This window comes from Artibeus jamaicensis, unplaced genomic scaffold, assembly GCF_021234435.1.
Source record: "Artibeus jamaicensis isolate MK-2021 breed Jamaican fruit bat unplaced genomic scaffold, CSHL_Jam_final contig_867, whole genome shotgun sequence".
NCBI lineage: Eukaryota > Metazoa > Chordata > Mammalia > Chiroptera > Phyllostomidae > Artibeus > Artibeus jamaicensis.
Window position 1 is genome coordinate 6,807,653 of NW_026521995.1, and position 247,226 is coordinate 7,054,878.

A 247,226-nucleotide genomic window follows, 5' to 3' on the forward strand; every position below is an offset into this window, starting at 1 on the left:
TACCACATACCAAGCGCTATCCTAGGTGTTTATATGAATTATCTCCTTTACATATCAAACACTATTTAAAGCACAGAGAGATCTGCAATTTGCAAACAGCCACGCTGAGATTCAAACCCAGAACTATTTGGTTAATAACCATTGTTCCAGGCCTCCTCTCAATGTCATGGGTAATGGATCACTGTTCTCTTGTGCTTATGTGTCTCTTACAGTCTCTGGTGTTTTAACACATTTACATCTTGCTATAATGTTAGTTCATGTCATAAAAAGAAAATTGAGCAACCAGTTTTGGGAAATATTCTGCCATTGTTAGGAATGCCTAAAACCTTGACCACGCTGCCAGACTCCAGTTCCTTTGCTATTTACGTATGAGGATTTGCCTTGACGAAGCTGCCATCACCAATCCCTGTCATATACCAAAGGTCATTATGACCTTTGACATCTAGCTAATTGCCTGGACATCTAGCTCAGCCTGGCCATGCAGCCCTCCCAGGAATGTGGAGTGGGTCTCCTCTCCCACTACAGCCAGTTCCTCTGCTAGGAAAAATCTTATTGGTGCTACCAAAGCACTGACTTCCTTTGTATCTGCACAGTGACCTCTAATGAGAGGACATGGTAGTTGAATTGATGTAATCTTTGCCTCATCTAAAATGGGAGGGGAGATTATGTGGGCAAGGATTTAGGACATATTAAATCTAAATGAAGTAATAATTGACATGGCTCCTGAAAGTCTAATATATTTGCACAATTTATTTTTTGAGGAATCTTTGCAAATTGCACTTGCACACACTCTCACACAGCAATTTCCTTTTGAAGTGCCCAGGCAGTAAGCATTATAAACATGTAAGGAAGGATTAAAAGCAAGGGATGTGAGCTTAGAAGAATAATAGCAGAGTCTGGGTGTAGACGATTCAGTTGAATTATTTTAGGATTTTTCCCCTGTTCACTTTATTGTTATCAGCCATTAGTTTATTATTTGCTCTTATGATGAGGACCTGTTTGTGGAATTTCTTGGGAGTAGATTTTAAAACCATGTCCTCTGGCTCAGTCTTTGGCTCTGGTGTTTAACTTTGAGCCCATGCAGGGGTTAATACTCATGGGTATTAGTACATGGCAGAGCAAATAGCTCCCAAAGAAACCCAGGCCATAACATGCCTTGGGCAGCTGCCCCTGAGTTGGTCCCCAGAGCACTCCTGCACCAGGGCACATGCTTCTCTCAGTGGGGTGAAGGCACAGTGAAGATGTCAAGGGCCATTGCTCCTACATCAATAAAGAATTAACTCTTCTCTACCCATCCTCTTGCTTTCCACTTTTCCTAAGTCCTGATGGAAACTGGAACTTTATATCCTTTTCACATGGAAAAAAATAACCAACCCACAAACAAAAAAAATCCTACTGTACCTAAGCTTTACCCTCTTGTCTTAATAGGAGCAGCACTTCAGATTTACATACAAATAAAAAGAGAAAATACCACTTATTTTATGGAAAATTTTATTTAACAAAGTCATTTCTTGTCAGCAGATGATCCAAGTAACATACCCGAAGGATTACGTGTTGGCAAACTGTTAACCCTGCACAGGGTTATTCTCTCCAATCCAACATGTAATGTCAATTTACATATCATATTTTTATTCAATTGATTTCCATATCAAATCAAACATGGAGATTTTAAGCTAAAACATTCAGAAGTGTTCACTTTTAGTTTGAGTTCTAGATAGGAGGGACTATTGTCACTGAAAAAGCTCTCAAACCCCTTGCATTATTGAGGTGTGCTGAGAAGATTCAGGAGCAAACCCAGACAATACTGATTTTGTAAAGGAAGACTTGCCCGACAGGAAATCTACAGGCACTTAGGTGACAGAACTAGGAAGTATCATGGTCATTTTCTCTAAACAATAAGAGATAAAGACTCATCTATAATAATAATAACAATGCAAAATTCGGTGTCCTGTCTCAGATCGGGCAACAGATTCAAGAGCAACACAGAATATCCAGACAACATGCAGCCAGCCTTTCAGCCTCTCCCTAAAAAACAACTGAGGTTTTTATTTTGTTGTTTTGTTTTTTACGATGTAGTCATTCTGTACAGACATATGGGAGGGGGCTGAGGGTAGAGGTTTGGACACAAAAAGTTGTGGCTGCCTTGAAGCCAGCATTCGCTCTCACAGGCCTGCTTTGAGAACTGGCAGGACAGGTTATCAGAAATCTCTGCATGAGGGACAGAGGAGGGAACTAGGAGAGAGATTCCCCTGAAGGGAGAAAGGAGTCGTGACAAGCTTGACCCAGAAACATAGCCTTAGTCATCAGAGGAGAGCACAGACCAGAAGCTGTCACTCAACTACATCCCTAGACCTTGACAGAGTCAAGGGCAAAGATGGAAGCTGTACGTGAAGCAACTAAAAGCCATTACACAGGAAGCTGAGAGTTTCCGTGTGGGCAGCACAGATCTGATGCTCTCTAAGTATGAGTCCTGCAAGGAGGCTGAGGTGTCCTTCCTGCCATAGACCACCACACGGTTCTAGGGGCTCCTGACATCTGTGATGGTCCAGGTGTGAGACAACAGAAGCCAGGAAGCTGTCATCTGAAATGATTTGATCATCAGAATGCCTAGAGAAGACTGGATAGAGGCTCCAAAGTGTCATATAAGAGCTCTCTAGGACAATAGAAATTGTCATTTATAATGATGGCCTCTTCCAAAATATATTTTTCTTTTTTATTCTTAAATTAAATGGCTTTGATACATCGCAGTCAATACTTTACATCTAGGAAGCACTAGGATGCCCACAGATTATTTCCTACCTTTCCAGGTGGGAAATCGGTATAAAGTCAATGTGATTAATCCCCAGCTGGTAACTCAGACCTTCTGAGCTCTGAGCTAAGAGCAGCTCTTCCAGGAAAGGTTAGATTAGTGGGAAGCTGACTAAAATAACTTCCTGGGTCCTGAATTTGGGATGCAGAGTAAGGAATCAGCTAAACAACAGCATCAAAACAAAAGAAGATGTATACAGAAGTGCACATTGGGGCTGAAGGAAATACTCTACAACCACATGGTTAGTATGAGGTACCCATATCAAGCAGAAATAAAGATATGGGGGAGGAGAATGGGGCAGAAAAACAAAATCAGGGCAGGGCGAGACATGAAGAATCTATACAGTCTAGAGGCGTCCTGGAGCCTCCTGTAGGTGCCTGCTCAGGCCTTGTTAGGAGTGCCCACTGCATTTACAGGGCATGGAACAAAAGCCACAGGCATTAAAATTGCATGTTGTATTAATTTACTAGGACTACCTTAACAAAGCACTCACTCAATTTACTCAACAAAAATTTATTTCCTCACTGTTCTGGCGGTTAGAAGTTTGAGATCCAGACGCTGGCGTGGTTGGTTTTTTTGGCTTTCAGATGGCCCTCTTCTCCCGGGGCCTCACACCACCTTCTACATGCCTGTGTCCTCAGCTCTTTTTACATAGGCACCAGTCACATTGCGTTAGGGTCCACCTGAGTGACCTCGGTTAACCTAATTGTCTCCTTAAAGACCCTATCTCCAAATGCGGTCAACATTCTGAGATGCTGGGGGGGCGGTGGTTAGAGCTTTAACATATGAATTTTGGGGTGGGACACAATTCATTCCATAACAAATGTTATTTTTTTTAATCTCACTCGGGACATGCTCAACCTGGAGACATACTCATTAATTTTAGAGAGAAGGGAAGGGAGGGAGAGAGAGAGAGAGTGAAACATTGATGTGAGGGACAAACATGGGACAGTTACCTCTCATACACACCCAGACTGAAGACCGAACCTGCAGCCTGGGCATATGCCCTAAATGGGAATCCAACCTGCCACCTTGTGATCTATGGGCTCCCACTGCAACCAACTGAGCCACACCGGCCAAGGCACCATAACACATATTTTAGAATAATTATATCAGAGTACAGACTCAGGGTTAGTTTCTTACTAATTAATTAGTAAGGAAGTGGTCTCTGTTACATTTCTCTTTGCACTGAGAAGACACATGAAGTAGGGAAAGGAGACAGGTGGTGATATAGGCCGTGGTCAGCAACAGATTGTGTTATTGTTTCCTATCCTGCCATCGAATACTGCCTATTGCTGGGAGAGAGCTGGGCAGCAGGTTTCACCTGTTCACCTTTGCTAGATAGCAGTTCTTTCCTGCCAAGGAAAAGGGGAATGGTGGGGAAAAGTGGCAACAGATCATCTTGGTCGGTGTCTTGAGATGGAGATTTCCGCAGGCCAGTGGGACAAGCAGTGCCCAAGTGGTTCCCAGGAGCTCCCTCAAATTACTTCCCCCATGCCCCCAGTCTTCGTCTGTGTTGTAAATCTGCCCCAAATTCCTTCTCAGATCACCCCTTAAAATGGAACTAAGCAGACTACACACAGCTTTGTCTTTGGTTACTTCTTATTTCCTTTCACGCTTCTTTTTAATTTTAATCTAATTCATATTGAGAATGAGCCCCATAACCAAAGCAGCTGCCCTGGGTGCTTACAACTGAGCCTTGGGCCTACCTGCCTACTCCAGTTGGTTAATCCCCACACGTGTTCTTAAAGACCCTAAACTTCTGGTGTCAGCCTGGATGGAGCAGGCCAGCTTACTGGGAACTTCAGGTAAAACCTGAATAAGCTGTAACAGGGGTGAGTTCCCCGTTTGTGTTTCCCTCCTTTATATCCTAGCTTCAACCTGCGGTTGGGCCTGATGGCAGAGCTGTGCTGCAAAATCTCATGGAGAAACCCCTTGTTTTAGCCAGATGAATGGGAGAAAGGGCCCCTGAACACCAGCGAGTGTGGCAGGAGTCCAGGATTTTTTCTTATTTTCTCTCTTTTCCCTCTCAGCCCTGCCCTAAAGCCAATAGGAAACTTCTTTGCTGTGGCAGCAACTCTGACATTTAAAACCCAGAGAGATGAGAAAAAAACTCACTTTGTCCAGAGGAAGAGGAGAAAGGGGCTTTTAGGATCCAGAGAGTGGGTAGATACTGTTGGAAATAACAGCTCAAGAGAAAATGATCTGTTTATTACACAAACTGTTCTTGAGCTGAGCATGTGCTGAACACATCCAAAGCAGCACAGCAGATGCTTCAAGAACTCAACTGTGATATAAACCACTGCCCAAATCCTAGACTACCTCTCAAGTGACACATGCACCAGGCAGACCTAACCAGCAAAGGAAAGGTGAAAACTGAACTGTTATTAGAACCACTGTCCAGAAAATGAGAGACAGAACTTACGATCTGACCCAACTACAGTAATACCCATGAACAGATACACTTAAATTATTGTCATAGTTGCCTTAGCCAGTTGGCTCAGTTGTTTGGAGCATTGTCCTGTATACCAAAATGTTGCAAGTTCAATTCCCAGTCAGGGGTCAGGGCACATACATAGGTTGTGGGTTCATTCCCAGTTGGGGCATGTATGGGAGGCAAGCTACTGAAGTTTTTCACTCACACTGATGTTTCTCTTACTCTCTCTCTCTCTCTCCCTCCCCCCACACCCTCCCTTCCTTTCTCTGTAAAATCAATAAACATATCCTTGAGTGAGGATTTAAAAAATTACCTCAATATTACAGGTATTCGAACTACCCAAAAAGATCTATTGCCCTCAGGGGTGTGTTCTGACCACAGTTAAGACTGGTTGATAGGTAAATGGGTACTTCTCAAATGGGTACAAATAGCTGAGGTTCTTGAAAAGAAATAATTTGCCAAGATTTTAAACATTAAAATCATTTTTTTGTTTTTAATATGTTTTATTGATTATGCTATTATAGTTGTCCCATTTTCTCCCTTTTTTCCCTCCACTCTGACCCCTCTCTTCTATCTATATTCCCCTGCTTAGTTCATGTTCATGGGTTGTACATATAAGTTCTTTGGCTTCTACATTTCCCATACTATGCTTAACCTCCCCTTGTCTATTTTCTACCTACCATTTATGCTTCTTATTCCCTGTGCCTTTTCCCTCATTCTCCTCCCTCCCCTTCCCCACTGATAACCCTCCATGTGATCTTCATTTCTGTGATTCTGTTCCTGCTCTAGTTGTTTGCTTTGTTTATTTTTGTTTTTGATTTTTAGGTTCAGATGTTGATAGTTGTGAGTTTGTTGTCATTTTACTGTTCATAGTTTTGATCTTCTTCTTGTTCTTATAAAAGTCCCATTAACATTTCATATAATAAGGGCTTAGTGATGATGAACTCCTTTAACTTGACCCTATCTGGGAAGCACTTTATCTGCCCTTCTATTCTAAATGAAAGCTTTGCTGGATAGAGCAATCTTGGATGTAGGTCCTTGCCTTTCATGACTTGGAATACTTCTTTCCAGCACCTTCTTGCTTATGGGAACTTCTTTGTAGGTAACCATTTCCTTTTCTCTTGCTGCTTTTAAGAGTCTCTCCTTATCTTTAACCTTGGGTAATGTAATTATTATGTGCCTTGGTGTGTGTTTCCTTGGGTCCAACTTCTTTAGGACTCTCTGAGCTTCCTGGAAGTCTGTTTCCTTTGCCAGACTGGGGAAGTTCTCTTTCATTATGTTTTCAAATAAGTTTTCCATTTCTTGCTTTTCCTCTTCCCCTTCTGGCACCCCGATGATTTGGATGTTGGAACACTTAAAGTCGTCCTGGAAGTTCCTAAACCTCTCCTCATTTTTTTGAATTCTTGTTTCTTCTTTGAATGTTTCCTGTCATGGTTGAATGTTTATTTCTTCTTTCTGCTCTAAACCATTGATTTGAGTCCCAGTTTCTTTCCCATCAGTGTTGGTTCCCTGTTCATTTTCCTTTATTCCAATTTTCATAGTCTTCACTTTTTCCTCTATTTTTGAACCATACTCAACCAATTCTGTGAGCATCCTGATTATCAGTGTTTTGAACTGTGTGTCTGATAGGTTGGCTATCTCTTCATCACTTAGTTCTATTTTTTCTAGAGCTTTGATCTGTTCTTTCATTTGGGCCACATTTTTTTTTTGTCTCAGCTTGCCTGTTACAAGTGGTGGAGCCTTAGAGCAGAGCAACACACTTCACTGTGCTGTGGAGCAGTATGTTGGGGAGGAATCTGAGAGGAAACAATGCCACTTGCTCAGCTTTCAGTTGCCTTTCAGTCACTTCCTTCACTTCCCACAAGCAAATTGGGCCCTACTGGTGCTGATTCCTGGGTGGGCAGGCTTGTGCACATTCTAGGACCCTGTGGATCTCTCCAACAAACCCTCCTGTGAAGCTAGGAGTTTTTCCCACTGCTGCAACCCCCACAGATTTTTTTCAGTCATAGGTTTTGAGGCTTTTCCCCCATGCTGAAATCCTGGGCTGTGCAATCTGTCTTGCTCCCCAGTTGTTCCTCTAAGTTTATCTGCAGGCAAATGTAGGACTGCTAGTTTTGCCAGCTGCCACCTACCCCGGTCCACCAATCACTGCCTTGTCACTGCCCATGCATGGCATGGGCCCAGCTCCCACTCGGAGATTCACAGGACCCATGCCCATGGACAGGTTCTCCCATGGGTAATTAGGCCTGCAATGTGCCTAGGCTGCTTTGAGTCTCGCTTTTTGCTAAAAAACTCCCTCACCTGGATTTGTGGCAAACATTTACTGCAAAGTAACTTCCTAAAAACCATGCTAAACCTTCCAAGGACCAGTGTAACCAGTTTAACCACTCTTGCCTTTTCATTTGCAAATATCCCTCTTCTGTGATATGATTAGTGGCATTGGCTCCTTTGTTTTCTGTAAAAGGTAACCACCTAAAGCGAACTTGTGCATAGTAAATGAGGGCCATCTTTATGTGCTGAGAAACCCAATAAAGGCCAGTCCTAGAAAGTGCCAAGGCTTTTGCTCTCCTTGAGAAAAAAGCCATGCTGTCCCTTTTCCTTCATCAGACTCAGTAGTCCGTGTGAATGTCTCATTTCATCCATAATGACACAGATACTGCGGGCCGGTGTCTGCATTACTACAGGTCTAAATGAATGTTCATTCTTTAACTTCTTGGTTGGTGGACTTTCATACAGTTTGAGTTTCTGCCCAGTCTTGTTGTTTTTGTTTTTAAATTTGTTGTTGTCCTTCTTTTGGTTGTCCAAGGAAGCACAGGGTATTTACCTATGCCTCATTATACAACTACTTTACAGTTAACAAAAAAAGGGGCTGCTATGTAAAATTAATTTGAAACTATCAATTTCAAAAAATCCTCAGTAGAAGAGTATAATTTATAAATAAGTATCTGTTATACCTCAAAACTAAAAGGTGGCAAAAGAACTAGAGGAGGGGGAAAAGACAGTTTTAATTTTTTAATTATATTTTATTGATTATGCTATTACAGTTGTCTTGATTTTTCCACTGCACCCAGCAACCTCACTCCCCTCACCACCATCATTGTTCATGTCCATGTGTCATGAATATAAGTTCTTTGGTTACTCCATTTCATATACTGAACTTTACATCCCCATGGTTATTCTGTAACCACCTACTTGTACTTCTTAACCCCCCACCTCTTCATCCATTTTCCTTAATTACCTAAGTGTCCATCAGTAAGTAAATGGAACAAAAAACTATGGTACATTTATACAATGGAATACTACACAGCAGAAAGAAGGAAGGAGCTCCTATCCTTTGCGACAGCATGGATGGAACTGGGAAGCATTATGCTAAGTGAAAGAATACAGGTGGTGACAGACAAACACCATATATATGATCTCACCTATAAGTGGAACCTAATCAACCAAAGAAGCAAGCGAGCAAAATAGAACCAGAGACATGGAAACAAAGAACAAACTGTACATAACCAGAGGTGCAGGGGAAGGAGGATAATAGGGAAAGGAAGGGTTATCAAGGAACATGTGTAAAGGACCCATGGACAAAGACAGTGGAGGAGAGAACTGAATGTGGGAGGTGGGGGTGGGTAGGGCAGGGAAGAGTAATGGGGGAAAATGGGGACAACCGTAATTGAACAACAACAAAAAAACAGAAAATTTGGCTTTGTACAGATCCAGTAAACTAATAAGGCCTTTATAAATCCTCAATTTAGGATAGTGGTATCCAAGTTTGAGATGGGGAGTGGCTAGGGAACTGAAATAGGGGCACCACCAAGACTCAAGTTATTTATAATGTACTTTTAAGCTTTGCAAAATGCAAGTGTTCATTAATATATGCATATATGTTAAATATAGTATTTATTTCATTCAAAGGGAAGAAAGAGTATGAGGTCTCAGAAAGAAAATCTTGTTCCCTCCTATTACAGGATCGAAGATGGAGAAAACAGAGCAGAGGTCTCCTGGTGAAAACATTTGTCAAGTTTCCATTTAACTTCTTAGTTCTAAAGAAATATTCACTTTCCCCTACTTATAAAACAGAAACCATGGTGTGTAATAATGTTTCACAGTTTTATGTAACTTTGAGAATGGTTTCATAAATGCCATTTTGTTGGCTGGGCTTACGGTTCTCATTTTACAGATAAAGAAACTGGATCTGTGCATCCATGATCAGCAGCCAGTAAGTGATAAACCCAGAGCAGAACTGGGTCTTGAGATTGCATCACCCTAAATACATACACACACATGTACACATATAAATATACACACACATACCTATATACACATATATAGGTATGTGTGGTTTTGTGTATATGTATATATGTAAATGTAAAGGTACACACACCTATGTATTCACTTATGTAATATAAATATATATTAATATATTTATATATAAATATTATATACACACATATGCACACACAGGCAGGCTTATGGTGTACTAAGGAGATTAAAGTGATTTAGAATACGAATAACTGCATACAAAACCTGGTCCCATGAAGAGATCCCCATAGATCTCTTGTTAGAAAGAGAAAAATAAGACCGTGAGAAAGCACTTAACTATAAATCACCATAAAGGGCACCTATTAAGTTTTTATGCCATGCTGTTCAATGTGACAGATAAACACTTGACAGCAGGAACCATTTCATCTATTTCTTTTCTGTTAATAAGGGAACCTAATCCAGTACTAAACACATGTGGGTAACATTAATAGGGAATAAATTCTTGCTCATTGAGAACCATCACAGTATTAATAAGATGCCAAAACAATTCAAAGAAAAGCATGAATAAAAATTAAAGTAGAGGAACAAAAAGATGAGACACAGGTCTGTGCAGGGTAGATTGCTAATGGAAAATGTCTGGCCTCTGTTCAGATGTGTTTGCCTTTCTCAGATGCTCATTCTTGCCTATTGAAATCAAGCGAGCCTCTTGGAGTCAGGCAGCTGCTGGCACAAAAGTGATTTTGGAAAAAGTGGGCTGAGCATCCTAGATCAAAGTGGCAGGGGTAGTTGTTTCTTAGAGTTACTTTCAGTTGTTTCTTAGAGTTACTCAGAGATCAGATACTAAATGTGTATAATGCCTAAGAATCAGAAGGATAGTTCACAATCACAGAGGAAGAAATAATGTCACCCAGATATGCATACATTGTGTATTAATGTTAATATATGTGAATCGTCTTGTCGGGTTGTCATGGTCTGCAATGCCCTCTCTGTGGATGAATCCATGAGCTAAATGAGCAATTGACATTCCCTGGTGGGAGCACTGATAAATTTTGCTAAGGAGTCTTACTCCACTTTAATGTTTGTTTATTTTTCTGTGTAACTCATCCCACAGTGGAGGCCAGCAATTCCCTCACTGTAGACTTCTCCAAACTCACACAAAGGGAAAGCTGGGGATCCCAGATCAATCACGAGAGCAAGGTAACAAAAACTCGATGATGTGGGTAACTTTTCTGTACACACATTCTGTAAACGGCCTAGAGGACACACAAATGAATAAATGATGGTCTCTGCCTCTGAGGAGACATTAGCAGTTGTTCTGAGAAAACATATGGAAAGCCAGTAGCACAAGGCATGACACAGATGCTTAACATATACTACATATTTTTTCCCAAGATAGACTGACACATGACCTTCAGTTACTCCTCTTCTATTGGCTCCTTTCCGTTGCCCCAAGCTCCACTAATCTAAAGAAAGCCTTTTCTACATGCTGCCTCTCTTTCTGTCCTTTATAATCAGACTTTTTAATACAGTCTCCTCTGACTAAATTTTCTTATTTACTACCATTCATTCTAAAAATATTTGTGACATTGTGTAAAAGAGGAATCTTGCAGAATATGTGGATATGTATACATGCACATACACTATGAAATTCATTTTCTAAACAAAGTATTTTGGATTATTTACATTCATGTTGGTGTGTGTGTGTGATGTTGGAGATATTAGGTGAATACAGGGGGAAAGAATTCCTGTTCTGGTATTTTGGGGCTTTTCCTGACCTACTCTTTGCTCTTTTTAGGACCTTCCTGATCCAAGATAACTGTGAGAGGCGTCAAGCTCTCCAGAGTCTCTATTAACCAGAGCCAATCCCTTGGGGATGATTGAAGTTTATATCTTAATTTCCAGGACTGGTATAGAATCGGATCACCCTCCACGAGCCAGAGAGTCAAGTAACATTTGCTGAGGCACTTGTCCAAGTGAGTGTACTGAGCCATGGAAATGATCTTTCATATCACACTCACCAAAAAGATAGACTATGTCATTTTTTTATTTAAAGACTTTTAAATTAGGCATCATTCTTGGTATTTTACATCACCTAATTCACAATCTTTTTTGGAACAAACATGTATAATCTCACTGCTGATTTGCTGTTTCTGATGGTAGAACACGACACTGCTAGTTTGTTTAGTTTTAAGCTTTTATTTAGTAGTCATGGTGAGTGTGTGAATTATAATCACCACTTGCACACTTCTACGTAAATCTGTGATATTCAACCTGTGGCCCACGGGCTGCTTGTGGCTCAGGATGGCTAGGATTGCTGCCCAACACAAAATCATAAATTTACTGAAAACATTATGAGTTTTTCTGTGATTATGTATCACAGTGTATTTACTGGCTGACCCGAGACAACTCTTCTTCTTCCAGTGTGGCCCAGAGATGCCAAAAGGTTGGACACCCCTGATATAAATTCAGAAATATTTTGAAATCAGGAAAGTATATTAGGAAACCATTTTTTAAGGGTACTAGATTGTCATAGATCATTCTAAAATTTATCTCCATATCCCTTATATATTTTCTGTTTATTAATATTTCTAACTTTGTCTCATTCCTGAATTCAATACATATTGTTCTATTCTTCTAAGTTATTTAATTAATAAAATCAGTGGATTACTAAATAGTTTTCCATGTTTAAAAGTTCTTAGTGTCATTTGATCAGATAATGAACAAAATGTCTGATCTTTTCTTACTGTCTAGCTTATCTCAAAACACAGGTATTGAATTGATATTTTAAGTTGCATTATTGGAATGTTAAACATTATTAAAGGCTTATTTTAAAATAAATGGTGTCCATAGTAATTCTAGAGCTATAATGTACCAATTTCTGAATGAGAGTGTAACATTTTCACATAGCATTTCATTTCAAATATTCAAGTTCTATATTGAACACAGAATGTTTGATTGGCTTTGTCATTTTCAGTTAAATCAAGTAAATAGAATATCATAATTCTCTGAGAAGCTTAGGAAACATTACAGATTCAAATACTTTGTCTTTCCTGTGAAGATAGTGATCTCCATATTTCAGGTATACTTGCGAGGGAGAGAAAGGATCTTGCCAATCCCAAGCAGGCAAAATCCACCCTCAGCAAAATGTTACTGCATGGTTTCCCTTAAATGACACTTCGACGTTCCTCTCTTTTGAAAGCTTACCCACTTTCAAGTCCTAGGACCCTTCTCTTGAATTTAGTTTTACTGCACACATCCAAGTTTTCAACCCTTTTAACTCCCAAACCATCATCAACACAAAGCAGTGGTGTTTATATGCAATGAATATAATTCAGCATTAAAAAGGAAAGAAATTCTGATACACACTACAACATAGATGTACCTGGAAGACATTATGCTAAGTGAAATAAGCTAACCACGGAACAAATACTATATGAAACCACTTATATTAGGTACCTGGAGTAATCAACTCATGCGGACGGAAAGTGGAATGGTGGTTGCCAGGGGCTGGGGGAATGGGAACAGCAGTGGCCGTGTAATGGATACAGAGTTTCAGTTTTACGAGATGAAAAGAGTTCTGCGGATGATTGTTTGTGATGGCAGCACCCAGTGTAAATGTACTTAATGCCACTGAACTGTACACTTACAGTAGTTAAGATGGTTGATAGTTAAATTTTATGTTATGTGTATTTTATCACATATTCTTATAAAAGCAATCAACCAATCTGGCACATCAAAGTCCCTCATTTCTTATCTAAACAAAGTAACTAAAAATAAAAAAATGTTATTAGAATTTATTATCTTAAGCAACTTTTCAAACAAGAAAAGTCTGCTCCACATCCCTTGCTCTGTGAAGCTCAAATGCATTTCAAGTTGCTTCTCTCTACTTGGCTTCGCCCCTTAAAAACAGTACTTTTTAGGCTAGTTATTTGACCTCTCTTAGTCTTAGTTTACTGACCTGTAAAATGGAAAAGCTCATTTATTTCTATTCGGGTTCTTGCTAGGATTAAATTAAACGGTGTAATCACAGGGCCTAGCAGGCATATGGCCCAGTCATTGCTCAATCTTTGTTTCCTTTTACAGATGAACTCATTAAAAGGAGAATTAATTATACCATAAGGGTCACAATAAAAAAAGATGAGAACAGATATGCATGGGAGTAGGGCGAGCCCATTCTTTTTCTTGAAGATAATGGGCACTTGGAGGCTTCGCAGCCTGTAGTGTCCATTCAGCTTTTTTTTGGCACCACAAGAAGCAATAGTTCTCAACACTCATTCCTCCTGTGTCCCCGCCCAGTCTGTATCTGCTTCCACCAACACTGGGGAGATCCCCACTAGCAAGGGACTACAGTCATTTGCTCTGTAAGAAAAATGTCCCTGCATGTGTTTTTAAACTTTGAAGACTGAACACTCAAAGTTGCAAAAACCGCATACATGGTGGAGTTGGAGGTGGGAGGAGAATATGTTGGTGGATCTGAAAACATTTTGGAACTTATTGCCAAAGGTAGATTTTGTTCTTTGTTTCTGTTTTACATTTACTTTGCTAGTTTTCCTGCTTTTTAAAGCTATCTTATACAGAATCTACTGTCCCCATTACACTAATTGGCAATGTAAATATTTTAACGAACTCCACAGGATTACTTTACTTCATCTTTAGGCAAATGTATAATTGAACACTACCAACCCAACTTGTATCACCCCATCATTTGATGCCTCTCTGCCTTGAATTAATTACATGACAAGGAATTTTGCAGTTTTGAAATCAGAAATTTGTTTGTATGCAGAAGCCAAGGCTGTGCCTTCACTCAGCTCCATGAGTTCTCAAAAAAGAGGCATATTGGGATTTTTGTTGGTGTTTCTTGAATCAAAGGAGACAAATTCTTCTACAGACGTACATGTGCTGAACTCTTGGCCTGTCAATTAACTGTTGTAATCATAGGGAAGTTTAATTATATCGCTAATCAGGAGTTCATTTTGAACCACATTTGTCTACAAACTCTATTTCATGGTCTTTAAATAATATGTATACAATCCCTCCACCTCCTCCCATTGTGTTGAAAGAGGCTTGCTTTGGAGTGGAATATACAAAATCTTCCTCTATGTACTGATCCTTTACAGGCGGGACACCAATTTTATTTCCTGTAGACATTGAGCTGGGAGTCAATGAGCATAAGCTTAACAGTAAAGATTGTGGCAATATGCATCTTTTTAAAATAAAGTGATACTATATATCTTGTTCCTTCTATACAAATTTTATGTAATTTTTCTATTCTTCCTTCTTTTCTTCTCCCCCCCTTGTCTCTGATACTCAAAATCCCTAAAAGTGCAGTATTTATAAAATATTATACATAGTATATATACACTATTATATTTTACTTTATATTATATTATGTATTGTATGTTTTATTAACTATATACGTATAGATATTAGCAGAGTTACTGTTGCATCAAAGCAGAGTCCAGCGGCTGGTTGACATTCTCTCTCCCTTCCCAGTCAATGCCAGGAAAGAAAGGACTTCGTCTGCAGTGCTAATTTCCAAAAGATTTCTTAAATTTTTTGGCTGAAATGAGAAGTCATTTTAGTCAACCACCAGAGAAAGCTACACTGTATTTTACATTTTCCTCTACTACCTTCATGTCTGAGTGTGTATCAATGAAAATTTGTTAAAAGGAACATTAAGAGAAACTAATTTGTGGAACTCAAGAAACAAACACTATGAATTGTAGTTTCGGATAGGTAGAAGTAGTCTTCGGAGCAAATACCAAACGGCCTGAAAGAATCACAAAGGGCAGAGGTGGGAGGCAGACATCAATGAGACCAGGCTGGATACTGACGTTAATTGTTTTAGACAACATCTGAATTGCTGTTAGTGAGTGGCCAGCTCTCAGTTCTTTCTTCCAGTGCCTTTTCCATTTATTACCAGTGCTCACAACACTTTAAATTACTAGATGCTTAGGACAGTTTTAGACAGAAGGTAAACTCACACTAGCCACACCACTACTGACAAGAGTGAAGAGGAAGTAAGTGTGGAACCCCTGGAAATTAGGGGGCTTCAGAGGAGACAGCCCTTCCCATTGGAGGGGCCACCTTCAATGGTGTCAAAAGAACTTCAGTTCCATGTGTTCCAGCCACCACCTTCAGTCTCAAAGTCTCACTCACAGGGCCCATGTTCTACCTACTCAGATGGCCCTGCCTCCCACGTACTTAAAATTACATCCTCTACCCACCCACACACACTTATAAAAAAATTTTATATTCTCACCCAAGGACATGTTTTCATTGCTTTCAGAGAAAGAAGAAGGGAGAGAGAGAGAAACGTCCATTCAAGAGAAACTGTGATTGGCTGCCTCCCACACACACCTGGACCAGGGATCATGCGTGCCTGGACTGAGGGTGGAATCTGCAAGCTCAGTGTGTGCTCTGGCTGGAAATCAAAACTGCAACCATTTGGTTATGGGATGACACTCCGACCAACTGAGCCACATGGGGCAGGGCCTCACACATACTTTTTATCCACCTTCCATGCTTTGTCTTTTTTCATGTTTGTCACTATCTCAAGTGAAATATATTTTACTTATTGATTTACTTAATCTCCACAACTAGAACACACTCTCTAAAAAAGCAGTGATTTTTTTAAGTTGTTATATATTCTATACTTTACAACACTCCTGCCATACAGGAAGCTCTTGATCCATATTGCTGAATGAAAGAAGTAACAGCTTATTTTCTTTAATCTTCCTCTATGTACTGATCCTTTACAAGTTGATTTCGTAATGTTGGCATGAGGACATCCAATTCCATTTCCTGTAGACATTGAGCTGGGAGTCAATGAGTATAAGCTTAACAGTAAAGATTGTGACAATATGCATCTTTTTAAAATAAAGTGATACTATATATCTTGTTCCTTCTATACACTATAATGCAAAGCAATGAAGGAAGCTGAAAATACATAGAGAAAAATAAAGTAGGTAACACCAATGACCACATAAAATGTGAAATATTTTAGGAACAACTATGTAAGTTCTGATGTACTTGAGCTTGTCAAGTGTGTCTAGGGACATGTATATGGGTCCTTAGAGCTGGAAAACAGACAGTGAAGAGGGCAGCCAGCCAAAGTACCCAAAACAATGGCCAAGAACACACCTGAGCTACCTTTTCTACTAAGTCAAGAATCTAAACAATAAATTAGATGATTTAGAAAAAGTTAGTAGTAAAAGAATGTGTTTGTCTCAACTATCAGAGTATCATTTACATTAGTAATCTTCCATTCATTTATGAAGTGAGTGTCAGCTCAAGTAAAAGACAATTCTGCAAATATTTTGTGCATATATATATACGGTAAAGATGTGTTTCAATGTCAATGCCTAGAACAGTTCTAGCATGTACAAGCACTCACTAAACATTTATTCAGTGATGAATAAAAGTACCTACTGTATCCATCACAGTGATAAATGTTGTTTCATAGGAAAGGAACAATCAAGTGTATCACTACTGAGATTATAATGGCTCAGAAAGTACAGAGGAGAGTGGGTATTCAGTTTAGATAGAGGAGCAAGAGGGACGTCCCAGGAAAGTCTCACCACGCAGAACTCTAACTAAACCCATCCCTGGCCCATCATTGGGAAGTCAGTAAATGGTGTTTAGATCATTTGAAGCAGCATGATTTCAACATTTGATACCTCTATGAGGATCACACTCTAATTTGAACATTTACAGGGTTGGTAGCTGTTTGAATTTATTATCTTAAAAAGGCAATTACTTTAATACAATTATGGCTTTTGAGAAGTCATTAATGAGTCCATGCTTCAATTTTCTTATTAGTAAATAGAGGCTCTGACCTTACAGGTATTTTCATTAGAGAGGAATGTTGTACAAATAAAAGGAGATAATGCACTTGAAGAAGTGTATTTAGTTAATCACTGCATTTTCCATTTATTATATTCTCTTGCCTGAGATAGGCACCACATATGGGTGCATCAATGTGCAGTTTTGTACTATTGATGCAAGGAGACTTCCTACAGTAAGGCTTGGAGTAACACATCCAATGCTTTAATTTATTATAAAGCTGAGGGGGCAAGGCAGGGTCAAACATCAGGGAAATGTTGGAACACTCTAGGATGGTGAAAGCCTAAAGGCCATACCAGTGGAATAAAGATAAGGATACATTTCAGATGTAATTCAATGGGGCGGCAGTTCACATACAGATATTGCCTGGTGGGGTTGCTGAGGCTCAGAAAGCAGGACTGAGCGCTGTTCGTTCCCTTGCTCGCTCTTCTGGGGCTCCGCGCCCGCTGTGCTGGGCCCTCTTCCAAGGAGCTGTCAGCTTGCGTGGCAGGTCCATTCCTCTGCTGTCTTTGAGCTCTGTCGCCCAGCACTGAATGGGTGGGTTAAGCTAGAATGAGAGGTAGAGAGGCTTGGGCTTATCTTTTAATTTCATTTGAACAGTCATAAAGATCGCATTCAGCTTCTTGGGTCCCATTTCCAACTTGTTAGAAGTGAATTAAAGATATGTTTGTGTTAATCGACTCCTCTAAGCCTCTGACAGAGACATGAGTATTTTCTGATAAGATGGGGGGAAATACAGGAAAAAATACTGTCAGAAGGCAGAGAACTAAACCAATATGAAGAGCTTATGAGCAGAACAAAGTGATATAAAAGACAAAGGAAAAGGAAACTGCTTTTTGAAGCTATAAACAAATATGAACCTATTCTCAAAAAGAGACCTTGAACATTCTAAGAAAGCTCTGTCTGATGTCTAATAATAATTTATACTTCAATCTGAATATATAAGATTAAAATTCATTGTTTCCATCCAAAACTCACATCTCCTACTGCATTTCTGCTCAGTTTCTGGCACTGCCGTTCATTAACTAGTTCATGTAAGCACAGCAGGATTGGGTCTGTTCGAGTCAGTGGAGGCCAGACTCAGCACTTCACCTAGCCTCCGTGCCAGACCAACCCACCTGTAGACGTTACTGGAAATTTCATGGAGGGGAGATGGCTCCAACCCCTCACCTTCTAGCAAAATGTCATCAAATGGCTAAGTCTAACAGTTCTTTCCCCAGAGCCTTTCCCCAAACTGTTCAATTCTACACAGCAAAACAAAGCCCTCAATTAAACCCATCAAGCTTTTTCTAGAAAACAAGTCTGCACTTACATATCACTCTCCTTGGGGGGATGATGGATGGGGGTGGTTATAGTATATGCGTGTGTATTCAAGTATGCTTATCAAGGTATTCCTTCATCAAACATACATCTCTGGAGTAGGCAGGAGGAACAAGGAGTCTACTGCTAGCTAAAGTAAGGTTACCTTTTCTGTCATTACATCCAAGTCAAAATCTCAGTCACTCTTAACTACATTATCTCTCTTCTACATTTAGTCACCAGATCTGACCACTAAAACCCTAAATATCTTTCAAAGTCACCTCTTCATCTTTGTTTCCAGTATCAGATTATGTTACTCATTACCAAACATTCTTCAGTAACCTCCCATGATCTACACTGTTTGTTCTGGCATGTTGGGGTCTAGGCAAGCTCACCTGTTTTGCAGCTTTATCACCCATGCCTCTCCAGCCATATTCAAGTATCTTGTTTCCTCCAGGTCTCTATTTCTGCACATACTGCTCTGTCTGTCTCATATGACCTTTTCCTCCAACTACCTAGTGACTTCCTGTGCATTCTTACACCTCAAACCAAGTGTCTCTTCTGGGAAGCCTTCCCTGACTGCCATCCTTTCTTTGCCTTGATCCAACCCCCCCAACCCAGGCCCACAGAGAATTATCTACTTCCCCTTTCTATTCCCATAGCCAACTGCCTGTTCATCTTTTGTAGCACCTACAATTTCTGCATAGCATCCTTTAAAGTCCTGGTGTTTTTCTTATCCATTTTAATACACTTTTTTATTGATTAAATATACAAACCCTATTTATCCATTGCACTTGTGTCCTCCAGAGTTTGTGTCCCTTTGCATGCTTGTTTTAGGGGGTTGTTGTGGTTTAGGAGATGTTTTTTAGAGACATATTAAATTTTTTAATAAAATATACCAGTTATTTCCCTGTGTAATTGTTTTTAAACATAAAATATTTTCTGAAAAATAAATTAAATATGAAATATTTTAAGCACAAAATATTTCAGATATTTGACAGATATTAATTTAATTTTATCTAAACTTTTGGCCTAAACTGAATTTTTTTATCCTTATAGTATTTATCTTGTACATGATGTGACACAAGGATCTAATTGCATATAGGATTTCCTGAAAGCTAACCAATAGTCCTCAAATTATTTCCTAAACAAACTTGTTCTCCTACATTGCTTTTCATGGCCTTGTATCAGATGTTAAGTTTTTATTATATCTTTTAGCAAGTGCTTTGGGGCTAGTTAATTAGTTTATTTTGAGAAAGAGAAAGTAGGTCAGTTGAGAAAAGTAAAATCCCCCTCACTATTCTGGTAGAGCCAGCAGAAAACCACACCTGTCCCGAGGGCTCGCTGCAGCTCTAAGGCCATCACAGTGGTCATTTTCTTTAAGTGACTACTGCTTTTTCTTTAATTTTATCTATTTTTGGGGAGAGGGGGAGGGAGGGAGAAAGAGAGGGAGAGAAACATCAATGTGTGGTTGCCTTTCACGTGGCCCTGACTAGGGACCTGGCCTATAACACAGGCATGTGGCCTGACTGGGAATCGAACTAGCAATCTTTTGATTCACAGCCTGTGCTCAATCCACTGAGCTACACTAGCCAGGACAACTACTGCTTTTTTACTTAGTGGAAAATCTTGTTTTCTAATATCATAGACTATCAGAATTTTTTATATTTGAAATTATATCAGTAAGAAAGAAACATCCTGTTCTTGTATGGAGATTCTAACTCACTTTGACACAAAGAAGTGGTCTTGACTCACAACTCCAGTGCAGAGTTTCAGGTAAGGCATTTCTGCACACAATGGTCTACACTTACACAGGGAAACAGGGCCTCTGGGCTCATCGTGTGGTCCAAGCCTCATGCTGATCTACTCACAGTGTCGATGTGCCTTGAGCCGACGGAACCTCAACTCATGGCTCCTCTGGTGGGCAATGTCCTCTGTTGCAATGAGTCGGCAAACCTGACTGTGGGACTAGCAGTTTTGTCTTTGACAGTTTTAGGTTGATTGGATTGGATGCATTGTTTTATTCATGCGTCAGTGCCATACTACAGTTTAATATTAGAGTTTAATAATATGTGGGATTTTTTCACTGTTATCAAAGGGTTCACAAATGTTTTGGTCTTCAGGCTTTCTTTTTTTTTAAGATTTTATTTATTTATCTTTGGAGGGAAAGGGAAGGAGAGAGGGAGAGAAACATCAATGTATGGTTGCCTTTCTTGCGTCCCCTGCTGGGAACTGGCCTGCAGGGAACTGGCCTGCAACCCCTGACTGGGAATCGAACTGCGATTGTCTGGTTCGCAGGCCCGCGCTCAGTCCACTGAGCTACACCAGCCAGGGTCAGAGACCTTCTTTTACAATCTTTTTGTTCTAAGATTTTATTTATTTTTAGAGAGAGGGGAAGGGAAGGAGAAAGAGAGGGAGAGAAATGTCAATGTGTACTTGCCTCTTGCTCATCCCCTACTGGGGGACCTGGCCCACAACCCAGGCATGTGCCCTGACTGGGAATCCAACTGGTGACCCTTTGGTTCACAGGCCCATGCTCGGACCACTGCTCTGTGCCAGCCAGGGTCTATTTTATACTCTTAAAAACCATTGAGAACACCAAAGAACTTTTTTTGTTTATGTGTTATAGCTATTGATATTTCCAATATCAGAAATTAAAACTGAGAAATTAAAAATATATTTATTTTAAAATTTATTTTAAAACACTAGTCAATTTATGACATGTTAACATAAATAACATTTTTATGAAAAATAACTCTAGTTTCTCAAAGAAAAGAAATTTAGTGGTGGGACATTCTTGCAAATTCCCTGAATGTCTGGTGTAACAGAAGATGTACCTGCTTCTGCATTCAATTCATTGTGATACCACATACTCTGTAGCTACTGAAAAACTTCCCTGTGTACTTGTGATAGAATGGGAATGAAAAGGGAGTTTAAAAATGTCAACCCTGGTTGGTGAAAGCAGCAGCCCATAAACCAAAAGGTTATAGGTTCAATTCCCTGTCAGGCCATATGTCTGGGTTAAGGGTTCTGCCCTACTTGGGACACGTGAGAGAGGCAACCAATCAACATTTCTCTCACATCAGTGCTTCTTTCCCTCTCTCTCCCTCCCTTCCCCTCTCTCTAAGCATCTCCTCGGGTAAGAATTAATTTTTAAAAGTCAGTATTAATATGAAAGCAATTTTGATTCTGTGAACTCCTTGAAAGGATTTCTTGGAACCCCAACTGCCTCCAAACCATACACAGTCTGAGAACCCCCGATCTAAGCTAGCTGGATTGTGTACTTTCTCAGACAAATTGGAGAATATTTTTGTCTCTTAATTCGAGTAATAATTATGTATGCAAAGTTTTATCTTGTCACTTAAGGATAACCTATGTCTCTGCAGTGAAGAAAATATAAAAATATTTTTCAGTAGCCCTACATTCTTTTTTAAAGCTCCTCACATTTCTCACTTTTATCAGTCCCAGGTTTGTTTGTTTTTTTGCTATTGTGAGTGGCCTTCGTTTTTTTCCATTGCATTTTAATTGGTTATTGTTGGCCTTTTTTATTATGGGTGTGGCCACTTGTTATCTTTATAAATTCTTCTGTTAAATAGTTGATATAATATTTTCAAAAGAAATACCTTGAAATTTGAACATTTATATAGTTAGTATTGATAAGATATTCTCAATATTCCAAGATGTCATCTATAAAAGATGTGATACATAATATTCTAAGAAAAATACACTGTTCAATTTCAACATTTCGGAGATATTTTATGGGGAAAGACCTTGAATGTGCTGAATAAATGATCATGTATTTTCTTTTTTTTTTTTAAGACTTTATTTATTTATTTTTAGAGATGGGGAGGAGGGAGAAAGGGAGTGAAACATCAATGTGCGGTTGCCTCTTCTGCCCCCCCCCCCCCCCCCCCCATCTGGGGACCTGCCCTGCAATCCAGGCATTTGCCCTGACTGGAAATGGAACCTGAGACCCTTTGGTTTGCAGACCGGTGCTCAATCCAGCTGCACCAGCCAGGTGTTCATGTATTTTCTTAAGACACATGGTTGATTAGGGCTAAATGACCTCCCTTGGATCTCATTAAGACAACATCCAAGATGACAGACCATTTTGGATGTTAACAGAATCAAAATGTCGCTTGAGACTGCTCAGGGGAATCTGGCCAGCCTGGACTAGTGAGCCCTGTTTGTCAGGAGACAGGACGGGACACGCATCCATCGCAAGGGACCAGTTAGAGGGATGATCATTAATAATCATCCTCCTGAAGGCAGAACTTACTGACTTGCCTTCAGCTTGAGTCCCAACTTCCTTAAACCTGCGAGTGAATTGGTATCTGGGGGTGGTCCCATGATCTAAACCAATGCTTATTTCCAGTGCCGGAGCCTCCCAAGCAGGAGCTCCATTTAGTTTGGGCAGGCACCGTGCATTAAAAGTTTAATTTGCTGTAGAACACTGGCCTGTCCGAGAAGGCTCCAGGGATCCAGGGTCACCCCAGGGCGGGGGCTGCCCTCCCTTTTCCCCAGGCGCTGGCCAGGGAGGCGCGTTCCGAGCCTCTTGAAGCCTTGGCCGCCAGCGCACCGCCCACCACCCCAATGCCCCGCCGCCCCACCGCCAAGGCTCGAATGGCGCTGCCTCCTCTCGGCCATCACCGGGTAGACGGCTCCAGGGGACAAGGTGAAAGAATATTCCCCAGAGCCTGGACTGGTCGCCCCAGTCAACTCTTCCTGCAGACCTGCGGCTCGCCCCTGGCAGGAGGCCCTGTCCCACCCACGGGAGGCCGCCCCGCCTGCCCGCCCTGCAGGGGAGGGGCGCCACCGGCGCCACCGGAGCCCCGGAGGGGAGTTGGGAGGAGCCCCGCTGCCGGCCCAGGTAGGGGTCAGGCGGTGCTCAGATCCGAGGGGCACTAAGGGAAGGGCTGGACCCTCGGGCCCAGCAGGCGGCTCTGCTTCCCTGGCCACAGGAGGCGTGTGGAGCGCGCGCACAGCTCCGGAGCGTGGGCCCACCTGGCCCGCCCCCAACCCGCACAACAAGCAGGTGGACCTCTAAGGGAAGCGCAAAGAGAGTGAGGAGGAACTCCAGGGAGAACAGGAGGGGGCGGGGGGCGTGAGAACTGCAGAAAGAACTACGGGGGAAGACCCACCCAGTGTGAGCCGCGTGGGGGAGAACCTGTGGCCCCTGAGGGCGGGGGGAGTCCATCTAAGGGAACAGAGGTTCCGGGTTGATTCTCTAGGGCAGGTTAGTGGAGCCTCCGGTGCCTACTACTCCCAATGCATCTGCAAAGTCTTCTTTTAAAGGGGAAAGATCAGACAAGATCATGGTGGTCGTTACTGAGAAATAAAGCCTACCAGAAAAGTCATTTCAACTTGCTCAACAACAGCTTTGTTCTGTTCCCCAGTAATTTATTTCTATTTGCACCTTGCTAGAATCTTCCCAAGAGAAATGTAATATAATTCTTAGGATGGTAATTGGATGTAAGCCTTAAACTAGCCATTTTAATGGCACTAAAATTATTGTGTTTTAAGTTTTTTGAAAACTTTCGGAAAAATCCCAAAATCCTCATTAATTTTGATGTTGTCTCCAGTTTTCTTGGTGATTGCTTGGGGCTCTCAAAGCCTCTTAAATATTTTTAGAGTTCACACTGGTCCAGTATAACTACAAGTTTAGAATGGTTTTATGCAGGCACAGAAAATGAAGTGCTTTGTGTAAAAATGCTAAAACCGAGGAATAAATTATAGTCATGCCATAATGCCCAAATGTTTCCAAGTTCAACTTCTAATTATGTTCCCCAGATCACGAATGCTTGTCGTTGTAACTCTATGGCTTTTTTGTTGTGTTACAGGCCCAGGATCACAGCTGCCGCCTGGACATTTACCCTGTCTGGATGGCTGAGCATTATTATGCATTACTTTCAAGCTTTGCTAAAAGGTGGGTGATAACGTTGACAAATCTTCTGGATTTGCTAGAGCCAAAGTACCAAGTTTTGACAGATAAATGAGGGTGCATGTTATTTGTGCCATATTGATTTTTATTACATTATCAAAGATAATTGTTTTAAAATGGGAAAATTGAGAGATGTATTAGCTTTCAAAGATAACTTGCTCTTTATGAATATATTGATGTGATGTCTGACATGTGAAAAATTACTCTCATTTGTCTCAGTCCTTTTTTTATTATCATTGTTGGGAACCAAAAAGAAGTGCAAAGTAAATTGTTCAGTGTGGTGATCTCTAATACCAGCTCAGTATATCTTTTAGCAGAGTGGTCGCATCATAACAGGATAGCATTATCCCACAATTCCCTTTTCAACTGTCTTTCTACAAGTCTAACTTTTTGTGCAAATATTCTTTGAAAAATAACTTGCATCTGCCAAATTCAAAATATTTGAAAGTTATTAGTTGTTACTAACAGTTTGATAAACAATATTTGAAAGTAAAATGTGTTTTAGATTATATAAGTATAAATTAATAGGTTTTGATGTAAAAATGTATTATCATTTTAATAATTTCTGCAATGTCAGTGCTCTCACTTAGTCATTTCCAACTTTTTTTAAAAAACAAAGATTCCTTCCTTAGTTTTTTTCCCTGGATTGCTATTTTGAGAGATTGTATCTAACGAACTCCCCTTCCTTGGTAATTGGGAACAAACTGTTTTTCCATTAAAGGATTAATAAATTTCCATTAGGCTTTCAAACTAATTCTCAGAAGACCCCTTACCACTTTGGGGACACACATAGCGAGTCAGGAACCTCAGGCTGGGAAGATTTAGTCCTTGGAACTGAAATTGTGATCGCTGAACACCAAATTTCTCCCATGGACTTTGACCTGGTTTGTTTCTTGACTTTCCCATTTACCAGCATTTTAACCTTAAGAACTCTCTCTAATCCTCAATTTTCTTTTCTGAAAAAGTAGATTATAGTAGTGCCTTTATGAAAGGTCTCTTATGAGTATTAAGTGACACAATGCATGTAAAAGTGTAAGCACAGAAGGTTCCTGGTTTACAGCAAACGGGAAAATGCTGGCCACTGCTATGATCCATTTTTCTGCTGTCTGAGGGTGATTACACCCGTGGAGAGGTTTATGTTTATTGGCCTTGGCTGTCCAAGAACACAAAACCCCAGGTAGAAGTCATAGGCTGATAGCATAAAGGCTGATTTTGGCCTTCAGGTATGTTTATTTGGGCCAGCTCAGTACTTTGATTGAATACTTTAAAATTATTTTCCAATGCTTTAGAATTAGTAAATTTTAAATAAATTCCCAATGCCCTAGCTTCTCCTGAAAAACAAGAGGACCAGTCCAGGCAAGGCTTGCAACTGCCAGCCCCGAAGCCAGGATGTGGTTTTCCACTGTTGGGTGGAATACGGACTCCACGTTGCCACAGTGCTTCATTCCCTGTTTGTATTTCATCTAGACCTGCTTCACTTGTGAATTTTACCTCTCTTGCCCCTACAAACATTTTCAGTTTGTGAGATCTGGCTCAGATATATCATTTACTAATCTGTGTGGCCAAAACGGTAAGAGATAGAGATAATTGTATCCAAAACTGTAGCCCAACTTTCATGCTTAAAAACAGAAGAGCAGTCTTGTATTATAATTTACAAAGCATTTTCTCCTAAAACTCATTTGATACTTGTATCTGACAGTTAGTTCAGACATGCATCATTTTTACATTTTATAGCTATGGACACAGTTCTCAGTAATCCCACTTTTTAAATATGGAGAAATTCTCTAGGAAATGATAGCCCTTCTTTTGGTTCCAGCATTTATTTTCAGCAAGTACTTTGATCCCTATAATTGCAAAATGATAAAATGGTAGTAGAAAGAAGAACATATGTATCAAGTACATGAGTAGACTTTTTTCTCTTCTCCACAAAACATTTTTAAGTAAATTGAAGGGAACAAAACATTGGTTATGGCTTATTCAGAGCAAACTATAAATAAAAGTGCACAAAGTTTGTTTTAAACCATACTTATGTATTTAAAAGATGAGAGGTTTTTGTGTCCAATTCATCTAGTCTGTAGTTAGTCTAGACCAGAGATTTTTGCATCTGTGTTTTAAAGTTTTCTGAGAGAGGAGGTACCTGGAGCTCGTTTGGTGATTCAGCCTATCATCTCTGGAAGGTTGTTTTACGTGCCAAACTAACATTCAGTAGGCTTTATTTTCTTCCATAATTATACCAAGAGAATAATCTATAGAATAAATTAATCAGAGGTAGTTCATTTGTAGATACAGTAACTGTATGTAAGTATGTATGAGAGAATTTAAAGGCAACCGAGCAGAGGACTGGGGGAAACATCTAGGCAAAGACAACAGGAGGTCCTGCAAGCAGAAGAGTTTACAGTGTTTTCAGAACAGTTACAAGAAGGCAGTAAGTCACTATGACTGATAAAGAAGAACATAGTATGAACTTAGGGAGGTCAGAAAGGGCCGGATCCTTCTGAGTCCAGAGGACATGGTAAGAATGTGGATTTTGAAGGATTTTTAGCAGGAAAACAATGTGATCTGAGTTCTGTATTGAGATCATTCTGGCTGCTCTGTGGAAAGAGACAAGTCCCATAGCTGACCTGCTGACATTCCAGTATGTGTCTTCCATCATAGGCAGCTCATTTCCAATATAAGATAAATCTTACCTAATAGAGTTTAAGCAGGTTGGCAAAAGGGAAGGATCCTTGGATAATATTCTACACAAAATGTATATAGAAGGTTGGTTTTGAGTAAAGCCTTCTGTTAGTTTCTTAGTGTGTTCTACATCATGGAGAAATTGGAAAGTGATTTTTCTGGCATTAATTTATCTACTCTCCTCAGAGATTATATGAGTTAAGAATTAAGTGTTAGGCATGTGAAAGCCAATTAATGCAAACATACCAAGAAAAATCACTTTTCTTTTTTCTTTTTCTATTTTTCCTTGTGTAGTATTATTTCTACAAAATTGTCCATTTAATCTCAGTGTTTGTTAATATAAAATTATATCCTTTAATGAACATTGTAGTTTCTGCTGTAATTTCTTAGTCTCTCCATCCTTAGTGTTGCTCCCTTGTCCATTTTCTCTTGCTTTTTTCTTGATCAGTCTTGGCAGGAGTTATCAATTTTTTTAAAATTCACTTTGAAGAATTATTGTATTTATTAATCCTCTCATATCTTATAATGTCTTTCTTTAACTTATACTCTTATCTTTCTTTTTCTACACTCTTTGGTACATAACTTTTAGCCATCTTTCCTTTCTAATATAAAATTTGAAGCTGTACATTTTCCTTTATGTACTGCTTTAGCTGCATCCCATAATTTTTTTTAAGGAAATGTTAGGGGCTGTGGCTACCCTCAGTGTTATTGGGGTCTTATTTATTTTTAGAGACAGGGGAAGGGAAGGAGAAAGAGAGGGAGAGAAACATCAATGTGTGGTTGCCTCTTGTGCACCCCCTACTTGAGGACCTGGCCTGCAACCCAGGCATGTGCCCTGACTCGAACCAGTGACCCTTTAGTTGACAGGCTGGCACTCAATCCACTGAACCGTACCAGCCAGGGCTGCATCCCACAAATTTTGGTGAGTAGTATTTTCATCATTATTAATTTTAATTGAGTTACAAATGATATGCATTATATTAGTTTCAGGTATACATTGTAATGAATCCATATGTATATATATATATATTGTGAAATGATCACAACAACAAGTGTAGTTAACATCCATCAGCATACATAGTTACGGAATTTCTTTTACTTGTGTTAGGAACTTTTGAGATCTACTCTCCTAGCAAATTGCAATGCTGTATTATTAACTACAGTTGCTGTGCTGTACATTACATCCTCATGACATTTATTTGCTACCTGGAGGTGTGTAGCTTTTGACTCCCTTCACTTATTTTGCTCCCACCACCTCTAATCTGTTCTTTTCATCTATGAGCTTGTTTTATTTCTGTCATTGTTTTTGATTCCACATAGAAGTGAAATAGTATTGTTGTCTTTCTCTGTCTGATTTATTTCACTTAGCATAATGCCCTCAAGGTCCACCCATGTTGCCACAAATGAAAAGATTTCATTCTTTTTTATGGCTGCATAATATACACATACATACACATATCTCACATTTTCTTTATTCATTCATCCTTTGATGGACACTTAGGATGTTTCTATATCTTGGCTATTACAAATAATGCAGCATGAATACGAAGTACATATATCTACTTGAGTTAGTGTTTTTGTTTCCTTTGGATAAATACTAAGAATTGGAGTTGTTGGATCATATGATAGTTTGACTTTTAACGTTTTGAGCAACTTCGTATTGTTATCTGTAGTGACTGTACCAATTTACATTCCTACCAATAGTGTATAAGTGTTCCCTTTTCTCCACATTCTCTCCAACACTTGATATTTCTTCTTTTGTTTTGGGTTTTTGGGTTTTTTTTATAGTTATTCGACCAGGTATGAGGTAATATCCCATTGTGATTTTGACTTGCATTGCCCTAATGATTAGTGATGTTGAGCATCTTTTCATATACTTGTTGGCCACCTGTATGTCTTCTTTGGCGAAATGTCTATTCAGATCCCCAGCCCATTTTTAATCAGATTGTTTGTTTTTGTTTTGTTTTGTTTTGCTGTTGAGTTGTGTGAGTTATTTTTATATTTTGGATACTAACTCCTTAGCAGATACATGATTTGCAAATATTTTCTCTCATTCAATAGGTTGCCTTTTCATTTTATTGATAGTTTCCTGGCCATGCATAAGGATTTTTGTTTGATGATGACTTATTTATTTTTGCTTTTGTTGCCTGTGCTTTTGGTGTCATATTTAAAAATCATTGTCAAGACCAGTGTAGAGGAGCTCACTGCCTATGTGTTCTTCTAAGAGTTTTATGGTCTCAGATCTTATATTCAAGTCTTTAATACATTTTAAGTTAATTTTTGTGTATGGTTGTAGAGAGTGGTTCAGTTTCACTTTTCATGTGGCTGTTTAATTTCCCAACACCATTTATTGAAGAGCCTGTCCTCTTTCCCATTATATATTCTTGGCTCCTCTGTCATGAGTTAATTGACCGTATAGGAATAGGTTTATTTCTGTGCTTTCTATTCAGTTCCACTGACATGCATGTCTGTTTTTATGCCAGAACTGCATTCTTTTGATTACTATGGAGTTGTAATCAATACAGTTTGAAAAAAAGGAGCATGGTGCTTCCAACTTTGTCCTTCTTTCTCAAGATTGTTTTGACTTATTCAGTGTATTTTATGGGATTGTTTTTGGGATTTTTTTGTTCTATACAAATTTTAGGATTGTTTGTTCTATTACTGTGAAAAATGTCATTGGAATTTTGATAGGGATTGCACTGAATCTGTACATTGCTTTGAGTGTGTGGGCATTTTAACACTATTAATTCTTCCAATCCATGAACATAGAATATCTTTCAATTTATTTATGTCTATTACAATTTTTTCATCGGTGTCTTGTAGTTGTCAGGGTTTAGGTCTTTTACCTTTTTTGTTGAATTTATTCCTGGGGGGGGGGATTTTTTAATGCAGTTGTAAATGGGGTTGTTTTCTGAATTTCTTTTTTTTTATAGTTTCTTATTAGTGAATAGAAATGCAATCTACTTTTAAATATTGATTTTGTATCCTGCAACTTTACTGAATTAATCTATCAGCTCTAATAGTTTCTTGATAGGCTCTTTAGAGTTTTCTGTATATACTATTATGTCATCTACAGATAGCTACCTTTATATTTCTTCCTTTTCAAATTGGATGCTGTTTATTTCTCTCTTCCCTAAGTGCTATGTCTAGGCCTAGGACTTTCAGTACCATATTGAATAAAAGTGGTGAGAGTGGGCATCCCTGTCTTTTCCTGATTTCTGAGGAAAAACTTTCCACATTCACTGTTAAATATGGTGTTAACTATGGGCTTGTCATGTATGGCCATTATTGTGTTGTGGTACATTTCCTCTATACCTATTTTGTTGGAATTTTCTTTGTCATAAATGGAGGTTGAATATTGTCAAATGCTTTTTCTGTATCTATTGAGATAACCATATGATTTATATCTCTCGTGTATTAGTGTGGTATATCACTTTGATTTGTGGATGTTGAAATTATTGTTTTATTTTAAAATTTTCATTATGATTTCTCTTTGACTCTCTAATTGTTTAGTAGTGCTTTTTAAAATATCTCATTTTAAAAACTTATCTTTTCATTGTTGATTTCTTACTTAACTATGTTGCAGCTACATGTTCCGAGGGAGAATATCTATTTATTTTTGGATACAGGATTTCATGTGTATTTCAGTATATCCATTAAATTTTCCTGTTAATTATGTTGTCTAAATTTTATTTATCTTTAAGAACCCTTTCCCACTCGATCCAGAAATCACTGAGGTGTGTTAAAATCACCCACTGAAATTGTGCATTTCTCTGTTTTTCCCTGAATGTTATTTTAGTTCTTGTTTTACATCTTTTGGCTTTCATATTTTTTCTTGGTGAATTCAGCCTTTGATTATTACTTAATGACCCTTTTACCTCTAATAATTATTGTTGCCTTTGAGTATAATTTGTTTGACATTAATCTAGCCACAGTGCTCTCTTTTGTTGAGTGCTTATATGGTACTACTATCGCACTTTCAGTCTATCTCTGTCTATAGCTTATGTGACTGCCTTTCAAATTGATAGCCTGTAGCTACCAATTTCTGTAATTTAACTTTTGAGTTTTGCCCATTCAAAAGAATTGTGATTACTGGTATATTTCTAATTGTCTTCACAAGGTTTTTTAATGCTTTTTGTTTCTTCTGCTTTTTCTATGCTCCCTTTATTCTCCTTTCTGGAGTTCTTTGATTGAATGAATATATTAATGTCAGTTTTTCCTCTCTAGTATATTAGAAGCTACACATGGGGTTTTAAGATTCTCATGTTTAATATAATTTTTTACATGTATATTTATCTTAAAGTCTGAGGTTATTATTACTGAGTACCTGTTTATATGAGGAACTCACCAGTAAAAACATTTTAAATCCTGCTACTCATTTTTTATTATTTTTTCTTACAGTCAGTGTTTAGATTTATACCCATGATTAACAATTTTTTGTTGTTTTGACAATGTATACCTTTCTTGAGGGATCATTATGATTTTCAAAAAATAACCTTTAGAAGTGCTCTTTCTCAGGGGTTGTTGCTGTTAAACTCAGCTTATGGAGGTAAATAGTATCTTTATCTTGTCTTCGATCTTTAAAAATACTTTTGTGGGTAACTTTTTTAATCCTCACCCAAGAATATGTTTATACACATTAGGGCGGGGAATGGCGTGAAGGAAAGAGAGAGACAGACAGACAGACATTAATCGGTTGCCTCTTTTATGTGCCCAGACTGGGGATTCAAGCTGCAACCTAAGTGCCGTGTGCCCTGACCAGGAATTGAACAACCTTTTGGTGTACCAGATGACACTCCAGCCAACTGAGCCACCTGGCCAGGGCTGTGGATACTTTTGTTAATTCTAGGTTAATAGTTATTTTTTTCAGCATTTTCAATATATTATATTACAGTGTTCATGTGAAATATCAGTGGTCATTGTAGTTGTTTTCCTCTAATATATCTTTTCTGTCTGGTTGGTTTTAAGAGCTTCTCGTTGTTCTTCATGTTCTGTCGTTTCATTGTGGTTTATCTAAGTGCGGATTATTTTTTATTTACCCTACTTGTGCTTTTTAAGTGTGAGTGTTCATACCTTTTCCCTATCTGGGAGAACTCTCAGTCATGATCCATTGTCTTTTCTCTATTCTCTCCTTCCTAAACTCTGATTAGGTGTTTGTTAAATTGAATTGATTAGGAAAACAGAGTTAATGCCAAGCAATGCAAAAGAGAAAATTTAATATGGTGCTATGGTCTGAAGGTTTATGCCCCCCCGAATTAATATTTTGAAATCCTAGCCCTCATGGTGGCAGTGTTGGAAGCCGGGACCCTTCACATGTGATTATGTCATGAGGATTAGTGCCCTCAAAGACCTCGGAAAGCTGCATCATCCTTCATGTCATGTGCAGTCACAGCAAAAAGATGGCTGTCTAGAAAGTGGGCCTTCACCAGATACCAAATCTGCCTGCACTGTGATCTTGGATTTCTTAGCCTCCAGAACTATGAGGAGTGAATGTTTATAATCCACCCAGTTTATTGTGTTTTGTGATAGCAGCCCAAATAGACTAAGACATGTGGGGAATTAATTACAAATGTTTTGGAATACCTGAAGGCTAATACATAGATTTAATTCATTCCCCATCAAAATCATAATGAAATTTTTTGCAGAACTAAAAATATCCATCCTAAATATATATGGAATTGCAAAGGACTGCCAATAACCCAAACAATCCTAAAAAAAGAATAAAATTGGAGGTAGTGAGGGGATAGTGAGGTGATCTAAAAGTTACCAATAGCAAAAAACTGTTGTCCCTTTTTGAGCTGTAGGAATATAGGAAGGAGATGGTCTTATGAGAACCCAGAAGCTGAAGCCATCTCATAGGTTCTGTTCTATAGGAACAGAGACAGTGGAAGAGATACTGCTGGAGCCACCACAAACCCCAGAGAAAGCAAAGCAATAAAATCCTGGTCTCCTCCTTTCTCCTGCTATCCAGTCTCCTGCCTGGGACACTCAGAGACAGAATCTAGCAGGTCAGAATGCCAGTGAACAAGGAGTATGGGAAATACAGTTGAGAAATGTCAGCTGCTAAGATTCAGGACATAAAGGTCATGTATGGATTTGAGAGCAAGCAAACCATTCCATTTGCCTTTCCCTATCTTTCTACTTGGCTTTCATATTTTTTTATTACTTTTTTTTCATGTACTGCATCTAAGTCATATTTTTATTGTGATAAAGTATACATTACATATAATTTACCCTTTTAACTATTTTAGATGTGCAATTTAGTGGCTTAAGTTCATTCACATTGTTGTACAATGGATACTTTCAGCCATCTTCAGAACTTTTCTATCTTCCCAAAATGAAACTCTACCCATTAGGTACTATATATAAAGTGGAATCATATAATGCTTGCCCTTTGTGACTAGCCTATCTCACTCATTGGTGTCGTATATGTGTCAGAATTTCCTTCCCTTTTAAGGCTGAATAATATTCCACTGCATGTATGTATAACATTTGTTTATATGTTAATCCACTTAGGGACATGTGGATTGCTTCCAACTTTTAGCTATTGTGCATAATACTGATAATAACATGGATGTACAAATACTCCACTGAGATTCTGCTTTTATTTCTTTTGGATATATACCCAGAAGTGGAATGGCTGCACCCATCATATGGTAATTCTTTGATTTTTTGAAGAGCCATCCTGTTTTTCATAGCAGCTGCGCTATTGTACATCCCCCCCAGCAATACACAAGAGTTTTAATTATCCACACTCTCAATAACTCTTGTTTTCTGTTTTTTGATAATAGCCACCCTCATGGGAGTGAAGAAGTATCTCATTATCATTTTGATTTGCAGTTCCCTGATGATCAATGATGTTGAATATTATTTCATGTGCTTATTGACTATTTGTATATGTTCTTTGGGCACACATCTACTTAAGCCATTGCCCATTTTAAAAATTGGTTTATTTTATTGCTGTTCTATAGTAGAAGTTCTTTATATATCCTGGATATTAACCTATTATCAGATATATGACTTATAAATATTTTCTCCTATTCTGTGGTTTATCTTTCTACTCTGTTGACAGTGTTCTTTGATGTACAAGAGTTTTTAATTTTTATGAAATCTAAATGATCTATTTATTACTGTCACCTGTGCTTTGGTGTCATATCCAAGAAATCATTGCTGAATTCAATGTCAAGAAGTTTTTCCCATTTTCTTCTAAGTTTTAAAGTTTTAGCTCATACATGTAGGACTTTAGCCCATTCTGGGGTAAAGTTTTGTATGTGGTGTAACATAGAGATTCAACTTCATTCTTTTGCATGTAGTCAGTGTTCTCAGCACCATTTTTTGAAAATGGTCTTCTTTTCTCCATTGATTTGTCTTGACAGTCTTGCCAAAAATCATTTGACCACATATGAGAAGTTGGATTTCTTGGGCTTCTTGTTTTATTGTATTGTTCTATATGTCTGTCTTTATGGTAGTATCACACTGTTTTGATTATGGTGGCTTTATAGTAAGTTCTGAATTCAAGAAATGTGAGACCTCCAATTTTCTTTTTTTTTTTAGGACTGTTTGGGTTATTCGTGGTCCTTTGCAATTCCATATATATTTAGGATGAATATTTTTTAATTCTGCAAAAAAATCTCATTAGGATTTTGATGGAGAATGAATGACATCTATGTATCATTTTGGGTATTTTGACATCTTAACAATATCACGTCTTCCAGTACATAAACACAGGATGCCTTCTCATTCACTTGTGCATTTTTTAATTTTTGTCAACAATGTTTTGTAGTTTTTACTATACAAGTCTTTCACCTCCTTGGTTAAAATTTATTTCTAAATATTTTATTCTTTTTGGTGCTATTGTAAATAGAATTGTTTTCCTAATTTCCTTCTCAAACTCATTATGAGTGTATAGAAATGCAACTAATTTTTGCATGTTAGTTTTATATGCCATAACTTTCCCAAATTCACTATTTATTCTTATATTATTTTTTGTGGGTTCTTAGGATTATTCTACATATAAGATCAAGTTACCTGTGAATAGAAATAATCTTAGTCTTCTTTTCCAATATGGATACCCTTTCTTTCTTTCTTTCTTTCTTTCTTTCTTTCTTTCTTTCTTTCTTTCTTTCTTTCTTTCCTTTCTTCCTTCCTTCCTTCCTTCCTTCCTTCCTTCCTTCCTTCCTTCCTTCCTTCCTTCCTTCTTTCTTTCTTTCTTTCTTTCTTTCTTTCTTTCTTCTTTTTCTTTCTTTCTTTTTTTTTGAGTGCATAATCTAGCTTGGACTTCCACTACTATGTTGGATAGAAATGGAAAAGGGAGGCATGCTTGACTGGTTCTGATCTTAGAGGAAAGGCTTTCAGTTTTTCATTACTGTGTGTGATGTTAGCTATGGTTTTTCAATATACAGTTTTCTTATATTCAGGTAGTTTCCTTCCATTCTTAGATCTTTTTTTTAATCTTGAATGGACATTGAATTTTATCAAATGCCTTCTTCTGCATCAATTTAAATGAGCATTTGTTTTCCTCCTTCATTTTGTCAATGTTACATTCACTGATTTTCATATGTAGAACCATTCTTGCATTGCAGGAATAAGTCCTACTTGGTTATCTTATATTATCTTTTTAATTTGCTATTGAATTATGCGAGGCATTTTGGGGGTTGGGGTTTTTTAAAGGATTTTTGTATCAGTGTCTATGGGGATATTGGTCTGCAGTTTTCCTGTAGTGTCTTTGTCTGGCTTTCACATCAGGGTAATGGTGGCCTCATATAATAAGTTAAGAAATGTTCCCTTCTCTTAAACAATTTGGAATAGTTTGAGAAGGATTGGTGTTAATTCTTTAAATATTTGGTAGCTTCACCAGTGAAGTAATCCAGTCCTGGTTTTGTTGTTGAGAGGTTTTGGGGTTTTGATTACTGATTCAATTTTCTTACTAGTTATAGGTCTATTTAGATTTTAATTTCTTCATGATTCAGTCTTGATAAGTTATGTGTTTATAGAAATTTGTTCATTTTATCCAATTTACTATTTATAGTAAATATAAATAGTATATATAGGTATATACTATTTATATACTATTTATATAAATAGTATAGAATATAAATAGTTGCTTATAGTATTCTTATCATCTCTTTTTATTTCTATGAAATCATTTCTGGTTTTAGTTATTTGTGTCTTCTCCCTGTTTTTAAGTTAATCTACCTAAAGGTTTGTCAATTTTGCTTATCTCTTTGAAGAACCAATTGTTGGTTTTGTTGATATTCTCTATTTTTCTGTCTTCTATTTTATTTAACTCTGCTATAATCTTTATTATATTCTTTCTTTTACTACCTTTGGGTTTAATCTGTTCCTCTTATTCAAATTTTAGTTAAGGTGTAAAGTTAGGTCATGGATTTGAGATATTCCTTCCTTTTTTGACATAGACTTTTACAGCTATCGATTTGCCTCTGAGCACTGTTTTTGCTACATTCCATAAGTTTTTCTAGGTTGTATTTTCATTATCACTTGTTTTAATATATTTTCTAATTTTCCATATAATTCATTGTATGATTCATTGGCTAACAGTGTGTTCTTTAATTTCCACATATTTGTAGATTTTCCAATTTTTCTTCTGCTTTTGACTTCTAGTTTAATTCCATTTTTATTGTAAATGATACTTTGAAAGTTTTCAGTCTTTTTAAATTTATGAAGACTTCTTTAGTGGCCTAACATATGGTCTATCCTAGAGAATGTTTCATGTACACTTGAGAAAAATGTGTATTCTGCTCCTGTTGAATGGAGTGTTCTTTATACATCGATTAAATCAACTGTGCTACAGTGTTGTTCAAGGCCTATATTTCTGTATTGATCTCCATTTCACTGTTCTGTGCATTATTTAAGATGGGGTATCGAAGTCTTCTACTATTATTGTAGAACTGTCTATTTCTCCCTTCAATTCTGTCAGTGTTTGCTTATTTTATTTTGTAGCTCTTATGTTTTGTACATTACAATTACTATGCTGTCTTGGTGAATTGATCCTTTTATCATTAAATGTCTAGCTTCCTTTCATTTCAACCTGAAGGACTGACTGTCTTTAGAATTTCTTGTAGAATAGATCTAGTTGTAATGAACTCCCTCATCCTTGGTTTATTTGGGAATGTGTTAATATCCTCCTCATTTTTGAAGGACATTTTAAACTGATACAAAATTTTTAGGTGACAAGATTTTGTTTGTTTTTTCTCCAGAACATTAATATATTGTCATACTGCCTTCTGGCTTACAAGTTTTCTGTTGAGAAATCTTACTGAGGATCTCTTAAAAACGGCAGGTTTCTTTTCTTTTGGGACTTTCAAAATTCCTTCTTTGTCTTTGTCTTTTGACAGCTCTCTTCTTCTTCTGGGACTCTTTTAATGCTTATATTGATAATCTTGATGGTATTGCAAAAGTTTCTTAGGCTCCATTTACTTTTCTTTATTCTTTCTTTCTTTTCTCCTCGGTCCAGATAGTTTCAAATGACTTGCCAAGTTTTCTTCTGTCTATATAAGCCTGAAATTGAACAACTCCAGGGGAATTTCTGAATTCAGTTATTGATTTTTAAATGGTACAAAATTTCTTTTTGGTTATTTTCTTTTATTTCTGTATCTTTGGAAGGGAAAACTATCAATTGTATTCCTTATCCCTGTTTCCTGCAAACAAGTGACTAATCGAATTGCATTTCTTCCTGCTTTTTAAGTATTTGATAGAATTTGTTGGTAAAGCCATCTGAAAAATTTCTGTTTACTGTTCTGTTCATTTGCACCCAATATTCAGCAAATTCTTGTAGAGTGCCTCCTCTGTGCCTACCTTTGGGATATATCAGTGAACAACCTGGATAGAAATTTCAGTCCTCATAGAGCTTGCATTCTAGGAGTGTACAAAAACAGTAAATAAAACATATGTAATAAAGAAGAAGTGAAGTAGTGTGTCAGGAAGTAGTTAGTGCCATGAAAATACAGCAAGTTGAGGGGAACCAGTTGTTGGAAAGCAGGATGAGGCGGAAGAGGGCAGGAAGAGATTTTTAACTAGGGCAGTCAGGGTAGTGCTCTTTGAGAAGGAGATCTCTGATGTAAGACTTGAAGGTCACATGGCTATGTGGAGAACCACCTTCCAGGAAGATGGTAGAGACTGCTCAAGGGGAGGTCATTCCCACTGTGTTTTTGAATGAGCATGAAATCAGTTCATTTATTTTATTAAAGAAGAATTCAGTGCTTGCAGGTTTACAAAATCAGTCAGAGTAATAGTTGTGATGAATGTCAAGATCCTGAAGTAAGATACTTTTTTCATTATATTTTTATATTTTTCCTATTGTGAAAAAGAACCAACAGCTGCATATATAATAAACCAATTTAAAAAGATTATTCTTCATTTTTAATGTAGCTTCATAAGTAACTTTTCAGATTTAGGGCAAATACATATACCAAAATATAGTAAATATGTGATAAAATAATCCTTTAGGTCTCTTGATTATATAATTAAGAACTTACTGATAATTATATGTTTTAGGTTTTTGAGCTAGAGAATTATTTGTTATTCTGTGAGTGCTAAAGGACTAGAAAAAATACAAATATTTATTGCTATGTAGAATTAAATTTGCTGCAATCATTAAATAATTAGTTGTTTACTAACTGTGACAATTTTTTCTTAAAGAATAAACAACTGTACACAGTGGGAAAAGTATAGTTTAGGAGTCAGAAAACTTGCTTCTATTTTAATTCTTGAAATTTTTTAGTGTTTGATTTTGAAGAAGTCATTTTAGGCTTTATTTTACCTACTTGTTGGGAGGTTTTATTTGTTTTTAAATGGAATTTGATTAAGTATATTCTGAATTTAGAATACCTGTGCTTTTGTCATTCTGTGATCATTATTTTATAATAATTTGTCTAATTGGGCACTTTTAAAGAAAAAAATTGATTATAGACAAACTCTTGTTCATAGTTAATGTCTAGCTCTAATACTGCTAATTTTCTGTATTTTTATGATGACTTCAGAATTAATTGCTTCTTGACATGGGCTACTATAATACTTCATGCATATTTCTATTATTAACCACTTTTCATACTACATTATCATTTCAATTTATTTATCTATCCATAGATAAATTGCCTATCTTTGTATCTTTAAACCTCTAAATACTTTGCATTCATGTGGTGTTCAATGACTTTTTAATTGAATTTTATGCCTATATATTTAAAGACTAATACTTGATTCCTAATAGTTAATATAGCAAAAATTTAAATTGTGTTCAATAATATTACTGCTCAAAAGGAAGTATTCCATATAAAGAATATTCCTCATAGTTGAAAACTCCTGTTTCAGGCATTTAACAAGATTTAAGTTGGTTGTTCGGTCTAACTTTTATATTGGATGGCATAAATGCCATTTGCATGACTCTGATAGATATAAGAAGTAGTTATCTTGTCATTGCTTGTGAAATCACTAAAGTGGATGATTATTACTAATTACCTTCTACTTGTTCCTTTGCATTTCAAATCAAAGGCACAGATTTTGTAAAAATGAAGTGTTCTAAGAGCTTTCCATAAGTGTGTTTTCACATGGTAATGTAATTTTTAGCTGGCAGTCATCGCCATCTCCTAGGTGATGTGCCCTTACATGTAATGAGTCAGAAGACCCATTTCTGTTTAGATTTTAAAATTCTTTTCATCTCTCTCTAATCTTTATTTCTCTTCTCTTTTATCAGAAACATTTGTTTTATTCAACAGCTACATTTACCATCTATATGCCAGGCAAAGACTTTGGCTTTATTAGATTTGGAAGTGAACAAGATAGATAAGATCTCTGCTGTACGAATTAAAAAAATAAGCAAACACTTGCTCATTTAGCCAGTATTTACTGATTGCCTACTATGTATTAGGTATTGTCTTGGGAATTGTGGATACAATAGTAAAAATAACAGTCTATACACTCTTGTCATGGAGAAAGCTACCTTTTACATGGGTTGGTCAGGAAAGACCTATTCTAAAAAACTATCGTTTGAGTAAGGAGGAACCAAAGAAAGAGTCTGACACCAAACAGCAGTTGCTGATGATCTGAATGAACTCATTGTGTTGGATGTATATTGGTTTGTAGTTTTTGAGACGAGAAGATTAAGAAGTGTATTATTGCTTCCAGTTTTTCAATTAATTATTAAATAAGGGCATCAATTGGGAAGTGTGCGGGAGTGGGTGCATGGTAAATAGAGAACTATTAGAAGAGAAAATTTAAGGAGAGAGATCAGCATAAAATAGTCATTCCAAAGAGAAAGGAACAGTCAAACCAAGGAAGTGCAGTTTGTCGAGGGTGCACTTGTAGGTTTTTTTACCCTGAATTTAGAGTGAAGCTAGTCAACATGGTTGTGTGGTTCTCCCCCAATACAGGGAAAGGTAACAAGAACATACAGTGCTTAACCAGAGTTGGGTTTGTTTACCCCAGGAGATCGTGGTGAAGAAAGAGAGGAACAAGTGGTGAGGATGTTTGCAAGAAAGTCAGTAATTCAATCTGTGGAATTTATATTGGGGAAGAAAATGAAGAGGGAATGAAGACTGAAGGGGTTTGATAGTGAAAAATCAATGCATTGGTAGTGTATAGGAGATTGAAAGTTATGGTCAGACAAGTAAAGTGCTGAGAGCTCTGTCCACTTCTCTTTTCTTTTTTAATTTCATAAAGATGGTTGAATACAATATAGGGAGAATGTGGAAGGTTAAAAGTACTACTTAGAAGTCAGAAATCTAGAATCTCAGGTTATATATAAAATCTCCTTTTTAAAGTCTTGACCTCATTAGCCATATTCTCCTAATTATTCCAGCCCTGTGCCAGGTACTGGACATACAGTATTATCAAATATAAGGTAGGCATAGAATGCTGATGGAGTGCAGATGTGAGTCATGGAACCCAAGTGGAGTGGAAAGTGACATTTTGAGGAAGTGACATTTAAGCTAAGATCTGAAGAACAGGTAGGAGTTTGAACTTAGCAAAGGAGCCATGGGCAGAGACGTGGGGGAAATAGTGTGTGTTAAGATCCTCAAGCAAGAAAGAAATGATCTTAAGGGTCCCAAGTGGCTGGATTAGAATGTATGAGAGAGGTGTGTAAACATTAGCCTGTAAAATCAAGGAAGAGCTATATTTAAAAGGACCTGGTAGGTTATGATATAGAAATTTCATCCTAAAAACAGTGGGGAGGCGCCCATTTTTGGAATTCTCATAGAGAAGTGTTATAAGACAAGATCACCCCAAAGTGTAGATTTGGTTTGTTGAAGTTGAATTTTATCATCTCTAAACTTAATTCTAAAATCCTTTCATATCTGTGTATAGAGCAGTAAAGCAAAATGATTTAAATATGTACCTTTTATTTTAATCTGAAAAGAATTAATGGTAATTAATATGGGACTATATTAAACACGGAAATAAAGCTCTGTCTTACAAAGCAATATTAAACTCATATTAATCTGTTTGCAAAAAGAATGCAAATTATAATTTTCTATGACTTTGAGTACATTTGGTTACTGATATATATTTTCCACCATAATTTCCCATGTGTTTATGTATGCCATTTAATATCCCAATCCAATAGAGATGAAACTCTGTACTTTTTCTCTCCAGTGATTTAAACTTTTGAGATGCTTCCATTAATTGGAAAAACAATTATCTTTGATAACTTTCCTGATCCTTCTGATACATGGGAAATCACTGAAACAATTGGCAAAGGAACTTATGGGAAAGTTTTTAAAGTGTTAAATAAGAAAAATGGACAAAAAGCAGCAGTCAAAATTCTGGATCCAATTCATGTAAGTCACATTGTTTTTATCATGTAATTAACTTCGTTTTTATTTGTATTAAACAGTAAAAAACCCTGTAATTTCTTTATCTTTTTTGTTTTTGTTTGAATTCATTTATTTTTATTGTTTTTGAAGTACAGGTGTCTCCATTTCCCCCACTACTGCCCCTGGCCCATCCATCCCTGCCTCCCACCCTTGATCCTACCCCTTTGGTTTTGTCTGTGGGTCCTTTATACATGTTTCTTGATGACTCTTCCCCAGTTTTCTCCATAATCCCTCTCCCCTCTCTCCTCTGGTTACAATCAGTCTGTTCTTTATTATAATGTCTCTGTTTATATGTTGCTTGCTTATTGGTTTTGTTGATTAGGTTCCACTTAAAGGTGCGATGATATGGTATTTGTTTTTCACCACCTGGCTCATTTCACTTAGCGTAATGCTCTCCAGTTCCATCCATACTGTCACAAAGTTTAGGAGCTCCTTCTTTCTTTCTGCTGCATAGTATCCCATTGCGTTAAATATAACATAGTTATTGATCTGTTCATTTACAGATGGGCACTTAGGTTGCTTCCAACACTTGGCTATTGTAAATTGTGCTGCTATAAACACTGGGGTGCATGGGTTCTTGATTTATCTGTCACAATGTCAGTTATAAGTCTGATTGTTAGATTTTCCTTGTTTATATGCTTAACAGGTAAAGTAAGGCCCAATAAATATTTGATAAATGAAGAAATACATAATACAAACAAATACAGCTCACAACAGCTCAAGAGTTGATTTAATATTATTTTAGATTTCAAAAAATTATCAGAATGAGCTCACGGGTCTAGAAGTAGTCCTAAAATATCATCAGGGCCACATCTCCCCTTTCCTTCTTGCATTTATTTTGGCTGCAGAAAGATTTTTTCCTAAGCCAAGAAAGAAATATTATTTTAAAATTAAATTTCATTCAGAGAAGGGAAATTAATTTTCAGGCTTGCTTAAATGTTTTCAGTGCAGAAATGGTGTTAATTTATAATCAGTTTGAGATTCCTTGGAAAGAACTGAATTCCCATGGTCTGTCTGTTTAAGCAATGCCCCAATGAGATTCCCCTTTTTTTTTTTTTTGGAATAGCAGTCGTGATTATGGAATCCATTAAGCCTTTTCTTTTCCTTGAAGGCCATGAGAAGATTGACAAAATTATTTTCTGGGAATGAGAGCTAGCCATTTGGGAGCATGAGTGGGTTTAGCGATCACATAGTCCCCAAACTTCTGTTGAGAGGCACTTCTCCAATGACTCCACTCTTGCTCACATGATGGGAGCATGGCTTGCTGAAAATGATGTGATTTGTGGTGGGGGGACATCAGAGTCCTAGACCTCATCACAGCTCTCCAACTAACAAATTGGAGAACACTGCAAAAGCTCTCTGGGCTTCTGTCCATTTTAGGATTTCTTTCTCTCTCTCTCTCTCTCTCTGTCATAGTTTATTTCTACTAAACCCATGCTAAATACAGAATTTCAGTATTATTCTGAAATAATAATACAGTATTATTCTGAGTAAAGAAGAGAGTGGGTTTTTTAAAAGCAATTAGGTAATAATGAGTAAAAACAATGAGTGACACTACACTCAGTTTTAACCCTATTGGAAAACTCTTACACTTAAACTGAAGGAAAAGAGGCCCAAGTTAAGCTGTACCAGAATAACTACCCCTCTCCTCCAGTCTTTGCAATTAGAGGCTGGGGTTTGAGGAGGCCAGAGAAAGTGTTCCAGACAGTTCCCAATGTCTGATTCCATAATCAGTGTCTCTCATCCCATATCCTCCTTCTTAATGGAGAATAACAAATGGCTTTCATAATATACTCATGTTTGGTATACTATTGAGCTAATAGTGTTGTGTTGTATTGCTCTAATAGAACATATCAATTGCATAGCTTTAGTATGAAGTCGGTTCTTTTGCTGCTTTTATTCTTGTCATAGTACATATTTGGCTTTCTAAGAATTATTTACTCTTCATCTATCATGTCACAAGTCAAATACAAAGATTTATAACCAAGAGATTATAATCTAAATAAAATTAATTTAAATGCATCCAAGCATTTCACAGAGTGGCTTTTTTGTTAAAAGGGGCCTCTTGTTATGGATTCTGAACTAGGAATTTTCTTCCCAAGAAAAGGCTGAACCCAGCAGTATTAGAAGGTAGTGTGGTAGGTAGTAGACTTGGAGTCTGGTGCTGGATGTGGCACTAACCAGCTCTATGACTCTGACTCCTCTGAGCTTTAGTTTCTTCCTCTCAAGTTAGAGCTCTGGTCTAAAATTCTTCCCAGCTCTGTGATTCCGTGGTCTGTCTTAAAACAGTGTAGACATTAAGTATTGCTGTAAAAACAATATTAGAAAGCTTTTTCTTATTTATCCTCTGTGAGTTGCAATGGTCGTTTAGCCCATTACAAGCTAATTAAAGGCTATCTGCCATCTTGTATAATTTAACTGTATTTTACTTTTTGGAAAGGTAGGAATTTATTGTTGGAATGACTAGTTTTGATAGCATGTAAATATCTTGTATTTCAAAGAAACAAAATAACCCAACTAAAAGTTTTTTATTTTGAATCAATGGTTTTGCCATTGAAATGCAGTTAGCACTACAATGAAAAGAAAATCATCTGCAGTAATTTTCCATATAAAATAGCCTTTTATTTATCCCTTTTTTAACGCAATGTAATTAACATAATTGGAAATGTATTTGATTAGCAAGAGAATCCCAGTCTCTTCCTTTAAACAACGTAATGAGCAATTTCAATACATTGTACTGAGTGTAATAAAAACTATTATGACCTTGCTTTGACAAAATTAAATTCCCTACTCGTTAGTCTATAGTATGTTTCTTTGACATTATTTGTATTTTTCTCATAGTTCTCTTCCTATGACTTTTTGAAACTAGGATATTGATGAAGAGATTGAAGCAGAGTATAATATCTTGAAAGCCCTTTCTGACCACCCTAATGTGGTCAAATTCTATGGGATGTACTTCAAGAAGGATAAAATTAATGGAGATAAGCTTTGGTTGGTTCTTGAGGTAAGTGCTTCAGCATTATTTTATGAATAGACATTTGTAATGTGGTCTTGGAATGACTTATGTTTATGTCACATCAATACCACAAGGCAGTTGTCCTGTGTTCCCAACTGGTCACATCCTCAGTAGAATGTTGTACCCAGTTCTGGCCTTGTCATCTTAAGACACATTGGAAATTAAAGAAAAGCCACAAAAGAGTATTAAAAATTAGAGGGAAATATTTCCATAATAAAAGACTAAAGGATCTAGGGTTATTTTCCTTTCAGAAGAAGAAGCTTAAAATGGACTTCATTATAATATTTATTTATTCATCCATATTTGTTCAACTAACACATGATAGAAGCTCTGTGCAGGTGCAAGAATGCAAGAGAACATTAAGTGAGGCTTCATTAGGCAAAAATGGTGAGCTGCAGTAATTTTTTTCTATTATCATTGAATACTAATGACATAAATTACAGAGCCAGGTATTTACATTTATGGGGAGGGGGAAACCTTACTAGAAATGGTGTTAAATACTGAATAAGCTGCCAGAGGGAAACTGTAGATTCTGCCTTTTTAAGTCCCAAGAGTAAGTGTGGACAGTTCTCTCTAATGCAGGAGCACCAGAAGGTGCCTGGCTAAGACAGCTGCCAGTGCTTTACTAATTTTCAGTGAACAGCATTTTTCAAGTGATTTAAGAGTTCTTAAAAGTTGTTATTATGACTAGTAAAACCTTTATTTAACCACTGTAACATCATAGATCTATTGTGTTTATTATGATTTTATTAGCATTTGTCTATTTCATTCAGAATGTTCTCTTGGTTTTCTTTCAGTAGCACAATAATCATTTATAAATTACATTATTACCTTACTCAACATTACATTTTATTATGATTTTTAAGTGACTCTAGAAATAATGGATAATAATTATAGAAAAATACTCGAAGCTATAAGAACCATTCTTATTATTTCCTTCTCCTTTTTTGTATATTTAAAAGATTGACAATATCACTTATGAAATTACCCAACTTTTCACTTAATATAATTTCATATAGACTTAATCACTTTTCTCTTTTTCAAAATAAATATAGTCACATGATTAATAAAAAGCAAATAAAGCCAAAAGGCCTAAAATATAGAGCAATAATCATGTATTTCCAATTTAGTGGTGCTACCTTCTCATGAGTAGGTCTGTGCTTTTGATGTGTTGGTTGATATACCTGGAAATGTATCACTGAACATCTCTGCTCTTTCATTTAGTAATCCATATTCTGAATTTTAGCAATTGTTATTTGCATTTCTGGACTCTTTCTCCTGTTCCATTCTGGAAGTCTGCCATGCATCTGACAACTGATACCTCTCTGCTACTCATGTGGGTAGAATTCACCATTTCCTAGATCCCTGGACCTCCTCTTTCCAACTTTAGTTCTCTTTTTTGCACATCCTGTAATGGTTTGTGCCTTACTCTCATTAGACACTCTCCTGATGTCATCATATCTTGAGTCCCGTTAGTTCATTTTCTCCAGGGAATGAAACCTTCAGACTCTTGCCTGGGTATGTGTGTAAGAAGTGCTCAAGCGGGCTTCTGGTTATGGATAGTTTGTATATGAGTTGAGAAGGTGTCAAGTCTTTTGGTTAGAAACTTCCAAAGGAATTCTGTTTTGTGCCCTTCTGGCCCCACTCCACCTCCACTTCCACTATGCTTTATCCTGAATGGATTAGTTTGTTCACCTAGCACTTTAGTTTGTCTTCCTTGGCATTGCTACATCAGTTACCATAGGTTACCTGATTTCCATATTGAAAAAGTTTACTGAATCTCTTGTTCACCACTCTCCCTTTTCTATTCTCTTCTTTCTTGTGACTTATACTTTTTTATTCCTTTACTGGCATTTTAATGGAGAGTAATGAGTGAGAGGAAATAAATTTGTATATTTAATCTGCCACCTTTAATTGTTTCAGAATTCTAAAATAGTGCTTTCAAGAACCTTTCTAAAATATGAAACTGTGTATTATATGATTTTATAGAAGTTTAAATTTTTTAAATAACTAGTGTGTTCTTTAGAAATAGGCAACTTATTATGATTTCAGATTTAATTTTTATTTCTCAATGAAGTTCTAAATAGCTTTATATTTTTTACTTAACTCACACATTAAAACAAAGCAAAACTTTTACTCATATAAACTTAATTACCTACATAATAAAATATAAATTATAAATTTAAACCATTTTTGCTTAAATTAATGGAGAATTTTTAGGGGTTTACTTCATGTTTGTGTTTGTGTATTTGAGATGTAATGCTATGAAAATCCTTACTGTAGTCTTGGATAAAATTTCATGTCTTTATATCCTTCGACTATTTTCAATAATTGCATCTTTACTTTTTTCCACGCAGAATCATTGGCAAATTAGCATTAGAAAGGAAATTCAGGCATTCTGCCTAATGTAAGCCTACATGGGCAAGGACACAAGGTATAAATCTTTACCTTTAACACTATCAATGAGATCAATCATTGTCTTTTATGGCAATCTAATCCCTATTCTAGTTATACTGTCATTCATTATTATCATGTGGAATTAGGTAAGAGTTAGAGACTCCTGATCATAGTCAAACACTTTTTTTGGAGGGCAGAAAAAGATTGATTAAAATTATCAGGTGGAGCTATTGGACATATCCCTAAATGGCTTGAGGAAAAAAAGAATAAATGGTAGTTTATTACAGTGGGATTTCAGAAATCTAATCTATCTGAATTTCTGAGGTAGGGGAAAAATGAGTAGAGAAAGCAAGAAGTTGGCCAGCTGTATACAAGATAATTGATTTGCATAGGTAAATCAGACTACAGATACACACACATAAGTGGCAAGATGTACAATTACCTGATTTATAAACATGAATGGTGCAGCTGCTGCTTAAAGGCACTTCCAGAAAATTGGCTTGTGACATCAATACTGTATTCTACAAAATAACTGTTAATTATATTTATTATCTTAGTAAAGCCCAAATGAATTATTTTGCATGAGTGTACTAAAAGAGTGACCAGAGAGAGGCTGTAATGTTACCCACAGAGTCATGCTAACAGTGCTTGGTTCCCCATGTGAGTCTGCACAAAGATGTGACCTGGAGGGACTGAGCCATCCGCGACACCCCTCACTATTCAGTCTGACATGTGGGCAAGCACTATACCAGCTTCAACCAAATCCTGCCCAGTGACTTCTTGATGTGGGCACTGACCAGCAGTGCCCACGTAGTTATGGATGAGACATGAGACAAATTCACAGGGACTACCGAGTCCTATGGAGGAAAAGGGCCAGCAAGGCTACTCCCTCAAGGGGGGAGAGCCCCAGAACGGCCTCGCCACCCTCTGAAGGGGAGAGCAGCTTGGAGCAGCCAGGCAACTCTCTCACCAGGAGAGAGAGAGTGCACTGACACTTGCCTAGTCAGGCTTTTATTGGGATTTTTTTTGCACAGGAGTTCAGGTACAGCTTATTAATCATTGTCAAGCAGTAAATAGTAGATAGTATACAAAGAATCTTAGGGCTTCTTTTAAATCAGGGCCTGTCAGCTAAAAGGCTACAGAAGTTTGGGAGCATAAACTCTTTTTCTGCTTAGGCCCTTATCATCTAATTAAAAGCATTCTTAAACAACGCAGGTCTCATAGAGTTTCACATATTCCTTCTCAGGCCTAATTACCCAGGGAGCATGCCATTCCCAGCACAAGGCTTGCACCACCTTCCCCATCATAGGTTTTTAGGCGTAAGTGGATTAGAGCCAGGAAGCGCTTCTCCCAGAGGACATGGGGACTCGGGCTTCGTCACAGCCCCGGGAGCGAGGGTCCATCACTCCCTCTTTGTCACAGTCCCCCCAGTCCTTCCATGACAACCTCCCAAGTGATTGTGTCTGGCTTAGGTTGCCCATCCTCTGAGGGGTCTCACCTGTCTCTGACCATCTGACCATACTTTTGGGGCAGGGGATGAAGCAGAAGCAGCATCTGCTACCAGAGACAAGCCTTGTCTCCTCAGTGGCTTGTATTCTAGAGGTTGCTCACAGCCTTAGACATGGGAGACAGTTTACAATTCATGAAGCCAGGCAGGGCGGTCCCCAACAATGTTTTACCATGAAAAATCTTTTCATTTATATTTCAATCTAGAATTAAAATCCTAAGAAGAATTATGTGTATGCAGATCTTTCTGGGCAATCTGTTTTCTCTATTATTCAATTATGATTTTTTAATGATTATTTTCACTTTGATACAATTTTTTCTTGTATTTTTTTTCTCCATCTCATTATAAGTTTTAAAGACAAATAATATACAAGCTTCTTTTTGGAAATTCTTTCCTCCTAAATTTTCTGTATATTTATTTTCAGACTGTAAATGTTGCCCTGACTTAGTAGAAGAGCAGTCGTTGCTAGCCTTCTGAAATTCCAGTTACACAGTTGTAATGAAACGACCTACTAAGAGAAGAAATAGAACATTTTCTGTTGTGGGATCTGATTTGGTATTTTTACAGAAAGTCTATGGAGATTTTTACTGTCAGTTAACATTTTAGGTTTTTCTAATAATGAAGGCATAAAGGGAGAACTACTTTTAAATCTATGTCTCATATTAAAGTACCATACTTATATTAATTTTGCCTATTGCTGCCACGTCTTTCGGTTGACGTGCTTAGTGAAATGTTGGTACAGTAGTCCCCCTTATCCATGGGGAATATGTTCTAAGACCTCTAGTGGATGCCTGAAATCATGCATAGAACTAAACGTGAAATTACTATGGTTTCTCCTACACATACTTACCTATGATAAAGTTTAATTTATCAGGCATATTTAATTTAATTAGGCATAGTAAGAGATTAACAAAAGTGATTCATAATGAAACGGAACAAGGATAACAATATACTGTCATAAGCATTATGTGAATTCAGTCTCTCCTCTCTCCCTGTCTCAGAATATCTTGTTGCACTGTGGATGTGCAGCGTTGATATGCTGGACAGACGAATGGTTCACGTCTTGGCCAGCTGGGGCAGGACAGCAGTAGAATCCATCACACTACTCGAAATGGCATGCAATTTAAAACTTGGGAATTGTTGATTTCTGGAATGTTCCCTTTAATACTTTCAGACCATGGTTGACCATGGCTAACTGAAACTCTGGAATATGAAACTGCCAATAAGGAGGTGGGGCTACTGTACCTATTTTGGGTTTGTACCTAATGTATACACTTGAGGGCCAGTGGCAAGGACTAAGGGGGGACATAGGAAGATGGGAATTGGTTAGGTTTCTGCATGTGCTTATCACTGAACCAGGAGACTAAGACAGTCAAACAGAGTTAAATGTCATGGTGAGCACAGAGGGAAAAACTGAGATGTAACTGTAATTTTCCCCTTCTTGATTGGATGAGCATCTACACTTTAAATCTGTAAGCAATCCAGTCTTCTTTCTCAGGGGCCATTTTCTTAGTGTACCCCCAGACACAATGGAGCCAAAGTACAGAGTTAGGACATCTTTCTTGTAAAAGACTCTTTCCCTCATAAACCAATCTGAGGTATAATTGCTGCTTTCACAGTAGTGCTACAGACTACATTCTGTAATTTGTCTGACTTGGTCCTGATTTGTTCATTCTTAATAGTGACGTTGGTTTCCAATTATGGCAGTTTTTCACTTTGAAATTTTATGCTTTCAAAGGATCAACAACTAGAAACTACAAGTGGTATTTGGAAGCCTCTCCAGTACCTTTCTCATGTAATCAAAGTGGTTTCCACAGACAAATACTACTTTCATATGTCATGCATTGTCAGTTATTCTGTCATTATACTTACACCTAGTAATCTGTCATGAGGAAAGGAAACCATAGGATTTCCCATTTTCTGTAGGATGATAGAAAGGAAATGAATGAATGCTTTCTATTTGTTCATCTATTAACCCTTTGAAATCACTGCCCTGGGGATAACATGTACACCGAGGAGCCGTGCCGTCACTCAGGCTTGCATGTGTGGGAGGGCTCAGGGGTGCAGGGCTGGAGTGGGAAGCTGGCTTCCGAGGGGCTCTGATAGCACAGCATTGCTCCTTCCTCCCTTTGGCCGCACACAGTCGCAGTGGAGAAGCACAAATGGCAGGATGATTTCCTGTCATGTTCTTGGGCTGGAGCAACAATCTCCAGTTCTCATATAGAATGCTGTTGTTTGGTGTACTTACAACAGAACAGATAGCCAATTACCGAGAGTCATTTCATTTTATGTTTTGTTTAAAGGGCAGTGTGGAAGAATAGTCCAAATGTAACCCTGGAAATATAAATTAAGTATATAAGGATCCTTGTCTTTCTTCTCTCAGAGTACTCCAGTGCTTGCAAAAGCCTCTGCTGTCTGGACAGGAGTGGAAGTTCATAATATCACTTCAGGGAAAAATATGAAGTTGCCTGAGATCTTTTGCCATTTGGTGAATCATGCACACTAAATGTTTCTAAGTTCTTTTCTTTTTTAATCACAGATTAGATTTATTCATCCTAGATTTTATCATAGAATTCTTATTCCTAACATTACCAATGTTTATTGTTGTTTTCCCAAGAATTCAGAAACAGTTCGGTTTAATGGAACTGTTTTGCATCTTGATTTACTGGTTACATGGTTGTACACAATTACCAAAATACATCAAACTGCACACTTAAATGAGCCAATTATATTGTATGTCAATAATGCTTTAAAAATACTGCTTCTGGTTTACACATTAGAAAAATAGTATGAAAATTTCACCTATTATGAAACTCCACATTGGGAAACATCTATTAGATGATGATGACAGTTGTATCTTATCTGTATCTAATTGAAAAGTAGAATTTGGTACATTAATATATTTCATTACAATTAAGTCAAACATACCACACTTTGAAGAGATCCCTTATGTATCTTGTGAAAAGACATCCTTGCCATTTTGTGTCTGTGTGTGTGCATGCATGTGTAAGTGTCCAGAACTTAAGTTTATCCACCCAGTCATTTGTTTATTTATTCCATAAATATCATCTGTTACTTTGGCTCAAGCATTTTGGTAGATCCGGGGGCATTTAATAGAGAACAAGGCAAATGACTCTGTCATCATGGAGCTTACAGGCTAATGGTAAGGAAAGACACTTTAAAACTAAATAAAAGCCCTGGATGGTGTAGCTCAGTAGATTGAGCTCGGGCCTGGGAACCAGAAGATCACTATTCGATTCCCAGTCAGGGCACATGCCTGGGCTGCACGCCAGTTCCCAGCAGGGGACCCACAAGAGGCAACCATACCTTGATATTTCTCTCCCTCTCTTCTTCCCTTCCCCTCTAAAGATAAATCAATAAATAAAATCTAAAAAAACCCTAAATAACATGCATTGTGTGAGGATGTGGAGAAGAGGGAGCTGTTGTGCTCTGTTGATGGGACTGCAAATTGGTGCAGCCACTATGGAAAACAATATGGAGATTTCTCAAAAAAAATCCTAAGAATAGATCTACTATAACCCAGGAATTCCACTTCTAGGTATTTATTCAAAGGGAAAAAACCCACTAACTTCAAAAAAGGGTATGCACCCTTATGTTCATTACAGTATTATTTACTATAGTTAAGAAATGGAAGCAACCTAGGTGTCTGTTGATAGATGAAGGGATAAAGAAGATGTTGTATATGTGTGCAGTGGAATACTACACGGCAACTAAAAGGAATGCAATCTTGCCAACTGTGACAACATGTGTGGACCTAGAGGGTATTATGTTAAGTGAAATAAGTCAGACAGAGACAGACAAATACCATGTGGTTTTTTACTTATATATGGAATCTAAAAAGAACAAAACAAATGAACAAAGAAAACAAGCCAAAAAAAAACCAGACTTAGAAACAGAGACCAAAGGGATGGTTGCCAGAGTGGGAGGGGTAGAGGGATGGGTGAAAAAGCTGAAGGACAATATAGTCAATAATATTGTAATAAGTTTGTATGGTGACAGGTGATTACTGGAATTAGAGGGGTGATCACATTGTAAGATATAAAAATGTCAAATCACAGCACTAACTCTTTTGCCTTAAGATGCCAATAAAATCAAAGCAAATTGAATCAAATGTAAGTTGAAAAAAGAAATATGAAAGTAAAAATTAACTAAATAGAAAATAAAAACAATAGATAGAAAGAAAACCAAAGTTGGATCTGTGAAAAATTTAATAATAAACTTGATAAATCTCTAGACAGGTCTAGAAAATACAAATTAATAATATTATTGATCAAATACAGAAAATCACAGTTGAGTCTACATATATTCATATGTTAGTAATAAAATATTCCGAGCAACCTTATATTAATATATTTGGCAATTTATTATCTTGTGTCCTTAAAAGACACAAACAATAAAACTGACAAGAAAAGAAATAGAAAATACAAATGCCTTTATATTATTTAAAAAACCTTAATTTTTAATTAAAAGTCTTTCCACAAAGAAAATACCAGGCTCAGTGGCTTAACTGGCAAATTCTATCAAGTATTTATAACTTAATGCTATAGACATATAGAAATATTATTCCTGTATAATTTTATGTCACCTTTCTCCTTTTTGTGCTATTGTTATATATATTATATGAATAAAAGGAACAATATGTATTTATAATTACTGTATATAATGTTTTGTATTTTGAAGAAGCTGAGAGGAGAGCAAATATAAATGATCAACTTTGTTATGTTTACTTTCTTATTTAAAGTTTCTAGTTTTCAAATCTGTGTCTATAAATTTGCGTTACCATCTGGTGTCATCACAGCTTTGCTCTAGTTCACTTTTTTCATGCTTTTATTGTTTAACATTTTGCATTTCTATATACTGTTGGCCCAACAATGCAATTATGTGCATTTTGTTTTATACAGTGGCTGTTTAAGTCAGTTAATAAGAATATTCATTTACATTGCTTTTTTCAATCAAATAATTACTGTTACTGGTGCTCTCTGTTTTTTCATTTGCATTGAAAGCACTGTCTAGATTCACTTGCTTTCAGCCTGAATAACTTCCTTTAGTATTTCTTATAAGGTGGATCTGATAGCAATGAATTCTCTGAGTTCTGTTTACCTACAAATGTATTTCTTCTTCATTTTCAAAATATAGTTTGGCTGGAACATGAGATTCTTATGGACAGTTTTTTTCTTTAGCAATTTGAATATGTCATCCTTCCTTCTGACCTCTACTGCCTCTGAAGTCAGTACTTAATCTTATTAAGGTTCCCTAGCACATGACAATTCATTTTTCCCCTGCTACTTTCAATATTTTCTTTTTATCTTAGGCGTTCAACAGTTTTGTTTTATGTGACTGGTTGTGAATCTCTTTGTTTTGCTACTTGAGTTATTTGAGTTAATTGATTGTATAGATTAATATTTTTCATTAAATTTGGGAACTTTCAGCTATTTCTTCCAAGATTTTTTCCTGCTCTGTATTCTATTCCAGTACTCCCATTTCATGTATGTTGGTATATAAACATTTCTCTGAGACTGTTTGTATAATGAAGATATTCTTTCTTCTCTCTTTTCACATTTCATAATCTTTATTGCTCTCTCTTAAAATTTGTGGATTTCTTTTCTGCCAGTTCAAACCTACTGTTGAGGTCCTCTAGTGAATTTTTCATTTACATTATTCTACTTTTTAAACTCCAGATTTTTTTTCTAAAATTATTGTTGATTGATTTTAGAGAAAGGGGGAGTGAAAGAAAGGAGCAGAAACATCAGTTTGTTGTTCCATTCATGCATTCATTGCTCCCGCCTTGTATGTGCCCTGACCAGGACTGGAAAGCAGAACACATTGGGGTGACAGTCTAATCAACTGAGCTACCCACCCAGGGCCTTAGTTTTGGTTTTTTATGAGTTCTATCTTTGGTATTCTCCATTTGATGAGACATTCCCATCAGATTTTTCTTCACTTCTTAAAGCATGTTTTTCTTCAGTTCTTTGAACATATTTTTATTGCCTGCTTTGAAATCTTGGCTAAGTTCAATATCCGGGCCCTCCCACAGGCAGTTTCTGTTGCCTGCTTTTTTTTCTCATTTGAGTGCATGACATTTTCATGTTTCTCTGCATATCTCATCATTTTGTTCATGGAAAACTGGACATTTTATGCCATATATTTAATATACTGTAGGAATTCTGGATATTAAATCCCTGGGGATGGAGGTGCTTTATGTTATTGTTCCTTCTTTATTTGTTTAGTGACTTGGCTGGACTGTTTTTAGTGAAATCTGTGCCCCACAATATGAAGTCTCTGATGTTGCTCCTCAGAGGTCACAGCCTTGGGCATGTTCACAGTCACCCTGGGATGACAAGGGCAAACTTTCGCTTTGCAGATGACACCTAAACAACTGAGCCGCACTGGTCAAGCCTGGGTTATAAATTGATTCACAGTCTGAACCAGTTAAATTCATGCTTCTCTGAATGGGTTTTGTTGTTACAATTGTTGTTTTCTTTTAAGGCTGGTTTTTGAGGTCTTTGAAGCTGATACTAACCCCAGGCAACATATTCTTAGCTGTTTTTTTTCTGAATTTCTCTTCCAAGCTAACTTTGTCTATGGTTAGCTTCTTGCTTTCATGCAGCTACCAACCTCCTTGTAATTACCTGGGTCTCCACTATTTCTAAGAGTAGCCTATGCTTGAACTATCTCATATGCTCTCCCAAATAAAGTCGAGTCCCTTAGGGAGAGTTTTGGAGCTGTCTGTTTTTATGGCCTGCCTCTCTCTCTGGGCAAAACATCTGAGCCACTATTCTGGAGTTGTCAGCAGGAACAGTGGCCCCCATCTGTTGAAGTGACACCCTGTTTTATAATCAGGGTTGTAGACCAGAGAGGTAGATTCTAGTCTTCTTAATTTGTGTCTTCGGCATGGTGTAAGGTTAGTGGTGACTGTTATTATTCTTGGCTTGCCACTCTTGAGTTAGAACTAAATTTTATGGATGGGGGCTCAGTAGAAGCCTCTCACACACCTGAGTTTTAGTTCTGTGACACAGAGTTGGGGAGAAGGGTGAGAAATGCTGGTGGTCTGCCTCAGGAAAGTTCTGTAGGCCTTGGATGGGAACTGGGGGAAGAGGGAACCCCATCTTATTCGAATCACTTCTCCAGAGTAGAGCTTTTGTCACTGTAGTGGTCAAAGGTGAAGAGAGTGGCTCTAATGTCCCAGACTTTTGCTATTCTTTCTAAGATTTAGTTATATTCTTGAATGTTTCTTCACTTGCTATATAACCTTATAAAATTTCAAGAGATTTTAAATGGCTGTTTATTTTTATAATTTTTACCAGTTATGGTTGTTTCACTGGAGAATGGGTCTACAGAATTCTTTACATCACCTTTCTGAGAAAAATGTCCTATTAAATCTTTAAAAAAGAAATGAGCCTTGTTGACTCATTCATGAGACCAGCATCATACTGACAAAATAATATAAAGATATCACATGAAAACAATACTATATTCTAACATTCTGCATGACCATGGGTGCAAAAATCCTTAACAAATCACGCCCAGTAGTATATAGAAAATGTTAATACATCATAACTGAATGGGATTAATCCCAGTAATGCTGGCTTATTAAAACATTAAAATAAGTCTGTTACATATTGAAATTCACTGCATCATATAATTCACTGTATGAAGAGAAAGAGAAGAAAATCATGAAAAATACACCAAAATTCAGCTACTCTCAGAAAACTAGAAATAGATAAAATTTTCTCTTAATAAAGTACATTTACCCAATTTTTTTGCTTAATTTCTTTTTTTAATTTATTTTATGTTGCTCAAGTACAGTTTTCTGCCTTCCCCCCATTTACCCAAATTTTTAAAAAAGTCAGCAAAAAACGTGGACTCTCACAAAAAAATTATGTTCAATGTCTTTAGTCTTCAGAGAAGTTCAAATTAAACCACAATGAGATGACTAGTACACATCAACTAAAATAGCTGAAATTAAAGACTATTAATACCAATATTTGTGAATTTGCAAAGCAAATTGAACTTTTACACATTGCTTAGGCAGTGTGAAATGGTGCTCTTAGAAACAGCACAGCAGTCTTGTAACATCATACACACATTTACCATATGATACAAAATTTTCACTAGTGGGTATTTGCTAAAGATTAGTTTCTGCAAAAATACTTAAACATGAATGTTGAGAACACTTTTGTAAAATAAGCAAAGTAAAAACTAGAATGAATATTAGTAAATAAGAGTTTTTGCTTTTGTGACCTTTCATAGAATACTGTAGACTAAGTAAATGGCTTTTGAGCATTCTCAGAATAAATAAAAAACAATTGAAAAACAGCAAAAGGCAGAGATGCCAATTGAAGAAATTAGTATTTTTTCAGAAATTTCAATAAAAAATCCCATATCTTCTTTTAACATGGTAAAGACAGAATACATTTAGAAAAATTAAAAAGGCTGACTTTGGAGGTTAGTTCCAAAGATCCATTTGTAGAACATCATCCCTTTTGATTTAGGGTTTCTTTTTTAGTGTTTGACTACAGCTTGAGTGGAGTTCATTTTCAGTGCTGCTCTGTTATTTAATTAATGTAGCTCTGGTTAAAGAAAATTACATTTCAATTTTATTCTTTTAAAGAACATTCCAGAATTTCAAATAGTTGGAATCAGAGAGTATGTATCCTTTTCACATTGCCTTCTTTCACTCTTATATGAGTAAAATAATACATATTTTAGATTCTCCTCTTCTTGGTGTTGGTAACTAGATTTTAAACTCAATTCACAGTTGTATTATCTGTTTCTTGGAAACTTTTGACTAGTAGCAAAGTGCACTGTAATAACCGGACATCCACATTCAATCCAAGCCTCACACATGTACAAACATTTACTCAAAATGGATCATAGATCTACCCATTTGTAAAACCTAAAACTATAAAACTTCTCAAGAAAATATAGAAAAAACAATTTCATACACTGCTTGTGGGAATGCAGAATGGTACAGCTCCTTTGGGAAACAGTTTTGCAGTTGCTTAGAAGGTCAAACATGTGACCCATTGGACCCAGCCATTCCTTCTCTTAGATATTTAGCTAAGAGAAATGAAAATTATATTCCCATAAAAACCTATATGTGAGTGTTTAGTAGCTATAATTGCCCAAAGCTAGAAACAATTCAAATATCTTTTAATTAGTGAATGAATAAGCAAACAGTGACTTATCTATTTAATGGAATACACAACAGCACAACAGGCACAAACAACATTATTAAAGCAGCATTTAAAAGGGTGTGTGGGAGTGGTGGTGGGAAATGGAGACAACTGTACTTGAACAATACAAAATGTGAAAAAAAGGAATGTGCAACAACGTAAATAAATCTCAGATTCATTATGCTAAGTCAAAGAAGGCAGATTTAATGGGCTGCACACTTATGATTCAATTTCTATGGCAGATCGCAGTACTGTGTGTCCAGTTGAAGGACGTTCCCCCTTCTTGATATAGAAGAAAACACAGGTTCTGGAATGTTAGGGCAGTACCTACTCCTGTATGAGCTGAAAGAAAATTTCTTTGAATGTAGAAAGACGCTGGTTATAAGTGGGGTTCCGTCCAGTTGCTCATTTGTAAATTCACGTTTAGATTTTAAAACTTTCTCTTGTAGAAACAGCACCTTACACGATGGTCGGGTCAGCCAGCCCGTGGCCTTCTGCAAGTTCCTTTCCCACTTAGTGCCTCAGTTTTCCCATCTTTAATATGGGAGATGATAATAATACCTATTTCAGAGACTTGCAGGTCATAGAGATAATAATATAAATGGATTAGAAATATGCCTGGCACAAAAGATGTGTTCATTTACCAGTGAAACCAAAAGGATGATGAAAATAATCACTTGAAAGAAAAAAAATAGAACAATTTTTAAACATGTTTTGGGGAAACCTTTTATAGCAAGTACTTAAAATGTCATATTCATTTTAATACCAATTTTGGCATATTCTTTTATAGCTGTGCAATGGAGGATCAGTGACTGATCTTGTGAAAGGATTTCTGAAAAAGGGTAAAAGAATGAACGAGCCCATAATTGCCTATATTTTACGTGAAGCACTAATGGTAAGGCCATTTAAATTGTTTGTGCATTAATTATGGGGCAATTCTAGTTAAATGAAAAATGTGGATCCTATTTTTAGAAAAATATTACTACACTAGTATGTATTGATACAAGAGTATATGCAAAATCTGAAATGTTTAGCATGCTAAATCTTCTTTCCATTAGAAATCTACCCTCATTTTTTCGGCAGAATCTTGAGTTCTGATCTCTTAAGTGTATTTCTGAGATTGTGATTATGATGAAGGTAGATCATGTGTATTTTTTGCTTAGAGTGAGGCTTTTAGTTGCTAGTATTTAATATAAGTATATAGAATTTTTTTCTTTGAGAGAAACACATTTTAATAAAATATTAGATAAAAGCTGAGGGCATGCCCTGCTTTTAGGAATTTTTATATAATCCAAGATGGCAATGATGTAATTTGATATGACTCATCATTATTAAACATTCAAGAATGCTTGAAAGTTAATTTTCACTGTTTCTGATTGGTTTTGCATAAATGCATCCATCTGAAAAATGTTTTTTTGTTTGATGCTTGCTTTAAAAAGAAATATTTTCATCCTGGCTGGTGTGGCTCAGTTGGTTGTAGCAGTATACCATAAGCCAAAAGGTCATGGGTTCAATGTACCCTGCTCAGGGCACATGCCTAGGTTGCAGGTTTGGTCCTTTGGGGCATGCAAGAGACAACTCATCATTGTTACTCACATCAATGTTTCTCTCTCTCTCCTCCTCGCTCCCTTTGCCTTTCTGTAAAATCAATAAGCATGTCCTCGAGTAAGGATAAAAAAATAGAAAAATAAAAAAATATCTTCTGTGTTCTAGGGACTTCAACATTTGCATAACAACAAAACTATCCATCGTGATGTAAAAGGAAATAACATCCTGCTGACTACTGAAGGTGGAGTTAAACTGGTAGATTTTGGTAAGATTTTTATGAAATGCATGAGTTTGGGCTGCAAAATGAGTAGTATGATATGGTTTGATCACTTTTCCATCTGCCTTGCTTTCCAGAGATTGAAAGTAGAGGAAAAATCTGTATCTCCTTGAGGTTAGAAAGTGCACAGATTTTTAAAAATTTGGCTTTCAATATGTAATTAGTAATCAACTGTTTTTGTATACTTGTTTTCAGTTTTCATTTTGACAAACAAGCACTGTAATTACAGCTATTAGAATAAAATGTCTTAACTATTCAAAAAAATTGGCAAATGTGGGATTCCCAAAAGAAAGTCTTCTTTTAAGTCAGCTAGTTTGTGCCCGTAACACTGCTGTAGCAGTGTGTGTGTGGCTGATTCTCTAAAATAGAGGGCATGCCAAATGATTACCCTAAGCCTACAATGTTTACAACCTTTACTAGTAGTTGTTTTACAAATGGGCATGTGCCCAAATTGAGGATTTTGAGATGGGAGGGGAAATCTTCAAAAGTCTCTGGGAAAAATTTTTCCCTCCTAAGAAGGAGGCACAAGGGAAAGATGTTTTTTTTTCCTTCCTCGGAACTCTCTGTGTCTTATTGTGATGCCTAAACTGCTACATTACCTTGTTCTGCCCTGAGGTGTTCCATTTCAAGTGGAAAGCCAACCCTGAGAAAGGCAGAGCTGAGGACAGGCAGAACAAGGTCTTTGATGGCATAATCGAGCCACTAAATCAACTAACTTTGGAGCCTGCCCTAGTTCTGCACCTTTTGTCACGTGAGGTAATGAAATTTCCAATTTTCTAACAAGCCAGTTTGGAGTTTCTATCTCATAGCCAAGGGCACCCTAGCTGATACCTGTATTCTCCATCTGGGTAGTGATTTACCAGTTTTGCCAGTGCTGTCTCACACCTCCTCTCATCTGATCCCTACTAATAATACCCTAGTCCTGTGGGGTATTGTTCTAATACCCTAGTCCTGTGAGGGTGGACGTAATTGTTCCAAGACATCTCCATTCCTTCTGTTGTTCTTTCCCTTTCCTTGCCCTGCACTCTGGCTGGGAAAGGTCCCCTTCCTTGTGCTTCTGTACATTACATATTTCTCCATTTTTATGTGTGTCACATAGAATTATAATGATCTCATTGGTCATAAAAAAGATACTTAGAAAGATAGATAAACTGGTGTTTGAGCAATAGGCCTATGTCTTATTCTATCAACCCAACATTTTAGATGTTAGTGGTTCAGTGAGTGATCATTGAATGAGTGAATCTTCCTTCATTTTGCATTTTAGAAACTGAAGCTAAGAGAAGTTCATTGATTTATTTTAGAAATGAATGTTTTAATACCCACATATGCAGCTCTCTAAAGATCTAGCTTAACTTAGGAATGAATTTCAGACTGTCTAGAGAGAGGAATGGATAACTAGCAGACTAGCATTATCTTTCAAACAAACATGCATGTGCCTTTTCTTTTTCCTCAGATGAGCTTTTGAAAACTACCAAGCAGCTGTGAGTTTGACAGTTGATTCCTGATTAACAACAGGGACACAGGTAGTCTGTGTTGCTACAATTTGAACAATTTGTAGGTTAGGATACTAATAAGCTGTGTGTTTGAACAATTTGGCTAGGTTAGGATACTAATAAGAAATTGCGCCTGAAATTAAGCACGCACACACCAAAATGCTCTTCACTATTCCTTGGGCTCTGACTCACCTCAGAAAATAATTTTGGCTCCACTCTAACAGACCCAAATGGATAACTTTATATTTAACTGGTTATCTCATGAATTAACTGATTCTCTTGCTCTAAAAAGTGGTCACAGCATATATAGCCTAGACAAAACATGTTAAAGAAGTGTAAGTGAACAGCTTCTCAGTCATGAAAGAAAAACTCAGTAAACCAACAGGTTTGAGAAGTACAACTTCCTGGGATATCCTCCAAAGTAATGTAGATTAAAAACATATGCCTAGATAATAAATAAGGTGATTTTTTATGTGATATCTTATGAGGAAGTCATAAGTTTGAAAGCTGACAAAAATGAGAGCTTTGGTTTTAGATTAATTGATTTAAAGACTTAACTTTCAGCAGCATTTAGAAGAGGGATCCTGCCTATTAAATGTGTTCCTAGGTCTGATACTCAAGTGCTAGTTTTTGTATGGAAGATAATGTGTATATTTCTGTTTTCCATGGTAAGAAGACATGGATTCACTTCATCTAAAATGATTTGTAGGTTTTCATATGAATTAAAAACTGAGAGGTGCATGCATAATCAAACTTCTCAAGGGCAAAAGGAAGAAGTGTGGTAAACCACAGACTGCAGAATCTAACTGAAAATCAGTGTCCTCATGTTGTGTTCAAGTCAAATTTTCAGAGAAAATTATAGATGAATGTAAAGGTTTTAGAATGCATGTTATTTGAATTTCTTACTCATAAAACAGATGGTAAGCTCATTATTAGATACTGAATACCTGTACTGGGATGGCTGCCAGTGCTGAAAATGTCCAAAACTGAACTTCACCACCTCATCTATCCCCAGAAATCTGCTCCCTATCAAGAGTTTCTTGTTTTAGAAAATCACCATGTCTGTTTTATCGTTCAAGCCAGAAATCTTAGGCTCATCCTTTAGACTTCCCTTGTGTTTACCTCCCGCATCTACACTGAGTCAGAAAGCTCTAGCTCTGTAGTGTACATGTATAGCCTCAGTTTCCATCCTAGTTTCTCCTCCTGAGTCCCAGCCATCATCTCTGACCTGGGCTTCTGTAGTTACATTTTCCCAACCTCCCTGCATCTAGTCTCATTCTCTTCTTCCCAGTCTGTTCTCGACAGCGCAGCCTGAGGGACCCCTTCAGAAAGCGTAAGTGTTCCTGCCACTCTCTTGCTCACTGTTCCCTTCCGTGGCTTCTTTTAGCCCTTGGGAAGGACTTTCCTTCTGGTCCTCTGTGCTGGCACAGAGTAAGCACTGAGCGATTGATGCCCTTTTTTATACCCCTGGTGCTTGTAAGGTACCTTCTCTCCCCTGCTGTCTAAAAGCCTAGTCAGCTTCTCTCAGTTTCTTAAATGTGCCACACTCTCTCTCAGTTAGGGCTCTGCCATATGTAATTGAGCACTTCAGAGTACTTGAAAATTTGATTACTCCCACATGCTTTCAGGAGTACTCCAAAATGTATTAGCATAGGTTCCTCTTTTGCCTATCTAAAAAATGATCTTCACCTCAGTCTGATTGAGGCATCTCTCTGTCTAGGATGAGATTAAGGTTTATTCTAGAAGGAATACAAGAAAATGACTGAGGTAATATTCAGTTTTTAACATTCAAAAATAAGAATCTATAGCAAGACCCAGGCTATCAGTTGAGAAAGTTTTGTCTCAATTGCTCTAACTTTTTTAGCCTCTGGAGAGAGAATTTCCAAGGACACAACTAACTTCTTTTTGCCAACTGAGTGCCTCCCTAACACCCTATGCTTTGTGTAGCCAGCCAGTTGTCACACTTGATTGTAACCATATGTTTAATTTGACCACCTTCCCTGCCAAGCTATACGCTTCATGACGACAGGGCTGTCCATCTGGTCTATCATTTTGTCCCTAGAACCTGGCACTGGCACACTGAAAGGGCTCAATAAATACTCTTGAATAACTGAATGAGAAGTAGTATTTTCCATACAATTTTGTGACCTTGAGAAAGTCACTTAAAAACTCCAAGGACATCAATCTCTTCATCCACAAGTATTTTAAAAAGTCTCTACCTCATACAGTTTATTGCTATGAAGATTAACTGGGGCAATACAGGTAAACTACTTAATAAAATTACTGACATATTATAATTTTTTAAAAATCTGAGCTATTACCCTTATTATGAAATTATAATCTCTTGTAGCCTGCAGCTCGGTGTTATACACAAAGTAGGTATTCAATAAATAGTAAATAAATACTTTATTAAATAGTTCTAAATAATGAAAATTTTTATAATGAAATTATATATAATGAAATTATAATTTTCATTATAATTAATGAAAATTATTTGAGTTCCTAAAATAGATACTTCTGTTTCCAAAAAATAGCCCTTTGCTATAGTAAATTCAGTACTATTTTAAATAACAAACTTTTATTTAATTACACTAAAACTAAGATTCATATTGGTAATACTAGTGAAGAAAATATTTTGTTGTGGGTTTTTTTTTGCTAAATGAGATATGCTTTCACAAAAAACCACCAGAGAGCAAAAAGACAAGTGAGCCTGTAAATGTTATTAATGAAATACATTAGCAGTCACTGGTGTGTAATCAATCAATCAATAATATGACCTCCTAGGAGGCAACCCCCTCAGGCAAGCAACTAATGTCTGAAAAAGCCGCCCTTGTCCAGAATAGAAAAGTGAAAAAGAAACTAAATTTGAAGGGCAGTTCCTGGTTCTCATTTCTATGGATTTCTCTCTGGGGAATTTCATTTCTGATAGGTTGGTTAACATTTCAATACAAAAGTACAGAATGTACTTCAAGTGATTTATTTATACATTGTTCTTATGACAGAGTATTTTATGGCTTTAAATCTCTTATTACCCACATGCCCAAATTTAGACCAAATCTCCAATGAGCAATATAAGTCAAAGAGAAGTTGTGATTTATTTATTAAAACCCACTTTTTAGTACAAAGTAAAGCAATTACATCTGAACTTAAAATTTTGAAGTTCCCTTTATTCCTTCCTTTCTTTTCAAATAATCCAGAACAAAAGCCTTTAGGTGAGGTAGAGCAAGCAGGGGAGTGGAAGGTGTAGCATGTGGTTGGATGTGAAACAGGTGAGGAAGGCATCCAGATTGGGAGGGTAGTGGTAGTGGTGCCTTGGATGGGTATTGAGTCTCTGAGTAGGACAAGGAGAGAGTTTGTTTAGGAGGAGTATGGTGATCCTAGTCAAGTTGTCAGAGTCTGAGCTAGGTAATAAAGGCATCTGCATAGTAGTCAAGATGGAGACAGGAGATTTGTTACATAAAGGGGCTTAATACAACCAGGAAAAATAATAAGGACAATGGGAGCCAGGTTTCCTACTGTTGGAGAAAAGAATGACAAATGGCAAGGGAAAAAAGCTGAACCCAATGGTGTTGGATTGGAATCAGGGAGGTCAATGTGAACTCGTGGTTTTCAATATCTGTAGATGGATACATTGTCAAAATAAAAATGGCATGTGTAAGGGTGTGTGTTTGTGTGTGTACATGCTACCTAGATGTTTCCACCAAGAAGGCTTGCAGGCATTGTGGCCTCAAAGGGAAGCACATCAAGCACCTAACTCAGTTTTTAAATATAATTCCTAACTAAGAAGAAGCATGGATTCTTGGAGAAAGACTGGTTTTCAGGGCTACACAAGATGAACCTGGACCTTAATGTTCCAAAAAGTAAGGAAATGCTCAAAGAATGATAGAGACACAGAATCCAAATAGAAGCTATTCTCATTGATCAAATGTGGAAGCTTCAAAATAATAGTAATGATGGTAACAATGGTAACACACTAAATGAAATAGAAGTTCATTGATCTATATTTTCATATCTATATACATGAATAAATAAATGAAAGGAAGCAAAACCTGAGATCTTAAAAATGTCAAGTTCATAAAATTCACGGGAAGATTAAGGAACTGCTCCATATTGAAGGAGATCAAAGAGACATCACAACTAAATTTAACACATGATCCTGCTTTGGACCCTTTTGTTGTAAGAACATATTTATGACACTTGAAGAAATTTGAATGATGTCTATAGGTAGATGGTAGAAATATATCTGTTAAAATTTCATGACTTAATGATATGTGTTATGGGTGTTTAAGGAAATACCCATGTTTGTAGCAATTACACACTAGAGTATTTGGAGGTAAGGGACATTATGTAACCTATTTACTCTCAAATGATTTAGATAAAAATTATTCCTGCTTTTCATGCCATCTTTTGTCTATGGTTGAACTTAATGTCAAATTTTTTTAAACCATGCAGTAGAGTCAGAGAATTAACATAGAAGTCTATACATGTTTGTGTGTGTTTGTGTGTGTGTGTGTGTGTGTGTGTGTGTATATATATATATATATATATATATATAGTGTTTGAATAAATCTTGAAAATTTGAAAGCTAGTACTTTATATAGGTAATATGTTGAGATCAAACCTCACCCACAACTACAGTATCTTCCAGGCAATCACAGGTAAATTGGCCAGGACAGAATGCCAGATTCCTGGTGGAGGCCCTGATCCAGTCAAGGGCTGGCATCTCAACCAAACAAGGAAGTTGGAAGATAGCAACTAAGTAGGTAGAAGCTGATTCCTCTATCACCCAACTTGGATTCTTGGCTGATCTTCTGACAAAAAAACTGAACAATTAATGAAATCTAGTTGATATGAAGTTCTGAGCCAATGAGTATGCAAGACACTTCATAAGGTTACACACAAAGCATAGCAGGGGTTGTGACTCCTAGTCAACCAGTTGGAGAGCAGGACCCACCAATGAATGAGCGATCAGTAATGAAAGCCCAAGTACAATAAGAGAGCCCATATAAACTGAATAAAGGGCATCCCAAAAGCATCCAGATCAGGAGATCAAAGAGACTGCACCACTGAGTCCCACAGAACTCCTACCACAGAAGGCCACCCCACAAAGAAAGGAAGTCAAAACAGAGCATTATAACATGCAGAAACAAACAAAAAAAGATTCACCTAAAATGGGGAGACAAAGAAATAACCCCTAATCAAAAGGAAAGGAGAAATCCCCAGAAAAAGAGCTAAATGAAATTGAGGCAAGTGACTTATCAGACATAGAATTCAAAATAATAGTTACAAGGATGCTCAAGGGACTCAGTGAGAACTACAAGGAACTTTATGGAGCTACAGGGAACTTAGTGGGAGCTACAGCAGCATGAAAAAAGACATAGAAGCTATGAATAAGAACCAGGAAGAAATGAAGGATACAGTATCTGAAATGAAGTATACACTAGAAGGAATCAAAAGTAGGCTAGATGAAGCAGAGGACAAAAATCAGCATAGGAATATCACAAGAAGAAAAGGAGCAAGGGATAGAAAGGCTGTTTGAAAAATAATGACAGAAAACCTCCCAAACTTGATAAGGGGAAAATGTCACACAATTTCAGGAAGCACAGAGGGTCCCCATAAAGATGAACCCAAAGAGACCCATCCAAAACACATCATAATTCAAATGGCAAAATTTAAAGACAAAGAATCTTAAAGACAGCAAGGGAGAAACAGCTAGTAATGTACAAGGGAGCTCTGATAAGACTACCAGCCAGTTTATCAACAGAAACCCTACAAGCCAGAAGGGAATGGCAGGAAATATTCCAAGTAATGAAAAGCAAGGACTTACAATCAATACTACTCTATCCAGCAAGGTTCTCAATTAAAATGGAAGTTGAAATAAAGAGCATCCCAGACAAAAGAAGGCTAAAAATGTACATCTCCACCAAGCCAGCACTGAAAGAGAACCTAAAGGAACTGGTAGAAGAAGAAGAGAGAAAAAGAGAGGGAAACACAGGTATGGAATAAATGGCAATGAATAAGTACCTATCAATAATAATCTTAAATGTAAATGAATTAAATGCTCCAATCAAAATATGTAAGGTAGTTGAATGGATAAAAAAAATCATGACCCATATATATGCTGTCTAAAAGAGACCCACCTCAGAACAAAAGATCTACACAGACTGAAAGTGAAGGGATAAAAAAAAAACATTCTAAGAAAACAGACAAGAAAAAAAAGCAAGGGAAGCAATGCTTATGTCAGACAAAATAGACTTCAAAACATGAGCCATAAAAAGAGACAAAGAAGATCCCTGCATAATAGTTGCCCATCAATAGGACATAATCCTAGTAAACATATATGCACCCCACATAGTAGCACTTAAATATATAACAAAAATCTTGGAGGACTTCAAAAAAGACTGACAGCAACACAGTCATCATAGGGGATTTTAACACCCACTGTTAACAATGGATAGATCTTCCAAACAAAGAGTCAACAATGATATTGTGGCATTGAGTGACACTCTGAATCAAATGGACTTAATTAATATATACAGAACCTTTCATGCAAAATCTACATTCTTTTCAAATACACATAGAACATTTTCAAAGATAGACCACATGGTAGGACACAAAACAACCTCAACAAATTCAGGGAAATTGAAATCATATCAAGCATGTGCTCAGATCACAATGACTTGAAACTAAAAACCAACCGTAAGGAAAAATCTCAAAAACATTCAAATACAGGGAGACTGAATAGCATGTTATTAAATAATGAATAGTTTAACAGTGAAATCAGGGAAGAAATAAAGAAGTATCAGGAAACATACATATGAACACACATCCCAAAACATATGGGACACAATGAAGGCAGTTCTGAGAAGAAAGTTGACAGCAATATAGACCTATCTGAAGATGATAGAAAAATCTCAAATAAACAACCTAACTCAACATGTACAAAGACAAGAGGAATAACAAAAGAGCAGATAATGGGGGGAGGGGCAAAGAGGGACGGGTTCTCAGGAACATCTATAAAGGACACATGAACAAAACCAAAGGGGGAGGGATCAAGGGTGGGAAGTGGGGGTGGCTGGGGTGGGGGAGAGTGGTAGGGGGAAGATGGAGACAATTGTGCTTGAACAATAATAAAAGAAAAGTTAAAAAATAAAATAAATAACTTTAAAATGGAAATAAACAAAGCCAAAAGCAACTAGAAGGTAGGAAATAATAAAAATTACAGTGGAATTAAATGACAGAAACTAAAAAAAAAATTCAAAGGATCAATAAATTCAGGAGGTCATTCTATGGAAAGATAAATGAAATTGTCAAACCTTTAACCAGACTCATCCAGAAAACAAGAGAGAGGACCCAAATAAATAAAATCAGAAATGAAAGAGAAGAAGTTACAACTGATACCACAGAAATACAATGGATTGTAAGAAATTAGTGTGAACAACTGTATGCCAAGGAATTGGAAAACTTGGGCAAAATGGACAAATTTCTAGACACCTACCATCTTTCAAAACTGAATCAAAAAGCAGTAGGAAGCCTGAATAAACCATTAATAAATAGTGAAATTGAAGCAGCAATAAAAAAAAAAACTCCTGGCACACCAAGGCCCTATACCAGATGGCTTCCCATGTAAACTTTACCAAACATTTAAAAAAGAACTGATTCCTATCAACATAAACTATTCCAGAAAATTCAAGAAGAGGTAAAACTCCTAAGCTCTTTTTATGGGGCCAGTATCATCCTAATTCCAAAACCAGATAAAGACAATGAAGAAAGAAAACTACAGGTCAGTCAGTATCTCTGATAAACAAGGATGCTAAAGTCCTAAACAAGATATTGACTATCTAGATTCAGCAATACATTAAAAAGATCATACACCATGATCAAGTGGGATTCACCCAGATATCTAAGGATGGTACAATATTTGCACATCAATAAATGTAATATACTGCATAAACAAAATTAAGAACAAAAATTACATGATCATATCAATAGATGCTGAAAAAACATTTGATAAAATCCATCACCCATTTATGATAAAAACTCAGCAAAGTGAGAATAAAAGGAGCATACCTCAACATGATAAAAGAACATGATACGAGAAGCTTACAGCTAACATTATACTCAATGGGCAAAAACTAAAAGCTTTCTCCTTAAGATTAGGAACAAGACAATGGCATCTGCTCTCACCATTCTTATTCAACATAGTACTGGAAATTCTAGCCACAGTAATCAGACAAGAAAAAGAAATAAAAGGCATCCAAATTGGAAAGGAGGAAATAAAACTCATTATTCACAGATGACATGATAGTGCACATTGATAGTGTACATAGAAAATACAGTAGTCTACACCAAAACCTACTTGACCTAATAAGTGAATGTGGCAAAACACCAAGATACAAATTCAATATTCAGAAATTTATGACATTTTTCTACACCAACAGTGAAATATCAGAAAAGAATTCTATTTGCTGTAGCAACAAGAAAAATAAAGTACCTGGGAATAAATTTAACCAAGGAGGTAAAAGACCTATACTCAGAAATCTATAAATGCTGAAGAAAAAAATTAAGGAAGATACAAAAAAATGGAAGCATGTACTGTGTATATGGATTAGAAGAATTAACATCATTAAAATGTCCATACTACCTAAAGCAATCTATAGACTCAATGCAATTCCTATTAAAATACCTATGGCATATTTCACAGATCTAGAACAAAGACTTCAAAAATTTATTTAGAACCACAGAAGACCCTGAATAGCCTCAGCAATGTTGAGAAAGAACAAAGTAGGAGGGATCACAATACCTGATATCAAACTACACTAGAAGTCCATGGTAATCAAAACAGTCTGGTACTGGCATAAGAACAGACACATAGATATAAGTCCATGTTCTATGGTCAATTAATATTTGACAAAGGAGACATGAGCATAACATGGAGTAAAAATAGCCTCTTCAATAAATGATATTGGGAGACCTGGACTGGTACATGCAAAAAAAAAAAAAATGAAACTAGACCACCAATTTACACAATACACTGCAATAAACTCAAAATGGATAAAAGACTTAAATATTTAAGTCATGACACCATAAAAGTCCTAGAGGAGATCATAAGCAGTAATATTTCAGATACCCACATAGCAATATTTTTGCTGCTATATCTTGTAGAGCAAGGGAAATAAAAAAAACTAATGGGAGTACATCAAATTAAAAAGCTTCTGCATAGCTAAAGAAAAAATCATAGAGAACAAGTGGGCAGCGACCAGAGGGGAGAGGGAAGGGAATTTAAGGGGAAAAATGGGGAGGGATTTTGAAGAACAAGTATGAAAGACACAGGGATGAGGACTGTGGGGGGGGGGGGAATGGGAGGGAGGGGGGGAAATGGGGCGGAGGGGGGGCTGGGATGGGAGAAATTGACAAAAAAAACTGTACTTGAAAAATAACTAAATAAATTTTTAAAAATAAAAAAAAATCAGCAAAATGAAAAGGAAACCAACTGTATGGGAGAACATATTTGTCAATGATACATCAGAAAAGGGTTTGATCTCCAAAATATATAAAGAACTCATATGACTCAACACCAGGAAGACAAACTAATTTTAAAAAATGGGCAAAGGATCTGAATAGACACGTCTCCAAGGAAGACATATAGTTGGTCCATAGACATATGAAAAGATGCTCAACATCACTAGCTATCAGAGAGATGCAAATTAAAAGTACAATGAAATATCACATCGGTCACAATGGCCATCATTAATAAATCTACAAACAAGTGCTGGCAAGGATGTGGAGAAAAGGGAACCCTAGTGCATTGTTGGTGGGAATGCAGACTGGTGCAGCCACTGGGGAAAACAGTATGGAAGTTCCTCAAAAAACTAAAAATGGAACTGCCTTTTGACCCAGTGATTTCACTGCTGGGAATATAGAGTCCCAAATTAGCAATTCAAAAGAACTCATGCACCCCTATGTTCATGCAGCACTATTTACAATAGCCAAGTGCTAGAAGCAACCTAGGTGCCCATCAGTAGATGAGTGGATCAAAACACTGTGGTATATTTACACAATGGAATGCTACACAGCAGAAAGAAAGAAGGAGTTCCTACCTCTCATGACAACATGGACAGAACTGGAGAGCATTATGCTAAGTGAAATAAGATGGGTGGTAGAAGACAAATACCATATGATCTCATCTATAAGTGTAACCCAATCAACAATACAAACAAATGAGCAAAGTAAAACCAGAGATATGGAAATAAAGAAAAAAGTGACCAGAGGGGAGCAGGGAGGAGTATAAGGGGGGAAGGAAGGGGAAAGATCAAGTAAAGGACCATGTGTAGAGGACCCAAGGACAAAGACAACATGGAGGAAGATTGAATGTGGGAGATGGGTGGTGGGCAGGCCAGAGGAGAGTAATGGGGGGAAATGGGGACAACTGTAATTGAACAATAATAAAAAATCAGTGATGATAGTATACCCTAAATGGGGAGTATTATATATACTGAACTCTCTATAACTGAGGTTCAGTACTATACACACAAATACAAAATCAGGTGCAGACGGCTCTAGTTGCATAGTTCATGTGTTCAAAGCCAAGGAGAGTGCAGCAAGTAGTGATCTTGATGTCTTTAGAGAAAGCATTACACTATTTTGTTTCTATGAGCTGAGTAAAGAATTGACTAAAGAAAGGAAAAAATCTAGCACCAGGTGGACTGGAGAGAAGACAGATTTTTAAAGGAAATCACGTTAGTATTGATAGAAGTGGTGGTTGCATAGAATCAACTACCTTGTGTCATCTCATGGACTCATCAAATGTTAAAACTGGAGATAACCTTGACTTTCACTTGCTGTATTAAGTACAGGAATGTCAGAAGATTTTTGATGTTCCTCATATGCAAAACATGGAAATATGAATTTCCTATTGAGAAAGTATAAAACTTTTATGAAAGTCACTAAGTAGTTCGTAATCCAATAGTAATGAAGAATCATTGATCTATTCCAATCTCCTAAATCAGCAATGAGAAAACAAAAGCATGGGCCTACTGTGAGATAGACCTGAACTACAAGAGCTCACCTCCCCTCTGTTAAGTGCCTACTCTGGTGGAACACAGTTACCTGTAGGGTCTCCTGGAATGAGTGTCAATTCAGAGTTAGTGTCCAGTAATCCCAGAAAAGTCTGGTTGTTTCCTTGTCCCCAGTGCACCCTAGAAAAAAGCCATTGGTTCCTTTTGAAAGGTCGGAGAAAGATCAACAGTATAAATTTGGGGCAGTGTGCTGGGGTTCTCACCTTCAATCAAGTGTTTCTGGGTCCATAAAATATATGAAGTCTTTAAATTGATTGAGGGGCCATCACTGTCTGTTTTTATGATTCAAGTTAGGTTTTTTTCACTTAACCTAGAATTATTTTGCTTATACAGATCAAGTAAGAATTTAGTAGTCTTCCCATCTACAACTTTTAGGAACACCGAGATCAGGAAGGCAACACTATCAGTCTCTGCAAGTCAAACTTGTACTGCTTTGACTCTGCTGCCCATTATGGTAACCATGTCCACCTTGCTTTTGGTAAATGAGGGTCACCACTTGGCCCCAGCCACCCTATGATCCAATTATTCCCATTGCATTTAGCTCTCCTAGCTTAGTGGCAGCAGTTCCCATTGTGAGTGCTAGCCTACAGAGAAGAATGATAACAGAGCTCTTCAGGGATGCTGGGGCTCCTCTCAAAAACTTTTTTCACAGTTCTGTTGAAACATGTAGCCTGTGGGCCCTCCCATGTTGGGTGAATAGGTCTTAAATGATAAATCCACTCTAACATCCCAACATTCTTAAGCTTTTGAATCCCTTCCTCTAGAGTAAACTAATGTAGTTCTGGTATTACAAGTTTATGTACTGGGAAGCACTATTTGGTCTATGTCTGAGCCAACCAACCAAACTTTTCACCTCATCTTTAGGGTCATGTTGGGACTTAAGTCTAATTATAGGTTTTGAGACAGAGAGAGGTGGTTAGGGTGGGGTCTGAAGAGAGTAAGTAGTATCTAGTAAGGCAACTACTTGTGTACCAGAGGAGGCCATTACCATTTCTGCAGGCAATGCAAGATTAATATTCTTCCATGGGGTTAGAGGGCTCAGTTGTACCAGCAAAGAAGACTCATCATAATTTAGGAGTTCAAAGTCCCCAGTTTCAACAGATCCACATTCCAATTTTCAGGATCCCTTTCCTTTTCAATAATACCCTCACTTTAACAGTAGACACCATGGAAAGTTGGCAGATTAATTTTGAATATTGCAAGATGAGATTCTGGGTTTGGTTTTCAGCAATGTCAGCTCTTCAGCTACATGAGAGAAGGGTCTCTTTAAGTGCATACATAGAAGCTCTTGGGTGATTTATGCAGCACTTGAGCTGGGAATGTGAAGCCACGAGCTCATCATTTTCTGTCCTCGCTCTGTCCAGTGACAATAGAAGCAACCAGCCAATCTCAATATACTCAATAGTTTGACAAAATTGTTTAGAGAGATCATATAGATGGTCACCCCGAGCTGGACCTCTTGTAAGTGTTTGATTACAAGTATCCAGTGATGATATTTTGCATATCTCTATTCCCACATCATACCTATAGAATAGCAGTGCTCTTTACTACTAGAAATAGAGATAATATTGTTGTGAAGTCTAATGAGATTGGAATACAAATTCCAGAAGTACCAGAACCAATTCAGAAAACTCATTTTTAAGATTCTGTTCCTCTAGAACCACTCTCAGTGCCAAATACCTGTATTAGGTTTCTCCAGAGAGACAGAGTTCAGAGAGAGAGAGAGAGAGAGAGATTGACAGAGTGATTCCTGTAACTCTGGAGGCCAGACAACCTCTAAAATATGATTGTAGGCTGGCAGATGAAGACCCAGAAAAGAGGTGCCATGAGTCCAAAGGCTGTTTGCTGGAAGAACTTGCCTAGTGGAGGGTCAGTCTTTGTTCTATTAAGGCCTTTTACTCATTGAATGATATTTACCAGTATTATGCAGAATACTCTGTTTCACTCAAAGTCTGCTGATTTAAATGTTAACCTTATTCAAAAACACCTTCACAGAAACATCCAGAAGAATGTTTCACCAAATATCTGGACCCCATGGCTTAGCCAACTGACTCATAACATTAATCATTGCATTGTCTTAACCTTATTACCAAAATGAGGATATTGGATAGTGTAACACATTTTATGGCCCTTCTTCTTGAAACAATTCTATATCTTTATAATTTCAGTTCTTATTGCTACAGTATTTTGTTTATAACAAAACAAACAAACAAATCCCATGGTCTTCCCTTTGGTCCCTGGAGATGTCAAGGGCTTTCCTGTATGGTTGCAGAAAATCAAGTCCCTGAAATTTTCTGGTCTGTTTGAACCATGTTGGAAACCACACATGTGATGTTTGTTCTGACTTGCTAAGACCCTAAGAGACTTTTTGACTGCAGGTGTGAAACCTGCACATTTTTTCCCTAGAAGTGGGACTAATGTGATAGGGAACAGATTTGCCGTACAGCCATCCAATAGCCCAGGAAGCCTTACTGAAGGGGCCTAACATAGCATGAAAATTCCCCCGCACTGTAAGCAACCAAGGGGCTAAAGAATCATTAATATGAACCTGCTTAATGTTCCTATGCCTTTGACTTTCAATGGATTATTGTCCTCTCTTCTACTGTTTTCTCTTCAGTCCTGATCTCTTTTTGGCCTCCTGTTCTTTCAATAACCTTTCAGTATCCAAACTTTCTGCCTGGAATTTTCCACCCTTTGGCATTTTCTCCCTTGCGATGCTTATATAACTGTTTACTTTGGTGACTTATTCCATTAGTTCCTTTCTGGATGAGATGATTTTGCTAATCTTGACATCCTAGGGCTCCTGAACTCATCATTTAGATTCCTGTTGCCTTTTAAAGTTATTTGTGTCAGTCACTTTTTAATAGAATTTTATATTTTTCTACCTCCATCACTCCTTTCCTTGTGAGAATTTATATTGGGTAAAAATTCCATTTGTCCTCAGGAAACTCATTTTTCTCTCCAGCTGAAGTTTACTAATCTGAAATGAACTTTAGAGCCATTGAGTTGCCTCCCAGCTCTGAAGCTGTTCAGCTATGTTGGTGAATGGTCTGGAGGTTTAACAATCACTGCAGAAGCGGTCAACAAACACAAGATTTGTAAAATGATTCATCTGTCACTTTCATAGTTGGGTGTGTATCCTGTTTCTAATGTGACAGTCATCCAATGTTCTCTGACTCGCTGGTTTCTTGTTCTACATAGTTGCATTTTTTATTCTGAACTTATTTTGAGACTGTGTTTTTCCTTCTTTATAACTGGGGTTGAATTTTTCTTTTTTCCATGTAGTTTATAGGAACTAGGTATAAAACATTCTTTCTGCAGTATCTCAGCAGGCACTAAAAGGAACGTGAGACTCCAGGAGCATTATAATTCATTACCCCAGCACTCCTTCACCAATGTCTTCTGAGGGAGTGTCAGTCAGTACCAGGGTGTTTGCAAAAAATATCATTGGCATGCAGAAAGAAATACTCATACCTCTGTTACAGCTATTTTAATCTCATCCTCTAAAAGTATCATCATTTTATATTTCATAATGTATATATTAATATACCAGTAGATATTTAGGGAATAGACTGCCTTTGTATCTGTGTACAATGTACTTACTTAAAAGTTTTTTATTGTTTGGGAAGTGTGATTAAATAGTTTGGAGGCCAAACATTTTCTCCTTCAGGTATAAAATCATTAGGATCTTGTATTAGTCAGGGTTCCCTTGTTGTAAGCAACAGAAACTCATTGACCACAGGGGAAAGAACTGAAAACACTGCTGGCTTACAAAGTCCAGGGAGCATTGGGACATCCAGCCTCTTAAGAAGAGAGCTAGGGTAGCTTTGGGCCTCTGGGGCAGCACCATCTCTACTAATCCTTAGGGCCTTGCTACTGGTTGACTCAGCTCTAGTTATCTCCCTCCCTCAGGGTCTCCACTCAGGTTCACATTTCTAAGGAAGAGAGTCTGAATGGTCTACCTTGAATCACATGCTCCACCCCTAAAAACCTTTTCTCATCATCCTTTCATAAATATTTCCTGTGAAATAATTTCTGCTATAAGTGTCTATAAATTTGGATACCAAGACATGAATACTTACTGAAAAATGCCAATTATGACATAATTTTCATACCCAGAAAGAGAAAATATAGCACATACTTAGTCTAAAGTATCACTTTTCTGCCAGAAGCAATACTACTGATTTTTTACTTTGTTGTGGTTTTCTCCTTTCCTTTTCTATTTCACTTACTTGACATTTGAATTCTTAAACTTTTTTATTGCAGTTCAATTACAGTTGTCCTCATTTGCCCTCATTACTCTCTCTTACTCCCACATTCAATCCTCCCCCACCCCCAGTGTCCTTGTCCATGTGTCCTTTATACATGTGCCTTGATGCACTGTCTCTTATTTTCTCCCATTATCCCTCTCCCCACTCCACTCTGGTTACTGTCAGTTTGTTTTTTATTCCAATGTCTCTGGTTATATTTTGCTTGCTTGTTTGTGTTGTTCATTAGGCTAACTTATAGGTGAGATCATATGGTATTTGTCTTTTAACCCATGGCTCATTTCACTTAGCATAATGCTCTTCAGTTCATCCATGTTGTCATGAAGGGCAGGAGTTCCTTCTCTCTTTCTGCTGTATAGTATTCCATTGTGTAAATGTACCATAGTGTTTTGATCCACTCATCTACTGATGGGCACCTAGGTTGCTTCCGGCACTTGGCTATTGTACATAGTGCTGCTATGAACATAGGGGTGCATGAGTTCTTTTGAATTGCTGATTTGGAATTCTATATTCCCAGCAGTGAAATCACTGGGTCAAAAGGCAGTTCCATTTTTAGTTTTTTGAGGAACTTCCATACTGTTTTCCAGTGGCTGCACCAGTCTGCATTCCCACCAACAATGCACTAGGGTTCCCTTTTCTCCACATCCTTGCCAGCACTTGTTTGTAGATTTATTAATGATGGCCATTGTGACCGATGTGATATTTCATTGTACTTTTAATTTGCATCTCTCTGATAGCTAGTGATGTTGAGCATCTTTTCATATGTCTATGGACCAACTATATGTCTTCCTTGGAGACGTGTCTATTCAGATCCTTTGCCCATTTTTTAAAATTAGTTTGTTTGTCTTCCTGGTGTTGAGTCATATGAGTTCTTTATATACTTTGAAAATCTAATCCTTGTCTGAGGTATCATTGGCAAATATATTTTCCCATACAGTTGGTTCCCTTTTCATTTTGCTGATGTTTTCTTTATCCACTCAGAAGCTTTTTAATTTGATGAAGTCCCATTTGTTTATTCTTTTCTTTATGTCCCTTGCTCTAGGGGACATATCAGTGAAAATATTGCTGCATGGAATATATGAAATATTACTGTCTATGTTCTCCTCTAAGACTCACTTTTATGGTTTTGCAACTTATTTTAAGTCTTTTTTCTAGCTTGAGTTAATTTGCTGTGTTCACGGATTGGAAGAATTAACATCATCAAAGTGCCATAATACCCAAAACAATTCACAGATTCAACACAATCCCTATTAAAATACCAGTAACATATTTCCCTATTTTAAATCCCTATTTAAAATACCAGATATAGAACAAACATTTCAAAAATGTATATGGAACCATAAATGACCCTGCATAGCCTCAGTAATTTTGAGAAAGAAGAACTAAGTAGGAGGGATCACAATACCTGATAGCAAACTATATTGCAAGACCACTGTAATCAAAACAGCCTGGTACTGGCATCAGAACAGACATATAGATCAATGGAACAAAATAGAGAGCCCAGAAATAAACCCATGTATCTATGGTCAATTCTACAAAGGGGGAAGTTGTACAAAGTGGAATAAAAAGCTTCATCAACAAATGGTGTGGGGAGATCTCGACAGCTACATGTAAAAAAATGAAACTTGACCACCAGTTTAACACCATACACATGAATTCTTAAACTTTCTTTATGAAATTGAAACAAAAATGTCCACCAAGAGTTAAAATTTAAAATTTTTTCACAGATGTTTGGAAACCCTTAAATTTTAGGAAATTTAGAATCAATTTTAAATTAAATTGCTTTTAAATTTGTGTATTTTTCCACTTACATAAATAAATTATTATATATACCAATACTCCTATGAAATTCAAGCTTAATTGCTTCTGCCTTTAGTTAATATAAAAAAACAAGATAAAAATGTGTGGATTTAAATTTAATTTTTCTGTAAGGTAGAAGGCCTGGAGTAGAGGTAGAGGGTGTCTTTTTGAGAAATGTGATATTGAATGTTGATTTTCTTTCATCATAAAGCCTGTTAGAAAATATTTAAGGGAGAATCTTCAACCGCAGATTAGAAAATATCTTTTGAATTTAAAAAAGGAAAGATTTAGTGAAGATAGTTTTTTTTCTGTAAATAAGCTTTTTTAAAGGCAAAACTTGAAGGCCACAGATAAGATTATGTTTAGGACAGGATTTATATGTAGATGGAGTCAGACATTAAGAGTTGCAATTAATGTAGAATCAAAACATACTAAGTACTAGGCACATTTCAGTTCTACATTAGGGGCTAGTACATACTCTCCCCTTTGCTCAAACATATTTCCATTAGAGAAATGCCCATTTGGTTGAATTTCATGATAAATGTCAAATGCCATCTTACAGGAATCAAATATATCCAATTTTACATTTCTATTAGTGCCTTGTTCTACTTGGCTTGTCAGATAAACATCCAGAGCCTAAAACAAATGTGACACCTGGAGGTACTTTTCAAAACAGGGCAATCAGGGAGTGAAAGCCCACGATTTGGTTATAACCCATCAAGTCTAGAGAAGGTCAAGGGAAGCAGCACTGAACCACCACAGGTAAGTAACCAGGCCTCCATGTGAAGAGCAAGAGTGTAAAATGCAAAGAGAGAGACTTTCCTCCTAATTTTCTTAAGGGTCAGTTAGCATTATGTCTAACCTGGTGGAACTAATGGGATGGCATGATTGAAATACTTGGTTGTACCTCTTCATCGTAGTCCTTTGGTCTATATTCTCTCTAAAGGAAAAGAATGGATTCTATTAACAGTGTTGCTTTAAATAGATACTGTTGATTTGGAAACTTCCTGTCACTTACTATGTGCATACCATCATAAAATATTCTCAGATTCACCAGAATTTGATACTGAGCAGAGGGAGGGGGCAGGGTAAGAAGCATACCATTCAAATAACAATTACATGCTGAAATATGTAATGCAGGCAGTTAAAAATGTAAAAGGTCAAGAGAAATAGAGGTTAGTATGATCAAATGCAGGTTAAAAATCAGCACAGGGAACCTAAAACTTGTTGAAATGGGGCTTTAAGGATGCAAAGGTTTGCATATGAGAAACAGAAAACAGGAGGACCAGTCTGCATTTTGGCTCTGCAGAAATCCCAACTTAGGATACCTTAAGGTGGAGTTCCAGTCCAGTGGCAGCTTAAGGGAACAGAATTTTAATATTAGTTTATAAGCAAGCTTATTGTGATTGGAATATCTTCACATGAGAAATTAACACAAGAAGTAAGTCTTGTCTATTCCTTCCAGGTGTGTCTGCGCAGCTGACCAGCACCTGGCACCGTCGGAATACTTCCGTGGGAACACCATTTTGGATGGCTCCTGAGGTCAGATAGAGTTTTAGGGAGACAAATGTAATATTTGATCATTTCTGACTTTCCTCTTAATGACTCATCTGTCTCCATATGTATTTTGGAATATTACTATAATAGAAGAAACCATCAGCTACAGTGTGGTTTTTATGTGAGATTTTTGCATGTCTGAGGAGGAACTGGGAGGGGCTCCTGGACCTGCCATGGATGAATAGATGAGCAAATGAAGCATCGAATGAATGAATGAATGAATGAATGAATGAATCTGAGGAGCTAAGGAGAAACCGCCTGCAGCCTTATTTTTCACTAAATTTGTTTTGAATTGCTTAGCATGTATCAGTATAAATGTTATTTAGATTCTGGTTTTAAATTATTTTAGAAATATTATGAAAACCCCTAGCCTTTGTTTAAGATCAGATTAGGTCTATTAACCTATATGACAGATTTCCATAGTGAGTCACTCTGCTTGAGTGACTATGTTCCACTTTAGTAGACTCTTTTCATTATTACGGTTGGGATGGAGAAAAACTGCCAAAATAGTTGAGGAAAAGTGTTCTAGGGTCACATCTCTCCACAGTCACTGTTAATGCCTTCAGTCTTTTTAAATTATGTTTATCAGAAAAGAACACTTATGTTTAAAAACTGTCTTTGCAACCTTTGCTCTGCTATTTATCTGCAATTTTCTGAGGAGAGAAAGGAGAAGTAAATCAAATAGTACATTAATATTGCAAAGTCTTATAATTAAATTTGTTTGAGGATTAGATCCTGCTGTAATTTTAATACTAATTTAATTATTACTTGCAAAAAAGTTAAATGGTAAATATAATAATAAAATATGGAGAAAGGATAAATTATCTCAAGAAATTCTTAAAAACGCCAGTGGATTTAAAAACTTTCAATAGGGACTACCTCTTAGAATAAAAATATCATCCCCAAATCATTTTTTTATTTGTCTTATGGGTTGGAAGTCACAAAGTGTAAAAAAAAAATTTAAATGTAAAACAGTTCTTAAAAAATATAAATTTGAATTTTCTTCTTCTGATCATTGATGTTATAATCATTATTTGCAGTCCATCTGTATTTATATTTGCATATTTAGAAATAAATTCTGAACTAATTGTTTAGTAATTCTTCCATGTAATACTATTTTATAATATTTTAGAAAAATCTTTTTTTTTTCAATTATATCCTTTGATTAGTGAAATGTTAAAAACCTGGTTGCAATTTCACAGTTTTGTATGCTCCCAGGTAAGTGTTGATAAATTTTAACACTATTTATTTTTATTCAGTATATTTTTCTTTAATTAATGGCATAAACCTGATTGCATTCCTTCAAACTTGTCCCATTCTTCCCTTAGGTACCCCTGCCTTCTAGTTGCCAGGAAAGATCAAGACCATATAATTAGGCTGCTCTCAAGTTTATTTTTCTTTACCTCCTTCGTTTTTAATTCACCAAAGATATGTTCTTTATCTTGCCAAGATGTACAACTTCATTTACTTATCAACTGTTTATGGAGTGATTGATTGTACAATCTTTAGCTGCACATTTGATCCCATCTCTTTGCATTTGGGACATAGTTTCTTTGCCCTTTCTGTTTGACATTTTCACATATATTTCTTTTCATAAGCTTCTTCCCTTATGTTTGCAAACCTGTGTTTGCTAAGGTAGTCTATGTTCTCAGAATGAAACTACTACTGCTAACAATTTGAGCCTTTATTCTCCCAAGTTACTCCTTTTACTTACAGCAATCAAACTTCATCAGTTTGAACATTTACACACTGTTCTAAACATCTTGCTACATGTTTTTTTTTAATTCTCACCTGAGGACATGCTTATTGATTTTAGAGAGAGTGGAAGGGAGGGAGAGGGAATGAAACGTCCATGTGAGAGAGAAACATTCATTGGCTGCCTCTTGTGACTGAACCTGCAGCCCAGGTGTGTGCCCTGACTGGGAATCCTGCGTTCCAACTAACTAAGCCACATGGGCCAGGGCACTACATGTTTTTTAAAGTCACAAACCTGATGCGGACACCGGCCCACAGTGTCCATGTCATTATGGATGAAATGAGACATTCACACAGACTACCGAGTCCTGTGGAGGAAAAGGGACAGCATGGCTTTTCTCTCAAGGGGAACAAAAGCCACAGCCCTTGCCGGTACCAACCTTTATCGGGTTCAGCATATTACATGAAGGTCCTCATTTACTATGCACAGGTTCACTTTATGTGGTTACCTTTTACAGACAGCAAAGGAGCCAATGGCACTAATCACATCACAGAAGAGGGATATTTGCAAATGAAAAGGCAAGAGTGGTTAAACTGGTTATACTGGTCCTTGGAAGGTCTAGCATGGATTTTAGGAAGTTACTTTACAGTAAATGTTTACCACAAATCTGGGTGAGGGAGTTTTTAGCAAAAAGCAAGACTCAAAGCCGCCTAGGTACATAGCAGACCTGATCCCTCACGGGAGAACCTATCCATGGGCGTGGGTTCTGTGCATCTCCGAGTGGGAGCTGGGCCCACGCCACACAGAACTGTCTCCTACGCAAACCACTTTTCTTCTTCATTTTCTTCTAGGTAATTGCATGTGAACAGCAATTGGATACCACGTATGATTCCAGATGTGACACGTGGTCCCTGGGAATCACAGCTATTGAACTAGGAGATGGAGACCCTCCACTGGCCGAACTGCACCCCATGCGCGCACTCTTCAAAATACCAAGGTCCGTGGATTCTAGTGCTTGGTCCAGTGTCTGCAGCCCAGCTTTCCTCCTCCTACCACTGAGCTCATCGTGCTCATCATGGAGATAAATACTCAGATACATGTCAGCCAGTTGGGGGCAGAGCGGCCTGGAATATCATTGTGCTTCTTTCGAGATACTGTATTTGCTCGATAGTTTCATTCCCTTGGTCTACGTAGAAGAGTTTTCTGCTGATACATAGTATGTCTCTTTTCTTCTGCAAGGATTTGATCTCAGAAAACAGCAGCTCCTCCTAGTCTTTACTCGCTCCCAGCTTAGTGAGGCACCCTGGTCCATGGGAGTGCCATAGTCACTGCTTTGCATCACTCTGTTGATCTAGTAATTTTCACTGCTTATAAGACTTCTCTTTGTTTAGAAGTTTAAAATAAAATTATAAAAATTATCAATAAAATTTACTCATAAGATAATAATTACTTAAATACATTAATGTTTTGAGTATATTAACATAAGATGTAAACTTAGAAGACTAATCTATTTGGAGCCATGAAAGCACATTCCTGTATCTATGTAGACCCCTCCCCTTCAGTGTGTATGTTGACAAACTTTCTCCTGCTTTTTCTATTACTCTTTTATGTTTTGGTTAGTTCCTAGATAGTTCAGAAAACTGACATGAAAAGACTGCCTATTTTTATTACAGATGCGTTGTCTTCTGAAGACTTTCTTAAAGATTTTGCCTGGTACCTTAGTTTTGATGGAATGCACATGGAGGGCCTATGGTCACAGGGTCCGAGGCACAGTGCCAGATGGTATGTTATGGCTTGTGACCACATTTTCTATTAAATTCTATGGTTCCAGTGCCTATAGAACATAGAATCATATGTAGAAAGCCCTAGAGGTAGTTTTCTAGTCCTAAGAATGAATGCCAATATTTTATCTTCATTTCCAAATGAGTCCATTTGGAATATTTGGCATGGAATTAAATTAGTATAAGACCAGAGCATTCACTTTGTTTGTAATTTTACTTTTAAATTTCCTGTCCTATCTATAGGTTCTGAACTGTGACACAACAGTGTCCATGTATCTTTTAGGTCTTATGTTTGTAAAACACACTGCCTATTTGGTAAGTGGGGAAACAAGATTACAAATAAAAACAGAAACCCTGCTATACCATGTCTGAAATTGGAGGGAAACAGAAAAACACTCAGCATTTCCAGGCTCCTATTATCAGTCAGTGTGTATAATGAAGCACTGAATTTCCCAAACCATTTTAACTATGGTTTAAATGCCCACAGTTCACCCAGTGCTATTGCTTTTGGAGACGATGCTGCATGGAGGGGTAATGACACCACGCTGCTGACACACACTGTTCCTTCCCGGGAGCGAGGCACTCTGTAAACTACGTCATCTTAGTTCCTCCTTCCTTCTCTGACCACCAGTGCATCTGTAAAATGCAATTCTAAGAATTCCTACTGACTATAGAAGCAAGTATAGAAAAGGAATCTGAAAAGCTACTCAGTTCTGAGTGCTGTAAAATCACCAGAACTTTGTTATCCTCAGAGCAAGCCAGTATATCTCCTAGAAAGGAAATTCTGGGGAAAACAAGAAACAAAGCAAGGTTGTTAAGGAAGGAAAGAATTACTTCTTTTAATGTGCAAATCAGCGCTCTTCCAATCATCCTAAGAATTGTAAAATGAGCTTTCTGGGTGATCTAGGGTAGATGAGTAGCTGCACTTTTCTTTAATGAGCCTGTACACACTGTACATTAATTTCATTATAAGCTATTTAAGGAGTGATGCAGGACTGAAGACAAAATGTTTCCATTCCACTAATGAAAACAAAGAGCTGTTAGAATTAACATAAAACAGTACTTCAGCAAATTCAACTACCATGGTCGGTCAATGTTGCTTGATTACAGAGTTAGCACAGCCTCATTTTCAAGTGATGTTCTTTTGTATTCATAAACATGTTGAAGAAAAAATTTGTTCAGCTTAAAAATGAAAAGAATCAATAACAAAATCTTCTTTTGTTATTTCAGAGCTTTATATTGTTCATTCAGTTCTTTGCTTTCTGTAACCTTATTTATGGCCATGTATTCAATAACAATGGAACAACCCACAGAGTCATTGTCCTCACTGTCCTATGCCCTTCTATGCTCCAGTTTCCTCCATCTCCTGAACGCCTCCTGTCAGGTCACCTCTGTGTACCCTGGGTGTCCCTCAGAGACTTCTGCAGGGCCCAAAGCAAAAAACCCTTTTCCTTGTATTCCTTGTCTCTATTCTGCTAAGTATTGATGTTTTCCCCTAGGGCTCTCAGGTAAAAGCAAAAAGATTCTTTAAAATAAAAAAATTTTTCAGTTAGAAAAATTGGGTCATCTATTAAATGCTTTCAGAGAAACAAGAAACCTGTCATTTTATATAAAGAATGATTAATAACTCATTATCTGCCTTTGAATTGGAAAATGATGGTAATGCTTGATTTTACCTGGCAGGACCTGTGAGAGCAGTGCTGGCTTGGTCTGTCTGGTTCTGCCCCTAATTTTGCACCAACTCAGCCATGTATACAATTCAACCTTGATTCTTGTTTTTCTAGGAATCCACCTCCCAGACTAAGGCAGCCTGAGATATGGTCAGCAGAATTCAATGATTTCATTAGCAAGTGAGTAACAAGAGAGTGTTTTTTTAAAAATTGAAGCGATACCATGCTGCTCACCTTGAAATGTGCCTTTTAGAACAATTCCTTTATGCTGCTGAATCTCTTCCTTACTTTTTATCTATTAAATAGGCCCAGAGGTTTCCATTGTTTTCTTCAAAACAAGCATTTGTTGATTCTCATGAATGTTCAGTGTTCCTTGAATTCATTGTTCCTCAAACAATGTCTTAAGGTCCTGTTTATCCACTTACTGACAGTGATGCTTATGCAGACGTTTTTTCGTCGTTCAGTAACACATTCTTCTGTCCACCTGCCTTTAGCTGCCATACCCACAGCTTCTCCCACCTGCTCACCCACCTTCTATTTAGTCTGTTATTTAACCCCCCCGTTTATCTTCATCATTAATTCTCATCACAGGGAATATTCATGGCAGTTGGTGGATCACATAATCATAAAGATAAATTGCTTATACATTTGAAATTCAGTGAACATTTTTAACTTGGTGATTCAGTGCAGTGCCTTGGCAATTCCAGATGCTGTTATTCTAGTAACTTCCAAATACCTGTCCCACAGACTTTTTTTTTAATTAACCAATTACATTGTTAGGCCCTATGAATGTTTCCAGTTTTCTTTTCTTTACTGTCATTCTATTATAGTTGTCCCAATTTTCCCCCTTTGCTCTCCTCCTCCCAGCCCACCCCACCACTCCCACAGTCCTTGTTTTTTTCACACTCTATTATCACTTCACCTTAAAAAATAAGAATATGGGATGACCCCAGCTTGTAAGTGGAAGAAAGAGGTCACTAAGATTTGGTGTCATCTCCACTCAGAAAATGTAGAAAGTCATACCCATATGTAACTGCCGTCACTGGTTTTCCTACCAAGGATATCTACTTATTCTTATGAAGAGAAGGGGCATAGGTAGATTTAACAGTTGTGTAAACCCAGAAAAGACTGATGACATTTATTTCTTAGTTTTCACTTAACGAGTCATTACTGAGTATGTATTATGCACCAGAGGATATTTAATAAACTGCAATCGAATTTCACAAATCTCTTGAAAAAATCATTGGTAACTTGGAAAGTCTCCTCTCAGTTCGTAATTATACCCCATGTTTGCAGACCCTCAGTGGAACCTGGTGACTTTGACATATTTCACACAACATCACCTCTGAGGAACATTTCCTGATTTCCTCCAGGCAGTTAGTATTCTGTTCTGTGTGCTCTCGTGGCATTTTGCTTGTCTTCCTCTAGTAACGTCGCCACTTCTATCTGGCTCCCTTCTTTGAGGCCTTTCTTCCTAACTAGACAAGCAACTGCAGGGCACTGAATGGGCCTTAATTGTCACTGTACTCCAGTGTCTTAGCCAAATACCTGTGTACATCAGATATTTGATGAAGTTTTACTTACATAAATAATTTTTTGAATAATTTTATATGTGACTAAACTCAATATATACACACAAGTTCTTAAGATGTCAGAAACTGACACATTCTATTAAACTAGATGAAAGCTAAGAGCTTTCGTTTTCATTTTCATCCTTATTCCACCCTTATTTTCTTAGTGTGTTTTAGCATACCTCGGAAATATCTTTTTGGTTAAGGCTGATAAAATTAATGGCCTTCTTACCATTTCAAGAGAATTAACAATACAGGTTAGAAATGGCACTGGTCAGGTCAAGATTCCTTCTTTTTTTTCTTTTTCTGTGACCTCAAATGACAGCCCGACTCTGACCAGTTTTCTCATAATCACAGATCCCCCGAATCTGGGGGTTGGAAGGATATTGTAAATTTATATAGCCCAAACTTATATTTGGAGTGTAAATCCTTCTCAAACATATCCACTGTATGTCTCAAACATATCCAATCAGTAAACACCCCGAATAAAAACAGTCTGTACTTCCCAACGTGGCCCAGTCTACCCTTGGGAAACCTCATTGTTGAAGTTCTTCTTTATGCTGACCTGAAATCTGTTTCTGTCTTTTTTTTAATTTACTTTATTTAAGAAACAAAAAAAGATTGATTTATTGCTCCACTTATTTATGCATTCATTGGCTGATTTTTTTATGTGCCCTGACTGGGGATTGAACCCACATCCTTGGCATATTGGGATGATGCTCTAACCAACTGTGCTAACCAGTCAGAGCCTGTTTCTCACTTAATTCCACCAGTCCATCTTAAGGTTTCTGTTTGTGTGTTTGTTTATTATTTTTGTTATTATTCTTTGTCTCTTGTGATCACTGAGCACTGTCTAATCCCTCTTCCAAATATCTGAAGACAGTGCCATAGCTGAAGGAAAATCCAAAGTTTGTTCAAATGTTCCTCCTGTGACGTTGCTTCAGGGGCTCTCCCTCCTGGCCTCCTTTCTTATGACTCTGCTCTAGTTGAACCTTTCAAGGAGTGAACCGCACATACACTTACTGATATGGAATTGTAATCATCCTAAGTGCATTAGCCTTCTCAAATGAGTTAGCAGTTTTATCACTTAGAAAGAACTAGATCAATTGAGAAGCCTCTAAAAGCATTAGCAAAGGGAATCTGAAAGGTTTGTTTTAGTTTTAGATAAATGTCAAAACTGTAATGACTTTATTGTTGTTTATTTTTAACTACTGACATGTAAAGGAGACTTCACGGTGCAGACCAAGTTTAATTATCACTATGCGATAATGCTTTCTGGGAGACTAAGGAGTAGTATTTAGATAAAAGTTGGTAGCACTACAGCACAATCACAGATGTGTGCACTTTCACAAACACTCACTTCATCATATTGCAGTTTAACATCTTGTGAGTTGTTTCCTGGGCTGAGCATTTATGAAGAGCATTGTTGTGTTATGTTAGCATAGCTTTTAGAAATATGAATCCTAGTTGATCTAACTTATCTAATAATTTCATGTTCTTTTTTGCCAGTGCAGGTGCTTGACTAAAGATTATGAAAAACGTCCAACAGTGTCAGATCTTCTACAACATAAATTCATTACTCAAATTGAGGGCAAAGATGTGATGTTGCAAAAACAACTCATGGAATTCATTGACATTTATCAATGCATGGGAGGCACAGAAAAAGCCAGGTAATCAAATGATTCTTGATTCCAAAATCCCAAAGATCATTACAAAATGTGAACAATTTTATAATGAAGGAGTTATTAAGATGAGGAAAGAACTCATTTAAATTCCCTCCTTGCGATTTAGAGATATGGAACACTTACTGTACATGAAAAGTGATTGCTGCATGTTGAGTTGCATTCCAGAATTGGTAAAATTACTGGCAACCTTTTTTAAAAACTTCATCAGAACAAAGAATGTGAACTTCAATAGGTGATTAGTATTGCTGCATATTTTCATGTATTTTCTAGTCCTCTGTAAAGTGAGGTAGATTGAGGTTTAAAAAGGAACATAAAATTTGAAAGATTTTTGATGCTAATATTTGTTGGTATCATTTTCCCTGGTTCAATTATATTCAAAAATAATTTTAATGTCTTTATACTTTCTATTTGGATTTTTCATAATCTACTATGTATTTATAATATTGACTATGTTTAATACTAATTTTAGATACTATATGTGTTTATTCTAGGAAATTTAAATGAGAGTATAGAACATAAAAATCATTCAAATATAACATTTTAATTTATAACCTAGAATCTTATGAATAGAAATACATTCTAAAACAAAATTAGAGTAATACTTCTGTTTTAAGAACTACCTTCTTTCAGTAAATAGTGAATATCCATATCATTGAATATTCTTCTACCACAAATTTTTTAATTCTTGTACAACATTCTCTTCCATGACCATTCAATGACTAACTTAACTAATCCCTTAATATTTTAGACATTTAGGTTATTACTAATTATTTTTATTCCAATAAATGACACTGAAAAAAATCTACACATGAATCTCTTATTATTTCCCTAAGGTAAATTGTTATAGATGTGTTGTTAATCTAAGAGTAGTGTCCTGTAATTTAAATGCATTCTTGAGAACCTTAATAGTTTCATCTCAGGAGCATATCACTATTTAGGGAGCTGGGGTAAGTAGGCAGAAAATAGGACATGACTTAAAAGGTATTTGAATTTCTGTTGTAGTTTTACATATTTAATTACTATTTCCTTAGTGCTTACTACATGCCAGACATTGTATGAGGACTTTATTTATGTTACCTCATGCACTTTTACAACAACCCTGAGGAAAATATTTTATGATACCCCATTTTCACAGCTGAGAGGAACTGAGGTTTGGTTTGGTTTCTGTTTTCTTAGAAAGAAGAAAAGGGAGGGAGAAATAGAGGGAGAGAAACATCTATGATCTAGTTAGTGCCCCTCATATGTGCCCCAACTGGGGACCAAAAGGCAACCCAGGCATGTGCCCCGACAGAGAATGAAATTGGCAACTTTTTGCTTTGTAGGATGATGCCCAACCAACTGAGCCACACTGGTCAGGGGTTTTTGGTTTTTTGTTTTGTTCTGTTTTGTTTTGTTTTTTAGAACTAAGGTTTTAAGAGACTCATTAATTTGTATGAGGCTGTATAAGTAATGAATGACTTAGCAAGAATTCAAATCCTGATCCAAAATCCCAAGCTTCATTCATTTGAGTGTAAATTTATATCTTGAACAGTTACCTAAAAATATTATTTAAGCTGTGATTTGTATTATAAATAAAGGAAAAACCTAGCCCACTTAAATGATGACAAATTCCAAATTAAAATTTGTTTTTGTGATAGTTATATTAACATATTATCTTTTAAATTTCTCTTGCTGTATGTATAAAGCAAAATAACTTTAATATTTTATTTGACATGCTCTATATGCCAGTGGTAATTAACTTTCATATATTTAAATTAATTTTGCATATAATTATATCGAACCAAAAGGAAGCTATGTAAGCATTTAGTAACTCAAACATACTATCTCTCAGGCCAAAAATCCTGGCTGTATTTGTGGTACTGCTTCAATCACCCATTTGTCCCAGCATATGCACTTTTCAAACCAGGATATAAAGCAACTTTGACACATTTCTCAAAGGATTAACAAATTAAAGACAAACTAAAAAACTATCTAACCATTCAATGCTAAAAGTGCCTGGTTCAAGCTGTCAACTCTTTAGTTCGGTATAGGGCTTTATGTAATGGAAATGCACTTGAATGGGATTTTGATTTTATAGAAATAAATGAAAGGAGAAAGCAGAAAAATCAATAGTAAGTAATAATAAGGTTTTTTCAGTGTAGTACAATGCATGGCTCCATTTTACTTTCTATTTTCTGAGCAAGATAATTTTTCTCTAATGGCTGTGATCATGTCATGGTGAGAATTATTCACCCTTTGGAACATTTACTCCTTTCCCGTAATACATGGGACTTCTAAACTGTTATCTTGGCTGCTCTTATAACAAACATTCTTTTGATTCCGTCTCCACTTCAATCTCAGATATTCCAAAAATGCTGCAAATTCAACATGTCTTAAATTGAACTTATGCTGTCCCACCCAAAATTAGTTCTTTGTTCCCTATCTTATTAATGGTGACACCACTCGACCCATTATGGCAACTAGAAATCTAGGTATCTTGACATATTCTTCTTACCTACTGTCTGTTTTTAGTCCACAGGAGGACTAAATTTTTTACACTCCCACTCAACATTCATTTGATGAAGCCATTGTGTAAAGCTCTGGGTGGGTTGCTACCCAGGGATCTGAAAACTGAAGCAGCTATGGAATCTACTCTTGGGGGGGTTTACTTTTTAGTGAAAGGCATAAGACAAGCATGTAAATAAACATTACACAAAGCGAGAAGTTTAAATCCCATAAAAGGAATACAAACAATGTTCTGTGAAATTTTGGAAGTAGAGAATATTTCTGCCAGCAGGTATAGGACAGGTAGGCTTATCTGGAAGGCAGCCTTTAAATCAGCACTGCAAGGGATAAACACGACTTAATTATATGAAATATGGTGACCACTAGATGAACATTATTGTGAAAGAACAGCCTGAGCAAAATCATGAAAGTGAGGAGACGTGCTCACAGAAAGGCAAACATATAACCAATGTTGCACAGGAGAAACTCAGAAATAGCATTGGAGAGACCAGACCAAAAGGATCCCTGAAAGTCAGGATGAGAGGGTTGACCTGTGTTCTTGACAGTCCACACTAAAGGGTACCTCTAAGATACCTGTATCCCATTGTGTATCCTTTAATGGTTTCTAGTAGGAAAGCTATGGATACGCCAAGACATACTACAACAATAGTTTTGTATGCATTTTGCTTGTTGCCAATATTTCTTCATATATTTAAGTTATTGTATTTTTTAAATATAATATTTTCGAGTCAGTGGTAAAAGTAGATCCCTATGTTTAATTATCAAGGCAGTTTGTAGCCAGTTTGTAGATATTTTGAGATGATGAATCTATTGATACATGTTTATTTCTATGTTTCTGTGGGATGTTTTTATTGTTGGGTGTATGTATACTTATATTCTTAGTAAATTTTATTTTTGAAAATTCCAATCTTATTTTGACCAGAGCAGAAGGGCAAAGGAATTGTGTCTATGAAATCTAGGAGAAAATGTCCCATCAAGGCACAAGTTAGTGGCAGTGTCTATGCAAGATAGAGACGAGAAAGAGACAGATGAAGCTAGGAGAATATAGTAAGGGCCCATCTGGGACCAGAATATTAGGAAATGATAACTGATTTTTGCCCATCTGAAATATTACCTCGTGCCTTTCTCTTCGACTTCCCCTTCTAGAAAATCCCCCAAATAAGAGTTGAGTAGCTTTTGGAGCAATTTAATAAGGCATAGGCGATTGATTAAGCACTCCCTGGGGAAGACCATTAATGAGAATCTGTGCTCCTAAGTAGCAGGATATAAAGGGATTCAAATAAATGAGAAGAGGCAGTTGCTAAAATGTGCTAAGAAGTCATAAATAATTCCTAGGAATAAGTTACACTGATACTTAAAACAAAACAATAAAAACAGAGGAGAGAGCCATTAAGTTCACACAATTTTCCATCTGTGTTGATTCACATAACACAGGAAACCAAGACGGTGGGGGGGGGGGGGGGGGAGAAAAAGAGCCGTGCAGAATGGTGTCACATGCAGAAATCCAGGGGCCAGAGCCCATTCGTCCCTAATACCTAGTTCATTTCCTGTCTGTATCACACTGTCTTTTTTAGCCTGCAAAGAATAATCATAAAATTATAGACTGTTATTGCTGGAAGGAAACTTTTCTCCTGGTTCCTTATTTTAGAGATCAGAAAACTAAAGCTAGAGGAATTTTAAAGCCAGTTAATGGTCAGCCCTGGGCCATAACTCACCTGCCCTAATTTTCAAACCAGTACTTCCACTAGCATCTGTGTTCCTCACTGATGAGGAACAAAACTGATGATACAAAGAGTTTTTGTGGGACTTTTGGGGGCTGCTTTTTATGATTTACTCATAGTGAGCATTTAAACTTAAATTTTAACCAATTTATTTACAATTGGGATTTGCATTACTGAGTAGTATATTCAAGGGTCAAGAAATCTTTGCCACATTTTCCCAAAGACATTTGTTTTCATTAAAAGAGTTGAATGGAAACAACTAGTTTAAAACGGCAATCTAATTCACAGCATCCTTGAAATGTTTGGGAAATAATCATTTAGGAACTAAATTTTAATGACCACTTGACATGAGTTGATGACTTTCAACACTGTGATCTTTTCATTTCTTTTGTAACAATTCTTCATCTCTGCTTTGTGTTTAAGGATCTGCATTTGTTATTAGTAATGAAGTTATCAACAGGGACCAATAAAACCACATTAATCAAAAAAGTCTTAGTTTCATTTTCTCTGCTAATTACTACTGAAAGGTGTACTGCATTCTAAGACTTTATTTAGCATGTTATATTCTGTGCTCTATGGTATTTATTTTTCTATCCTTAGTTTCATTTAGGTCTAAAATGGTAAGTCCTCAGTGACTGCCATATGTCTTTGATGACAATAAATGAGCCTGTGATACCCACAAGTGATACCCACATTTGTGGGTACAAATGAGCCCATGTACCCACACTCAAGCCACCAAGTCAATAGCTGGTTGCAGAAATGAAAATCAGGCATTTTCATTTCTTTTTATTTTGGCTCATGCAATAGTCTATCCTTGAAATCCTCCATTTGTCATCTTCTTGAATATAAACTTGAGAACCACATCTCCAAATGTCTCGCCCTTGAGAAGCCTTTTCCCCAAACCCCAGGTGTGCATTTCCATGTTCTTCCTCTGTGGTCATACAGCATTGTGTTCAGACTTCAGAGTGAGACAGACCTGGAATTAACTCCTCATCCTCTGTGCACTAGTGCTGCCATGCAGGACTAGTTTAGTTCTTCTGTGGAATTTTGTAAGTCAGGGCAAGTGACTAAACCTCTCTTAGAGCCCATTAAACTTGTTTATGAAATGGGAACAATACTGAAACTTACCCTATCCAGTTCTGAAGATAAATGAAACACCCTAAAAAGCATGAAACTCAGTACCATCACTTTATAGACAGTGATAGTCATCTATATTTTGTGAATCTTAATCATCGTTGTATGTCCCATGCTGAATCTAGTACCTTGCCTGCAGTAAATGCTCGGTAAATACATATTATCTTGAACTAAAGAGTTTGGATTGAAATGTGGAATAAACAAATCTCATCTGGCTCTATATACTCAATAGACACAGTTAATAGCACATTTGGCTATTACTTTACTGAGACTAACTGGAGAAGCAATTAACATGAAAGATGTTTTTGAGAGGAGTTTAATTTTTTTTTCTAAAGAAAACTTTTATTTTAACAGTTCTCCTTTTTTATTGTTCTCCTGCTAAGTTAGTGGCAGAAGCAAAAAGAGGACTTAGGAAAAAAGACGATGAAATATACATTAATTGTGGAGGACTCCAGCCAGCAGAGTCCGCCTGTTGTGGCTGACGACAAGAATGAATGCACAGGTGACAATAATCCTGTGGAGAAAAGGGGAACAGCATGGCCTACTCTCTCAAGGGAAGAGTGGGTCACCCCTTGCCTAAACGGGCTTTTATTGTTTTCCTCAGGTCTTACATCAGAGAAAGATTTATCATCTATTACATAGAATATTATTGTCTACATTTTAGGTACAATCAAGAAAATGAAAATAACATGCAGAGGGGAATGGCAATAAGCTGATTAGCTCTGTCCTTGGGAAAATTCATACAGGCTTTGGAAATCATCTTGAAGATAGACAATACACATTTGTTGTTTTAGACCAGGGTGATGGAGTTTTAGCAAGAACAAGCCATAACAGTCTGTATGCAGTTTCTAGGCCTGATTCCCATGGGAAAGTGGCTCCTGCCCACCACTTTGCTTCTGTAGCTTTTCCATACAGGGCTGAGTCACATTTGCCAGACCAAAACAAACCGGTCCCCTACAATTAATATCTCATAAGTTTCTAACACTATCTATGTGAAGTTGCAGGATGTGGGTCACGGTCCTTCTATCAGGATAACACTATTGAGGTGCAGGGAGCTATTGCAGAACTGGGACTAGTGAGTCTCTGAAGTTCATCTCTGTGATGTTTCTTGAAATTTAGTTATTGTTCAGCAAGATAATCCAACTGATACACTGGGGATAAATTATAGGTCCTAGGAGGCATTTTACTAGCGGAAGTTATGGATTAAATGGATTTGGTCATGCCACTATTTCAGAGGCCTTATAACTAACACACATAGCTCTGCAGCTGAGATGGCAATGCTGGCTCTCACAGGAGAGTGTTGTATTTTCTGTCTGAAGCCCCTCTCATGGGCCTCAAACTCTCATCATCACTCTAATTTTACCATCAAGCCAACACAGTTATTCACATGCTCTTTCTTCAACTTTATCTTCACCTTCCTCAGTCCATCACTTTTCTCAGATAATGGTGAATAGAACTTTGAGACATGTATTGATACTCTCTGCTTCTTAATTCCTTTGAAGGAATAATGAATATTAGCTTATTTGTAAAGTAACCCTTACTTATTATTTAAAAATCCAATTTGTACATAACATATAAAGAAGCTTTAGAAACCACTGTGCCATAAATATCTGATGAACACAATTCCAGATATTCATTCTCTCCCCCTCTCTCTCTGTCTCTCTGCCTCTGTATGTGTGTGGGGGGGTAGCAAGAGACAAAGAACGTTTTTAATTTAATTGAAATTTTTATTGAAATAATTAAAATTTTACATGTAAGAAATAATACAGAAAACCCCTATACTCTCTACTAAATTTTCTTCAGGGGTAAACATGGGCAAGACTATGTACAGTAGTTCCCTCCTATCTGCAGAGGGTGCATTCCAGGACCCCAAGTGGATGCCTGAAACCTTGGATAGTATTGAACCCTATATATACTATGTTATTTCCTATGTATATATCCCTGTGATAAACTTTAATTCATAAATTAGGCTTAGTAAAAGATGGACAACTACTACTAATAAAATAGAACAACATACTGTAATAATTCCCCTGACAATCATTAATTGCCTATAAAAGAGTGGGTTTATTTCTGTGTTCTCTTTTCTATTCCACTGATCCACAGCTTGTCTGTTTTTATGCTGTTATCATAGTGTCTGATTACTGTAGCCTTAAAGTATAGTCTCACATTAAGTAGAGTGAGTCCTCCAACTTTGTTTTTCTTCCCCCAAATCACTGTTGCTATTCAGGGCCTTTGGTAGTTCCATATAAATTTTTGAAATATTTGTTCTAGTTCTGTGAAATATGTCATTGGAATCTTGATAGGAAAAGTGTTCAATCTATAGATTGCTTTGGATAGTATGGATATTTTAATGATGTTAATGCTTCCTATCTGTGAATGTAGTATGTGCTTCCACTTATTTGTATCCTCTTCAGTTTCTTTAGTGTCATAATTTTTCTGAGCGCAGGTCTTTTACATCCTTGATTAAATTTATTCCTAAGTATTTTATCCTTTCTCGAGCAATTATAAATGAGATTGTTTTATTAACTTTCCTTTCTGATAGTTCATTATTGATGTATAAAATGCAACTGATTTCTGGATATTTGTTTTATATTCTGCTACTTTGCTGAACTTACTTATCAATTCTACTAGTTTCTTGGTGGAATCTTTAGGATTCTCCATATGCAGTATCATATTACCTGCAAATAAGGACAGTTTTACATCTTCCTTTCTAATTTGGATACCTTTTATTTCTTCTTATTGTCTGATGGCTGTGACTAGGACTTCTAGTACTGTGTTGAATAAGAGAGGTGAAAGAGGACATCCCTGTCCTATTCCTGATCTTAAGGGGAACAGTTGAAGTTTTTCCCATTGAGTATGATGCTAGCAGTGGGTTTGTCACATGTGGCCTTTATTACGTCTAGGTGTGTTACCTCTAATTCCCACTTTGCTGAGAGTTTTTAATCATAAATTGGTGCTGGATTTTATCAAATGCTTTTTCTTTTTTAAAAATTTTATTTTAATTGTTGTTCAAGTACAGTGTTCTGTCTTTTACTCCCATCCCAACCCACCTCCCCAATGCTTCCCACCTCCCTCCTATTTCCACCCCCCTTCGTTATTGTCCATGTATCCTTTATACTTGTTCCTATAAACCCTTCTCCTTCTCTCCTGAAATTCCCTCCCCTCTCCCCTCTGGTCACTGTCAGCCTGTTCTCTATTTCAGTATCTTTGGTTATATTTTGCTTGTTTGTTTGTTTTGTTGTTTAGTTTCCTGTTAAAGGTGAGATCATATGGTATTTGTCTTTCAACACCTGGCTTATTTCACTCAGCATAATGCTTTCCAGTTCCATCCATGCTGTTGCAAAGGGTAGGAGCACCTTCTTTCTTTCTGCTGTATAGAATTCCATTGTGTAAATGTACCATAGTTTTTTGATCATTCATTTACTGATGGACATCTAGGTTGCTTCCAACACTTGGCTATTGTAAATTGTGCTGCTATGAACATTGGGGTGCATAGGTTCTTTTGGATTGGTGTTTCAGGGTTCTTAGGGTATAATCCTAGCAGTGGAATTGCTGGGTCAAAGGAAGATTCATTTTTAGTTTTCTGAGAAAATTCTATACTGTTTTCCATAGTGGTTGTACCAGTCTGCAATCCCACCAACAATGGATTAGGGTACCCTCTTCTCCACAACCTCTCCAACATTTGTTTATTGCTTTGTTTATGATAGCCATTCTAACCTGTGTAAAGTGGTATCTCATTGTGGTTTTAATTTGCATTTCTCTGATAGCTAGTGATATTGAGCACCTTTTCATGTGTCTCTGGATCCTCTGTATGTCCTCCTTGGAGAAGTGTCTGTTCTAGTCCTTTGCCTACTTTTTAATTGGGTTGCTTGTCTTCTTAGAGTGGAGTAATGTAAGTTCTTTGTATATTTTGGAGATTAAACCTTTGTCTGAGGCATCATTGGCAAATATGTTTTCCCATACAGTGGGTTCTCTTTTTATTTTAATACTGTTTTCGTTAGCTGTGCAGAAACTCTTTATTTTGATGAGATCCCATTTGTTTATTTTTTCCTTTATGTCGCTTGTTCTAGGGGACATATCAGTAAAAATGTTGCTGCATGAAATATCTAAAATTGTCATGCCTATATTCTCCTCTAGGACTTTAATGGTGTCATGGCTTGTATTTAAATCTTTTATCCACCTTGAATTTATTTTGGTGTATGGTGTAAGTTTGTGCTCGAGTTTCATTTTTTGCACATAGCTGTCCAGTTCTCCCAACACCATTTGTTGAAGAGGCTATTTTTACTTCATTTTATGTTGCTGCCCCCTTTGTTGAATATTAATTGACCATAAAGACTTGGATTTATTTCTGGGCTCTCCGTTCTGTCCCATTGGTCTATGTGCCTGTTTTTATGCCAGTACCAGGCTGTTTTGATTATAGTAGCCTTGTAAGACAGTTTTGTATTAGGTATTGTGATCCCTCCTACTTTGTTCTTCTTTCTCAAAATTGCAGCTGCTATTTGGGGTCATTTATGGTTCCATATAAATTTTTGAAGTGTTTGTTCCATGTCTGTGAAATATGCCATTGGTACTTTAATATGTATTGCATTGAATCTGTGAATTGCTTTGGGTAATATGGACATTTTGATGATGTTAGTTCTTCCAATCCATGAACACGGTATATGTTTCCATTTGTTTGTGTCTTCCTTGATTTCTTTCTTCAGTGTTGTGTAGTTTTCTGCATACAGGTCTTTTACCTCCTTGTTTAGGTTTATTCCTAGGTATTTTATTTTTTCTTTTGTTATATCTAATAGGATTTTTTTCTTGATTTCTGCTTCTGCTGTTTCATTGTTGGTATATAAAAATGCCTTTTATTTGTGGATATTGACTTTGTATCCCACTGTTTTGCCAAATTCATTTATTAAGTCAAGCAAGTTTTTGGTGGGGTCTATAGGATTTTCTATATACACTATCATGTCATCTGCAAACAATGACAGTTTTGTTTCCTCCTTTCTGATTTGGATGCCTTTTATTTCCTTTTCTTGCCTGATCGCTGTGGCTAAAACTTCCAATACTATATTGAATAGAAGTGGTGAAAGTGGATGACCTTATCTTGTTCCTGATCTTAGTGGGAAAGATTTTAGTTTTTGCCCACTGAGTATGATGTTGACTATAGGTCTCTCATATATGGCCTTTATTATATTGAGGATTGCTCCCATTATTCCCACTTTGCTGAGTGTTTTTATTATAAATGGGTGTTGTACCTTATCGAATGCTTTTTCTGCATCTATTGATATGCTCATGTGATTTTTGTCTTTGCTTTTGTTTATGTGATGTATTACATTTACTGATTTGCAAATTTTGAACCATCCTTGCATCCCTGGGATGAATCCCACTTGATCATGGTCTTTTTAATGTATTGTTGGATGCAGTTTGCCAATATTTTGTTGGGATTTTAGCATCTATGTAATTAGCAATATTGGCCTGAAGTTTTCTTTCTTTGTTGTATCTTTATCTGGTTTTGTGATTAGGATGATGCTGGCTTTGTAAAAAGAGTTTGGGAGTCTTCCATGATTTTGGATTTTTTGGAATAGTCTGTGAAGGATAGGGATTAGCTCTTCTTTAAATGCTTTGTAGAATTCTCCTGTGAAACCATCTGGTCCAGGGCTTTTGTGTGATGGGAGTTTTTTTATTACTGCTTCAATTTCATCTGTTGTTATTGGTTTCTTCAGGATTTCTGCTTCTTCTTCATTAAGTTTTGGAAGATCTTATTTTTTTATAAATTTGTCCATTTCACCTAGGTTTTCAAATTTCTTGGCATACAGTTCTTCATAGTAGTTTCTTACAATTCTTTGTATTTCTGTGGTGTCAGTTGTAATATCTCATCTTTCATTTCTGATTGTGCTTATTTGGGTCCTCTCTCTTTTTTTTCTTGATGAGCCTACTTAAAGGCTTGTAGATTTTGTTTATCTTTTCATAGAACCAGCTCCTGGATTGATTGATTCTTAGAATTGTGCTTTTAGTCTCTACGTCATTTAGTTCCGCTCTGATCTTGGTTATTTCCTTCTTTCTACTTGCTCTGTGCTGTCTTTGTTGTTGTTCCTTGAGTTATTGTAGATGCAAGGTTAGGTTGTTTGTTCAAAATGTTTGTATCTTTATTAGGTAGGCCTGTATTGCTATAAACTTCCCTCTTGGGACTGCCTTTGCTGTGTCCCATAAGTTTTGGGTTGTTGTGAGATCATTTTCATTTGTTTCTAGAAACTTTTTGATTTCTTCCCTAATTTCATTCTTGACCCATTCATTGTTTAATAGCATGCTATTCAATCTCAATAATTTTGAGTGTTTTGGGTTTTGGGGAAAAAATTCCCTTGGGGTTGGTTTCTAGTTTCAGTCCCTTGTGGTCAGAGAAAATGCTTGGTATGATTTCAATTTTCTTGAATTTGTTGAAGCTTGTTTTGAGTCCTATCATGTGGTCTATCTTTAAAACTGTTCCATGTGCATTTGAAAAGAATGTGTATTTAGCTTCTTTGGGATGAAGGGCTCTACATATATCAATTAAGTCCATTTCCCCTAGGGTGTTGTTCAATGCCACAATATCTTTGTTGATATTTTGTTTGGGAGATCTGCCCATTTTTGACAATGGGGTATAAAAATCCCCTACTATAATTGTGTTGCTATCAATATCTTTCTTGAAATCCTCTGAGATTTTCTTTATATATGTGTGTGCTCCTATGTTGGGTGCATATATATTTACAATGTTTATGTCTTCTTGGTAGATTCTTCCTTTGGGTATTATGAAGTGACCTTCTGGGTCTCTCTTTATGGCCCCCTTTTTTAAAGTCTATTTTGTCTGAAATGAGTATTGCTACCCCTGCTTTTTTTCCCTGTTCGTTTGCTTGCAAAATTTGTTTCCAGCCCTTCACCTTCAGTCTGTGTAGGTCTTTTGTCCTGAGGTGGGTTTCTTGTAGGCAGCATATGTGTGGGCCATGCTTTCTTTTCCATTCAGCTATTCTATGTCTTTTGATTGGAGCATTTAATTCATTTACATTTAAGGTTATTATTGATAGGTACTTATTCATTGCCATTTTTGTACCTGTGTTCCTCTTTGTCTCTCTCTTTTCCTTTCCTTAGAGCAGTCCCTTTAGCATCTCTTGCAGAGCTGGTTTGGTGAAGGTGTATTCTTTTAGACTCCTTTTGTCTGGGAAGCTCCTCGTTTGGCCTTCTGTCTTGATTGAGATAAAGTAGACTGGGTAAAGTAGACTTGGTTGAAGGCCTCTGGTTCTCATTACTTGAAATATTTCTTGCCATTCTCTTCTTGCTTGGAGTGTTTCTATTGAGAAGTCAGCAGTTAACTTTATTGGGGCTCCCTTGTATGTTACTTCCTTTTTCTCCCTTGCTTCCTTTAAGATTCTCTCTTTGTCCTAGAATTTTGCCATTTTAATGATGATGTGTCTTAAAATGGGCCTCTTTGGGTTCCTCTTGATTGGGACTCTCTGTGTTTCCTGGATTTGCATGACTTTTTCTCTCATCAAATTAGGGAAGTTTTCCATCATTACTTTTTCAAATAGGTTTTCCATCCCTTGCTCTTTTTCTTCTCCTTCTGGTATTTTTATTATTCAGATATTATTATGTTTTATATTGTCTCACATTTCTCTTAATCCCTCTTCATTCTTTCTGAGCCTCTTTTCCTTTTCTTGCTCTTTCTGGGTTTTGTTTTGTTTTTACACTACTTTGTCCTCCAACTCGCTGATCTGATCTTCTGGTTCATCAATCCTGCTTTTGATTCCTTCCACTGTGTTCTTCAGTTCAGAAATTGTATTCTTCATTTCCTCTTGGCCCTTGCTGATAGTTTCTATTTCCTTTTTCATGTTGATATAGTTTGCAGTGAGTTCATTGTAGCTCCCCTGTAGTTTCTGGTAGCTGACTGTGAGCTCTTTGAACTTCCTGATAACCAGTGCTTTGAATTCAATATCTGATAGCTGACTTGCCTCTATTTCATTTAGCATTCTTTCTGAGGCTTCCTCCTTTCTTTTCATTTGGGTATTATTTCTTTGTCTTCCCATTGTTTGTGAGAATCTTTTTGTTAGCTTCAGCTTCTTAAATTGATTTCTTCTGGCTCCCTGGGTTTATGGTGTGAACTTCTGTGGTAGAATACCTGTAAGATTTAATGATGTGGTCTCCTTGATCTCCCAAGCTCACTGGTCTTGGGCTGTTCTTTAAGTTGGCTCTGTGTTTGTCTTTCAGTTTTGATCATTTTGGGGTCTTTCTTTTGTGGGTCCTTCCCACCAGTTGGTTAACTGATGGTCACTCTGTCCACCACCTGTTATAATTTGTTGTGCTAGTGAGGGAAGGTTGTATTGAAGCTAATTCTTCTGTGTGTATGAGGTTTTGAGGATTCTATTTTGCTCTTGTTCAGTTGTTTGTACTGGGTTGTTTCTCCACTAGTTAGTTGCATTTCAAGATAGGTTCTACATTGAGGTTTGTGTGGTTTCCACTCCCTCTTTCACCTTCTTCTGTTGTTATCTGTTGGTGGTTCCTTTGTTGTTGGGTTCCCTCTTCCAGTGGGTATCTTGGTGTTCATCACTTCCACCTACTCTTTTTTGTGATCAGTTGGAGGGGGAAGGCAAAATGGTTTATGACAGCAAGAGAGTATTCTATGATATTTACAGTAGTAGCTGGTAGAGAAGAGATAGAGGATCCTTTGGATGTTTATAGTGTTAACCGTGATCCTCCACGCAACTAGCCACTTTTAAGAAGAGATGGAAAGAAGATAGGACCCTTGTTGGGGAGGGAAGGATTGTGAGTTGGATCTAGAAAGCAGTGAGATTGTGGGAGGTCAGATTCTGAGGTAAGGTGAGAGTAGAGGATAATAAATAGGTTAGTGTGTGAGAGAATAGAGTTAACCACTACAGTAATAGAGTTCAGTGGGCTGTGAAGTGGGCTGAGATCTGGGAGGGGTGTTGTGAAGTATTTACAATAGTATGGAACAGCTATTATTTACAATAAAATTAGAGCAACAATCATATGACAGAATCTATGTGATCTGGATAACAAGAATAGGGGGCACAAGACTTTGAGTAGTGTGCTAAAGGAACACAAATGATGTGAAGGACAGTAGATTAGCAATACACTGTGGAAGAGAGAACAGGGGAAACCTGTCAAATGTTACATTATAACCAGCCAAGCAAAGAAGACTATACAGAAAGAAGAAGAATACAAAAATACTATTAAAACAAAATATTTAAGAATAATTTAAAAAGTAATAATACAAATATACAGTAACTTGCAGTTTCTCTGCAATAACAAAGTGAAATTTGTCTCTCTGTCTCAACTGTTGGGATGCCCCCTCTTTGGGTCCAACTCTGGTCCTTTCACAGTTCCAGATTTTTTTGTCTCACTTGTGGGTATTTAAAAAAAAGCAGTAGAAGGGAGGAAGAAGAGATAAAATTGGGAAGAAAGGAAGAAAGAATAAAACAAGAAAGAAGGAAAGAGAGGAAAAAGGTATTGAAAGATAAAACAATATTAAAAATTAAAAAAATAAAAGATTACTTTAAAAAAACCAAACACCTCTGGTTGGTTTCAAACTGGCCAAACCAGTCTATCTGGTCTTGCTGGCTGCAGCAGGCTGAGGAGCAATTGGTATGTCTCTTCTCCCTTCTCAATGTGTACTCAGCCAGTCTTTCATGCACTCTCTCTAGAGCTAGTCCGGCACCTCTCTGGTGTGGGATCCAGGTCTTCCTCAGAGGCTCTTTCCTCACAGTTACCACTGTGGGCCAGGTGCTGCCAGGGTCATGGTGCCAGCAGGCTCAAGTACTAGTGCTCAGTCAGGCTGCCTGAGTCCCTTCCCAGTGCTATGGGGGACCGCAAGGCCTTCAGCCCAACATTGGGATCACTGCCTGGCTGGGAGAGAAGTAGGCTCAGCAGCTGTTGCAGAAGTCCCCAAACAGTTTTACTTTTTCAGAAATTCCTCCTATTCAAGTGTGCCACTTTCACAGCCCAATTCTCCAGCCAGACCAGTGACTATTGGGGTAAGTTCGTGTCACTGTGCGACTCTCAACTCTCCTAAGTCAGCGACCACAGATTCCATGGGTGATCACAGCCCCTGTGTGTTTGCCTCTTTGTCCTTATTCCCCTCTCTGCCACTTCAAGCAATCAGGTCTCTTGCCAGTGCTACTTAAACTTTGTTTGGCTGGGGAGGGAAGGAGCAGTTGACCTGGCTCTCTCCCAACTCTGTGGTAGACCCAGTGCTGGCACTGGGCTCTGGCCCTGGAGCTGTAGCCGCCTTGGTCCCCAAACTGGTCCCTGGGACCTTATTGTCCTGAAGCACTCTCCTCACCATCTGTTTTTTCAGTGTCCACTACAATTTCTGGTCTCTTTTTCATATATGCTGGGGTACTGTTGGCTGTTTGCTCTGTTCCTCTGTAGATTTGGCTAGGTTTTTCTCCCGTGTGTAGGGGGAAGTGGAATCTGCTCCCTCCTAATCTGTCACCATCTTCCTTCTCCCCCAAATGCTTTTTCTGTGTCTAGTGATATGATCATGTGGGTTTTATCTTTCATTTTGTTTATGTGATGAATCACATTTATTGATTTGCAAATGTTTTACCAACCTTGAATCCCAAGAATAAATTCCACTTTTTGTGGAGCATGATCTTGTGTATTGCTGTATTCAGTTTGTTAATATTTTGTTGAGGATTTTAGCACCTCTCTTTATCAGGGATATTGACCTACAATTTTCTTTTTTTGTCGTGTCTTTATCTGGTTTTGGATTTAAGGTCATGCTGGCCTTGTTAAATGAGCATGGGAGCCTTTCCTTCTCTTGAATTTTTTGGAATAGTTTGAGAAGGAGAAGTGTTAGATCTTTTCTGAATGTTTTTTGATACTTTTTGGTCAAGAGTTGGAGTATTTCTTGCCTGCCCTTGAGCCCTGGCATTTTCTGTGACCTCCTTAGTTGATAGAAGATAGCAAAAGTAATGCTATGGTGTTTTTGAGCTGTCCATGGCCTCATCATGTCTCTTGGAACACTTTTCCTGCAAACCCTGAGCTGCTATGAAGGAAGTGAGACTGAGGGAGCACTGTGCTGGAGATACCATATATACTCTGAAAACTTTTGTGCGCCAAAGTACTTTCATATAAAATGCTTACAGATAATCTGTGCAAGAATGAAGTCCTATAATGTTTCCTTAAAGTTTGTGTGGACTCATTTATTTAGTACTTCTTTGGTATCTTCAGCATCATTCAATGTAAGATTGTTTTTCATTAGAATTTAATATTAAAATATGCTAATTTTTTGTAGGGAAGTTTAAATTTTAGCAGCTATTAGGACCACTTTATAAATTCTGAAAGTTATATTAGATTCCCAAATTCCTATAATATTAATGTCTCTAATAATGTTCTAGAAATCATTATTTAAAAGATGATATTATTCATTTTTAGCTATATTATATTAAACTGACTCAGATTCTTACTTTAAAATATTTTTATTTTTTCTTGTAACTTTGTAATTATTTTATTTATAGAGATCTCTGAAAATAATCATGTTTGATTTCATGGGCTAACGTGAATCCAACAGTTATATGTACTGAAATAGAGCAAAATATAATCGATTTTCTAAGAAGCACAAAAATTTCTGAAAAATTCTTTGTGTACCTTATTTGGCCTTTCTCTTAAAGATATTCATCTTTATAAAATTTGTATTCTGGAGAGAAAAAATAATGTAAGGAATCTTAATTAGCTTAAGAACATTGACCTACATTATAAAGGTTGCAAGGAATACTGCAATATTGCCCATTTGTTTATTTTTTTTTCAAGTTAGCAATGGCCTAAGATTTGCCTGCATCCGTATTTGCTATAATTGCCATGAGGCAGATATATTTGCATAGAATTACATTTACTGTTGAATTCTGCAGTGCCTCGTGGATGCAGGACACTGAGTGTGGATGGTGCTAACTTTTTGCAGTACAGCAAGATTCGTGAGGTGCAAAGGCTGAGTGGAGAGCAGAGCCACCCTTTTCCCTGAGTGCCCTGAGAGAACATTTTCAGTTCTCTGCATGTTGCCATCAGGTCCCAGGGACTGAGTAAGGAGTCTATTGAGAAGACACAGGAAATTTTTGTGCTTTAAATTAGTAACATTTTAACCATCTTTTTGCCAGAGATGAAAGAAAAGTATTTTTTAAGGACACTAGTTAAGGGTTAGAGCAGAATGTCTCAATCTTTGAGTAGAATTCAAAATGCTGTGCCCTCATTCCTTTCTGCACGTAAAGCTTTATCTCCGCCTGCTCAGCTACCCTGATCTTGTTTGCTTCCTTATTTAGTTTTGTAATCTCTGCAAAAAAAAAAGTGCTGTATTTAATGGAATTTTTTGGTTTTGGAGGATTATGATTCATTTTTGAAGTTAGATTTCTATACATGTATATAAATACAGCTGGACTTTTTTAAATGAAAAAATATGAACTCAAGATGCCATGTTTTTTCAAAAAAGAAAGAAAGAGAAAAACACCTAACTGTAGCTATGCTAGTCTTGTGAATTGAAATTAAAATACAGGGTCTGGCACAAATAACACCCCTTTCTTATTACAAAATCTTCTATTACAGAATTGTAAGCTTGTAATTCTGTAACATAACAGTATCACACTCAAGCATACCATATGACATTTTAGGTGAAATGTTCAAACTAAAACTATAAATTATTACACACATATGATTACCCTACCAACCACACTGAAGCAGGCATTACTTCTGCTGGACCCTGTAGAATACTATTGTTCTATGTTTGACTCATATAGATTTGACTGTACCACCGCAAGTTCCTTTCTGAAAGTTACATGTGTGTATGTTTGGGGGCGGAGGGGTGTGTATGTGTGTGTATAGAGACATTACCTTGGCAGCCCAGCCTAAAGTGTGGGTGTTGTTTCCCATCCTCAGATGGTGATAGTGTAATTCTCCTGTATTTATTCAAGCAAGGCGGAAGGTCTTGGATTTTTTTTTTGGGGGGGGTCAAATTTGATATAATTAAACATGAAAGCAGAGTTATCAAATAGGCAGTTGGATGTGGGAATCTTGAGTTCAGAAAAAAATTCATATTAGAGATCGTCTTTATAAGTCTTTTGCTCATAGAGGTTCTTAATGCCCTGGCACTGGGCAAGGCCACTGAATGTGAGTATTTAGAAGGAGATGTGAAGGGGGCCCAGGGCAGAGCTCTGGGAGACTTGGCGGAAGGTGAGGAGCCAGAACTGGAGGTTAAGGGAGTGTGGTCCTCTATGGAGGAGGAGCTGGGGAATGTATTCTGTTGCAAGCCACATGAAGCAAGTGTTGGAAAAAGGAGAAAATAGTCAGCTATGCAAAATAGTGCTGAAAATTTAGGAAAAATAGAGTAGTGCTGAATTTGGACACAAGAATTTCGCCAGTGACCTTGACAAAAGCCTCTCCAGGGATGTGGTGGAAGGAAGCCTCAGCCGGGAGAGCTTAAAGGAGAGCAGTGCAGTGAAGGAGAGGGAACGAGAACTACTGCTTTGAGAAGCTCAGCCATGGAAGGAGGAGAAATGAGGCAGTAGTGAAGGAATAGAGGATCAAAGAGAAGCTTGTCAAACAGAGGAGATACTAGAGCCCATTCGAATGCTGATGGAGAAGTCCATAGTGCAGGTGAGAGAGCAGCACCCTTGCAGCAGCATCCTGAGAGAGCAAGGTACAAGTAGAAGAGCTGGCCTTGGCTCACAGCCAGGACAGTTTATCTGTGTAACCAGAGAGGAAGCTGAGAGAACAAGGTGACACAAAAATGAAATTCTGCCAACTTGTTTAAAAAATATGTGCAAAGAAAAAAAATACAAGGAAACATCAAAATGGCAATAATAGTTATCTCTTGGTGATGGAGTTGTAGGTGATTTTTTCTTATATTTTTGGCATTTTTTTATTTTTAGCAAAGAACAGAGGTTATGTTTATACTTGGAATAAACTGAATGTGACAAAAATAATCACACACTATTCAGTGACCCTTTGTGCCATCATTCCTTGAAAAGGCAAACTCCAGGAAACTCCCCTGCCATATTTGTTCTTAACCAGGTAGATTTTCTGTAATGATGTGTGTCCTGCAGATGCTTATATGGGCAGTGGTGACGCAGCTGTGCCTCGTGCAGGAACTGTGCAGCTCCCTCTTAGCGACAGAACTCTGCTCACAGAAACGGTGTCTTCTCTGCTCTCTTACTTGTGTCTCAGGTAAGAGTGAGGAGAAGAAAGATGTTAGGAACTCTCGACAGATGGAGAACAGCCATCAAATATTCTTGCAAACACATGTCGACTTTACTTCAACGTCTAAATCCAAGTCATTCTATCTAAAATAATAGAACAGAGAAGTCCTACTCAGAGCAGAAGTAGACAAGATTTCTCAGTGGGAGCAGTTTTCTTTGGTCTCCAGATAACTGATTCTTTCTTTAGAGCCCAGAGGCACACTTTCACCCTGCCCAGAACCACCTCCAGTGATTACCTCATGCTATACGTTGCTTATAGTGTGCTCATAGCCTTACTACAATCACTTTTTCTAATAAGTGAGATTGTGCCTATTGCCTAAATCATAAACAAAGGATTATATACTTCTTTTTAAAAGATTTTATTTATTTATCTTTAGAGGGTAAGGGAAGGAGAGGGAGAGAAACATCAATGTACGGTTGCCTCTCATGAGTCCCCTGCTGGGAACTGGCCTGCAACCAGGCATGTGCCCTGTCTGGGAGTCAGACCACGATCCTTTGGTTTGCAGGCCTGTGCTCAATCCACTGAGCTACACCAGCCAGGGCGGATTATATACTTCTTGATGTAGGCTGCTTCTTAGTTATAAATCAAAATCTATGCTGGAAAATAGCATTTCTCTTATTATGCTTCTTGGATAAGTAATCCACACATATGGAAAGAGTGCAAGCATAGTGAGTGAAAAATAGTATTTTAGTAATGCTCTAGCAAACAACTAGAGCATTAGTGGAAAGTTTAAGAAGCCTCTTTTAATATTTAATTTAATTATTTAATATTCTTTATTATTTTAGCAAAAAACATCAAGGATGGTCAGAGAGGCCTATGATGTTGAAAATCACTGGCAATTAGAGGTTGGAGAGAATTTCATATTTTTCTGAGATAAAAGTGTTGAAGATTGGAGAAAAGACTCAATTTTTTTAAAGATTTTATTCATTTATCTTTAGAGGGGAAGGGAAGGAGAGAGAGAGAGAAGTATCAATGTATGATTGCCTCTCATGTGTCCCCCACTACGAACTGGCCTACAATCCAGGCATGTGCCCTGACTGGGAATCGAACCACGATCCCTTAGTTCACAGGCCGGCACTGAATCCACTGAGCTACACCAGCCAGGGCTCAATTTTTTAAAAGTTGATTCCCATACCTCTCACTGACACATCAATTGTATTAAGTGGTATCTCTAATTTGTTCTTCAATTAGCTTGTAAGCTTTTAATAAAATATGAAACATTTCATGGTTTAATATCTTTAAAAAGTTTTGCTCAGCCATAAAGTGTACATTAATTTTTAATGCACTGATTTTTTAAAAAGGAGACTCTACCTGGTGAACGGCAATCATTGACAGAGTCTGCTGTCCTCTCTATGAGACCCTTCTGCTGTCCCAGGTCTTGTGCCTGTCCAGGGCTCAGCAAGGTATGGCTTGTACGCCAAATCTGGCCTGCTGCCTGTTTTTGTAAATGAAGTTTTAAAAGAACACACTCATGGTTGCCTTCAAAGGGCCGAATTTAATTTCAACTCCTTAGCAGTTAAGGAGTAGTTAGATTTATACAGTCCTAAAATTATTTTTGCCCTTTAAAGGTAACTGTGAGGCTGATGTGACCCCCCCGTGAAAATGAGTTTGACACTCCTGCCCTAGAGTATGGAATTTTGGTCATGGTAATGAATGGGCAAAAACCAGTAGCAAAAAAAAAAAATCAAAAAGTGATTTTCAATGCAACAATAAAAAGATTATAATGGTACGGAGTATCCTGTAGGAACATGCTAATTTTTTACAGAAACCTTCAATGTTCATTTACTCCATGTGCTTTAGTACCCACATGGAGAAAAGAGGAGGGAGATTAGGAATAAATTAAGGAAGATGCTAACAGAGGTGCAGGCTTTCATCTGCTTCTATACACAGCTGACCCTCAAACAACATGGGTTTGAGCTGCATGGGTCCCCTTACATGGATTTTTTTCAATAAATAGGTACAGTACTATAAATGTATTTTCTCTTCCTCATGATTATATTAACATTTTTCTCTAGCTTATTTTTATTAGACATAATTGTATATAAGACAAAGAACATAAATATATTTGTTAACTGACTTTATATTACTGGCAAGGCTTGTTGTCAGCAGTAAAGTTTGGGAGGAGTCAAAGATTTTATGTGGATTTCTGACTGCAGGGGAGAGCAAGGCGGGGGCAGGTAATATTCCTAACCCCCACATTGTTCTAGGGTCAACTGTATTTCTTTTCCAACCTCACCCGCATTGCTTTGAATTTTATGTATGTACATTTATCTGTACAGTATAGATTAAAGCACATCTTTAAGGAATTACATGCAGAAGAGGAAAGGCTCTGTGAATGAAAAGGACAATTAAAACTGTAGTCGGGGCTGGGTGGCTATGACATCTGTCACTCCAGTCATTGCTAGAATTGTTCTACTACTCTGGCTTTCTTTCCCATCATCATTTCAGAGCTACACACTTGGCCAAAAGGGCCAAACTGCACATAAATAAAAACTAGTTTTCCAAGGCACACCGGTGAAAGCCGTACTCCCACTGCTACTTCCAGTTGTGACTTTGTGTCTAGAATTCAAAGATGGACATGGAAACTAAAATAAAACCATTGATTAGATTTATGTTTAACAAAGGATTGCTAGACCACCCCAGTGGTTCCTGGATTGCCTTAGAAGATAGAGCTTGATATTTACAAGAGTACATCTCACCGAAGTAAAAGCAAATAAAGCTGTTGCATTGCAATAGTACAACTGAATAGTAAAGAAAATATTTAACACAGAAAAGCAATAGTTGTTCAGTGTGTAGAACTGAAATACAAGTGAAACTATAATAACTATCCCTGAGGGCATCCATGACCTTTGGTAGCACAGAGAGAAAATATTTATAGTCTGAAACTATGTCTCTCCAGTATTACAGAGTAAATGCAACATATAATCTGGCTAACAAGCTGTACTTTTCACCAGAGGACAAAAATCTTACAGAAGGATTCTGACTTTGCTTTCTCCCAAGTATTACAGAAATTAAATATTAAATACAGTAATGAGAATGAAAACTAATTCTCTAAAATAAAGGCAAAAGGAAAATGTTAGAATTATAAAATTATCTTTAAGAATTTTCCAACCCCCCCCTCCCATTTTTTCCCCCCCCCCCCTTCCCCCCACCCCCCCCCCCCGCCCACCCCCCCCTCTCCTTTTTTTTTTTTTTTCTTAAAACAACTTATATACATAACTTTTAATTGATCACTTCAATTGTTTACCAGAGTGAAAAAATAATAAAATTTTTCTTTGGTTCCACAGTAGACAAACATTTAGTAAAAAAATATTCATGCTTTTACCCAAGAAATATATTTTAAGCATTTACCATTTGTACGTATCTGGTCTAGCAGAATAGGGTATATCAGTCAACAGATTTACTGTTTTAAAAAATTCCCGTTCTCATGGTGCTTACATACCAGTGGGAAACACCAAACAATAAATATGATAAATTAGTAAATAATGTAGCATATTAGATGGTGATGCATGCTAAAGAAAAAATAGAGCAAGGTAAATTGGATTGGCAGTCTTGAGTAGGGGCTACAATGAAATTACAACATTAAAAAAGAGTGATCAGCTCAGAACTCACAATGGAAGGAAACTCTGAAACATTTAAAGTTTTATTAAATACTCTCTGTTTAGGATTTAGGAGGAGATCAGAATATTGTTCGATTGTAAGAAATCTCCCTTTTTACCCAAGTATCAAGTCAGCAGTCCAAGGCAAATTTTCCAAATGTTACAGCTTTCACTCACCTGACTTTTTTTCTCCTATCTGTTTCACTGTTCCTAACCTCTGTCAACTCCAGCTCATTCAGGGGACCATCATCTATCTCCTTGGTGGAGATGGGGAGAAATGGAGACTTGAGAAGTTTTAATTAGATGGCAGCACTACGATTTGGTGATAGAGTGCATACAGAAGGTGAGGGAGGTGGAGATTTCTAATATGTGCAACTAATCAGATGGCGGTGTCCACCAGGTGAGATAAGAAACACTGGGTGAGTTTCGGGCTTTGCTACAGAAGGCCAAAGGTCATGCTTTGCTTGTAGGGTGTGTAGAATTTGAGTACATGTAAGACATCTCTGTTTCCTCAGCCTCCAGCTTCCTGCACTGCGATTTCCCAGGCTGTTCAGACCCGACCAACCCATGAGTCACCAGTCCCTTGTACAGGCCATGGAATCCTACTTTTACTTAAAAAACCAAGATTAAATGCTGAACAAATAAAAAACATTTTCAGTTTACCAGAATAGAATTATTTCCTCCTTACTATTTCCATAACTTTAATATTTACTTCAGTTGTGGCACTGTGTCATGTGTCATTTTAAATGTTATGTGTTTATATCTCCCATTAGATTAAAACTTACTGAATGCAGAATTTTAGATCTTATTTCATACACAGTAACCCCTCAACACTTAGGACAAAACGTTGTACATAGAAAGGCCTCAAATGAATAGCGATTGGATTAAACTGCACTTAGATTTTTATTAAAATGGCAGTGATATGAAAATAGTCTAAGGAAAAGCCCTTCCAAAATCTGTAGCAATCACTTCCTATGCATGAGTATCTTTTTAAAGTATCAAAAATGATTTTCATTATAATTCTGTATGGTACTTGGTATGTAGTTAAATCTAATAAATAAAAATCACTTGATACTGGAAAAATGAAAGTTGACCAGAACAACAATCAGTCGTGATTGATAAGATATTCACTACTGTGTATAATTATAGAAACATTTAGATGTCCTTGTGGAAATGTACTAACTCATTTAAAGAAATACCCAATAGCATAATGAGAAAAATCATTCAAAGCTATTTATTTACCCAAATGAACTGCAAAGAATTCATTTTGTTTCAGACAAACTTGGATGTCATGTTAACGCCATGACAAAGATTGGATTAGACATCTTCCTTTGATGAATGACCATTTGGTCCTTCCACAGACGGCTACTGGGTATCTCTGTCCCAGCTTCTCTTTCAGGTGCTTAGGATACATTAGTGGCCAAAAGAGACATGGAAGAAGATATAAAGTAGTTTCACAACTGGTGGTTCCTTTTTTATTTTCATTTATAAAATCTATATTTGTTTTTCTTCATCATGCATTACAACTTTAATAGCTTTTAACGTGTTTAACTCACAGAGAAAACTTTCAAAACTAATTCGTGCATCTAAATTAACTATGCTTCATTTATATATTTTTAAAACCCATGTGAATAAATATATGGCAATTAATAGAGTAATATTTGAAGCATTAGCTAGTTGTACCTCCTTGATTTTAACATATTCTTCTACAAAAGTGAATCTGCCCAAACATATAAGTCCTAGCTGATATTATCTTAAATTTTTTGTTGATATCTTTTAATCCTCACCAAAGGAAATGTTTATTGATTTTTTAGAGAGAGAGAAAGGGAGGGGCAGAGAGAGTGATACACCCACTGATGTGTGGGAGAGAAACATTGATTGGTTACCCCCTCCATACACACCCTGACAGGAGATTGAACCCAGAGCCTAGATATATGCCCTGGCTGGGAATTGTAACCTTTTGTTATACGGGACATTGCTCCAAGCAACTGAGCCACCTGGCCAGGGCTGTTGATCTTTTGTTTGTTTGTTTGTTTGTTAACTCTTTCATCAGCTTGTGTGCTCCACGTGAGCAGGGTCCTGTTCTGGAGTCTTTATAACTTTATCCCAGTATGTTAGGTGCTCCAGAAATGTAGATAATTGTTGGATGAATGAGTTGTTGAATGAATACAGGATTGAATGTTAAAACATGTATAAATCAAGGCTCTGCTTGTATGTATGTGTGCATGTTTGAAGTGGGGGAGAAAGCTAACAAATGAGAACAAGCATGGAATGTTACATTAACCATGTGGTTCACTGAGTTTTGCCACAAGGTTGAACCCAGCACAAACTTGCTGATCTGACTTTTCACATTTCTTGAAATGAAAGGAGATTGGACTGCATTATATTTCACTGTTCTTCTCACTCCACTTCCCTGTGCTCTTCCATATTGTTAATTGTGTGGCTTTATCGATGTTATACTAATTTTAAATTTGAACAATATTATTGATGCAACTGTCATGCCACTCAAAAGAGTAGAGATGTGAGTCATTCATTAGTCCTACTTTGCTGGGACAGGTGTAACTGTCTCTTTTTCTTGCCTCATTTTCTCCATAATGTTTAAGGCCCAAGCCAGTGACAGCAACACTGACCATACTGTGCAGAGCAGCCCTTTGCCAGTGGCTCTGTTGTACAGTAATCGGTGATGCAGAAATATAGTTACAGGAGAAATATAACTACATAAGATGTAATCTAACTACATATAACTATATACAGGAGAAATATAGTCATAGTTGCACAAATAGGGAATTTTAGCAGTCAGGATGCTTCTCTAGTTAAACTGACCTCAACCCTGATCAGAGAGAGATTGAGAGGGAATTTTGCTGGAGACAAAACGTTCTGGACAACCACATGCCCTTTCACTGTGTTCCTCCAGCACCTAACTGGGCTTCAGTTCTCTTGCCAAAAGGGTTAGTTTGCACACCAGCTGGTAGGAGTAGGGCTCAATATTTCCACTGACTCCACCAGTTGTATTTTACATCTTTCTATCCTCAATGCCATGCATAGAAAAATGAATAACATTTGGTTAATCTCATAATTTATCCCCATCTGGCAGGGATGATGAACGTGAATGTACCTAATTGAATGTTCAAGCATCTCTGCTAGTGGTGCATGCTCTCTGCAATGGCTTTACAGAGAGGGTGCTAGTAACTTACCAATTACTACATGGTAAGTAGTAATTGGCCAGAGAAGGAAGGAAAGTAATTTCAGGCAGAGAAAACAGAATGAGCAAAGTACAGAATCTTGGAGATATTTGACATACTGGGGAATTTTCTGTACAAAAGGGTGGGCGATGGTGCTGGAAAGGCTGTTTAAGGCAAGATTGTGAAGATTAATTGATTTTTATGCCAAGTAATTTTTAGTCATACTCTGGAATAAGGGGGGCATCTGAGGTTTTTAGTCATCACAGTATCAAATCTTTGCTACATTTTTGGAAACTAATACCAAAAGCATCATGGAAGACAAATTCATAGGAGCAAAAGAATGAGGGTACCAGCCAGCCAAGTATCGATCCCCCGGTTCTTTCCTATCTAATCCTTTTCATTCTCCAGGAACAGGCTTTGGCTGCCAGATGGGCCCATAACAACAGATGAAAATTTCAGGGCTCTTCATTTCAATCAAGTGGGTAGTTGGACTTCTTCTGGTTTTTAAAAAATTATATTTGAGTCTCTTTGGAAATAGGGGGAGAAATAAGATGAAACTTGTTGTGTTTAGAAAATGTGGAGACAAACTATGTGCCCATCCTGTGCCAGAAATCATGAGGGATATTCCATCATTCATTCACTCATTCATTCATTCAGCAAACATTTACTGAGGACCAACTGTGTTCTAAATGGGAACTAAAGACACACACAGCTTTGTACTTGTACAAGGAGCTTACATTGTGGTAAAGGATTCAAATATGAACTAAATTATCCACACAAATAAGTGCCTAACTACAAATTTCTATAAATGCTATAAAAATTATAGAGGACTCTAAGAATTGCAAATGGGAATGAAACTATTCCTATTTCTACATACAAGTCTTATATCATTACACAATTTGCAAATGTTTTCTCCCTGTCTGTGGCTTCACTTTTTTATTCTCTTAACAATGTCTTTTATAGAGCAGAGTTTTTAATTTAAGGGAACCCATTTTACCATTTTTTCTTCCATGGATGAAAGAAAACTTCTGAAGTTCAGATACAACTTTTAAAGTTGTATCTGAAAATTCATCTCTGAACCTAAGGTCATCTATATTTTTCTTTTATGTTATGTTCTAGGAGTTTTATAATTTTGTATTTTACATTTAGGTCTGTGATCCATTTTGAATTAATTTTTATGAAAGGTATAAGGTTAATGTCTAGAGTCTTTTTTACTTCTTTGCATGTGAATGTTTAGCTGTTCCAGCACCATATTTTGAAGAGAGATGCCTATCATGAGGAAGTTTAGTCTAGTAAGGTAATAAAATCCCCACACAAAGGACTGACAGAAATGACTTAACTATGATATTTGTCCTGAAGGATGTAAGAATTATGCTCAGTGGTTCAAAAGAGTGGCATTTGAGTCAGACTGTGAAAAGTGAATAAAGTTTCATCACACAGGTGGGGCCAAGGAGGAAATAAAAATAAAGGACACACCTTACATATTTTTTAAAAGATCACTCTTACTATAGTGTTGAGAAGAGTAACAAGGCAGAGGTGGTAACAGCGAACCACTTGGAGGGCTGTTAAATGAAATGTGATAAAGGAGGTAGCTGGTGGTGAGAAATGCCTGGTGGTAGAAAGAGCTGAACTGGTTTGTAGATAGACTGCACGGGAGGTGTGAGAGACAGATAAGAGCCAAGGGTCACTCTTGGGTCTTTCTCTGAAGAGTAAGAATGGAGTCACCATTTACTGAGATGGGGTCATGGGGCAGGAGCAGGTATGGGGCTCTGGGGGTATTCAGGAACGTGGTTAGGGATGAGTTAAGTCTGCCAGTTAGACTTCCAAATGAAGTGAGCAACTGTCAAGTGAGCAGTTGGATGCTTAAGTCTGGAGGTCAGCAGACTTGTTAGTGCATGAGTAGCATTTAAAGCTATGAAACAGGACACGAACACAGAGAAGAAAATAGCTGCAAGAACTGAAGTTTGGGAAACTCTAAAATGTTACAGAAGCATGAGGAGAAAACAGAAAAAGACACTCAGATGAAGATGCCAGTGAATTAAGGAAGAGAATCAAGGGAAGAGTGCAGGAAGCTGAAATGGATGTAGTCAAAAAGGGGGTCTGTTACATGCTGCTGATACGTTAAGTAAAATGAGGATTAGAACTGAGCCCTGGATTAGTGATGTGAGGGCCATGAGTGTCCCTAAGAGAAACTGTGCTTGATTGAAATGGGTTTTCTTAATGAGAGAGAAAAATGAAAAATAATTAAATTTATAAAAATTTTTATAATTTTTGTAATAAAACAAGGAAATGGAATAATAGATGGAAAAACAGAAGTCAGGGAATGGTGTTTTTTGTTTGCTATAACAGCTAACAGGGAAGAATGAGTGATGCAGGCATGAGAAAGGAGCCAACAAGAGTAATTTCCTTAAACCTGTGAGAGGAGGCAGATGCAGTGCACAAAACCAGGGCTGGCCATGCACGGAGGCCGAGACAGTTTATCAGTAGTGACTGAATTTTCTAGGCAATGAGAAAGCATTCAAGTTTACTGAGGGAATGGCATGATTCTTACTATTTCTCATAATCTATTTATTCTTTTTCCTTTTACCAATAGACAGATTCAGCTACTTAAAAGTAGATCCAAAAATAAATGTTGGAAATACAGTTTTGCTCAGAATAAAGTGGATAGTAATTTTATGGCCAGAAACAGTGAAACAAAGCCTTGTGTTTATCTCAGCAACTTCTCCAGCCTCCGTGTCAAATCAGGATCCTTATCCTATTAGTGAAAGATGCTGAAATGTTTTCCTTTGAGAATAAACTTCCTAATGTTTCAAATCAATTTTCTACATGCATTTAACCTTTTGAAAATCCACAATGTGGTTTATTTTTTGTACTCTTCTTAAATTTTGCTGAATAATAATTTTTAAATCACCATTCCTTGACCACCAGTGGCCTAATACTACCTCAGACAAAATTGGAAATCTAATGAATTCAAATCTCTGTGACTCACCAATTTGGAGCAGATTAAATCACATATGGGAATTTAGAGAAAACATTAAAGCAAATTATATGTAGGATAGTTATTGATAGAAACTATGAACTCTTGATCATCCATGAAATAAGTTTAACAAGTTACATTTTTTCCAATGGGGAAGAAAAATAAACAGATCAAATACATTAGACTATTTTCTGATAAATTGTCATCATCAAATTTAGTAAATCAGTTTCATAGAAGTTGTTCAGTCTCATATGAATCTAAAACATATTTCCAGTTATGATCAGTAATAAGTTCTCAAATCAGAAATGGTTTTTCCTTTTGTATTGCTCCACAGACACGAACGTATTCACACCAAAAAAAGTAACTTCAGCAGACCTTTAATTTCCACTCAGAAGGATGTAGATGATTTAGCAACCCTAGAAGTTTTGGATGAGGTAAGGAGCCCAGTTTAATTGAACATAAACATTCTTGATTTTTTAATGTATATAATTGATGTGAGCAGCAGGTTATTTGTACAGCATCTGTACATCTCATGCTTTCTTCATCTCTTAGCTTCCTGAGTCTCTCTCCTATATTCCACTTTAATGATGTGGCACAAATGTCCAGGTAGCCCCAGTCCACTGTCAGTTTTTGTCTGCTTCTGATATTCATATTGCAAAGGAGTGAGTTTCCACTCTCATGAGTGCTTATAGGTCACAGACTCTTCTTCCCCTGTATTCCTTCTGGGAGTTTCAAAAAGATGATGTCCTGAGGTCAAAAAAATTATCTCCTGCAAACTCTATGTGGCATCCTTCCTCTTTCTCTTCTCCTGTTTGACTCTCAGTGACAGTACCTAGAGGCATCCAAGGTACATCAAGAGCCTGTTACTACAGTCAGTGGTCCCCCTCATGGTATCAGAGAACCCATGCTCTCACAGAGCTAACCTCTTAGGGCATTGAATTCTTCTGGGAACTCCTTACTCATCCCAGTGACCTCAGAAGTAGTTCAGACATCTCTGTGTAGGTCCAAATCCCAGCCAGTAAATTTCAGTTCCAGCCTTCTTTCCCTTCATTCCCCTTTGTCCCAGGTAATCAGATCATTGGAGAAATGAATAGTTCCTTTTCAGTAAAAGGCTAGGATCTCTATCCTGCCTGATGAACAGATTTTTATTTTTTAAATACTTCTGATACATGCCTGATCATTTTTGTTCAGAAATGCAACAAATCAGGAGACATTTTCTGAGCAGAAGTAGTCATTTGGTAAATTTAGGGTTGCATTGAACAACTCAAGGACTTCCTCAAAATAATCTCTTGTGAACATCAAACATCTTGTAATCGGTTTGCAAGTCAGGGATTGCCAAAACCTTCATGAATTCTTATGTATCAAATTTTCCAATGACATGAATTCCTAGGTTTGCGGATCATGAGGAAGGCCTTGATATCCTATTGCTGACCTGTATGTTCAACACGGGGTTTGTTTGTTGTTATTGTCTGTGCTTTCTTCTTGTCTCTTTTTTGACTGAAAGTTCTCTTGTGTCATATACTATTAAAGTAGTACATGGTGCTATTAAAATTGATTTCATGTACTCACGATTTATCCACTCTGAAAGTCACTTTTCTGAACTTTACATTCTGCCTCATGAAGCCAAATGTCTAAGCAAAGATCTAGAATATAACACAAAGCCACTGACCAACCTCAGTTTGGAATAGTAACGTGTTCACTACCACCCCTTGCCTTTTCTAGTATTGTTTCTCTTTATTTTATCTTCTGCATTTACTTATTTCCTTGAAGCATTATACATATAATCTCATATAACATCAGATTTGTCCTTTGGAAAACACAGGTCACAGTGACAACCCTCTACGGCTCTCACAACCAGAGAAAATGCCTGTCAAGTGAAAGGGCAGCTGTTGACCAAATGCTACACGTCCTACTATCAGTACATCTTTTCTTTCTAGAGCCTTGGTCCAGACTCCAGATGCTTTATTTATTACTATTTCCTTTTTAAATTGCAGTTAATCATAAGTGATTTTTAATGAAAAGAAATCATGTTTATTTTCTTATAGAATACAGTCTCTGAGCAGCTTGAGAAGTGTTATTCCAGAGGCCAGATTTATATCTACGTGGGAGACATACTCATTGCTCTGAACCCTTTCCAGAGTCTGGGTCTTTATTCCACAGAGGTATGTGGTGTGCCTTGTATTCTCTCACTTTATACTATTCAGGTATGTAATTTAATTTAAATTATGCCAAACAAAGTTTTATTTAGTACCTTAAATAAACAGTTAAATCATTATTGTTAAAATGTAGAGATGGGGGAAAAGCTGGATTAATCTGGATGCCATGTGGGGTCTTCCTTTTTCCAAAAATATATGGCAGAATGTTACTTCCAGTTATTGATAACTAGTCTGTGCTATATGTCATATAAAAACACAGTTCCCTAAAAAACTGTCTACTCAATGTCTACCTCTGAATCAAGTATTGGAGAATTAAAGATATACTTACATTGTTTATATAGGTAATATATACTTAACAGCTATAAAACCTGTCTTAGGAGTTTAGAAATCCTTTAGACATATTGACTCATTTCTAATATCAGGCCATATGTGTGTTATATGAATATAAATATAAATATATAATTATCCATTATTCAACCCCTAGTGGTTTAAATATAGAATAGTATTCTGGAATTAAACTAAGCTCTTTTTAATTGGACCCATTTTCTTCTATTCGTGTGCTCCAGAAAATTATTTAAGACAGGGCCTGAGTTATTTTCTATATGTGAAAAATACATAAAACTTTCTTCCTTTACCAACTTAAAATTTACATAGTGAATTTAGGAACCTTGATTTAAGCTTCAGATGATTTTGCACTTGAGTGCAAATTCTGATATCAATCACCTATATGATCTTAGACAAATCAAGTAAGAGAATGTGTATAAACAATGTAAAAGGAAAAAGTAGTAATCATATGTCAGAAATTACTGTGCCCAAGGAATAGTCAACAAAATGCTACTGATTGACTTATTTTTAAAGGGTCTTTTACTTAAAGAAATAATAGTATTTTCAAATCATAAGTTCTATTTTGGAACTGGTATGCACTCCCAAAAGAGTCTTCTTTTAAATACTGCTGCAAGAGTGATACTATATCTTATAATCCTATCATATTTCAAGGGTGTTTTGTGTCAGGGTCTTTTATTTTACATAGTTTTACATAAATTGTGCATATATGTAAGTGTGTGGTATGTGTAACATGTATGTAATATTTGGTGATATAAAACTTTATGTTTTGCTTTAAAAAATTGGAGCTCTACCTGTAAATAATCTAGGGTTTAAACAAAAACAAAAGTTCTAAGAGGTGCGGTATTTTTTAAATCCTTAGCATTCCAAACTATATATTGGAGCAAAGAGAACTGCCAATCCTCCTCACATTTTTGCAGTGGCTGACTTTGGCTACCAGTCAATGGTAACATATAATTCGGACCAGGTAAGGAAGGAGTCACACATTCTTAGAAACTCCTCCTAGTTTCTTTTGCGGGCTGAACTGCGTGCAAGACAGCCTTCTCACAGTTTCCTTTTCTCACTGTGCAGTGCATTGTTATCTCTGGAGAAAGCGGTGCTGGCAAGACTGAAAGTGCTCATCTTTTAGTTCAGCAGCTGACGGTGCTTGGAAAGGTACAGTTTATTTTTTTCTCTGTCCTAATAGAAATATTCGTTACATATCAGAGCCTAATGTAACTGATTATATTAATAGTCAGTAATTCCCATATTTAATAATGCACAGGAATTATAAAACACACTTGTTATTCTTTGTGAGTTTAAAATATAACAAACAATATAAAAGGCATATGTTCTCCTTTGAGGATATTTTAACTTTTTTCACTCTTAGGTGGCAAAACTTTATGAATGTGATTTTTCTCTCCTTTTAGCCCCAATAAATTCAATGAATGCTTGCTTTGTCTCCTTTTGTTACTAGCAGGTTAAAGAAGAGTCAATATTATAAAAATCACTTGTATTTATATATTATACATATATACCTGCAATGATCAATTGGAAATTGAAATTTGAGTATAATTTACAATAGCACCAAAAACATTAACTTTTTAAATCTAACTCTTACAAAACATGTTCAAAAATTGTATGCTTAAAAGTATAAACAGTTGATAAAAGAAATCAAAAACACCTAAATAAATGGAGAGATATACTATGTTCATGGATTAAAAGACTCAATATTAACATGTCAGTTTTCCATAAATTGTTCTGTGGATTGAATTCAATTACAATAAAAATCCCAGTAGTATTTTTTGTTGAAAGAAACTGATAACCTGAATCAAAATTTATATGGAAATGCAAAAGATCTATAATAACCAAATAATTTTGAAAAAGAACAAAATTGGAAAATTAATATTACCTGGTTTGGAGGCTTACTATGAAGTGTAATAGTTGTTAGATACAATATAAAATGCATAATGCATAAAGAGAAAAATCAGACTTCACTGAAATTAAGAATTTCTGTTCTCTGAATGACATTGTTATGAAAGTGATACCACAAGCTAGTGACTCGAAGAAATTATTTCAATGTCTTATATCTAATAAAATGTATCCTTATGTATCTTTATGTATCCTTATGTACCCAATGTATCCTTAATATATATATAAACTCTTAAAACTTAAGAAATCAAATAATTTTTAAATGAACAAAAGAATATAAGCAATGAATGAATCTCATTAGATGAGGTTTGGATATGTTTCAAATGCATTATGCTAGGTCAAAGAAGCCAGGTTCAGAAGAGTACATACTGTGTGATTCCATTTACATATCATTCTTGCATATTTAAAACTATAAGAACAGAAACACGTCAGAGGTCATCACCTGTGGAGGACGAAGCAAGGTGTTGACTACAAAGATTAATGATACAATTTGGGGAGGGCAATGGATTGTTTTATGTGTGGATTGTAGTTGAGGTTATATGATTGTATATGTAAGAACTTTCAGAACTTTATACTACAAAGGATGGATCATACTTTATTAAATTATGTCTTAATTTTTATTTTTTAATATATATTTTGTTTGTTTGTTTATTTATTTATTTATTTATATTTTAAAGATATTTATTTATTTTTAGAGAGAAAGGAAGGAAAGGAGAGAGAGAAACACTAATGTGTGGTTGCCTCTCATGTGCCCCACACTGGGGACCTGGCCTGCAACCCAGGCATGTGTCCTGACTGGGAATTGAACCAGCGACCCTTTGATTCACAGGCCCATGCTCAATTCACTGAGCTACACCAGCCAGGGTTAAATTACATCTTAATTTTTTAAAAAGGGACATTGATCATGGAGACTTGGCTTGATTTTCTAGATAGAGTCCTTGAAGTGAGATAAGTCAAGAATTATGTGTTCATATTAGGCTAATACCTTTTAAAAAATCACTATGCATGACTTATCTTTCTGAAAATTTTCATTATGTTCTCCATAGTTACAATATGAGTCACATTAAATTTTTTCCCATCACTGTGATTGTAAGAATCTTGTGTTACAAAATAGTGTGGATAAAAGGACAAACCTGTCTGTTAAAGGGTGAGACTTAATAGTATCAAAACAACTGCTTAATTGAGTCTAATTTATTTTCAACATAATGAGTTAAAAAAATTCCATGTTCCAATTATAAATCAATTAACTTGTTTTAATGTTTTCAATCATGTGTGTTGGTATGGAATAAAAATATAGTTTGCTCAATGGATTTTTATGACCTCTACTAGCCAGACTTGTGACCCTGAAGGACTGGAAGCGCCAGAGGAGAGTGGGCAGGTAGTGCTGCCTCCGGGCTGTCACCTCAGTTCCTTCCCCATCCCCCTGCCTGTCACTTCCCCTCTTTACAACTAGGATACATATCATTCTAAAGGCTTTAAGTATAATAAAATAGGATGTCATTTTGGAGGGAGAAAGATGGTGGAGCACAGCATACTATCCTGTGCTCCAAAGCACAGGATAGAAGAGTTGAAAGTCTGAATTAATTTAGCCAGGTCTTTGTAATAAAATGGCCTTCACCATTCATTCTTGATTTGTGGGCCAATAGAGGCTTTTATCAGTAAAGGAATGTTGTCTTGTAGATGCCAGCAAACTTGTTTATCTAATCTCTGTATCTTGTTCTAGATCTAAAATATGCTTTAATACTGATTAGGGATGGCCACCCATGCACACACACCACAGAATCCTCCCTTACGAGATCATATCATGTCTTTTACTTATCTCCTTGGTAAAGACTTACCAGATACAAATATGGGATGCTAGGTGGATTGAATTTACATGTGTGAAATGCAGTTCTCAAAACCTTAAGGGTAGAAGCATAAAAATGGAGTAAAAATATTTTCCTCAACAAATGGTGCTGGGAGATTCAGAAAAGTATATGCAAAAAAATGAAATTACACCACCAACTTACACCATACACCAGAATAAACTCAAAATGGATAAAAGGCTTAAACATAAGCCTTGACACTGTAAAAGTCCTAGAGGAAAACATAGGCAGTAAAATTTCGGATATACCATGCAGCAATATTTTCACCGGTACATCCTCTAGGGCAAGGGAGTTTAAGAAAAAAATAAACGAGTGGGACTACATCAAATCAAAAGGCTTCTGCATGGCTAACAAAAACATCATCAAAATGAAAAGGGAACCAACTGTATGGGAAAACATATTTGCCAGTGAAATACATCAGACAAGGATGTGATATCCAAAATATGTAAAGAACTCATATGACTCAAAGCAAGAAGGACAAACAATGGGCAAAAGATGTGAGCAGACACTTCTTCAAGGACATACAGAGGGCACGTAGGCCTATGAAAAGAAAGGATGCTCAACATCACTGGCCATCAGAGAGATGCAAATTAAAACCACAGGGAGCTACCACCTCACACCTGTCAGAATGGCCATCATAAACAAATCAACAAACGAGTGGTGGTGAGGATGTGGAGAAAAGGGACCCCTAGCATGCTGTTGGTGGGAATGCTGACTGGTGCAGCCACTATGGAAAACAGTGTGGAATTTCCTCAAAAAACTAAAAATAGAACTGTCTTTTGACCTAGCAATTCCACTTCTGGGATTATACTCTAAGAATCCTGAAACACCAATTCAAAAGAACCTATACACCCTGATGTTCATAGCAGCACAATTACAATATCCAAGTGCTGGCAACAGCCTAAAGGCCCATTGGTAAATGAGTGGATCAAAACACTGTAGTACATTTACACAGTGGAGTACTACATAGCAGAAAGAAAGGAGCTCCTTCCTTTTGAGACAGCATTGGTAGAACGGAGAGTATTATGCTAAGTGAAATAAGCCAGGTGATAAAAAACAAATACCATATGATCTCACTTGTAAGTGAACCCTAATAAAACAAACAAGCAAAATAGAACCAGAGGTATGAAAACAAGGAACAGACTGAGATGGACCAGAGGAGAGGGGAGGGGATAAGGGAAGAAAGAAGGGGAACAGCCTAGATAAGGAACAACTATAAATGACCCATGAGCATGGGCAGCAGGATGGGCATTGTCTGTGGGAGCTCAGGCAGACAGGTGGTGGAGCAGGGGAGAGCAAAGGGGGAATATTGAGGCAACTGCAATAAAACAGCAATAAAAAAATATTCCACAGATGCCTCAACTCAAAAAAAAAACACCTTACTTAGCAGGCCACTAATGTAAATGGATGAAGATGTTTTCTCACCTTTTTCATGGGTGCAAGGCCAACCCACCATTTAAAAAGAGCCAAGTTTGTTTCAATTCATGTTACTCTCTTCTTTCAACCCTTATTGTCTCTTTTAGAAATATCCAAAGTCCTATACACCCGTAAAGCCTCACTGGGAATGCCCCCTTCAGCCAACTCATATTCTGCTGTAGCCCATGTTCCAGAAATACCTCTTGCTCTTGGCCCTGGCTTAAAGAAATTCCCAACTTTAACACAGCTAAACTCAGCAAGGTATTACACTGCACATAATCTACCCAATCCAAAATTTCTACCAAAATGTGAATGGCTGATACCTCCTTAAACTTCTCAGAGTAGAGGACACTTTTCTAAAAGAGGTTGCATTTTAATCCCAATAAATCTCCACTTGATAGAATTTCAGAGTGATAAAGACAAAAACGTTGCATTTGTTTGAGGAGAGGAGAATATGAAATGGGGTAAAAAAAAAAAAACACAGGGACAGGCAAGTAGACCTTGAGTGGGCTTCCACTCCCCCACCTACACTTCTAAGCTGCTCTCAGTTTTCACAATTACTCCCTTTCCCCTGCTTTTGAATTTACACATTATCTAAACTCCCTTAGTTGCAGGAGTAGCAGCTTCAATGAAAGCAGGGAAAATGGTTCTGGCTTTGGGGAACATTTGGATGGGGGCCAAAACTGGTAGAGGAAGATTAAAAAAAATAAGTGTACCTCAGTATGCATAAATTGTGTTGGTAAATGAGGCACTGAATGGAACTGTATTTGAATAGAAACAGCACAGAATGTCTCTCAGTCCCTCCAAGGGAGCAAGGGGGAGAATGCACATATGGGAGTGGAGAAATAGGCTTGGTCGTCCTGTCTGGCACACACCAAGTATATGCTCATACATGTTTATACATGTATAAGGTGTTTATCAAAGAAGAAACATTATATACTAAATTAATTTTTAAATATATCTTGACATTTTTCTCTAGGCTAATAATATAACCCTTCAAGAGAAGATTTTACAAGTGAACAATTTGGTGGAAGCCTTTGGCAATGCCTGCACTATTATCAATGACAATTCCAGCCGATTTGGAAAATATTTAGAAATGAAATTCACCCCTTCTGGAGCAGTGGTGGGAGCACAGATTTATGAATATCTTCTGGAGAAATCCCGAGTTATCCACCAAGCACTGTAAGTTCACATACAATTTCTCCTATTTTAGGGAAACAAGCAAAGATATGTGTCATAAACATATCTTTGTGAGAAGCATACTTGTCGGAAGTGACATGTGTACCCCATGCAGCATGTGTGTTGGAGGTGATGAGTTTCATATGCGACATATGCATCATTGGTGACATTTTACCATCTGTGACATGCATGTCATTGGCGACCTGCGTGTCCTGAAACTGTGTGCCCTAAACAGCATGTGTGTCATGAGTGGCATGTGCATTCCTTTTGGCAGTTTGTAGCTGAATGACAAAACTTCTTCTCTGACCTAATGATTCTAAGACATCTTTGTTATTTTTATGAGGAAACTATAGTCACAGCATCAGAGTTCTATCCCCGTGGTTATATATTTTTTTAAGTGAGCAAGTTGGAGTCTTCCATTTTTTATGCTGGTTTTATGCTAGATACACCTACATTATTGTAGTAATATGTCATGGTTAACTCATGGGAACCCAAGTTCTTGTTATGTAGTAGCACATTATTATTTAATATACATGCCTTCAAATTTGCTGTCATTCAACTATGAGTAAATTGTGAATATAAATTGCCTGGAATCCAGCTCCTGAGCTCAGTCCTCAGTGTGCAAAATTATTCGTTGGTCTTCAATCCAAGATATGTAAAGAAAGACTATTAGGCAAATATGGTTTTTAATTGTGGCTTTGTGACACGTAGATCCCCTTTGGATAAAATATTTAAATTTTAAAGGCCCTTCTAGGATCTTGGCTCTGAAACTTACTATGTGTATGATTTGAAATATTTAATTTCTTCGCATATCAGGTTTTCATCTTTAAAATGGAAATAGCAATAGTTCTACCTATCAATTAAGATAATGCCTGTTAAGTATTTGCACAATGAATAGCACATGTAGGAACCCATCATTTTAAGCTATTATTGTCAGTAGTCGTGCTGATGATTTCATGAAGATTTAAATAACATCTAGCACAGACACAGAAGTTTGAAGATGTTCAGCAAACAGCAGCTATTATTGTCAATGTGCACCCTGTGCCCAGAACTTAGTGGACATGCATAGGTGGCCATTGCCACCCATACCTAGGGGAGCCTTGGGGTCTTATGCAGATGTGAAGCCTTAACTGGTTCTCAGAACAATGTGTCCTGCTCTCATAACTGTGTAAGACTCTGCTTCAGGCATGTGGGGAAGGTCAACCTAAGAGTCTAAATTATTAAGATTTAGACGGTGCCACCCTGTTGCACAGTTTCAGAAGGCACCATTCACACTGGGTTCTGTGGAGCATCATTCATATGGAACAAACTGGACAGCGATGCCCTGGGTTAACCATACAAATAATCTCATGAATGCTTATTGAAATGTCATAGGATGTATTGTAGGTAATTGCTCAATTAGGATTATATTTTAGGCATGCTATAAACTAAGTAAACTTTTTTCAAGCTCTCCTAAAGAACTAGTCTAGTTTACTACATTGTGTATTGAGGAAAAGCACTCCAAGTTCCAAATTTACATTCAGGTTAAAATACAACTCAGTTATAATTTGAGCACAGCTGCCTTATCATTTTTCCATTTTCTGTTTTTCACATCTTTTTTTTTTTACTTAATTTCAATTGTATTTTTAAATTCTAGAGAAGCTTTTTGTGATCTTTAAAAATGACATATAATGGAAGACTTCTTAGTAGGTCCATTTTTTAATTATAACAGTAAATGTACTCTATCAGTCAGGGCACTGAAAACAAAGGTCTAGTTCAAAGAGTTTAACTGAGAGAATTATTAGCAGAGGTAGAGAGGGCATCAAAGAACCAAGAATAAATGTGAGACACGCACAGAAAAGCAGCAGTGAGGAACCAGTACTACCCTGGGTCTAAAGGGCCGAAGGAGAGAACAGCACTGCACCACCTGCTGAGAGCCAAGGCTCTGGGGGACTGGCTGTCCTTCAGGACCTGTTAATTTAGGGAGTACAGCCGCTGTGAGGGGGTGCAGGGCAATACCGACTTCCCTCTTTTCCCTCCCTGCCATCTCCTGCCTGTGCTACCTAGTGCTCAAGCCCCACTGGAAAGCAGAGAGGGCTGGAGCCTGGGTGAGCACTGCGGTCGGGAAGAGAAGAACAGAAAATGGGTCTCAGGTGACACAGGAGAATCAGAGCAGGCAGTTATTTTTTTATTGAATTTACCATTTTTTTTAGGAAATAAGTTCTTTTCTTCACTTTTTAATTCATGTCCTCCCACCCCAATCTCTGACCATGTTTATTTTTGTATTTTTAATAATGGCACTATCATATAAGTTGTGGCTTAAGTCCCTTATTCTAAAAAAAGTTTTTAAAAGAGGTTGCTTTAATTTCACTTGTAAGTATAAATTATAGCTGTTTCACTGCACTTTTCTCCTATGCTGCAGTTTACTTCAGCAAGCCTCAACTGCATCTCTCTTACATACACGGCACCTTCCCAGACCTTACAGGAGATACCAACAAAGCGCAACTGTGGTGTTCTCTGCTGGGGAGGAAGGGGCAGTGTTCCTCATGGAGCAATCACTGTGTCAGGCATTGTGCTAAGCACTTTATAACCATTATTCTTTTAAATCTCACAGTGATATGACAGGATATTACTGTCTCCTTTATACATGAGGGAAGGAAGACTAAGAGAATTGTAATAAGTTACCTAATATTAAAAAGCTAATAAATGACTGAGTTGGAATTTGAACCCATATCTGTCTAGCTAAAAAGGCCATCATTCGTTCATCCATCCATCCATCCACCCATTTGGCAAATATTTATTTAGTACCTACTAGGTTCCAGGAACTATTCTAGGCACAGACTATACAGAGCTAAGGATTCCTGCAGTAAAGCAGTTCACAGTCTCCTGGAGATCCGTGTGTGCTTGGACACAAAGCATCCTGATCCCCTGTTGGTTTCTAATCTCTCACAAAAGTAGGCAGTCGGTCCATCTGCTGTGTGTGAGCAGGGGGATGGCAGGTTGAGCGATTCAGGAGACTGCACATCTTAGAGGAGTGACTCTTAGTGGAGGGAGCTATAATCAAAAATGAAAAATCAAAAACCCTGTTTCATGAATATTCTATAATGCTTATGAATACAAAGTTGTATTGTTGGCTTTCTAAGCCATACTGTTGACCACTTTGTCAAAGATTCAACCATTTTACAGTTGGAGTAACCCACACCCTTACGAGGACCTTGCCACAGTTTTGAGGGTGTTCAAGGCCTTGGCTGCATAGTGATTCTTAGGATCTAGGGCAGATGAACACACATGAGACAGCCCAGAGAACCTTCCTGCAAATGGCTGAGTGGGACTCTGAAGAAGTATCATAAGACACACAGGGCTGTGGCCAGAGACAGAGAAATGCTCTTTGGTAACTCGCTGAGACCCTGTTTGTCCCCAGCCTTGTGACCTGGGAAGCACTGATCATAGGAGCAGGTATGGAAGGGGTGGTCCTCTGCCTACTTAGGTACACCTTTGACACAGTTAGAGCAAGTCATAAGATGGCTACATTTGGCAGTACCTCCCTCTTGTTTCTTTAACTCTCTGAATATTTGTCTACTGACGGTCAGTATATTTCCTCTAGTATCTCCAGGTCCTGTCAAATTACAGTTCTCAGTAAACACAAACTGATGATTAAAGAGAAAACTACCAATTCTGAGTGTCACCATTTATGACTCACTTCCCTAATTGTGCACTGTGTCATGCAAGCGTTAAAGGCGTGACATACAGAGCAGTAGTGTGATTTCGTTAAAACAAAACAAACTGAATTGTGTGCTGTGTCAGCCTTAGAGAAGTTTCATTATTTTGCCATGAGAAAAGACAAGAACTAAAATTTTCATTTTTTCTAACTTGCTCAGTGCTGATCTTCATTGGAGTGTTATTGGTGACTGCAACAAGTCACGCTGGGTGTGTGGAGAGTGTGAACACACTGGTTCTAAATGCTCTCCAGTCCTCACTGCAGCCTCTGAGCCAGTGGACCACCCCTTCTCTCGAAAGCTCCCCTGCAGTTGCTTCTGTGACTGGATTCCCTGACTCTTCTCACACCTCTCTGAATTTCTCTCCTCTGACTTAGACTCATCCATCCATTTCCAAAATGTCTGTTGTCCTTGATGTTTCTTTTCTCCTTCGTTGATCAGTTCATATTGCACACTCTCTCTCTCTCTCTCTCTCTCTCTCTCTCCCCACACACACACAAGCACACCCTGTTACTACTGTTCCTCTGGAGATTCCTTACTAATACAGCCACAGAGAAGAGTGCTTGTGTAGCAACAATTTAGCATCTCCTGACCAACTCTGTCTTGTAACATTCAAAATTTTGTGATGGGGTGGGAGACTGATAGTAACTGAAAGAGGAGTCATATGAAAAGAAATAAAAACAGCAGGCATTAGAGTTTGAGGGTTATACTTAATTTGGCCCCTGTAGGGGACCCTTCTCCAGGCCCAGGTTGAGAGTGATAATGGAGTGGATTGTCAAGTGAAGATTTAGAACCACCCACACAAGAGGAAGGTGCAGTGAGAGAATGAAAACAGCAATGCCACAAGACAGAGGCAAACCCAGAGTCTCCAAATGGCCAATCATGGTCTTCAGAATCGAAGTACAGCAGGGCCAAAGAAAGACAATGCAGACAATGAACCTGGAAAGCAGAAAGATCAGCCTTCTCTGTTTCTGAAGAGAACTTGCCTGACCTTGGAGAGAAAGTGTAATCCATTCCAGGAACTCTCCTGAGCAAAAGGAAGACAAGGAAAGAAGGAAAAGGGGGACCCTGAGGTCTCAGCAGTTATGCTGTGGACCATCTTAAGCCAAAGACTCACCATGTGACATACATTCCTTCCATGAATTGTAGTATTGCCAAGTCTTGGAATGCTGTTTGTGTGTACCATAGTCATACACCCCGGAAATGGGGGAGGGGTTTGAGCTGTGCATGTGTGGCTACAGACTTTGCCCCTTGCTAACCATGGCAGAAGAGGGGCAAAGGAGAACATGGCTGACAGTGGCCTTCATTGGTTGGAAGGCTGGATGCTCCTGCCAGCTTTCGGTATGCATGGGATTCTGGGAGAGGACTTTTGAAATGGAGCATGCCGGGAAGCGAAAAGTCAGTTGATTCCTTTCCCTCCCCTGTGTGGGGGGCATATGGATAGTCTCCAGTGGGCCTGTGAGCAGAGGCCTGGGGCACAGACTCCAAAAGATGCCTGAAGCTGGATGGCAACTAGAGACCAGCTAAGCCACCTACATTTATGATACTTTGGGTGGGAAAAGAGGTTCCTGGTGCAACCTTGAACTGAGCTTGCAGAGGGTGACAGGGTGATTTTTCTTTGGGTGTCTTAGAGGAAATGGCCTTTAAGGCAGAAACTTGCCATTATTTCCAAAGACCTTGGTGGTAATAGCTCTGTGAACAGATTTTTGTTCTTAGGTTATTTTTCGCTCTTCAACCTATGTAGTAGTTGTAATGATAAATATTTAAATATGTCATAATCTGACTTTTCCTTTCCCCGTACTTTCGTTACCCAGGTATTTTAGGCAGGAACTTGCCATTAAATAAAAGATTCCTTTCTTTTTCACCAAACTCCATCTTTGGAGATTTGCCTGGCAGGCAGAGAGCAGTAGGACCCCCTCTGCTGTTGTGTTTGTAAAAAAGGAAGACAAGAAAAGGAAGAGAAGGTGGACCATCCTGAGCCAGAGACTTACCGTTTGACTCACGTTCCTTTAATTGCATTATTCTAAAATCTGGGAACGCTGTTTATATGTAGAACCCCAGAGTCATAGAACTTGAGACTCATAATACGTTTCTCATACAGTGAGAAAACTGAGCCCCACAAAGCCAGTGTAACAATGTGGTTAAAGACATGGGCTTTGGATTCAAACAGCCCTGGTTTGAACCCAGTTTAGCCATCAGCTCTGACCTGAGAGGAGATCAGTAGCTGCTCTGAGCCTCAGTTTCCTTGTATGTAAAATGAGGGAAGTGCATGTGCAATAACCAGGGGGTTATGGCAGGTCAGTAAGATAATGTAGCGCTTATGATCATTGGCACGCTGTCTATCTGTATTATTAGTTTCTTTTCCTCTCTGCTCCACTGGCATGTAAATTCAAAGAAGTTAGGGATCTTTTATTATGTTTTTTCCATTACCCCATATCCCCCTTATACTCTTCTTCCCCCCCACCCCCTACAATCACCACACTGTTGTCATGTCCATGAGTCCTTTTTCCTTTTTGCTCAACCCCTCCACTCCCTACCCTTCCTCCCCTTTAGCTGTCATCCTGCTCTGTTAGGAGTCTGTCGCTATTTTGCTTGTCAGGGATTTTTGACTGTTTGCTCCTGCTGCATCCCAGTGCCTGCAACAGTGCCTGGACTCACTTGCAAACAGGCATTGAGTGATTCATATAAAATGTTTAGTAATATAAGGAATTCAGTGACAATGATTGTTGAATATAATACCAACAAGAACAACCACAAAGCCAAAATCCAGCATCCCAGGAAACCCATATTGGTACTCACAGTTGTTGTTCTGATAATTATATTGCCAAGTAATATCAGTGATTAATAAATACTCCTACTAACCACCTTACTGAAAATATCTTACTTTTTTAGTGGAGAAAAAAATTTTCATGTTTTTTACTACATCTATGCTGGTTTAGCTGAAAAGAAGAAACTAGCTCATTATAAACTGCCTGAAAATAAGCCTCCCAGGTAATTCAGCAGATTGTACTTTTCATAAATAATACTTTCGCTTTCCAGTTAATTTTAGATTTTTACTTATCCTTCCGTATTTTTTCAGATACCTACAAAACGATCACCTCAGAACAGTACAGGACATGACGAACAATAGTTTCTATAAATCTCAATATGAATTAATTGAGCAATGTTTCAAAGTCATAGGTTTTACAATGGAGGTAAGTATGAAAGGCATCTGAACTGCTTTGGGAAGTATCTTTTCATCATCGCTAATTACAAGAGTTAGCAATTATCAAGTGATTAATGTATGCCAAGCTTTATGCTAAGTGCTTTACATGGGTCATCCTTTTAATTACTCAAGTAACCTTATGAGATGAGTAGAATTATGTTTATAGATACAGAAACAGTGGTCTTGAGGTGTAACTGAATTTGGTTTTGTTCTTAATCTTTTATTTTACATACATTTGCATCTCCTGCATATGCAAAATTTTATATATGCATAAATGTGATCATATTACATGTGGTTTTCTAGTGCAATCTTTTTTATAACAACTTTATTAATATAATTCATGTGCCATACAAGTCAGCCATTTAAAAGTACATTTTTTAAAATCCTCACCCAAAGATATGCTTATTGATTTTAGAGAGAGAGGAAGGGGGAGAGAGAGAGAGAGCAAGAGAAAAATATTGATATAAGAGAGAAACATGGATCAGTTGCCTTCCATGTGCTCCCTGACCAGGGATCGAACCTGCAACCTAGGTATGTGCCCTGACTAGGAATCCAGCCTGCAAGCTTTCTGGTGGATGAGACTGTCACTCCAGCCAGCTGAGCCACCCAGCCAGGGCAACAGTGCCTTTTAATGACTCCTGGCATATCCATTGGTGTCTGTATCCATCACCATTTTCAGAATATTTTCATGTTCTAAAATTTTCGCCCTGAAAAGAAACATGCTAGAAGCAGTTTCTCCTCATTCCTATCCCTCCTCTGCCTTCTATCACTACAGACCTCTTGATTATGGACATTTTACATAAATAGAGCGATGCCATATATCATCTTTGTAACTGGCTTCTCTCATTTAATGAAACATTTTCAAACTTCATCCACATTGTAGCATGTGTCATTACTTTATTTCTTATTATTGTTGAATAATATTCCATTGTATGGATGTACCTCATGTTATTTGTCCATTCTTCAGTTTGTTGCCATTAAGGCTGTTTCCATTTTTTGGTCATTATGAATAATACTGCTATGAACATTTCTGTATAATTTTTGTATAGATGTAAGTTTTCATTTCTCCTAGTTATATAACTAGGCATAAACAACTGGATCATAGAGTAACTCTATGTTTAACCTTTCAAGAAACTGCCAGACTTTTCCAAAGTGGCTGTACAATTTTACATTCCAACCAGCAGTGTATGAAGTTTCCCATTTCTTTGTCTTCTCCCCAACACTTAAAAACATAAAGTTTTTATGTCTTCTTGAGCATAGCCATTCTGGTGGGTGCGAAGTGGTATCTCACTGAGGGTTTGATTTGCATTTCCCTAAATGGCTTATGATGCTGAACTTCTTTTCATGTACTTACTGGTCATTTACATATCTTCTTTGAAGAAATGTCTATTCAAATCTTTTGCCTATTTTAATAGAACTTTTTAAGAAAGGATCTATTCATATCTTTTGCCTAATTGGTTGTCTTTTTATTATTGAGTTGTAACTATTCTTTAAATTATGAATACAAGTTTCTTATCAGATATATAATTTGCAAATCTCTTCTTTTTTAAAAAGATTGTATTTATTTATTTTTTGACAGAGGGGAAGGGAGGGAGAAAGAGAGGGAGAGAAACATCAGTGTGTGGTTGTCTGGCATGTGCCACCTACTGAAGACTTGGCCTGCAACCCAGGCATTCCTGACTGGGAATCGAACTGGCAAGCCTCTGGTTCACAGGCCAGTTGCTCAATCCATTGAGCCACACCAGCCAGGGCACAAAATTATTCTTCCATTTATTGTCTTTTCACACTTCTGATGGTGTCCTTTGAAGCACACAAACTTTTTCTGATGTCCAGTTTATCTATTTTTTTCTCTTGTTGCTTGTGATTTCAGTGTCATGCATAAGAAATGACTGCTAAACCAAAGTCATGAAGAATTTCGGCTAAGCTTTCTTTTATGAGCTAAAGAATTTTAGCTCTTACATTCAAGTCTTGGTTCCATTTTGAGTTGATTTTTGTGCCTGATTTGAGATAGAGACCCAGCTTCTTCTACATGTGATATTCAGTTGTATCACAACCATGTGTTGAAAAGAGTGTTCTTTCCCATCTATTGGTCCTGGCATCCTTGTTGAAAATCAGTTGACCACAAATGTATAGAATTACTCCTGAACTCTCAATTCTATTATCTGATCTCTATATCTGTCTTTATGCCAGTACCACACTGTCTTAATTACCATAGCTTTGTAATAAGTTTTGAAATTGGGATGTGTGACTCCTCCAACTTTATTCTTCTTTTTCAAGATTGTTTTGGGTTTCTTGAACCTCTATATGAGGATCAGCTTGTCAATTTCTAGTGCAGTATTTTTTCAAAACTTCCATTTTTATCAGTTCTGTCTTCCCCATCCCACCCCCTTTCATCCATAGCTTCTCTCTTTCTTTTCCTCTAGCTAATGGATGTTAACAATCCAGCATACATAGTCTAATATTCCATATTTATCTCCCTGCTCATAAAATCTTACTTGTAGATACTCCACACATATACATACTCCACACCACACACATAAACACAAATGTGTACATGTACCTATATCTGGATGGTTAGCTATTATTTTATTAATATGGGATTATATTACACACACTCTTCTATATCCAGTTTTTCTTACTCAGCAATACTTCGTGAAAAATACCTTCAAATCACTTAGTATAGCACTAAATCAGTTCTCTTAAAGGCATCATAGTGTTCCATGGTATATTCTACTTTTATTTAGCCATTCAGCTATGTCTGGGCATACAACTATTAATGTTTCCAGATCTTTATCACAAAAAGCAAAACCAAAATGTGTCTTTATTTACTAGTGCTTTTATTTCTATGGAATAAATCTCTAGTAATGGTATTGTTTGGTCAAACAGTATATGTGCTTTAAATTTGAATATGAATTCCAAGAGTGCCTTCCAAGAATTCTGAAATACTTAATATTTCCACCAGCAATGTATAAAAGTGCCCTCCTCATCCCCACCCCTGTCTACCATGGACTGTAGCTTTTTCAATATTTGTTTGTCTGATGGGTGAAAGTAGCATCGCATTTCAAGTTTGCATATCTTTAATAGTGAATTGAACATATTTCCATTTGTTTTCTGGCTGCCTGGGTTTGTGTTTTTATGAACTGTATATTTATGTATGTTGCCCTTTTAACATATTTTTAATTAAATTTATTAGGGTGACTTTGGTAAGTGGGGCTATATAGGTTTCAATTGTACACTTCTATGATACATGATCTGTATATTGCATTATGTACCCACCACCCAAAGTTAGACCATCTTCGGTCACCAGGTAATAGCCCTCTTTACCCTTTCCTATTCTTCCCACCCCCGACCTTCTGATAATTGCCATAGTTTTCCGTATTAGTTGCAGTTTTATATCCCACACATATGTAAAATCATATGGTTCTTAGATTATTCTGACTTATTTTGCTTAGCATAATATTCTCAAGGTCCATCTATATTGTCACAAATGGCAGTATTTAATCTTTTCTTATGGCTGAGTAGTAGTCCACTGTACATATGTACTATATCTTCCCTGTGCAATCATCTGTTGAAGGACACTTTGGTTGCCTCCATGTTTTGGCTGCCTCCAATAATGTGGCAATGAACACAGACATATGTAAATCTCTCTGTTCTGTACCAATATTCTGTTGACTTGATTAGAGTGGTTTGATACTATGTTTTTCTGCTAAGGCATCCTACCTAGTAAGATAAGTCCTGTTCTCACTTTCCATGCTTTTCTTAGCTATTGTCTGACATTTAATTTTACATATAAATTTTAAAACCAACTTATTCAGTTCTTAGACCCTCAGTTGAAATCCTAATTAGAATTGTATTATATTTATATATTAATTTGGAGGCATTGCCATTTTTATGATGTTATGTCTTCTCGTCCCAAGTCATGGTGTGCCTTTCCATTTGTTTAGATGTTGTCTGTTTTAGAATTTATAAATTATTCATCTAGAACCTGTTTTATTTTTACATCTGTTTCTAACTATGGTATGGTGGTTTGGGATGTTATTCTAAATGAAATGTTTTTTCCACTGGTAACTTTCTCTAAGTATGTAATCATGTCATCTGCAAAAAGAATGGTTATTTTCCCCTTTTCTGCCAGTTATTTCTTTTTCTTTTGTGAACTTAGAGCACCTAAGACTTAGAGTCTAAGCAATATTAAGCAATAATGATTACAGCTTGTCTCCTTGTTAGGTTCTGGTTTTGAGTAAATTGGTTTTAGTGTTTTTTCTGATAAAAGAACACATCATAAATAATATCCTTTTATTGGTGCTTTGCTCAGAGGCTTTATTATGAATCCTGCTGAATTTCATCAAATTTTTTTCATTATCTAATGATATAATCATATTTTGAAGCCATATGTTGATATCTATTATTATGTTGAGAGATTTCTAAATGTATAAGTATCTTTACATTTCTGGAATAATCACAATATACTCAAACAATATTTCTCTTTTGACAAATTTTTGAACTCTGTATCCTAGTGTTTTATTTAGAATTTTTGCATCTCTTCATCAGTGAGATTTATCTATTTTAATTTTCTTTTATATCCTTATCAGATTTGAGAATTAAAATTATAACAATGACCATTTTAATCTTTCTTCTTTGGCCTATAAGAGTTTAAATCAAGTTCAAATCAGTTCCCAATATCTCTTAAGATATAAAGCACTTAGACACAGATAGCTAAGTTCTAACCAGACTATATAAAAATTTCCATGGAAGTACTTACTCATCTATGTCTTTTACAAGCACCCCTGGTTATCCTTATTAATTAGAGAAGATTGGAGAACATTCGTTTTTAAAACTTTGAACTAAGATGAGACAAAACTTATCTGTGTGTACCTCTGGCCCTGGGGCCTTTTTTATACTGAGTCTTTAATCACTTTTGGATTCTTCTGTGGTAATTACCTATTCAAATTTTTCTTTTCTTTTCTTCTTTTTTTTTGAGGGGGGTCTCTGTATTTGGTAAAGCTATAATCAAATCTGAGGTCATAGATTTAACTGATAAATTTTATTACAATACTTTTAATTTATTCTGTATCTCTGGTTGTGTTTCCTTTCACATTCTAAGCTTATATATTTATTGGTTTTGTTCTCTTTTTATCTGTAATTAAGCTTACAGGAAGTTTTCAATCTTAAGAATAAAAATTAAAACAAAACAACAGCTGTTGAATATATTTACCTATCCTATAACTTTTTTCATTATCTGTATCATGGATTTCAATTTTACTTCTGTGTATGTACCTTAACATAAACAAAACTTTTGTTTACTTTTGTTGAGTAAACTCAGGTTTACTTTTGTTATAAATCACAACCAGCATTGTGTATGTGTTTATTAATTTAGTCATTTGGTTTGTTTTCTTGGTCTTTTTTAAAGAGAATACTTGGTTCCTCTTTTCTTCATTTATCTTATTTAATAATGAAGGCATTTAAGGGTATAGATTTACTTCTCAGCAATAAAGATTTCCTTCTGTGCCATTGGTTGTAGTTTTTAATTTTTACAACAAAATACATTGTTTAATAGGCTTTTAAAGAATCTTTCAGACTCTGATTTTTGTAGTTTACTGTTTACTGTATTGATTTGATCCAGGGATAAAGAATAGTTCATGGGACTTCTGATAAAATAACAGCATAAATATGGTACTTGGAGTTTCCCACAACCACATCAAAATTACAACTAAACTACAGAACAGCCATCACTCAGAAGTACCTGAATTCTAGCTGAACATAAGTCCTACAACTAAGGATATAAAGAAGCCTTTTCCAGACTGTTAGGAAGGGTGTACATTTGCAAGGGGCTGATCCCTTATCTGTGTGTGATGGATAAAAATCAGGAGAGACATCTCAGCTGCAGAGGTCCCCCCGAGGAGTGAGGGGTTCCAGCTCCACATCAGATTCCCCAGCTCAAGTACAAGTTCCAGGAAGAAAAGTTCCTTATTCAAATTTCACTTCTGGCTATAAAAACCACTGGGACTGTGTCTGAGTGAGACAAAGGCTTCTGCACTCACAGGCAGTTCCTTTTAAAGGGTCTACACGTATACTTACTCTGACTCATTTGCTCTGAGCTCCAGTCTTGGAACAACAGCTCTTAAGGCAACAGGGATATATGGGGAGTAACTGAAGTGGCTGGCGTCAGGGCAAGAGGTGGAACGGCAGCTTTCTCTCAGCCAGAAGTGCTGAAGTGCTGAGGCCAGCTCTTTTCTGAGCCTTTCCCCCACATAGCCTGTGCCATATCTGAGCCTCCATCAACCTAGTTAACACCATAGCCCCACTTTGGTGATTCCCTAAAACCCCACCACACCCAGTCTGCAGGCCCAAAAAAGCTGTTTCCAGGGGCTTTTCAATAAAAATTACCTGTCTCAGTTCATACTTCAGACATTCCTGAAATCCATCAAACAAGCAGCATCTGGCCTCAGGAGGCTCCATACCTTTCATTAAGTGGCCCCGGGCCTATCCCTAGTGGCATTCAGCCTTGCTTCATAGCTTGGCTTGTCCTGAATACCTGCAATCCCAACACAAGTTGCAGCCATCTGCAGATAGCTATGTAGCCCATGATGGGCAGCCCCAGCTAGAACTCAGGTGGTAACTGACCTTGACCACCACCTGCCGAGAGGCCCCAGAGCCAGCACACCCTCTAGACAGCTTCAGATCACATCACAGTGCCTCAAGAGGTAGATTCAGAGGGCATCAGAGCCCTACTTAAGTATACCCTATTCCATAGGGTGATACACTGCTTCACAAATAATCCTCCACGGTGCTCATAGACAATTTTTGCAACAAACCAGCTTGAGGGTAAATCTATCCCATTGATATGCCAATAGCTATTAAGACACAATTATAACAGGAGGATGTACATGACCCACATGGGATAGCAGTGTACCCTGCTTGAGTGAATGGGAAAGCTGTGCCACTAGACCTTACAAAACACCTACTATATAAGGACACTTTACTAAGCCAGAAAGGTGTAGCAGCTCTACCTAATATATAAAAATGGAAATGGGAGAGCTGCCAAACTGAGGAGACAAAGAAACAAATCTCAAATGAAAGAGAAGAACAAAACTCCAGAAAAAGAGCTAAATAAAATAGAGACTAGCAATGTACTAGATGCAGAGTTTGAAACCCTGGTTATAAGGATGCTAAATGAACTTAGGAAAAAAGTAGATGAATTTAGTACAAATTTCAACAGCATAAAAAAAGGCATGAAAACTATAAAAAGAGCAAGTTGGAAATGAAGGAAACAGTAACTGGAATGAAAAAAAACATTATAGGGAATCAAAGTGGAGTAGATGAAGTGGAGTATCCAAACAAATATTTGGAAAATAAGAAAGCAGAAAACATCCAATCAAAACATCAAAAAGAAAAAATAATCCAGAAACAAAAAAATAGTATAATGAGCCCCTGGGACAACTTCAAGCATGCGAACATTCATGTATAGGGGTGCCAAAAGGAAAAGAGGAAGGAATTGAAAACCTATGGGAAAAAATAACGATGGAAAGCTTCTCTAACCCAGTGAAGAAAATAGACGTACAAGTTCAGGAAGTGCAAAAAGTCCCAAACAGGAGGAATCCAAAGAGGCCCACACCAAGACACATAATAATTAGAATGCCAAAGGTTAAAGACAAAGAGAGAATCTTAAAAGCAGTAAGAGAAAAACAGCTAGTTACCTACAAGGGAACTTACATAAGATTGTCAGCTGATTTCTCAAAAGAAACTTTTCAGGCTAAAAGGAATGGGCAAGAAACATTCAAAGGGATGAAAAGCAAGGACCTACAACACTCAAAAACTATCATTTAGTATCAAAGGACAGATAAAGAGCTTCCCAGATAAGAAAAAGGTAAAGGAGTTCATCACCACCAAACCAGTATTACAAAAAATGTTAAAGAGTTTTCTTTAAGAAGAAGATGGAAAAGATTAAAAATACAAATAAATAAATGGCAGTAAATACATATCTATCAATAATGTAGTCTAAAAAACAACGTAAACAACAAACTTAATAGAAAGAGACTCAGATACAAAGACCATTTTGACAGTTGGCCAGATGAGAGAGGGTATGGGGGATGGATGAAAAAGGTAAATATAATTGAAAATAATAAAATAAATAAATAATTATTTTTAAAAAATAAATACTTCACTCAGAATATGAATCAGGGTTTTAGATGAACTCTGTTAGGAAAGTAATACTCAGTTTGTTGAATTTTCATTTTATTTTCATAAATACTCCTGCAGCTTTAAACAGTTTATGTGCCTGTTTAAATAGTTTACTGAGATTCCTTGAATTATCAGATCTAAGAGCTTGAGCTAAAAAAAAGTATGAAATTATTCTCTTGGAAAATTTTATCAAAAGTAAAGTATAAAATATAAAGATGCTGATATAATTGAAACTTTACAAAAATCATTTAAATTACATGCACTAAAGTTAAGGAATCTAATCATTTTATAGTCTGTTTTTAAGGCAAAGTTGACTGTCTTCTAAAATGAAAGGTTGTCAACAATAATCTTTAGTCCATTGGTCCATTTATTTGCCAGAAAGTAATATTTCTACAGACATAGATGTTCTTGACATAGAGAAAAGTTTGTAGCTAAGTGCATTTTCTCCAAATATGGAACTATATATAAAACCTTACTATTAATTCTACAGTCTTTCCTTCTCTTTGAAAACTTTTGCCTCCAACATGAGTGTTGGTGTTGTAGACTTGTAGGGAGGATATTCTGCAGACCTTGACCCTAGAGAATGAGGCATGATCTCTGCCAACTGGTTGAGGATAGAGAAGAAAGCTTTTCTCTTGACTTGAATTTAGGGCCCTGCCTGCATGGAGATGTTTACAGAAGTTAGGGTAATCTTTGCCCATCAGAAAACATTCCACCTCTTAGTTAATTTTTCTAGTGTGGCCTTTATCCATAACCCAGAAGAATTCATATTTGATGGGGAGACTCTGTGCCTGGCTATTTACAACCTGAGAGCTTAGAGCCCCTCCTTGAGTTATGAATAAATAATTGCTACTCTGTTTCTAGATTAATTAATTGGTTGTATAGAGAAGGAAGAAATAAGTTGAGGGGACCTAGCTGCTTCCAGGACCCACTGAGGAGAAATAATTCCTCCTGGGACCAGAGAGGAATTATTGTGACGACTTCCCCAAAAAGTTCTCAGTTTTTGCTATAATACTAAATTATATGAACAAGAAAAAAGGAATATTGTGGACTCAATGGAAAGCCAAGTTTGAATGCATTTTTAGTCAAATACTCTACTCACTGAAGTCTTGAGCTGAAAAGTTGAGTAACTTTTTTGGTTTAGAAGTGGGGGCTCCAACTTGACCATCCTTGTTTCAGAACTATTCATTCCCTATAGATTCATGGACTCTACCTTGAACTTTGGGCTTGTGACTCAGGCTGTCACTCTATAACTACATAGTTAACTGCTAATCAAATCAGGAAACTCAGTGGTTCTGTGGTCTTTAGACAGAAAGGAGATGATCAGTCCCTTTTCTCTGTTGATGCATGAAATAGCTTTTAGGCTGTCAAATGGTATAAATAATCCATTGTTTGATAAGATTTCTGAAGGTTTGTGGGGAAACTTGCAGGCTCTGCTCTTAGCTGTAATATGTTACTGTGAAGAACTTTTTCCTGGCAAGAGAGATGCCTGGTTTTAAAAGTGGCCAATATGTGAATTGCATTCCCCCACTCCATCTTTACAACAGAAAAGAGGAAGGACAAGGAGAAGAAGGAAGAAAGAGGAGGAGGAGGAGGAGGAGGAGAAGAAAGAAGAAGAAGGAGAAGGAGAAGGAGAAGAAGGAGAAGGAGGAGAAGGAGAAGGAGAAGAAGAAGAAGGAGGAGAAGGAGGAGGAGGAGGAGGAGGAGGAGGAGGAGGAGAAGAAGAAGAAGGAGAAGAAGAAGAAGAAGAAGAAGAAGAAGAAGAAGAAGAAGAAGAAGAAGAAGAAGAAGAAGAAGAAGAAGAAGAAGAGGAGGAAGAAGAAGGAAGAAGAAGAAGAAGAAAAGAGGAAAGAAGAAGCAGCAGCAAAGGTTGGCAGGGTGACTGGATTGATGTATGAAGACAGGAGAATTTGCTTGACCAGTAGCAGCTTTTGCTGGAGAGCTGAAAGAGAAATGATGGGGACTGAACAGGAGTTGGACAATGAAGAGATTACTAAGCTTGTAGAACTCATTGTGGATATTTCATTTAAAAAGTAGAGTGGTGTACACCCTTTTGTAGGGCATGAGGTGGTACACATGTCAAGATGAGAACTATGCTGTTAACTTATTGAACTGTCTTTTGGGAAGAAGGTCTGAACTATAACATCTGGAATCAGATATGATTCTAACACCTTTCCTAATAAAAATAGAAATTTTTATTACTGGTGAAATAAACATGTTTGTAATTGGTTCAGCTCTGAGAGAGGAAGTCACTGGCTCAAAAGGCATGAGTTTCAGCTATATTTCAGGTGACGTGATTACCACCCAATGATTGCAGACAAGCTATGGGAGATGCTTCAGATGTCACATGCCACCCTGTCTCAGACATAGTCCCATTCTTATGTTCTATTCCAGTGTTCCAAGAATCAGCAGTGACTACTTGGGTCTTTTGCTCTCATCCTGGTTCAGAGGATCAAGACCTTATCCTCCCTTGAGTGTTTCAACACATTAATTCTAGGTTAGCTGCACCAGGATTAAAAACAGGATATTTTTCTGTTCCAGCTGTCTGGTACTATACACTAATTAGTTTAATATTAACTCTGTCTGGACACCAATCCTTCCTGGGTGTGGCCACTTTCAGGTGCATCTTCCTCACTTACCCCTGCCAAATTCAAATTCAAATCTGGCTCCTCCCCTTTGGCTGCATCCCTTTCCCTCCCAAGGCTCTCCATAGCTCTGTCCTCACCCACAGCTTGCACCCCTTGGAGACATGTTGACATAAGTACTAGGGGGTATCTGATTTATTTAGGGGTAAAATGAATAAAGGAAAAGCAGCATCTACCTTTTCTCCAATCCTTGATCTTAAGATGAATGTTGCTAGTGGCAGATGCTCCTTTAGACTGTGATCTGACTCTGTAGTTTGCCTGCTGAGCAGAAAACAGGAGAGTATAATTAGAACTCTGCATCCTCTAAACTGTAGCATCTTGTATAGAAGCAAGCAGCTCCTGCTCTGACCAGGGGCCAGGCCTCTCTGTACTTCTCTGCTTTCTGTCATCAGGAAAGCTAACCTTACCAATTCCCTCCCCCAGAGGTTCTTATCTTAGAAGCAAAGAATCATTTTTAATTGGTTTGTTTACTTCTAAGCCCCACTCATTAGAGGCAATCTTTCTCTTATATTTGGTTCAACTCCTCTCTCTTGCTTAGTAAAGCAATGTTTAGTAGCATTCAGTGAAACCGGTCTTGCAGTTAGCATCCACTGACAAATAGAATTCACTCATTTAAAGCCATATATTCCAAATGTAAACACATTCTTTATTGGACATCTGAACATACAGCTTATGATAAGGAAAACTATAACAGCTGTTTCTGAAGCTGAGGCACAATCACTGCTAAATATTTTGTGAAAACTTAGTCTGGTTCCAGATGACTTTCCTGGGATGTGGCAGTCTCCCATCTGAAAGCTGGGATTCAGACTTTCCAGGGCAGACAGACCCAGTTCGGAGGCCATACAATGAAACCAATTGAGTGTGTACTTCCTTTTCATACTACCCCTGGTTTTTGTTTATTTGTTTGGTTTGTTTTCCCACTGGCTTTCTTTCTTTCTTTTTTTTTTTTTTTTTTACTTTCTTGAACATGTCCTTTGTCAGTAGCTGCTTCAACTCCATTTTGGAAAGAGGAAACTTTCAAAGTCAAGTGCAGCAGCATGATTCTCCTATCCCTTGAGCACAGCTTGCTGCCATCACAGTTGACTGCAGCACAGTTTGATGACTCTGCAATATAAAGAGTGTCTCCTTCTCTCTTTTTAAATCCTGATGTTTCTGATTGGTGTTGACAGCACCCACCATTTGTGTCCTTCTGAATAGTCAAAGGGTTTCCAGTTCACTTGTACATTTGTCATTCAGCACAGTTCAGACAAGTCAAAATCAAATTATCCAAAAAACCCCCACAAACTGTAAAACTCTAAAACTTTTGAAATCATATAATTTGTGTGTCATTTTCCTGCCATGGTTTAAAATAATTGATTAGTAGTTTTGTGAGTCAACTCATTTCAAGGCAATTTTTGCCATGTCATGACAGGAATTTTTATTGGTTTGTCTGCACAAAGTCATATGTCTTATGTCTATAATGAGGTTGTTGTTTTTCCTGCTCTGAATTTGCTTACTTTTTAATCTAGTCTAAAATCACAACCTGGTGCATTTTCTTTTGATTACAGTTACAACTTTAGTTATAGTCAAATGATATTTTTGAAAGAAATTTTTAAGTATTTTAAAGCATTACACAAAGTGTTGAATTTATATAAATTGTTTTGCTCAGTGTGGGAGTTGCATATGTCTTTTTTAGTCATTTGGTAATTTAAAAATAGTAATTTGATGCCTGGTTATCTTCATTTAAAACATACAAAATTAGTTACTTGTACAGTGTTATCATTCAGCCACCATTGATGAAACTTGAGTGGAATGACAGGACTGAGGAAGCCACTTGTTTAAAACAAGAGCAATTTTATACTAGTGAGTCAGATCTATGAGTTAAAGAAAGTTCTTGGTGCTGCTAGTCTCTGGCTATGTATCTTTAGAGCAGTAACTAAACCTCCCTGGTCTAACTTTCTTTATCAGTAAAAGGAGGGCAGAGAAATTATCTATTTCTGAGTAACTTCCTACTCATTACCTATGATTCAAATTGAGGGCTATTTAATTTTATTCTAATCTTTGCACAGTGTTCATTTTATTGTTTCAGGCACCTGCAAAAATCAACCTAAGCACAGAGAAATAATCATATCTCTTACACACAAACAGATGCAAATAATGATAACAGAGCCCCTCCTTTCACCCACCCACTTCTGTTTGCCTAGGATGTGGTCTCTGATAGCATCTGGTCACAGGATACTGGCCCCAGCCTATTCCTCCCTAGCCGGCCCACTCTGTCTATTATCAATGGCAGCATCAGCATCTTGGCTTTCCCAGGACTGGAATGGACAGTGCCACTTGCCTTTGCTAGTGTCACTTTGTTATGGCCATGATGACTCCCACCTACTTTGAGGTCTAGGTGTTGTCCTTTATCTCACCCCTCTCTCACATGGGTTTCAGTTAAACAAGAAGTGTGGGTCAAGGCTCTAAGAAAAGACATGCGTGCATGTCACCAAAAGGACTCTGCACCAAACTCGATCTACCCAAAGGGCATATAGCTTCCATTCCTGAAACAAAATCAGAGAGAGAGGATTGTGCATTTTCTAATTACAGGGCTCCACTGCTTTGAGAAGTTCACTGGTTTTTGGAAGAAAACAACTCAGTCTAGTATGGTCTTGTTATTCTCATAAAATCTGACTATTGACTCATGATGCAAAGCTTGAGACCAAAAAAGTGGACAACTAGAATTTTTAAAAACCCAAGGAAGCTGAGCACTCCTATGTTCATTGCAGCATTATTTGCAATAGCCAAGGTATGGAAGCAACCCAAGTGCCCATCCATTGGTGAGTAGACAAAGAAGGTGTGGTACATTCACACAATGGAATACTACTTGGCCATTAAAAAGAGTGGATAGACCTACGGGTACTATGCCAAGTGAAATAAGTCAGACAGAGACAGACAAATACCATATGACTTCACTTACCTTTGGAATCTAAAGAAGAAAATGAACCAACAAAATTGAAATAGACTCATAGATACAGAGAATACACTTATAGATGCTAGAGGGGAGGGGAGTCAGGGCCTGGGTGAAAAAGGTAAAGGGGTTAAAAAGTACAAATTGGCCCTGGCTGGTGTAGCTCAGTGGATTGAGCACAAGCCTGTAAATCAAAGAGTTACTGGTTCAATTCCCAGTCAGGACATATGTCTGGGTTGTGGGTGAGGTCCCCAGTAGGTGGCGTACAAGAGGCAACAACAGGTTGATGTTTTTCTCCCTCTTTTTCTCCTTCCCTTCCCTTCTCTCTAAAAAAAAATAAATAAATACAAATTGATAATTACAATAATTACTTGGATGTAAAGTAGAGCATAGGGAATATAGTCAATAATATTGTAATAACTATGTATAGTGCTAGATGGGTACTGGAAATACCAAGGAAACACTATGTAAATTATATGATTGTTTAACCACTAAGCTGTATACCTGAGACTAAAACAAAATAATATTAAATGTAAACTGTAGTTGAAAATAGTATTTAAAAAAAGAATTGGGATAAGAACAGTGTGAACTGGAACTAAAGTATGAAAATAACCTAGAATTGGGGACCTAAACAAGTGTGCCTCACTGAAAAATGTGTGAGAGAAAGTAGTTGGAAATGAAGGTGCAGAAGCCCCAAAGGATGTAGAACTTCTTCTTTTCATGCCTTGATAAGGAGCTGACACTTGATCTTCAAGGGAATAAGGGCTGCTGAAGGATGTTAATTAAGGGTATAAGATGACCTGAGTTTCCTGCTACAAGGGTCAGGGTGACAGTTGTGTGGAAGATGGATTGGAGAGTGGCAAGACCAGAGGCGGAGTCGCATTAGAATGAGCCCTGTCCCGGAGACTGAGTCCATGCATTCATTGTCCATCTTTATGAGTCTAGATGTAACCTTTATCCTGAAAATGGTTACTTCACCTTTTTATGGTTTTTAATGTTCATAGAGGTCATGTTTTTCACAATTATTTCAACATATTAATGATTTGGAAACCAAGTATCTACTTTTTCCCTTAAGATTCTGCTTACACATTTTGAAAGATTTTGTTTTTTTTAAGAGCAATTTTAGGTTCACAGCAAAACTCAGTGGAAAGTACGGAGTTCCCATATACCCCCTGTGCTCCCACACACACAGCCTCCCCCACTATAACATCACCGGAGTGTTGCATTAATTACAATCGGTGAACCCACACTGACTAGCTATTATCACCCAAAGTCCATAGTTTACATCAGGGTTCACTCTCAGTGTTGTACTTTCTCTGACTTTGAACAAATGTATAATGACAAGATTCCATGGTTCTGTCACACAGGGTAGTTTCACTGCCCTAAAAATCCTCTCTGTGTCACCTATTCATCTCCTACTCTCCTGTAACCCCTGGCAACCACTGATCTTTTTACAGTCTCCAGGAAAAGTTTAACCTTTTCCAGAATGTCAAGTAGTTGGAATCATTCAGTGCACAATACAGCCTTCCACATTGGCTTCTTTGATTTAGTAGTAGGCATTTTAAGGTTTCTCCATGTCTTTCCATGGCTTCATAGCTCATTTCTTTCTAGTGCTGAGTAATATTGCATTATCTGGATGTACCACGGTTTATCCACTTGCCTCTTGAAGAATACTTTGGTTGCTTCAAGTTTTGACAATTATGAATAAAGCTGCTACAAGTGTCTGTGCACAGGTGTTTTGGGGGACATAAGTTTTCATCTCCTTTGGGTAAATACCAAGGACCTTGACTGTGGGATAATATGACAGGAGTATATTTAGTTTTATAAGAAACCATCAAACTGTCTTCAATGTGGCTGTACCAGTCATTCCCACAAGCATCAAATGAAAGGTCTGTTGCTCCACACCCTCATCAGCATTTGATGCTGTTGGTGTTTGGGATTTTTTCCATTCTAATAGGTGTGTAATGATATCTCCTTGTACTTTGAATTTGCATTTCTTTAGTGACATATCATGTAGAATGTCTTCATATGCTTATTTTCCTTCTATATATTCTTGGTGTGGTATCTGCTAAGGTCTTTGGCCCATTTTTAATTGGAACTTTTTATCATTGAGATTTTAATGCTTTTGTATATTTTGGGTTAACCTTCATCACATGTGTCTTCGCAAATATTTTTTCCCAGTCTGTTTCTTGTCTTCTCATTCTCTTTACAGGTGTTTTTATTTAATTTGTTAACCTAAGAATCTTTGCATAAGAATAGAAATAGCTTTCAATTAACTTTGTTCACTTAACTCATACATATAACTTTAAATTGCCCTAAACAGAACTAATTAGTTAAATTCTTTTAAATGCCTTACCTGTATTAAAATCTAGTATATCTATCTCTGTCTGTCAGATATTCTCAATGACCGACACCACAGGCTAACAAGGACTACAGGCACTTGTGAAACTTTCTAGGCATTTAACTAAATCTTCTTAGTACTTAAACTTATTAGCCATGAATATCTAATAATTCAAAATTATTAATGTAGTAGGTCAAGTTATCCTATACATTTGAATATGAATGGCAATCACATCATATTATGCTTTTCAAATTAAAATCATGTGTATTACCAAATAAGCACTTAAACTCAAGCCATAAGACTCACTGTCAGGTTTTTTAGTTTGTGTCTAATGTTTTCTTAAAGTTTTAAATAGTTAAGAATGAACATATTGAGCCCTGGCCAGTGTAGCTCAGTTGGTTGGAGTGTTGTCCTATAACTGAAAGGTTGCCAGTTTGATTCTCTGACAGGGCATTCTACCAAAGTTATGGGTTTGATCCCAGGTCTGTGCTCAGGTGCATGTAACCCTTGGTCCAAATGTGTTCAACGCTCATTGGAGACACCAATCCCTAGTCCAGGCATATATGGAAGGCAACCAATTGATGTTTCTCTCTCTCCCTTCCTCCCTCTCTAAAATCAATGAAAAAAACAGATCTCCAGTGAGGATAAAAAAAATTAAGAAAAGAAAAAAAAAGAATGAATACATTGATCGCCACAAGATTACACACCTTGTTCATATATTTAACCAAAAAGCATTGATACTGTATTCATTTGCTTAGGCTGCCATATCAAAGTACCACACACTGGGTGGCTTAAACAAAAGAAATTTATTTCCTCACAGTTCTGGAGGCTAGCATTCAGAGACAAGGTTGGATCACTCTGAGGGCTGTGAGAGAGAATCTGTCCCATACCTCTCTCCTAGTTTCTGGTGGTTCCCCAGCAACCACTGGTTTTCCTTGGATAGCAGGTGCCTCACCCCAACTTCTGTCTTCTTCACATGGGGTTTTCCCTCTATGTGTCTCTTCATATCACGTTCTTTTAAAAGGATACCCTACTCCAGTGTGACCTCATCTTAGCTAATTGCAGTTGCAATGACCCTGTGCCCAAATAAGTTCACATTTTGAGGTACTGGGGGGTTACAACTTTAACATATTAATTTAGGTGGGGAATATGACTCAACTTCTAACATACTGTAGATTTGATTTACTTTAACATCTCTATTCTAGTATTTTCCTAGGGTTGTGAACTGAGGCTAAAATACAGAGCCATGTTTTGGAAAAGAGAATTTAAGACTTTGGGAACTGGGCCCTGCATATTTCCAGGACAGGGTCTCTCGATTTTGGCCCTATTTACTTTTGGGGTTGGATAACTCTTCATTGTGGGGGCTGCCCTGTGCATTGTGGGATGTTTATCAGCATCTCTGGCCTCTACCCACTAGATGCCAGTAATACCCCAGCCCCAGTTCTGACAACCAAAAACGTCTGCAGATGTTGCTGGATGTCCACTCGGAGGAAACTTGTCTCTGGTTGAGAACCACTGGTCTAGGATGGCTCATTCCAGTCACAGAGCTGAATCTGCCCTCTGAGCTGTGCTCTGTTCACTGTCGTCAGGGGGCAACCACTGTCTGAACGGAATTTAACCAATCCCTGTACCTCATGATTGAGTTCTGTATTCTTTCTGTATTTCAGGCTCGAAGACCATAGTTTTAAACTCATTATATTGGTAACACCCACATCAAGAAAAAATATTTTAGAAAATAAAGTTAGACATGAAATACAATCAAAGCCGTCAATCACTACTGCACTTGAAAGTTCACATAATCTTCAGAATCTATACACAAGTCTCCATCTGTCTCATTTTCTTCTTAAAAAACTAGTTTTCCTCAAGTGTCAGAATTCAAGCTTGATGGGATATAGTCTTATCTTCAAGCCGATGTTTTAGCACATTCACAATTATATAATGTTTCATTTGAGGATATATATTCTACTTAGTTTATTATTTTAAAAATATATTTTGATAGTGTTATTTTCTACCCCTTATTACAAAAGTACACAATTTCAGTTATATTGTGAGTTGTGGTGTGGTCAGTTAGGGAAATGTTCCTCGTTACCTTCTGAGCAAGGTACACCTGGAGGCTGATAGAGCCATCACGAAGGAAGGTGCTTCATCTCACAGCTCCATGCTGCATGCCTCAAACAAAGACACTTAACAAAGAAACTTTGGGAATATCGTGTTTTACAAATTACATACATCCTGTATTTGAGCCACAGGGTGATGTGTTCATCCTTATCTCTCTGGCCTTCTCACCACCATGATATTCATTATCTATCATAAAAAGCACACTTATTCATTGATTACACAAACCTCCAGTCATTGCTGATCATGGGGAGGGCAGGGGGCTACAGACTAAGTAGGGTCTGTGGACCAGACACAGATCCTCATTGTCAGGATTTTTAAGTCCGGCAGCAGAAATGTCACTTTTTCACATAAAAAAATATAACAATAATAAAATATCACCACACACATAATAATAGAATGGCCAAAACATTGACACCAAACGCTGGTGGAGATTCATTCAAAAAATATATTTATATATTCACTTAACATATATGCTATATATGAATGAATAAGTATTTCTGAAGATATTTTTTATATCCAGCTTTTATCTTGACTTGGAATGTTAAAGTGGATGGATAATCATTTTTTTAAGTATAAGCTGGGCTAGAATAAATGCAGCAAAATAAAACAATAAAGGATTTTCTCCCTTTCCTGTTCCTCATTGCACCATGAATATAGTTGGAATGCCACCTAAAAGTACCATAGACTCCTTAACAAATGCCTCCAGTGCCTTTGAAAAGAGGCATATATGTGTGTGTTTACATGTGTATACATACATATATGTATATGTGTTTCTGGATCTATTTTGATATACATTATATAGGATTTTATGTTTAAAAAGCAATTACTATAAACTAAACTACGGTCCAAAGTTATCCTACCTGTTCTTAAACCACACATATGCTTTGATTTTGGTGCTAGGATCATTTGAATTTTCTTCCTTAACTATCCTTTATTCACACCTATAACCTTACTTTTTAGGTGGCCTCAAAGGAAATGAACATATGGAAATGACCACGTTAAGGTCTGATGTTAACTATCACATGGACAGACTTCTCTGTGGCCTAATGAATTAGCCATTTCTACTTGCTCTGAGGAGAGCTCCTCATTTCTATTTTTTATTCATATTTGCATTCATAAAATATTTTTAAGCATTCACCTTGCAAATAATAGACATCATGCTCACCTCTAAGATTAATGAATGAGGCCAGGCTTCCTTGGATTCTTGCCCACTTGGATTTTAGTCTGACCCTAGAGTCTGCAGGATGGCCTTCTTATTCTGGAGCCTAAGGATTCTCCCAGTCTATCTCTACCCATAGTCACTGGGTAGACTCAAGGGTAATGATGCTAACATTTGTGTGGTGTGTTTCAGCAACTTGGAAGTGTATACAGTATACTTGCTGCCATCTTGAATGTTGGAAACATTGAATTTTCTTCTGTGGCAAGTGAACACCAGATTGACAAGAGCCACATTTCCAATCTGGCTGCTTTGGAGAACTGTGAGTTCCATTATCATCCATTCAAAACTGAGCTCTTAAAAAAGTATAATGACATACTGTAAGTGTCATAGAAGGATAATTTCAAGCAATTGTATTTCTATGGAATCCTTAAAAAGAATACTCAGATTCAATTTGTGTGAAACAAAGTCTTTTAAGTCCACTATTTGAAACAGATCTTCATACCTCCAAATGAACTGTATACTGTAGAAAACATTTCTAAAGACTAAGCTTTCATAACTATTTTAGGACATACTTACATTTCAATGTAAAAAACACAGAAAATTTAATTAAAATTTAGTTAACTAATCTAAAAAGAGTTAAGGCTGTTATTGTATAGATTTAGCATCTGTATCATTTTATAAGTAATAAAGATCTGTATATTTATTTTTATACTGCATAGATTTTCACACATTCATCCTGGGTTGATTAATTTTGCAGTCATTTTCTACATAAGAAAAGTACATCATGGTATTTGCTTCAAATCAACTTTTTACTCACTTGCAGTCTGATGTTTTAACTCCAATAACTTAAGGCTCCCCACTGATATATTCTGGTGGCATAGCTTTTTAATTCTGATTACATGTTATTAATTTTTGAGTCATGATATAAATTTTTATTTATATATTTTTCTTGGTTTATACTTAGGTATGAACAGAATGAGATGTTGTAAGATAATTTCAAAGAACCAAATGCCCAACTATTGTGGTCTGGACCTCTCCTTAGATCCCTATCATCTCCATCCCACTGTGTCTCATGCACCAGCTTGGTATTACAGCAGAAAAAATGTCTGAGGTTGACATGTACCTACAAACCTGTTCTGATATTTCATATATAAAAACTTAATTGGCACATAAGACATTAGGTTATTAGAAGTATAATAACCAGATAACTCCAATGAGAGGATTCAAATCCTCTCAACTAATCATATTAGAATTATCACCAACTAATATAATGAGTTACAATAGAGGTGTATTGTACAATAGATATGAATATACTTAAAACAATCAAACTAAAAACTATTTTGATTATTGAGAACCTATTACTATCTAGCAGGAGACAGGTCATGAAAGGTTAAAATTAATACAAATATAGTTAAAATTAATTAAAGCACTTTCTGGAATAGCCACTCAGGGAAAATAGAAATTTTACTAATTTTCATTAAAATTATTTATAATTAAAGTTACAAGGAATTATCTTTAAACCAACACCATGTCTCCAGTTGATTTTACAAGTGCATTGCTTAATTTAGGCACCAAGCCTATCCATTCTAGTCCATAAATATTTATCAAATCTGACACTTTCTCTTTATCTTTATCATTGCCATTGTCATCCAAGACAATGTCATCTCTTACTTTGTGATCTCCCATTTGTTCATTCTACATCAATTCTTGATTTTTTCCAGTCCATTCTCCAAAATTTATCCAGAAGCAACTTAATGGATCTATCAGAAGGCTCTTTCAATCCCCCTCTTCCTCTCCCAGTCCCTGGATGTTTCCTCCCCTTTTTCTCACCTTTCCCCCTCTCATTTTTCCTCCCCCTCCCTCTACTTCTTCCTCTATCTTCCAACTTAAAATTCTCATTAGCCTCCCATTTATCCAGGATGAAGACCATCAAGACTAGGACTTTGTTTTACAAAGTATTATACTTAGCAGTACAGTGCCTGGCATGTGGTAAATACTCAATGAATATATGTCAAGTGAATTAATAATATGGGATATAAATAGATACACAAATGAATGGAAGACACCGTTCAGACATAAATTGAGCATTTCAGGCCCCAAGCAGGAGCAGCACCACTTCAGCAAAAGGCCTGAGTGCCAGAGGCCTCTGGGATGGTGTGGGACTAGAGATTTAAATGCTAGTGGAGAGAGAAACTTTCAGTGAAAATGACAGTGTGGGTAAACAATACTTGCCTCCTTGTACAACCACATCAAAATTACAACTAAATTACAGAACAACCATCGATTAGAATCACTATAAAAAGATGAATAGAAGCCCTACAACTATGGAATTAAAGAGGAAATGACATCAAGACTGGTAGGAGGGGCTGCAAACAGGAATGAGCTGGTCCCACACCCATATGTAGCAGATAAAATTTGGGAAGGATATATTAAAATGAGAAGTCCCAACCCCACACCATCCCCCACCCAGCACAGGGTTCCAATGCCAGTAAGATAACTTACCATAACTTCTGGCTGTAAAAACCAGGGACTGAAGCTTTGGCAACCAGAAACTTCTGGAGTTCCAAGTAGCTCCTCTTAAATGGCCCCTGTACAGACTTTTATTCCATCTGAGCTTCAACGGCAGCTTGAAAGGCCCAAGAGACATACAGGAAAGAATTGAATTGTCCAACATCAGGTCAAGAGCTTTCTCCCAGATAGAAGTGCTGGCAGAGACCATTGTTCCTTTTCTGAGCCCTATGCCCACAAAAGTCAGCAAGTGGATGCTGTATCTGAGGTTCCATCAACCTGGCTCACACTGTCCGCCCCACCCTGGTGATTCCCTAAGGCCCTGCCCCACCCAATTTGCAGGCCCACTTGAACTGTTTCCAGTGCTTTTTCCATAAGAATGACTTGTATTGGCTCATGCTTCAGATTTTCCTAAATTCTCTAAAACAAGCAGCATCTGGCTACAAAAGCCAGGGATATCTCTCTAAGTGACCTCATGCCTAGTGAGTAGCAGCAGCTGGTTCTGATTCACAGCTTGACTCACTTGAGTACCTCCAGCCCAGCACAAGTAACAGCTATCCCAGCTTACTTTATAGTGCATGTGGGTTGACCTCAGTGAGAACACAGGTAGTAGCTGACCTTGGACGTGCCAACAGCAATAAAGACTAAACTACAAGAATAGGGTATATACAGCCCACGTGGTGGACACACTTTGAGTACTCAGGTGATAGGGGAGGCTGTGCCACTGGACCCCACAAGACACTTACTACACTAAGCCACTCTGCCAAGCCTGGAAGACACAGCAATTCAACCTAAAACACAGAAACAAACACAAGGATACTGCTAAAAATGGGGAGACAAAGAAACATGGCCCAAGTGAAATAAAACAAAATTCCAGAAAAAGAACTAAAGAAAATGGAGATAAGCAATCTATCAGATATAGAGTTCAAAACACTGGTTGTAAGGATGTGAACTCAGTAAAAAAATCAACACCATAAAAAAGACCCAGTCATAAATGAAGGATGCACTAATTGAAATAAAGAAAAATTTACAGGGAATCAACAGTAGAGGGGATGAGGCCAGGAATCAAATCAGTGATTTGAAATATAGGGAAGCAAAAACACCCAATCAAAACAGCAAGAAGAAAAAAGAAAAGATTTAAAAAATTAGGATAGTGTAAGGAGGCACTGGGACAAGTTCAAGCATACCAACATTCACACTAAGGGAGTACCCAAGGAGAAGAGAAAGAGCAAGAAATTGAAAACCTATTTGAAGAAGTGACAGAAAACTTTCATAACCTGGTGAAGGAAATAGACATACAAGTCCAGGAAGTTCAGAGTTCCAAACAAGATGAATCCAAAGAAGCCCATACCAAAACACATCATAATTAAAATGTCAAAGGTTAAATACAAAGAATCTTAAAAGCAGCAAGAGAAAAACAGTTACCTACAAGGGAACTCACATAAGACCGTCAGCTGATTTCTCAAAAAGAAACTTTGCAGTCCAGAAGGAATTGACAAGAAATATTCAAAATTATAAAAAGCAAAGGCCTACAACCAACATTACCCAGCAAAGCTATTATTTAGAATCAAAGGGCAGATAAAGAGCCTCCCAGATAAGAAAAAACTAGAAAAGTTTATCACCACCAAACCACCATTATATGAAATGTTTAGAAGATCAAAAATATGAACAATAAAATGACAATAAATACATATCTATCAACAATTAAATTTAAAAACAAACAAGTAGAACTGAAGCAGAACAGAGAATGTTTTGATAGTTGCCAGATGTGAGGGAGGTCAAAGAGATGGGCAAATTAGGTGAAGGGATTAAGTCAAACTGATATTAACAGAATGGGCATGGGGATGTAAAATACAACATAGAGAACATAGTAGCCAAAGAACATATATGCATGACTCACAGACATGGACAACGGTGTGGGGATTGCCAGAGGAAGTGGGGAAGGTTGGATGGAGAGCAGAGGGGGAAAAATTGGGACAACTGTAGTAGCATAAATATAATTTAAATTTTAAAAAAAGAAAAGAAGTGGATCAAAGTACAGTTAGCTGAAATGGCATTACAAATCACTAATAATGTTGCAGGGACCACCAACTAGCTAACCTTTTAAGGGAGGGAGTTTTTTAATCTTTCTCATATGCCATGTACCAAAATGAATACCAAACATATATTAATTTAAATGCAAAAAAAGTATAGAGGTACAAGGCAAAATATTTTTTTTAATTTTGAGAAAATAAATACTTGAAGGGCTTTATGTGTTAAAATAACAAAAGAAGAAATTTTTTTAAATGAGTATTTGACAACGTAAAAATTAAAACTCTTCCATATTAAAATAAAACAAGTGAAATTGCAATGAAATTAAAACTGAGGGAAAATATTCACACTATGTGTCAGAACATTTAAGCTGTAAGGAGCTCTCAAATTGGGAAAAGATGAACATATCAGTGAAAAAGGGGAGTTCCTCAAAATACTGCTAATAAATCACAATCTACTAATAAAAATATAACAACAAAGTATTCAGCTTCAACTAGGAATCAATTAAAGACAAACTGAAAGAAGCCATTTTTCCTATCAAATTGGCCATTTTTAAAAACAACAATCTCTGATGTTCATTAAATTGTGTTGAAATTGCTGCTTTTTATTTGGCTGACAGAGTGTAATTGGTTTGGAGATTTTGAAGAGCAGTTAGATAGTATCTATCAAAGGCTTGGACATGTTTATATACTTTGAAACAATTGCTAAATTTAGGAAATCTATGCTAAGAAAATAATATAAAACAAGGACATAAACTCATTCCCAAAACATTTATCCCAGCATTCTTTACAGTTATGAGCACAAGGAAGCATTCTAAGCATCCAACAATTTAAAAATTGATATATTCTGATATGTCAGAATATTAAGTTATAACTTAAATGATAATTATCAGCAGTACTGAACAAAATGGAAATACTTGATACTATATTAAGACAAAATGTATGTGCTGAATTATGGCAATAAAATGCCTACTTAGAAGGAAAGAAATATAGAATGCTAACTTCGAAAGTGAGATTTATGCTATGAGCCTGTATTATTTCCAAAATGTAAAAAAAATATTTTGTTTAAATAAGGCCCAACTATCTTTGCTACATAGCTAAGGAATACCTTGTTCCAAGTGCTAAAAATAAATTTTTTAAGTTCAAAATATTTTAAAAGAACAATGGGTTTGAAAACTTAGCCTAGCTGTTGCATAATGGTTTGAATTAAAAATATTTATTTTTAATGAGTTTTGTTCGCTGGGTTAGATATTATTAATTATTTTATTTTACTGTGTTTCACTTTTCAATTACCATTTATTTCACCTACACTTTATTCCATCTCCTCCTACCGCCTCCCCCGCCACAGCACTCACCACACAGTCATCCTTGTGCATGAGATCTTCATTTTTTTCGCTCAGTCTTTCCAATCCCCCTAATATACCACCTTTCCCGAGTATTATTAATTTTAAACTTCAGTGATAATGAGTGATTTTTCAGGCATCAAGTTTTAACAAAATGTAGTAATTGAAATATGTCACTGAAAGGTAGTATAGTAGAAAGTATGAGAATGTTAAGATAGGTATATGTTCTTTGGGCTGTACAATGCAGAAAGTGCATGAAATACATTTGTTTGGGTATATCCCTGAAGTCTGGGTAACCTTCCAATTAACTGCTACATTTTGAACATTTTTATAGAATAGTGGCATCCAAATTATACCATCTATTCATTGCTTTTAAATTATTTAACATAATTCAGTAAAATTACATTTGGTATTTTTAATAAACCACCATTCATATGCAAATATTTCACTCTATTGGCCAGTTTAGTTTGGGCTGTGCTGTATTTTATAGCAGCCTACATGTGACCAGCTGAGATAAATAGAGAAAAAATGATCAGGAAAAGGTATAGGACTATCATTGAACTTATTTTTACATTATAAAATCTTTGCATACTTATTTCATGTCATTTGAAGACAATAAGACATTTTCTTTCTCTGGGAAGTTTCTTCATTGCCATAATTTCTTCTAATGACACATCTCTATTTTTTTAGCTGCTTCCTTGCTTTGCATTCAGGCAGATGAGCTACAGGAAGCTCTCACCTCCCACTGTGTGGTCACGAGAGGAGAAACCATTATACGACCCAATACCGTGGAAAAAGCCACTGATGTCAGAGATGCTGTGGCTAAAACTTTATACGGCCGTCTCTTCAGTTGGATAGTCAATCGCATTAACAGCTTGTTGAAGCATGACACAACACCAAGGTAAAAATTTGTATGGAAACATTTTTCCCAATGTCAGGTGCTGTGAATCTGTTTTTGTAATTTTTAATTTATATTGGAGTCCCTTTGAAGATGTTTCTAACTGGTAACATTTAATTTATCAAAGTTATATTTCAGTAGATCTGCTTTGTTTCCTAATAGTACCACTTTATTATACCAGCAACATGAATAAACATAATAGAAAGTGAATTTTTAATTGACATCTTACTATCAAATTATGGCTTTTAACTAGAAAGTGTACTGGGAGTGTACACCATTTTATACTTGTATAAAATGTCAATTAGGTGGTTCTTTGTTTTTGTTTTGAGGTTTTGAATTAAATTTTGAAGGCAAAGAAAACCTTTTTTTTATATTTTAACTCTCACTATAATCTTGGATAGGTAGGTATTATGACAGCCAATGAAATTTGATTCAGAAATGCTCTCAATAACTAGCTAATGGTAGATCCAGGATATGAACAACGCCTTGTGATCATAGGCTACTCCCTAATCATAGGCTACTCCCTGCCTAGCGCCTCATCTGAGAAGTAGATGTAATCGTAGCCACCACTGACTGCGTACTCTCCATGTGCCAAGGATTGCACATAGATATAAATCCTTTCATTTACACTAAAGTTCTGTTTTACTATAATTTATACAATCTCTAGAAATTTGAAAGTGAGAAAAGAAGGTAGGTGCTTAAGACCACCTCATTCACACTTGCTTATTAAACATAAAAGACCACTTCATATACATTTCAAGCATGCAATTTATTGTTATATTTCCCCTAAAATACACATCACACCATAATATGATCCAGTTAAAATTATCTTCAAAACTGCTTCTTTATCGTCCTGCTAAACCGTGCCTTTTATGATTGGATCTGCCAATCACACCCAGTTTACCCATTGAGTTAATGGTCAAATAGTATGTTTGTGTGCTGCCATCTATATGATGCCAGGCTCTCAGGCAGAAATGGAAAACTTAAAGAATTTTTCAATATTTGTATATTCCACAGGATGTAAGCTAGATATTCAGAGATTTGACCTCATTTGTTAGTTACGATCTGCATGTTTGGCAGTGAATAATAGCCAGAAGGGTCTCACTTCTAAGCAGGTGATCTGATAAAAATCCCACTGTAGCCTATCTGCCACATGGTAGCTTTCCTTTCCATTTATTAATGAACGCTATCCAGATCTTAGATTTTTAAAATTTTAATAAAAAATTTATAAAACTAAAGCAAAACCATTGAGATAGTTTAGTTCAATCTGTCAGGATTTTGGGAAAGCATGTGTTTTATGCCAGGCTTTGCCACCAACTTCTTGTGTGACCTTGAACATGTTACTGGGTTTCTCTGCATCTCTTCCTGCTCAGCTATTAAATAAGGTCGTGGAGTGACAAGGCAGTGGTCTTAATTGTTGGTGGGTTTCTTGGAGCCTTTTAAGAACCTCTTGAAAATGATGTCCTTCACCCCAAAATCAAAACTGGGTATACTTAAATACATCCACCAAAATACTGCACATGGCTGTGACTCCAGACCCCTTTAAAGCCATCACAAATCTCAGTTTAAGAATCTCTGAAGTATTAAAAAACCCTGAAAAACACAAAACAGAAGCAGACTTATAGATACAGGGAACAAACTACTGGTTGCCAGATGTGTGGGCACTTGGCAATGGGGAAAAAAGGTAAAGGGGAACGAGAAAAACAAACCTCCAGTTAAAAAATAAATAGTACACAGGGGGTATAAAAAATATCACAGTAACTTTGTATGGGGACAGATGATGACCAGACATCAGGTGATCACATTGTAAGGTTTATAAATGTCATATCACTATGCTGTACACCTGAAATCAATAATATATTGTGTGTCAACTATATTTTAATTTAAAAAACAAGAAACCCTGAACTAGATTGCTTCTTTACCTCCCTGCTAAACTGCATGCTATCTGACTGGATCTAACATATTAATGTTAATGTGCATGTCAGACATTTAGCTCCGTGAAATCCTGCAGAACAGAGATGGTAAAAGAATAATCATTTGGACTAAACCAGCATAAATTTTAATGAGACATTTGCATCATATAATCACATAAAATTACACTCACTCTTCCAAATAAGAACTTTCAGAAATATTTGATAGCTTTCCTTTTGTCAATCTCGTCACATATTCAAAATGTTCTGTAACTCTGCATTCTAAATTCAGCCAGTGTCTCCCAATATAGAGAACATCCTCCAGTTCACAGCGTGCAGTTGCTGGCTGTCACTTCCAAATCACTGCCTCACACAGCTGAACATCAAGAAAAGTGTTTGCACTTTCCTTTTTAAAGTCACATGAGAATCATTTGAGAATGTATATATTTCTTGGGGGAGGAGCAGACTTTTGACCAAGTATTTAACCTTTAGTAAGTCGATGTAGCCATTACAGAGGAGCAGGGGAAAATTAATTAGTAATTTGTAATTACTAAATAGTATTTAATTGTATTTTAAAATATTTAATTGTAAAATAAACCCACATATATGTGTTACCCGACTGGGGCCTGGCACTGAGCAGGTCCTCTTAGGGCCAGCCGGTGGTAGTGTGTGGGTTTTGACTTTGTGTCGGAAAGACTTCACAGCACGAGTGTGGGTGACTCTGAGGTTTATTAAAGCTGGGACAGTGAAACAAGGAAGGAGTCAGCATAGAAGCAAAAGAAGAGCCTAGATGGGCTGCCTTAGCTCACTCGGAAATCAGAGAAAAGGGGGCTTTGGGGACAAGTCCAGGGGATTAGCCTGGGACAAGCTGCCAGCTGCTCATTGCCTTAGAGTTCAGGAGACTCGTGCCTGTAGGGAAAGAAGTGCAGGAGGAGAGAGGTAAGGGAATGAATGCCTCAGGCTGCTTCCCAGAGGGAGAGCAGGATCTGTGGGTCCTTTGTCTTGAGGCTTTTATCTCTTTCTTGCAGGCGGAAACTTAGGAGGGGAGGTCTCACTGGAGAAAGGTTTCAGCAGATTATTCATCAGTTTTCCAGGTGTGTCCTTTCAGGGCTGTGGTCAGTGCCAGGGCAGGGGATCATTAGTCATTGCAGTTGGTCCTGGCGTTATTGTCGCCCACCCGGTTGGTTTTGCTGCTTCTCTGGGCCTGGAGCTGAAATACAACTGAGGCTCAGATGTTATCCCCAGGGAGGTGACCTTTTGTATCTAACAGCAAATTGCTCGGCCAGTTCGTTCAGCTACCTGCCTCCGTTTCCCTGTTCCACTTTCCGAGAGATTTTTCTAGCTTCCTACTATCCTGTCTCATATTCACAACTTTCTTTGGGTTATCATTTGTTCTGTATTTTAAAAATTATGAATGAATAACCCAACAACACATAACAATCCTTTAAAATAATTGAAATATTTTTAGCAAGATGTTTTCATTTGTTTCATTTAGCAGAATTTGTTGGGGGGGTATGATTGTTATTAAACATATTTTTGCTGTGTTCTGAGAGCTGGCCTGGTTTTCCCTGTGAATCATAACTCACTCGGGTCTGCAATCTTGTGCTCATAAACCCATAGGAAAAAGTTTCTTTTGTTTAAGGATATAAGATAGTGTAGGAGTGGTTACTGCAGTATAAGGAAAATATTGACCATTTTCATATTAAAATCAATGCTACCTAATTTGTCTTTCAAGTTCTCTGGAGGGAAACATTTTCAATAAAAAAATTTCACTTTAAGTGTGTGTGCTGGTAGTAGTTTTTAGCTAAATCACAAAAACATACTGTGAGATAACCTGCTTCACATTATCTCTTAAGAAAGTAAGAACTCAAACTAATATTTCTCTAATTTTCCAGTGGGAATAGTGATGAACTGAGCATTGGCATTCTGGATATATTTGGCTTTGAAAATTTCAAAAAAAATTCCTTTGAGCAGCTTTGCATTAACATTGCAAATGAACAAATTCAGTATTATTTCAATCAACACGTGTTCGCGTGGGAACAGGTAAGTTGATGTACTACAAAGATGCATGCATGTATGTGTTATATGCATTAAAGCAGAACCTGAATAACAGATTTAAAGCCTTAAACATTTAATAAAGACAGAGAAAAGATTCCTCCCCCTTCCATTCCCATTGTAAAAACAAACACAACCCAAAAAACTAGTATGAACTTAGTGTGTCTTGAATGTCATGAATTGAAAATCAATACACCCTTCTCCAAAACTTACTGAGCCTGCCCCCTTGCAAACAAGGAAGTTTCCTTTGAAAATTTAAGTAAGTAGATATATGTATCCAACTGTTTTTCTTTCTGTAGACTGCGTTGCTGAAATTCTGTTTGAAATTTAAATATCCATCTAAAATGCATTAAACTTCAGAATTCCAGTAACTAAGCAACAGAACACAAGATAATGGGTTTGATGCAAATTCCATGAAACAGTACTGCTGTCAGGGTATAATGTGTAATTTATGAGTCAGCCTCAAAAATGTTCTTTCTTAAAGAAAAAAAAATAGATTTGCCTGAATTGTATTTGGCAAAATGTAGTATGAAGAGTATTTTAAATATTTTATCAATTCTAAAAGTTATATTCATTATGTCATTTGTCTCTTTTAAATAATATTAATTGTCTTGTATTTAAAGATTACAACTGAAGTTTTTTTTAATGTGAAATACATTAGAGGTACATGAACCTTTTTTGATTCAGAATTTTTAGGTTTATTGAGATTTAACTTTGAAATCACATTTTGAAAACAGCAGTCACAAAACAAAATGTTTAGACCTTGACATTACTTAAGCCAAAAAAAATGGACATAAATTTAAGATTTTAATCTGCATTTGCCCAGCTCTCATCCCCAGGCCCTCTCTCTTCCCTTCACTGCCAAGGTCTTTGAAAGCATATTCAATATTCAAGGCATGGTATTGCTTTCTTCCCCACCTGGCACACTGCGCTCACAGCATCTGGCTCTGACCTCTCCCACTCCTTTGGAATGGCCCTTCCAAATCTAACCAGTCATTAGTACCAGAAACATTTTACTCACCATGTCATTTGTCTTTCTGTAATTTCCAGCCCCGTTGACAGATTCCTATTTCTGGAAAGCCCCTCCTATGACATTCTCCACACCATCTTTCTGTTTCTTCTCTTCTTGGATGGCTTCTTCCCTTGCTCCTCCTGCAACGTCCCCTGAACCAATGGTCCTCAACCCTTGCTTGCACATTAGATTCACTTGAGAATCTTTGTAAGATTCCAGTGACCAGACCCTGTCCCAGACCAATTAAATCAGATCTCTTGGGATGAGACCCAGGCACAGTATTTTTAAATGTTTTATTTCTTTACTGAGAGAAGGGAAGGGAAGGAGAAAGAGAGGGAGAGGAACATCAGTCTGTGGTTGCCTCTCACATGGCCCCCCACTGGGGACCTGGCCCACAACCCAGGCATGTGCCCTGACTGGGAATCGAACCAGTGATCCTTTGGTTCACAGCCCATGCTCAATCCACTGAGCTATACCAGCCAGGGCAGGCACAGTATTTTTTAAGGTTACCAGTGTACGTATATCCAATGTGCAGCCAACATTGAGAATTACTGCCCTAAATGCTAGTTCCCCCAGAGTTCTATCCCTGACTCTGTCACGTAACAGTTGCTCAATGAATATTTATTTAATTAGGTTCAGTTTGCTTTAATGCCTCACAGTCTTCACAGAATTCATTCTAACCAGAGACTGAAACAAGTAAAAAAAATTTAGTTTGTACTTTTTGACAGGGAATCTATTAGAATTACCTGCTTCATGGGGCAAGGTTTCTCACTTTGTGTATTTCCCATCTGATCACTAACTGTTAGACCTCTTTATTCTTCTCTTTTGGGGGTTGAGATTAGAACCCGGTTTACTGGAATTAGCCTCTCAACCAATGTACAGATCTTTCAATTATTACTTGCTTTTTACTTTTCATGTAATGTTACAACTTTCAATTTATTTTGATTGGCAGTCTTGAATTCTATCCACAATTCTATGCTCCTTATTTTTTTGTCTTTGGGTTTTCTACAGATGAAACTGTTGTATAAGACTCTGTAAAATATATATCCTTGAGAGGTTTTCAAGACAAAACAACTCAAAATTGTCCTCAACAAATTAAAGTTTTAACTAGGATCCCAGATTATACAAAACACTTTGAGGAATTAAGGCCATTCCCAATTCTTTCAAGTGACTTTTTAGGGTAACTACCCAAGAATCCCTGCCTCACGATCTTAAGGAGCAGGTATTAACAGCTGAGTGTGTGATAAATATGTGATCTGGTAGATACAGGAACAGCCAGTGATTCTGTTGACTTTAACATGTGGGTGTATATGTTGTTGTTCTTATTTTTCTTTCACTATCACTTCCTGTAAAGGCAAAATATGGAACTGAGGAATACTAATTGCTGTTGTATGTATTGACTGTCACAGAGAAAGAGAGCACATTCACACTAATTTCTATAAATAAAAAAGAGCTGGTAAGCCAAGTCATTAATTAAAGTCATGGTCACACATTTTTTGGTAGAATATATTCACAGGTTTGATCTAACTCAGAGCTCCTCTGTGTAAGAAAGCCATTGTTGCTCATCAGTGAGATGCACTGTTCTCAATTTCATGCACGTACAAAGGATCTGGCCAGTTTGAGCAAAACACAGCCTACCTCGGGCAGCCTCTTCACAGATGAAACAACTCTGGTCCTGCTTAAACCAACAAATAGTATATTTATTGGCAATCCTACAACATTGAACATAAAAACAGATTTGCTGAAAGCATTTCCTTATTCATCCCAAGTTCAGTTTATGTGTAGTATATATACACTGGGATACCCCAGCAAATCTGATTACAAAGCTATTTTGAATATCATTTCATTTTACTTACCATTAAAAATAATCAACTACAGGAAAACATGTTTAGTGAAATAGTTTATGACAGTGACCTAATCCACTGCTTACTGGTAGATAGTTTCATGTTTCTTGGAATGGTCGCCTCCAACTAACCATTCGAATTACTTTTGAACATGTGCTTAAATCCGGGAACCCCACTTCCAACTCACTAGCAGCTTTGCCTCCTTTCTCCTTATAACCTACTTTTCTGAGGATATAATTGTATGTCTTGGACTCTCAATACCCAACCAAAAACATCAAGACTTGTATCCTTTTCTTCTTATTATTATCTAGATATTTAGAATGTCTAAGACAGCTGGTCTATGGTAGCATTATATTTCTATATGAATACTGTACAGCTCCTGAAAATTTCCTGGACTTCCATATTTCATAATATCTGAAGTTCCCATACTTTCCTGGCACTAGAAGAACCATTTTATATATATTGACCTTAATAAAATTTAAAGGGATAATTGCATCTGAAAACAATGTTTGAACATTAGATGATAATCCAGTTTCCCACCCCTGCAAATAGACAATGAGGAGTATAATTGTAACCTTTTAAAATCCCAGATTTAAACTCTTCTAAATGAGTTGCAACTAGCTAGAAAGTACGTGATTTTTTCTCTCAATTTTATTCATTTCACAGGATGTTTATATTTCCTTTTACATTTGTGTAGAGTTATATTGATGCACACTATTTACTTCCATATTTCTCAAAAAGCTTTTTGTTAGCAACTCAAAGGGCATCAAACAAATTATCCCATTTCTGATTCCGGCAGCATCTTTCTGCAAGTGCCCTCACAGGAATCTCCACAGCAATTATGTAACCAAGATTGGCTGGGGCAGTGGGAGTGGGGCAGTTTATTTTCAGGTTTTCGACAGAGCTCAAAGTAACGAGTGTGAGAGATCTTGTGCTAACGAGAGATCTTGAAATTCTCTTCAAGGTAGAGTTTTGTTAGTGCTGCAGTGATAGGTTTTGCCCTTTGTTTACATTTTGCACTATGGTATAATCATTATACCATAAATATATCAAAAGATGAACCTTGTCCCCTACAAGTTTATGTTTCAAATCAAGGAGAATACACATCAACCATTAATTAATCACCCATGGGCATGATTAGAATTGGAACAAATACTTTAGGGCGTTGTTCTAGAATCCTGAAGATTCGCTCTACTTCCTTGCATGCCTGTTTATACCCAGGATGAGGTTTCTCATCCATTCGTGCTGCTCATTTTTCTGTATATTAACTGAACTGAAGCGCATTTATAAAGTGAGCTATTACCATTTGTTTCTGTATGAGGATTGGTTGCTATGTATATCATCTATATATGTGCCCATGGGTTTAGGATTAAGAGTCAGAAGTCATTTTATAGGCAGGAAACTATCTACAGCGTAGAATAGAAGCAATAACTGCAATTATGGCTCTAGCTTCTCTGGCCGAAAATGATGTGTATCACTTTCATCTCCAGCTGTTCATATCCTAAAGATAAAAGCATTTAAGATTTTTGAATGTGGCCTCTAAAACATAATTTATGGTAATTACAATGAATAAAGGTTTATTCTATTATCTAATATCTACATTTTCAACTTTTTAAAGTTAAGCATCATGAAGTAAAAATCAGTCATTGGATAAAAAATGTGTGGGTGATTCAAAATGAAATATAAATGTGTTCCAATTGTTTTGCTTGCAAAGTATGAATTTTTATTTTATATTCAATTTTCTTTCTTAGTAAACAAGTCATATGTGTTCTATGGTGGTGAAGACCATTTTATAGGCATTTTCTTTAAGCTTTAAAATAGCCATGCATTTAAGAAACCCTTGATACAACACATTCCTCTTTAAATGCTCGGCCAAGACTTAAGTTACTGTTTGAGATCACATACAAGTGTTCCTTAAGCTTCTCACATACTAGGAGAGTATGGAACTTGACATCCAAATGGTGAGATACATGTGGAGCAAGCAGCCCTGCAGCAGCTCCTGGCCGTGGATGTGCCATCCTCTCCCTGAGCTCTTGCAGGAAGCCCCTTGGGTTCCTTGTCTACGTCACCCCTCACTCCACACTATGCTACACATAGTCTGTTTCTCTTCCATCGATGAAGTTGGGCCAGCACCTTTAAGGTGATGTGGGGATTTATGGTACTTATTTTGATAATTTGATAACATTTTAAATAACATTTTAATTATAATAAAAGATTCTTTTTAATGAGATATATAAATAGGAGCCATATGATTGCTATAAGTATCTATATGTGAGGTTAATACATGCTGTTGATAAACTGAAGTAGAAAAATTTGGTACAGATTTAAGCATGACAGTAAAGGAGAAATAGTTTAAGATAAAAGGAATATACAGAAAATTACATTTCTGAATTCCCAACTGAAATGCCTCCTTATCTTAAGCCAGTACCTAAGTCAATAGAATAAAAATTTGTAAAATTCTTTATGACTTTTAAAGAGCATTCAGAAATAGACTTTCAGAAATACAAAAGACTTTTCTTCTTAACACACCTTGTGTAACTTATTTTCTGAAAAAGGAAATGCTCTGGAGAGCACCACTTAAAATTCCTTCCTCCCAAGGTCATTGTGTGTGTGTGAGAGAGAGAGAGAGAGAAAGAGAGAGAGAAAGAAAGACAGAAAACCTGTGTATTTTATTAGGAATTACCCGGACCACTTTCTCATTAAGTTACTTGTCAGATTCTGAATTAATGACCTACGTCACCTCGAGTTAATCATAAACAACATTCCCTGTGGCTTGCCATTAACATTAACATAAAAATCAGCAGAATCAGTGATAGCAGTTTTTAATGGAAAATACAATAATGAAGAAATAGATTTCAAATTATACATTTTACTTTACATAAAGAGTTTAGATTTTTAAACACATGTATAATACTTTGTTTTCTTCATTTTTAGTTTTTTAAAGTTACTAGAGTAAAATGTTATTACTGAAAATAATATATAGAGAAAAAGAGAATGAAAGCAAATGTGATAAAATGTTAGCAATTGGGGAATTTGGGTAAGGGGCACTTGAAAGTTTTTTGTACCATTCTTGCTATTTTTCTTCAAGTTTGAAACTATTTCAAAATAAAAAGTGGCAAAAGTTTCTTTTTTCACTATAATAATCATACTGAATTTACTTTGAATACTAATAGCGCTCTAAATCCTAGATTTTCAGCCTTTAAAATGTTTCTCTCAGAATGAGGAATTTTGCCAATGAGTAGCTTCTGCATGTTTTCTGTCCCCTCTGGGAAATGTTTTTGTAAATGTGTATACTCGTGTGAACAGCTGGTGAGGAGGAATTCTTTTACCAAAAGACAGACTTCAGGGAACGGATATGTTTATGTGGCTTCTTTCCCCTTGCAATTCTTTTCTCAACGGACATTTATTTATTCATTAAAGCTCACACTTTGAGGCTGTTTTGGCATTTTGAAATGTTAGAACCAGAAGAAACCTGAATAGATTCTATTCCACAGATAAAAATGACTCCCTGTGCAACAAAGCCAGAATCAGAATTCTGATACCCATCCTGGGTTCTTCCCATGAACAAACAAATAAGTAAAGTTGAGAAGAACCAGAGCCTGACAAAGTTACCGCTCATGCAGAAAAGGTTGCTTCATGTATTTGAAAGAGAGGAAGGAAGGAGAAAAAGACAGAAAGAGAGACCATTTTTTCATGTGAAAAGCCAAGGAGAATGAACGTAAGGCAGGAGAGAGGGAAACTGGAGAGAAGAGTAGCTGAGGCAGGTGGCAGTGGTAACAAACAGTGGCAACTGGAGGGAGCAGAGACCCCCTAACAGGAAGGGCATAGTTCTAAAAGATGGAGCAAATGAAGGAGAGAATATAGCAAAAGCAAAGAGATTCCAGGGTGGGAGAGAACGTCTACCAGGAAGAGAGAACATCTCTGCTGTGCCTTAACAGACAGGGACTCTGCCTTTTTCATCTTTATTTCTACCCTCCTCTGTCTACCCATGAACATACGTATAGTCAGTGCTCCTAAAATATTTGAAGAATTTTAGCATGTGGCATCTTTTACAATCTATACAGAGATAGTACCACACACCTAGGTGAATTTCAAATACCATCTCTTGATATAAATCCCATTCATTCTTCCTCCCATGATTTGATTATTACTGAATTATTACATAGCCCTATAGCTATGGAAGTGTACCTTCCATGGGCGTTCTTCATGGTGTGTCCTTTCACAATCCACACTCAAAATTCAATGAAAAACAAGGGATAGTTCAACTGAGATGAGGTTTCCTTGCCTCCTTGATATATACTGTAAATGATAATTCATCTAACCTTTTTCAAAAGAGAACTCATGCAACCTGAACAAAGTAGGGATTACATATGCTAAACAGCTCAGTTTCACTGTAGTTAATAACTCCCTTCATCTGCCTTAAACATAGTTTTAATGTACAGGGCAAAGCAGAGGACTTTCTGAAGAGGCAGATGAGCTTCATTTCTCTACATATGCTTAAAAACAACTAAGCATTTTGAGATCTTAACTGCTATAAAAATATATAATATACTGTTTTAGTCATGATCGTTTTACTGAAAGTGCTTTATAAATCTGAGTAATAGCATTGTTCTCCGTTGCTGTGCCTGGAGTTGGTAATACTAGCAAGTATCTAAAAGGGGATCCCGATGTTTCCAAGTTCCTCATCTCTGCCTGTAAGGCCTGCCACAAAAACATGCCACGGATTTTGACACAGACAAATAGAGATGACAAATGCATTGGTTCAGACCTTAACCTTGTGTTTTTCTATATAAAACCTACAAAACCACCTTTGAACTTTGCAGTTGCCATTTAAGCTATAACATGCTGTCAGCATAATGTGTCTAATAGTAAAGTGATTCTAGGTCTGCATACTGCTCCAAGGTTACCCCCAATGAGAAAACTGTGAACCTTCAAAACACTGTTCCTATTTTTTAAGAACTGGATAAATAAATATCTTTCACAGTGACCTAAAAGGTGACCTACCTTTTAGACCAGCTGGTTCCGCCTCATTTTTATGTATTAAACTTTGTTTTATTTAAAAATATACATGTATATTTTTTCTGGTGACACCCTTGAAATGAGATTTTAATTTCATAAGGTTCTAAACGTAGTGATTAAAACTTCTGCTTATCAAATGCCCCACCTGCCATTGACTGAATTCCTCCATGAAGTTGCCAGATACAAGTTCTCTCTCTCTCTCTCTGAACTCCTGTAGAGCACGGTGCACAGCATTTATCTGTCACATCTTACCTTACGTTTTGAATATATATTTACCAAACTTACCACTCAAGATATGTGTATATTTTAAACTTATTGCAGACAGAGTTTGATTTAACATCTTTTTGTCTATTACCCAACACAGTCCTTCTTATACGGTGTTTAATGAATTAAAAAACATAAAATATATAAAATTAAAATTAAATATTTAAAGGAAAACAGCCAGTAATTTTAATTTGTGAGTGGAGCAGGGACAGTCTTTCTGAGTCTGTGGTTATCTGATACCCTTCCCAGTAAGAGCTGCTCTCCCACCTGAGAGCCGGTGAGCACCCCGCATGTGAGCATTGCTGCAAGTCACCGTGCAGACATCGTGTGCGTCCTCTCTTCTACAGACTATGAAGTAGGGACAGAGCAAGAAGGCAAAGGTATAGAAACACACAATCGCATAATTCGTCATGTCTCCTTTGCAAAATGGATCATCAGACCTATGTTGTTCTGGAACCATGATCGTATAGTAACTCTTGTTCATTGTTTTTTATTTTATGCACCTTACAATATACTCAACAGCAAATTATTATTAATGTACCAGGTATTTTTACTTTGTTAGATGAACATTGTGAGCTCCACTGAGTAGATGAGAAAATGGAAGCTTAGAGAGTGTGCAGATTCCAAAGGACTATACAGCTAGTTAAGTGGCAGACCCCAGATACAAAACTGTTTGTTCTTGGTTCTAAATCCATCGGTTGTTCCTGTGACCCACAGCTGTCTACTCTACTAACAAAGTACGTGTTGTTATGACTGAAACATTCTGTAAATGTTTGTGAGAGATTCATGTCTGGAACTAGATGGAAGGCTTGAATTGGGGGAAGTGTAACCCTAAAATATACTTAATTGATATTCTATAAATTCTGGAACATAATTTTGTCACTGCTCATCAACATACTCCCTTGCATTTTGAAACCTTAATTGTCTGTAATTGTAGTATAGCAACTAGAAACTTTTCGTTACTATCCAGAGCAGAATCAGTGCTGGCTTTAATGAACTAGCATTTCTGGGGAGAGAAAAATATGATGACTCCCTCAGTTTAAGGGTAAGGTCAGAAAGAGTGACTTATTATACTGTGTGAAGTAGGGGTTTAGGTTATTACTATAAAGTTGCATATTATTCACAAAGTTTTAAATGAATTGTTAATGTGAATTTTTCTGTATGTTTCATTTCCTGTTATAGAATGAATATGTAAATGAGGATATTGATGCCAGAGTTATTGAATATGAAGATAACCGGCCCCTCCTAGATTTGTTTCTGCAGAAGCCAATGGGTTTACTATCCCTACTTGATGAAGAAAGTAGATTTCCCAAGGCCACTGACCAGACTCTTATAGGTAAGTATTAAATCCAGTATGTCTACATCATTTTTTGATACGGTCATCTAATTCTGAATGGTTAAAAATAGATTTTTAATTGTTTGGAAGGAAATTGCTGTTATAAAGCCCACAAAGCCTTAAAGAAAAGGCTTTGGCTCTAATACCTGGGCTAGGGAACATTTATAATAGGCTGAAAAATTTTGTGACAAATTAACCAAGTTTAGACATTGGACTTCTCTTTATTTTATGGCAGACCCCTGACCATAGGGTCTTATGTCAAAAATGACCTTAGAAATTAGAGGACAAGGCAAAAAGAAGTTATAGAATTTGAAAAGAGCTAATGAAAAGGAAATAAATTCATCTGTGATGTTCTAGTCATTTATCTACTAGAGGCAACTACCATCAAATGCCTTAGTAATATCTAATTGACAGTACATTAATTAATGTTTATGACTAATCCTGAGTCATCAAAAATATTAAACATTGATTTTTTTTCTGTTTGGGAAGACAGATGTGTGTATACTATATTTAAAAGATTATCATCTAAAGCACTTAAAATAAATATTCTATGCATTAAATTTTTTAAAAACTTTAGATTTTCTCAGCTCTCTGCAAAAAATAATTTTTAAATGTAGAATACTATATCCCCTGATGTGAGGAGATATTAATTATGTATAGTCAATACTTGCCAAAAAATTGGATTCACATTTTCTTTCATTTACTTTTGGTGATACATCAATATGTTTCTTACCATTTAGTCAGTGGTGTTGCTTCCTTCTTACTCACTGGTTGGTTTACTCTCTCCTCTAATCGTACAGTACTGATGAAAAATAAAAATCTCAAAATTGTGGGGAAATCATTTCATAGCAGTTACTTGATTTGGTTTTTATGTTAAAATGCTCCTTCTGGAACATGGAGTGACAAGTTCTCTGAGGGTGGCGAAACTGTTTCAGAAAAGTAACAGATTTTGTGGTCCTGTTGTGTTTCTCCGGTGAACAGTAATAACATATAAACTAGAAAGGAAAGCCAAAACACTCAGTTTCCAGGTGCGCGGTGTTGCCTCCAACTGTGCTTCACAAAGCTCTTTGATCAGTCCGTCTCCAGTAGTTCCCTTCCCCCGTATCAATGGTTCTCCAAGTCTTGTCCCCAGACTAGGAACATTAGTCCTGGGACCTTGCCAGAATGATGACTTCTTGGGTCTCATTCCAGATATACTGAGTCAGAAATGCTGGAGGTAGGACCTGGCAATCTGTGCGCTGGGTTTTTTTTTTAAAGATTTTTTATTTATTTATTTTTTAGAGAGGGGAGGGAGAGGGAAAGAAAGGGAGAGAAATATCAGTGTGTTGTTGCTTCTCTCGCACCCCCCACTGGGCACCTGGCCTGCAACCTGGGCATGTGCCCTGACTGGAAATTGAACTGGCAACCCTTTGATTTGCAGGCCAGCACTCAACCACTGAGTCACACCAGCCAGGGCACAATCTGTGTTTTAATAGGCCCTCCAGGAGACTCTAATACTTGCTAAGGTTAGAGAACTACTGTTCTGAATTATAACAGAATGGTAGAATTCATGATATTGAGTTTTGCCTTACCATTTATAATCATATTCCATATCTGCATATATTAGCTATATAAAATTTTATTGTACTGCACATTGTCCATTTTCTTGAGAAAGAGATCATTCTGTCAATCTGTATTTTTTGAGGATCTCCTGCATAATTGAGATTGGAGTTCAATTTTTTTCTATAGAAAAATTTGAAGGTAACCTGAAATCACAGTATTTCTGGAGGCCCAAAAGAATGGAACTTAGTTTTGGAATTCACCATTTTGCAGGAAAGGTAAGAACTTTGAATAATTATGAATGAATTTCTCTTTAGTCTGTTGTTGAATGATAAGGGTAGGTGTGAAATGATGGCCCAAAATATATAGAGATGGTTGTAGTGAGATGGCCACTTGTTTCGTCCCTTGTCTACCCCCAACTCTGCTCTCCAGCTTCCTGCAGTCCGCCCTGTCCTTCTGTAGCCACTCCCACTCCAAGGTGACCACTTCTAGCATCTGTCTTGAAAAGGTGAAAGCAAGCAAGCAAGCAGGCAAGAAAAAGAGAGGAAGGAAGGAAAGAAGGAAGGAAGGAAGGAAGGAAGGAAGGAAGGAAGGAAGGAAGGAAGGAAGGAAGGAAGGAAGGAAGGAAGGAAGGAAGGAAGGAAGGAAGGAAGGAAGGAAGATATCCTTCTTTTCTTAGTTCAGCAAACACAAAGTAATAGTTTTTTTAGAGGAATTTTTATTAAGAAACTAAGGGAAAACAAGAAAGAAAAAAAAGAGACATGCCTTGGACAGCCCATCTTTCTGATGCTGACATCTGGCTTTGGGTGAAATTGGCTGACAGTGGGTACCTAGTTTTTCCTTCTGTTAAGGATAGCTGGAAACCTCTATTATAAACTGCATTTTTTCAGACATTAGGCACTTCTCTCTACCACAGCCTTTGTGTCTCCTACCTCCCAACAGGAAAAGGTGCCAGGCTGCATGTATGGTCAGGGGGCTGAGCTAACCTAGGTAGATGAAATTGGCTAATGGACTGGTGCATACTTAGAAGAAGAAATGCTTATGCATCAACAGATACACATTCCCACACCAGAGCAGACCTCAACACCCAGAGGACATTTTCCTTCCCTTCTGCAGAGGATAGATAACAGGTCATTCCCTCACAATGATGTTATAAATAAGGGAGGACTAAGAAGATATTAAAATCAGGAAAGAATGCAATGAATTAAAAATGCCTAAACAAAATAAAATAATGCAGAACACTGTGCACTCTAGTTTACTAGAACTATAATATTCCCCAGACTTGTTACAAAAAAAATCTCAATATTATATGTATAGGCTCTCTGATGATTTTTAGCATCTGATTTTTTAAAGCCTCCTTTAAAATAGCCATTAACAATTGCCTATGATCATTTTATCTAATTTTTAATAACTGTGTAAGTCTGCTAGGGCTGCCATAACAACAAAAATACCACAGGCAGGTGGGGCTTAAACAACAGAAATTTATTTTTTCACAGTTCTGGAAATTACAAGTCCAAAATCGAGTTGCCAGCAGGGTTGGTGTCTGGTAAGGCCTGTCTTCCAGGCTCGAAGACAGCTGCCTTTTTACTCTGTCCTCACATCTCCTTTTCTCTGTGTGCAAGTGAGTGAGGGTAGAGAGAGACAGATCTCTGATCTGTCTTCCTCATCTTATAAGGACACCAGTCCTATGGAACTAAGATCGCACCCTTATGACGTCATTTCACATTTGTTACCTGCTTAAAGACTCTCTCTAAACAGTCACATTAGAGGTTCAGGATTCAACAGAATAATTTTAGAGGAATACAATTCAGTACATAACAACAGCCATCTTACAGGAATCTTTGGGTTACACTGATCTTTAGAAAGCCTTTAAATTGTTTGGCAGTGCCAGAAACGTGAGCACCCACAGTGGTCTTAGACTACAGTACTACAGAGACGCAATCTATAGGGGCCAATTCACTGCAGTGAATGATTATCACAGAGATGAGAATGCCTGGGTGCACTTCCTTCATGCCACCCCCAACCCTCTGGAAACGCACCAAATGGGAGGAATCAGACTTCTCTTTTCATTTCAATCCAAATAAAATCAGTGAGACGAATCTTTCTCTGACAAGATTTACTGTAAACCTGGAGAGCTTTGCTTTTCCAACCAGGTTATAAGGGACTACCTGCCTTTATAAATTTTTGTATGCCAGTCACTCGGCACAGGGTAACCTCTCAATAAATATCTGTGGTTGATGATGTGACAGTGACACTGATTGTGACCATGACAACATACTTTACCAACAGGTCCTCTATAATGCAAGTGGGTTCTTAGCTAAAAATAGAGACACTCTTCCAACTGATATTGTGCTACTTTTGAGGTCATCAGAAAACAGTGTAATCCGGCAACTGGTCAACCACCCTCTGACAAAAACAGGTAAACTAAGACAGTTTCCTTTAAATGAAAAGGTTTTTCAGGCCTGATCAAATAGTTTCTGATTGTGATTTTCATGAGTATAATCCTCAATTTTTTTTGTTGGTTTGTTTTCAGCTCATTAAATATGCAGTTATTAATGTCCTCTGCCTAGATCACCTGAAGAAAATACTAAAACATAAAGAAGGCAGGTTTTCATGAAAGACAGTGAAGCACTCCCAGAAAATAGGTGGTGCCCTAGCTACTCACTGGAAGAACAGGCTCCCCTCCAGAGAGTTCACAATTGCCTGCTGTTTCAGAGTGGACAGATTTTAGTGAGCTCTGCCTGATTTATTGCAAACTTACGTGGTCTTGCCCCACTCAACTGTATACTTTCTTGGATTTGCTTTTAAGTAGAAAAAAATGTACTTTGGGCTTGTTTTTCTTTATTGGAGTTTAAAATTGTTCTCTGTATTTTTTTATAGTTTTGTTGAGGTATAGCTGACGTAAATAACACATATTTAGACAGTAAAATTTGATGAGTTTTGACATACATAAATACCTGTAAAACATCACCACAATCAATCATGAACCTATTCATCACCCCCAAATGATGTTTCTTCATGACCCTTTGTAATCCTTCCTGCTACTCCTCCCCACCTCTAACCAACTGTTCTAGCATTTGTTGAAAAAATGTTCATTCCCTCAGTGAATTTCTTTTGCAGTTGACTCTATAGGAATAGGTCTGTGTTTAGGCCCTCAACTGTCTGTTACTGATAGTTGTCTCTTTCTGCTAGTACCGTACTTCTTGATTATAGTAACTTTATAAAACATCTTGAAATCTGAAGTATGTTACCCAACTTTGTTCTTTTCAGAGTTGTTTAGGCAATTATAACACCTTCGCTTTTCCACATAACTTTTAGTGTGTGTTTGTCAACTTCTACCAAAAATCCCATTGAGACTTTGATTGGAAGAAACTGAAGCTATTAGATTTATTTTAGAAGAAATGACATCATCACAATATTGAGTCTTCCAATCAGGAAGCACAATATAGCTCTCCATTTAAGTCTTCCTTAATTTCTGTCTGCAATATTTTATAGTTTTCAGCATACAAGTCTTGCACGTCTTTTGTCAAATTATCTGCTAGTATGTCACATTTTGAGCTACAAATGGTAACTTTAATGCAAGTTCTGAGTGTTTAATTAATTTTTGTGTATTAATCTTTTGCCCCACAATGTTGCTTAATTTATTTGAGTAGGGTTTATTTATTTATTTATTTATTTATTTATTTGTAATATTTGTAGGATGTTCTACATAGATGGTCACATCATGCATAAATAAAAAGGTTTCTCTGTTTCTTTCTTCTTTTTGCTTTTTATTTCTTCCTCTTTCCTGGTTGTACTGACTAGAATCACCAATACAATATTGAATAAAAGTGGCAAGAAAGGACATCTCACTTTATTCCTGATCTTTGCGCAAAAGCATTCCGCTTTTCCCCATTATGTTCTTTACCAGGAAGAATAAGTTAGTTTCTAGTCCTAGTTTGCTGAATTTTTATCAAACATGCATGTTTGAACTTTGTCAAATTCTTTTTCCACATCCAATGTATCTTATTTGTTTACTTCTTAATCTGTAAATATGATCAGTTACATTGATTGCTTTTTGATTGTTATACCAACTTTTTATTCCTTGGAAAAACTAGACATGGTCGTGATGCGTTGGATGTTTAATGTATTACCTGGTTCGATTTGCTAACATTTTGTTAAGAATTTTGTATGTATATTCATGGGTATTGGACTGTAGTTTTCTTTTCTTCTAATTATTTTTTCTGATTTTGGAATCAGAATAATACTGGCCTCAAAAAGTATATTGGGATGTATTGCCTCCTCTTCAATTTTCAGAAAAAGTAAAATTAGTATTATTATCTTTCTAAGTTGCTTTGTAGAAAAGCTTCATTTCCCCTATTTTACGGATCCAAACTACAACCATAGACTTAAGTAAATATCCCACTGGTAACACAATTTAAGTACCACAGCTGGTATTCAAACCCAGGTCTTCATGGCTTCCAAGGTCATTATTTTTTCCCTACACCATCATATTTTCATGACCTTTGGCTGTAAACATTTCTGTAGCCCTTGCACCAAGCACAAATTTCTGAATATTAGGTTGAAATTGCCCAGTGCTCTCAGCCACACTTGATTCACTATAACCACTTCATAGGAATTAATGATCAACATGATTTTTTAGGCCAGTTATATAGTTTATGTTTGTGTTAAAGAAAATCTCAGATGCCATTTAACATACACACAAAAGAAACAAATTACTTCCTTTCTCACAATCACCCTATATCTTATAACAATTAAAAGGAAATCCAAAATTTACCTCTCTCTTTCCATTCTGCAAGCTGGATTTTCCCCTGAATTAAAATTTTCTTATAACTCCTTACATAATATTATTTTATCTTTGAGTTTCTTAATAAATAGTTAACTAACCTTTTAAGTCTGAATATTTTGGGATCTACAATGTTTATTTTAATATTTAAGTAATTGGGGCCACATCTTCTAGCCATTAGGATTCTAAAAGATATATTATTTTTATCTAAATTCCAATAGGTAATCTTCCACATTCAAAAACTAAAAATATAATAAACTATCAAATGAGAATTTCAGAAAAATCAGTCAACCTGACAAAGGTAAGAAAATGCATTTTTAAAAATCGTTTACAATGGCAATATTTGTGTGCTTCTAAAAGTGAAGTCTTTTCCTTCATTTTTCTCTTTGATCTTGTTTGCTGCTTAAACAGATATTTATGGTATGTTTGTATTACTGCTAATGCTAAAATAATTATTTATTTCTGATATATTCTTAACTCTTCATGTATAGCTAGTTTTAATGTTACACTACAGCAAACTAAAAATGTATTAGCCAAGATCAGAGATATTCACATCTATGCATGACCAATCCAAGTTCCAATGAGAATTTGAACAGTTACCTTGAAAAAGTACCTTAATACTCCTGGTCAAAATGGTGGCATAGGTAAATACAGCTCACTCCTCACACAATCACATCAAAATTGCAACTAAATTATAGAACAAAGATCACTCAAAACTGTCACAAATCAAGTTGAATGGAAGTCTGACAACTACAGAATTAAAGAAACCACATCCTTCCAGACTGGTAGGAAGGACAGAGATGTGGAATGGGCTGGTCCCATATCCATGCGTAGAAGGTAAAAATTTGGAAAGGATATCTCAGGGGTGACAAGTCCCAGCCCCACATTAGGCCCGCAGACTAGGGTTCTAGTGCCAGGAAGATAAGTCCCCATTACTCTAGCTGCAAAAACCAGTGGGGATGGAATCAGTGGAAGAAACTTCTCGAGTCCCAAGCAGTTAAATAACCCACACACGGACTTACTCAGACTCAATCCCTTTGAGCTCCAGCACTGGGGTAGCAGCTTAAAAGGAACTAGTGGCATACAGGGAGGAACTGAAGTCCCTGGCATTAAGGTGAGAGCAGGGGGATGGGAGGGCAATGGGAGGACAGCTTTCTCCCAGATGCAAAGGTGGACAGAGACCATTGTCTCTTTTCTGAATCTCGTCCCCCTCCCCACAGGGTCAGAGGACTGGCAGGTGGGAGCCATACCTGAGACTCCATTAACCTGGCTAACACTGTTTTCCGTGCCCTGGAGATACCCTGAGACTCTCATATTGTCCCACACAATTTTGAACCCACCCAAGCTGTTAACAGTAACTTTTCCATATGAACGCCTGTACTAGGCTCATGCTTCACAACTTCCTAAATCCTCTCAAACATGCAACAGCCAGCCTCAGTGAACGCCCAGCACCTTTCCTCTTGCTAAGTGGCCCTAGGCTCAGCAGTAGCATCAGTCAGTTTAGATTCACAGAATGGCTTTGGCTGGGAACCTCTAAGCCCAGCAAAAGTAGCAGTCATCTCAGATTGCTTCATAGCTCATGTATGGTGTCCCTGGACAGAACACAGGTGGGTAGTGATCTTGGCCTGCGCTACCCAGGAAACCTCAGAGCTTGCTCACCCAGTGGACAGCTACAGACCATACTGAAGCACCGTGGACCTGCATCTGCACAACTGACCCTTTGCAGAGGACAGAGAGTGATGGTCAGTGGTCACAGTCAGTCCTTAAAGATGACTGGCCTGGCAAAATCCCTCCTTTTGACCTGCCAACAGCAATCAAGGCTCAACTACAAAGGAGAGTATACTCAGATCATATGGAGAGTGCAGCTCAAGTAACCAGCTTGGGTGATGGGGGTGGCTGTGTCAGTGGATCCTCCAGGACAACTACTATATTAGGCCACACTACCAACACATAGTGTCATAGCAGCTCTGCCTAATACATATAAACAAACACAGAGAGGCTGCCAAAATGAGGAGACAAAAAGACATGGCCCAAATGAAAGAACAGATAAGAACTCCAGAAAAAGAGCTTAACAAAATAAAGCTAAGCAATCCCTCAGATGCAGAGTTCAAAACACTGGTTGTAAGGATGCTCAAGGAACTTAGTAAGGACCTCAGCAGTATAAAAAAGATCTAGTCATAAATGAAGGGTGCACTAATTGAAATAAAGAACAGTTTGAAGGGAAACAACAGTAGAGTTGATGAAGCTGAGAGTCAAATCAATGATTTGGAACATAAGGAAGCAAAAAACAACCCATCAGAACAACAAACAGGAAAAAGAATCTAAAATATGAGGATAGCATGAGCAGCCTCTGAGACAACTTCAGGCAGTCCAACATTCACATCATAGGGGTGCCAGAAGAGAAAGAGCAAGAAATTGGAAATCTATGTGAAAAAATACTGAAAGAAAACTTCCCTAATTAGGTGAAGGAAATAGACATGCAAGTCCACAAAGCACAGAGATTCACAAACAACATGGATACAAAGAGGCCCACTCCAAGACACATCATAATTAAAATGCCAAAAGTTAAGGATAAATAGAAAATCTTAAAAGCAGCAAGAGAAGAGCAGTTAGTTACTTATGGATGAGTTTTCATAACTGTCAGCTGATATCTCAAAACAAACGTTGCAGGCTAGAAGAAATTGGCAAGAAATATTCAAAGTCATGAAGAGCAGGGACCTGCAGTCAAGATTTCTCTACCCAGCAAAGCTATCATTCAGAATCAAAGGGCAGATAAAGAGCTCTCCCCCCTAAAAAAAACACAAAACAAAACAACTACAAAAAACCCACAAAACCTAAAAGAGTTCATCACCACCAAACCATTATTATATAAACAATAATGGTTAAAGGGGCTTATTTAATAAAAAGAATATCAAAACCATGAACAAGAAAATGGCAATAAATACCTGTCAACAACTGAATCTAAAAAAAAAAACAACTAAGCAAACAAGAAGAACAGAAGTAGAGTCATGGATGGATACAAAGAGTGTTTAATGATTGCCATGTGGGAGGGGGTTAAGGGGAATTGGTAAAAAGGTGAGGGACTTAAGAAGTACAAGTAGGTAGTTACAGAATAGCCACAGGGATGTAAAGTACAGCATAGGAAATGTAGTAGCCAAAGAATTATAGGCATGACCCAGGGACATGAACAATGGTGTGGAGATTGCCTGAGGGATTAGGGGGTACTCTTTGAGGGGGGCAAAGGGAGTCAAATTGGGACAACTGTAATAGCACAATCAATAAAATATACTCAAAAAAGAAAAAGCAATTACCTTAAAGAAAAATTATCAGTGACATTTTGTTGCCTTATGTATTTGAGTGCACAGATTATGACAACCTGAAGGAAAATTCCATGTGCTCCCTGTGGATCATAAAGCATGATCAGTACTGAGGCATCACTGTCTCTCTTGATTCTTAGGGTGAAACTGGAGAAACCACACGTCATGCCAGAGAGACGACCAACATGAAGACACAAACAGTTGCATCATATTTTAGGGTAAGATATTAAATTATGATGTGCTGTGCTCAATGATGTTATTTATTCGAAATGAGAGTGACAGATCAAAAGCTAGTAATATAGTGTGCTGTCGGCAATAAAGAGTTTTTACTGTATTTTAATTACCATTTCTTAGATGTAGGATGTATTATAGTATACATTCAAAAATCTGTAAAATTGCTGTATATCAAGTCCATCTTAATGGAGAGTCTATACCTTGATTAAGATTTGTCCATAGAACCAAATGCATTTCCACCAGAATAAAACTTCAAAAGGACTTTTAATTTGATGCTATGGTAACTATTAGTGCTCCTTCCCACTCCTGAATAATTTTAGGACAGACAGAGAGGACAAGATTGAGCATTCATTCCCATTCCATGTCTCGCTGCACACACAGAAGGTGAACGCCTCCAAAGAATAAACAGAGTAACTGCAGCCGGGTCCCTAAGGAAAACCAATGTCAAAACTGCAGGAAGCTCTTGCCCAGCTTACCAGCAGACGTGTCTATCACCTTTGTATCTATACTGTCTGACAGATGTTTGCAAGACTAGAGGAATGGTGACTCACTGATAAATGTAATGAGAAATAACAAACCCAGCCGTGTGACGAAGATCACATCTGAGTCTCAGGGCCGAGAGGAAGCCATGCGAATCCAATGCTGTGTCAGTTACCCAGTGCCAGCATTTGGTTTGCTCTGGCCTTGTAACTGTAGGCTTCTGTATTTCCAGCACTGAAGGAGATACAGCCATCAACAGCCATCAATGTCCACACACTCATTCCCTGGCCAACTACCTATAATCCTGCTCTCTAACATACTGGTTTTCTGGGGTTCTACTTTTAATTGAACCATGATTATCTCAATATGTTATATATTTATTTAATTGGCTACTAGTTTTTTATACTTAGGAAATTGGCTGCTGCTTTAATAAGGTATTGCTGTATAACAGTTTTCTTATTTGTATGATTTTTAAAAATCTAAAATAAGAAAATTATCAAGCTAGAGCAGATTAGAGGATTTTTTACATGGATTTGCTTATTTTTATTACTATGTCCTACATATTAAACTACCTTAACTTCTCAGTCCTTATGTTAAAGTAGGAGATGATTCTGACAGGGATTAAAGTATGTTTACTTTTATTCTTTCTATTAAAAAAGAGCTAGATAAGGAAATGAGTAGCATAAGCAGGAAACTAGATTGTGTACCTAAATATTGTAATTTGGCAAGTCTCCCTGAGAAGATATACTTATGTATAAACTATATCAAAAATAATATAATCTACTAATTAAAGTTGCCTTTAGAATTTATGGACAATTTTTTAAAGATTTGATTTATTTTTAAAGAGAGGGGAAAGGAGGAAGAAAGAGAGGGAGAGAAATATAAGTGTATGGTTGCCTCTCACTTGGCCCTTACTGGGGACCCAGCCCACAACCCAGGCATGTGCCCTGACTGGGATTTGAACCAGCAACCCTTTGGTTTGCAGCCCGTGCTCCACTGAGCTATACCAGCCAGGGCACAGGCAAAATTTTAATAGCTAAGTTCCTAGTTACTGTCTCTACATTTTTATGAAGAAATCTGTCTTTTAAAACTTACTACATAATCAGCAAAAGAAAAAAGCAAACAAAATATAACCAGAGGCATTGAAATTAAGAACAATCTAATACTAACCAGAGGGGAGAGGGGAGGGGACAAGGGGAGGAAGGGTTTTCAGGAACTGCTATAAAGGGCACATGGACAAAAACAAGGGGGAGCGTGGAAACAAGGGAGGGAGGGAGGTTTGGCTGTGGCAAGGGGAAGTGGTGGGGGAAAAATCGGAGACAACTGTAATTGAACAATAAAATAATGAAAAAATAAAACATATTATATGTAAAATCGTCATTAATACAAATTTCCTTCCATTTACTGTGAATTAGCACAAGCATGTTTAATATTCAGTTTTTAGTTTTTGTTTCTTACAATAAAAAGAAAGACCTATAAGCTCAAAAGCTTTGGTGTGCCACACTGGGAAATTCATTTTTGTTGCACATTACAGTATTCCCTGATGGATTTGTTGTCTAAAATGGTGGTGGGCCAACCTCATTTCGTTCGTTGCATCAAACCAAATAATGAACGTCAGGCAAGAAAATACGACAAAGAGAAAGTTCTGCTACAGCTTCGCTACACGGGAATTCTGGAAACAGCAAGGATTCGAAGGCTAGGATACTCACATCGGATACTTTTTGCTAACTTTATAAAGCGGTATGTGGATTCCTTTCTAAATTCCCATGTGTAATCTATATTAAAATTCTTTACAAGATTATAGGAAACAGTAAGAAACAATCGCTTAGGCATTCTTGGGAGGAGGCATTTTGTTCATGCTAAGGATTGTGTGTAGAAAGAGAAGGTAACCAGCGTGGTGACTATCAGTATTTTGCTTGCTTGTCTGTTTTGTTGATTAGGTTCCATTCATAGGTGAGGTCATATGGTATTTGTCCTTCACCACCTGGCTTGTTTCACTTAGCATAATGCTCTCCAGTTCCATCCATGCTGTTGCAAAGTGGACAAAACCAAAGAGGGGTAGGATCAAGGGTGGGGAGAGGGGATGGCTGGGGTTGGGGGCAGATGGTGGGGGTAAAATGAAGACAACTGTACTTGAACAACAAATAATAAATAGCTGATAGATAGATAGATAGATAGATAGATAGATAGATAGATAGATAGATAGATAAAAGAGAGGGTAGCCAGGACCTGAAGCTGCAGGTCTCTCGTGGCAGCCAGGCGGTCCTACGTGGCAGCACAGGCAGCACGACTGAGAGGCTGGGGTCCCCATCCGCTTCTCACCCTGGCTCTGCCACTTGCTGTGTGACCATGGCAATGAGGGGAGATTCTCAATGAGGGGACATTTTGCCCTCAAAGGACATTTATTGATGTCTGGAGACATTTTGGGTTGTCTCAGCTGGTGAAATGTGGAGATGGCTGCTGGCATCTAGCGGGTAGAGACCAGGAATCCTGCCCAACATCCAAAAATGCACAGGACAAGCCCCTGCAACAAATAATGATCCAGCCTAAAATGAAAATGGTTGAGAAACCTCATTTTTCTCATCAATAAACCCACGATGACTACCTGATAGAATTGTTATAAGAATCAAATGAGATATGTCTCTAAAGGTAACTTAGAAGACATAAAGGGTATAAGGAGTCCTTTCCGATATTTGAGATTAATATAAAATTAATTAAACTATAGGTGAAATATATTTTATTAAATAACATTAGTGGTGATATAGGGATTCAGTATCTTATGTATTTAATATTTTAAATGCTTTTGTTTTTGATATGTATTCTATGATTCGTATTAACCATTAAACTTGAAGTTTTAGTTTCAAAAGTGAAGTCTATTGGAATTTTTAAGTAAAACTTAGCATCTGTGGAATTCTCCATATGTAACATTCTCTAGCTTTTTTCCAGAGTTTACCAATTAGTATTAAGAATAAAGCAAAGGTTCACGACTACACAAGGAACTGTGATTCTAACTCCCTTCACCCACCAGAAAAATGCAAAACAAAACACGATCTTATCTTGCGTAAAGCGTTCTTTAACTTGGGGTAACCAATACCTTTACTAAATGAAATGGGAATTCTTATTCTTTTTACAAATTTTCATAGTTTCAGTAATCTGTGGTAGTTCCTGATTTTTTTTTTTCTTTAAAGAAGTAGAAAAGAAAAGATAAGTATTCATTTGGAGCACCTTGAAGTAAAGTAAACCCTACCACTTTGTTTAAATGGAGTCTAAAATTACACAAGTATGGTGACTTCCACACTGACAAATTCTTTATTTTAGTTTAAAACAGACTTTAAAACATCAAGTCTTAGAGTTCAGAAGTACAGCCACCATCTAACTAATCACTGACTTTACTTCTCACATAACAGACATAATTTTATATCCTAAGCTAAGAAATAAAAAAAAATATTGTAATTTCCTATTGGCCAGTAGGTAAAGTTTTCATTCTGAACATGAAAGCAGGTAACCCACAAGCTCTTGCTATGAAAGAGCCTCAAGTTTTAAGTTAAAATTTGACCATGTCACCATGCTTTTTATTTTTGTAAGAGTAGATCTTTAACTTGCTTAAGAATTAATATGTGACATTAATATAAGTATCCTTATATTTTAGTGATTTTTTTATGTACAAGATGCCATACTAATCACTATTGGAAACACTGAACTTTAAAACTCTAAAGTGCAGGCTTGATTTTCAAGAAAAAACAATCCAGTTAAAACTATCAAGGCCATAGACATGGGAAGGTAATAAGCAGTGCAGAGTAATAAATACTAAGATCCAAGGGAATGGTACACTCAATATAGAATAACTGGGGAGAGAACAATTATCTCCAGGAGGGCTGCTAAGAGAGCATCAAGAAAGAAGACTCAAACTGGGACCGGATAAATGGCATGTTTCATGGAAAAGACAGGAAGGGGCTTTCTCAGGGTACAGGTGGCTGTGCCTAAACTAGAGGGGTTGGGATTAGACTGGACAGAGTGGGTGTTACTGAAATGACAGAGGAGAAGGTGGGATAGGATGAGAAAACTGATCGAGTTAAAGATGTGGCATTGAATGCCAGACTAATCTAGGTCTTTCAAAATTATCCATGGTTTTACAATATGGACCATAAAGAGAACTAAGCTCATTTTCTTAATGATAATTATAGTGTGAGTTGCTTATTTAGAAGGACCAAGTGAGAATAAATTCTTAAATGTATTTTTAAGTACTGTACTATTATAGAATAGCAAATTACTACATGATAAATGAGGAGAAGGAAAAACTAAGTAGATAGAGAACATGTGAAAAGCTGTTCTGAATAGAGGAAGTTCCAGAAATAAAAGAACAAGCCTCTTCTCTGTCACTGATTTGAAAGTTATCATCCAAATTGGCATGGACTCTTAGGAAGGCAGAACAATTTGCCAGTGCCCTGTGGAGGTGTAAATAGGACTCAATGAACCTCCTCTGTCCTGCCTTAACCTTTGACTAACCTTCCTTGTGCAACGCAAACTTCATCAGACCCTTTGTCTGTTCAGTGGTGGAACACTTCTATTCTGTGGTAAAGAAACAATCTTAAGGAAAGGTGTATAACATGAACTTACTTTGCACCTGACACTGGGTTTTTATTATAGTTATTTCAAATAAACACTTATACTAAGAAACCACTGGAATTAGTTCCATTTTCCCACGAGGCATCTATAACACAGTGGTTTGGCTCCCAGAGTTCTAATAGAACCAGAACTTATGATAAGCAGTAGCATAGTGAGGTAGGTAAGTAATCATACTGTGGAGTCAGAAAACCCAGGTCTGAATCCCAGTTCTACCACTTACTTAAATATGTGACCTTGTTCAGAGTTACTTGAATACTAAAAGCTTCAGGTCTCCAATCTGAAAATAGGAATGATGATCATCATCATATCAACTTTATATGTGATTAGAAGCATTAAATAAAATAATATGTACAAAGTTTATTGATAGAACCAATTGTCAACAACACATAATAGCAATAATTATTTTTTTATTATTTTTGCTTCAGCCCCAAGATCCCCTAATTACTTACTATCTATAGTGCCATAGTCCCAAATCCCACAATTTACATCACAAAGCTAACCGGTAAAAAGCAAAGCAGGCCCTGGCTGGTGTAGCTCAGTGAGCTAGGGCCTGTGAAGCAAAGGATCGCTGGTTCAATTCCCAGTCAGGGCACATGCCTGGGTTGCTGGCCAGGTCCCCAGTGGGGGACACATGAACGGCAATCACACATTGATGTTTCTCTCCCACTCTTTCTCCTTCCCATCCCCTCTCTGTAAACATAAATAAATGAAATATTTAAAAAATGAAGCAGAAGTCAGTATGTTGGCTTAAAATCAAGTCTTTAAACTAAGAGGTACAACAAAGTACGAGTCTGAGTATTTCTCTATCAACACGTCTGATCTGCTTAGGTATTTATTTCCACTGCAAAGCCCCAGAGGCTGTTCATTAGTCATTCAACAAGCATTTAATTGAGCATACACTGTGTTCCAATTCTTAAAAAAAGATTAACACAAATCCTAATCCAAGATTAATAAAAGAGCCTCTGATGTTAAGAAACTTACAGACTCGTTGTGCAAACAGGGATCTAATTATCATTATCATACAATGTAATGTTACCTCCAGGAGACAAGGGTGTTTGTTGGTCTGCTATGTTCACAGCTGTGTCCCCATCACTTACATGGGTGCCTGGCACATGCTAGATACTCAACAAATACTTGTTAAATGAATGAAAGAATAGTGGATATTTTCAATAAAAGTATACACAGGGCACTCTGAGAGCATGAAGTAAAGATGGTGAGTGAAGAGTTAAGACTTCTTAAATTATAGTAGACATTCCCAAAAAGCAGAGAATCATAAAAGTAATATATACTATAAATAAATATTTTTAAAAGTATAATTATATCTGTATATACTTTGACTTAGAACATGGGCATATATATTCATTTTACAATCTTTTGAGATGGGGTTAATTTATTTCTTTGAATTAAAGTCCACTAATCAGAGTTAATTGACTCTTTCTTACATAAGGTACTCATAACCCCTTATTTATGATTTCTAGTTAATATTTCTAGAAGTGAAGCAAGAAGCTAAAGATACTTGTAAAACAATCACAGGACTGAATATTTCTTGTTTCCCCTCAACCATCTGTAATAGTTTCATCCATGTTTAATTCCATAGTTTTCTAGAACACTTCTTTTTGAAGTCTTACCAACACATTTACTGCAGTTTTGTATAAACAACTCTCTGGCTTTTTCCACTCATATTTCACCAATTTACCTGATAATTTTTTGACTAATGTGTCCTTAAGTGCAACTGACAAAACAGGTTTGGCAGTAAACCCCGCTCGCTTGGCAGAGCAAAGCACGCAGGCCACTAGCGAGAGCTGCTGCCCATGAGCTCCAGGAGTGCGGTGGACGTGTTCCCCACACAGGGAAAGAGAATGTCGTGAACCCAGTCAGTCTGTTCATTGAAAAGAGGTTAAGAAGAGTCCCTAGCCTATGGGACAAGTTGGTCTTCCTGAAGAGAACAAGGAGTGAGGATGGAAGAACATTCAGGCATAGGAAATAGCACACACGACAGCACGGAGGCATGAGCAAACAAGGCCCTTCAGCATACTTCTAAGTAACTGTTACGACTGGAGCTCAAGATGTCCGTGGGAAGTTGCAAAACATGGGGCTGGAAAGATGGGCAGGGATACAGAGCAGGAAGGAGCATTCAGACTAGTCATCATATGTGGCAACCAGTTTTAAAGGACTGCTTTCAATTTAGGTTCGAATGACTTCATTTCCCCTGCTTCCCAGCCTCTCATATTTATGTTACCTGCCAGCCTTTGAAAGCACCCGATTTTGCCATCTCAGCTTAGAACTTGGGAAATTCTCCCAGACTTTGAAGTCAGAAAAGGGCACGATCAGATTTTTATTTTAAGATAATTCAGAGAGTTGTATGGTTGGCCTAGGCAAGGGAGAGGGGAGTGAAGATGGACACAACCAGTGGAGAAACAATTACAGGCATTGAGGTGAGGAGTAGCTTTAAAGTAATGAGAGTAGGAATAGAGAGAAAGAACTGGATTCCAGAGGGACTTTTACACTTGTTCAGTCCACTGAGTGACGACTAGGGAAGACTCTAGGACGACACACAGATTTCTATTAGCACCTTTTCGAAAGTGGTGATATTCACAAAGAGAGGAACTAGCAGAGAAAAGAAAAGGTGATGCATTTTGCTGGCTTTGGAGTATAAACAGATGTAAAGATACAGCTTTAGGAATCACCACACAGAGGGAATAGTTGGAACCATGCACTTAACAAGACATCTGTGAAGAGAGCTTAGAAAATAATGGAACATTGTAGAACTCTAGCTTTTCAGCAGCAAGTCTAAATATGAAGCATTCAGGGAGACTTGAAGGGGGAGCAGCCCAGGGGAACAAGGTGGGATGCAAACCCTGGGGGCGCTCTCAAGACAGAGGTCAACAATATCAAGTGCTACAGAAAAACACTTAGGATTAGGGTGGAAACAACGCTTTAGATTTCATTACTAAAAGATTAAATGTGATCCAGTAAGATTCCAGGAGCTGAGGAGTGATGGGAAGTAGAGAAATGGACACAGTTATTTTAAATAATCTTTCAGATCACCTATAAAACCAATAGGGATATAGAATCATTTTAGATGAGAGACTTAAAGGGCTTGTTTTGTACCAAATGAAAGGAACTACAAGAAAGAAAGGGAATTGAAAATATACAGAAAAGGAGGAGAAGATGGCACCCAGAATACAGGGAGATGGATAATGAATATCTCCTCCTCTGAAGGAGGAAGAAAGAATCAATCAATAGTGGGCAAATGAACTTGTAGTTGGGGAAGAAGTCAATGGAGCTTGTGCCTGGTGGCCTCTAGTAAAACAGTAGACAAGCATATTTTCTGAGGGTGGTTTAGAGCTCAGGGAATATGGGGGGCTTGGTGGGGGCAGGAAAGATTAAATAGCTGTGTGGGGATTGAGTGAGGGAAGTGGCCGTGGACACCAATGAGGATTCTGAGCATTCTTGTGGTCCCGGCTGAATCAGGAAGCCATACATGCATAGGGGAGCGCACCATGAATAAATGGGGATTTTCACGGGCAGCGCTCTGGAGCCTGACATAAGAGCAAAGAAGCAGATGATTGGGTGGTCCAGGTTTGCATGTTTGCAGAGCATCTGCAACAAAACGACAAGAGTGAGAGAGTCAAGGGTATTCACTTAGGGTGACTCATGAAGACTTGTGAGATCCTGGCTGGATCTACAAGGAAATGAAGCCAGGAGATGGCAGACTGAGAGAGCAAGTTTAATACTGCTACCACAGTCTGCCACCCAGCATGGCCTCTTTCTGACATTTGAAACCCACCAAAACTTGCTGCTTTCTTTCCGCTGAACTCTCAGGGTAATCTTCCACCAAGAAATTGGATAAACATAAGGGAGTATTGAAAACTCTAGAGATCTGCCTTTTTGCACAAGATCATCGACCAGTGTAAACTGGTTTTTCTTCCTTTAATTCACCCCTTTTCCCCACCAGACTGTGATTAGCCTGAAAAACTTATGGCCTCCTTACTCACTTCCTCCTTTTAATTATTAATGCATTAAACCAATAGAGAAGTCAACCAGCAAGAGACATGGCATAACTCGAGGGAAACAGTGATAGAAGGCGTGTAGACACTGGTGGGAAGTTTGCACGGACCTAAACCCCTTCATCCAATGTGAAGATCAGTTTCCAATGTTTTTGTGAAGGTGAAAAGAAGAGAATAAAACCATTCCCTCTGCTTCCTGCCACTGGAGTCCTTCTGCATTCAGTACATAGGGAAATGTTACTTTTTAAAAAATACCCAGCTAAGTTTTTTAAATTTTTATTGAATATATTGGGGTGGTATTGGTTAATAAAATTATACAGGTTTCAGGTGTACAGTTCTATAATGCATCATCCATTTAATGTATTGTGTGTTCACCAGTCAAGGTCAAGCCTCCTCCCGTCATCATTTACTCCTTCCTTTACCCTCTTCTACCTGCCCCCAACCCCCTTTCTCTCTGGTAATCATCAAACTATTGTCTGTATCTGTGAGTTTATTTGGTTTTTCCAAATAAACCAAATCCCTTCACTATTTCCATTCAGTCCCCTTACCCTTTCCCCTCTACCAGCTGTCAGTGTGTTCTGTGTATCTGTGTGTCTGTTTCTATGTTGTTTGTGTTCAAGTGCAGCTTTTTTTCAGAGATTTCAGTGTTAAGTGTTGAAAACCAATTACTAACTGAAAAAACAATGCTCAAATTCATACAAATAGACCAGACTGGATTTGTGTCAGTCTAGAATGTGATCTACTCCAGAGCTGTCCTGAGAGTGCCTGAGAGATCTACTGCATTAAATCCGGGGCATCTATTCCCTCCCCTGCACAGAGCTGTTGAGTGTCCACCAGGCTCAGAGTTGGACCTTTTGGAAACACTAACCAGCCCATTCTCCCACTTGAAGGTACCATGTTCTCTGCTACAAGTGGAGCGAGGAGCCCCCCGTGAGCCCTGACACCTGTGCCACCATTTTGGAAAAAGCTGGTCTTGATAACTGGGCTCTTGGAAAAACAAAAGTAAGGTTTTCATGTAATTTTCAAGACAAAAATTAGTAATTATGTTAGCTTTACTGAGAATTATAACATTTTACCTTGATTGAAAATGTTATGGCTTTTTATATTATAGGATCTTAGTTTAATATAGGGGAAGTAAATTGATAAATTCATAAAGGTTTTTTCTTCAGCAATTAAATATTTTGTTCTCATAAATGTTTCATTTAAGAAATCCAAGAAAAACTTATCTTGAAGACTTATCGAAAAATAGGATGAAATTTATAGTGAGTATACCTCAGTTCAAATAGTATCAAAAACAGACTGATAATTTTCTCTATTTCATCACTGCCAAATATAGTCAAAAAGCTGTAGAGAATCATGATCTAAATAGGATTTTGTTTTTCTTTTTTATTAATTCTCAAATCTTCTATTATAAACTTGAAATTTATCCAGAATGAAATATTTACCAATATTATTAGGCTTGCTATATGTGTTTGTATATTGATATGGTTGTGTATTAGACGTGAGAGCCTTTGAGATCTTAGTTAATCCCTTAGAACATGAAGCAAAAAATCATAACCCATTTTTAATGTGGAAGTAAGACAGGTGGCTTCCTAGAGAAAGGATGCATTGGACTTTGCAGATACCCACAGAACATCACAAGATGGGTATAAACAGATAGAGCACCAGGCCTTTGGAGCACATAAATGTGTGGCTGGGGGGGGAATGGATCAGAGAGCCAATCTAAGGAAAAGAAGTACAGGGACTGACCACTCAAGAATAACCACTGTCAGCCATACCATAGACCCAGACTGAGACAAATTTCCATGGTTGCAAAGAAATTTGGATTGGTCTTGGAGGTAGGAGGTGTGGGAATCTTCATAATGTTCAGATGAGATGTTGGTACTGTAACAATTTAAGAGATTTGTTTCAATGTTTATCTTAGACTAAGTCCTACATAGTCAATAAACTATATTTACTTTAGTATTTAGTAGGGGGAATTCAGAGCACTAAAAAGATGTGCATTTCATTCATACGCTTTTCTTTTAGATGCTCACAAAGATGAGGTTTGTCAGGCTGAAATCTCATGATCCACGGTCTGAAACACATGCACAACTTCAAATGGAGTTTTAACTTGTAAAAAGGCTCTTTGCAGACCCAGTTCTGCATGATATTTGAGTAACATTTTAAAGCTATTAAAGCTATTTGTATTTTTCCACTTCACCTTTTCCAACTCATTAAGATGGATAAAAGTATTCACTATAGGAACATTTCTAATGCTGCACACACACCCAAAGATGACCTTTTTAAACAGATTGAATTTTAAATGAATTGTCAACAGTAGAATAGACTAAATATATTAATATCTAGAGCCCTGTAGAAATTAAAAGTAACTTCAATCAAAATGTGTAAAGCTAAATAAACCATTTGCCTCTGGTGCCCAGCTTTCAAGTAATGGAATTCTGGGAGAATTTCAGAGTCTGGGCTACCAAGGTCTCATGACTCAGCTGTTAAATTAGAATTTAAGTGACTTTCTTAGTGAACTCAGTAAACTCTCTTTGAGGAGAATTTTATTAGTACATGTAGCCATTAAAAGAAGAAGAAGAAAAAGAATCTTCCTATTTCCTGGGGGGTGGAGGGGGGCAGCATGAAAGTTCCTAGGGGAGAACACCTCCAGGCCTCAGGCTCCCCTTCTGCTAGGATTCATTTTGATTTTTAAATGATCCAAGTCAGCCCTCCCTCCTCTGTGGTGACCACTGGGTCTGGTGAGGAGGTTGCTCATTCTGCCCTCCGCTGACCGCATGGGAGCCCCTGAGGGACAGCGCACCTCCTTGTTCACCTTTACGCCCCCAGCAGGTGAGTGGTACGTAATAGGTCTCCATAAGCATTTGATAAATGAACTGCTGTAGCTATAATTGCTTTCTGTCTTGCAAACAGATTTGTAAGATTTTTAGATTAGGGAAATACATAACTGTCTTTTAAAAATAACAGCATAAAAATTAGCTTTGCTTTAAGTATATGATGCTAAAACTGATAGAAGAGCTCAACATCCTCAGCTTTTCTCGGCCCATCCAACAAGACCTGGTTACCTGTTGCAAATAAACAGTGTGATTTTCAAACTGTATTTCTTCTCAAAGAGAAGCATATAAGCATCTTCTTCAAGCATATACATCTATGATGTTGGAGCGACATTCAGGCTAAAATCTTATGTTTTGGGAGAGCATAAGATAGTGCTCTCCAAAATCTAAAAAGACTTAAAATGTGATCCGTTCTTCAAAGCATAGCACATGACTTCACATCAGTGTGCCTTAGTTTTACTTGTATTTTATTTTAATTCTCTTAAGGTGTTTCTTAAATACTATCATGTGGAGCAGTTAAATTTAATGCGAAAGGAAGCCATTGACAAGCTTATTTTGATTCAAGCCTGTGTCAGAGGATTCTTGGGTTCAAGAAGGTACCAAAAAATACAAGAGAAGAGGAAAGAGAGCGCTATAAAAATACAGTCAGGTAATCATCAGACCATCTCACAGTGTAACAACATATAAGGTTATGTGTAGATATGGGCATGAATCAAATCTTGAATACAAACCTCCAATACTTATGTAGCTTCTGCATTTCATTCCAGACTCTTACCTTGATATTTTCTGTATACTGAATCTAAATCAGATTGTGGTAGTGATTGACACTTTTAATATTTGAATAAATGTTTCGTTTTAAATAAAATAATTTAATTTTTAAATTTTCTACCAAGTATTATTGAAACAATTGACCTACTCTGCGAGATAGGGCAAGTGATTAAATTAATTACAGATCTCAAGCATCATATTGTTATAACCCATTGGACAATAAGATTTATTCTACTTTATTCCAAAGGTTACACTTGCCATAATTTTTGACAGCTTAATTAAATTTCATTCTAAATGGTATTCAATTCTTTCTGTCAATTGTAGGGACACAATATTTATAACCATATTTTAAAACTTTTTATTAAAATACATTCAGAGTTGGATTTTGCTTTCCATTCTTCTGTAAGAAACTATATTTAGAACTTAATATGGCTTAGTATAGTATCTTTCCAATTTTTTTGACTGAAAATCCATAGTGAAAAGTATATTTGTAACCTGATCCATACGCTTACTGCAAGCAGTGCACACTGACATTTTCTGTTCTGGCTTATTTTATTTCATTTTTAGATGCTAGATTTAGCTAAATCAATTTTGAGATCCACTATTGATTTGCAGCCTGTGTTCTGAACAACACAGACGTGATGGGCAGAATAGCTCACTAGCATCCAGGAGATTCATGCTCTAGCCCTCATTCTGTCACTCCGTGAGGGCTTATTATCATCTCTTTTGGAATTTTAAGGCCTTAACTTCTCACTGGGACATCAAAATGCAAATCCTGTAGTTTGGGATCTAATTCTTTATCCACAATTCCAAAATATATAAAATGATGAAAAAGGGGATTTCATAGTTCATTTGAAAGTGAAATATGACCCTGTTTTTACAGTCCTTTTTTCATCACACTTAAAAATATTGTTATTCTGTTGAAACATTAGTGTTGAATTATGGGATGCCAGCCTGACATGGCTCGCACATTACAAAATATGTTACCGTATTTTGCCATGTATAATGTACACCCATGTTCTTGGCCCAAACTTTCAGGAAAACAAATCTTCCTTTTTAATTTTGTATTTATGTATATTTAGAAACAAAATCAATTATCAAATTCCTGGGTATTATTTTGCAAACAGATATCATTATTGCTTTCCAGAGTTATACTTTTAATATGTAAGCATAAATAAAATAATTAAAAACATTTATATAGATAAAGAATTATACTGCCCATGTATAATGTGCATTCTTATTTTTCCATCAAAATTTTGGGGAAAAAGGTGTGCATTATACATGGCAAAATACATTCTTTGCTCTGATCTTCCTTTAAAAAGAAAAAAAAAGTTTAAATCTGAGTTCTGAAAAATATCCAGCTCCAAAGAAAATTGGCCAAAAGTTCCAAAAAATTTTTGGTAATAGGGTTTTTCTCCCATGGATAGGCTAACATGACAAAAATAAAAGGAAAATAATTGTTAGCATATTTTAAGCAAATTAGTACATGTTGCATTTTTTATTAATTTCACCCATGTCTATAATTTTAGTTTCATCTTAATACTCTTTTTAATACAAAAGTTATTTTAACTATTTTCTTGCTATATGACTTGTCATTTGGAAGAATCTTGTTAACGTATCCCTATTTTTTTATAAACCTGTTCTATTTCAAGCCTTTAATTTCATTTTCCTCTTTGAAATCGATGGTCAAAAAAAACATTTGTTTCTACTCATTGAAATAATGGTCTTTTATTTATTATGATTAACACTACTCTGGGCCTTTTATGTTTCAGCTGCAAGAGGACTTCTGGTGAGGAAACAAAGAAAAGAAATCATTAACACCAAAAACACTGCAGTGACAACCATTCAGACTCAGGATCAGGAATTTGACTATAAGAAAAACTTTGAAAACAAAAGGTATAATAATATCATTCAAATACCATTTTGACACTGTAGAGTTTTCAAATCTGCAAAGTCACCAAATAAAGTTCACAGTCTTTCTCATACCCAGCCAGGCTCCTAATATTCATGCATTAAATTGTCAGCAAACATCTGTCCCCACTTTCAAGGATTTTATCCCTCTGGGGAGAGCATTGGCCACACTGATGACCACACTTTCCTTCTCAAAGTTTTTCCTTCCAAGGCTCTGCCACATTGCTCTCTAGAGCAGAATTAGAAGTACTTCTAATTCTGAATGTCCCTTGCTAATTTCTTCTCCTCTCCCCTTATTTAAATCCTCCTCCACATCTAAATATTGTTCCTGAGCTCTTTTATTCATTCTTGTGGCCCTAATAACCAACGAGCCATTGGTTCCTAAGTCAGAATCTAACTTATGAAGCATAACGCCTTTGCCCCTTTTCCTCTTGAACCTCCATATCTGTATTTCTAAGTGCGTGTTTGCAGACCCACCTGAATTCATTTATACAGTGGGCTTTGTGCTAATCAGTGGGAACACACAGATAAATGAGACAAAATCCTTATTCTCAAATCGCTCACAGAGTCATGGAAAAGAAGTGTAACCAATAAACACATGATTTTAGGAACATGAGTTAATTTTGCTATTAAAATATGCAATCGGTGCAGAGGGGGCGTGGAGGAGGGAACTCTGCCCTGTTTGATTTGGATTAGGGGAAGGGAAAAATAACTAGATTTTTCCTAACTGGTAAAACTTGAATTGATGGAAAGATAACTAAGTAGTTCTTCAGGAAGATAAAGATCATTCCAGTCCTAACCCCGGGCCTTTTGTCTTTTCTTTCCAAATCTATTGAGATATAATTGACATATAACATTGCATGAATTTAAGGTGAACAGCATGATGATTTGATACATATTGCATTGTGGAAGAATCACCGTAGGGCCAGTTAACATCTCCATAATCTCAATAATTACAATTGTGTGTCATGAGAACATTTAAAACTGCTCTCTTATCAACTCTCAAGTATATAATAGAGCATTGACAGTCACAATGCTATGTATTAAATCTTTAAAATGCTCATTTTTTTAAATTCAGCTTTATTGAAGTATAACTGACATATAAAATTGTAAGATATTTGAAGTGTACATCATGATAACTTTATATGTGTATACATTGTGAAAGGACCCCCCCATCTAGTTATACAATGCATTCATCACCCCACTTCATTTTCTATTTTTTCTCTACTAGATGAGAATACTGAAGTTCTACGCTCTTAGCAAAATTTAATTACACCCTACAGCATTATCAACTATAGTTAGCATGTTTTACATTCACTCTGACATTCATGTTATAGCCGAAAGTCTGTATCCTTTTACCAACCTCTCCCTGTTTTCCCCACCTCCTGACCCTAGCAACCACTTTTCTATTCTCTGTTCTATGAGTTTGACTTTTTCTGTTTTTAGATTCACATATAAGTGATACCATGCAGTATTTGTCTTTCTCTGTTTGGTTTATTTCACTTAGCATAATTCCCTCAAGGTCCATCCATGCTGTCACAGATGGCAGGGTTTCCGGCTTTCTTATGGCTAATTAATATACTCCGTTGTATACATATGGCAATCATCCACTGATGGACATTTAGGTTATTTCCCTATCTTGTCTGTTGTGAATAATAGTTCAGTAAACATGAGAGTGCAGATATCTCTTCAAGACAATGGTTTCATTTTCTTTCAGTAAATACCCAGAAGAGGTATTACTGGATTATGTGATGGTTCTATTTTTAATTTTTTTAGTAACTTCCCTGGTGGCTGTAGAATTTATATTCCCATTAATAGCACACAATTATTTTCTTTTCTCCACATCTTCACCAATACTTATCTCTTGTCTGTTTAATAGTAGCCATTTTAACAGGTGTGAGGTATTATCTGATTGTGGTTTTGGTTTGGATTTCCCTGATGATCAATATAGTTGAGCACCTTTTCATGTACCTATTTGCTGGCCATTTATACTTCCTTTTTGAAACAATGTCTATTCAGATTTGGCCATTTTTTAATTAGGGTGTTTGGGGGGTTTTGCTAATAAGTTGTAATGAGTTCTTTATGTTTTTTGGTTATTAACCCCTTATCATATACATGATTGAAAGTATTTTCTCCCATTTGGCAGGTTGCCTTTTCATTGTGTTAATAGTTTCCTTTGCTGTGCAGAAGGTTTTTTCATTTGATCTTGTCCACTATTTGATTTTTGCTTTTGCTGCCTGTGCTTTTGGTGTCAGATCAAAAAAAAATCATTGCCAAGATTGATGTCAAAAAAATTACCACCTGTTTTCTTCTAGGAGTTTTATGGTATCAAATCTTATGTTCATATCTTTAATCCACTTTGAGTTGATTTTTGTGTATGGCATAAGATGGGAGTCCAGTTTGAGTATTTAGCATGTGGCTGTTCAGTTTCCCAGGCACTATTTTTTAAAAGCCTACCTTATCCCATTTTATATTCTTGGCTTCTTTGTCATAAATCTATTGACCATAAATTTATGTGTTTATTGTCAGGTTGTCTGCTATGTTCTATTGATCTATGTGTTTATTTTATGAAAATACCATACTGTTTTGATTGCTATCACTTTGTAAGATAGTTTGATCATTTTCTCTCATTAATTGCATTTTGCTTATATTTAATATAAGCATTCTGAGGGGAGGGTATTATCTTAGCCATTCATAAAATTATGGGGTCCTCGATTCTCCACCTAGTTCTCTGATCCTTGGCAGAATAATGAGGATTCTGTTATGTCTCCTATACAAGCCTGAGGATACCATGGTTAGCTTTAGAAGTGGCCAGTGGAATTAGGAAAATAGAGCCCCAATAGCTTTCTCCAAGTTTGGCTCAAAGAAAGCCCTTCTTTACAAATAGTTCCAAAAGACCAAAACTCTCCCATGGCTTCCCACGGACAAAATGAAAAGTTTTGGGGAAAAGTCCCCAAGTAGTATATCAAGGTGTCAGGTTATGACTTTTTTTTCATAGCCATTTAACTATCTTTGATCTTGATCAAAGATAAAGATCTTGAGAGTTTTGCCCTTACAAAAAAGAAAGTTATAGAAAAGATCTTACCTTCAATTTAAGGGGAAATGATGTTGGAAGGATATTGGAAAAGTAATGTGTAAAATTTTTTCTAACATATTATATGATTATGAGATGTAACAGGGACATTGCTTTTCCTTTAATTTTGTAAGGTTTTTCCAGCGACCAATAGATTTAGAGCTTATTAAAATTTAGCACATCAGCCTAGTCAACAAACCCTGCTTACTAGTCTTAAATCTAGATACATGTTTCACACTGTCTCCTCACTGCAGGTACTCTGGTTTGAAAAGAACATTTTTGAAGTAATTAAATTTCTAAGATTTTGATACCACCCTCAGAAAGTGAAAATATACTAGGCTATTTCTCACTGAGTTTAAACCAGTCTTACCATTGCTTCAGTAGCCATTACAATTGTCACTAAAAATAACATTTTGGGATGTGACTTGGTAAGTTTTTATTTTGATGGGTTTTTTCCTCTTTTGCCTTTCTTCCAACATTATGTAGCATGTAGCTATTGCCAAAAAAGTAATAAGCTCCAATTTAGTATCATATATATTCAGATGCAATATGTTTTACACAGGGAAGCTTTTTTGAAAAAACAGACAGAAAATGCAGCCTCTGCTAATGAAAGGGTCAGTCCAACTCCAAATAATAAAGGGAGTACATCTGTAGTGAAGACTTCCACTTTCAAAGCTGAAGAGGAAGCCACTAACACTGTCGAAAGTAAAAACAGAGGATATCAAACTCAGAAAAAATTAAATAATGTGTACGGGGAAGAGACTAAGCAAGAACTGTATTTGGTGGGGGATTCTTGGGCAGAAGTAAACCCCAAACAGAAGTATATGAAAGACCTGGAAGAGAACAGTAAAATAAGCAAAGAGGAGAAGGAAGAAATTGTGATCCAGAATTACTATCAGAGCTATACAGAGGAAAGGAATTTTGAAGACTCAAAAGCAGCATATCTGGAAAGGAAGGTCATGTCAGAAAGGCCAAAATACCCAGGATTTTGGCTAGCTGAGAATGAAATTAAGCAGTCTTCTTTCAAAAAAACTTTGCAGCCAAGTCTTAGCCCAAGGTCAGTTTATCAAAATGCAGACAGCAAGGAAAAAGAAAAGAATACATCTGTGGTCACCCAGAATGCATCCATGTACAGCCCACAGAGAAGCCACCTGAGGCAGGAGATGGCCAAAGAGAGTCAAGTGGAACCATCAGCACAAGCCCAGGATGAAGAAGATAAAGCAGCAGTGTTCATTCAGAGCAAATACCGGGGCTACAAGAGAAGGCAGCAGTTAAGGAAGGACAGGAGGTCTTCTTTTAAAAATCAAAAGACTATTTCAACAACGACAGAAGTAGAAAGAAATACTCACAATTTGTACTCCCATTCCACAAAACATGAGGAATTCTGTAATATCAAGATGAGGAACGATAAAGACGCAAAAGCAATTGCAGAAAAAGAAGCATGTGATTTGGCGATGTTTTCAAAACAGGTATGTAAGTAAACAAATTTATTTACTAGTACAAATCTCTTGGAACTACACAATAACTGAATTAAACCATAGCTCATTTATCTGTTTTTATGAGACTAATCCTTTTAATAAAATCTCTCAAGAGATGTGCTATCCAAATTGCCATAAATTTGAAACAATTTGCTATGATAAAATATGATAAAAAATCATTTGTTGCAGGGAGACTAGTCATTGGTTTATACAGCTTAAAAATGCTGGTGTTTGACAATGTCAGTTTCTATGTATCTGAGATCTTTAATTATAGTTTTTTTAAGTTTTCTAAATTTTTTAAAGTCTATGCTTTTTTGCCTGAGATCTTGAGACCACATAATCAGGTGTGGAAATCAGATGTGTGGCCAAACTGAGGCACAGAGGCAATGAGGTCGAAAGTCTTCATGTTACATCATGACAGTGAGGAACCAAAAAGAAAAACCAGCAAGAAAAACTCCCTCTTGGAGAACACATCATGCCACTTGTTGGCGTGTCTCAGTTGTTTCTAGAAGGGAGTAATCAGAGTTAGGGCTTCTCACGGTGCACATAGAACTCAGAAAACTCAGTACTGTGGAGGGACCACAGGGACTGGTTCCTGTAAAGGCCGCTTCCAGCTCCTGCTCTCTCTAGGTATTTGGCCTTAAGAAAATCAATGTGTGTATCAGCACCTTTATATTCTCTTGTAAAGTGAAGGATTTTAACTAGATAACCTCTAAAATGCATATTATAAATGAATATATACTACCAGGATAGTCAATAGTGTATGAAATCATAGAAGAGGTATCATAATGGTTAGTTCAAAGAAGTATCAGCTAATACGGCCAAGTCCCTAAATTCTGCCTTTTTGTCTGATGGTGGCTGAGCCCATGAGAAAGCACAGTAAACTGCCCTTGGACACCCCCTGAGTATTACAGGTGAGGCCCAAACACCTCCTGATTTTAGCTGTTAGTAGGATATGCCATTGATTTATTTAATAACTAGCCTTTTCCTGCCCTATTTTTTAAGCAGTCCTTTTTTTCCCTTGGTGCATAATTTGTTCACTCTAAAGACCGAGTTCAGGGTTAGAACCCTGGCATGACTTGCAACTGAAATATTGAGGAGGTGTAGAGTGACCCAGTCATCTACCCACAGTGGCTGATAAGGCCCCGGGGCAGGTTCAGTGCTCCCCAGGGACAAAGATAAAGGCAGGAAAAACAGGGTCTCCACGTTCAATGTAGCAGGACAGCCTTGTGAACAGAAAAGACAGAGGCAGAGGGGCCAGGTGGAAGGAGAGGAGCCAGGAGAGAGCACCCCTGAAGTCAGGCAAAGGAAACCAGAAAGGAAGGAGGACAGTCAGTCAGCAGAGGAGCACCTCCAGCTAACAGCAGCAAGGGGATCGCAACACAATGGTAAGGACAGAAGCCACCTCTTAGGAACCCCAGGGAGGGGCTGATCAGGATAGAATGCTTCATGTAGCGTGCCATGACTGGCACTTGTAAATGGAATATGGTCACTTAACACAGGGAGTGCATGTTTGTCAGGTGACTGCCTTATCAGTCCTTGGTACAGGGTCAGGGTGTGTCCTGAAAAAGAAGTTCCGGAGCATCCCAGGGGCTGCTGATCAGGAATTTATTAGACCCCAGTGTACCTGTGAACTCTCTGATTCTTTTCCTTGATTTAATCTGATATCTGACCTTCTTTTTAGATATCAAAGTTATCTGAAGAATATTTCATTCTGCAGAAAAAACTGAATGAAATGATTTTGTCACAGCAACTGAAGCCTCTTTATCTGGGTGTCTATCCTCATAAGCCAATTAATAGACGAGTTTCTTCTCCGCAGTACTTCTCAGGTAAAAAATCAGTAGATCGAACTTACTGAAGGAAAGGCAATACCAGATACTCCCCTCTATCTGCTTCTTAGTTTCCCGCATTTATTTTATGGGAAGTCTAAAGTGACTGTTGAAACTGCCTTGGAGAGAACCTTCATTCCATTCATTTTTTATAAGTAGATGCATACTTTTCATGAATGTTCCACATACTTTCTCTCGCTTTATTCTCCTCTCTCTTGTTTTTTCTTTTTTCTTTTGTATATACTTTAACTAGAACTTGGCATATGACACCAGAGGGAATACAAAGGGATACAGCTGGGGGGACCAGGGCAGGGTACAGTTTTGATAAGAGGAAGCCAGCAACTGAAACATATCTACTTGTTTTGTCAGTGTCTGCCACTTTGAGTAGAGTGTAGAAAGTGCCGTTCTCTGTTCAGATATACAAACCCGGGTGCATTATTAAATTTCCTTCCATCGACCTATATCACACTCTACCCACTTTCCACTAAACTGGCAGGGAATTCAGACTCAGTATTTTGGGGGCCACCTTCTCACCAAAGATGTGCAAAAGCCCTAGAACCTTATACACCCACCAGGGTGAGAATCGGGTTGAACCTGTGGCAACTAGTCATTTGCCCACAAGTTACTGTTGGGACACTGATCTCCTAGCTGGCCTTATGATCACTTCAAGGCAGGAGGCCCTACTGCTTCCATCCCTACAAGGGGCACCTAGAAGCTGGTAAGTCTGGAGTCGCACCTGGTCTACACAGGCTGCAGACAGCCGTCCTCTCTGCACCTCCCCCAGGGGCAGCTTCTGACAGCACTGCTGACCTCTCTCCCTACAGAATCTGTGTTTATTTTCTCTCACTCATTCTGCCTTACTTTCTCCAAAGCCCTCCATTCTCTCACCACCTGCTCCAGGACACCTGGAAGCACCTCTGCAATGAGTTTGGCTCTTGCCAAAAACAGGAAGAGCTGCTAACCTCATGCAGCTTCTGTAAAAATCCCTTGGGCAGGAAAATACTAAAATGAGCCTTACTATTTGCCTGATGTGGAAGGAAGGAAACTCTTAATGTTTCAATCAATTATCTTGACACATTATTATCAAGAATTGTGATGCAACTTTAAAAATAAAAAATATATATAAAGCTTGCCCACAAAGTGGATTTGGGCCCTTTCCACCCCTGCTGCTCTCAGGCACTGGCCCAGAATCTCTTCCTTTAAAGAAGCAGCTTAACAAGTCAAGAGTCCAGAGGCCCAATAGTTCAACTGCCACCCATGCCCAGATGGGAGCAGAGGGGAAGGGAGGGGCTCCAGCTTCCCTCTAGGTTGTGGATGTGGCAACCATGGTAAATGTGGGCAGTGAGGCGCTGGTCACATAGGGAAAACAAGGGCAGCCAGGTAGTGTGCCCTGTGTAAGCAACTCCGCCCAGTCCTCAGTGGGAAAGGGGGATGTAGGGGAAGCTACCGATGTTTTGCTATAATGTGTATTTCTGAACACCTCAGGGACTTATGTGTGTGTTTAATAAAAATTGTATGCAGGGTCTGGCAGAAGTAATGCCTGCTTGAGTGTGGTTAGTAGGGTAATAATGTGGATGTAATAAATTATAGTTTTAGTTTGAACATTTCACCTAAAATGTTCACGTATGGTGTGCTTGACTGTGATGTTGTTATGTTACAGAATTACATGCTTATGATTCTGTAATAAACAAGGAGCATCATTTGTGCCAGACCCTGTATATTTAAGACAACGTGATGATTTGATTCAATACACACAGTGAAATGATTACTATAGTCAAGCTGATTAACATGTCTTCTCACACACATGTCTTTTATGTGTGTGTGATGAAAGCATTTGAAACCTACTCTCTTAGCAAGTTTCCAGTATTCAATATAGGAGATTAACTGTGGTCACCAGGCTGTACGTGAGATCTCTAGATTTATTCATCCTATCTAACTGCAACCTGGTGGCCTTTGACCAACATCTCATTTCCTCTACCTGCTCACCCCTTGTAACCATTATTCTACTCTGCTTCGATGTATTTGATTTTTTAGATGCTAAATGTTTGTGAGATCATGTTGTTCTTTCTTTCTGTGTCAGGCTTATTTCACTTAGCATAATGTCCTCCATTTTCATCCATGTTGTCACAATGGAAGAATTTCCTTCTTTCTCATGGGCAAACAATATTTCAGTCTTTATGCATTGATGGACATTTAGGTTGTTTCCACATTTGGCTACTGTAAATAATGCTGCAATGAACACAGATACCTCTCTAAAGTACTAATTTCCTTTCCTTTAAGTACAGACCCAGAAGAGGGATTGCAGGATCAGATGGTTCTATTTTTAGTTTCTGGCAGAACCTCCACATATTTTCCATAATGGCTGCCCCAATTTACACTTCCACCAACAGTGTGCAATGGTTTCCTTTTCTCCACATCCTGCCAGCATTTTTCTCATTTGTGAGAAAAATTTTTTGATAGTAGATCCTAACAGATGTGAGGTGATTCATTGCAATTTTGATATCATTCCCCTAATGATTAGTGATATTGAGAATCTTTTCATGTAGTGTTGGCCATTTATATGTTATCTTTTGGAAAATGTTGAGTCAGATCACTTGCCAATTTTTTAATCAAGTTGCTAGTTCTTTTGTTGTTTTGCTTTTTTTATTTGCTGTTGAATTGTATGAGTTCCTTATACACTTTGGATATTAGCCCTTTATCTGATACATGGCTTACAAATATTTTCTCCCATTCTACATGTTCTCTTTTTATCCTGTTGATGGTTTTCTTTAGTGCGCAGAGGCTCTTTAGTTTGGTTGTCCTACTTGTTGATTTTTGATTTGTTGTCTGAGCTTTTGAGTTATATCCAAAAAATCATTGCCAAGGCCAATGTCAAGGAGTTTTTCCCTATGTTTTTCTTCTAGGATTTGTATAGTTTCAGGCCTTATGTTTAAATCTTTAATCCATTAGTTTGCATTCTTCTTCAATGTGCCAATTTTTAAATGAACCTAAAAAAAAATCAGAACGAGTTTTTAGCTTTTCTGGAGAGAATTGTAATTCAGTGACTTTTTTTAACTCTTCAGGTTAGAGAGAGAACTTTTTGTTCCATGCACATGTAGAAAAGTTACATAATTTACTACATTTTTCGGAGGCTAAATTGACAAACACCTGAATTGTTCTGTGTCCCTGAGAGTAGCAGAGGAAGTGCCTGAGTGAGGGCCTGAAGACACAGAGAGATCTGGATGGACCTGACACCCCAGAACTAAGGAATAAGGGAAAACACTGGGAGATGTAATAAATGCCATTGACAAGACTAGTTACTCTCGGCAGATGCTGATGAAAAGCCGAGAGTAGCTTCAGAGTGGGTGGCTGATCTCCATTAATGCCATGAAGCTCCAAAAGTCCCCCGCCCACTACCAACTTAAATGTGGAATAAAAGAGGAGGAAAAGAAAGAGGAAGATTAGAAACCTAAAATCTACTGAGCAGACACTAAGAAAATTGACAGTCGCTGAGTTTAACTAGGGTTCATTAAAAATAATGTAATGCTAAAAAATACAAATGAGCACTAAGAGGTGGATATTGAGTCTAGTTTTAGAAAAACCAAATTACATCTGAATTGTTGTACATTGTAAATTTTAACCCTGCCATAGACAACTACATTTTTGAAAGATCATTCTGATTACACTGTATTGAATATAAATAAATATAATTTTATGGCTTTTAAACATGGAAGGCCATAAAGAGATGATGTGGTTTGGACAAAGTGATAACTGAGAAAGTGAATAGTTTCAAGTAACTGTTAGAGTGTAGACAACCTGCCAGGTGGGCGGGTGGACACACCGAAGACATGAGTAAATGAGATCATTCAGGAAGTCCATGTAAGGTGAAGAGAAGAGAACCCAGGGCAAGAATCTGGACATGTACAGGTCAGATAGAAAGGAACCAGCAAAGAAGAGCAACAGGAGAGGTGGGAAGAATGCAGGGAGCCTAGTGCCTCAGAAGCCATGAGGACGGGCTTTCAAGATCTACAGAATGATGCTGACAGAGCAGGAAGAAGAGAATTATGAAATATATGTTGACTTTCTATGTGTTAACAATTATTAAATTCCCCAGAGATTTTTAAATATTAAAAGAGTTATTAATTGAAGGGGGGATAGATGCAAATAATTACTGTGCTGTTTTTATGGAGATTCACCCCTGATGTTGACTAGGCTTTGCCATTGGATATAGTCTATATTCATGTATGTTAGTGATCTCTGAAACTGTTTCTTAAAGTTTCTTGAATATTTTATAGAAGTTTATGGTAAAATATTATTGAAATAATTCAAGCTGAGGTCATAAATTGAGTCAGATATCACTTGGTCAATATTTAATCCCTGAAATGATTCCAGATCCATTATTGCATCTTTGATTGTGCTTGTTTTATCTCACCACTGGCTAACTCCATCCTAAATTTTTAGAGTCTGGTTTCCTTTATAGTACAGTCTAGGTTTGCCAGTCTCCTAACCACATTTAAACCAAGAATTCCCACCACCCACTTCCTATTCCTCTAGTCCTAGTGGTTTTCCTACTTACGTCTATACGCCTACAGTGTCACACACATCACACTGGCATTCACATGCACACTCCTTGAAGGAGGTAGATTATCAGTACCACAGTCTGCATGTACTTATCCTCAGAGTGAATTCATACAGGTTAGTTTAGTCTTCTTCAAAAAGACTTTCAACTCTTTGTAAGCAGGAACACGTCACATACCATGTATTCATTTTTTGTAACCCTAACACATTATTCATCATACAGTAGACATCTAATAAGTACTTATTAATTGGCTAAAAAGCCTTTAATTTCCTCCAAGATTTATATTGGAGCAAAGTATAGTGACTAGTGGAGTGAAGATTGGAAAGTTTGGTTTTTATTCAAACAAAAATTGTAATGTTGCATTCTTTGAATATTCATTTATTTTCATATGTTTTCTGCTTTAAAACTCCTTATGGTAAAAAGATAAGTTCTCATAGTATGTTCTGTAAAAATCCTGTGTCCTTAGATCGTCAGAATTGCTAAACACTGAATTTGGAACCTTGAGGTACAAGCGGCTGCCCTCACCTGGAGGGACAGGTTTGGGTGACAAGCCATGAAACCTACTCGCTCAGGCTCAACAGGCCATCCTGCACTACTGTCCTTCAGGGACGGTACTCCCCATGAAGCCCTACCTCCCTATGAAAATTTTCACTTGGAAAGCCAAAATCAAGCTTATTTATAAACAACTCTATAACTAAAATAAACCAGAGACATCTCAAATAATAATTATCTTAGGCTTCTCAAAAAATCTACAGATGTCTTCAAATAACTGCTGCTCCTAACTCTGTTGTAAGAACTGAATAAGCCTTAGCTAGCTTATGTAAAGTAACCCATTAAAGATTCTTACCTACTTTAATGAAAGCCCTAGAAAACATGGAAAATACGTGAAGATAGTTAAATTTTGGAAATTTAAACAAGCTGTAACCTTATTTTATAAAGTTTCTCTTTCTGTGAGACATGTTTAAAAGTGCAAAAGTGACAAGAGTAAAATAATATGCAAATTATGAAATTTAAAAATAAAACAATTTAAGTGCATGAACAACTTATTTTATATCTTTGTTTTGATAATAACTGTTATGATTGAAACTGATAGAGCTAACTGCACCTGCATTTTCTTTTTCTAATTGAATTTATTGGAGTGACATTGGTTAATAGAGACACCTACATTTTTGTTGAGAGAAATACATAAATAGGTTATATTTAACTAGAGCATGGTCATTTGATTATAGACCCTAGTAAGTGCTGTTGTATTTATAAGAAAACAATAATATTGCATTATTTCTACATGAATGGTGTGCAGAGTTTGGGGGATGTTTTATTCTTAATTATGGTACACCTGGCAATTTGTGTTGACAATTGTGAAGAGAAGAAAAAGATTAATTGTAGAACAAATAAACCCTGGTAACACAAAAACATGTTCCCTTTCTCTCCTTTTACAAAGAAGCTAAAACTATCCAGCAAGCTGCAATTTTTAAATAGGTTGCAAAGTTAACAAATAAGGATGCTATTAGAATTCTATGCTTTATTTACATAATATCATTAGTAAATTCAATGCTAAATCAAAGCAGTCCTTTGCCATGCACACATACAGTAGGTATAATGAAAATGCTTTTATGTTGCTTTCAGAGTAAATGTCAGGGAAAAATAGCAATTTTCCATTTATTTCTAAATATTTATGACATTTAGATTCATGCAATAACCCTAGTATTTTCATTGCAGCTTTGATTCAGTTTGTTTTTTAGGTATGCCTATTATTTTACCATTGTAAAAGCACCTAGAAATATGTTTTGCAAACTATATAAGAAGATATTTCCACATGTATCTATATACATTATGTGAAACCTAGGAAGCTCAAATAATGTTGGGCTATATATTTTATATGAATATAATTTCTGTCATTAAGAGTAAAAAGTAAAAAGATTACAGAATTTATATTGTTTCCCACCCAATATACCTCTGGTGAACAATACCAATTATTTAAAGCATTTTTCCATACATAAGTTTACACTACAAGTATGAATTTCTGGGGAGGACACTGCTTTCATTCAGACAAAAGACTTGACCTAGCAACCTTAGATGGAAAGAGCTAAATTTCTAGCATTCATATTATTTCTCCTTATTCCATACTGTTTATCTACTTTAAACTACAAAGGATGTGGAGCTAACATGGAAACAGAAAAGTCATAAACAATATACTCCCCCCATCTTCCCATTAATTTTTTATTATAATGCACAAAAAGATCAATAATATCATCAGCATTGGGAACTGAGATTTTCTTTATATGTTTTGACATTATATTACTTACATGACATCAATTCAAAGGGAAATTACATAGCCTATTTAATAAAATGGCACAAGCAACAGGTAAATTCACATACAATATATTTATAATTTCATACTACATAGAGAAAATTACTTCTTTTAAGTTCTAGTATGTTTTTATAAGTTGTTCTCATAAATTAGACATATTGGGCTAGTCCGCAAACTCCTGAGGATCATAATTGAACTAGATTACATTTTCTGACCTTGATGCAATTGAGATAAATGTGACAGACAAATCCACCTATTAAAAATCAATGGGATAGTCTAAAGTGAAGGAATTAAAATTACAGTTATAAATTATTTCAAAATAATAAAAATGAAGAAAACCACATTAAAATTTTTGAATGACATGGAGCCATATTGGTATTCATAGGAAAATTTAAATCATTAAATGTTTTATTAATTAACTGAAAGAAAGTAATTTTGAAACTTTGTAATTTAAGAAATTTTTAAAAAAGGAAAACAAATATTATTCAATGCCAGAGAAACCAGAAAAAAGAAATAATTATGAAAAGACAGAAATACACTGGGAGATCCAAGATGGCAACAAGTTACACTCTCCCAGGACCAAACTGAAATTACAACTAAATTATAAAACAATCATCCTGAATTTAGTTGGTTAACTAAAAACTAGCTAAGAGAGGTCTTATAACCAAGGATTTACAGAAGAAGCCACATTGAGACTGCTAGGAAGGATAGACATGAAATGGGCTGGCCCTGCTCCCACAGGTGGTGGCTGAGATTCTACAGGGATATCTCAGCTGTGGGGGTGTCCCCTGAGAAGCATGGGGTTTCAGTCCCAAGGCAGACTCACCAACCCAGAGCACCAGAGTAGTGAAAGGCACCAACATAATATCAAGCTGTGAAAATCATCAGGGATTCTGTCCATCAGGGAGAGAGGAGAGAGTTCACTAGAGACACAGGTGCCTTATTAAATGGCCACTGCCCAAAATTTCATTAGCAGATACTCACCCTGGGATTCAGTGGAGGGAGGGCAGACTAGGCTAGAGTCATGTGAGGAGAGTCTGGGGTTTTAGCTCTGGGAAGACAGCTGATGGTACAGCCCAGGGTCAGTCACAGGAATCATCTGACATTGGCCTGCACCAGAATCCCAGAACCAACATACACAGTGGCCAGCTTCAGACAACATCAGAGCAGGATCCAATGTTTCACAAGTGGCATATCCAAAGGGGGGATCTTGGCAGACACCAGACCCTGCTAAGGTAAATTCTTCATCATGTGGTCAGCACATGCACATCAGCTTGCCCACCGTGGTTGGGTCTAAACTTCACTGTCAGCCAGCCCGAGAGTTGATCCCAGGCATAAATGGGCCAATAGCAGTGAAGACTCGAGTACATCAGGAAAGTCCACATAATCCACACAAGAAATGTTCCTGAAACACCTAGCACAGGTGGTGATCAAGAATACTACACCACTGGGCCCCGCAGGACACCTACTGCATATGGCCAACCTACCAAAACTGGGAGTCATAGCACATCTACCTGATACGTAGAAACAAACACAAAGAAGCAGCCAAAATGGGGAGACAAAGAAACATGCCCCCAGTGAATAAATGAGGGTGAAATCTCCAGAAAAGGCTAAATGAAATGGAGGCAAGCAATCTACCAGATACAGAGTTCGAAACAATAGTTATAAGGATGCTCAAGGAACTTATAAGAAGTACAACACCAGGAAAAATTATATAGAAGCCACAAAAAAAAAGATCAGAAATGAAGAATACACTGGATGATGGAAGAAACAGTGGGTTGGATGAAGCAGATTGAATAACTGATTTGGAAGACAAGCTAGAAAAAAAACACCTAATCATAGCAGCAAAAAGAAAAAGAATTTTTAAAATGAGGATAGATTAAGGGACCTTTGGAACAATATGAAAGGGAGGTGCAATAAGAAGAAGTGATAAAACTAAAAGATTGACAACCTGTTTGAATGACCAAAAACTTCCTAACCTGGTGAAGGAATAAGACACACAAATCCAGGAAGTGCAGAGAGTCCCCCAAAAAATGAACCCACAAAGGCCCATGCCAGGACACATCATAATTAAAATGCCAAAGGCTAAAGATGAAAAGAGACATTTAAAAGCTTCCATAAGACTTACAGCTGATTTTTTAACAGAAATATTTAAAGCCATTAGAGAATGGCATGAAATATTCAGAATGATGAAGGCAAGGACCTGCAATTGATACTACTTTACCCAGCAAGGATATCATCTAAAATTAAAGAAAAAATAAAGAGTTTCCCAGACAAGAAAGAGCTAAAAGACTTTGTTACTGACAAACCAGTATTACAAGAAATGTTAAAGAGTCTTCTTTAAGAAGGAGAAGGAGGAGGAAGAAAAGGAAGTGGAGGGAGAGGAGGAGGAAGAAAACAGGAAAGTAGTTAAAAGAATAAAATGGCAATAAAAATGTACCTATCAGTAATCACTTAAAATTTAAATGGCTTAAATCCTCCAATCAAAAGGCACAGGATAGCTGAATGGGTAAGAAAACAAGACCCATACATATGCTGTCTACTAGAGACCCAACTCAGAATGAAAGAAATTAAAGGTATGGAGAAAGATACTTCATACAAATGGCAAGGAAGGGGGAAAGGTTAGAGTAGCAATATTTATATCTGACAAAATATGCTTTAAAGCAAAGGATATAGTTCAAGACAAAAAGAACACTACATAACGATAAAGGGAGCAATCTTTTAAAAGGTGGCCTAAAATGACACACTGGATCAAATGGATTTAACTGATTTCTTCAATAATTTCATCCCAAAACAGCAGCATATACATTCTTTTCAAGTGCATAGGGAACATTTTCTAGGAGAGACTACATGTTAGGACACAAAACAATAGTCTCAATAAATTTAAGAACATTGAAATCGTATCAAGCATTTTCTCTGACCAATAATATATGAAACTAGAACTCAATCATGAGAAAAAAACTGAAAGACACACAAAGAAAGACATGGAGGCTAAAAACATCTTACTAAATAAGGAGATTAGCAATGAGATCAAAGAAATCAAAAACTGCTTTAAGCTCTAGCTAGTGTGGCTCAGTTGGATGGAGCATTGTCCTATAACCAAAGCGTCACAGGTTCAATTCCCAGTCAGAGCACATACTTAGGTTGTGGGTTCAGTCCTCACCCAGGGCACATGCAATAAGCAACCATTCCATGTTTCTCTCTCACACTGATGTTTCTCTCCCTCTCTCTCTACCTCCCTTCCTCTCTTTCTACAAATTAATGAATATGTCCTAAAGTGAAGATTTTTTTAAAAAGAAAGAAAAGATGCCTTAAAAGAAATGAAAATAACAACACAACAAGCCAAAATCTGTATGACACAGAAAAAGCAGACGTAAGACAGAAATTCATAGTATTAAAAGCCTATCTCAAGAAACAAGAACAATCTCAAATAAGCAATCTTTACATTTAAAGGAACTGGAAAAATAACAACAAGCAAAGCCCTAAGTGAGTAAAAGAAAGGAAATAATAAAGATTAGAGGGGAAATAAACAAAACAGAATCTAAAAAAATACAAAAGATCAGTGAAACCAAAAGCTGGTTCTTTGAAAAAATAAACAAAATAGTCAAATCTTTAACCAGACTCATAAAAAAATAGGGGGGACCCAAATAAATAAAATCAGAAATGAATGAGGAAAAGTAACAACTGATACAAATATTGTAAGAAAATATTACAAATAACTATATGCCAACAAACTGGACAGTCCAGACAAAATGGGTAAAAACATACAGTCTTCCAAAAGTGAACCAGGAAGATTCAGATTCTCAACAGACACTTTGCAACTAGTGGAATTGGAGTAGCAATCAAAAAATTCTCAACAAACAAAAAGTCCTGGACAAAATGGCTTCACATGTTTTACCAAACATTCAAAAAACAACTGGCACCTATCCTTCTCAAGCTATTCCAAAAAATTCAAGAGGAGAGAATACTCCAAGCTCATTTTATGAGGCCAACATTATCCTAATTCCAAAATCAGGTAAAAACACTCCACATCCCGGCTGGTGTGGTTCAGTTGATTGAATGCCAGACTGCAAATCAAAGGGTCCTGGTTTGATTTCCAGTCAGGGCACATGCCTGGGTTGTGGGCCAGGTCCCCAGTAGAAGGTGCATGAGAGGCAACCACATATTGAATTTTCTCTCCCTCTCTTTCTCCTTCCCTTCCCCTCTCTAAAAGTAAATAAATAAAAAAAATTTAAAGATGCTACAGAGAAAGAAAATTCTAGACCAATATTCCTGATCAACATAGATTCTAAAATCCTCAACAAAACATTAACAAAGAGAATCTAGCAATACATTAAAAAGATAATACACCATGATCAAGTGGCACTTATTTCATGGATGCAAAGTTGGTACATATCCACAAATCAAAAAGTGTGATACGCCACATAACAAAATGGAAGGTAAAAGCCACATGATCATATAATAGATGCTAAAAAATCATTTGATAAAATCCAGCTCCCATTTATGATGAAAATTCTAAGCGAAGCGGGAATAGAGTGAACATACCTCAACATAATAAAAGCCATATATGACAAACCCACAGGCAGCATCATATTCAATCAGTAAAAGCTACAATTTCCCTTAAGATTGGGAACATGACAGGGATGTCTGTTTTTACTACTTTTATTCAACATAGTATTGGAAGTCCTACCCAAAGCAATCAGACAAGAAGAAATAAAAGGCATCCACATTGGAAAAGAAGAAGTAAAACTGTCATTATTTGCAGGTGACATGAAACTATTTATAGAGAATGCTAAAGATTCCACCAAAGAACTACTAGAAGTGATATATAAATTTACTAAAGTAACAGGATACAATATAAATACCCAGAAATCAGTTGCATTTTATACACTAATAATGAACTATCAGAAAGGGAAACTAAGAAAACAATCCCATTCACAATTGCTTCAAAAAGAATAAAATACCTAGAAATAAATTTAACCAAGGAGGTAAAAGTCCTGTACTCAAAAAACTATGGAACACTGAAGAAATTGAGGAAGATACAAATAAGTGGAAGCATATACCATGTTCATAGTTAGGAAGAATTAAGATAATTAAAATGTCTATAGTACTAAGGCAATATATAAATTCAATGCAATTCCTATTAATATACTAATAGTATATTTCACAGAACTAGAACAAATATTCCAAAATTTTATATGGAACTACAAAAGACCCCGAATAGCTACAGCAATCTTGAGAAAGAAGAACAGAGTTGGAGGAATCATGCTACCTGATACCAAACTATAAGGCCATAGTAATCAAAACAGCACGGTACTGGTATAAAGACAGACATATAGGTCAATAGAATTGACTAGAGAGCCCAGAAATAAACCCATGCCTTCCTGGTCAATTAATATTTGACAAAAGAGGCAAAAACATACAGTGGGGTACAGATAGTTGATTCAATAAATGGCACTGGGAAAATTGGACAGATACATGCAAAAAATCAAACTACACCACCTTCTTACACCACATATGAATATAAATTCAAAATTGATTAAAGAGCTAAACGTTAGGCTCAAAACCATAAAAATACTAGAAGAAAATATAGGCAGTAAAATCTTGGAAAAATCTCATAGCAATTTTTTCTGATATATCTCCTTGAACAAGGGAAATTTTTTAAAAATTGGACTACATCAAACTAAAAAGTTTTTGCACAATAAAGGAAACCATCAACAAAATTAAAAGACAATCTGAATGGGAGAACATAGTTGACAGTGATATATCAGATGAGGGGTTAATATCCAAAATTTATGAAGAACTCAACACCAAAAAAACAAACAGTCTGATTAAAAATTGGACAAAAGACCTGAATACACACTTCTTTAAAGAGTACATACAGAGGGCCAATAGACATATGAAAAGATGCTCAACACCACCAATCATTAGAGAAATACAAATTAAAACTACAATGTAATATTACTTCACAGCTGTCAGATGATTATCATTAATAAATCAACAAACAGCAAGTGTTGGCAAGAATATGGAGAAAAAGGAGCCGTCATGCACTATTGGTGGGAATGCAGATTAACACAGCCACTGTGGAAAACAATGGAATTCCCTGAAAAAATGAAAAGTGGAGCTGCCTATGACCCAGTGATCCCACTTATGGGAACATTTTTTAAGAAACCTGAAACTAATTCAAAGGAATATATGCATTTTACTATGTTCATTGCAGCATTATTTGCAATAGTCAAAATTTGTAAACTGCCCAAGTGCCCATCAGGAGATGAGTGGATTAAAAAAAGATGGTACATTCACACAATGCAATACTACCCAGGCAGAAAAAGAAGAAAATCTTACTTTTTGCAATAGCATAGATGGATTTAGAGAGTATTATGCTAAGTGAAATATGTCAGTCAGAGGAAGACAAATATAGGACTTCACTTATTTTTGGAATCTTGAACAAAGTAAGCTAACAAACAAAGTAGAAACATTCTCATAGATATAGAGAACTAACTAACAGCTAGAAGGCTGGGTGAAGTAGGTGAAGAGAGTAAGCAAAAAAAAAACAAAACCCATTGTCACAGAAAACAGTACAGTGGTTACCAGAGGGAAAGGGGGTGTGGGAGCAGGGAAAATAGAGAAAAGGGAGGATAAATGGTGATGGCAGGAGACCTTACTTGGGCGAGTCACAATACAGTACAACACACAGTACAATATACAGATGATTGTACACTTGAAACTTATAATTGTATTAACCAATGTCACCCCAATAAATTCAATAAAATTTTGTAAAAGAAATACACCAAAGATCTAAATGAAGCTAAGCTAATTTTAAATAAAACAACAAAATAAACAAGTTTATGACGAATTAATTTTTAAAAAGCTCCTAGCCCTGGTTGCAGGTTTAATTTCCAGTCAGGGCACATGCTTAGGTTGCAGCTTAGGTCCCCAGTTGAGACATACAAGAGGCAGCTGATTGCTGTTTCTCTCTCACACACTGATGTTTCTCTCCCTCTCTTCTCTCTCTCCCTTCTCTCTCTAAAATCAATAAGCATATTCTCAGGTGAGAGGATTAAAAAAGAAGAAGAAGCCCCCTCAAAATTAGGAAAAAACAAGATTATAACAACTATAATTGATAATACTAAAATCTTGGTATGCTATAAATGTAATCAATTTTTCAAAGACAATTTGGGGCTGACATATTTTTAAGAATAAATTAGTCAATGTGACATTTATGTCTGTCAAAGAATTACTTTTGAAAAAAGGTTTCAAGGACTCAGTGTTTTAGGCAATTGTATTCGAAGTTTATGAAACAGATAATTTCCATACTATGTAATCTGAGAAAAAATATAGAGCATTACATATTTTATGAGTCATTTACCCTCAAACCAAAGTATGACAAATAACTTTTTAGAAAGAAAGAGAGGTAGGGAGGAAGGAGAAAAAAAAGAGGGGAGGGATGGAAGGGAGGAAGAAAGCAAGAAGGAAACCTAAGAATCAGTCTCAGAAATTTAGAGGTTGAACTCATAAGTACAGTACTAGGTAATTGAATGCAATATTACATTAAAAGACTGTCCATGTAACACATTAATGTAACACAATATCAAAAAGTCAAAGGAAAAACATCACCTTGATAAATGCTGAAACACTTTTCAGTAAAATCCAACTACCATTCCTGATGAGAAGCAAAACTGTTACTAAATTAGAAATAGAAGGAGATTCTTTAGCAACATGAAGAATGTTATTTCATGAACCAGTGGTCTGCATTATATTAACTGTGAAACACTGGGAGCAGTTCCATTGACAAATCAAGATTAAGATGATGATGCTACTAATAATACACTTTTTATATTTAAGGGGAATTTCTACCTGACACAATAAGACAGAAAGTAGAGGTTTCTAAAAATTTTAACACTTGAAAAGGACAAAATAAAATTGTAAGGGCATTGTATACAGCATGAGTTTTGACCTTAACGATGCAAAGAATGAGCCAAAATAATGATAGGTACTAGCTATAGAACTCAGCAATGATATGTATACAGATACCTTTCATATAAAATTTATCATGGAGAAATAGCTCAATGGAAATAACATAAAAAATTAATGTTTTGAAACAAAGCTAGCAAGAAAACCATAAAAAGACCAAAAAAGAGGTGGATAGTGGATTGGCATTACATTGTGTGTCTGGACTGGAACATACTATAAACATGACCATTCTAAACTTAATTTCTAAGTTGAAAAATATTGCATTCAGTATCCATGAGATTGTTTTAGAACTTGAGAAAATGTCCCTAAAGATTTTTGTCAATTTTCAGAAAAAAGTAATGATTATAAATGAGGACTCTTCTTATTACACAGTAAAATGAATACTATAAATCTGTAATAATCAAAACCATGTGCCTCTGTTATAAAAATCAACCACAGATTACTGGAACAGGATAGGCCCAAAATTAACCCTATTATTTCTGAAAACCTGTCACTAAAAGGTACACAGGAAAGCACTAAAAAATGGTTAGATAATGCATAAAATGTTTTCTTGTTTGGGGAGAAGAAATAAGATAGTTTTACTTTATACTAATTACACAAATATTTCACAGATATATTTATGACTTAAATGTAAAAAGTAAAACAGATGATATGAACTGAGTGTTTCACTATTTCTACTGCAGAAAGGACAAAGCATAAGAAGCACTAAAAGAATTACAAGCACTGCCTGGGTAGCTCAGTTGCTTGGAGCACACCCAGTATGTCAAGGTTTGGCCATCCCCAGTCAGGGCACTTGCAGGAAGCAACCTATGAATGAGTGAAACAACAAATTCTCTCTCTCTCTCTCTCTCTCTCCCCCCCCCACCCTATCTAGAGATTAGAAAGTATCATTAAAGGTTAAAGGGCTAAGGACTAACTGGATAAAATATTTAAAACAAATGGGTCTCTTCTCAGCCTTTTGGCTAAGATCAAGTGTAAAACAAATGGGAAAAGAATTAACATATGTAATGTAGAAAGCTCTTACAAATCATTAGAGAAAACATTTCCCCAACAGAGTAAACAGGCACAAGTATGGATTTATTTATAAAAGAATAAATGCACATGGCAAATAAGCATATATATATTTAATTATTCTCAAAACAGTAATGGAGAAACTGTAAAGAGTCAACATTTCAAAGTGATTTGAAGATATGTAAAAAAATGAAAATAGTTTATATCATTGACCCAGTAAACCCACTTATAATAGCATAGCCTAAGGAAATAATCAGAGCTGAAAAATAAAAATGTATGTGCATGGCAAAAATATAGTTAGACAATAAGGAAATGATTAATAAGTAATGACACATTCATATGTGGAATATTAACAGCCCTTAAATTCATTTTTCAAAGAATAACCTTGGCAAACTGCTAGCTAATCCAACTGTAGTATAAAATATTGCACAATTGGAATTGTAATGCTGCAAATAAATCAGCTTCATCTTCTCTTGCATGAGGTGGCTCATTAACAAGAGCATCTGTGTAGAGAGCTCTAGAAAAGCCCAGTGACTGTTGAATAAGAACAAGGTGCTCACTCAGCAGTAGAGCAGACACTCTCCATCCCTCGCTGTCTTGGACCCTCAGAGTCCATGTCTGTGTAAAATTAATAATCTGAATAATGTTTTACAGCCTGCTCCAGGGCTCCCACAGCCATGCGTGGTAAGACTGGAGGGCCATTTCCAAGTATGGCATCTTTGTTGCCAGCTGCCTCGAGCCACTGAAAGCTTAGTTGGCGTCTCCTCTAGCCATGCTTGTGACTAGACACACTCTAATATGGAATAATGGCTTTTTAAAAATACTGGTGTATTTTATTTTACCTTAAGAGGAACCACCTATTTTTATGTTATAGAGCATGAGCAGAGGGCAACAAAAAAACTCATACATGTTGCTTGTTTAAAATCAGGTCATGTTCTGATACCCTCTCTCTTTACAAGTCCAATCTGAGAAAATAACTATGAGATAGTTAACAAATAATTTTCTAAAATTTGGCTCTTTGGGAAAAAATTAACTTAGGTTTTTACCTCGGGCTCTCTGCCCAACCATTTTCCAGGTAGATTAAGATAAGTATGATCTTAAAGAATAACCCAGGGGTTATTAGGGAGCTTTAAATGCCACTCCTGAGTGTCCTCCTTCTTCAGGTAAGGAGGTGTATATTCTGTTGTCTGACTGCACCCACGGTCCCATGGCCATGGATCAGCATGACAGCTCACATCCCCAACAAAAATGATGCTGTCGAGACGCCACCACCATCACTGGGTGCATTCTCATGTGCCTCTGTTAGGGCACTCTCCTTTGATAACTGTGCACATGAATGTAAAATAGCTGGGATTAATGGTAACCTACCCCCAGGGACAGGAAAAAACTCACTAGATGTTGAGGACTGTAATCCATGACCTCAGCTCGGTGGCGATAACAGAAGGTGTGTAGTGATCATGTCCAGGAGACCTCAGATGAGTCCAGAGGCCCCACCGAATAAACCCAGCTCCTTTACTCTCCCTTGTTGCTCCTGTCTTGTAAGTAGAAGAGACATGAGGGACAGGTGGGGGGGAAGCACCTTACCTAAATCTGAGAGTGTAATTATAAAAATAAATGCTTCGTCTTCAGTGTTCTGGATATCAGTGCCTACCTACATCAGACAGTGACAAAAAGTTCAAAACCCATGACCTGTAGGGTAAGTACAGGTGTAAGCTGGCTCTGGAGCATTGATGTTCAGGTGGTAGAAAAAAGCAGAAGGAATCACTTGAGCAGTTCTGAATGGGATGGGGGCTGGTAGCTGCCCACTGAGAAGGTCAGAGGAAGCCAGGGAGTCAGACCCACTGAACAGTAAGGCAAACCCAAGTGTTAAGGGCTCTCAAAGCAAAAGAACCTACCCTTACAACTCCTCACCTCAGGCAGAGTTGAAAGAACACGGACCACAGAGCAGAATAAAGCTAGTGGTCAAATCTGGGGCAACCATGGGAAATGAAAATGTCTCCAGGAGCTCAGAACACAAGGCAGACAGGAGAGATGCAGAACTGAACAACCCACCCAAGCTCAGAATCTGCATCCAGCTCTCTCAAGAGTGGCTGACCTTGTGGAAGGACAGAGGGAGAGAAGGCAGAAACATCGGCTTCCGAAAGGCAGGTTGCAACCTTGACCTGGGTGAGTCCTGCCTTGTACCTGAAGCAATGAATATTCCTCTAAGATTTCCTGCAGGTCACTGTATTGCTTTCAGTTCACAGGCTGTCTAGAGTAAATGGAAATTTACAAAAACTGAAAAACTGATTTCTTAAAGAAGAAATTACAATAGCAAGAGTGCTTTACTCTTCTCATATCTAATGTAGGCATGTGATACATATGCAAATTATACTCTGCATGTATACTTAAATAAAATAGCATTATTAAAACTAAAGTAATAATGAAATTTAATTTTCTAAAGCTAATATTGACAATGGGTTTCAAATTTATCTTCTTTCTTTTCAGTGCAGAATGTCAAGATTCGTTATTTTTAAAATGTTCATTTCTGGTGAACTAAGACACTTAATGAAATCATTACCAGAGCTACAGTATAAATGAATATTTTACCCTCTGACTATTTAATATAGCAATAACCTCTACCATCTAATATTTATCATGCACATCATACAAAATAGTCACAAATCTAATTTTGCTACTGCCAGTATGGATATGCTGCTGATCATTTATGATTACAAATGTTTATGTCACCTTTGTAATTAAAGGGTTAGAATGATGTTAGCAGACAGTGTTTGTACTCCCCCAAAGGAACAAAAATTTAGAGGACAAAAATAAACTTGTGCCTTTCTGAAATATTTGTATGCAGACAAGCTCATGGGAAGTTTTTTCTTCAAAAATACAAAATAGTCTGGGTAAATTTAATCTGAACAGTCAGACCCTGTTGAATATATTTATCTAGAGTTTTCCCTTGCTGGCTGCCCACTTTGCATGGCAGCATCTTAAATGAGATACCCTTTGCAAATATTCAACCTTCAGATTGTCCTCGTAAAGGAAAAATGTCAGTAAATTAACACTAACGCAGATCCTGCAAGATACAAAAATTAAACAGAAATCCTGAAAATTCAATACACTTAGGTTTTCATCTATTTTTTTAATAGGCAGATGGGTCTGCCTTTTTATGACTCTTGAGTTTTGGTTAAGACATTTGTGCCTTGGCTGGGTGGCTCAGTTGGTTGGAGCATTGTCCCTTCTATCAAAAGGTTGCAGATCCGATCCCCCTGAGGCTACATACCTAGGGTGTAGGTTCCATCCCCCATCAGAGTATGGATGAATGGATGGATGGGAGGCAACGGATTGATGTTTTCCTCTCTCATCAATGTCTCTCTCTCTCTCTCCCCCTCCCTCCCTTCTGTCAAATCGATAAACATATCCCTGAGTGAGGATTTATCTGAAAAGACATATGTGCCACCGGATTGTTCATGGAGCCTCTGGGTTCTCTTTCAAGACTTTTGTTGGTTTTTTATTTACATTTTTCTTTAAAGCATCAGGAATTTATTTTTATACCTGGTGAGAATAGAGATCCAGCTAACAAAAGTGTATTGAGTACCTACTATTCACTTAGCACTGTGTCTCTAAGCTGAGATGGAATCAATCAAACTTGTCTTGAAGCACCTGGCATATGCAGCCCACCACTGCCACGGCAGGAGGGCACCGGAACCTAAGTCATGACCTCCACTGTGCAAAATATAAAGTCTCATTATTTAGAAAAACAAATCACAAATAAAAAAGTAGTAAGCTTTCATGTATTTTACTAGGGCTGCCATAATAATGTTCCAGACTAGGTGGCTTAAACAACAGAAGTTTATTTCCTCACAGTCTGGGGGCTGGAAGTTCAAGATCAAGGTATTGGCAAGTTTGGTTTCCTCTGAGACCTCCCATCTTGGCTTGTAGGTGGCAATCTTCTCCAGCTGTCTTCACATTGGGTTCCTTCTGTGTGTGTCTCTGTTCTAATCTCCTTCTTAAAAGGACTCCAGTCATACTGGGTCAGGGCCCACTCATATGACTTCACTTTAAAGACCCTTTCTCTAAATGTGGTCATTTTCTTTGGTACTGGAGCTTAGGATTTCAACATATGAATGTTGAGGAAATATAATGCAGCCCATAACTCATTTCAAATGATTTGGGCAGCCTGTAAGTACCATTCGTGTACACCTCAGCGGGAGATCACTGGAGAGTCAGTGAAAGCTTCAGGGAAGAGAAGGGACAGGAGACAGACCCTGAAGGATGCTTATGATTCCAGTAAGGCAATATAAAGTCCCGCTATGAAAAGATGAGAATAAACCAAGTTATAGCTCTTACCATGGTGTGCCAGGGTTCCTATGAGGTAACGAGGCTGGTCAGGGGAGATAGTTAATTTGGGGGGAAAGTGGAAGATAAAAGTTGAAACTGCTGATTGTAAGTAATCTAGATTTAGATGTTTAGGCTTAATAAAGAAGGAAAAGGATGCTTCACAAACTTTTTTGAAAAATGGAATTTCTTGCGAATGAAAACCATATTTTCCTTCCTGAAATACCACTTCACTATTGACAGAAGTTGATGGTTGCCTATTTATAGGAAATGAAGAGGAGAGAAAAGACAAGGTGACATCAGTATTTGGAACCTGGGGGACAGAAATAATGGTGCCAGTGAGGCTGTGGTATGCAGAATTCTAGGTGGAGAAGAAAGGCCACTGCTGGTCCCTTTGAGTCTGAGAGTTTGAGATGGGAATATCCAGTAGGAACTTAGAGCGGACCTCTGGGGGGACTGAGAGGGTCCAACCTGAGGTGTGCACCAGGGAGTCGTCAGTGTGGAGTACAGTGTGGAGCTCCTTGCAGGGAGGAAGGTGCAAGATGCTGAGAGCGGTTTGATTCAATCCAGAGGGCAAAGGGATCACCTACTCACCCAGCAAACTTCTATTCAGCACTTACTGAGTATCCAGCATGGCCTCAAGTGCCAGGAACACAAAGATAAAGAAGATAAGGTGTCGGCCCTCAGAAACCTCATCCTTAGCCATGAAGGCAAGGAGTAGTCCATAATGTTAGATGATGAAGTCAAAGATAATAAGGACAGATAAGGGACCTCTGATTTGTCAATAAAGTGACCACCCTTGACCTTCAAAGAAGGCAGCTTCGGTAGAGTCTTGGTAATAGGCATCAAATTGAATAGGGAAAATGTGATGAGAAAATGGAGACAAGAGCAAGACTTTTTTATTCCCAGGATCTGACTTGTTTTTCACTCTCTTCGTGTCTATTCAAACTCTTTGCCATTTTCAATTTAATTAACTTTTGTTACAATAGTAATGTCCTGATATTTTAATTCAGACTTTAAATAATATTAACAGTCAAGTTAAAATGTAGTCACAGGTCACTTTCATGTATCTAAAAACGTAATAACTTGATACAATATTTTTATATTTTCACTCACATTCAGATAAGTAATATAAGTGAATATAACCAATGCATTTTAAGATGACAAGACTCTGCAAGAGCTAATAGAAGCTGTTTATTGAACAGCTCTGGGGCAGATGATAAGTAAAGAGAAGGAAAATAATTTAAAAAACATTGTTGATGGTGCTGGCAATAATTCAGGTTTTACCATTTCTCCTTATGCCTGTGACAGTTTGAAGACAGGCTGTTTAAATTCCTTCCACTGTCTATTTCCTCAGAGGGGAAGGAAAAGGGAGAAAAGGGGAGATAAACTTCCAGGGACTGGTTGGAAAAGTGCTTTCACTCCTTCTAATTAGTAATTAGTCTCTTACTGATCTCTGTTTAACATGGTCTTGTTCACAAAGACCTCATTTTCTTTTTACTCAAAAAAGGATAGTATGTATGATCCTCACAGTTTCTTCTGGCACTGCTCTGTGTTCCACCTCTCAGAAGTGCTCCCAACTAGTTAGTGCATCTTCGTCATCCAGCAGTTCCCCATAAATTTTGAAATGAATGAGCTAGAAGAAGTTAGACTGTGAATGCTCACCCAGTGGGTCAGACAGGGGACTAGACAGTTAGACATCACTGTGCCCCCTCCATCCTGACTGAAGCTGGTCTGCACTGCCAGTCATGGCTGTCTACACATAGTATTAAATATTCTTTGATTTGATTCTGTTTGACTTGATTTGAATATTTTTTGTTTGGAGCAATTCAGTCGCTCTGCATATTCTATATCTAAGAATTAGGGATCATTACTGCCCCACTTTTATGCACCATAATGATCTATTACTGCCCTTAAAGTTCAGCTAAGAAACGTATGCTCAAGTATCTGTCAAACGTAGGCTGTTGTCCAATAGGCACCCAGATCCCTTTCCACCCTCATCCTTATATATCTATCGAGCAGACATTCCTGCACAAATGCAGTCAGCAGATGGGGTGTCAAGAATCAGGAAAAATAGACAGAAATACTCCAGGAGAGGCCTACTAGCTCCAGGAATAGAAAGTCACTTGTAATGATCACTAACAACCAAGCATGCACTCTGATGATGTTGCTATAGCTTTAGGAATTTGGCTATATTGAGCTATATTGACAGAAAGGGTGGAAAAATATGACAAACCTTCTTCCTTGGTCAAGATTTTTTAAGTCAGGCCTGAAAATCCTAATAATGGGAGGTTCTAAGTTTTGGCGAAAGGTCAGATTAAGCTTTTAGAAAAGAGTCAAGGCTGCAGAAGAGCAGTCTCCTTGTTTGGGCCATTACATGAGGTAGTGCTTTAAAGGGAAGATGAGGCAGTGCTTGGCTGGGCAGGTGGATGTGTAAGGCAGGCAGTAGGGGCAGAGAAGGGGGCAGGAAGAAGATTCTATGTGCATAATATCCTTTTAAAAAGATTTTTTAGCAGCTTTGTCTCCTCTCCCCATCTGCCCTCTGAACTGCAGTACCCTATTCCACATCACCGAACTATGTATTTCTTTTCTTCCCCTTCTTTCCTCCCCCTTACTTCTCAGAGTCCTAGACCACCAGGCAATTGGAAGGAAGCACATGATGAGGAATATGATAAGGGTCAGTTGGGAAACAAAGATATTGCCTCTTTCTCCCAGCCCCAGTGGTGTGTGTATAATATTTTATTTACCCCAAAAGAGAAACTTCACTCGATGATAGCCCTTGTAATTGAATACTTGTTTATGATGGCCTTTTTTGTAGGTATCTCTAAAGGAGAGGAACCAAAAATACTGAGACCCCCAAGACGGCCCCGGAAACCCAAAACATTAAATAACCCTGAAGACTGCACATACTATTATCTACTACATGTAAGTGGCTCACTCTTATTATCAGATGGGAGCCATAGCATTCACAAAACCGTGGCCACACTGGGCCTATCCACAGAGGAGACTCTGTAAAATGGAGATGCCCCTCAGGTTCTGCTTTTCTATCCCGGCCCTGGCTGAGGATCTGGGCGTTTGGCTGTCCTGCTGCCCCTCTTCCTCACCATCCAGGCCCCCCCACAGTCCTGCAACCCCATGTCCTTCCAGCAGTTTCTCTGCTGGCCCATTCATCTGAACTGAGATGCAAATGTTAACCCAGAAGGAGACTTGTGTCATAGCAGGACCTCTCCAGAGAGGGGCCTGATACGAATGGGTGAGATACGGTGAAAGTAGAAGGGAAGGAAGAGGGGAAAAAAGACAATTATTGATCACCTTTTACTTTTCCTCTTTCTTAAGGAAGACTTTTATTATAGAAAAGTTGAACGCCTACAAAAGTAGAATTGTATAATGAACTCATATTCATCACTATCTTCCTTAATTATCTACAAATCTTATTTCTTCTATCCATTTACCTCCAACCTTGCTGGATGATTTTGAAGCAAATAGTAGACATCATATCTTTTCATTTATAAGTATTTCAGCATGGATCTTATAAAAAACAAAGATTGTTATTTTTTAAAGATTCCTACAATCATTATACTATAAAAATAATTAATTTCTTAATTTGATCAATAGTTTTAAAATGTTTTTCTCATTCATAGAGTTGTTTTTCAGTTTTTATTTCCATTTTTTCCAAGTCATTCATTTCATATTTTCTGTGCAATGAGTTTTGTCTGTTATGCTCGCTTCCCTTTTAAATTCTAGGCCTGGAACGAGGCCTGTTCACCTGCACTGTGATATCTAATCCTAGGAAACAGCCCTGCAGGGGCTGTTCCCGTGTCACAGGTCAGGACTCAGACACAGACAAGGCATGTCTTAGCTGTCAGGGTCCTTAACTGCACTGAGGCCCCTCACTCATGGCAGGCAGCATGCGAGCTCATTGCATCACCTCTGCCGGCCTGCCCTTCCTCTCCTGTTCCTGTTCTCTGAATGCCGCCATCATCCACTTGGTCACCTAAGCCAACACCTGGTGTCATCCTGGACCTGGCCTCTCTCATACCTGACGTCTAACCATTCACTCTAAAGTGTGGCTTCTACCAGCAAAGGCTGTCTCCCATGCATCTCCTTCTTCTGACTGCCTTGTTTCAGACCATCATTGCTCCTCACTGGGATGCTGCAGGCCCCACCCAGGTGCTTCTAATCTCAGCCTCTCAAGCCTGTACTAGAAAATGTGGCCATGTTCCTTTCTTGCTAGTCCCTAGCTGGATATAGTTCAGCAATTCCCTCAACATAAGGCCCAGACTATTTCTGAGGCCAAGCAGCAGAGAGTAAGATTAGAAAGTGCCAACCATTTCCTATTCACCTTGAATATAAGTAGTAAATGACTCTCAATAACATTTATTAATTGCCACTGGAATGACAGTTGGCTGCTGTGGCTTCAACAGATACCATTCTTGATATGAGAGATAAAGGGAAATGTTTATGACTAACAACCAACCAGTCAATGACACTGGAGCAGATTCTGAGTCTCACAATGAGTCCCTTCCCAAAATCTTACACTGTCATTGAACTATTACTTTTTTAATGAATATAAAGCGTTTTAGTACATCTTAAGTTATTAGTGACTAGAATCCTTTTTATAACTCTGAGTCTTTAAAACTTCAGCTTCAGTGAAAAATAAAGCATAGAAAACTAGTCTGTTATTATAAGTGAAAACAAACCATGTGTTCCTATTTATCGTCCCCCTACCTGGGTTTGGGCACTACACATGAGTGAAATTTACAGAAATGACGGGGCCCCACTCCTTTTAGCCACCAAAACACTGTCATTTTAAGTGGCTCTCATGAAAATCTTTCTAATATATTATACTACACACTTTAAACCTCTTCTTGATGACCCAGGCTCACTGTAGCGAGCAAAAGTGTACTTTCTTCAGATCTATGCTTCTCAGCCAGGGTCCCTGACCACCATGTCTAAGGCACCTCCCTGTCTCTCTCCATCTCCCTGGCCCTGCTTCATTTTTTTCAGAGCATTTACAAATATATACTTTTCTACTTGCCTCCTGTCTGACTGTCCCCTGTAGACTATAAACTTTATGAAGGCAAGGCCTTTGCTTGCTGTGACAGCCCCTTCCACTGCTGCTGGAACTGGAGCCATGCAAATGATGCCCCTGAGCCTGCCCATCGGGGACACCTGTGCTTCTGGTTGTTTTACCTATTTTTATAGCTTTTGTTTCTCCTTGGGTGTCTCTTCTTACTATGGTCATTCTTACTGCCTTAACATTAATACCAGCTCTCCTCTATTACTTGGTGCCCTTAATCTCTCACATCTGGGAAATGTGGCTATAGTTGCATCCAAAGTAAGAATAGGCTGAGCCTGAGAAGCGTGCCCCTGGAGGGGAGAACATTCGCTGGGCACACGCACCTGCCTCGACAGTGTGACGGGCTGCTGTACCACTCAGAAGCGGGGCAGCCATCCTGGAAACCACTCACGGCCAACAGTTTCCTCAAAAAGAGTAACTGAACACATCACTTCAAGGCCTTCCAGTTTATTATTTTCTCTAGTACCCCCCCTGGCTGCAGTAGGTAGTGTGGCTGTTATAAGATATTTTTTCCCTCAAGTTTTGGCTACTTTCTCCATCCCTGCAAAGACCTCTAAATAAGTGAAATGTTGGTGTGTTTCCAAAAGGAATATGAGACTGTATCTACCGGGATATAGTGGATGTGAAATTTAAAGTTTTGTTATAAAATGTGGTTCTTTGTATCAGGAAGGAGGGAAAGGAGTGTGATGCAGCTGAGTCTTCAAAGTCCTATGAGCTTAGACCTCGGGTCTTTCAAGGCCTCCTCCAGAAACACCCTCCTGGGACTATCTCCACCTGGAGTCACCTTTGTCTCCTTGTCTTTCTCTTCTTTACTCTTGCTCCTTAAGAAACTGCTATGGGACATTTGCTTCTTTATTTTCATTTCAAATTTCAAGTTGGTGATTTGTAACTTCAAAACTATAATTGAAAACATCGTTCGTCTTAGCAGTAAATGTCCCTAATATAAAGTCCCATGGGTTCAGATTTATTTAAATCCTCTCCCGTGACGTACATTATGCTTTCTTCTCTGTGAGAAAGAATGCAGTCTCATGCTTCCCTTCTGGACTCGGCAGTGAGAAAAGTAGGAGACAAATGTGAGGCTCATCTTAACACACATCACTTTTGTCCTCTTTCTTGTTTACAACTTCTGTTTTATTACCTTGATTGTATAATTGCTTTTATTATAAACCATCTTAAATAATTTTTTGGAAAAATTTATCGTTGAATACCATTTCATTAGAATATTCTAGCATAGGGAAGAGTGAAATAAAACCTGGACAGTATTTCCTCTTCTAAGAATTCCTGTAACTTAGGACCATCTTCTATGTATAGACTACCTACTACCTTCCAGGGAGAAAGGCTGATCCAGAATTTAAAGGGACCCTGGCCAGCTTGAGAATTCAAGGCAAAATGTTATTTGATTGATTCTTGGTTGGACAAAGGGGACCTCTACCTCTCGATATCATGCCATCATTTCAGCATAATTTTGGATTGTAGAAAATTGTTCTCAAGAACAAAACAGACTTTTTTCCCGACAGTAGATCAAGAAGATAGGACCTCTGTCATATTAAAACAACAACAGCAACCACAGCAAACACCACCCTGGTCCCAGGGATCGTTAACTGGACCACTAGGGGCCATGTACCTATACTGGTAGTATAATTATTTGTGAGCACCTCCTAGCCTGGGGCATTGGGTCAAGAATGTGAAGTAATAGGAAATGGGAAGGAGGATAGGAATGTAATTGGTGTCCTGCTCCTTGTATTGTTGTTTTCTAAATGGTCCACTCCCAGACCTGATGCACTTAAACATTCACTTCTGCTTCATCCCGTCCACCCACTAAAATAACAACCAATAAGTATTAAAGAAACTGTGAACTGTTTGACCCAGCCAACATTTCAGTGTATTACACACGATAAATCGTGAAGAAAAATGGCTGCCTGTCTAAAAATACTGGGAAGACCCTCAATAATTACAAACCATTATTAATTACCATTTTTATTATCTTGTACTTTTATGGTGTCAGCCAACTTGATATCTGCACTAGGGTTTCCACAACTATAATATCTTCAGCTTGTTCAAGGTGAGTGTGGTATTTGTTTCTGCATCCTGACAGACATAACTACTCTTCTAACGTGTAAATATATGAGCTCAAATATATTGAGCTAGCACACAGGGAAACACATTACTAGTGTTGCAATACCAGAGATAATACTGCTTTGTATGTAAGGTAAAGTACCATTCTGTTATTCAAACTATTGATTGAAATGTATCTAATCATATGCATATTTAAGTGCTCTAACTTGTGCCTTGATACATAAAGTTCTCAACTATGAAAACATTTTGCAAATGAACATATGTATCATCTGTGCTGCTACTTTTATGCCATAAATGGGCTCCTGTACGTTAGTGGCATCAATTTTATTCTTTTGTAAACGGTTGTAACTGCCCTCACCCTCTACCCACCTGCTTTACCTGCAGACGAGGATGACGCAGGAACAAGACATCGCAGCAGCCTTATCTGCCTAAGTCACACTGCATTTTTGAAGAGAGTTGGATTTTCCAGAAATTCTGGCTTTTTCCCCCATTTGTAGGTAGACAGGCCTTATGTAATCTTGTGTATAGTGGTCACTGTGGTACACTCTTTTTTTTAATGGAACGCAAAGATTAATTTCAGTCTAGTCCTGGTAAAAATAATCACGAATTTATAATTAGTAAAATCTGAGTAAATTATATTTATTCATATCTTTAAAATGTTGTGTATGCATGTTGATTTCTAAGTTAGTTTTATAGGAACAAATATATTTATATATTAAGATTATAGTAATATGCCAATCACATTATGTTAAGATCATAATATTTATAGATTTTAAAAATTATTCTATTCCCTTTAGAAGTCAATCCAAGAAGAAAAACGAAGACCAAGGAAAGATAGGTAATTATTTTTTTCTGAATTTCAATAAATTATCAAATGAAAATATAAATCTATCTGTTCAAATTAGATTAATAATCACCAATTTTATGTGGACAGATTTGGGAGGTAGTGTGCTCTCAATGAATTTATATTATAAGTACCTGCCTGTGGTTTGAGATCTTGTCTACTGGAAATACACTGAGCTAGCACAGTGCAAAGTGTACATTAAAAACTCAAATTGTTTTGAATGAATTATACTGTTCCAAGACAGAATTTGGTTTGGTTTGGTTTGGTATTGGTTCATTGATATGGTTTGATTTGGCAATTTGAACAGGCCCATGTCCATGAACTTTCTTTCTCCAAACTCTTTTTTGCTTTTTGTTCTTGGAGATAAGACATGCTAAATCTCAACTTTCATGGATTTGTTAGGAAAATAAGGTTTCTGTCACCTGTAGGTGTGGCAGAATATAATACATACTGTTCCCCTTTTCCTATAGTATTTCAGCTGCACAATGCTTTACTATTTTAATCAACCAACTTCCAGACAATGCTAATAACAGCTGAGGGTTCTTTTGTTAAACGTGAGCAGACGGAGTTCCTAACTTGTGAATCGACGACATCCTGAAAGCTTATTTATAAATCAATTTCTAGAGCTTGTCGAGCTCTTTTCCCCAGAAGCACCATGACATCTGAGAGTTGCCCAGACCTGTCCCTGGAGACCTCCTCTGAAGTCCCATCACCCTGCAGATACTGAGCACCACAGGTGTCAGACTGTAGTCAGAGTAAATCTGAGAATTACAATGTTTGAGAACACAGGCTGTGTGCACATCACATGCAGGAGTTCATATCTAGCACAAAAAAATAATTCTCTGAAGACCAACAGGTAGGGGGGAGACAGAAGTTTATCTGTGAAGGAAATAAGGTAAAGCCATGAATACACTGTGTACATCAATGTACTGGTGATTGATAAAAGTGGAAAATGCCATGGGCTAGTATGTAAAGTGGCCCAAGGGTCTGTTGTGAACTCTGACCTAGACTAGCCAAACTGGAACATTGTAATTTCTGGCTCTCTGGTAACTACCCCTGTTGTGCCCCGTTGAACATAAGGGAACCAGGAAAAGCCCCATCCAGCAGCTAATGTTCTCTTCAAGGTAAGAGATAAGTGTTTTGCTTTTATGTTTCATTTATGGTATGTGCTATTTTGTACATTTCAAGACCACGGCTATTTTATTGACATGTGTGTGTTACTCTAAATTATAGTAAATGAACTTGTAAACTTAAATTACAGTAAATACTTTAAAAGAAGAAAGCAAGTGTCCTGTAAGTTTAAGTGAATAGAAAATTTGATTGATACTCTGATGTGTTTATGTGTTCACTTGCAGTCAGGGGAAATTATTAGATTTGGAAGATTTCTATTATAAGGAGTTTTTGCCCACTCGTTCTGGACCAAAGGCACGTAGCCCTAGTTTGAGAGGACTAAAACAACAGAGAGGACTCCAGAACCAATGTTTTAACGCCGATGGAAGGTAATAAACTTCACGTTAAGTTCAGCATTTTCAATTTTATACTCACAATTCCATTTCGAAAACTCTTTCATTTTATGTATGACAAAACATTTAATGAGAAAGCATTACTGAATATTGCTCTCTTATAATTGATATGTTGTATTAAAGTAAAGCCATAAACATTATGGTAGTTAGTGACATCCCAGTTTTTCTAGAACAATCCAAGTTTATACCTGTTTTCTTGGTGTGATCATTAATAGCACCCCTTCCCTTTAAAAGTGCCTCAGTTAAGATGATAAATTTATGCTCACACTCATATAAGCAATAAACCATATTTGAAACTGTGGTTAAGTTCTAACCAATGTTATTTTAATCACATATTAGTTTCTCAATTATGCTGTGTAATTTCTCAGAATCAGTAATGTCAGACCAAAAATAATTTGGAGAAAGAGTATATAGAAATATATAATTTGGATTGGATTTCTCACTTTGACACTGACTTTCACATCAGATAACAAACTTGCTTACTATGATACCTTGGGAATTTTTTTTTCTTTCTCCAGAAATTCTTCATGAAGTTTTGAAACTGAGGGCCCATAATAAGATGGAAATGTGGTATGAGGAATGGGATTGATAACAGGTTATGAAAAGCTGTTTTTCCAAAGTCCTAAATGAACATCCTGGTAGCCTAGGGTCCCCAAGTCCCCTCATCTGCCTCTTGTACAGTGTGAGGTGGTGGTTAAGAGAAAAGGTTTTAGAGTCAGGCACTCACAAATTTAGGTCTTAACTCCTCCGTTTAGTGGTTGAGTGCTCCGGCCCGCGGAGCAATCAACTGGGGCTCAACCACCTACCTAGAACAAATGAGTTGGGGGGACAAGAGGCGCGAAGAATGGCAGCAAGACAAAGGATTCTGATCAAGCTGCAAACTTTATTTTTCCGAACTGGGTTATATATAGGGGGGAGGGAGAGGAAGGAGATTAGGTTGCTTGCTATTGGCTAGCTTGAGACAAAGGGGGCCCGCTTATTGATTACTTGGGTGCAACTGGTACTCGTGGACACCTCATGTGCCTGTAGCCGATTGGCTTGGGGAGCGCATGCACACCTCATGTACCTGTAGCCGATTGGCTTGGGAGCGCACAGGTTCCTGTAATCAATGCAATGTTTTTTAGCTAGAAGCCAGGTGTAAGGTTCCCAACATCTGCTCCCCTTTTTATTACTTTGAGGGCGAGGAGAATGTAGGTAGGGTAGACTTTAACCGGCTGGGGGGGAGGCAGAGGCCTGACTCCTCCTGGGCTCATTCTGAGCTTTAGGGTACCTTTTGGGAGGAGAGGAGTTGGGTACCAACCTCTTTGCAAGTCAGCTTACCTCTCAGGAGACTCGAAGTGGCCGTATGTACAGGCCTCTCCTTGCAGTGCTTTGCCTTGCACCCAGCGGTGTCTATCACAGCTACTTGGCTGTAAAGCATACCTTCGAGGGGTTATGCTGCTCCCGCAGGAGGGGAACCTGGCAGGAATCGTGGGCTAGCACCCCAGCGGCTGTACGGCTCAGAGTCCGCTCCATGTTTCAGCATTTCTAATTGTTGATAGTGCACCTGAATAGGCCTTCCTAGTACACTGTTAAGTTGGTCTTTGGCTAAGTTGGTTACACGTCTAAGAATCCAGGGGGCAAAAGAGAGGATGAGGGTGATAGAAACTAAAGGTCCTAAGAGGGGAAGGAGGTAGGGGAAAATTCCGTTGAGTCCACCCCAAAGGGGGTGTTCAGAAAGTTCTTTTCTTCTTTTTTCTAAGTCTTCTTGTAACTGTTTTATCTTGTCTCGGACGATGCCTGGTTTGTTGGCATAGAAGCAGCAGTGTTCCTGTAAAGCCAAACAGATACCTCCCTGTTCTGCAGTAAGTAAATCTAGACCTCATCTGTTTTGAAGGACAACTTCTGCTAGGGAGTCTACTTGGTCTTGGATGTCACTAATGGTACTGGACAGAGCCTGGACATCATCAATTAGTTGTTTAGAGAGCTCTGTGTATGAATGGACTGCGACTCCCAATCCTGCAGTCCCTGTGGCAACTGCTCCAGAGACGCCTAATCCAACTAATAAGGGTATGAATGTTAATGCTCTTTTTTGTCACCCCACAATATGGTCTAAGCTGGGAATGGGGACAGGCTCGTCTCCAGGGAGAACATCTATATCTGGTAGTAAGGTAGCCAAGACACATAGCCCAGTCCAGTTAGCGGGCAAGGCTGAAAAGGCTAGGTTGTTTCCACAAACGAATATTTGTCCATGACCTGGGCAAAGGGGGTTACTATAATTGGTTATGCTGCTACAACTAGTAAATTCTATAAAGCCGACAGGAATGTCGAAGCTATTATTTTGAGCTATGCCTTGTAAGCACGGGGAGGGTGGAAATATTGTAGGTTGGACTCTAAAAGGTAAACTAGGGTTACATTGTAGCTGTGATTTATTAAGGGTGGATATATTGACAGGAATAGCTAAAGGCATGGGGGTGCCTAGGCTCATACATAACCAGCAATCCTCGGCTAGGTGAGGGTTAGATATGTTAAGAGCTTGATGTGTGGCTATTAAAATGTCAGCAGTCTGGGTATCTAGGTCTACTCCCCGCAGTTTGGGGAAAGTGAGTAATTCAGTGGGGGTGGATACGGTCAAATCAGTGAATTCTTTAGCCACGGCCTTGATTTCTCGAATGAGAATTAAGGCTTCTTGAATGGAGGTTTTTTGGAGAAGGGGTTTTTGGTGGATTGTTGGTGGCTCGGGGTTGTTTAGAATGGGGCTAGAATACGGGTGGCTGCAGGCGGTAGGTTTGAGGGTGCATAGGGGGGCGGCCGAAAAGCTGGAAGATCTTTAAGTAAGGGGGCAGAAGAGAGAGGAGGCCAGTCAAGGTTATTGTAAGAAGCTGCCTCTTTTTCGAGTTCGGCCTCTTCTGCTGGGTTTAATTGGTCGGCATGGTTATCTGAGGAATTATGGGAAGGGTTAGGGGTTTTTTTTAATCTCTTCCTCTATGTTAATAGAAATTGAAGGGCAAATTGAGGGGGCCCTCGAAGGGGGCCGAGATTGATTTTTTTGAAATTTCTTGTCCCTCTTTACAGAGATTTTGGGCTGAAGGGGCCCTCGAGGGGGACCGGAATTGATTTTTTAGAACTTCTTTTCCCTCTTTACAGAGGCTCTGGACATCCAGAGAATGCCCATGAGTGACTAAGATTTCTTTAATAAGATTAAAATAACTGAAGGCGGTGATAGGGACGGTCTCGGGGCCAGAGATTCGATAATAGTCATTAAGGCAATCTCCGACCCGGTTCCAACACTGCGGGTCAATCGTCCCCTCTTGGGGGAACCAGGGGCACATTTTGAATATAAAGTCAAAAAATAAAACTAAATCCTTTTTCTTAACTCGAGTTCCTCGCACCTTGAGAGTTTGCTTTAATCTACTTATAAAAATATCACTTTGTGAACATGCTTGTCCCATGATTGGGGGCCTTACCTGGCCGAGTTCGCCGTCGAGGGGGGGGGGCTCCTGGATCTGTCTCGCGGTGAGTAGTCGCGGCGATCCAATCTGTGCGGGGAAGTCACTGGCGGGGACGGCGCTTTGTTCCGGCGGCTATCGGGCCCCACGTTGGGCGCCACTTGCTCCGGCCCGCGGAGCAATCAACTGGGGCTCAACCACCTACCTAGAACAAATGAGTTGGGGGGACAAGAGGCGCGAAGAATGGCAGCAAGACAAAGGATTCTGATCAAGCTGCAAACTTTATTTTTCCGAACTGGGTATATATATAGGGGGGAGGGAGAGGAAGGAGATTAGGTTGCTTGCTATTGGCTAGCTTGAGACAAAGAAGGGCCCGCTTATTGATTACTTGGGTGCAACTGGTACTCGTGGACACCTCATGTGCCTGTAGCCGATTGGCTTGGGGAGCGCATGCACACCTCATGTACCTGTAGCCGATTGGCTTGGGGAGCGCACAGGTTCCTGTAATCAATGCAATGTTTTTAGCTAGAAGCCAGGTGTAAGGTTCCCAACAGTTGAGTGACCTTGTTTATGTTACTAGACTTCTCTAAGCTTCCATTTCCACATCCGTGCAGGGATTTACTAATAACGGGCTCACCATGTTGTTGTGGAAATTAATGAAATGATATGTGTGAAGTGCTTAACACCAGATGTGGCACAGGGGAGGTGGTCCATAAAAATGGCCATTACCATCTTTATTTGCATTTCTAGAATCTCTCTCAACTATTTCTTCCCCTTGTCATCTTGGGGAAGATGCATTCTTTCATCTTGGGATCAAGAATTGTAACATGCTTAGAGATGTTCCATTCTTTTTTTTTTAATTAAATTTTATTTAGTTACTTTTCAAGTACATTTTTTTTATCTATTTCTCCCATCCATTCTAACCACGGAGTTCTGTGTAAGAGAACACCAAGTGCCAGAACAATCGAACAACTTGCTCAGAGTCACACAATGAGTTAGTGAGTCAAACTCCAAGCTTTTTCACTCCCTGCTCAATTTGCTTTTCACTAACTTCTCTGCTTCCATTTTAACAACCCAAGCCAGTCTGTTTCCTCCCCAGGGCGTTCTCCCCTCCCCCACAACAGACACACACACTGTCAAAGAATTACATCCCTGAAGTACCACCTGGTCTTCTAGTGTCTACGGATGTGCAGTTAGTGTTCACTGGAATAAGGATGCTGGAAATTAACACTGGTTAAGGGCTTACATTGTGCTAAGCACTAGGCTAGTATCTCATTTAACCTTCATTTAAAACCTCACAGCAACCTTTTGAGGCATTTATATTGCCCCATTTTAAAGATGAGGAAACTAAGGCTCCAAATTTTAGCTATTGCGTATACTCACCTAGATAATAAATGATGCGGCCAGCATTTGAACATGGTCCTTCTTGAGTTTATTTTGTTTAATCCTCACCTAAGAATATGTTTATTGATTTTAGAGAGAGGAAGGGAGAGGGAGAGACATTGATGTTTGAGAGAAACATCAGTTGATTGGCTTCTTCACACTCCCTGACCAGGGATTGAACCTGAAACCTGTGTATCAGGGACAGCAGCAATGATGCGTTCAGTGTCTCATAATGATAAAAAGTGGTGGCAGGTCGTCAGTGGTTAGAGAATAGCATTAGAGAGCAACAGGAGAACTGATGTCTCCTCCTCTCCCCCCTAAGATGGCATTTGGTGGGGTCTCTGTTGAGCAGTGAAGAGTCATGTGGAGGATTTAAGGCGCAGCCAAGTTTTAATTAGGACAAGAAGATACAGAGAGAATGGAAGGGGAAAGGGGGAAAAGAAAATGGAACAAGAGTGCTTCAGTTCAGGGATGGGAATACCATGACGGAAGCATCAGCAGAAAAGAGACAAAGGGAGACAGTGGGGAAAGTACAAGACCTGAGTGCTCTCAACCTGGCTTTGAACCCCCCACTCTACTTCTCCCTAGTCCTATCAACTACAGTTTTCTCACCTGCAGACTGAGGATGAGACAAGCTTGTCCTTAGAATTAAAAATAATGCGTGTGATATACCAGGCAGAGAGTTGATCCCAATATTCTTACACCAGAAATGAGATTAACGGGTATGAGAATTCAAGTCAGTGACCCCAGATCCTCCCCATACAAGGACCTTTCCTGTCAGGTATCCACTGAGCTCAGGATACCCTGAAAGACCTTCTCAAAGTTGTATTTTTTAATTTTTCAATTATACTTTACATTTGATATTATTTTGTGTTAGTTTCATGTGTACAGCATGGTGCTCAATCACATACTTTACAAAGTGTTCCCCTCAATATTTCCAGTACCCACCTGGCACCATACATAGATGTTACAATATTATTGACTATATTCCCTATGAGTTACTTTATATCCAGTTTGTACTTTTTAATACCTTTACCTTTTCTACCTAGTTCCCCTATCTAGCAACCATCAGTCTCTTCTCTGTTTCAATTTTGTTTGTTTGTTTATTTTGTTCTTTAGATTCCACATATAAGTAAAATCATTTGGCATTTGCTCTTCTCTGACCGACTTATTTTGCTTAGCATAATACCCTCTAGGTCCATCCATGCTGTCACAAATGGTAAGATTTCTTTCTTATGGCCGAGTAATATTGCACTGTGTGTGTGTACTCTGTGTGCATTGACATAGTGCACTACATTATGTGCGTGTACTGTGGCCAGTCATCTACCGATGGGCACTTGGGTTGCTTCCTTCTCTTGGCTATTTTAATAGCACTGCAATGAACATAGGGGTGCATATATTCTTTCAAATTAATGTTTTGGGTTTCTTCAGACATATAGCCAGAAGTGGAATCATTGATTCATATGGCAGTTCCATTTTTCTGAGCACCCTCCATATTGTTTTCCGTAGTGGCTGCACCAGTCGGCTTTCTACCAATAGTGCACAAGGGTTCTCCTTTCTCCACATCCTCACCAGCACTTGGTGTTCATTGATAATAGCCATTCTTCTATGTATAAGGTGATATCTCATTGTGGTTTTAATTTGCATTTCTCTAATGACTAGTGACACTGAGCATCTTTTCATATGTCTATTGACTATCTGTATGTCTTCTGCAGGAGTGTGCATTCAGGCCCTGTGTATATTTTTAGTTGGATTGTTTGAAGGGTTTTTTCATGTTGAGTTGTATTAGTTCTTTATAAATTTCAGATATTAACCTCTTATCAGATGTATCATTAGTGAATATGTTTTCACATGTAGTAGGTTGTCTTTTGTTTAATTGATGGTTTCCTTTGCTGTGCAAAAACCCAAACATTTCTTTTTTTTTTAATTCTCTATCTAGAATGGACTAGAATAAAGGCATATTCCATCTACACACATATTTTAGTCTTTCCTTTCTAGTCTTTTGTTATTTTCACTTATTTGCATATACCTTCAATGACCTTGCCCTTTTCTCCCTCAGTTATATTCAACTGGTAAACCTTAATACTGGGTAAACCCAACTTCCTACCCAATCCATACTTGCACCCAAGTATCTGAACATGCCTAGAAAAAACAATCTATTATCACTTAAAACTTAGGGCCACACACCTTGGGCAGGCCTGTAGAGTTCCTTTGCAATACTACATTTCTCTAAAAACCCATTATTCCACTTTCCCAGTTCACTCTTTCAGACTTCCTTCTCTCTCTTCAAACCCTCAAAACTTCCTCATTCTCACCAGACAACCTCTTTTCCTGTTTTACTGAGAAAACAATAGCAGAGAACCCACACATGCTTCCACCACCAAATCTATCACCCACCCATATACCTTCCTCAGTTTAGCATGAATGACTGTCCTTCAGCTAAGGCCAAACCTTCCTTTTATGCACTGGACCCAGACCCTTCCTCAACTCAAGTATGTTATCCTGCAGCTGTCCCCTCTCTTCTCTACAACTTAAACGTTTGTTCTCTTTACAGCACCATTTCTGACAATCTGTGAACATGAGGCAATTGGACTCACCATAGAAAACACCCTTGACTCAATCCCCCTCCCAGACCACCCATGTTCCTGCCCTTCATTATAGCAAGAATAACCTATGAGAATGACCCAACCTGCTCCACATCCTCCTTCCCAATCTCTCTTGAGTCCCTTTCCAAGGGCACCAGTGACCTCTAATTTTGCCACATGCCATTATCTGTTTTCAATCCTTATTATGCCCTACCAGCATTTAACATTTTTTCTTTACATATTTTTCTTTAATTTCTTTTCCATTTTTCTCCAAGACAGGACTTCTCTTGCTTTGCCTCCTACCACCCTGGCTCCTCCATCTCATTTTCCTTTGCTGATTTGTCTTCATTTCACTGACCTCTCAGCACTGGAGTGTCCCAGTACCTCGCTTTATCGACATGTACTCTCATGACTTCAAGTAGCATCTATTTACTTAAAATTCCTGAACTGAAACTCCAGCCTAGATCAGGACTTATGTATCCAACTACCTGTTCAATACCTTCTGTTGGATATCTATTAAGTAAATTTAGCATAACCAAAACCAAAATCTTTACCCACCCCCCTCAAAGAAAATGCTCTCCTGAAGATATTCCCCATCTCAAACGGCAGCCCCATTCTTCTAGTTGTTTAAGCCAAAAACCTTAGCGATGTTCTTGATTACTTTTCTTTACACCTACATCCAATCCATCAGCAAACTATTTCAGTTCTATCTGGCAAGTATGACTGGAATCCGACCAATTCTTACCCCCTCTATAAGCCTAGAACAAGCCATTATCAGTCTTGCTTGAACTATTGCAGTATCTTTTCACAAACCTACCAACTTCCATTCTGCCAACCAGGTCCTTCTATGAATCATCCCCCTGCTCAGAACTCTAAGTAAAATTCTAGTATTTGCCATGGTCTCAAAACTCTACATTAAGTGCCGTACTATACCCTCATTCTGCCGACTCTCATCCCTTGCTGCTCTTCTTCCCACTTGCTCCATTTAAGCCACAGTGGCCTCTTTCCTGCTCCTTGAACACCATATGCACACTGTAGTCTTGGGCCCCTTGCACTGTTTGCCCATCATGCTGGAATGACTGCCCTTCCCTCAGAGATCTGCCTGGCTCACTCTTCCCCTTCCTTCAGGTCTCACCTCACCTGCCACCTTATCAGAGAGGCCTTTCCTGATCACCCTCTGCGAAATGGTGTGTACACAGAGACACAACACACCCAATCTCTTTTCCCCCACTAGCCTGCTTTATCTGTGTCTAGCACCACTGGCCATCTGGTATTAAAAGCCTTCTATGGTCTTCTCCCATAATCGCCCGCACTGCTGGCTGACCCTTCCTGGGTGATCCCTGGATAGAATGGAGGAGTCTCTATAGCTGCCCTTTGGGTAGCACCCTGCTTCCCCAGGCAAGCTGCAGGGTCCAAAGGTAAACGCTGGCAGGGTTCCCCAGCAGGGGGTACAGGAAATTTGGCTCAACAACCTCATAAAATGCTGAGAAAGCCAGCAGAGCTGACAGCAACTGTGTTGCTAACAGAGGGGTCGGATAGATATGTTGAGAGAGAGCATTTTTAAGAAACACTTGAGCAGCATAAAAATGCAAAATAATGGTTGTCCATTAGGCAGCTGACATAAGTGTTTGTTTATTGGTTGTGAGTTATTTCAAGAAGCTCACCTTTCTGAACTGCACATTTACTTAGGAGTCAAACACAAAGTCACCGGGGTTCCACCAGCCCTACTCCTCGGCCCAGAGGAGTTTTGAAAACCTGCTAAGAAAAATTATCGCACATGCATCTGATCACGAGCTCAGCGTTTCGAACGTGCATTCTGAAATGTCCGCAGAGAGTGGGGGAAATGGAGAGGAAAACCGCCTAACTCGGGGTGGGCGGGGATGAGCAGCGCCTGCTAGTGCCGCTGACGCTTCGGCCCGTGTCTCGCTCGCAGGTGCTGGGCGGTGGAGAACCCGGAGCAGGAGGAGGTGGAGGAGAACGGACCCGCGAGCAACCCCTACGACTACAGGAGGCTCCTGCGCAAAACCTCCCAGCGACGGCGCCTGGTCCAGCAGGTGTAACCCTGCGGCCACAGCGGCCTCCGAAATGTGCCCTAGACTGCGGGGTGCAAGTGCGCAAGAGGAGGACCTTCAGGCGCTGAAGTCTGGGCTTGGACTTGGGCAGGGGCTGCCCGCGCGCTATCCCCCCGGCGAGGGCCCTTTGGCGCTCGGAAGGCGGAGACCTGGGACCTTTTAGGACTGCAAGTCGCAGTGCTCCGCACCCCCGCTCCCACCGGCACACCAGTTGGGGCATCCCTGTCGCTGGCCCCCAGTGATTTGTTCACTTGTTTGCGAGTCCTCCTAAGAACCCTACGGCGCCTGAGCTCTTGCTGACTCCTCTCCATTTTCGGTGACTTAAAAGATTTCTTAGTTCATGGAAATGCCTCTCCCAGACCCGAGGGACACTCGCGGGCGGGTTGAGTCTTCAGAACGGAGTAAAGCCAGGGTGGGAGAGGAACCGCGAGGATGGTGTGCAAGTTTTGAAGATGAACGTCATCTTAAACTCGTGCTTCCCTTCCCTCGGTCATTAAGGTCTCTAAATAAAGGAGGTGCCTTGGAGAGTCCGTGGCTTTCAGGGGTGGTGCGTTGTGTTCCCCTCTGAGGCCCAACTCCGGAGAGGGGAGAGGTGCCTTCCGTCTCCAGCAGCGAACAACCCCACCACCGTCTCCCGCAACACACATACGAAGTTGCAGCCCACACTTGCGACACAAACGTGTCCTCCAGACAGATCCCCAAAATCACCCAACACGCTGCACACACACACGGCCTTCCCAAACACCGTACCTTCCTTTGGCCCACGTGTAAAGTTTTGGTCCACTACTGAGTGAAGTGTCAGATGCTTTTTTAAGTTCTCCCCTCCTGCAAATCTGAAGCATTTCCGCTGTCTAGAATTTTGGTGAATTTGAGATGGAGGGGAGGGCAGTGGGTGGGTAGAGGTTTGCATTCCTCGGTTGGTACATATTATTTTAAAATCCGGGTCGAGCTCTTCTATGAAACGTACACCCTTCGTGTTTACACAACCCCGAGAGGGCAAGAAGGGTGGTGCAGTGTTTTCATCCACGACGGACTCGGGAGGAGGGTTCTGGCTGTGACGGAGCTTTTCCTTTCCGCCGGTGTCCCTGGCTCCTAAAACCCGGCCCGGAGCCAGGAGACTTTGGGGAAATATTCGAGCACAGCGTGAGGGCCGGTGCAGCCGGCTGACGACGTTTAGTGTGCCGCTCGCCCACCGAACACAACCTTTTCTCCAACCTAAACAGTTGGGACTGACAGGTCCCTTGAGATGACTCATAAAAACTCTTCACTTTACAAATGAGACCAGCCCGAGGGGTAAACCTCCCACAGTGGCGGGCTGAGCTCTCAGGACAAGTGCGCTCCTCGTTCTACGTTTTCCCGGGGTTCCTGCCACCGCCCCAGCCCAGGTTTGTGACCCGAAGGGAGGAGCCACGTGGTAGCAGTGGCGCGTGGCCGGGCGGGGTCTGGCTCAGGCACCTAGGAAATCTGCGCGACAGGGCCTGGTGCACTGGCGGGTCTGGGAAGGTGGAATCCCTGTACCCAGAAACCGCTTGGCCTCCTCCGCCCCCAGCCAGCGTTCCAGCCACCACGTGGAAGCCTTGTGGGTAAAAGCCAGCTTTCTGCCTGGACCCTTCCTCAATCCAGGATTCCGAGTGGCCCCTGCAGACCAGAGCCCTAGCAGCCTGGCCCTAAAGTTACTGCAAAGAGAGGCAACTGACCATTTCCCTAAATCCTTCCTCCCTCCTTTTACAGTGGGTCCGGGAAAGGGCGGGGCAAGTTTCTGGTGAAAGGACGCAATATTTTTTTGTTTTTCTATTTCTTTATTTTCTCCCCTTTCTCTTTTTTCCACCTTTCTTTTTTCTCTGCCTTTCAACATATAAGCACTGGGAGAACATAAGGGAAGAACTGTACCATACACTCTTGTTTGGCGAGCCTGCAACGCTATCTCTGGGTAAATCGGGGACAAAAAAAAAAAAAATAGGTCAACCGAGAAAGCCGCCCGGAGCATTGGTCTCTCTTCCCTTGCTGAGGAAGGGCTTTGGAAAGCTTTCCCCCTCTCTGGCCCACCCCCCCCCTTCCCATTGGGCGGCTGCCTCCTTTGTGAACTAATGACTGCAATTATTGCCGCCCTGAGGGCCTTTGTTATCTCCAACCGGAGCCTGAAGCAGGGGGAGTGGGCTCCTGTGCTAAATAAAAGTCAGAATAAAGCAAATTGCCATTTAGGGAGGAACGGCATTAAGGAAGGACGAATCAGATCCTGAGTGCATCTGAAGTAGGGGTGTTAAATAAAAAATGCAAATACTACCCTTTGATTCAAAGTATGCCAGAGCTGCGGGATGTAACGGAGTAGAATTTTAAGCCACTGCGTTTTTAAAAACCTGTGAAATCCAGGTGTGAATTCCACCTTCCTCATATTTCAATCCATGTCTTCCTTGGGCCTTGTGTGTGTGTGTTTAATTCTTTTTTTTCTTAAGAATCTTCCTGTTTTCGACCACTCATCCATAATATAAAAATTCTGCCAACCCAGCCTGCTGCCTTGAAGCGAAACATTTGCAGGATTTGGTGTGGACTTAGACAAAGAATGTGCATCTGCACTGTGGAATTAAGAGCTACAGAGCTGCCCTGCCCGCGGCTCAGACGGAGGGGCCATCGAGTCATTACCCCCCTGGAGTTGTTACCTGGCTTCACTGGACCATGGGAGCCGGGAGCGCAGAAAGAGGGGCTGAACTGGGGCCTGGGTTGGTGCCCACCGCGAGCCCGCAGCCTCATGCAGGCTTCGGAACACAGTCGGCTCTGTACATTTCCCTGTCCCTACTCCCAGCTCGAGTTCTGCGACCACCGTACAGATCCAACGGCTCCATCCAGCTCAGCTCGGGCACCTGGAAGAAGACAAAGCTTTGTAGAGAGTACTGACAAGGCCCACGTGCCTGGGGCCACAGGACTTGAACTTGCACGCATCCACCCCGGCCCCTCAACGCTCTTCCTAAGTTAGGGTGGAGAGGTAGTAGTCAAGACTGATGGTCTGTGGATTTCTGCTTTGGCACTAGATTTGGTGACTTGGTTAAGAGGTCAGAGAAAGAGTGGCTGGGACACAATGAAAAGAAAAGCGTTCGCCCAAGGAGAGAAGGGGAGCTGTACGCAAGGAATGAACTCCGCGGGAGGCTGGACGCAGCCCTTTCCCACCCGGTCTTCCTCGCCCTTTCTCCCCCTGTCCCGGAGCGGCTTGGTGTGCGGGACTCGCTTTCGACTGCTGAAGGGAAAGCAGGGCGAATTCAACAGGCCCCCAGCTTCTCAGGGCGCCCTCCCTTGTTTAACAGCTTTTAAAGAAGGGGAATTTTAAGACATGAGAGTCTCTAACTTCCTCGAGAAAGGAGAAACCCCTTTTCAACAGACCACAGGAGTAGTCAGTCCCCCACCACAAGCACACGCACAGCCACGCGCTTCCGCGCTGGCGCGTTATCCCAAAGATTCTCAAGGGAAGGCGGGGGGGGTAACTTTTACAGGCCCGCTAAAAAGAGGGCCCATCAGGAGATGCCTTCTTTCCTCCTCGGATTCGGAAAGCTCCAATTGCTTAGTGGGAAACTCTGTGCACGAATTCCAGATACCGAGTCCTGTCGAACCTAAAAAGCCGCCCTTCCACCCCTCCGCCGGTCAAGGTCACCAAATACCCGAACCCATCCCCCATCGACTGTCAGTTCTGCCGACCCTAGCAGCTCTCCCTCGCTGCTCTTCCTCGTCCCCCTTCCAAGAAGTTTCCACTTGTTTTATTTTTGTTTTCTCCAGTCCCAAATCCTTGGTGATAGACTCAGGGTGGATTTTAATTGCCTCAATCGGCAGTGTTTCCATCCAGCTGTCA

At 37.7% G+C, this 247,226-nt stretch overlaps 1 protein-coding gene across 1 annotated transcript; it reads left to right on the top strand.

The window, feature by feature from the left end:
* The first annotated feature begins 41,888 nt into the window (after nucleotides 1-41,888).
* On the top strand, nucleotides 41,889-243,379 carry MYO3A (myosin IIIA). The gene is made up of 33 exons (XM_037146339.2): nucleotides 41,889-42,056; nucleotides 44,962-45,096; nucleotides 59,000-59,104; nucleotides 59,923-60,022; nucleotides 80,139-80,215; nucleotides 82,778-82,923; nucleotides 85,492-85,557; nucleotides 88,463-88,618; nucleotides 118,306-118,405; nucleotides 120,017-120,133; nucleotides 121,332-121,436; nucleotides 121,541-121,624; nucleotides 126,641-126,843; nucleotides 133,428-133,526; nucleotides 133,615-133,729; nucleotides 153,306-153,432; nucleotides 159,685-159,895; nucleotides 163,698-163,845; nucleotides 173,179-173,332; nucleotides 175,061-175,149; nucleotides 177,161-177,290; nucleotides 179,879-179,958; nucleotides 183,115-183,192; nucleotides 185,223-185,428; nucleotides 193,215-193,326; nucleotides 195,648-195,810; nucleotides 197,702-197,825; nucleotides 201,476-202,382; nucleotides 204,076-204,220; nucleotides 227,219-227,325; nucleotides 232,354-232,394; nucleotides 233,756-233,899; nucleotides 243,253-243,379. Exons 1-33 carry the CDS (start codon nucleotides 41,889-41,891, stop codon nucleotides 243,377-243,379), a joined length of 4,869 nt encoding a protein of 1,622 aa, XP_037002234.2.
* The last annotated feature ends 3,847 nt before the right edge of the window (nucleotides 243,380-247,226 follow it).

Coding starts and splice junctions, on each gene's coding strand:
- MYO3A (XM_037146339.2), top strand. CDS start 41,889: ATGCTTCCATTAATTGGAAAAACAATTATCTTTGATAACTTTCCTGAT. Junction 120,134..121,331: donor TGGGTCTTTATTCCACAGAG/GTATGTGGTGTG, acceptor TTAAATCCTTAG/CATTCCAAACTATATATTGG. Junction 121,625..126,640: donor AGCTGACGGTGCTTGGAAAG/GTACAGTTTATT, acceptor ATTTTTCTCTAG/GCTAATAATATAACCCTTCA.